We start from the raw sequence: 273,935 nt of genomic DNA on the forward strand, positions 1-273,935 counted from the left end.
ATTTTATGTCTTAGTGAAACCAGGGAGAGCTCTAACACAATCGGTGAACAGATTTAGCAAAGCTCTACATATACTCTGTACATTCAAGGGGAAATGAATGTAACTAGGAATCAACGGAGGAGGAGGACCCGGGGAGGGGCGGGCACAGCTCAGCCAGTCCCACCATGCCGGGCTTCGGAGATACCTGAGGTGCTCAAATCGGGCTCTTAGCCAGGGAGCTCCAAGAAAGGGGCTTTTGGTGGATCTGCCTGAAAGGGCGGGGAGCACTGGCTCCACCAGCCTGCATCTCTCCCTTCCTGAAGGACAGTAGGGGGCGCTGGAGTGCTGGGTGTGGGTGGGGCTGTGCTTTGACAGGCAGGCTGGAGGAGGGGGCAATTCAGCGGCCCCACCCACTGGCCCTTCCCAGGTGGCGCTAGTGGTAAAGAGCCCATCTGCCAAGGCAGGAAATATGAGGGGGAGGGTTCCATCCCTGGGTAGGGAAGATTCCCTGGAGGAGTGCATGGCAATCCACTCCAGTATTCTCGCCTGGAGAATCCCACGGACAGAGGAGCCTGGTGGGCTACAGTCCATGGGGTCGCACAGAGTCGGACACCACTGAAGCGACCTAGCACAGCACAAGTCACTGATTGCTTCACAATTTTAATCCATAAATAGGCCTCATGCTTTTTTTTTTTCGGTCAGTGGGGGTAGGCTGTGCTGCATGACCTGTGGGATCTGTTCCCAGACCAGGGATTGAACCCGCACCCCCTGCATTGAAAGCGTGGTGTCTTAGCCATTGGACCACCAGGGAAGTCCTGGGTCTCATGAGTGTTTGCAGAGGCTTTCCCTGGCTGTATTTTTCCTGAGTCCTCTCACTTCATTTGGAAAGCTCATCAACCACACTTACAGCAGCCTTACGCGGGCTTCTCTCGTTACTCAGGTGGTAAAGAATCTGCCTACAAAGCAGGAGACCCAGGTTCAATCCCTGGGTTGGGAAGATCCCCTGGAGAAGGAAATGGCAACCCACTCCCGTATTCTTACCTGGAGAATCCCATGGACAGAGGAGCCTGGTGGGCTACAGTCCAAGGAGTGGCAAAGAATTGGACACGACTGAGTGACTTTCTTTTTTTTTTCACTATGTGAAAGATAAAACAAAAAGGACCGCTCAGCCAGCCCTGGTGAACACCGACACAGGGCTGCTGGGGTGCACATGGTCACAGGGCACAGCTCGACGACGATAACATGACCACAGGAAGGTTTCCACAGAGATTTATTTTAAACCGTGGCGGTAGCTTGCACTGGGTCTTGACACAGGTCGTGGCTACACATACATTTTGGTTAGAGGGAAGCACAGAGGGAAAGTGAGCAGAGTTCAGGAACATTCACAACATTCAGCAGACATTTAACATTGTGGGAAATCCTGGCTCATTCCCACCTAGTCACATTCAGGAAGTCAGTGTCAAGACTGCTTGGTCTGACCGGTGGAATCTGGTGGTAGAGGGCGTGGTGATGCCAGTGGGGTTCAGCTAGAACCACGTTTGAGAAACCTCTTCCAGCTTTGGGCTTATGACATTCTCAGCCTGACCCCTTGGACGATCTCATTTCATAAAGAAAGGAAAAAAAGACATTTTGTAAAGCAACGTGCCGCGGCAGCCAGGTTCTGACTGGGCTGCAGGCTGATGGGCATGCAGGATGGAAGCGTCCTTGTCCCTGGTTACGGAGTCAGTGGGAGGCAGGCACGAATGTGGGGCTAGCACCTTCCCGGCTGTCCAGTTAGTAACAGTTTTTGTACTTTTCATGTATTTTCTTCTGCAAAATGACAGTACATTGAACAAAAAAAAGGCAGATGGCGTAAAACACAAATATGTAAGTATACATCGGTTACCAGCGACACAAGTATTTTGGTCCATACTTCATATGCTACTAACATAAGGCGGCCATCCATTCAAATGAAGGGAAGATTGTTTTTAAGAGAAATACTTCTTTCAAACCGTTTCCCATTTTTGTATTACAGTTTACTCTCTCATGCTTCCCAGAGAACCAGGACGGGGAGTGGGGGGGTGGGGGGAGGAGGAGAAAGGATCCTAAATATCAAGGTGGCATTCCAAATCTAACCTTTAAGCCAACCTGCAATTATTCCCTTTCTCTCCCAAGAAAGTCAGATACACTTGGATCCACAGAGGTGAACATTCTGAGGTATCTGTTTTTAATGAGATGGTACCATGATTGACCTCTGCCTTCTCCAGCCTTTTTCAAACCTCCTGGGCTCTAGATGGGAAAATACAGGCAGCGGTTTACTTGATGTGACACCAGACAAAGGCAGTGGGGGACACTCCCGTTTACCTGAGTTAAGTCAGCCACGAGCAGGCAGGTCACTGGTAATGGCCAGGTTAGTCCAATGAGTAACAACAGTCATAGAATCGTAGCATCACAGATTGGAAGGGATCTTAAGCATGATCATCGAATTCAACTTTTATTCAAGGCTTTTAATCTCCTTTCCACAGCTTCTCCACTAGACAAGGGGCTATGGACTTGCTGTTCAAAAATTCCCTGGCATAAGAAATAGAATGGAGGAATCCCCTTCCAGTGCTGGACAGATCTAATTTTACACCCTGCTTTCTTGTGTTAGGCCCAGACAGGCTTCCCAGTGGAAGGGATAAATTTGAAAGGCAAAATGACAAACTAAAAACCTAAGGGTTTGTATCTAGTTCTTGATGGTCAAGTTGAGTTCAAGTTTAAAAACGAACATGTATGTTCCTGAATTAAGTTACAGACATGCGATACTCGGGCACTGGAGGAAAAAGGCCAGTGGGTGCAGTACAAGTAACAGGAAGGACCGAAGCGCACCATGGGATGAGGGGGCCCCGGGCTCCGCACAGCTGGGTCTACGGAGCCCTTTTACAGTCACTAAATTGAGAAAAATGTTCCCTTCCCTTGGCGAGTGCCCCTGCCTGAGCATTTAGCACAGTTACCACACTGTACTGAGATGACCCACGGCTGCAGGAGGGATGTGAGGCCAGAGGCAGATGAGGATAGCAGCGGCCTGCTTGCTCACGGAGATCACACGCGTGCAGGGCCTCTGCTGTCCAGAATGGGCTCCTCCACAGGTCAAGGGCTGTCCTTTTCAAAGGAGAGCAGCCAGGGAATAATGGGATTAGTATGTTGTAAGCTCATCAAGGGGCTTCCCAGGTGGCACAGTGATAAAGAATCTGCCGGACAACGGAGGAGATGTAAGAGACTCGGGGTCAATCCCTGGTGGGGAAGGAGCCCTGTAGAAGGCAGTAGCAACCCACTCTGGTATTCTTGCCTGGAGAATCTCATGCACAGAGGAGGCTGGCGGGCTACAGTCCATGGGGTCGCAAAGAGTGGGACACGACCAAAACCAATCAAGCAGTGGTCTCCAGCCCCACCTCATAGCCTCCAGTGAGTGGCTGTGCCCCCCAACAAAGTTCAAAAATTAGTTAACCAGGGGTCCTTTTAAAGATAATTCCAGGTGTTTCCAAAGAAAAAGAAACTTTGATACTGGCCTCAGCTGCGGGAAGACTGGACTTGTCTGGCAAGCCTCTGGGTAAAGGTGCTTGGCGAACTGTGGGCTGCCTCCCTCCCCCTGCGGCCATGAGCATCCTGTCTGACAGTGATGAGAGGACAGCAGGCTCCAGGACTGCAGCTGCACACGCGCTACTCTGGAGCTCCAAACCCCAGGTGGGACCCCGGTGCCAGGCTGGTGCAGGTCTTGGCCTTTGCTGGCATTGCTTCCACAGCCTGGAAACTCAGGTCCTTCCTCAGCTCACTCCAACTCTTCATTTAACTCTCAGCTCTGGAGTCCTTTCCTCTGGGTTCTCCTCTCCCCTGTGGCTGCAAGAGCACCTGTGTATCCTGGGACGGGACCCCACGCCGTCTGTCACCAGAGTCACCACGTGGCACAGAAATGAGCCACAGCAAAGACATGAAACCAGTCAATCCTAAGGGAAATCAGTCCTGAACATTCATCAGAAGGACTGATGCTAAAGCTGAAGCTCCAATACTTTGGCCACCTGATGCAAAGAGCTGACTCATTGGAAAAGACCCTGATGCTGGGAAAGATTGAGGCAGGAGGAGAAGGGGACGGCAGAGGATGAGACGGTTGGATGGCATCACTGACTCCATGGATATAAGTTTGAGCAAGCTCCAGGAGTTCGTGATGAACAGGGAAGCCTGGCATGCTGCAGTCCACGAGGTTGCAAAGAGTCGGACACAACTGAGCAACTGAACAACTCATCTGTGTGGCCTCTGCCCAAGCCACAGAATGGACCTCTTGACCCCAGGCCTGGTTCAAAGACTGGTGTGTGGTGGACACTCAGCAAAGGGCTGGACTATGAGAGTTAAGAGACTCAAGGGTGATACAGATCCCTCGGTGCTCAGGATGGACTTAATCTCTGTTTCCCCGTCACGTTGATAGGCAGCCACCCTCACATCCAGAAAAATGCAACTTAACTTTGTTCTAGAGGAGAGAGAAAATGCCAAAAAGCATTGGCAAAATGTTTTCTTTCATTTTAAAACAGAAATCTTAGTGGACAAGTTCACTTAGAATTAAACTACTGTGAAAAGGCAAAACCAAAGGGATCTCATTTAATGGATATGTCTGGTAACTTTGATACATAGTTCAGACTGAGTCCCTTGCTTAAAAGGTAAAATTCAGGCTTTAAAATTTGATTGATGTCAAGCAAAAATACATTAGGCTTTTGAAAAACTGAGTATCAAAAATAGGGAAAGGTGGTATTTCATGAGAAGGGCAACAAGACTCGCCGGGGCACCCCTGCAGGCCGAGGGCAAGGTGCAGTTTCAGTCCCCTTGACTTCCACTTAAACTGCGCAGCTGGCGAGGTCAGTGGGGCGAGCATAGGAAGCTGGTTGAGCTGATGGAGGCCTGCAGTGACTACCTCGCTGCATGAGCCCACCCATTCGGAGCCACAGGAGGTATCAGATTTGCCTGCGACGAGAGGACCAGACCCCATTCTGAGTACTCCCTGCCTTGAGCCTCGAAGCCATTCCTCCCACTCACATTCAAAAAGCAACTGTTGTTCCAAAATTCTTATAGATTCCCTTTGCTGATACCTCAGTTATATCTAACTGCTTGGTGTGACTGTGCTTGGAACATTCTAGAGGTCTGAAGAGTCCCTTCCAGGTCTGTGATTTTAGGATTCTTTGCATAACATTCAAACAATCCAGTGAGAAACACACCACGGTTGACTGACCTCACTAAAAAAAAAAAAAAGACACATGACTCCAAGTACTTCATCTAAAACCACTTGCGCTGCTGTGCAGACAACCCAGGCAGCTAAAGGGTCCAGGAAGGTCATTTCTCTGGAGAGACGGAGCATGGGATTGGCTCTGTCCTACCAAATAAAAGGCACAAGCATGGTACGTGTGGGGGTGCCACTTCCCAGCATTGATCGTGCTAGGCTTGACTTGCCAGCGCTTCTGTGTGTTGAAGCAATAGAGCAGAAAGAAAAATTATATATATATAAAGTGCAATTCCAGTGGGGTAAAACAAGAACGATGAGAGTTAACCCAGACAGGAGACAAGCCAAGTGCTGGCGCCAGCTTTTGCTCCTAATGAATGAAGCCTCTGTTCCATAAAATGCTTGGAAGGCACCCCAACACCAACACATATCGATGAGTTACACAAATGGTGGTGGGAATGTAATACTCAAGGATTCACAGTATTATAAACACACACAGTTGGCATGCTAAGGGCTTCTCACCAAACTAAAGCACCTACAGAGATGAGGAGAAACAAAAGAGCAGAGCAGTGGGCACCTTGACACGTCTGTGGTGGCTGGCCGCGACTCTCACCACCAGGACGTGTGTCTGCCGGTCTCTGCCTCTGAGCGGCTCGTGGGCTGGGGGCACAGCCGTGCTGGGAGGGAGGCGGGTGGACTGAAGGGCGGGCTCACAGACCAGAGCGATCACAGGCTCACAGGCGACCCAACGGGGACAATCAGCTTCCCCGGCGTGATCCGAGCTCATCTCGACCCAACCCAGAACCATGTCAGGTCTGCTGGGCACCTGACCCACCGCCTCCCTGACACTGTGTGCCTCTCTGTATTCAGGCCACGCTCCAAAGGAAGGGAGAAGACAGCTATTCATTTTACTACTCACGTCTACCACATTGTTCTTTATCACGTACAACTCTGTAAGTGGCTCCAGGTTCTAGCAGTAAACTACAAAACAGATATTTGAATATTTTAAACTGAATTCCCTTTTTTAAAGCTCTCTCACAACCGTGCAGAAGAGACTCAGGTTAGTTATAATGGCTTTCACTGACGGCCAGCAAGGGCAGGGTGGAGGGGGCAGCTGAGTGGCAAGTGGTAACCGCTGCTGCATGGTGCAGTGTCTGTGTCCACAGCCTCAGAGTATGGTCACGTGGGCTGATCTGCCCTGATTTCCCAGGTCATGGCTGTCCTGCACCATGGCTGCACGGGGCACACCCACTGTCCTGTGCCCCAAAGCTGCAGCAGCAGAACCATCTCGAGGAGGCCTGTCACCAGGAAGCACAGCTGGTCAGTGTTGGGGTGGCGGTGGGGGGAGCGGTTATCCCAGTCTGGTTGGGAGTCCTTCTCCCAGTTAGAAAAGTAATGAATGATCGCGAGGGGAGAAACTATGACCACCCTCAATTGTCAAGTCAGCAGAGGACAAGACCCTGCGGAGGTAGGGCTCACAAAGGGAAGGGCAAGTCATTGGCCTGTGGATCTGCAAGGCTTTGTGTAACCGTGTGAACCCCAAGGACTCAGGGGTCCCCTGATGCTCCTGACGGGTGAGGGATGAATGAGGTGGTCCCGGTAAAGTGCTGAGAAGGAGGTGGGCACAAAGGACATGCCTGCTGCTCGTTTAAATTCTACTTTTACAGGTTGAAAATAAGTGTCCCAAATGGGGTCTCTACACACAAGAATATCTCAGTTTATCAAGTTGATTGGATTCCCTTAAAATCAAGGTTCTTCAGGTTCATTTCCTAAAGCCTCCCCTCCCCCTCTTTTCTGTACATTCCCAACTGGAACACACAGCATGAGCTGTAGGCCTGAGTACCTTTTATGTCTCAGATCACGCAGTTGCAGTATTAAAGCCTGCAAAGTGTTCTGATGAAATACACGAAGATAAAAATCTTTAAATATCTGGTTTTGAAAGGGGAAGCAAATACAGACAGTGAGGAATAAAGCAGCATGCAACCTCACAGCAACGAACATGTTCAAGTTCAGAGGTGATGCCACACAGAACCACAGATCTCAAAGACACTCTTCTTGAAGGACACAGGGTTTTGTTGTTCCGTTTTGCTTGTTTTTAATATCAAGAGCGAAGGAGAGCAGTGTCAATAAAACTAAAACCCAAAAGGCTCAGAAAGCTCCCACTGAGTTAGGAAGGATCCAGGCACTGAGAGTTGAAGATCTGAGTTTGATAATCTACTTCCGTGGCTGAGAGTGGCTTTCTCACAGCAATTTTTTTTTCTCTTTTTTTAATGTGGGAAAGAGAAAAACTGAGGCAGAAACATAAGGTCATTTCCACTCTCTTAAGATCTAGACATTACAAATGGATCACCCTTCGGGCAATTTAAGAAATCAGCTGGGAAAACCACAAGGATGGTTATCTAGATCTCTCAACGGAAAGGGATTCCTACGAAAGCAAACACTGCAAATAAATTGTGAATATACTCACTCTGGGGGACAGTGGAGGAAGCTGAGCGGGGGGAAGATGCAGACCATAGGATATGTGCCCAAGGGAGAGAAACACGGAAACTACTTCACAACGACCCCAAATACCCTGAATAGTTATACACTTCTCGTTTCTCCGACACAAAGAAACAGCTAAAACCAAGTGTTGACCAATATAAAACTGAAAACACCCCACACTGAGTTTTCGGTATACTCAAACCAAGGGAGCAGAGCCAGACTGTATAAACCATTTGTTAAAAAAATATCCTCTTTTTATATTGTATGAACAAGTTGAAAGAGTTCCCTCACAAGAGCTCACTGACCGCTCACCGCCACATGTGCAGGCGACGCGCAAGCTCAGCTCTCAGCTCAGCTTTGCGGCTTCTCTCCCGCCACTCACACATCTGCTTTACTGCTCCAGTCGAGACTGGGGTTAGAACAACCGTTTCTTGAGTAAATTCTGTCTTTCTGGCGCCTGGAAGGGGCATCAAGACACGACTGGGGTCATATCCCACAACTGTAAGAAGAAAAAGATCTCTGATCAACACCTGGAGAAGGAAACGGCAACCCACTTCCGTATTCTTGCCTGGAAAATCCCCGGCATGGGGGAGCCTGGTGGGCTACAGTCCACGGGGAAGTTGCAAAGAGTGGGACACGACTGAGTGACTGTGCACTGATGAACTGCCATTCAGCTGGGTTGAGGAGCCATATAAAGTGTATAAGGAGTCCTTGTAACTGAATTCAAGTGCAGTTTTTAACTTAACAAGGAACTGAGTACTATATGAGCGTCATGGATAAATCTATACGGTAGTACTTCCATCAAAAAGTTCAACATAACCCTCAAAAACAGGACAAAGGCAGCTGGAAGTTTTAATCCAGCTGATGGAGAATAAAGGCAGATGAGATTTATTCAAGGAAGAAGGGAAGTAACACTATAAGGCAACAAACGGGTAGCCAGATGTGTCCTTTCCGTATCTCATCTCATCTTCCAAACAGTTCTACGAGATGTCTCGATTTCAAAAATAAAGGAACCGAGGTGCCCAGAATTTACTTTAAAAAGTCACATAAGACTGGTGGCTTCCAAAGAGGGTTATTCAAACCACCTTATCCTGCGGTTGCCTCCACAAAGGAACCAGAAGAGGCCCAGGAAGTTGGGCTCAGTGAACCAGGCGAGCCTCTGCCACTGGGAGCCTCAGAGAATGAATGATGTGGGCATGGCCTCTTTGGTCCGGGCTTTGGCCCGGGCAGGGAATCCACGTGGCCTAGCACAGATCTTGGAGAGGGCCTGGAGGACTGCTCCTGGATTAACTGGTCTCACTGGGAAAAGATCTTGTTTATTACTTGTTGGCTTATCCAATGCTTGGCTCAAAATCTACTGTCCTCACGAAGCCAAGGCCAGTAGCACCATCTTCCTCCCCTGAACTCTCCCAGTAACTTGTCTGTTTCACTCTTTGGCTGCTGAACATGTTAATAATTGTTAATAATAATTAACATGTTAATAACATGTTAATAATAATTAACTGTCTTCTTAAGAGTATGTCCCCAGCAGACTAGCAGTTCCTTTGAGGGGAGGGCCAGGTCTCATTTTGGCAAGTATAGCCAGTGACTATACGTGGTGTGTAGTGGGTTCTCATTGCTCAGGGGAAGCTTTAAGAGAAAGTTTCTGAGCTCACCTCACATCGTCTTGATGCTTCTGTACATTTACTTAGGGCCAAAGATGGAAGTGGACCAACTCGATGGTCATGAGTCTGAGCAAGCCCTGGGAGATGGTGAAGGACAGGGAAGCCTGGTGGGCGGCAGTCCACTGGGTCCCAAAGAGTTGGACACGACTGAGTGACTGAACCACAGCAAAGACAGAAAGCTCCGGAAATACGATGGCGTCCTACCTTAATAACCTTGTCAGTTCCCGAAGTCAGTAACCATCCTCTGGTCGCGTCGAAGTGCACGTGCACGATGTTATGTTTACTGTCGTGGAAGGTCGCGGTGGGCGCGCGTCTGGAGGGAGCAGAGGAAGTTTCCAGAAGTGAAAGGCAGAGTATATAAATGAAGAAGATCTAGAGTGACAGTAAGCTCTAATTTTTAGCCAAATGGCTCAAACGACCTCACGGTTAGAGATGCTCCTCAGAGCTACTTTTATTCCCTGGGGATGAAAAGAGTGAAAGGATTCTTAGATGGTCCAAAATGGTCAAGAGATGATGAAATTTCTTTAGAAACCTTTTGGAGAAATTTGTTGCTCTGATTGAGTCTGAGATTCTCCACCCGTGCTATTAACAAATCTTTAAAATAACCCACTGTGCTTTTGCTAAGTTTGATCTCAGAAGGACTTGCTGATAAAAGTCTACTTTGGTCTATTTCATTTTAAAAAAGGCACACTCGTTAAAATGCCTAAGATACTATCGCTTTCATCTAAGGGCTATTATTTTTTCTCTTCTTTACCCTGGTATAAGTGCAGACTCAGGTTTTTCTTTGGCATTCTAATGCTTTAACAAGTAAAACAATATATAAACAAACACTGTTACTTGCTTTTTATTTTTTTAAGACTTGCATTCTTTTAGTAAGAAAGCTGGTAACTGCCTAGATGCTCTAGAGGCAATGCAAAATGCACCCACAGGGAAGAGGCAGAAGAACCAGTGATGTGGGACAGCAACATAGGGGATTAGGCTGCAGTTTTCTAATCATGTTTCAAGTTCCCACTCCTCAGCAGTGGGCTCTCTGAAGACAGCTGTTAATTGCTCAATCTGGAGAACAGATCTTCAGTATCCTAAAAATGATGACTGCTTTAAAATATTTAGAATTAAGGAATTAGGTTTAATCTGTAGTCACTTAGACCCTCTGGATCTGTGTCTTTAATGAAGAATTCAACGGGAATATCCCTAAAGTCTCTTGCAGCTCCTTAATTTAATGAGAAGCACTCTTTTATTAATTCCATCACATACGATGAGCAGAAAATAATCAGTGAACATAAATGCTTACTTATGCAAGGGCATCTTAATTTATATTTGCTGTGACTAAATATGAATAAAAAACATATACATCAACAGGAGGGTTATCTGCAAAAGAATGTTTTGTTTTATTAACTTGCCAAGAATTTCCTCTAAATGCTGACCTCCTTGAGTGCATCTGAAATATGTTTCTATTTATATGCAGCTTTTAGGACATCCATCTAGTACTTTAAATGATTTTACTACATTATATGAGGGGTGGTGGTGAGAATTGGGCAGACAAGTCCCCTATGAGATTCTAATTCACTAAAAGGGACATTTGGTGAAGAACACTCTGTTTACATGGAGGGCAGTTTGCAACAGCTAACATTAAAAAGATAACATGGGGTCTTTCCTGGCAGTCCAGTGGTTAAAAATCTGAGCATCCAATGGGAGAGGTGAGGGTTCCATACTTGGCTGGGAAACTAATAACCCACATGCTGTGCAGCATGGCCAAGAAAACTTTTTAAAATTTTAAATTTTAAAGAAAGAAAAGAAAAAGGCAACATGGATCTGCATCCCCCACCCCCCCACCCCCACCCCCCACCCCCCACCAAAAAAACAGCACTGTAATCTCAGGTTCTGGGTTATTGGGCAAGGCCAACCAGCAAGATTCTGCAGCTGGACAACTGGTGGTACAAGACTCTTAGGAGAAGAGACTTGGCTCTTTCTGGAAAATAAAACCTCTGGAGCCCGTGGGCTTATTCACTAATGCAAAGATACCAACTGGGTCTAACAGTGAAGCTCAGGCTCCTGTATTCCCGGGCAATTCTCCAGTAAATTAGCAGGCAGAGAATTTGCTCCAAGAATATCTATTTTCAATGCACACACCCCTGGGATTGACACCAGCGCAGAGATGATTTCTCAGCGCTGCACTCTCTCCTGCCTCACAAGGGGACACCACCTCCTGGTGGAAAGGAGGGCTTTGCCCACCTGCCACGGTCCGTATTGGAAGCCACCAGGAGCCAGGGTGCCATTATCCATGGCCGCGGGGCTCGGTGCAGCGCTCGGACCGCACTCGCCCCTTGACCTCGACATTTCCGCAGGCTGCTGTGACTTACTCCTCGTCTGTGATGGCCTCGTGGCAGCTGTCACACACCCTCACTTCAAACTCGAAGCCCATCAGCGGGATCGGGGAGCGCTTGGAGCTGCACTTGCCGCAGACCGCCTTCCCGCACTTGCGGCAGTGGTGCTGGAGGGAGAGAAGACGTGCTCACTGCGCCTGCGCGTCTCCGCGGGCCAGGAACGCCCAGGCGTGACCCACAGCCCCAGGTGCGAATGCTCAGCGGGAGGCCCCCAGCGCACTGGAAGCGCGAGCCAGAGGCTCTTCTGTTTGGATTCTGTTTACTCAGAATGAGGACTGTTTAGGAAGTAAATCTGATTGTGCCACGGCCCCAAGCGCCCCTTTCCCCAGTCTTGGTCCTTTCCAGTTATCATCAATGTGAACCTCCAGCAGTCGGGTTATCTTAAGGGTGTTGGGTGTGCACAGGGTTTACGGAGGAAGTGCCACCTCCAGAGATCACACTGTTCCGTGAAGAACTGGGATGAAACCAGGCTCAATTCACTGTCTACATGTTGGCCGTGCTCAAGCTGGGGGACTGGCATTTGATTTCCCCGGGGGGCAGACCAAACCCAACCATAGAATCAGGCTGAAAATGCTCTTATAAGTAGATCTAAATAACTAAAACCAAGATGGAAGGAACGAAAATGAAATTAAAGAGAAATAAGTATCACTTACATAATTTCATGGTTTGGTACCATTTGAGCTAAGCTCGGCCTCTCTAATTTTAAGGTATATTTCACTAGATGCCACTAGAATTCTAAAATCATATCTCTTAACTACTGGGAACAAGTCACTACAGAAGCTAAATCCAGTAGGAATGAGCTTCAGTAGAGAAAGGGAATAAATTCGGCATAAGCGACTCCAAGAGAATAACTTAGCCCCATCACAGCTCCCACCCAAGGGTGTTATTTCTTCACAAGGTCACAAGGTAAAGTTATTTCTAGGTGATAACGTTTTGATGAAGCAAGCATATCACCCACCTGTCTCAGGCCAATTTTCTTACTGTCCCACATTTGCTTGAAGTTCCAGAAAAAAGGCTGGTCGCACTTCTGGCAGGAATCACTGTCCAACCACTCAGGGGTCTTGCCAAACAAAACACACAACAGGTGACAGTGAGAAGTGAGGATCGTGGAAGCATCGACACTGCTGACACTTACGCAGTCAGGGTGTGTCCCTGAGAAACACGTGATTTCTCAATCATTTAGAAAATATTTACTGAATGCCTCGTGACGTGTCAGGTCCTGGGGATGTAGTGGGGAAGAAAAAGAATTTAACATCATGGAGCTTATAATTTAACAGGGAAGATGAAACATGATAATCATATTAATAGTAGTTAACTTCCTTGGTGGAATGCGGGAGACCCGGGTTCAATCCCTGGGTCGGGACGATCTCCTGGAGAAGGAAATGGCACCCCACTCCAGTACTCTTGCCTGGAAAATCCCATGGACGGAGAAGCCTGGTAGGCTACAGTCCATGGGGTTGCAAAGAGTCTGACTCGACTGAGCGACTTCACTTTCATTTTCATTATTTGAAACAGAAGGATCAAAGGTCAGAGAAAGAAGCGCAGAGAGCTCTGAGAACAGGATGATCTAGGCTGGGGTTCAGGACTTATCTCTGACAAATGATAACAAGCTGAGATCTGGGGATGGAGACCAAGGCACATGGGGCTGAGAGAGGGGCAGGATGGCTGGAGCACAGTGTAGGGGTGGGGAGAGAAGGGCTGGGGGTGGGAGAGGGTGTAAAGGGCTGAGGCTGGAGGGGTTGGATGTAGGGGCCACACCACAGACAGCTATGTTGGTTTAGGACTTTATCTCATAGTCTCTGATCATATGCAATTATCTCGTACTCTGATCATATGCAACTATATTCTCTCTGACTGTGTACAATTATATGCATCTGCTTATTACACTGGCATGCAGCTACATGTGCTGGGGGGACAGGACCCGACCACAGTGGGTGCTCAGAGAAGCACTAGTCTGCTGTCATGTCAGAGTCAGCAGGGTTAGTCCATTTCCCTGCCTTTATTTTTTATTTTAAAAAGAATCCTTATATTCTTTTGTAAAAATTTACTTTGTTTTTGGGTGCACTGGGTCTTCATTGCTTTGCGCAGGCTTCCTCTAGTTGCAGCAAGCAGGGGCCGCTCTCTTGTTGCTGACCATGGACTCTAGGGCTTCAGTAGTTGTAACTCACCAGCCCTGCTGCTGCTAAGTCGCTTCAGTCGTGTCCGACTCTGTGTGACCCGAGAGATGGCAGCCCACCAGGCTCCCCCGTCCCTGGGATTCTCCAGGCAAGAACACTGGAGTGGGTTGCCATTTCCTTCTCCAATGCATGAAAGTGAAAAGTGAAAGTGAAGTCGCTCAGTCGAGTCTGATTCTTAGCGACCCCATGGACTGCAGCCTTCCAGGCTCCTCCGTCCATGGGGTTTTCCAGGCAAGAGTACTGGAGTGGGGTGCCACTCTCTTCTCTGCACCAGCCCTAGAGCGCAGACTCAATAGTTGTGGCACATGGGCTTGTGGCACAAGATTCCATGGCATGTGGAATCTTCCAGGACCAGGCATTGAACCTGGGGAAGTTCTCCCCTAGCTTTAAGCAGACACAAACCTAAAGCTATATATTTTCTCAGGAGAAAAAAAAAAGAAAGTAAAAAGGTGACATTTTAAGAAAGTTTATTTATTAAAACTGAAGAAAAGGGACTTCCCTGGTGGTCCACTAGTTAAGACTCTAAGCTTCCAATGCAGGGGGCCTGAGTCATATCCCTGATAGGGAAGTAAAATCCCACAAGCTGTACGGCATGACCGAAAAAATTAAAAATGCAGAGTGCAGTGACAAGGGTACAGAAAGAATGATAACACATTAAAAAAAAAACAAAACACCTCAGGGAAAGAAGTAAGTTTCAACTTGCCTGGTAATTTTCATGCCCTAATTCATGTAAAGACAGATCAATAAAATAATACATAGTTTCTTAGCTGAAGACAACAGTTTAACCCTAAAAGACTTATCTATGTTGTGATTTTTCTGAACAGTTATGATGTGGGAAAATAAGGAAGATTTACAAAACACACACACACACCCATGTTTTACAAGGAAGCATGCAGGTTTAGAATGTGTATAAAATACGTTAGTGGGTGTCCAAGAGGAGGGAGCTGAGAGTAGGGCTCTGAAAAGGCGGGGGGGGGGTGGGAAATCAGCATGTGTAGTATGATTCTCTTTTTTGTCAAAAAAAGAAAAATCTAACGTGTATCTGCAGAAAAAAATGTAAGAAGGGATGTTTGCCAGTATGTGAAGAGTGAAATTTCTGGGTGGTAACATCATGGATGGGCTTCCCCGGTGGCCAAGCTGTAAAGAATTCACTAGATTCTTCAGTCTCTGGGTGGGGAAGATTCCCTGGAGAAGGAAATGGCAACCCACTGCAGTATTCTTGCCTGGGAAATCCCATGGACAGAGGAGCCTGGGCAGGTTACAGTCCATGGGGTTGCAATAGCATGGGATATGACTTAGCGACTCAGCAACAACCCTGAGTAACTGACATTTTCTTTGTTAAGGAGCACTGTAATTTTTCTACAAAGAACATGCATTAGGTATACTTAAAAAAATAGTAAAATTGTGAAAAATCAGATTTCGTTAAATGTATAAACACACGTTTAACCTACATCAAGATGTCAAACAGATCTGTGTTCAGCCACTCAAGGCCTTCTCCCGCCTGCCCACCCTCTGGGCTGCCACCCCATCCGCTCTGCATCCATTGCTCTGCACGCGACCACTCCTGTGTTTCGTCTTGGTCAGGGTGCACTCACTCTCTCCTGCCACAAACCCTTCGCTGGAATGTGAGCTGATGGTGACAAGCCCCAGCTCTGATGCTCTAACCCCTATCAACTGTGGTTGATTTATTTATACCATCGAATCGTTTTCTGAAGCTTTCCCCTCCACGTCTTTTCTTCCAGAAAGGCTACCAGCCCTTCAGGGCAGGGACAGTTTCATTCCGTCTCAGGCTTCCCAAGCTGAGCGCCGCATGGCACCTGCCACAGCTGGAAAGCAGCCCCACGGATCCACCTGGGAGGCTGCACGTTTATCATATATGACACTTGCGAAAGATGGATGCAACCCTCGCCACCGCCCAGTTAGAGCTTTAAATCACTCGCGAAGATTTACAAGTACCAAGTGCCCGTATATCTGCATATCAAAAGGCATCACTGTCAAAAGCCGGCATGTCTAGCCAGCTCCAAGAACTGCCCACTGACCAACCGCCTGGTTTCCTTCTCTGGAGAGTGCACTGGTATCCTCCTTGGACTTCTGTCTATCGAGGGTGGAGGCTGTGTGCGCAGCGGGGTCTGGTCAGTCAGGCCTGGGAAGAAGCCTGGACACACCGGTGTGACTGTCCCTCACAGTCACAGTGTGTGCCTGGCTGGCACACGCTGTCTTTATGCCAATAGGGCCAAATCGTATTTTCAAAAGTAATATCCCACAATTCCCCACTTCCTGACTGAAAGGATCATTTTAATTAGTTACTAATAGAACTCCTGTGGATTTACTGTTTGAGCAAATCAGCTTTAATCTTCTTAAGCATTTAATTACTGGCATTTGAAAGGCACGGCATTGTGGGTAACGGCAACGACTCTCTTGAAATGAGACTGGGATGAAGCTGTGGAAAGAAGCTGGGAAATGGCCTTTGTCTAATTTTTAAAGTGTTGCTCTTCTAATTCTTGTATCCTGCGAGGACACAGATTAGAACACACATGGTCAAAGGGAAAATTTGCCCAGCATTATTCTAGGGAAATGAGAAAATGGTTAACTTCAAAGTACTTGTCAAAGGGGACGTTCAGTAAACAAACCAGCTGTTATGATGCTGAATGATGAAAAAGCAAGTTCACTGAAAAAAGAATGTTATGGTTAAATTGGCAAAATTTATGTTCTGTAAGTGTGTAGATAGTAAATGAAAAAAAAAGAAAAAAGAATGTTATGACAAAACTTAAATGCTTAAAAATGACAATGTGTGTATTTACATCTGGATAACTGTTTAGAATATGACTCATAAGCACAAAAAATTATTTCTAATATTTCTATTAATACCAAACTAGGATTCTTCATCAAATACCACTTCTCACACACCAGCCACCATTTCCCCCAATAACATAAAGTGCCAAGCTGTCTGCTTTCATAGTGCACTTTAAACCAAAGGGCTGTATTACCTGAAAATAGATGTTTCTTGTCCTCTGAACTTGTAAATCGTGCAACTGAAGTCTGAACAGCTTAGTCTCAGTCTTCTTATGAATCTCCACTGTGTGAGTATTATGTGTTGCTTTGTGAGGGGCTTATAAAAGGAAGCTCCTTTCATACTAGAATTGTATTTTATTTTACTATTATTGTTTTTCTGATTTTCTGAAATAACATGTCTTATTTTCATGGTTTTCTCAAAGAAAAAAGTGGGCTTCCCTGGTGGTTCAGTGGTAAAGAATCTGCCTGCCCATGCCGGAGACAGGGGTTCGATCCCCAGTCTGGGAACCTCCCGCATGCGGCGCAGCAACTCAGCCCCTGTGTGCACCACAACCACGGGCCTGTGCTCTGGAGCTCCGGTGCCGCAGCTACTGAAGCCTGAGTGCCCGAAAGCCCGCGCTCCGCAAGAGAAGCCCGCACGCAAGCAGAGAGCAGCCCCAGCTAGACGCAACTAGGGAAAAGCACAACCAAAAAAAGAAAGGTGAGCAGGAGGGGAGGCTGAGGCGTTCCTCAGCAGTCGGAGGTGCAGAGCCCAGCCTGGTGGCCATGGAAGGGTGGCTCGAGCCTTCTGTGAACCTACCTCCTGCCTCTCCACGTCCATGTTCCAGACCACGATGCCACCGTCACCGCCACAGGAGATGAGCTGCCGCGTGTGCTGGGCATAGGACAGGGCCTGGACTTTGTCACTGCCGAAGAAGCAAGAGTCAGTGACAGTTCCCGAGGGCAGGGAGAGCCCCCAGGGCAGGAAGCCTGGCGGTGAGTCTCGGGCAGGCCCACCCCTGAGTGCCGCCCAAGAGCAGACCTTGGAGGCTGGAATGGAATGGTCCGCATGCTAACGTCGGGAGAGCACTTGAGATCTGCAACATTTAGAATGAGTCAAAACGCTCGTCCAATAATTAGCGATGCTCAACATCTTCTCATGTGCCTGTTGGCCATCTGTAGGTCTTCTCTGGAGAAATGCTTACTTAGGTCTCCTGCCATTTTTTTGGATTGGGTTGTTTGTTTTCTGATGTTGCATTGTCTGAGGTGTTTGTATATTTGGGAAATGAAGCCTCTGTTGAGTGCATCTTTTGCAAATTTCTCCCGTTCCATAGGTTGTGCTTCCATTTTGTCGATGGTTTCCTTTACTGTGCAAAAGCTTGTAAATTTGAGTAGGTCCATTTGCTTATTTTGCTTTCATTTCTTTGGCCTTGGGACACTGACTAAGAAAATATTGCTTATATTGATTATGGGATTAGCAGATACACACCACTACATATAAAATAAACAGCAAAGATTTACTGTATAGCACATGGAATATATATATATATGTGTGTGCTTCCCTAGTGATTCAGTCAAAGAAGGCAGTGGCACCCCACTCCAGTGTTCTTGCCTGGAGAGTCCCGTGGGCGGAGGAGCCTGGTAGGCTGCAGTCCTTGGGGTCACTAAGAGTCAGACACGACTGAGCAACTTCACTTTCACTTTTCACTTCCATGTACTGGAGAAGGAAATGGGAACCCACTCCAGTGTTCTTGCCTGGAGAATCCCAGGGACGGGGGAGCCTGGTGGGCTGCCATCTATGGGGTCGCACAGAGTTGGACATGACTGAAGCGACTTAGCAGCAGCAGCAGCAGCAGTGGTTCAGTGGTAAAGAACCTGCTGGCCAACACAGGAGATGCTGCTTTGATCCCTGGGTTGGGAAGATCCTCTGGAGAAGGAAAAGGCAACCCACTCCAGTATTCTTGCCAGGGAAATCTTGCGGGCAGAGGAGCCTGGTGGGCTACAGTCCACGGGGTTGCAAAAGAGTGGAACACAACTTATCGACTAAACAACAACAAATATACGTATGTATAACTGGATCACTTTGCTGTATATCTAAAACTAACACAACATGGTAAATCAACCATAGTTCAAATTTTAAAAATGCTCATGTGAGATGCTAAGGCCCCAAGAAGAGGCGGTCTCTGTCAATTACCAACACTTAAGGAAAAAAGCTGTTGAACTGCTTATAATCTTACTGGTTCCTTAATTGATCAATTAATTAACATCTGTGCCATCTGTTCATGTTACATTTGTAAGGTCATCGGGCACCTGATGGAGCCAGGTAACCTGTGCTTCCTGGGATGCGAGGTGCCAGCACGGCTCCAGGGTGAATCCACAGCAGCAACAGACTTGAGTTCACTGAGTGTCTCTCTCTAGTTCTCACGCCCTCTTTCTTCAGGTTGTGTCTTATTTTTCTTTCTGGTTGGTACATGGCTGACAAGTTATACCCTCTTGGTGGGGAATCCAGTTTAAGGGTTTGACAATTTAGTGACCACCACCAAAAGATGACAGAGATCTACTCCATCTTGGGAGAGAAAGAATGGGGAGTCTGGTTTCTTGGCTGTTTTTGTTTGAATGTTCTTCTGTTTTGAGCTCTAATTAATTGAGAATTCTGTGCTCACTGGGAAGGAGAATAACTCTGTGAAATCTGGATTGGTGATTGTGTGTGTGTGTGTGTTTGTGTTTAGTTTTGACTTGTGCCTCCAGTTGTAGGACTGAAGCTGTTGAGCTCTGTGTGTCTGTGTCTGAAATTCAGGGGGTGTTTACCTCTTGTGTATGGAATGCTTTCCTATTTCTGAAGGTGTCAATAAATTAGATTATGGTATCTGTTAATTATAAGCACTTGCTTATAAAGATAAGCAAATGTTTATATAAATTGAATATTCCTGAACTTCACAGAAAATAAGGAAATTAAACCTCTAAAGCTTTAAATTTACTAGGCTTAAAAATAAAAATTATTTTATAGAAGATACTAACTCAGTGATATTTTAAGACTCCCAAGTTCACAAAACTAACGTTAAATCTTTGGCAAATGACTAGAGTGATGAGTTTCAAAACACAGCCAGGTCTTTTTCTGGCTTTATTAATGTTAAATATAATGCAAATGTACATTTTGCTTTACTTGGGTTGATTTCTTCTAAATTTATATAGGATAAATGGTCAAATAAGCTAACATTATGCCTATATAATATTTAAGATTATGAAAAACAAGCGTGTTCAATTAAATAATTTTTCTCATAAACTTTACATAACAGTTATGTTTTGTAGCATACCAACTTAAAGATAATTCCCCAAGATCTTTGGGTAATTTACAATGGAATCATAGTAAGTTGAGCTAATTGATGTCACTAGATACCTACAGTGGATAATTTCTTTCTTTTTTTAAAAAATTAATCTATTTATTTTTGGCTGCATCGGGCCTTAGGGTATTCAGAATCTTTCCTTGCAGCATTCAGACTTCTCTCCAGTTGTGGCTTGAGGGCTCAGTAGACCCTTGGCATGTGGGATCTTAGTTCCCTGACCAGGGCTTGAACTCGTGTCCACTGCTTTAGAAGGTGGATTCTTAACCACTGAACCACCAGGGAAGTCTTGATCATTTCTAAATAAGTTACTGAAATTTCGACTGTACAGCATAATATTTAAGATTATACATGTTTGCTTATTTTTATGTGCTATAGAGAGACTGTAACTTAGGCACGTGTCTGCTCAGTCATGTCCAACTCTTTTTGACCCCATGGACTGTTGCCCTGCCAGGCTTCTCTGTCCATGGAATTTTCCAGGCAAGAATACTGGAGCAGGTTGCCATTACCTATTTCCCAACCCTGGGATCGAACCCCTATCTCCTGCATATTTTGCACTGGCAGGGGGATTCTTTACCACTGCGCCAGCTGGGAAGCCCAACATAACTTAGATGAGTCCTGTCAAATGAACATGTTCCTCTCTTTTACCACTTTAGAGGGATGTAAAAGTGACGTACGTTGCAGTAGAAGCTGACGTCACGTTTCGTGGGCTGTGCTAAGATGCTCCCTATGATGGAAAGTTCTCAATTATCCATATCCTCTGTCCTCCCAGTCTTCTCTACAAAATAAGTTAGCTGCTTTGGTTAACTATTAGAATTAAAATGAGTGACTGAGATGGTGCCAGGTGCAATAATGAGAAGGAAATACAACCGTGTCTGTGTTTTTGTTTTGGGGAGGGAAAAAAAACGAAAGAGTAGTTTTAAAGCAGTGGTTCTCAAACTTTTTAGTCTCAGGACCCCTTTACATTCTCAAGTCTTATTTGAGGACACCAAAGAGCTTTAGTTTAAGTGAGTGGTAACTATCAATAAAAGTGGCCTGATGGTAACTACCAATATAACTGGCCACCTGATATGAAGAGCCAGCTCATTAGAAAAGACCCTGATGCTGGGAAAGACTGAAGGCAGAAGGAGAAGAGGGCGACAGAGGGTGAGTTGGGTGGATGGCATCACTGATTCAGTGGACATCAGCTTGGGCAAACTCTGGGAGACGGTGAGGGACAGGGAAGCCTGGCATGCTGCAGTCTGTGGAGTCTCAAAGAGTTGGACACGACTTGGCAACCGAACAACAACTATCAATATACTTGAAATCAATCTGAGAAATTTTTAAACTATTGATCCATCTGAAAACAGCAATGATGAATTCATTCCCTTTTAACCAAATAACATATGTTTTGGGAAAAATGTATTTTCCAAAACAAAATATTTTGAAGGCAAAATGGCACTGTTTAATATCTATGCAAGTCTTTCTAATGTCTGGCTTAGTAGGAGAGAGCCAGACACTCATCTCTTTCTGTGGGCATTATGTTACTCATGTAGCCTCTGGAAAACTCCATTTTATACTTTTGAGAGAGCTTGAATGAAAAAGGCAATTTTAAAGTAAAATATAAATTTGTTCCAGAATATCAAAGAGAAAAATAAAGGACAAAACATGGAAAGTGAATTTTGCTTGCTTTGGTTTATAATACTTGGGAGTCTTAAAAAAAAAAAAAAAGCTGCAAAATACATTAAAATCTTGGTATAGTTCCCTTGGTTTTGATGGCTTGCTTCCTTAGTTTGCTGATTAATGCCTTGCATACAATGCAAAAGGATATTCCTTACCTTCTATGGAATCTGCCTAGCTAGCAGAGATTTTGTCTCACCAAAATCCTTTTCAGAGCTTTATGCTGATTTGAAAAGTTCTTGATTATTTAAGGAATGAAAAGAAGAACAAGGGCCCTCATTTGTAAAAAGAGCTACATTCTTTAAGACTGTATTGCTTTCTGTATTTATTTCCCAAGTCTTCCTGTTACTCTGATTATATAGATAGCCAAGTATTGTTTTTTAGGCACCTGTGCTATCCTAAGTATCTAAAGATAAGTACTCTCTGACAATAATTTTGATTTTGCCTTCCCAGGTTGAGCCCTATATTTTGGGGGAAAAAATAGTTTAGGATATTTTTTTACACCTAAAACTATCTTTGAGATTTCCTAGAGGGGTTCTGGAAAATTACGGATCTGTTTCCTCTGCCTCATAAAAATAGAGATGGTATTAAAAAAAAAAAATCACATTTGTTTACTGTGTTACTATTTAAAGAGTTGCATAGGAAGAGTTGTCAGATCAGAGAAGATGCTTAGTCTTCCCTAGGTTAAGTCAGTATGGCTAAAAGATTATTAATATATTTCTGAGATTGTATATTACATGCCAAGACCCTAGAGCTTTATACAATGCTTCCACTGTCCATAAGATGCTTTTACCTTCAGGGAAAACACTGATCAATTGCTCAGGAAATAGTTATGTAGGGAATATCAATAGAGAATTTCACTCTTCTCAATTCTGATATCATTTATCTCAGTAAAAAATTATCCATTAAGTTTCTATAATCTACAGGTAAATTTGTATTATTCTGATGCTTGCCTGAAGGCTTTGTCACAAGCTACAGGCCACAAGGGACAATCTCAGAGTTTCGTGGAAAACGATTCTATGCCCCAGGTACTTTTAAATACTAGCATTTTAAAGATTCTTAGGCAAAGAATACTAGACTGATGTAACTTAGATAGTCTGTAAACTGGGATAGTGGACTGAGTCAGGATTTCCTTGGATTTCAGGACTTTTTTTAGTCTGGAAGTAGATGGCTTTACAGATGCACTGGGATAGTGGGTTGAAGTCAGGATTTCCTTGGATTTCAGGACTCTTTTTAGTCTGGATGTAGATGGATTTACAAATGCAGACTGCTAAACCAACACCCAGCAGAACAAGAATTAACATCACAGGACCAAATGAACTGAAGAGGGAAATTTTACTGGCGTTAACTTGTCTAGAAAACTGTTGCTGTTGTTTTAACATTCTACTTTTTTGATCTATGAGGATGCCTTTTCTCTTACTTTTTAGGCTGTCTCAAACCTACAATTTAGTAAAGTCTGCTTTGGTAAGCTAAATCTAAAAATTTAAGAATAATATCCAATTCTCAGAAACCCCCCAGAATTCAGAAACCGTTACTGAATCACCTTGATTTCATGGCAATATAGTTATTTCACAGTTTAATTAGAATCTATCCACAGGATATCATTGGGCAACCAAGCCCTTACCTACAGTGTCGTATGAGAGAATGGTGTGCACTGAATCAGTTATGAGTAGCCTCTTTAGCAACTAAGGGAGCCAGTGCCTTGGGAAGTGGTCCTGCTTCCTGAAAGGAAAACTGGACCTGTACCTGGTTTGCAGGGTCCTGGTATTACAGGTGTTAAGAAAGCTACCAGGCCAGGAAACTAGCAAATGTTGAAAATCTCAAAGAATTCAACCAAAGTTATAAGTATTATAGATGAAAACTGGTGATTTTCTTGGGCTTGTTTTCCTGTTGCTAAGTCACTTCAGTCGTGTCCGAGTCTGTGAGACCCCATAGACGGCAGCCCACCTAGCCGTGGAATAGCAGATAACAGAGGCTCTGAAAAGCCCAATCCAAGATTCCTTATAAAAACTTTTGTAAATTTCATGGGCTTAATAGTTGCTTAATACCATACAGCTCCATATTTGCAAAGCCAACTAAGATGGCCTACAGGTTAATTAATACTGCACCAATGTAAATGGTGAGGTCAAACTTTGAGGCCAGCTGTTTTTCTGTGACCAGGAATAATCTTATGATTGTAGGTGAGAAGAGGGGAGGATCTCTCAGATCAAAAACTTGGAAATGAGTAAAAAGAGATTATTGGGTATCTTTTTCAATGGAATATCAGGTGTAATGTGATACATCCTTCTGTGTTTTCTGCCTCTGTGGGAGTCAGAGTCATTATCTTTAACTGTGCTATTTTATAACTCTGTAAACTGTAGGAAATTGACAGTATTGCAAATGAATCTTATCCAGTGAAGATGCAATGAATCCCCATGCCCGGCTCTTGCCATGGAAGAAGTCAGCTGTGAAAATACAAATGCATTTCAGCACTCTCCATTGCCTCTTCATGTTTCTACTCTTTGAATTTCCCTTTGAACTGGCTGTAACATCTTACTAGTTCCTTTACTAATTAATAACTAATATAAAGTCTTTCACTAAAAAACAAAGTCAATTTTCTATCTCTCCTGGTTGTGATTAATGCTTCATACATTTCAGGGTATGGACTGATGCCATTGTGACATTCAGGGGCAAGAAGGAAAATCCATCTAGTTGAACAGACTCATAACCACCCAGTGATCTGAACTACAATTCATTTGTTAAGGCGCCTTGATACATATCAATGATCTTGCAAAACCAAATAAGCTACAGAAGGAACTGCTTTGCCACTCATAGCTGGCAGCAACATTCAGCAAGAGATACATAATTTATGGGACTCCAGTCCTGTTAATATTCCAACACAGAAGAACACAATGATGAATGCTGGATCCCAAGCCTTGTAATAAAGCTGCTCCAGGGCTTCTTGATTTAAGGATTCAAAATACAACCACCTTGCAGTTAAAAACAAGATGAGGAAACATTCCCAGGTTTACAGATCCAGGGTGATAAAACAGTGAAAGATACCTTCCTCTTGCACTTATGTTTCATCTGGCATCATGGTAGCATTTATACTAGAAAGCATCTTAAAACTGGTTATTATTTAATCAATGAGCATTCCGTGGACTGCACTGCAAATGCTCTTATGAGCGTATAAAGACCCCACTTTGTTAAAGAAAAAAAAAAAGAATTACAAGATAATGACAGCAGAGCATTAAACCAAGGGTGGGGCCGCTTTAATCATGAGGCCTTGTGCGCCTGCATAGGTCACATGCCCATGAAGCTGGTCCTGTGTCCAGTGCTTCTTAAGAGAAAAGGGTAGCAAAGCCTTCCTATTCTCTACAGGAGCAGATTTTCAGACACAGGCTAACATCTACCTAAATGTCAGCTTAGGTCCTCTTCCATCCCGGAAGAGTAGGGGATGGTGCTTAACTGAATAACAAACAAATGAAACTGTCCAAAGAATGGAAAGTCTCAGCCCACTTGGTGAAATCTAATCAGCTCTGCACCTACTTCCAGAAATCTCAGGCTCTTAGGTTGGAAATTCCCACCTTCATGAGTTTCCCACACCTCCAAGGACCAGAGGGGTGGCTTCCCTGGTGACTCAGTCAGTAAAGAACCTGCTCGCCAAGGCAAGACTCTCGGGTTCGGGATCCCGGGGTTGCGAAGATCCCATGGAGAAGGGAATGGCTACCCGCTCCAGTATTCTTGCCTGGAGAATTCCATGCACAGATGAGCCTGGAGGGCTACATGCAGTCCATGGGGTCGCAAAGAGTCGGACACAACTGAGCGACTAAACCACCTAAAGCGCAATTGCCACCAAGGAGCAGGGGAGGTCGGGGAGCAAGTCACACCTGAGAGGCCTCCAGGATACCTGAAAACACTGTCCTGAGTTCCTGCAGTTCTGTCTGGGTAACACCTCCTGATCCTAAGAACTCTGAGAATCTATTCATCTCCTGAGATTCAGATCAAGAGGCTACCTACTTTCCAGTGCAACGGCAAACTGTCCACCTTTCCCTTGTTTTCATATATCCAGCACAGCTCAAGAGGAGCAGGGGATGTTTTTCTTAGTCACCTTTGGGTCCTAAGAGCCCAATTCAAAGTCTGGTCTGTAGACAGAGCTAAGTGAACATCGGCTGACCGTATCAGGCAAAGAGGGAGCAGGCGCACGTGGCAGTATTTCTATTGGAAATGCAACAATTGGGGGGCTTCCTTCATAGCTCAGTTGGTACAGAATCTGCCTGCAATGCAGGAGACCCGGGTTTGATTCCTGGGTCGGAAAGATCCCCTGGAGAAGGAAATGGCAATCTACTCCAGCATTCTTGCCTGGAGAATCCCATGGACAGAGGAGCCTGGCTGGCTACAGTCCATGGGGTCGCAAGAGTTGGACAAGACTTAGCAACTAAACCACCACTACCACAATCAGAGAGAAACAGTCATCTTATCTGGAAGCTTGATTTATGGATTATTATCATTTTTCTTAACGAGAATGCTGTTAACAAGTCACTAATATCCCCTTAATCTTGTGCTGATTATTTTACATGCATTATCTTATTTATGGTTTTTGACAACCTTTGAGGGCTTTTTGTTCATATTACACTTATGTTAGAGATGAGGAAACTGAGGGTCAGAGAGATGAGGTGCCTTGTCCAAGCCTACAGAGCCTGCAGCTGAAGAGCTGTCTCATACCCAGCCTGGCCTGCTCTGAGGTCGTTCTCAGTCACCACTCTATACAGAGGAGAGAACTCTACCCTCTGTGAGAACGTTTTTTTTTCCCTATGAGAACACTAGTTGTTAATACTTTGATCTATTATGTGTTTAGCTAAATAGTTAAAAATAGAAAAGACATCTCTTTCCATTGCCCCTAATAACTCTCCACGGTTGACAGTGAGAAGCACTTCTAAATCTCAAATGGGCATGGAGAGAAAGCTTTCATACGTATTCATCCTTGATCTCCTCCCCCAAACCCAGAAGAAGCTGAAGGCGAGAATGTTACTTCCTAACATGACTTCAATACAAGAGAAAAGCACAAATCCTCCCAGTGCACATTTATTGATGAATTGCCTATTGCTTTACCAAAAGAATTTGAGAAGGCTGATAACAAAAGTCTTCCTCGTGATAAGAGTAGGAAAAGAGAAACCCTGAGCTGGGATTGTGGAAAGAGGACGTAAAGACACAGGCCGTGTGTGCCACGGGTCGTGGCTATGACAGAGCCTCAGGCAGCCTGTGTATCCCAGTCTTGGTGGGGAAATCCACCACAAGGGACCACGCAGACCTTTGCCTCTGCTTCGTTTTAATTTTATTAACCCTGGTGACTCAGCTGGCAAAAGGACCTGCCTGCCAACACAGGAGACATAAGAGACGCAGGTTCGATCTGTGGGTTGGGACGATCCCCTGGAGAAGGAAATGGCAACCCACTCCAGTATTCTTGCCTGGAGAATCCCAAGGACAGAGGAGCCTGGTGGGCTACAGTCCATGGGGTCGCAAAGAGTTGGACATGACGGAGCATACATACACATTTTTTAAAAGCTGCTTAACACACGGTCTAGCCTCCAGTGTTGGCTCACTGTTATGAAGGAACTTTATTAAATTTATTTCTTGGCCTCATAGCATGTGGGATCTTAGTTCCCTGACCACAGACTGAACCCAGGCCCCTTGCATTGGAAGCATGGAGTCTTAATTACTGAACCGCCAGGCAAGTTCCTTACATGTGCTTCAAATCAAGTTACCACTCAATTAAATTGCTAGCAAGTCTCAGAGACCTAGGAAAACACTATTAGAATGAAAAAATGTGACCATAAAGCTGGTCATGAAATGATAGCTACTATGGAAGAATATAAAAAGTCCAAGTCTCCTGATCAGATTTGATAAAGTGGGCCTGGGACAATACATGTCCAGGTTTATGCTCTGATCACATCCATCTAACTGGTAACTGATTCTCAAAAAATTGTAACTGGTCCCTGAAAGTGGAAAACCTTGTCTCTGCCTCCTTTCCACAGAGCTTGCACATAATTCATGTTTCACTTGCTCCAGGAAGTACAAGTACCAAAATGCTTCAAATGCAGATAATACTGTGCTAGAGAAGTATACTTTCTTAGCTTTTTTCCCTTGGACTTGGAGACATTTTCACTGTCATCAATCACTTACTTGTGCCTAAGCTCTCTCTGCTTTGATGGGATTTTTACACATCAAATCAAACTGGCTACATAAATGTCACGTTTCCCCACGGAAGGATGGTGTGAAAGCTCAGAACTCGGGACGGAAGCCACAGGGAGCTGCCCCTCCACACCACGGCTGGACATTTCTGGAAGAGGGGAAGGGAGTCTCCCCACCACAAGGGGCGGGGGGCCTCAGGTTCCGTCTGCTCTCCCCAGTGCCCGAACGCAAGGATTTGGTCCATGAACGGGAACTCAGGCAGCCAACGGTCACCCTGAGGGAAGGTAGGGAAATGAGGAATTGTAGGAGAGCAAGGGGCAGCCTCAGACCTAAACAGAAAGTCTTTGCCTTCTGAAGTAGAAGGGTGACAGAGAACACCGTGGGGCAAGATGGGGACCGTATGTTATTCAATGTTCACTCCCCCGCCCCCCAGGGCCTAGCACAGACTACAAAGAAGGTTCCAGAAGCCTTCTCCACTGGACTGATCTGGGAGTCCTAAGCTACCAGCTTTGGGGTCTTTGAGGATGGAAGTTCTATTCGTGCATGTGTGGTAAGCCACCTCAGTCGTGTCCGACTCTTTGTGACCCTATGGACTGTAGCCCGCCAGGCTCCTCTGTCCATGGGATTCTCCAGGCAAGAAAACTGGAGTGGGTTGCCATGCCCTCCTCCAGGGGATCTTCCCGACCCAGGGATCAAATCTGTCTCATGTCTCCTGCATTGGCAGATGGGCTATTTGCCATTAGCACCACCTGGGAAGCCCACAAGCTCAATATTCTCATTTTAAAAAAAAAGGTATCCGACCTCCCTCTTTCACAGGGTTATTATAAGATTAAACTGAGGTGTCTGTGTGTTTTGAAAACTCCTTGACAAAATATTGGGTGCTACTCGAACACAAGAACCACTGAACATGAATCCAGTGGTCAATTTTCAGGGCAAAGGAATGGATGCTGTGAACGTGGGCCTTATCCTTCCTGCCGCACGTCCTGGCCCCTTCTCTGTGAACCCCATCCCCCTCCTGCCAGTGGTTCCAGCGCTCCCCTCCCCCCGGCTCAGGTGTCAGACCCGCTCTCACAGAGTGAAGTCAGTGACACTGACGAAGCTCAGCTCGCCTGCTTCGGTGACAACAGGGTAACCCCTCTGAGGCGACCGGTGACAAGGAGCCCCTCACACACTTCACCTTATTACTAAATTTAAATTAAGTAAACACCCAAGGCCTTCCCTTTCCTGTTCAAGGCACTTCTGCCTGGCAGCTCTGGATCTCACCAGCCTGCCCGCTGCACCAAGGTGTGATATCCTATCAGGGTGGACTCCAGGATGGACGTCAGGGAGGACTCCAAGGATAGTCGGCTTCATTTTCTCAAAGTCCAAGCCACCATGTCTTAGAAACTGGAAGACCTATTCGTTTAGGTTTCATTCTTCCAGGACTGAGAGACTCTATCTCCACCTGATAGCCTTTTCCTTTCTTACCCAACTGTAAGGTTCCCCAGCACGTGCTGCCTGAGGACATGCCACACCCAGAAATGCTGGCGGTGAGAACTGACCCTCACCCTGCCAGCAGTCTTTATGAACCACTGCGTAAAAATAAAGCTAGTTATGAGCTAATCTGAATGAGTCCAACAAGCATTACTGACCTTCATTCTAAGCCTGTATTTCATTTCTCTGAAGGAGCCCAAGTTGCAGGAATTTCTTGGCAGATTAAATAATAACCGTGTGTTGTGAGACAAGGCTTCCCAGGTGGCACAGAGGTAAAGGACCTGCCTGACAATGCAGGAGACACAGGAGACTCGGGGTCAGTCCCTGAGTGGGGAAGATGCCCTCGAGAAGGGAATGGCAACCCACTCCAGTATTCTTCCGTGGGCGTCTCAAAGAGTCCACCGCGACTAAACCCACTGTGAGGCAGGGCTGTATTTGGCTCTTCTTTTTCTTCGCTTACATGGATGACGTCAATTCCTTCTATGTGACCTCTATATGTGTCCCTTTGTCATGGAGAGAAACAGAAGGGAACAGTTCCTTTAACGACCTGATACTGAGGTCCCAGTGGCTCAACAAGCCAGGTGTAGCCCCAGACAACTGATCTGTTCTCTCATGTGGGAGAGGAGGGCTTAATAGCTACGTCTCTAAAACTGAACTCTAACACAAAAAGATAATGGTCTGTGCATAGGCCCTCTAAAATTGAATTGTGTCTGTGTGTGCTCATTCGTGTCTGACTTTGCGATCCCGTGGACTGTCGCCTGCCAGGCTCCTCGGTCCCTGGGATTCTCCAGGCAGGAATACTGAAGTGGGTTGCCATTTCCTACCCCAGGGGATCTTCCAGGCTTAGGGATCAAACCTGCAGCTCCTGGCATTGGTAGGTGGATTCTTTACCACTGGACAACATGGGAAGCCCCAAATCGAATTAGCTCATATTTAATAACTCCAAACCATAAATTTAACTACTTAGGAGAAGTTTGTTTGCTTTTAAGAGTTGTTTTTTTTTTTTTTTGATGGGGAGCATTTTTAAAGTCCTTACTGAATATGTTACAATACTGCTTCTGTTTTAATGCTTTGGCTTCTTGGCCATGAGGCATGCGGTATCTCATCCCCTTAACCAGGGATAGAACCTGCAGCCCTGGCGTTGGAAGGTGAAGTCTTAACCACTGGACTGCCACAGGAGAAGTTTTTTAAGCTAGTGTTTCCAGACAGATCTGTAAGCAGAGCTAATGCTGCTTAAAACCAGCCAGCTCAGGGAAGTTGATATTAGAGTCATCTTTAATATGTCTGGAAACTTTAAAAGTTAAAAACAATTCGGATTAGCTTTAGAGTTCTAAAGCAGATAGAAGATTCTTTCCAGCCACAGGATCAGGCTTGGCCTCCAGGCACTGTGGGCGGCACAAGCAGGATGAATCAGTGAGGTCCAAGGGTCCCCAAGAGAGCTGCGCAGGAAGCTTGTGATGACACGACGCCCTTAGCTCCAGACCAGTGAGGATCTCAGAGGACGGGGCCGAGGCTTCTACTTCGCAGTGTCCTCAGTGATTCCCTGTGCAGGCGAAGTGTGAGACCTGCTCCCAGGAACAGCACTAAGCTTTTCTCTGCTGTTCCCCTCGGCCTCCTGAAATCCACCCCTTAAGGAAGAACAGTCTGATATGAATTAAGGCGAGTTCTCAGTAACTGTCTGGGGAAGGACAGAATGTACTAGGTGAGGATATTATCGCTCCCTTTCTCCTTCAGTTGCCAGTAATCTTGCAGCCACATTTGAACTCAATTACAGAAATTCTGTAGGACTTCGTGGCTTGCGTTTTGACGCTCTTTTTTTGCCCTTCCTCTCAAACATTTACTCTTATGGTCGTCTCTCTGGTTCTCCTTTTTACCTTTTACTTCTTTGCTGGCATTATTTTTTTTTTATGGCTTTTTGGTAAGCACTCTCAAATCCTCTGTGAACTAAAATAGGGTATAAATAAATAAACATATTTCCGTACAGATATAAATCAAAGTGGCCATTTGCGTCCCTGCCATGTTACTCCCACGCTCAGCTCTGGGCACGGAGACTGGCTTGCATGCCTCTGTTCTAGCTTTCAGCCCAGAGTCTTCCCAAAGTTCTTTGTAAAAACATGCAGCAGGAATCCCCTGGCGGTGGTTCAGTGGTTGGGACTACGAGCTTTCACTGCTGAGGGTGCACGTTCCATCCCTGGTTGGGGAACTCAGATCCTGTGAGCCGAGAAGCACAGCCAGAAATAAAAGCATAAAATAAGATTAAAAAGCACCAGCAGCCTTACTTGTGTCCTTGGAGCTCAATGGCTGTTCCTTTTCTCCCACCGATGTCCCACATGATGACGGAGTGATCGGAGCTCCCCGAGAACAACACCCGCTGGACAGGGTCCCAGCAGAGAGCAGTCACCCCACCTGAGAGGACAGAGAGCTGGCCATTAGTCACAAAGTGACAACGCTATTCACAGATGAGTCGTGAGAGTGAGGGAGTTCAGATCTAGGGCAGTTCCTGGCACGTAAAACACTTTTGTTGAAAAGAACAAGTCCCCAATGAGAGAGGAAAAAAAAAAATTGGTCCCAAGAATAAAAGTCCCATGCTTTGTGCATTTTTCCCCCCAAACTTAATGTTCCATAAAATCAAACACTGTAAAGACTAAAGGGAAATGAAAAAGGCAATTAATTGACTTTAAAAAAAAAAGACATGGTTCTAAGCATGGAAAATATTGCACTGTCCGGAAATATTAACCAAATTTTTTCAAGCTGCTGTGTCTACCCCTGACCCCGCCAACAGGAGATGAGAAGTAAATGGGGTTTTAAAAAATTCAATTAGATTTTTCATTCTTTAATTTAAAAATGCAATGATTTTTTTCTTTTCCTTTTTAAATTAATTTTTATTGGAGTATGGTTTATTACCATGATATTTTTGTTTTAAAATTCTTGAATATATATGTTGCTAGACAGAATTTAAAATGTATTTTCTCTCCTGGGGAATTTAAAATTATAGGTTCTGGGAAGATTACTTACATCTTCAAGTGACAGTTTCCTCCTCTGTAAACTGGGGACGATGGTAATATAATGACCACCACTAATATTGATGCTAATATCCGGTTAACCACTACCTGCTGCACACGGGTGCAGAGAGGGTGACTGGGCCAGTCACACAGGGCTGCTCTGCACACTGTAGCACAGATGGCTATCTATTAGCATCGCTCCAGGGGTGTGGCTATAAAATATTACAACAGATCTTTTTCCCCGGCAGTTCCCATCATAAATCAAACTCCTTGCGTACTAAGAACAATAGCAACTTCTTCTGGATAAGATGAGCACAAAGCTTATGCATACTTCAGAAATATGAGACTCATTTTTTTAACTCATTTTTATTGAAAAACATTATATTCTCAAAAGAACATACAATTGCTTCTTATTTATTGGAATCTGACATTTTCTTCTTTAGATCATCAATCTGTTCTAATGAAGTACTGCACTCTAAAAGCTTTTAGGAAAGTTTCTCTCATGTAATGTCTCAGGAGATATTTTTCCAAGATCGAAAGGAAAAAAAAAGAAAAAAACAAAGAAAAAAACCCACTATCTAGATTACGCTTAATAGCTTCTTCCGGTACCTGCACAACAAGCCGCTTGTATGTATTCTTGTCCCTGTAAGAACACACACCACGCCCAGCAGCACACCTGTGCTGACCACCCTCTGTATCTCCCATCACCTCTCCCCGCCCACCCCCCCCCACCCCCCCGCCTCCAGAATAAGCACAGAGCCAGCAGCAGGCAGGCTCTGGTGGTATCTGTTGAAAGGACGAAGGAGCAGATGAACGAAGACACAAACATCTTTTTTCGGGACTTCCCTGGTGTCCAGTGGTTAAGACTGAGCTTCCCTCATGGGTTGATCCCTGCTTGAGGGAACTAAGATCCTACATGCCGCACAGCGTGGGTGAAAAATGAAAAAGAAATCTTTTTTTTTTGTATCCACAAATCTTGTTATTTGGAACTCCTCAGCTGTGCTTACTTAAGTCTTTGAAAGCTGAATATTCTCTCCTGTATAACTCGCCTTCTCTCCCTGTTATCGAATGCCATATACCCCTCCTTTTTAATCTTCCTTCAGTATCTGAGAATGTAATACTTCAGGATATGGATTCCATGGTGCAAAATGTTTATTCCCACACAACTGTACTCAAGTGACTCACTTTGTCATGATATCCACGGCAGAGTCAGCCAACAGTCTACTGAAATCCACGTCCCCCCTTCTGAACATACAGCTTTCCCTGGAAATCTGTGGTCCTGCAGGGACCCAGGTACCAGCCCCTCTTGCATCTAGGGGACCAGTGACCAGTTCTCAGCAAGGGAACCCAGAGAGTATGTGGAAGTCATACGCATCCATTCCGGGCCTGGGCGGTTTAGATGGCCCTTTTCCTCGTCTCTTTAAACTTGTCCCGGAGCACTCCAAGACCCCAGGGCACACAGAAATTCTGGAAGGAGCCTGGGACCCTGAATCACCACACAGAAAAGAACAGGAACGCTTGCACAGGACTGTCACATGAGTGGGAAATCTACCTGGCTTACTTAACATTAATTAAAGGCATCACTGGCCGGGCTGTGTGTGTTCTGTCCAAATAAACGTGGAAATACTTAAATAGGGCTTTCTATGTGCCAAGTGATAGACAGCATTAGCTCCCCCTAACCAGTACACCCCAACACCGCCCAGCACCACGCTATGAGAAGCAGGCCCTCGGGCCTTCTCTGCTGGTGACTGTGGGACAAGGATGGTTGATGGTGAAGACACTGAAGTTTGTTTCCAGTATCAGAAGTGCCAAGGCTCTGGAATCAGATTCTAGATTCAAATAACAGCACCTCGGGGATGTTGTTTTAATACTCTGAGCCTCAGAAGCTTCATCCATAAAAGAGGGATGGTAATACTTTTGTTAAGATTCAGTGAGTTATTGGTTCAAGATGGCGGAGCAGAAGCACATGTGCTCATCTGCTCCTTCGAGAGCCGAGTGAGCATACAGAAGCACCTAGCATGAACAGCAGCCAGGACACGGGAGACGCTCAGTCAGCACGTGCTGTGGCGGCAGTGCAGGAGGCCTCATCTGGGCCATCTCTGTGACGGCGTCCTTGGTTGAGTCAGCCCGAAGCGGGGATCACCACGTCCCCATGCTATCTCAGCAGCCATCATGAGATCAACTACATTTCAGAAATAAGATCAGTCTCCGGTTTTCCCACATTACTTCAGGCTGTACGGAGTGAGAGCGGGGGAGGGGAGTTCTTGATAATGGAGGCAGGAAGAGAGAGAACCAGGTTAAAGCAAGTTACACCATGTTCATCAGACCCTCCCAGGGCTCAGAGTGTTATACCATAGGCTTTAACATGAGTGGGAAAGAAGGAAGGAAAAGCTGCAAGACAGGAAACAGGATGCAACTGGGGAGATAAAATTAAAAAATCACTTTGTGCTCTATCCCATCTCTATGTAAACAGCCTTATAACAGGATCTCTTTAGGAGGCTGGCTTATCAGTTGTATCAAAAAATCACAGCATTCACTTCAAATCAGTTCAACAGGCATGTGCTGAGCATCTTCTATAAGGCAGGCACTGTGCTAAGCTCTATGGATATAATCAAATCAAATCAGAGACTCTGCTGTGCTGAGTCACCCAGTCGTATCTGACTCTGCAGCTCCTTGGACTGTGGCCCTCCAGGCTCCTCTGCCCATGGGATTCTCCAGGCAAGGATACTGGAGTGGCTTGCCATGCCCTCCTCCTGGGGATCTTCCCAACCCAGGGATCCAACCCAGGTTTCCTGCATTGCAGGCGGATTCTTTACCATCTGAGCCACCAGGGAAGCCCAAGACACTCTACGCCAACATAAATGTACACTGTTAGTTCTGAGGATAAAACATGCACACACAGGGTGTTTGGCGGAACCATTCTCTCACAAGACATGGTTACCCCCTCTGCCTGGAGTGCAGAGGTCCCACCTTTTACCACCCTCTGCAAGGAGCAGCTCAGACGCCCTCTCCTGCAGGAAGCTTTCCCCCAACGCTCCTATCTAGGTGAGACACATCGCATGCTCTGTTGCTGTCATCACCCACTGGATCAAACTGCTGGATTACAAATCTTTCCCCACTGCAGACTTCGTTCCTATATCTTTGTCTTTGAGCACAGCACGTGGCTCAATGGGTAAAGAATCCACCTGCAACTCAGGAGACATAGGAGACCTGGGTTCGATCCCAGGGTTGGGAAGATCCCCTGGAGGAGGAAATAGCAACCAGCTCCAGTATTCTTGCCTGAGAAATCCCATGGACAGAGGAGCCTGGCAGGCTGCAGACCAAAGGGTCACAAAGAGTCAGGCAAGTGTAGCGCACAGGGTCAGTGAATGTTTACTCACTTGGCCCATTAACTGAATGGCAGACGAGCCTGGGAGGACGGTGCATCAGAGCAATGAACCCTCGGGACAGAAGCTTCAGGAGAGCCTTGGGATGGGAGCTTCCTTCTGAGGAGACCGCTGCCTCTATCGGCAGACAGACCTCCGGATGAGCAGCAGTGCTTTCCGCCTGACACCTCTGGCAGCAGGGAGAGTGACTCACCCTCAGCGAGTCCACCTTCCCGAGCAGTGCAGACACACACCCCTCCCACTCTGTCCACACCCAGACCTTTCTCCTCGTCCTTCGTGATCCATAACTAAGATGGAGAATGAGAACCGAAACTGCAGTGGTTGTGGGTTTCCGGAGTTTCTGATATTTTAACTGAAAAAAATCATTTATACCATGTGATTGTACTTCACTCCAGATTTCTGTTTTATTATATAAATAAAACACCAGTGTTTTATTATATGCTTCTCCCTGCCTTGGCTCTCCACAACGTGACTGATGTGAATGACTGAACATACATGAATTCACTCTCAAAAGTCAAGGTTTTGTCTACACTAGTATATACTCTCATAAATGGATTTTTTTTTTTTTAATGGTGAGACAAGTGTCTTTTTACTTATTTGGCTGTGCTGGGTCTTAGTTGTGGCATGTGGGATCTAGATCCCTGACCAGGGATCGAACCTGGTCCCCTGCATCAGGAGCTCGGAGTCCTAGCCCCTGGACTACCTGGGCATCCCATAAGTCTGCATAATATTCCAGCATGTGGATGCACCTTATTTCAATCACTGTTAAGATTTTTCAACTTTTCACTATTATAAATTTTGCTAAGATGAACACTTTTATACATAAAACTTTATTCACCGTTCTGATTTAGTGAGAAGAGATTCCCAACCGTGGAACCAGATTGGAGTATAAACGCTTAGAAATTAAATACATGGTACCAAATGCTTAGGGAACTATTTTTTGGAGGCTGACAATGTATCTTTCAAAAGCTACAGACGAGGTGGAGGGTCACAAGTCAGGGCCCGGGAGTGCCGGGTGTGTGTCTACCAGTGTGACCAGGTACCCCTCCACGAGGGTCCCAATCGCACCTGCTCAGTGAGGCTGCGTGGGTGAAGCACGGCTGCAGGAGAGCCATCCAAGGGAGTCCTTGAATAAAGTACGGAGCCTGCGGTTACTGCTCTTCCCTCTGGGTTGAAGTGGTGGGCGCTTCTGGAAAGGGGGATGTGCTCTGTCTCTAGGCTGCACCCCGTCCTGAGATCCACAAGGGGACCTCCAGCTGACCCCTTGCCACCTCCTCAGCGTGCCACTCTGTCACGTTCGGGTTAGAGCACCATGATATTCCCTCCTGAACCTGCTGTCACCGCCAACGTTCCCGTTTTCCAGAAATGGCACCACCGGCCACCCGAATGTTTCAGACAGAAACAGGGAAGCCACACCTCCCTCAATCAGTCATCATGCGCTGCTGACCCCTCTCTCCTAAACAGACCTGAACGCCTGCTCTTCACTCCACGCCCAACGCTGTCCTTCCGGTCCAGACAGGGGTCTCCCTATCCATGCACTCCAGCAGTAGCCTTCCTTCTAAACACTCTCCTCTCATCCATTCTTGGCCCCACTCAGTCCCCCACCCGCTGCTACCACAGGATCTGTTACCATGGAAACCACATCACCACCCTTCCTCAGCTCCACCGCTGTTTTTCCACTGCCTGAGAAAGATGTCACATTTCCTGGAAGATTGCCCTGTATCCCTCATGCCCGGCTATCCACAGGGCCCAATGGGCTCCATTCACACTTACTCACTGTGGGCTTCAAACTGGCTTCATACATCTGGGGTCTGGAATGTTCCCGCCACCCCGTCTCCTTAGTGAAGTGAAAGTCGTTCAATTGTGTCTGACTCTTTGCGACCCCATGGACTATACAGTCCATGGAATTCTCCAGGCCAAAATACTAGAGTGGGTAGCCGCTCCCTTCTTCAGGGGATCTTTCCAACCCAGGGATCGAACCCAGGTCTCCTGCATTGCAGGTGGATTCTTTACCAGCTGAACCACAAGGGAAGCTCAAGAATACTGGAGTGGGTAGCCTATCCCTTCTCCAGCGGATCTTCCTGACCCAGGAATCGAACCAGGATCTCCTGCATTTCAGGCAGATTCTTTACCAACTGAGCTATCAGTCTCCTTACAGTCTTGTTTAAACACCACTTTTCTCAGAAACCTTCCTTTAACCCTCTGGATGAGAAGAAACTTTCTTCTTATCTGCTCCCAAAGCAGCCGATATGCAGCACTGGGGCTTCAGAACATTTGCTACAAACATTGTGTTTCCAGTTACTGGTTGAATGTTCACACTGCATGAGCGGGAGTTGAACAGAGCAAGCACTAGGCTGAGTTTATTCACCAATGTGTGGCAGCACTTGTCACGTGGAGATCCCAGGACTTGACTGACTCTCGATGAAAATCCATGTCTGTGGGTGTGAAAGCCTCCATTGCAAATGAAAATTAAACTTTCAAATTAATGATATGAACATGCACATGTGCACTGAACTTTGCCTGCTCTTGTCTTAGTTATTTTTGTTTAGCTAAACTATTACTTTCAAGACTTCTCCTAATAGTCAGTGAACAAGTCTGTATTTCATTTTCCATTAAGTAGTATACTTTGGCAGGTTCACATCCAAGCCCTCCTGTTTCCAATGTGTTCGTACTAACCAAAAAATTTCTTAGAAGAAAAAAAGATTTTATGGATATTATTAATTTTCAACGGTCAAAATCTGATTTTTTTCCCCCTTTGTTCAAATCAGTATATGACTTCCTGGTAGAAATATATTCTAATTTCTGAAGAAATATCAAAGAACTATGATAGCTGGCATTTAGTTCCAGAAATAAAACCAGCAGAGGGAGCATAAGAACATAAAATCAGTTTGCTAAATCCCCATGGGTTAGTAAATGCCATGTTCTGGCCTTTGGGTATGGCTATTAGGCAGATTCCATCACTAACTCACATTTTTTATATGACTTTCTGCACTGTGACGGAGAGTGATGGATGAATGGCTATGACTCTGTATACATACTGAAGAACTTCGCTGCTTCTGAGTTTGAATCTGTACTGATTAGATCCCCAAGATCAGTCTTTAATGAATCTGGGCTCATCTTAAAGTCTTTGTTTGGGGGGTAAAGGATGAGGTGATTAAGCTAATTCTCCATTCATAGACCCTTTGTCCACAATTGTGTCTGATTGAGTCTGGGACCTCCTAAGGCCCAGATGGACTTATTACATAGGAAGAGCTTCACAATGCTCGAATCATCGTGGAATCTCTTAGACACCCTTGTACTACCTATAAATGAATCAGCAGTGCTGTAGCCAGACAGGAGATAGAGACTGGGTAGGTACTACTGTCTAGGAATAATGATAGTTAGATATGTGATCTGGGTTTCCCTGGTGGCTCAGCGGTAAAGAACCTGACTGCCAAGACAGCAGACATGGGTTTGATCCCTGGGTTGGGAAGACCCCCTGGAGAAGGAAATGGCAATGCACTCCAGTATTCTTGCCTGGGAAATCCTATGGGCAGAGAAGCCTGGCAGGAAACAGTCCAGTGGGTTGAAAAGAGTCGGACATGACTTAGTGAGTAAACAACAACAAGAAACGTGACCTGCTAACTTTATCTGCCTTTGGGTTAGAGAACGACCTTTCTGGGCCATGTCCTCTCTTCCTCTAAGATACTTCATGGTGAAATCACGTGAAAATATTTTGCCCTCTTTCAGAAAGATAAGATACAATATCAAAGTTCTCAGCTGTGTCTGACTCTTTCCGAATCCATGGACTATAGTCCGCCAGGCTCCTGTGCCCATGAGATTCTTCAGGCAAGAATACTGGAGCGCGTTGTCATTTCCTATTTCAGGGGATCTTCCTGACCCAAGGATCCAACCCACGTTTTTTACATCTCTTGCATTGGCAGGCAGGTTCTTAATCACTAGTGCTACCCGGAAAGCCCATGGAACTAACTTAGAAGCAAGAAAAGAAAAGTGAAAGTGAAGTTGCTCAGTTGTGTCTGACTCTTTGCGACTCCATGGACTGCAGCCTACCAGGCTCCTCCATCCATGGGATTTTCCAGGCAAGAGTACTGGAGTGGGTTGCCATTTCCTTCTCCAGGGAATCTTCCCGACCCAGGGATGAAACCCGGGTCTCCGCATTGTAAGCAGACGCTTTTACCGTCTGAGCCACCAGGGAGGTCAACTTGGAAGACATGAAACAAACCCTCGGGCCACCCCCCCCCCCCCCCGCCCCGCCGCTCATCTCACAGAGAGAAGCAGCTGCTTGCCTCTTTTCTGACCTGGAGGCAGCAACTCTGAAGTCGGAGCCCTCATATCAGTGCTCTGGGCAACATCTAACTACTAAAGGGTCAGCAGTTTGGGCTGAAAGCCACCTTTGCCGAAACCAAGTCTGGGAACTCTCCAGTCCATCACCATGCCTGCTGAGCTAACTACCTAAAACTGTGCCTTGGGTCCACTGACTCCCTGCTCTCCCATCATTGCGGACACACTGTGAAGGAAAGTTTCCTACCAGTTTTTCCATCATATCACTCTCTCCAGCGAGCAATCTTTTAACATACAATCAGGTTATATGAAAATTCCAGAGTAGGCAAAAAACAAAGGAACGGTTTTCTTTGCATGGGGAGTGGGGAGAGGGAAAATGAAGCTACTGTTTTGAGGTGAAGCTTCTGGGCTTATCAGAATGCTTTCAGGGTTTACCCATATTATTGCACATATCAACAATTTCTTCGTATTGTTGAGTAATAGTCCCTTGTATGGATATATTATGTTCTGTTCCTCCGTTTATCAGTCGATGAACACATGAGTTGTTTCACTTTATGGACACTATGAATAGTGTTATTTAAATTAGTACACAAAAAAAGCATCTGACCAGGTTAACTTCTTCACTTAAAACCATTTCTCCCTGACATCAGGATAATCCTCTCAGTGATCTGAACTGACTCTCATTTCCTTTCTGGCTTCCTTCTCCCACCTCCCTCCCCCCACCATCCATACTCTGTGTTCCAGCCAAAAGAGTTAGTAGGAGTTCCCAAGAGAACCAGGCTTTTGCAGATCCCCAGGCCTTGGGCTCTGCTGGTTTGCTCTGCCTGCACTGTTCTCCTTCCTTCTCTTTCATGAACTCAACACTCACTCCTCCCCTAGGTTCTTAGGTCCAAGCCACATCTCCCCTGGGGAGGCCTTCCCTGACCAACACCCCCTCCCGTGCCAGCGAGGTGCCCGCTCCATATTCACGGACATGCGTGGTGTGGCTCCCCCAACTCTGCCACCAGGCACTATAATCACTGTTTAGCTTCAGTCTCACTCACTGGGTGGAGAGGAGTTTGAGGACGATGACTATGCCTTTTTGTTCTGTGACTGGGAGTAGTGGCCAAGGTCAACCAGGGAGAGCCTAGGAGGTCCCGGCAGAATCCCCCAGTACAACCCCAAAGGAGAGGAGAGAGTGCAGTCAGAGGCTTCAAACCGAGAGGGAATGTGTTTCAGAAGCCAAACTGGGGCAGTCACAGCAGGAAGCAATGGCCACAATGTCAAACGCTACCGAGAGGTTAAGCAGGACAGAGTTTAAAGCGTGTCCACTGGGTTCAGCAACCAGCAGGCCACTGTCCCACTCGGGGACAGCAGTGTGACCGGAGTGACAGTGACGAGCCAAACTGCAGGTGGCAGGAAAGCCAATGGGAGGGAAGAATGTGAAGCAGCTGGGAAAACGATAGTCTTTTAAGAATCCATGACAACATGAAGGTATTATGCTAAGTGAAACAGACCGGTCACAAAACAACCAATACCATAGGCTTCCCCTCATGTGCGGTGCCCGGAGTCACTAAATGCAGAGAGACAGACGGCAGGATGGCGGTTTCCAGGGCCTGGGGGTAGGGGCTGGGGCAGGGAGTGGGTTGGTGCCTCATGGGCACAGTCTCTGTTTTACGAGATAAAGAATGTTCGGGGGGGTGGTGGTTGCACAACAGTGTGAAGGTACTTACTGTCACTGAACGGCACACTTAAAAATGGGCAAAGTGGGGACTTCCCAGTGATTCCCCCGGTCGGGGAACTGCATGCTGCATGGCCCAACCCCTCCTCACCCCCCAAAAGAGGTAAAAAAAAATGTTAATGGTCAAAATGGTCCATTTTAGGTTGGGCACATTTCACTGCAACTTAAAAAAATAAGAAAGCAGCACTGCTGTTAAGATGAGATCAGAGGGGTTTTGTTGTTGTTTTTTTTCTTCCCCAGAAGCAAAAAAAGTTTCCGTGTTAGTAACTTGGAAAGAGTGAGTTGGTCAAAAGGAAGACTGAAGGATTAACCTGCAGTGTGGAGACCCTGAGAAAGAAGAGCCTGGGGCCAAGGACAGCACGAGGCAGGAGGGCAGGAGATGAGGAGGCAGAGGAGGGGAAGTTGGCTTACTGTGGAGGGAAGAGGGGATGGTCAAGAACCAAACATTTTAAGAAAGCTTCTGATAACCTTTGGTTTTCTTTGAGCAAGGTCTGGGGAGAGTGGGGAAGGTCTGAAAAAGCTGCCGAGGGGATGAGAGGAGGGGTGTCCCGCGTATGGAGCCGGGTTCTGTGAGGCGGCTCCTGGGTCTGGGCTGGAGGGACGGCTCTGGTGACGGTGGGCAGAGGCTCGGGCCGTGACCCCCGGCAGACCCCGCAGCTGAGCGCACGAGGAGACAGGCGCAGTCTGAATCCCAGGTGACATTTACCAAGGACGGGGGACAAGGAGCCCCAAACTGAGAATGCTGGGGAAGGCACAGCTGAAGCGAGGGGGACAGAAGCAAAGATGGGCCCAAGGACGCTGGGGAATGAGGGGTCGAAAGCGAGACTCCTCAATCAGGACAAGAGCAAGCGCAGGTGGAGAAAGGGCTTAGGGAAGCCACAGATTTGGAGACCGAGGTCAGCGGGGAAACAGTCCCAGCATGGGGCAGTTTCAGGTCCCTGTCAGGTCAGAGTGAAGGTGGCTAAAAAGAGAAATCCAATCAGAAGAGACCTGGGTTCTACCCACAGGGGAGGTTTCTGTGTGTTCTTCCTCCCTAAGGCACAGATAATTAAGATGATCTTTGATGAATCTTTCCCCTAGATTCAATCTTCTCTTTTACAGCATTCCTCTTTTTCCCTTCAGGAAATCCCTTATGATCTGGGTACTATCCCATTTTACATCCTCATTCACCTACTTTTGTTCTTATAAGACATCCAGACTCATATTAACTCTGTTCTATACTGAATAGTGGGCTGGTAAACTGCAGAAGACACAAAAGCTTGCTAAGAACTACGGACAGGCAATGATTCATTTTCCAGGGTCAACATCGCATGTTAAAAACACGAGTAAAAAATTAATCGTCATTGTTTACCCAAGTCTTTCAAAGGCTAAGTGCGGATATAGTTTATCACCCTGCTTAAATGACCTTGAGCAGGCCAGTAACATAAAGGGGGTCTTGAAAAGAGCTCCAGAGTAAGGAAAATTGAACAGGAACTTGTTCCTTTTTTGTGTAGGCTAGCTACCAGTGAGAAATCTATTTTTCATTTCACTTGTCTTAAAGTAGAAGTCTGTCCCCCACACCATCTTCTTGCTCCAACGAGGGCAAGGACAGACCGAGGCAGCTGTCCTTCCAGGGTCCCTGCAGTTGCCAGACAGCCTCAAACAACGTCTCATTTAATGTCTGCCCACCACGGCTTTCTCCAGCATAACATGACAAAGAACCAGATCACCAGCACTTCTGCAACCGACTGTTTGCCCTTTTGTTTAAACTGACGGAGAACATTTCTGACCTTCCATCTTTCCGAATCATGCTGCAATCAGCTACATCTATCACGTGTTACCATCACACAGGCCCAGGGTGTGCCTCGTCACTTTCACAGCACATCATGTGAACATCAGAACACGTGGCAGGGGACAGGTCGGTGTGAGAGGAGCACTTGGAGGGTCCGCTTTCAATCCCACCTGTGTGTCCTCTGAATGTTGTGACCAGGGTGCAGTTTTCTTGCTCCAGTTTGAGGATGGTTACTTGGCCTGACTGGTCACCAATGAACACGTGCCGGGTTTCAACATCAAATCTATCATGTAAGCATTAAGGATTGTTTCTCAAAAGTGAGTGGATGGGTTGACCGCCCCCCACCTTCCCACCAAAAAAAGCATAAATGTAAAAGAAAGGTGCAAATCTCACATGAGGAGAACCTGGATATAATGCTGAAAGACACAAAAAGTGGAAGTAACTAAGCGGAAGACATGCTGTATTACTGAATAGTGGGACTCAACATGATAAAGATGAGAATTCTGACAACATGAATTTATAAATGTAATATAATCCCTGCAAAAATTAATTTTTCCCCTTAGAATTGGATATATTTATTCTAAAGTCACATAGAAAAATAAGCAAGCAAGAAGAGCCAAGAATACTCTGAAAATAAGAGTAATGTGGTATTGTGACTGGGGGAGGTTAGCCCTACTAGATGTTAAAACATGTTGTCAAGTCTCTTTAACTGAGTGTGCTACTATTAAGTAGCACACTCAGACCACGGGAACAGAATAGAAAGTCTAGAAATAAGCCCCAAAGCATGTATAAATTTAGTACATATCTGATAAAAAGCTGGCTTTTCAAATGAACAAGGAAAAGATGAGTGAAAAATAAAGTTGGCACACACTGAGCAGTCATTTGGAAAAATAGAACAGGATCTGTATTTCTTTATATGCTAGGATGAACTTCAAACGAATGAGGGATCTAAATGGAAAAAAATGAAGAATATAAGTTCTAGATGGGAGAGTCTCCTTCTAACCTTGGAGTGGGGAAAGCTACGAACAACAAGCAAATACCATAATCAAGGCACAAGACAAAGTGGAAAAAATATCTGCGACTGATGTCACAGAAGGCCCAAATTTCTAATATGAAAAGAGCAATTAGGAAGGAGACTACAAACCTAGTTTAAAAAAAATAGGCAAGATACATGAATGGATGGATAGCTGAAGAAATGAAAATGGTACTTTGCAGGGAAAAAAAAAAACAAACCTAGCAGGCCTGACTGGTACCCTTTGAAAGGCTGCTATTTCAAGATTGGCATGGCTTCTGGGAACTTGGATTTTTGGGAGCGTTCCCACCACTTTAACAGACAATAGTGGCTGACTGTGCCTTAACTGTGTAAACAATACAATTTGTGCCAAACACCTGCTTTCCTTCTGGGAGTCTGGAATGCTGATCCATGTAGGAAGAGGCTGCCTATGTGACTGGTCTCCAGTAACAAACCAAAGCCATCCCTGGTTGGGAATGCCCAGCAATGCTATTTGAACAGATCTGCCCCAGAGATGCAATGGCCAAAATAAAGAATGATATCCCATAACGCAGCATGACCTAAAGTTTGGAAACGATCCAAAAGTCCATCAAAAGAGGACTTAGTAAATATGATGCATGCCTGGTCACTTCCAGTCATGTCCCACTCTGCGACCCCATGGACTACAAGAGCCTTCCAGGCTCCTCTGTCCATGGGATTCTCTAGGCAAGAGTACTGGACAGGGTTGCCATGCCCTCCTCCAGGGGATCCTCCTGAGCCAGGGATCGAACCTGAGTCTCTTATGTCTCTGGCCCTGGCAAGCAGGTTCTTCACCACTTGTGGCCACCTGGGAAACCCATTAACTATGATACATCCGGCCAAAAGAACCCTACACAGCTAGGAAACTTGGCATGGAATAATTTCCAGGATATTTTATTAAGTGGGGAAATAAAGCCGAGGTATGTGAGAGTTTACATGCTACCCTACCTTTATGTAAGAACAAGAGGGAAATAGAGTGTGTGTGTGTGTGTGTGTGTGTGCGCGTGCTTATATTTACAAAAGGAAACACTGGAAAGATAAATTAAGATTGATCAAAAATGGCTGTCGGGATGTTCCTGGTGGTTCAGTGGTTAAGACTCTGGGCTCCTAAAGCAGGCCCAGGTCTGATCCGTGGTCCGGGAACTAGGTCCTGCATGCCACAACTAATGATTCAGAGCGCCACAACTAAGACCTGGCACACCCAAACTAAATAAAAAAAAATTTTTTTTTAATTAAAAAATTAACTAAAAACATTTTTTTAAGTGTAAAAATAAAAAAAAATTTTTAATGGCTGCCTACAGAGAGGAGAGAAAAAAGCTGAGCAGATGAGGGTGGTAGTAAGAACTTTCTCTCATCAGATCATTTCCATGATGGAATCTTGTATTATTTTACATATGAAAAATATTCATAATTTTTTAAAAAATCCCCCAAATTGACAACAACAAAAAAATGAATACAGCTACTATCAACTTCCTGATATAACCACAGAGCTAACATAATTATTTCAAGTCACTTTAAAACACAGCATTTTAACTGTATGTTCTTGGTAGAATATATCCTCAGGACAAAGAAAACAACAAAAAAAACCTAACATCTCATTCAGTGGTCCTGTTATTACAATACTGTATCATTATTTTGAAACAAATACACCCTGCTAGTGCCTAGTCACTAAATCATGTCCAACTTTTTCAGCCCCATGACAGTAGCCCTCCAGGCTCCTCTGTCCATGGGATTCTCCAGGCAAGAATACTGGAGTGGGCTACCATTTCCTTCTCCAGGGGTCTTCCCAACCCAGGGATCAAACTCAAGTCTCCTGCTGGCAGGTGGGTTCTTTGCCACCAGGGAAGCTCTACATACACCATGGGATAGAGCCAAATAAGGAGTTATGCTGGTGCTTAGGAGCTAAGGTTTTCAGCCCAAGACAAAAGAATCAAGTACAAAAATGAAACAAAAACTCTATAAGGTGAAATCTGAGTTAGAAGTATTATATGAACTGATGATTTATTTTCTTTTTTTAAAAATACACATACACGTATTTCCTAGCTATCTCTGAGTACTGTTCTTCATTAACAGAAACGGCTGATTCCAGGACTGGAACAGGAAAATACCAGACGAGCTTAAAACATGTTGCGTCAAGAAACAAAAATGCTGGAGTAGGAAATGGCAACCCACTCCGGTATTGTTGCCTGGAAAAGTCTATGGAGAGAGGAGCCTGGCAGGCTACAGCTCATGGGGTCACAAAGAGTCAACACCGCTGAGCAGCTGAGCCCAAACAAGGGCCCACCTTAATCCAGATTTATCTCATCTCAAAATCCACAACCACATGCACAAAGATTGTTTTCCCAAATCAGGTCCTCTTTGTAGGTTCTGGGTCTTTGGAGTCGCTATTAAACCTGCTGCAGTCTGGTCAGGAAAAAAAACAAAACAAAAATGCTACCAAAGGCGAGTGGGGTTCTATCAAAAAGACACAGGAGCCAATATGATGTGGCTCTCACTGGCCAAAGATGGGACAACATGAGCATCAGGAAAAAGAAAGGGGGGAGCAAATTCCCTGGCGATCCAGTGGTTAGGACTCCACACTTTCACTGCCAAGGACCCAGGTTTGATCCCTAGTCAGGGAAGTAGGATCTCACAAGTCGGTTGGCACAACCAAGAAAAGAAAATAAATTTTTAAAAAATTTTAAAAAGAAAGAAAGTGGGAGACAGGGAGGAGTTTACTGAAATATACTGAATATATTATTAAAAACCAAACTAAGAGTTTATAATAATGCTCCAAAAACAAATCTCTACTGAAGGTAACTAGGGCATTAAATGTCTGCTTTAAAAATGAGCAATTAAAGAGAAATAATTAAGAACTGATGTTGCTTTTCCTGTACTAACTGTATTTCAGGATAACCAAACAGCTGTAGTCAATGAGGGAAAATTCTACTTTATAGAAGAAATCCAACTAATAAATGTAGGAAAAAAATGAAAGGATTACAAAATCACCCTTTTGCAATCCTAACGAAAGGACCGGATTTGGGAAAAGAAAAGCAGTGGATGAACCCGCTAAAGGACAGGCTGATGGGGAAGACTGCCCTGCAGGGACCCCGCTGCCACCACCAGAACCACCGATCCATCTTGCTGTCACTGGAAGGGTGATGACCCAACATGCCGTGTCTCCTGATGAGAAGCAGAATGAACTACACAGCGCAAATACCAAGTGTTCTGCCCAAAAGCTGAATCTGAACTGAATCAAGATATGAGAGGCCACTTTCAGCTTACAGGAAAAGTAGGGGAAAAAGTGGGAAGAAGAGCAAGTTATATGACATTACGAGGTAGCAGAGGCCACTTCAGAACATGAGACTCTAAAGGAGAACTGACTCAGTCCCCTCAACAAGGTACAGTGGCATAAAAAAAAATCTGAAAGGAAGACCGGGAAGTTTAGGAGATGCAACCACCACATCCAACGTGTGGACCTTGATTTCAAACAGATCCACTGCAAAGAGCCACTTCTGAAACAATGAATTAAATTTGAAATGTATCAATTATTCAGTATTATCAAGGAGTGATTATAAACTTTAGGAGTAATGACAGCGCTGTGGTTATTGGGCAAAGATTCATATTTTTGAGAGGTGCATAATGAAGTGTGTAAGGATAAGAAGACATAAGGTCTAGAATTTGCTTTAAACTACTCCAGTGAAAAGACAGACAGAAAGGGACAGTAAGTACATGAGTGTCCACTACACTATCTTCTTCAATTTGATACGAGTTTTAAAATTTTCATATTAATGCATTTTTTTAAAGCAAAGGACAACAAGGTATAGCAAATTCTTCTGGTCTCAAGAATAGGGAGAAAAGTTATCAGATATACATAAAACAATATTAAGATTTACAAAGAATAAGATCGCCTTAAATTTTAATTATCTTGATTAATTACAAGAAAAAACAGATGCAAGTCTTCGCAATTTCGGGGAAATAATACACACACACACACACACACACACACACACACACACATACATGGATGCAACACAAGCTATTTGGAAGAGGGCTAAAATAAAATTATAGGAAAACCTCAAAGCCAGAGTGACTGGAATTTAGTATGACACGAGGAAATATGAAAATCAAGATAATCTTAATAGCTTTTCAGTACTCTTTCCCCAAACAGGAATAAACAGAAGAGGGTGGTACCTTGGAAATATCTCCAACATGGAGAAATTCTTAAGATGCAGAGTACCTAAATTATTTTTGTAGAAGCATGACCAGATCTGACCAAAATGTGGTCCAATGACCGAACGAAGGATGAGGCTAGATAAATGTAAAGACCAGCAACAGAAGCAGGGGAGGAAAACAGCTCTATTTCCTACGTCAACCTGCCATGGGACCCTGGGGAACCAGCTCCGTTCTGCTGTATCTAGTTGTGCACAAAGATTTAAAATCCCAAATTCTAATCCTGGTTCTGCCAGGTAACAGTCACGTGACCTCAAGAAAGCCTCTTAACCTGTTGAGCCTCTCTGATGCATTCTACTCTGAAAATTGAGAATGAGGTCTTTATGTTTTGCTAGGGAACAAAGTAACGTTATGTAGAAGCACTAGGGAAACACTCAGGGGCTGCAAATATAAGATATTTTCTTCTTTTTCCTCTCCTTCGCTTCTTTATTATTATTATCGTTGTTGTTGTTGGTAATATGATAATCTGGCTTCCCGGGCAGTGCTAGTGGTAAAGAATCCACCTGCCAATGCAGGAGACCCCGGAGATTCGATCCCTGGGTCAGGAAGATCCCCTGGAGGGGGCAATGGCAACCCAGCCCAGTATTCTTGCTTGGAAAATCCACGGACAGAGAAGCCTGGTGGGCTCTTGTCCACGGGGCTGCAAAGGGCCAGATAGGGCTGGACACACACACACAGTATGGTAGTTCACTTAATATCCGTCAGGTATTCAGCCAAAGCAACGAAGATTTTGAGGTGATTTCAAACCTGATAATTCAATTTGTGAACTGGTCAGTCGTTTTGTCATCCTTTGTTTCTCTACTTGAATTTTGGTTACTTCCATTGCGTATTTACTTCGCAAAGAGGCCTGAAAGAAGAGGAGAAAGGCTATATTCCCTCTGACTTATTCTCACTTGTTGGCTTGTTTGAATGACTGTTTGAGATGCAGATGGGAAAGAATGAATTTATATGTAGAAAATTTTTATCTACACCACCAGCGTCCACTATGAAGAGAAATGGGGATTATAATATTATTCTGAACATTTTATTTCAACAGATCTTCTTTTCATTATCACTAACCACCCCCTCCCCCACAAAAAAAAAAAAAAAAACCCTGTTAAGTATAGAAGACGGCAGAAAGAAGTGGGGGCGAGGTGGTGGAGGAGGGGGGTCCCATGAAACAAATGGGTTTAAAAACTGGATTTTAGGTGAACCCCAATCTGTATGGGTTGTTTATTGGCAATTACACACCAGGCGGCTCCCAGGAAAAGCCCTGCAGCCTGGGAAGGTCACATGGTTCCTGGCTGAGACTCTGGCAAATTCAGCGTTGTTATGCATCAGGTCACTGCACTGGGAAAACACCAGGCAGTTTTAGGCTCCCAGGAGCCAGGGCTGGCACTGGGACTCCAGAACTGGAGCTGGGGAGGCGGAGGGAGTTTTCTGGAAGGGCATCTCTGCAGTATTGCTGCTCCCTTCCAAGGTTGGACTGGATGGTCATTTGCACGGGGGAATGAAGCCTGAGGTTTTCACTACACATCAAAGCTTCTGCTAGCCAATCCCATGATTTTTTTCTGCCTGGTAAAGCACATGGTGTGGCCAAAGGAAACAGCTGAAAAATGAAGATGACCTTTGGAGATGCCTGAACAGACGAGGCAAAGACCATAATAAGAGTCAGGACAAGTTTAATTCTGTGTATTTATGGGGTTCCCCCCAACCATTTTCAGATAGTTTAAAAAATAAACTTCTTAAGGGCAAGATCTGTCTTTCTTTCTGTGCTCCCCGGCTTGGTTAGGTGATACAGAAGATACATCACTAGGCTTGGCTAGTGATAGAAAAGCCAGAATGTTAAGGACAAATTATATTGATGCCATTGGTTCTTTCCTCAAAGGGGTAATGCAGTTTAACTGCTGGGAAAACCCAGCAGTCTATGGCAGAAAACCTGGGTTGTGGTGGTGATTTTCCTTCATACCAGCTGGGGGGCTGCAGAGAGAGGCATGGGACCCACTCTGGGCTGTAGCTGCTCATCTGTAAATGAGAAATTGGACGGATGATCTCTCAGGGAGATCTAATCTAAGCACTGCAAGAAATCATTAATCTACTGGCAGGAGAGATCATGTACTTCAATTCAAGCATTATGCTTGTCTGAACCGGCTTTTTAGGAAGTAAAGCATGGAGTTTCTTTTATCAACCACCCTCTCAAAGATAAAGTTGATCTCGATTTCCATTCCTCCTCACCCTTGCTTCTGGTCTTCTTGGTAACCTGCCACTTTCAAAACTTCCCATATGGCCACTCTCAGTTTCTTCCTCTTGCCCTTCCAGTAGGAAAATAGGAGCGGCATTAACCTAAACACACACACACACAAATACAACAACTGCCACATGTCTGCACGGAAACAGCAAGGTACTCTGCCAGATGGCTGCAAATTACTGAACAGGCATTTTATAAATATGAGATGAAAATCTGAAAGCAAGTCTTATTCTTCCATCCTGTTTCGGCAGACAAGTAATCTGTTTCTAACTATTTCCTCGTTTGTCAGAAGGTGGAGAGATTCTATGCTTTTGAAAGAAGAAACTCAGAGCCCCTTCCTTCTTACAATGGTAGCATCACCCATCCAGGTCTCACACTTGTCAGGCCCAAGTGCCCAGAGCGCTGGATGTGAGGATCACCCATCACTGGCAGGTATGCACAGTGAGCACACGGACCCTGGAAGCTTGGGAGATAAGAGTTAGTGTCATTCTACACATTCTGGAAAAATCTGGTACCTGGAACAAAGACTTATTCATAGCATTACCGTGTTCAGTCAGCCTACGCTGGTCCCAGCATGGTAGCTTCTCAATAAATATTTTTAAAATGAATAGGGATCCTGTGGTTCTTCTGCCAGGCACCAAAATGTGAATGTTCTCAACTTTAATACCTATGTGTAAATTATTTCTGTACAAAAATAAAAGACTGTAATTCAGTGACAGCATTATCTCCGTGTTCCATAACCTTTCTGACGGCTGAGGCTCACAAATCTGGGCTGTGTGCTGTGTAGATGTCAGACTCTGCTCACAGCAGACCCACAACCTGCTCGGCAGGGACTGTTATTTCAGGAGAAATTGATTTACCCCGCCTACATGAGGACCTCTGACAATTTACGTGTTAGGATGGTTTATAAGCATCTTAATCAGCAGGGCAACTCAGCAAATAAAACACAAAACCTTCAAAGTGCACATACCCAGAATGCTCATGAAAGAAAGAAGTCAACAGCTAAGTTCCCACCAAGGGATTCTGTCCAGCAAAGGATACTGCAGGCCTGAGGCCACAGCACTGGTGCGATAACCTCCCAGACGCTGCCCACTCTCGGAGCAGTGCCAGGCAAACTGCTTGTCCTGTCCCGTGCTCAGCACCCACTCCAGCTCCAGGACAAACTGGATCATCGTCACTCGGCTCTGATGCGCTGAAAACCAAGAGACAAGAAAACAACCCATCAAGCATCCTAAACAAGGCGTGGTCCACAGAGGTGCAAGGTTGTCTCCTCCCCCGCCCCAGCCTAAGCTAAACAGTAGATCATCATGGCAAACGCAAGCTGGAACAGTGGTTCTCATCAGGGGTACAGCCATGCCCCCGGAGAAGACCACATCTGAGTCCCTATAAGAAAATGTTACCAATAACCCAAGGGCCAGGGGCCACCTCTTTTAGACTTGTTAGAACTGCTGGTCTAGAGAAAGCCAGATCACTGTGACTGCAAAACACGTTAGGAACGATGCTCTCCTAGTAAGTTACTGGGTCAGTTTATTTAAGCTTAAGAAAAAAAAGCAAAGAGCATTACTGTCCTCCTTTTGATGAAGGCTGGCTTTGAAACCCACAACAAAGTTCTAGATGAATTTTCCATGACAAATCAAATGCTTGGAGCTTGGAAAGGACAGCAGAATTATTCTCAAGGGCCACATAAAAAAAAAAAAGAATGAAATATCCCCTACATCAAAGTATACATAATGAGATAATGGGAGCAAATTTCCCAGGGTCGCTCAGGAATAAGGGCACCACCATCACAGAAGTATTGCATCACACAGTTTCAGAGTTAGAAGACACTATTCAGGTCCTCGACCCCCCTCTCCTTGCTTTGCATGTGGGCAAACTGAGGCAGGATCAAGTCGAGGAGTTTGGCCAAGGTCTCATGGCTTCTCAAGTACCAAGTAAAATCAGTAAAGTATTTGCTTTCTTCTTCTTATACAATTCCAGGGGGAGAGGTATGGGGGTGTCCATGGCCACTGAACAGAGCTGACTGGAGTAAACAAAGACTGAAGTCTCGGAACTTGGACCTCACCAGGCTACCTGTGCCCAGGAGGTGGCAGCCTGGTGGGTGAGAAGAGACATCCTGAGTGTGACGGGGTGACAGAAAAGACATCAGCTTCCCATTTTCATCATGAAAATAGGACGAGACATGGATGGATCAATGCAGCTCTATCAGCAGTAACAATATCACTGCCAATTTCTGAACGTCTAACAAGTGCCAAGGACTCAAACATATTCCCTCACTTAGTCACTGCAATGACTCTGCAAAGCTGGGGGCCCTCTTTCTTTTACACACACAACCTGGTCTTGGCAAGATGGCCCTTCTAGACTGGTGACCAAACAGTACGGCCAGAACCACAGTGAATCCCTCTGGGACAGACATTTCACCAAATGCCTGATGTTTAAAAATCTGACATCTGAAGCTGGAGTGTCTAAAGGGATTTAGAAGGGGCATAGAAGCAATAATACTGTAACTTCTCTGCACAGTACCTGCCTTTCAGAGAATCGGCCACCATCAAGATCAAAACGCTGTCTTAAACCCAAAGATGGGACTTCCTGGAGAAACTCCTGTCGTGTCTGTGTCATCAAATGGCCAATTTAAGCTCCACCAATGGTGGAATAAAAGCAGACTCTCAAACGGTTCACTTTCAAGCCTGCTTCAGGCAGAACGTGGCCCCCAGCGCCTTGCTCCCTGTTTTCAAGAAGGCGACGTTAACCCTCTTCCTGTTACTTTCTAAGCCCAAGGGGATGATAGTAGGAAGATAAGGGGGTTTACAGCGCTCCAAGCTACCATCCTGCATCCGAGGAGGAGACAGAGACTCAAAACTCTTATGTGACTTGCTCAAAGCTGCACAATCACTGAGTGACAAGGACGGAATTAAAACCCTAGTCTCTCTGCCAAAGTCGGTTCTCTTTCTCTGTCAGGCTGCCTATGACTACTGAAAATACAAACAGAAAACCAACAAAAAACAAACCCTAAAACTCAAAGCGCATACTCTTTCTACGATGACAGAATTCTCTTACTCAAAAAGAAACCATTTGAAGATACATACGTGGCGCTAAGCTTCAGGAACCTAGGCTTGAAGCCTGGCTGTACTTGTTAAACAGGGGCCACGATCCATCTTAGGGAGGAAACATCTAGTTTCTCACAATTCAGTCCACGTGACCCCTGAACAAGGCATGTTTGAACTGCATGGGTCCACTTATACGCAGGTATGTTTCAACAGTAAATACCTCAGCACTTCCCCATCTGCAGTTGGACAAGAGTCAACAGCATGATGTTAGCTGTAGTTTGTTTGTTTAATAGCTGTTTCTCTTCAAGCTGGGGAAGTTCCTGTCTATTTGCAGTTTGCTGAGAGTTTAGATCATGAGTGAGAATCAGGTGTTATTGAATGCTTTTTCTGTGTCAATTAATATGATCCTATGATTTTTCTTCTTTAGGCTTTTGACGTGACGGATTACACTGATTTTCACTGAACCAGCTGTGCCTATCTGGAATAAACCCCACTTGGTCATCGTGTATAATTCTTTTTACATGTTGCTGGATTTGCTAGTATTTCTTTTAGGACTTTAACGTCTAAGTTTATGAGAGAATTGGGGCTGTAGTTCTCCTTTCTTGTAATGTCTTTGTTTTTGGAATCACTTGGTTTAAAAGTGATTGTTTTTAAAAAATGGTAATTGAGATAAAAAATCCACATAATATAAAATTCCCCATTTAAACCATTTTTCAGGGTATAATTCAGTGAGTTTTCGTATATTCACAGTGTCGTGCAATCATTATGGGGAATGTTCTAAACATTCCTCTCACCTCCAAAATAAACCCATACCTCCAATCCCCTTAGCCCCATCCCTGAGGAACCCCTAATGGACTTTCTGTGGCTATGAATTCTCCTACTCTTAACATTTCACATAAATGTGATCATATGATGTATGGGCTTTTCTTTCACTCAGCATGTTTTCAAGGTTCATCCACATGGTAACGGGTATCAGCACTTCAGTCTCCTTTTGTGGCCAAATAAGAATCCACTGTATTGATAAACCATATTTTGTTTACCCATTCATCCATCTGTGAATATTTAGGCTGCTTCCATTTCTTGGCTATTGTGAATAAGGCTGCTATGATATGGACAAACACCTGTCCCTGCTTTTATTTCTTTTTGGGAATAAACCTCACTTGGTTGTGATGTACTTCCCTTTTTATATATTGCTGAATTTGATCTGCTTTCATTCTGTTTAGATTTACTTGATTCTATTTTCATGGGGGATGCATGGATACTATGCATGCCTTGTTCACTATTATAATTTTCAGTTATTGGAACACAGTAGGTACTCAATAAATGATCAGTGATACATAAAAAAACACTAAAGAATAAACCCATAGGGATGGTGATGTACACACTGCTATATTTAAAATAGATAACCAAAAAGGACCTACTGCATAGCACATAGAACTCTGCTCGATGTTATGTGGCAGCCTGGATGGGAGGGGAGGAATACACGTATGTGTATGGCTGAGTCCCTTTGCTGTTCATCTGAAGGTATCTCAACATTGTTAGTGGGCTATGCCCCAGTGCAAAATAAAAGGCTCAAAAGAAAAAAATAAAAACTAGTTATTAAAGGAGAAAAAAAAAGAATAAACCCATAGGGAAATGAATTTTTGCTTAACATCTAGAAACGAAGAACTTAATGCTGAGAATTTTCTAAAATCAGGAGGGGTTGCTATGTCTAAGGATACCTCAAGAGGAGAGGCCGGATGATCATGAATGAGGTCACAAGATGTGGATGAAACGACCTCTAAGTGTTCCAAGGTCTACTTTTCTAATATTCTGGCCCCTGCCCCTGTTGACCTGGAGGAAACACTCCTTAGTGAAAATTTGCTCCTGATCTGTATTATGTAAATGGTCTATGGAACAATGCCAATAAAACCCGAACGCCTTCCCTGAGACAATATGAACCTTTCAGAACCGTTACCCAGAGCTGGAATGAGCTCCGTGGAAAGCAGCTCACTCCCAAGCCCGGCCCCGCTCTCCAAGTCTGCTGCAGGGTCTCCAGGCAGCAGGGTGGAGCAGGGAGACCAAGGACAAAGGCCGTGGGTGCTGGAGTCACATGGGAACTGGACGGGCTCTGCAAGCTACCGGCTACGGGACTGTGTGCCAGTCAGCCGATCTCCTCAGGCCTCTGCTTCTTGATTCAAAAGCCGGGATAATATTCACCACAAAGCACTGCAGAGCTTTGTTCCCAGTGACTGTTGTAAAGTTAAATCCCGTCTTGTGGCCATCAAGGAACATTTCAAAGTCGAAGGCAATGGAAACACTACTCTCATTCCTACCTTGATAGTTTTTCACAGGAGTCATCTTGTTATAATCTTCTGATAAAATAAACTCCTACAAAAGAGAAGGAAAATATTAAGCAAAAAGAAATTCTTTAAGTGAATAAACATGTTTGGTAAAAAATTGGATTGTATAAAGCAAACATCATCACTGAATTACATCTAACATTAGTATTTTGCCAATCAACTCAGCATTTTCTGTACCCCTCTAAAAGTAAAAATCATAATTATGATCCAATGCAATTATCATGATTTTTAACCTTACAACTCTGAAATTGATTTTTTTTTTTTTTTGAGTATACATGAGAAGAAAACTGGATCAAGTTCAGAGTTTTGATCCAGGTCAATTTTGAAGGTAAATCCGATTCAAATTACTTTTTTTCTCGGTGGTACCACAGCTGAAATTTTGCAAGTCTCTGGCCAAGGATCAAACAGGATGGTAATGCTCTACTAGGAAAATAAGTTAGCTATTTTAAAGATTCTGTTTCCAATAGCAGTCTTGTTTCCCAGTACAACAAGCTTCTCAAGGCTGCATCTTACTCATCCCTGTGCCCCACAGCACCTGACAGTGCTTTGGCACAGTAGAGAGTCAAGAAATAGTGAAAAATGGGTATGTAAAAGATAGTCAATAAATAGTGAAAAAAAAAATATGTAAAAGGTGTCTCCCAATCTGATGAGGTTAGTTTCAGTGTCAAATTTACTCAAAATGATCAGTTTCTATATAACACATTGTACATACTCTTTCTGAAGACACAGAAGAGGTGATTTTGTGTTTATGTTAGCCTACTTCATCTAAGCACAAAGACCCATATGTAGAAGCCACTCAAAGGTATATAAGTTCCAGCCAAGTTTTGAGTCCTTTAACTTCTTTCAAAAGCAAAATCTGAAAGCAGCATTTCAAATTTTGAAATGTCCATATATTCTTTTTTTTTAAATATACATTTATTTATTTTAATTGGAGGCTAATTACTTTACAATATTGTATTGGTTTTGCCATACATCAGCATGAATCCGCCACGGGTGTACACGTGTTCCCCATCCTGAACCCCCCTCCCTCCTCCCTCCCTGTACCATCCCTCTGGGTCATCCCAGTGCATTCTTAAACAGTATATTTCCATATATTCTTAAACAATAGGCTGTCAAATATAAGGAAAACTGCCAAGAGTACTAAATTGAAGTCTTTATGGGAACTGAAAAACAGAGCAATGAATCTTTTCAAAACATTTGGAGGCTTTCAGAATTGCTCCTTGATGACTTCAAGAAAGGCGGTAGGAGGACAGATGTACAGACGCGTGACTTGCAATCTGGGTATTTACTGAATTCATATAGTTTCTGTGGTTTTTCAGAGGTACATAATTACACTGCTTTTGCAATAGGTGCCACAAAGTTAAAGTATAAGGTGATGTGAGAGGATAAACACCTTAACAAAGTCCCTCTGGGTGTTGACTCTTCCACCCCAGCCCTCCTTAAGGAGCTTATCTGCAAATGGGTTTTCTTCACCATGTTTTTCTCAGTAATAACATTATGCAACTTGTCATTTTTTAAATTCGTTTCATTATTCCTTCAAGGAGTGGCATAATATTCATTTCTGGTTTCTGAAGTGCTAGGCTCACAATTGAAGAGAGCAGACTAATTTTTAGAGAAGTCAAGTAGTTTTCCCATAAGGAGATTGTAAGTGTGGGTAAAAAGGCACGTACATATCTGAGCAATGGTTCACGACCACCCTTAATCCCCGGCAAGAATAGCTCAGCTCTGGGCCCCATTCTTTATTTATATTTATTACTGGAGGATAATTGCTTTACAATGTTGTGTTAGTTTCTGCTGTACAACAAAGTGAATCAGCTGTCAGTTCAGTTCAGTTCAGTCGCTCAGCCGTGTCCGACTCTTGCGACCCCATGAATCGCAACACACCAGGCCTCCCTGTCCATCACCAACTCCCGGAGCTCACCCAAACTCATGTGCATCGAGTCGGTGATGCCATCCAGCCATCTCATCCTCTGTCGTCCCCTTCTCCTCCTGCCCCCAATCCCTCCCAGCATCAGGGTCTTTTCCAATGAGTCAACTCTTCGCATGAGGTGGCCAAAGTATTGGAGTTTCATCTTCAGCATCAGTCCTTCCAATGAACACCCCAGATTGATCTCTTTTAGGATAGACTGGTTGGATCTCCTTGCAGTCCAAGGGACTCTCAAGAGTCTTCTCCAACACCACAGTTCAAAAGCATCCCCATACTTTAGAGCATCCTAAATTTCCTATCATACACACAAAATGTATTTCTTAAAGACAATTGCTATTTGGGCAAGTGTTCACTGAGTTCTTACCGTTCATATGTTATTTTGAATACATTGAAAGGGTTCTTTAGCTTGGGCAAAAGGTACATTAATTCCTATCAGAAACAGGCAGGATATGAAATTAAACAACTTGATGCAGATTTGTGTTTAGGGTTAAGATATACATATATAATAAAATTTTCAGTTCACTGCATAGGTGAATTTAATTTCTGTTCATTTGTTTTTCCTATGAAAATAGATACATAATCATGGAGAAAATTTCAGAAACTGTCAGCATTTTTTTTCATTATTACTTTCTTGATCAAACAGACAATTTGCTATTCTAGGAAACATAAGGCTGATAAATATTTAAAAGCTCCTTATGATACTATTTCTCAGAGATAATTATTATGAAAAGTATTACTGGAATATGTAATAAAACACAATATTAATATCATTTAACAATACTATTTTCTGGTAACAAATCATGCGCATCGTTCCATACGAGTACATACTTATCGACTTCAGTCTTTTTAACGACTGCATAGGATGTGCTGGAATGTTCTTCTGTTGACAAATGTCTATATTATTTTCAGTTTTCCTTATTGAAACAACAGAGACCTCCGTGGTGGTCTAATGGCTAAGACTCCGTGCTCACAATGCAGGGGGCCCGGGTACAACCTCTGATCAGGGAACTGGATCCCACCTGCTACCCACCAGAGTTTGCAATCCGCACCTAAAGATCCTGCATGCTGCAACGAAGGTCAAAGGTTCTGCGTGCCACAACGAAGACCCAGTGAAGACAAATTTAAAACAACAGAGGACTTCCTTGGTGGCTCAGTGGAGAGGAATCTGCCTGTGGATAACACCTAAGCCTGTGGACCATGTCCACTGAACCCGCGAGCGGCAACTACTGAGCCGGTAATCAACCACAGCCACTGAGCCCGGGTGCTGCAAATACTGAAGCCCATGTGCTCTAGGGCCTGTGCTCTGCAACCAGAAGCCACTGCAACGGGAGGCCTGTGCACTGCAACGAAGACCCAGCACAATCCAAACTAAGTAAATTCATTTTAATAAAAGACATGCACATTTAAGATTATTTTATCCATCTTTCTATCCTCCCTCATTTATTTTTATTTTTAAGAACATTTTTAGATTCCCAGCAAGATTGCGAGGAAAGTACAGATTTTCTCATAAAGCCCTTGTCCCCACACATGCACAGCCTCCCTCTTTACCAACATCCCACCAGAGTGGTACATTTGTTAGATTGATGACTTATATCGCACATCATTATCACCCCAAGTCCACAGCTTGCTCTAGGCTTTACTCTTGGTGTTCTAAATTCTGTAGATTTTGACAAATGTAAAATGACATTATGTCTGGCATTGGAGTATCAGAGTATTTTCACTGCCCTAAAAGTCCTCTGTGTTTTGCCTATTCATCTTTCTCTCCTGCTTAATCCCTGGCACCACAGAGCTATTCACTATCTCCAAAATTTTGCCTTATCCAGGTGGCCATACAGTTGGAATCATGTTAAGCAGCCTTTTCAGGCTGACTTCTTTTACTCATTAATACCCATTTAAGTTTCCTCCATGTCTTTGCTTGGCTTGATTGCTCGTTTCTTTTAGCTCTGAATAATATTCCATTGACAAGATGTACCACAGTTTACTTATCCATTCATCTACTAAAGGATATCTTGGTTGCTTCCAGGTTTTGGCAATTACAAATACAGCTGCGGCTTCTCTCCTAGCTCAGCCAGAAAAGAACCTGCCTGCCAATGCAAGAGACACAAGAGATGTGGGTCAGGAAGAGCCTCTGGAGAAGGAAGTGGTAACCCACTTCAGTCTTCTTGCCTGGAAAATCTCATGGACAGAGGAGCCTAATGGGCTACAATCCCTGGGGCTACAAAGAGTCAGACCCGACTGGAACTAAACCACCACCAAACGACTGCAGGCAGGTTTTTGTGTGGGCGTACTTTTTCAACTCCTTTGGGTAAATTCCAAGGATTGGTGGGTGGTTGGTGGAACTGCACTGAATCCATAGATCAAATAGGGAAGAACTGAGATCTTGACAATACTGAGTTTTCCTATGAATGTGGAACACCTCTTTATTTATTTAGTTCTTTAATTTACCAGAGGTTTGTGTTTTTTTTCATATAGATCTACATATTTTGTTAGATTTGCACTCAAGTGTTTCATCTTTCTGGATGCTAGTGATATATATATTTTTTAATTTCAATATCTACTTGTTCACTGCTGGTATACAGGGAATGACTGACTTGTATATTAACCTTGAATCCTGAAATCTTAATGTTGTTGTTCAGTTACTAAGTCATGTCCAACTCTTTGCAACCCCATGGACTGTAGCCTGCCAGGCTTCCTTCCTTCACTATTTCCCCGAGTTTGCTCAAACCATGTCCACTGAGCCAGTGATGCCATCCAACCATCTCATCCTCTGTTGCCCCTGGTCTCCTCCTGTCCTCAGTCTTTCCCAGCATCAGGGTCTTTTCCAGTGAGAAACCTCAATAAGACTGCTTATTAGTTCCAGGAGGTTTGGGGTTTTTTTGTTTTTTCTTTTTTTTACAATTCTTTGAGATTTTCTACATAAATCATCATGTTATCTGCAACAATGATAGTCTTAATTCTTCCTTCCCAGTCAATATACATTTTATTTCCTTTTTTTTTTTTAAATCTTATTCCATTAGCTACAGAACTCTTAGAACAATGTTGAAAAGAAATCATAAGAAGGAATCAAGGTTGAAAAGAATTATTGCCCTTGCCTGAAATTTGATTTTAGGGAAAGCTGCTGGGTTCTCATCACATCTCTCTTAATGTTCACTGTAATAGCTGAGCATACAAATCACACAGTATATATAAGGAAGAGGTTAGTAATTATCTCCACTCTCTATCTCAGTCCTTTGAGACAGTGCTAACAGTCTATTGTATCATTCCACATGTTTTTTTCACCCTGAAGAAAACCCTTATGTAAATATATAGGTTTTTTTTTCTGGTTTGTTGTGTAGTATAAAATATAAAAACAGGATCATATTATATACATTATTCTACAATTTGTTCTTTTCATTTGTAATATATCAGGACTATCTTTCCAGGGCAAAACACACTCCAAAATATGGATATTCCATATTTTGTTCAAATATCTTTCATTAAATGGACATTCTGCTTGTCTCCTATTTTCTACTATTACCACAATACGGCAAGAAATGTCTTCAAATGTATAAACATATGAACTAACGCATATGTTCCAAAGATGCTGGATGAAAGATTGTGTACACTTAATATTTGAATACGCTCTGCCAGATCACTTTGTAGAAGTACGCAGAATTTCATTTCCCCACCATCTGGCCTTCATACGAAAGCCTACTTCCCCATATCTCATCAGCATTAGGTATTACTCATCTTTTCAATTTTTTTGCCAAATTAACATACAATTATCTATTTTATAAATATAAATATATATAAATATATATTTATATAAATATAAAAGAAATATTTTATAAAATATTTATAAAATAGATAAAATTGTCTATTTTATCACTATGGTTTAATATGCATTATCTTAATGGCTTATGAGTCCGAGCACTTTTTCTATGTTTATTTGCCATATACACTTCTGGTTTCAGGAATTTCGTCTTCAGATTCTGCTGCAGCCTGGTTTCCTAAAAAGTTGAGTTTGAGGTGAAACTTCAGTGCTGTTTCTTGGTCTGCAGATGTGGTATCCGTGGTCTGAGTGAGGGAGAAGCAAGGCGAAGCAGAAAGAGATGAATGGTGTGTCACTAACTCGGGCTGTGCTCGTGAAGAAGCTCAGCTGGTTCTCCAGAGCACAGCAGGCCTCCGGACAGACAGAACAAACACCAGACTTTGGAAGAATCCACTGGAGCGCGGGGTAAAGAGGGAATTTATCTACCAACTCTCTGCTTCCTTGCTTTAAAATTTGGTTATCACTCCACCAAACTCACCTTCCCCCTCCTTCTAGAAGGCTGGGTTGCCTATTCCTTGTTAGCAGTCACTTGGGGGAAGCCAGATTTTAGGCCTTTCAAGGGGTGTACTGCATTCAACTCAGAAAGTCACTGCGGAACCAGAGAGCTAATTAGCTTCCGTCAGTTTTCGTTTAAAGCTAGCAAAGAACAGGGTAGGTAAGAGTTCAGACCTCGGGCACTGGAACCAAACTGTCTGGTTAAAATCCCAGCTAAAACATATACTAGTTACATGATCTTGGGGAAGTAACTCAAGATTTCTGTGCTTCAGTTTTCTTCTCTGTAACAGCCTCATAAGACTGCAGTGAGGATTAATTAATATTTATGAAATATTTAAAGCAGTATCTGGCACACGTTACCTTCAGAAAATGAATCAAGCATCTTACCTTTTAAAAAGGCTGCTTTTCGGCCTTTTGGCTAAGATCAACTGTGGTATGGGGGCTTCTCAGGTGGTACAGTGGTAAAGAATTTGCCTGGCAGTGCAGGAGGGGAAAGAGATGCAGGCTCAATCCTTGGGTCAGGAAGACCCCCGGGAGCAGGAAATGGCAACCCGCTCCAGTATTCTTGCCTGAAAAATTCCATGGACAAAGAGGAGGCTGGTGGGGTACAGTCCATGGGGTTGCAAAGAGTTGGACACGATTGAGCAACTGAGCACACACAGCTCTTAAAAAAAATCTTCTGGAATTATAATAAACAACTCTGATTGAAGGATTAGAATTCAACTATAAAATCAGGAACTCCCAGTCCTTTAAAAAATAGCAGCTTTTTGACAGATGTTCCAATTTCTTTATTTAAAATTAATTTTAATTGGAGTACCTGGTGGCTCAGACGGTAAAGCATCTGCCTGCAATGCAGGAGACCCAGGTTTGATCCCTGGGTTGGGAAGATCCCCTGGAGAGGGAAATGGCAGCCCACTCCAGTATTCTTGCTTGGAAAATCCCATGGACAGCCTGGTAGGCTACTGTCCATGGGGTCGCAAAGAGTCGGACACGACTGAGCGACTTCACTTCTTCACTTCTACAGCTGATTTACAATGTTGTGTACAGCAAAGTGAACCAGTTACACATATACATATATATACACACTCTTTTTAGATCCTTCTCCCATATAGGCCGCTACAGAGTATTGAGTCGAGTTCCCTGTGCTATACAGTAGGTCTTTATTACCTATCTATTTTATATATAGTGGTGTATATATGTCAATCTCAATCTCCCAGTTTATCCCTCCTCGTCTCCTTTCTCCCTTGGTAACCGTAAGTTTGTCTTCTACACCTGTGTTTCTATTTCTGTTTTGTAAGTTCATTTGTGATATCATATGGTATTTGTCTTTCTCAGTTTGACTTACTTCAGTTCAATCGCTCAGCCATGTCCAACTCCTTGCAACCCCATGGACTGCAGCACGCCAGGCTTCATTGTCCATCACCAACTCCGAGAGCTTACTCAGACTCATGTCCATCAAGCCAATGATGCCATTCCAACCATCTCATCCTCTGTCGACCCCTTCTCCCACTTTCAATGTTTCCCAGCATAAGGGTCTTTTCCAATGAGCCAGTTCTTCACATCAGGTGGTTAAAGTATTTGGAGTTCCAGCTTCAGCATCAATCCTTCTAATGAATATTCAGGACTGATTTCCTTTAGGATGGACTGGTTGGATCTCCTTGCAGTCCAAGGGACTCTCAAAAGTCCTCTCCAACACCACAGTTCAAAAGCATGAATTCTTTGGCGCTCAGCTTTCTTCACAGTCCAGCTCTCACATCCATACATGACCACTGGAAAAACCATAGCTTTGACTAGACGGACTTTAGTTGGCAAAGTAATGTCTTTGCTTTTTAATATGCCATCTAGGTTGGTCATACCTTTTCTTCCAAGGAGCAAGTGTCTTTTAATTTCATGGCTGGAGTCACCATCTGCAGTGATTTTGGAGCCCCCCAAAATAAAATCTCTATTTCCATTGTTTCTCCATCTACTTGCCATGAAGTGATGGGACCAGATGCCATGATCTTAGTTTTCTGAATGTTGAGTTTTAAAACAACTTTTTCACTATCTTCTTTCACTTTTATCAAGAGACTCTTTAGTTCTTCTTCTCTTTCTGTCATAAGGGTGGTGTCATCTGCATATCTGAGACTATCGATATTTCTCCCAGCAATCTTGATTCCAGCCTGTGCTTCATCCAGCCCAGCATTTCGCATGATGCACTCTGCATATAAGTTAAATAAGCAGTGCGAAAATACACATCCTTGACATACTCCTTTCCTGATTTGGAATCAGTCCATTGTTCCATGTTCAATTCTAACTGTTGCTTCTTGACCTACATACAAATTTCTCAGGAGGCAGGTCAGGTGGTATTCCCATCTTTTTAAGAATTTTCCACAGTTTGTTGTGATCCACACAGTTAAAGGTTTTGCAGTAGTCAATAAAACAGAATTAGATGTTTCTGTTGGAGAAGGAAATGGCAACCCACTCCAGTATTCTTGCCTGGAGAATCCCAGGGACGGGGGAGCCTGGTGGGCTGCCATCTATGGGATCGCACAGAGTTGGACACAACTGAAGGGACTTAGCAGCAGCAGCAGCAGCAGCAGCAGATGTTTCTGTGGCACTCTCTTCCTTTTTCTATGATCCAATGGATATTGGCAATTTGATCTCTGGTTCCTTTGTCTTTTCTAGATCCAGCTTGAACATATGGAAGTTCACAGTTCATGTACTGTTGAAGCCTGGCTTAGAGAATTTTGAGCCTTACTTTGCTAGCATGTGAGATGAGTACAATTGTGTGGTAGTTTGAACATTCTTTGGCATTGCGTTTCTTTGGAACTGGAATGAAAACTGACCTTTTCCAGTCCTGTGGCCACTGCTGAGTTTTTCAAATTTGCTGGCATATTGAGTGCAGCACTTTCACAGCATCATCTTTCAGGATTTGAAATAGCTCAACTGGAATTCTGTCGCCACCACTAGCTTTGTTTGTATGATGCTTCCCAAGGCCCATTTGACTTCACATTCCAGGATATCTAGCTCTAGGTTGAGTGATCACACCATCGTGGTTATCTGGGTCATGAAAATCTTTTTTGTATAATTCTTCTGTGTATTCTTGCCACCTCTTCTTAATGTCTTCTGCTTCTGTTAGGTCCATACCATTTCTGTCCTTTATTGGGCCCATCTTTGCAAGAAATGTTCCCTTGTTATCTCTCATTTTCTTCAAGAGACTTCTAGCCTTTCCCATTCTATTGTTTTCCTCTATTTTTTTGCACTGATCACTGAGGAAGGCTTTCTTATCTCTCTGTGTTATTCTTTGGAACTCTGCATTCAAACGGGTATATCTTTCCTTGTCTCCTTTGCCTTTAGCTTCTCTTCTTTTCTCAGCTATTTGTCAGGCCTTCTCAGACAACCGTTTTGCTTTTTTGCAATTCTTTTTCTTGGGGATGGTCTTGATCACTGCCTCCTGTACAATATCATGAACCTCTGTCCATAGTTCTTCAGGCATTCTGCCTATCAGATCTAATCCCTTAAATCTGTTCGTCACTGCCACTGTATAATCATAAGGGATCTGATTTAGGTCATACCTGAATGGTCTAGTGGTTTTCCCTACTTTCTTCAATTTCAGTCTGAGTTTTGCAATAAGAAGCTGACTTCATCCAGTATGAAAATCTTTAGGGCCATCCATGCTGCTGCAGATGACATTCTTTCTTTCTGTTTTTTCTTACATTAAAATTTTTCTTTCTTTCTTTCTTTCTTTTTGGCTGTGCTGGGTCTTCATTGCTTTGCACGGGTCCTCTTTAGTTGTGGTAAGTGGGAGCTACTCCTCATTGGAGGACGCAGGCGTCTCATTTTGTGCTTAGGAGATGTAGCACGTGGACTCAGTAGTCGTGGCTCATGGGCTGAGCTTCTCTGTGGCAAGTGGAATCTTCCTGGACCAGAAATCGAACCTGTGTCCCCGGCATTGGTAGGCAGATTTCTATTCACTAGGCCACCAGGGAAATCCTATATCATTGTTTTTAATGGTTGAGTGATATTCCATTGTCCTATAACACTCTTTTTATTGCTGAGGAATATTCCAGTGTGTGTGTGTGTGTGTGTATCACATCTTCTTTATCCATTATTCTAAATGTTCATTGTAGATTGCCTTATGTCCTGGTTATTGTAAATAGTGCTGCACTGGGGTGCCTGTATCTTTATGAATTATGGTTTTATCTGGATACATGCCCCAGGAGTGGGATTACTGGATCATATGGAAGCTCTATTTTTATTTTTTTAGAAAACCTCCACATTGTTCTCCATAGTGGCTGTACCAATTTATATTCCACACCCCCTCCAGCATTTACTGCTGTAGATTTTCTGATGATGGCCATTCTGATCAGTGTGAGGTGATACCTGATTATGGCTTTGATCTGCATGTCAACAACTGGCAATGTTGAGCATCTTTTCATGTGCTTTTTGGCCATCTGTATCAGCCCTGGGATTTCTTTGGAAGGAATGATGCTAAAGCTGAAACTCCAGTATTTTGCCCACCTCATGCGAAGAGTTGACTCATTGGACAAGACTCTGATGCTGGGAGGGATTGGGGGCAGGAAGAGAAGGGGACGACAGAGGATGAGATGGCTGGATGGCATCACTGACTCGATGGACGCGAGTCTGAGTGAACTCCGGGAGATGGTGATGGACAGGGAGGCCTGGCGTGCTGCTATTCATGGGGTCACAAAGAGTCGGACACGACTGAGCGACTGAACTGAACTGAACTGATGTTTCCTTCACAGAAATGTCTATGTAAAATTTTCTAATTTTCAATTACAGCTATTGATCTATGTAAGCATTCTACTTCTCCTTGAGTAAAATTTATTAATTTATATTTTGTTAAAAATCATTCATTTTCAAATTTTCAAATATATTACTACAGAACTAATATAATATTGTCTTCTGATTCTTTCATTCTCTTACACAGGCAGTTCTGCTATACCACTTATGCTAAAAACATGAATTAGTTTCAACAGGATTGGTATATTAGGGAATGATCTGAGCATACCTCTGATTTCACAGATGCTTATGCATGATTCTGTCCTCCAGAAATACTAGGTGAACACAGAAAACTGAACCCAGCTGAACTGAGCTGCACAGGAATACACAGTACACACACACACACACACACACACACACACACACACCTTAAACATCTACCATCTACCTCAGGGTATCACCGCTTAAGAACCACACCTATCTTCATTTGGTGTTAAAACTTGGCCTTCTGATTTCAGTTAACCTCCTCCATTAATTCAAAATAACTCACAAACTGTGACCTTTCTGAGATCCACTTCCACATGCAAGCTTCATGCCTTTTCCAGGTAAAATTATGCATATATTGTAATGTTTATGGATTTCTCAACCATGTAATACATGCATAAAAACTATGCTAGCATTTTAACCAGTGTCCTATCTTCATTTTTCACACATCACCAACAAAGTTGTTTGTTTTCTGGAAAAATTTTTTGAGTAAAGTGCCCCGATTTTTCACATACACGATTTTTCCCATATGTCCTATGGTTTTTATCGTGTGATCATGCATCATCCAATAAAACACGTATGTTCCATTACAGCAAAATTCAGTTCAGTTCAGTTCAGTTCATTTCAGTCGCTCAGCCATGTCTGACTCTTTGGGACCCCATGAATCGCAGCACACCAGGCCTCCCTGTGCATCACCAACTCAGACTCACGTCCATCGAGTCTGTGATGCCATCCAGCCATCTCATCCTCTGTCGTCCCCTTCTCCTCCTGCCCCCAGTCCCTCCCAGCATCAGAGTCTTTTCCAATGAGTCAACTCTTTGCATGAGGTGGCCAAAGTACTGGAGTTTCAGCTTCAGCATCATTCCTTCCAAAGAAATCCCAGGGCTGATCTCCTTCAGAATGGACTGGTTGGATCTCCTTGCAGTTCAAGGGACTCTCAAGAGTCTTCTCCAACACCATAGTTCAAAAGCATCAATTCTTCGGCACTCAGCCTTCTTCACAGTCCAACTCTCACATCCATACATGACCACAGGAAAAACCACAGCCTTGACTAGACGGACCTTAGTCAGCAAAGTAATGTCTCTGCTTTTGAATATGCCATCTAGGTTGGTCATAACTTTTCTTCCAAGGAGTAAGCATCTTTTAATTTCAGGGCTGCAGTCACCATCTACTAAGGTGGTTATAAATATAATATCCTTGTATCTGTTTTCTTACACTTAATATCATATGCTTTTTATTTTTATAGTTTTCCTTAATGACATGTGCCAGGAATTTGTTGTCTATTTTATCAGTACTTCCTAAAACTCAGCTTTTGGTTTTATGTACTGTCCTTTTGTTTTCTCTATCTCTAATTTCAAGATTTACTTTTATAATTTTCTCTTCCAACCTTCTTTTGGCTTACTTTACCATTTTTTCATAAATGAAGCTGAATGCTTGGTTCACATGTATACATCTTTATGCTAAAGTAAAAATATTTTATGGCAAAATTCTCAAGGTATAGATTTGATTGTATTCCATAGGTTTTGATACAAAGCAGTTGCTTTTAAAACAATTTCAGTGTTATTTTATGAATTAATAAATATATCATTTATATGTTGATTTCCTCTTTAAATGAGGAGTAATTTAGAAAAAAAATTCTTAATTTATGAGCAGTTACATTTATGGCTATTTTTTGTTGTTAATTTCTAGTTTTATTAGCTTATATTCAGAAAGCATGTAACATTTTTACATTTTAGAATTTAGTTAAGATTTTCTTCATGGTGAAGATAGTAATGATTTTGTAAGTGTTTTGTAGAGGAGAAAAAAAATGTATTTTATCCAAAGTTCTAGATTTATTTGTATATCCTTCCAATGAAACTTGATGAAAAATTTCAAATAGTCTATATTTTTACTTATTTTTTATCTAGTTGAATTTCAAATTCAGAAATAAGCAGAATAAAGAACTATGCTTTATTTTTACTATTTATTTTTCTTATTATAGAAGTAAAAATGAAAACTGTGGAAGAGTATCAAGAAGGAAATTTAAATTGTCTATAATTCTATCAGTGATAAATACTGTTAATATTTTAATTATTTTTTTCAACCTTTTCCCTGGTATACGTAAGAACACATTAAATTGGAATAGTAGTAGTACTACTGAAGCAGTTCTCAGGTTACTAGATATTCTTTGAAAACATAAGTTTAATGGCTACATAATATTCCATTGGAAGACTATATTGAGATTTCAACTAATTAGTCTCTGACCATTAAATTTCTGAAACACCAGTTTTTATTTTAAAATATATTTTTATTATTTTATTAAAATATTTTATCATTAAAAAAACAAAATTATCTTTATAAATGATCTTTGTCTGTTTTTATGATGATTTTCTTTGAATGGTTTTCCAGAAATGAAATTATTGATATAATGGTACAAATACTTCTAAAGCTCTCACTGCATATTACCAGTACTTTTTCTAAACAATTTATGTTAATATGTCCTCTCTATCAGTGTCTAAAGAGAATCTATTTTATTCAATTCTAGCCAATATGAATTTTAAATAATATTCTAAAATTGCTATTACTTTAGATAAAAATATAATTAAAACATTTTAACACTCTAAAATACTTACTAGACTTTAGTTATTTCCTCTTCTTTGACTTTTCTGCTATCTATAGCATTTTAGTGTTTTTGTTATTTATTTCTATATGCTTATCACAGTTTGAAGACAATATCCATCTTCTTGGAGAAGGCAATGGCACCCCACTCCAGTACTCTTGCCTGGAAAATCCCATGGACAGAGGAGCCTGGTAGGCTGCAGTCCATGGGGTTGCCAAGAGTCGGACACAACTGAGCGACTTCACTTTCACTTTTCACTTTCATACATTGGAGAAGGAAATGGCAGCCCACTCCAGTGTTCTTGCCTGGAGAATCCCAGGGACGGTGGAGTCTTGTGGGCTGCCATCTATGGGGTCGCACAGAGTCGGACACGACTGAAGTGACTTAGCAGTTAGCATCCATCCTCTATCATATTTTAAATAATTATTTGTTGTTTTCATAAAATTGTATTTAAGCAGGTTTTTCAGATTGAGAAATTTTGAAATGTTATGTAATTAAATATGATATTTTCTTTTGTGATTTCCACTCTTTTAAGCTTACATGTTCTTCCTCTTAGAAACTGTATACTGCCCACTCTGTTTACTTCTAGTTTTTTATTTTTCTTTTCTAAAGCTTCATTTTGTATGTTTAAAGCTGCTTAAGGCTCTTGAAATTTATTTTGGTGTAGGACATGAAGTGAAGATTAAAATCGATCTTTTTCTTAACAGCAAACCAACTGCTTTAGCAGTATTTATTTAAAAACTTTTCCCATCCACAACTGACTTATAATGTCTTCTTTAGCCTGTTTTATGTTTTTACACATAATTGGGTCTGTTTGGGAGCTGTCTAACTTTGTTCTATTGATCTGCTCTTCTATTCTTGTGTCAAAATGAAAATGACTTAATTACTGCAGATATAAAATATGTCTTAACACAGAAGCTATGTGTCTCCTAGTTTCTCTTCTTAAAAAATGTAGCTGGATGATCATTATAATAACCTTTTTTGTGACAAAAATGAAATATCATATTAAAAATTTTGATTGGAATTTTACTAAATCTCTAACTTCAGGAAGAAGTGACATTTAAATGTCTTCTTTTATGTATACTCACAAAATTGGATAATTTTCTTCAACAAAGTTTCACATGCTGCTTTTTGAGATCATTTAGATTTTCATTACTTTCTGTGATTGTTTTTTTAGTCCTTGGTAAAGCCAAGTTTTAAAAAAAAGATAGATTTATGGTTGCTGCTTTTGGACTAAAACTGAAAAACAGTGATATCACAGTCCCAGGGTCCATCACATTATGGACCCAGTAAAAATCCTGATTTGTGGCAGCTACAGCAAGACGATCAATACAGGAGAGGGCATGAGGTTACATGGGACGTTTAACACAGTCGTAACTGCCAAGGCGGACTGAAGCACCATTCCACTGGTAAGATTTAGCAGGAAAGGAAGAAGGCATGTTTCAGATCAAATGAAGGAAAGAGGAAAAAAACCCGGCAAGAGTGGTTACGTTCCAACGTTAAGGGCCGTTATTGACAGACAGTCAGCGCTTTGGGCTGGGCATGCAGCAAAAACATAAAAATGGAGCAATTCTAATCAGCTTCTCTGTACATTTGTCAATTTCCTCCCCCCCCCCACCCCCCTACTCCTCTCTGTCTCTTTAAATTCCTATGAAAACCAGGTCCTGCAGAATGAGTCAGTCAGATGGTAACATTTCTTTCTTTGGGCCACATCATACTGAAAGGAAAAGTTGCTGACATACCGTCATTAAAGCATGTCAATGAGGCCTGCGCTGGCCTACATGCACACCGCTCTTAGTCCTCTGGAGGCACATTTCACAAGAACGACGACTGTTTCCTGTGGGTTTATAAAAATTTGTCCACGGATGCCAGGGCTCTTGTGCGGTTACAGACGTCACTTCACCTAAGTCAAGTTGTTCCTCAGCTTTTCGTGAGTCTAAGGAAGAGGTCCACAGGCAGCACTTTCTGTCTTCACTCAAATGAAAGGCATGTTTGGTTTTCTTCTTTTAGTCTTTCTTAGACTCCTACACAACACACGGTCCAGGGACGTCCTGGAATCTTCTGGGAAATGCAGGAAATGATGGGACAGTGCCACGCTACAGCTTCTGACTCCATGCATAGGCAGGCCCAGGAGCTAGAAGAAATGAGCGTCTGCACCCCTGCAAAAACACCCACACTTTGTACGGAGGTCAGGGCAGCAGCTGCCAACTCTGTGCCAAGTACTGGGTTGGGCAGACTCATCGGAAAAGACCTGATGTTCGGAAAGATTGGGGGCAGGAGGAGAAGGGGGCGACAGAGGATGAGATGGTTGGATGGCATTACCAACTCAACGGACATGAGTTTGAGCAAACTCTAGGAGGTAGTGAAGGACAGGGAAGCCTGGCGTGCTGAAGACCATGGAGTTGCAAAGAGTTGGACACAACCGAGCAACTGAACAACAAAAAGTTTCTTCACGGTTTTCCAAACCATCTTAGAGCAAACCACAAAGGAATGTTTTAGCCAACCCAATACATTGCTTGCTTTCCCTCTTTTTTCTCTTCCTCCTCCCCCCACCCCACATTTTTCAAAGTGATGCTAAACCACTGCAAAATAGAAGACCTTTTGAACAATCAATAACAATTAAATCAGAAAGCCATGAGCCTGGCTCTTTTACTGTTCCCGTGGTCATCCTGATATTCCTCTCTGAGTTATACAGTGAGTGAATGTTACACTCTTCTAAGCACAGTCCACTCGCTCACTTACTAAGGTTCAATGAAAAAGATTCTGAAGAATTCTAATAATAGAACCGTGGTATCTTCCACATAAAACACACACACACACCCCCATACATATAAATATAAATTATGAAGTTTCTTGCTTTAGTTGAAAGTTTGCCAATGATCTCTTATTTCTTAAAATATAGCACGACTCGAGGGGATAGAAATGTCTAAAATTAGATAACCCGCTACTCTGTCTTTGTTGTGTTTGTTGCATACCAGAACTTATAAACTGATTTAATACTTGATAAATCTAATTTTTACAAAGAAAACTGAATCAAAGACTCTGTACAGGTTTTCCACGCCCTCAGAAAAAGAAAAAAAAAAAAAAGTCCAACTATCCAGTAAGATCATTCAAAAAATAAATAGGAACTCTTGGGACCTCCATGGCAGTCCAGTGATTAAGACCCCAAGCTTCCAATGCAGGGTGCATGGGTTCGATCCCTGGTCGAGGAACTAGGATCCCACATGCCATGCAGTGTGGTCAAGAAAATAAAAAGAAAGAAAGAAAGAAACAGGATCTCAGCTCAGCCAACACGATGGAGAATGAAGGGAGGAATATCATGAGCTTAAGTACCCCAGCAAGTGTTATAGAGCGCACAGCTCTGAGATGCCCTTATATGTGAGCCTGTGCAAGCCACTACTGAGGAGAGGGAACACATGACATGCATGACATTTCCTGAACACAGAGGTGCTACAGTTCTGGTTGGGAACACAAACGTCTTCTTCTTGCATCTGCCTCCATAACAGAAACTGATCCAAAGCCAAAATCTTGCTGGGAAGTTCAATGCTGGTACACTTCTCATTTTGCATATTGTCAAATATATAACTTACTGCTTCAATCATTCATTCACATGCGGGTGACTGACTTTTTTTCTTCTGGTAAAAATACACGATATTGAATTAACCATCTTAACAATTTTTTAAAGTTTTTTTAAATTTTATTTTTAAATTGAAGGATAATTGCTTTACAGAATTTTGCGGTGTTCTGTCAAGCCTCAACATGAATCAACCATAGGTATACATACACCCCCTCCCTCCTGAACCTCCCTCCCATCTCCCTCCCCACCCCACCCCTCTAGGTTGATACAGAGCCCCTGTTTGAGTTTCCTGAGCCACACAAGCAAATTCCTGTTGGCTATCTATTGTACATACGGCAATATGTTTCCAGGTTACTCTTTCCATACATCTCACCCTCTCCTCCCCTCTCCCCATGTCTGTGAGTCTATTCTCTATGTCTGTTCTCCACTGTTGCCCTGTAAATAAACTCTTCAGTACCATTTTTCTAGATTCCGTATCTATGTGTTAGAATACGATATTTATCTTTCTCTTTCTGACTTACTTCACTCTGTGTCATAGGTTCTAGGTTCATCCACCTAATTAGAACTGACTCAGTTGTGTTCCTTTTATGGTTGAGTAATATTCCATTGCGTATATGTACCACTACTTCTTTATCCAGTCTCTGTGGATGGACATCAAGGTTGCTTCTACGTTCTAGCTGCTGTAGATAGTGCTGCAGGGAACAATGAGATACATGTGCTCTTTTCAGATTTGGTTTCCTCAGGGTGTATGCCAGGAGTGGGATTGCTGAGTCATATGGCGGTTTTATTCCTACTTTTTTATAGGAATCTCCATACCTACCGTCTTCCTTAGTGGCTGTGACAATTTACATTCCCACCAACAGTGCAAGAGCGTCCCCTTTTCTCCACACCCTCTCCAGCATTTATTGTTTGAAGACTTTGTTGATGGCCATTCTGACTAGTGTGAAGTGATATCTCATTGTGGTTTTGATTTGTATTTCTCTAATAATTAGCGATGTCGAGCATCTTTTCATGCGTTTGTTAGCCATCTATATGTCTCCTTTGGAGAACTATCTGTTTAGGTCTTTTCCCCACTTTTTGATTGGGTTGGTTGTTTTTCTGGCATTGAGTTGTATGAGCTGCTTGTATATTTTGGGAAATTAATCCTTTGCCAGTTGTTCTATTTGCTATTATTTTCTCCCATTCTGAGGGTTGTCTTTTCACCTTGCTTATAGTTTCCTTTGCTGCACAAAAGCTTTTAAGTTTAATCAGGTCCCACTTGTTTACTTTCCTTTTCATTTCCGTTACTCTAGGAGGTGGGTCACAGAGGATTTTGTTTTGATTTATGTCATCGAGCGTTCTGCCTAAGGTTTCCTCTAAGAGTTTTATAGTTTCTGGTCTTACATTTAGGTCTTTAATCCATTCTGAGTTTATCTTTGTGTATGGTGTTAGGAGGTGTTCTAACTTCATTCTTTTCCCTGTAGCTGTCCAGTTTTCCCAGCACCATTTATTGAAGAGGCTGTCTTTGCCCCATCGTGTATTCTTGCCTCCTTCGTCAAATATAAGGTCCCCACAGGTGCATGGGTTTATTTCTGGGCTTTCTATCTTGTTCCATTGGTCTATATTTCTGTTTTCATGCCAGTTCCATACTGTCCTGATGACCGTAGCTTTGTAGTATAATCTGAAGTCAGGAAGGTTGTTTCCTCCAGCTCCATTCTTCTTTCTCAAGACTACTTTGGCTATTCGGGGTCTTATGTGTTTCCATATGAATTGTGAACTTTTTTGTTCTAGTTCTGTGAAAAAGGTCACTGGTAAATTGATGGGGATTGCGTGTGTAGTTCAGTGGTGTAAAGTATATTCACACTGTTGCACAATGGAGCTCTAGAAATTTTTTCATCTTACAAAACAAACTCTATACCCATTAAACACTAATTTCCAGCTTCCCCCCAGTCCGTGGTAAGCATCTTTCTAGGTCTTGTTTTTATGAGTTTGACTACTTTAGATGCTTCACATGAGGAGAAGCACACAGTACGTGTCCCTTGGTGACTAGTTTATTTCACAAAGCAGAATGTCCTTGAGGTTCATCAATGTTGTAGCATCAGAATTCCCTTTTTTAAGAAGCCTGAATAATATTCTATTATATGTATATGTTCTGTGTGTGCTAAGTTGCTTCACTAGTGTCCAACTCTTTGTGACCCCATGGACCACAGACCACCAGGTACCTCTGTCCATGGGATTCTCCAGGCAAGAATACTGTGTGGGTTGCCATGCCCTCCTGCAGGAGATCTTCACAACCCAGGGATGGAACCCAGGTTTCCTACACTGCAGGCAGATTCTTTACCATCTGAGCCACCAGGGAAGTCCCATTATATGTACATACCAATTTCTAAAATTTTAATCTGTCAAGAGACATCTGGGTTGCTTTCACCTCTTGGCTATTGTGAATATTGCTGCCATGAACACGGGGGTGTGAATTTCTCTTCCAGATCCTGCTTTGAATTGTTTTAGGTATACATACTCATAAGTGGGACTTCTGGATCCCAGAAGTGGGACTATGATAATTCTATTTTTAATCTTTTAAGGAACCTCCATACATAAGAAGGTGATTGATTATAAATTCAGTGTTAGAAAACTCTTCAAGACCCTTATAGCTGCCTTTTTCTTTATTATCTGGTTTCATGATTAACAGTGTCTCCTTGTTCCCTTGGCTACTAGGTGGTTCAGAATTAAATTCATGTCTTAATCATATAAACTGTGCTAGTTCTTGTAATCTGTACACTTGTATGTCTCTACTTTTCACTCGGGCTCTTTTGGTTTGCCAGTAAAGAAGAGGATTTACTGCAAGGAGACAAAGGCTGTAATGGGGAAACACTGCCCAGTGAAGCCACACTTGCCTCCTGTCTCTCTCTTGCAGGCTCCAAGCCTCTCTATTATCTGTTTTTTCCCTCTGAGTGCAATCTACTCTCCTTTCTCAACCAATCAGTCCCATCCAACAACTCAGCTTCTGTTTCTTCATGATTAGAGATTGCATGTGGCCATCACAGCCCCTCTGGCCCCCTCTACTATGCGACCTTTCAGCTTCAACTTCACCCACTGACCTTCAGTTTCAAAGTCAAGGCAGGAAGCTGACCAGTCTAACTATTTTTCTCTCTAGGACCCTGCTGCTGCTGCTAAGTCACTTCAGTCGTGTCCGACTCTATGTGACCCCATAGACGGCAGCCCACCAGGCTCCCCCATCCCTGGGATTCTCCAGGCCAGAACACTGGAGTGGGTTGCCATTTAGCCAGCCCATATAAGGGCCCTATCCAGCCTTTGGGCCAAGTATCCACTCTAGGAGGTCACTAGTCCATGGGAAGAGGAGTGAAGGAGTCTGTTTCTCACCCATGGGGTTCTCATTCAGCCTCTCTCTACCAATACACCTTGCTCTCTCTTTGGATTTGCTTTCAATAAGTGCTTTATTTTTCCGTTCTGTACAAGAACCCCAAAATTCAAAGATTCCCAGGTTCTCACTTACGGCTATCTCCACACTTTAGCCATCACTGGCCTGGAATTCGTACCTTAATTGTGGTTTTTGTTTAATTAGCATTTCTCCAACTTTCGGGTCTCTAGTTTCCTTTACTCTTACAAATTATTGAGGACCCCATGGGTTGAATCTATTGATAGTATCATAATTTTTAAAGATTCTTTTTTTGATGTGGAATGTTTTTAAAGGCTTTACTGAAATTGTTACAATACTGCTTCTGTTATTCATGTTTTGGTTTCTTTGGCCCTGAGGCATGTGGGATCTTAGCTCCTCAACCAAGGATCGAACCTGCACCCCCTGCACTGGAAGTGAAATCTTAACCACTGGACCGCCAGGGAGGTCCCCCATAATAGAAATAAAGTGGAGAAAACTGTAAACTATTAACTCATTAAAACAACAACATTAAATCTGTTACCCTGCAATATAAGTAATATTCTTTACAAAAATATCTATATTGTGCAAAACAAAAAATTTAAGTGGAAAGCATGGCGTTGTTTTCCATTGTTGCAAATCTCATTAACAGAAGACAGCTGGCTGTTGGTCTCTGCTTTGGCATTCAATCTGCACGCATGTTAGAAAATGAAAATAAAAACGCGAACAGATCATCTCAGTATTATTATGAAAATACTGAATAGCTTTGACCTCACAGACCACAGTGAGGACAATGGGTTCAGTGACTGACCTGACTTTTGGTTTTGATTAACCTTCACTTTAGATTCTGTCAATCTGCCTGGAGAGTTGAGTTATTCCTTTTTGTTTTTAAATTATGAAAAGAGGCTTCGCTGGCTACCAAATGTTGGAACGTTCCCTCCACCTAGGAACTGGGAGGGCAAGAGCCTTTTTTCCCTTCCATGAAATGCCTAATGGCCCTAATCTTTTTTCATCATATGTATTTTGAGAAGTAGGGAGAAGGAATCCTTTAGCTGCAAACCCCCAGCTCTCAACTGTAAGAAACCCTTAGTCATATTTCTAAGAAGACTAACATGTCACATTACTAGGAAGCATTTGAAGCAAGAGAAAAGATAATTGGGGTTTGTATGGCAACAGCAGCTGTTAGTCTCTCTAGATTCAAAATATCACCCACAAAGAAACACAATTGCATTTACAAATTCTTTCGATAAATTCTCCTTCCAATACAGGCTTAGACACAAAACAGAATTTCAAGGTCTGCGTGCACATAAACGCTACTCTCTCTCTAGGTTTGCCTGGATGCTTGTTTACCTGTTATCACCTTTCTTTACTTCAATAATAAAATGTTTTTGTGCTTTCCCACCTATAGTCCCCAAACACAGAGTGCAGGTAACCAGATCCAGTTGGTTTTTCAATAGTATCTCTCCCAAGAGGACGGAAGGGAGGGAGCAAGTAAAAGAAAAAAGATACACAAGTTTGAATGTAACCACTTCCAAGGCTGCCTCTGGCAAATTTCAGAATCTTAAAGACAAATGCCCCTGGAAGTTATTCAATGAACGGGGGAACATCCTGCTCAAGGCCAAAATCTGAAGCCAGAACATTGATGTATCACCCAAAGAAAGTCGTTGAAGTATTCAGGGCCCCAATTATTGTTCACAGTGCAAAGAACTGAACACCGTAGACAACATCCACACCCCATAACATCCTGCTGTAATATTAACAGCAAATTACATGAGACCAGTTTACATAAAGTCTAGTTGTTAATGCCTTTTTTTTTTTTTTTTTTTTTAATGAAAAAAGAAAAGCTCGAAAATTTTGACCAAGTTGTTCTGGACAAAGAAGTTGCTGCTGAAATTGAAAAACTGCTTATGGCTGATGTCATGAAGTTTAGCCTGATAGCCAAGGCTGCCAACTATGGTTCCTATTTATGAAAGCAGCTGGTGAAAGAGGTTTGGATCTTCGGTTGGTAAGTTTTGGATTTCTTGAAATTTTAGAATTTGTAAGGGTCCTAGAACAATGACTTATTCTTTAGGTAGAGAAACAGAAGTCCAGAGGTACTAAGGGACTTATCCAAGGTCACAGGCGTAATTGATTGCACAACCCAGGCCTGACACTTGGGTCTTTGCTAAATGTTAAATACTAAAAAGCTTAAGTAGTTTTTTCAGGATTGAAATTCACAAATGTTTAGTCCTGAACATTATTCAAACCAGTAAATATGCAGATAGCAAGCAATGAGCAAAAGTAGAAAGCAAACATCAGTTGCTGTTAACAATGCTATATGATACATAGGAGAGTTGAGAGTTAACGCTGAGTCACATTACGGGAGAAAACAATCTTTTTCTCCTTTCCTTTCTTTTTGTTGTGTCTATAATATGAGAAGACGGAGGTCTGCTGAACCTATTGTGATCACTGTTCCACAGTATATGTAAATCACACCATCATGCTCTACACCTTAAACTTATGGAGTGACATATGTCAATTTCTCAGTAAAACTGGAAAAAAAGATTATTGGGTTGGCCAAAAAGTTCATTCAGATTTTTCCATTACATCTTACGGGCAAACCTGAACGACTTTTTGGCCAACCCAATCCACATAACATCAGTTTTACTAAGCAAAAATGGTGCTCACAAGAAACAAACTGGTGTAAAAAGTCTAAGTTTTTAAATATTATCTTTGCAAACAACTGCATGAAAACTAATACTCTTTAATTTCAGATAAAAATTATCAAAATGTAAACTCAAGTTCATCTTTTCTTGAAATGAACAGAATTTCTGCTGTAAAAATAACAAGGACCAGCTTTTGAGGCCTTTATATAAATTACCTCATATAATCCTCACAACCCCATTCAGTTCAGTTCAGTCGCTCAGTCGTGTCCAACTCTTTGCGATTCCGTGAATCACAGCACGCCAGGCCTCCCTGTCCATCACCAACTCCCGGAGTTCACCCAAACTCATGTCCATCGAGTTGGTGATGCCATCCAGCCATCTCATCCTCTGTTGTCCCCTTCTCCTCCTGCCCCCAATCCCTCCCAGCATCAGAGTCTTTTCCAATGAGTCAACTCTTCACATGAGGTGGCCACAACCCCATAGGGATGCATTATTCTTCCTAGTCCACAGTGAGTAAATTGAGGCTTATGTGAAGGGAACCAACTCATCCACCATTATTCAGCTAAAAGATGACAGGGCTGGAAGTCAGATGTGGTTCTCTCTGGGACCCAAGCTCATACCTCAGTCACCAGGAGGTCTGGCCCTGGCTATATGAAGGCAGTGAATTAACAATGATTTTCCCCACAAATCCAGAGTGAGCTCCACCTGAAGAAGGCAGGGAAGAGAATAAAACGCCAGCTTCCTCCATATCAGAGAGCTGGTGGGAAACGAGGGCTTCTGTGAGGATCACTAGATTATAAGAACGAAAATGAAAGGAGCAAGGCCATCTGGGTGAAAACACGGAGGAAACCAACCAGTCTGGTTTTGATTCATGTGAAAACTACTGCTGATGTTCCAGTTCCTTCCAGCTCTGGACTGGGTCCTGGAAACGGCCACGGACAGAACACGGCTCCTGCCCGCACGTGGCTGGGCTAAGGGAGGTCAAGAAAGCAAGGGAATCAGCACTTACTAAATATGTCCTACATACCAGGCAGGCACTTTTAGGAGCCATATAGGTGTTGTCTCATTTAATACATAATCATATAGCTGAAGCCTGCATGTGAACTAATTATCACATACATGCTGAAGTGGAAATTTGAACTAAATGCTAGGAAACTCTTAAGAAGAGCCTTTGGGGACTTCCCTGGTGGGCCAGCAGTGAGGACTCTGAGCTTCCACTGCAGGGTCCGTGGGTTCAATCCCTGGTCAGAGTGCTGAGATCCAGCATGCTGTGGTATGGCCAAAAACCAAACAAACATCAACAACAACGAAACCCAACAAACTGAGGATGTGTGGCAGGGGGCTTCCCTTGTGGCTGGGAGACCTGGGTTTGATCCCTGGGTTGGGAAGATCCCCTGGAGAAGGGAAAGGCTACCCACTCCAGTATTCTGGCCTGGAGAATTCCATGGACTGTATAGCCCACGGGGTCACAAAGAGTCGGACATGACTGAGTGACTTTCACTTTCACAAGTGATACAAGGTTTTTTTGTAGTTGTTAAAAACAGCCTTTTAACCTACCCTGGAGGTCATGCAACCTGCTCAGAAGAATATGTCTGGGGCTTTAGGCTAACTCTTAAAGATGAGAGAGGAGTTTCTCAGGGCAGGAGGTCAGCAAAGTGACTCCATGTACACGGGCAAGCGATAAGGCTGAAACCTGGGTAGGAGAGTTGTGATACATGGGGCTGGCGAAGTGGGCAGGAATCAAGGAATTTGGATTTTATTCTTCTGGAAGTTATGGAGAGATTAAACCCAGAGGAGTGGCCTAATTACACTAGAACTTTGGATATCTGATGACAGAGTAGCCAGAGGTTGCAACAAGAGACGGGAGGACCGGTCTGGAGTTTACTTCAAAAGTGTGGGGAAATGCTGCGGGAGACAGAGACCTGCGAAATCCTCCCCGGAAGAGACAAAGGGGGAGCATGGAGGCAGCGCTGAGGTAGTCAGGCCAGGGAACTGGCTGCCCTCAGGCTTGAAAGGAAATGCAAATACATTACAAGGCTCCCTAGGTGGCGCTAGTGGTAAAGAACCTGTCTGCCAATGCAGGAGACGTAAGAGACAGGTACGATTCCTGGGTCGGGAAGATCCTCTGCAGGTGGGCATGGCAACCCACTCCAGTATTCTTGCCTGGAGAATCCCATGGACAGAGGAACCTGGCAGGACCATAAACTGTAGGACCCCTACAGTTTGGAGGGGTGGTAACTCTGCTTGCTCCCAATTACCAGTGAAGGTTACATGTTTATAAATACTCATTTGGTGTAGGAAGAAAATGATCGGTATTAGACCACCAGCTCATTGAAGCAGCAGACACAGTTGCAGAAAGACTGCTCCCCATATTCGCTTTATGGGGTCTCAAAGAGTCGGCCACAACTGAAGTGACTCAGCACACGCACACGGATAGACGTATTATAACTCATTTTTGGTTGCAGCTACTTGGGTGCATTTGTTAGTCACTCAGTTGTGCCCGACTCTTTGTGATCCTGTAGACAAATGGCTACTGGATGATGCCATTTACTGAAGGGATGGGAAAAAGAGTATATATTGGAAAAAAGAAAGTATTTCTATTTAGAATATGCTAAATCAGAGGTGGCCTGGAGACCCCTAGGTAGGAATGCCAAATTGGCCCCTGGAGTCTGAGCTCAACTTCAGGAGGACAGAATGGGCTGCAGCCCTGAAAGCTGCAGGTGTGCGATAATTAAGCCATCAAGAAAGAGTAGGCAGCATACGGCAGAACCCTGGGGAGCATCCGTATCTAAGTCTCTGCTAGAGAACGAAGAGCCGGCAAGGAAATCTGGAGAGAACTCAGGGTTTACTAAATCTTAAACAGCCCCGCCACCAAACTGCAAGAACCCTTCTGGCTCCTTTCTCTCCCATCCATGACAGACAAGCTCGGGCAGGAAGAACCTGCCGTATGGTTTTCTCCACTCCCTAGGCCAGGACAGAGGATGAGATGGCTGGATAGCATCACCGACTCGATGGACACGAGTTTCAGCAAACTCCAGGAGGTGGTAAAGGACAGGGAAACCTGGTGTGCTGCAGTCCATGGGGTTCGCAGAGTCAGACACAACTTAAGAGACTGAACAACACCCAGTCCTGGAAACTAGCTGGACCTGAGTGACTGCAACCGCTGGAGAAGCTGTGCGAATATGGGGAGCAGTCTTTCTGCAACTGTGTCTGCTGCTTCAATGAGCTGATGGTCTAATACCAATCATTTTCTTCCTACACCAAATGAGTATAAACATGTAACCTTCACTAGTAATTGGGAGCAAGCAGAGTTACCACTCCTCCACCTGAAGGAGGTGAAGATGGAGATGAGTGGATTGTGGTGCCTACGTTCAAGGTGCGGTACTGAAGGAGCTAAATAAACAGGGAGGGCCTCTACTCTGGAAACAAAAACCCCTCTGAGTTACCACCACCCTAGGCCAGTAGCATTCAGTCACAGTGGAACAAAGAAACACAAGCCCAGCAGTGAACACCAGCGCCACATCCCAGGGGCCGGGAAAGACCTAATGCTACTTCCCTCTCTGCTAACATAAGCTTCCAGCTGGTGGGGGGCAGCCTGCTTCCGATCAAACAGTAGGTGTTATAGCACCAGGTGACAGCAGCCAGCCACCGAGGGACTGGAAAAGAACAACGGCTTCCTTCGCACACACTGGCTCTAGCGAGTTCTCAAGCTTTATAGCGAAGGAATAAATGTCATTTGGTGCTTAAAGGGCTATTTTTCACAACTCTGGTGCTGTCAAGGTGCCTGGGAGGAAAGCCAAAGGTGATGGACACGGAAATGCCACCTCGGCCCCTCTGGGCTTTGAACTTGGACAACTCAGTGACAGTGATATGAGAACTGTGGTTGGGATCTATAGTCTGTGTAAGAGAGAACTCAAAATAAAAAGCAGCAAAATACTGGGCTACCCCGGTGATCCAGGGATTAAGAATCTGCCTGCCAACTAGGGACGCGGGTTTGATCCCTGGTCTGAGGAGATCCCACGTGCGTGCTGCAGCTACTGATCCTGCATTTCAGAGCCTGCGCTCTGCAACAAGAGCAGCCACCCCAGTGAGAAGCCCGCACACTGGAACTACAGAGAAGCCCGCACGCAGCAATGAAGACCCAGCGCGGCCAAAACTAAACAAACGGCAAAACGTGCGCACGCAGAGAAGACGGTTCTCCTACTCTAGACGGACGTGGTTAAAAGATCTGTGATATGAGACTGATTCCCAGCGTTGAAATGAACCACGCAGGGCCACAGATAACTCTCTGAAAATCTTGGCCTATAAAATCCAGATTCCCAAATGAACAGAAAGTGGCAGGATGGCTGGCCACCTCCCCGCCCCCGTTCGCTCCATCCGCTGGAGGATGACTCTTGGGGCGAGAGAGTTGCTACAACCTCTCCAATCTTCAGTCACCTCTCAGAGCTCCACCTTCTCCTGAGGGTGACAAACGGTAGTAACCTGGATAATAAACTTTTTTTTTTTTTGCAGGAAAAAAACCCAGTATTTGACAACCTGTGTTTTAGAAATCACTGGTGAATTACTGTCATGATGCAGCTAAGATGGAAGATGGGACCAGGAAGGAGTGGAAGCATCCTAAGGAGCATGCTGCCATCAGACCCTTCCTCCCCTGGGAACTGGCCTGCTAAATCCACAGGACAGAGATTCTAACCAAAGCTTACTGGTTCCCATCAACTGAAGATGTTGCTGCGAGTGACAATGATGCCAATAAGGAGCATTTGAGTATTGACGGGGACTTGATGCACACCGGCGCTGTCCCAAGAGCTTTATGTGTTTTGTCAGACAGTCCTCATCAGAACCCTGAAAAATGGATACAATGACTATCCCTACTTCACAGATAAGGAAACTGAGGCACACAGAATAAAGCAACTTGCCTATGTTGACCCAACTTATGGGTGCAGAGCTGAGACCTGACTCCGGCAGTCTGATTGCAGAGCCTGTGCTCTTAGCCTCTGTACTGTCGACCTGATGGACTATGCTAATTCATTCACTCACTCATTAATTCAGTCTATAAATATATGCAGGCACTGCCCTTGTGGTCCAGTGGTTACGAATCCATCTTGCAACACAGGGGACACGGGTTTGACCCCTGGTCGGGGAACTAATGTCCCACATGAGCAACTAAGCCTGTGTGCTACAACTACAGAGACTGCACGGCAATGAAAGATCCGGGCGCTGCAACTAAGACCCAACACAGCCAAATAAATTAAATAAATATTTTTAAAACATTTTTAAAAATTACATGCAAAGCACTTACAATTCCCAGGCACTGTACTGAGTGTCAGAAATGTAAGAGAGTCAAGCGGACACAGCCGCTGCCTCACAGAGCTGATGCTGGACACAGGCAATAATCAGATAATCACACGAATGAACATAAAACAGAAACTCTGACAATGGCTACAAAGGAGGGGTGCTCAGTGCTACGAACACATACAATCTGGGGACATGGACTGCTGGAAGATCGGGGATGACCCCCCCCAAGGAAAGGAAAAGTAAACTGAAATCTGGAGGATGAGAAGGTAAAGGGAGGAAGCAAGCACACCCCAGGCAGAGGCTCTGGGAAAGGAGGGAACAGGGTGGACACAAGTACCCGAGAGTGGCGGAAACTCGGGGGAAAGGGCACTGCGGAAAGCGTGGCTACGGACGGCCGGGCCAGAGCCAGCAGACGGGTCATGGGAAGAATTCTGGCCGGGGTGCTAACAGCAAGGGGAAGCCCGAGAGAGGTTGGACAGAGGGTATGTGGAGATAAAATGTGCATTCTGGAAAGATCCTCTTGGCTCCCATACGGGAAACAGGCTGGAGGAGGCAGAGTACATCTGGGACAACCAATGTGGGGCTCCAAGGAGATGGCGGGGTGGTGATGATGGCGGTGACAGCGGGGAGCTGAGAGGTATTCAGGAGGCAAAAACTCATGAACAATGGGCTGGACAGAGTCAGAGAAGGGGAGAAAAAGAACTCCAAAGAGCCCTGGCTCATGCACAGAATTTACAGTCGCCTGGGGCTTCCCTGGTGGCTCAGATGGTAAAGCATCTGCCTGCAGTGCGGGAGACCTGGGTTCGGTCCCTGGGTTGGGAAGATCCCCTGGAGAAGGAAAAGGCTCCCTGCTCTAGGATTTTTAACTGGAGAATTCCACGGACAGAGAAGCCTCACAGGCTTCATGGGGTCCATGGGGTCGCAAAGAGTTGGACACGACTGAGCAACACACACATAGTCACTTAAGTAGGGGACACTGGAAACACCAGGTGTGTGTGGAATAAAAGGAGTCCGATTTTGGTGTTGTTTTTTTTAAATAAATCTACTGAAATACTTTAATTTTTAAAGAAAATAATTTGGGGGGGGGGCCATGCCACACAGTCTGTGGGATCTTAGTTCTCCAGCCAGGGAGGGAACCCACGGCCCTGGAGCGGAAGGACAGCATCTTAACGCTGGACTGCCAGGGAAGTCCCAGGAGTCTGATTTTAGACCTGGTGAGTCTGAGGCTCCTCTGAGATATTCGACAGAAAATACTACGAAGGAAGTTGGAATTTCAGAAAAGAATGTCTGCATAGAGGTTAAAAGTTGGACTTTATGATCACATGGGCAGCAAGTGAGGCCCTGGCATGGGCAAGGCTGCCCAGAGAAGCAGGGGTCTGAGAGGGCAAACGCCGAGAAACCCCAGCACTGAACCAAAGCGGTCCTGAGCTCAGGAGCAGAGGAGAAAACAGCGAACAGGGGGAGAATCCGCAGGGATCTGTATTGTGGATAGACACAAAGAGTATTTCAGGAAGAAACAGGAGAGCAAAATGCTGCTGGGAGGTCAAACACAATGAGGACGCAAACTCGTCCGTCAGGCAGACGCACATGGAGACCTTTTGTAGCCATAGCCAGAGCTGTTTGGATTGACTGATGAGACCGGAGGCCAGACTGCCGTGCTTTCAGGCAAGAGGGGTAGGGAGGAAATGCAGGAGACTACAGACCAGTCTGTGGAGATGTTTGATAATAAGGAGAGACGAGAGGGAGAAAGAGAGGGAGAGAGAGGGGGAGAGAGAGAGAGAGAGAGAGAGAGAGAGGGGAAGAGAGAGAGAGAGAGGGAGAGAGACCATTTGTGAACAGGGAAGTGAGTTGTTCTTAAGAAACAAACTTTGTTTTTAATAACAAGAAAGTTGAGTTTAAAAGCTAATGGGTAGGGTGGGAGGTGGGGTTCGTCCCTGGTGACTCAGTGGTAAAGAATCCTCCTGCCAATGCAGAAGACGTCAGTTTGATCCCTGGTCCAGGAAGATCCCACATCCCTGGGGACAGTGAATCCCAGGCACCACAGCCACTAAAGCCGAGTGCCAAGAGTCGTGCTCCACAACAAGAGAAGCCACTGCTGTGAAAAGCCCGAGCACAGCAATTAGACAGAAGCCCCCGCTCGCTGCAACCAGAGGAAGGCCAAGTGCAGCAACAGGGACCCAGCATAGCCATAAATAAATGAAAATAAAATTTTTAAAAAGCTAGCGGGAAGGAGCCAGGTGTAGGGAGAGATTATTATGGAATAAGACAAAGGGAAAGTAACTGGAACATAATGTACTCATCAGTTCCTAGCTAGTTCCTTTCTGAACCACAGATACACTGTTTGATGTGGCCAAGATAAGATGATCACCTTCTAAAATAGGAATTCCCGGGTGGTCCAGAGGCTAAGACTGCATGCTTCCAATGCAGGAGGCCCAGGCTGGATCCCCGGTCAGGGAATTAGACCCCACATGTCACAACTAAGAGTCCACAAGGCACAACTAAGACCCGGCGCAGCCAAATAAATATTTATTTTTTTTAAGTCATAATTTTTAAGTCATTTCTAAAAAGCATAAAATAGTAATATGGATATGGAGAGTTCCCTGGTGGTCCAGTGGTGCTGTGGCCCAGGTTCAGTCAGAGAAGATCCTACAAGCTGAGCTGCACAGCTAAAAAAAGCTTCTAAAAGAAATAAAAGAGTGATACAATAACCCTAATAAGGCCAGCTTCTGCGGCAGATGCCTCCTGTAGGGAGCATATAAATGATTTCAACCTGCTACACACTCTACTGGGCCTTCTCAGCACTTGATTTAAAATGCAGGGCAATCTGGGTGCTCCTACGGGTATTCATGCTACAGAATTGGCGTAAAAGTGGGATCGAGGGGACCTTCAAAAATTCATAATTGTAATGGAGGTGCCATGAAAAAATCTGGGGCCAAAGAGTGCTCTTGGAATCTGCATTCAGTACAACTTGACCAAGCTTTTAAGAAAACATTCATATACTGAACAAAAGAGAACTGAACTACCTATACAACGACATAATAGGAAGAGACAGGCTTGTTTTTAAGAGATTCCAAGGTTTGTGACCCAAACAAACACTCCTATCGTCAGAGTTTTCTTTGACAAAACCACCTTCAGTGAATTATACTGTATGAATAAATAGCAAGCAACTAACATGTCAGAACTCAAGGACTCTTGTTCTGCTAAGTAGGAAGAAAGAGTTAGATATACACACATATGTATGTGTATTTAATGATGATATTTAAATATTTATACATATCTAAGTTTATAATAACTTACTAGCACAAATTCAGAAGAGAATGGCTACCTGGTTGTTTAGGGGCTAAGTCTTGCGACTCCTTTGTGAACCCATGGACTGTAGCCCACCAGGCTCCTCTGTCCATGGGATTTCCCAGGCAAGAATATTGCAGTGGGTTGCCACTGCCTTCTCCAGGGGATCTTCCAGACCCAGGAACTGAACCCAAGTCTCCTGAATTAGTAGGCGGATTCTTTACCAGTGAGCCACTAGGGAAGCCCGAATGGCCACTTAACAGTCTATAAAAGGAACTCCTCACACCAGAAAGTCCAAGGTCATAGAATGACGAAAAAACTCAGAAAAGATGGTCTTTTGTGGTAGAAACCATGGGAGAAGGAGGGAATCATAGGCTAAGCTAGTGTAATCGTAAGCTATGTGAGAGTTTCAAAGGAAGCCCAGGAGATTACAGATCTCCATGTCTCTGAACACAGGACCTCTTGAAACTTTCTTCAAACCTAGCCTCCACTGAGCTCATGAGCAGGATATTACTCACGCGTGGTGTGCACGGTGTCACACCAGCAATCCTGTGCATGCGTGTTAAGTCATGTCTGATTCGTTGTGACCATATGGCCTACAGTCTGCCAGGCTCCTCTGTCCATGGGATTCTCCAGCCAAGAATACTGGAGTGGGTTGCCATGCCCTCCTCCAGGGCATCTTCACAACCCAGGGATCGAACCCAGGTCTCCTATGTCTCCTGCATTGGCAGATGGGTTCGTTACCACTAGCACCACCTGGGAAGTTCTTAGAAGGCAGCGAAATTCCAGAAGTGACATCAATTCTTCTGTAAGTACAAACCCTGAAATGCGCCATGATGGTTGATAGGCTGGAGCCAGCTGGCTGTAGCACTGTGGTGTCTGAGCTGATCAAGGTGAAGGTTTTCTGATGACTTTCCCACCAGAAGGAGTGGCCTGACTGTACACTAAGTTTGGGTACAGCTGAAGGGCTTTATACATGGGTTACTTGTCATCACCGCAGAACGTGACCTCACCTTTTGGGTTCAGCCCCTGCAGGCTTATTATAACCTGTAGTGATAAACAACTCATCCACGACACCTTGTTACATTAAACACTCAAATTATTTAAAAAGAATTATTTTAGCAATGACTAAATTCATGGAAAAACACAAGCTTCCAATTCATTGGTGATCATCCTGGGGCAATTCGCTGCAATCATGCTGTCCTAGTTGTGTGAAGAAATTGGTTTGGTACAGTTAGAAGAAAATTTGTCTGGGGGTTGAGAAGGTCCTAGCTGGGTCACCACCACCTTGACATGTGACCAATATATATCACTTAATCTAGGGGAAGAGCTTCCCTGGTGGCTCAGTGGTGAAGAATCTGCCTGCCAACGTAGAAGACTAAGAGACCCGGGTTTGATCCCTGTGTCGGGAAGATCCCCTGCAGCAGGAAATGGCAACCTGCTCCAGTATTCTTGCCTGGAAAATCCCATAGACAGAGGAGCCTGGTGAGGCTACAGTTCATGGGGTCACAAAGAGTCAGACAGAACTTAGCAACTAAACAACTACAATAATCTAGGGGAAGGTGGCATTAGATAGAAGTATTAAGGTCCCTTTCAACGTAATCTTTTCTGTCCCCCACAGGGATTCTGAACTGTCCTCTTTTAATATCTTTCAGTTCAGTCACTCAGTCACGTCCGACTCTTTGTGACTCCAAGGAATGCAGCACGCCAGGCCTCCCTGTCCATCACCAACTCCCAGAGTTTACTCAAACTCATGTCCATTGCGTCAGTGATGCCATCCAGCCATCTCATCCTCTGTCGTCCCCTTCTCCTCCCGCCTTCAATCTTTCCCAGCATCACGGTTTTTTCCAATGAGTCAGTTCTTCACATCAGGTGGCCAAAGTATTGGAGCTTCAGCATCAGTCCTTCCAATGAATATTCAGGACTGACTTCCTTTAGGATTGACTGGTTTGATCTTCTTGCAGTCCAAGGGAGTCTCAAGAGTCTTCTCCAACACCACAGTTCAAAGCATCAATTCTTCAGTGCTCAGCTTTCTTTAGACTCTAACTTTCACATCCATACATGACTACTGGAAAAACCATAGCCTTGACTAGACAGACCTTTGTTGGCAAAGTAATGTCTCTGCTTTTTAATATGCTGTCTAGGTTGGTCATAGCTTTTCTTCCAAGGAGGAAATGTATTTTAATTTCATGGCTGCATTCATCATCGGCAGTGATTTTGGAGCCCCCCAAAATAAAGTCAGCCACTGTTTCCACTGTTTCCCCATCTATTTGCCATGAAGTGATGGGACTGGATGCCATGATCTTAGTTTTCTGAATGTTGAGTTTTAAGCCAACTTTTTCACTCTCCTCTTTCACTTTCATCAAGAGGCTCTTTAGTTCTTTTTCACTTTCTGCCATAAGGGTGGTATCCTCTGCATGTATGCAATTATTGATATTTTTCCTGGCAATCTTGATTCCAGCTTGTGCTTCATCCAGGCTGGCATTTCTCATGATGTACTCTGCATATAAGTTCAATAAGCCTTGATGTACTCCTTTCCCAATTTGGAATCAGTCCATTGTTCCATGTTCGGTTCTATCTATTGCTTCTTGACCTGCATACAGATTTCTCAGGAGGCAGGTAAAGTGGTCTGGTATTCCCATCTCTTTAAGAATTTTCCTTGGTTTGTTGTGATCCACACAGTCAAAGCCTTTGCTGTAGTCAATAAAGCAGAAGTAGATGTTTTTCTGGAACTCTCTTGCTTTTTGATGATCCAACGAATGTTGGCAATTTGATCTCTGGTTCCTCTGCCTTTTCTAAATCCAGATTGAACATTAGTATCTTTAGATACCTCCAAAGGCATCATTTTTCACATTCACAAAATTGCTTCCTAAGCAACTATCAGGACACAGTAAATAACATTAGGACATCACAGTGTTAGGACACTGTAAATAACATTATCACTAGGTATACTGAGTTGAATACTATCCTCTCAAAATCCATATCCACCTGGAACCTCAGAATATGACATTATTTGGAACGAAGGTCTCTGCAGATATAATTAGTTAAAAGATAATACTGGATGAGGGTGAGCCCTCCATCCAGTGACTTATAAGAAGGTCATGTGAAGACACAGAGAGTAAGGCGATGTGCAGATGTGGGCAGGGCGACTTCCCTGGAGGTCCAGTGGTTAAGACTCTGAGCTCCCAATGCAGGGGGCAAGGGGCTGACCCCTGGTAAAGGAACTAAGATCCCACATCCTGCACTGTATGACCAAAACATAAAAAAAAATAATAATTTTTAAAAATAACTCTTAATTAAAAAAATAAAAAAGATGTGGGCAGGGACTGGAGTGACCCATCTACCAGGCAAGGAACTCCAAGGATTCCAGCAGTCCCACCAACTTTCAGGAACACATAATATTTCTATTTAGGTTTTTTAGTTGTTTGCTTCATGTATCTATCTTACTAATTTCAGGAAGCAGAGTATGGACATCATATTCTTCTATACGCTTAAGCCTGTCATTTAAACATAAGGTGCACTCATTGCGTCAACTGTTGAGAGTAATTTTATCCTTCTTGTTAAGTGCCCAACTTTGGCTGTAGCATCCTGAGTGGCAGGAACTGCAATGCCTTCCCTCTTTCCTTCAACAGACCTTTCACAAAGTTTCCATGCCCAGGAAACAACACGGAAACACGTGGCCTCTGCCTTCAGGCAGAAGTCAGGTGAAGGAAACAGACCCGTAACCAAATGAGGCAACAGGCAGGATGGAAAGCCTTGAACAGAGGCAGGAAGGGCTCCTGACCAGCAGTGTGGGGTGGGGACAAAGCCCAGGCTCCAAGGCTCAGAGTTCCTAGCTCCACTAGGAGGTATTTCCTGGCTATGTGAGCCGGGGAAGCATGTGAACTCTCTAGGCCTTAGTCTCATCCGAAAAATGTGAGTAACATCACCTACATCATAGAATTACTTTGAAGCTGTAATGAGGGAATATATGTAAAGCAGAGTGCCTGATGGGGCTTCTCCAGCGGCTCAGCAGGTAAACAGTCTGCCTGCTATGCAGGCAGTGAGGTTCGATTCCCGGGTTGGAAAGATCCCCTGAAGGAGGAAATGGTAATCCACTCCAGAATTTTAGCCTGGAAAATCCCACAGACAGAGGAGGCTGGCGGGTTACAGTCCAAAGGGTCTCAAAGAGTCAGACACGACTGAACACGTGCATGCAGAGCGCCTGGTACACAGTAATGCTCAATAAAGGTTCATTCTCTTTCCTTTTTCATTCCCTTGGATAAATGATATGAACTCGAAGACTATAATAAGCACCAGAACTACCAAAACGGTAGCATCAAATCCATACATGGTCAATATCATTTATTTTTATACAATAACCCTTATTCTGAATGCTCACCACTATACAGAGCAATCCTTTCCTCTGATCACAATCAAACTTCCTGTAACACATACATGAAATTCATCTTCAAAGAACAGAGATTTTATAAACTTGGGGCCTTGTTCAAAAACTTTCCAGTGACTATCTATTTATCTTGGTAAGATTTTAATAAAACTTTTGGCTCCCTATCAGTTTTTGTTTTTTTTTTAAGTTTTTTCTGTTGTTGGTTTATTTATTTATTTGGCTGCACTGGGTCTTCCTTGCTGGGCATAGCCTTTCTCTAACTGCAGTACTCCGTCTTCTCATTGTGGTGGCCTCTCTTGGTTTAGAGCACAGACTCAAGGGTGCACAGGCTCAGTTGCCCTGAGGCATGTGGCATCTTCCCAGATCAGGGATCGAACCCATTTCCCCGGCATTGGCAGGCAGATTCCTAACCACTGGACGACCACGGAACTCCCTCCCTAACAGTTTGGATGAAGAAGGAAAAATATAAAGATGACGTGAGTTTCACCGACCCACCCCACCCCACCCCATGCCATTCATTGTGCCTAAAACCCTTTTTCCTTCCTATCTCTATCAGTCTCCATGGCGCTGCCCCAGACCGCTCTCCACTACTTTCTTCTGACCTCACCGGCTGCCACCGTCACATTTACCAGTGTAGTGCTACTCCTGCTGTAGTTTTTTTTACTTTGTGTTATTAATATTTATTTCATAACTTCACTTTTCATTCTGCCCCAAGCCAAACAAGCTCTTTGACATCAGGAGCCACATGTTAGAGCTGAGCAGAATGGTTTGCACACAGCTGATATTTACATATTTGTTGGCTGACTAGAATACACAAGGCATTATGACAGAAAAAAATTTTAAGTCCTACTTCATCAGGAATAGCAGTTAGCACAATCTGACTGACTTCTTTCAACATTAAAACAAGAGGCGTTTCTGAAAACTCAGATGCAGGATGAATTAAATTACTGGCAGAACTTCTTCCCCTGTAGAAGTTAGTTCCATTGTGAAAATCATTTTGAATAGCAAGAGAACTGTACAAATAAACTATCTCAGAATTTAAGCAGGTACTTATTACAACCAACTATATTAATATATACTATATATACTTAGTCAACAACTTACTTAACAAATTATTCACTGAGTCCCTAATTTGTACTACAAAGAACCATACGAGCTAAGATCCAATGGGAGAGGAGATGGATTAAAGACTGGCCAGTTCCTTAGTGAACACTTTAATGGAAAAGACAGACTTGAAAACTTTTCACAAAACAGGTTAAATAAGCAGTATGATATAACTAACCTACCGAGTATTGTGTGTGATAAATTTTAATTGGGAGGCCTCAGGAACCACTAGTCCAAGAAAAAAGGAAAAAAAGAAAGAGAGAAAAGATGACGTTTGAACAAGACCTTGAGAGAGAGAGAACTGGGACTGTAGACCCAGACGGCGGAAGGAGGCTCTGGGCTACACCGCCAGAAAGAACAAAAGCTATGGACGTGAAAATAAACCCACCTTCAGTTTTGCTTCTCTCAGTAGGTGACCTAACTTGCTACTTCACGAGAAAAATAAAAGGTCATTCCTCTCTTATATCTCAAAACAGCCTCTGTCTTTCCCTAGCTTAAAAATTAAAAGTCTCCCCACTCTTTCCCAAACCTGAATTCTCCGAGTTGTTCTGGGCTCCCTAGGTGCTCGTCTGCTACACATCTTGCTCTGGCACTCACCTTCTCTCTTACCCTCTCCTTCTGTGGCCAAACTTTTGAAAGAATGGTCTCTCTTCTTGTTACCTCTATTTCATTTTTTAAAAAAATTTTATTTATTTATTTGGCTGCTCTGGGTCTTAGCTGTAGCATGTGGGATCTAGCTCCCCGACCAGGGATCGAACCTGGGCCCCCTGCACTGGGAGAGAGTCTTAGCCACTGGACCACCAGAGAAGTCCCTATTTCATTTTCTTACAGATTGTGTTTAGTTCTGGCTGTGCTCCGTCGGTGCTGTTGCTCAGGCTTTTCTCTGGCTGCGGCGAGTGGGAGCTACTCTCCAGACGCGCAGTGCAGGCTTCTCATCGCGGTGGCTTCTCTTGCTGCGGAGCGCAGGCGAGTGGGAGCTACTCTTAGGCGTGCCGTGCAGGCTCCTCACCGCGGCGGCCTCTCTTGCTGCGGAGCGCAGGCTTCAGCAGCTATGGCCCCCTGGCTCTAGAGCACGGGCTCAATAGTTGCGGCTCGGAGGCTTAGCTGCCCCGCGGCATGTGGGATTTTCCCAGATCAGGGATCAAACCTGTGTCTCCTCCTATATTAGCAGGCAGATCCTTTACCACTGAGCCACCAGGGAAGCCCTCTACTTCATTTTTAATACACTGCTCAGTTGCACAAGGTTAACTGCCTCCTCAATCTCTTATATGCAGCAAAATAAAGTAAAATAACGATTTACTTTCTGTGTTTTAAAGTTAAGTGAACCACTAGTATTTCTTCTAAAATATATTTGGTATATTTAGGATACAGAGAATTTATGGTCTCTGAAAAGAATTTCTCATGTCCAGCAAGTAAACTATTCAATAGGTGAGATTCTGTAAGCATTTTTAGTAAAGAACCTTGTATTGTAGTGATCAATGAGAATTCTGAACGTTAGACACCCTGTTCTCTCGCTATATTGTTCCCTAATACAGAACTCTTTACAATTCTTCACATGAAAACAGGCAGGGTATACAGTTCATCTTCTTCAGCAATTTACAAGAGAGAATTTTAAGGAAATTATTTCATTCAAGCCGGAGTCTTAATCTTTTTTAGAAGACTGAGTAAGATGAGATTTGGTATCTTGACACCAGGCTGACACACCTAGAGAACCATTTTAGTGCAGTTCCTCACTATGATCCAGTTTTCTGGCAATTTCATTTATAAAGGAATAATGATACAATAAATAGCCAGAACTCTCCAGAACTTACTTTGCTCACCTGTCTTGCCTTCAAAGCCAAATGTATCAGCACCCACCAATCCCCAAGACTGATTTCCCAAAATGCAGAGAATCTCTTCTACGCTATACACACAGAGAAGGCTTTTCACAGAGAGTGAGTGTCACACAGACTATTGCATGAATTGCTGGCGATACATGGATCTCAGCTCATCTTTTCAGATTTTCTCTTGTGATGAAACCTCAGCTCGCTGAACAATCCAATTATCTCTCCTTGCCTTTTAAAAGTAAATTTATACTGCACACACCACACTTGTTAAAAATGGCTCTCCTTAAAAAAGACAACAGTCTGTATCATGACCTTCAATTCCGACCTAAGGAACAGGGTTTACAGACCTCCCAGATGCATTAGATGTTATAGGACTTCTGTAAATATTTGGCACAGGACTGATTGTTATATGTAACAATATCATTAAAATATTGTTGAAATTTCCATAACTACCACCCAACAAATGTTTTCACTAAAGATCAAATAGCAAACGTCAGGCTCGCCTCTTCAGACCCCGAAGCGGGGCTGGGTCAAGACCAGAAAGGAAGACCCACGCTCCATGTATCTAAATTTGTTAAAATTTTAAGTCAAGTTAAACTATTAGATATGGCCTCTTCCTCCAATCTAGACAAACATACCTTCAGCCACTTGGAGGCACAGGTATAAAGTCAGAATTTTTAGGCCCTCTGAAGTTCCCTGTCACAGTGTGGCGACAGGAAAGGGCCAACCCACGCCCTTTTCCACTCCCAGTTCCGACACCTTGAGGGGCCCTGCCCACCCATGTGGGCATCCTACCCACCTCAAACCACTGCCCCTGAACCACCCTTCAGGCTAAAGGCACACAGTTTTATCCTCCTCAGGACAGATCCAGGGAAAAGGCCCATGGAGGCCCTAGAAGCAGGCCCTAAGCTCTTTGGGGGCAGGAAGTTTCCAGAGTTAAGTACCCAGAGCATGGGTGTGAGTGGAGTGAGGGCTGAGGCTGCACACAACCTCTGGCCCCTCAGATCCTTCATCCTGTGCGGAGGCGTGCCAGAGAGGGGTCCTCTAATTCCCAGGTCCCAGAGCAGGGCCTCTCTTGCCCACGAGTAAAGACAATACTGGAGAATTTACCAGATCGGCCATCTTACTAGTTAATATACTAGTTGAAAATAAATATGTAAAACGATGATTAAGTCGTAAAACCTGAAATCACTTCAGTTCCCTCAAGATCTCTAACCAATGGGTCTAATGTTTATCTGGATCTACTCAACAGACTAAATCTAGGTCCTGTGCTTTCTTAACAAATTTGTACAAATGGATAGAATTCTATTCACATGTTCGCGGGCAGTAAAGAAGACCCCAAGGAGCAGGAGGAAGAAGGAGGTCAACATTAAGCATCAAAGTTGAGATCAGACACCCAGGTCTAGGAGAGCATCATGCTTAACCATCTCATCAAAGCCGCCAGTATCCCAGCTTGCTCTTGCCAACCCCCAGAACCAGGTAGTTCATCCCATGGCCTTGTAACGCCCCCTACTCTAACCACCATGAAGGTGGACATGTATATCAAGCCGAATCTCACTGGCATTTGACACTGATGACACCTCTCCCTGAGCCTTACCAGTATTTGCTGCAGTGCAATTTCCACTCAACTTGGCAAGAAAATTAATTTGCTAATTTGAAAAAAAAAACACACTAATAAATAATTTTCATCACAATAAACATATACATACTCCACAGGAGGGGGAAGTATTTCAACTGGAAATCTTATTTATGGGTACTTACTGAGATTGTACCATTGTCTAGACCTATGGACAGTCTTCTTGTTTCCGGGTTAAAAGACATGCATGAACATGGAGCTGAAAGAAATGAACATGTTGATGAAATTAACAAAACGATGATGCTCGTGGATTCAGGAGTGACTGACTAGCTCAAAGTGTGCGGCTACTTTTCTACCCCCACTATTTCCTGACAAACAGTTCATGGAACTCCCGCTCACAGAAAATAAAACCAGTAATTTGACAACCAACCCCGAGTTTTTCAGTTATCCTTTTAATGACTGTAACAAGTAAGACAGAAACTGGACAGGTTCCAGGGGGCGTGGTCTTGCCTGTTCTGTCAATACCAGTCTAAATTTGCTCGAGTAGATTAACAACATTGTGCTGGGTAAGCCTTCTGTCACCAGTCTCTCTCTTCCATGAAAACCCCATCTTTAATGGAAATAATCCATTTTTGCTAAACTAAGGACACAAAAGAAAGACCTTATTTCCGGCCCCCTCCTTGCCCTGCACACAAAAGAACAGAAATCTATTTTTTTTAATTCAGAACTGATTGGCGGCATGTGGACTAACAGAAGTCTTACTGCCAGCACTCAAAGCAGATGCAGGAGGCTGCCGATTCAGAAAAGGCTCGAAGGCTTTGTCTCAAGCCTCCAAGCAGCTCAACACAGGGCCAGGCTCCAGAGAAAAGAAGTCAGATGAGTCAGTTCACCCAGACCTGGACAGGGCCTCCCTGCCGGGCGGGACTGACACCCTCGCTACCACCACGCTTGAGTGAAGGGAGCAGGCTTAGAAACCCCAAATTGCCAGGTCAGTTTCCAGTTCCCAGCCTCTTTCTCTATGCTTACTGGTAAGAATGGGGGCCTTTTGACAACTTTATTTCATATCGAAATGGTGTTCTACAAAGCTCAACGTAACTTATACTCATTTTTCTTTTCTTTTCTTTATTTATTTTGGCTATACCACATGGCATATGGGATCTTAGTCCTCGAATCAGGGACCAAACCCGCTTCCCCTCCACTGGAAGCTAAGAGTCTTAACCACTGGGCTGCCACAGAAGTCCTCAACATAATTTTTCGCAGTAACCCATCATCAAAATCATAATCAACATCAAATATTTTTACTCATATTTTTAAGTTATGATTAGATGTCTTAACCAAGGTCACACAGGGTAAAAAAAAAGCTGAAGGAGGTTCAAAAGCAGATTTCAAACACACAGTCCTATTTTCAAATACCTTTAAACTATTAAAAAAAACAAAAACACTTCAAGTTCTACTAACAGAACCACTTCATAAACACTTGGTAACATCTTTTTGATTCTCTATACAAGGGCCATGACCAACAACAACAAAATGCTCTAAACTGCAAAAACTACTTACTTTTTTCTAATTTTGAGACATGATATATTTAATAAATAGAAATATATACCCCCCCACCAAACTTTCACCAATATAGCAGAATATCTTCTTTTAGTTTAGCCACACATTTAAACCAGATTCCCAAAAGAACACTGCTGGGAAAAAAGCAATCAAACAATATTTAACGTACTGCCCTAAGAAAGCCAGTCTTAATCATCTTTGGCCCATAAACTCTGTTACCGAAATCTCTACACACATGCTAAGATGCCAGGTCTCATAATCCCATAACATGTGTGCAGGATTAAAATTTAATGATTCCATGGAAAACTATCATGTTAGCTGAAAAAAGCAAAAGAAAAAACTATACTGATTATAGTACTACATATAGGACACATACATAAAAATACACATGGAAAAACTCAACACAGTTCTTATGTTTGAGTGACATAAGTATTTCTATAACATGGTCTTTGCTTATTATTTTGCTATTCTTGTTAAAGTTTTTACATATCTAACAATTTATTATGATATAAGTATGCATATATGAAGCAAAATTGGACTGCAGTCCAAGTGGCTGCACATAATAAAGAAAAATCTCATTACTCAGCTGCCTCCCTGACCATATAAAAGTATTTCCTATGTGATTTACTCAAAACTTCCTATCTGGTTATGTAATAATTAGAAAACCCACTGATCTCCGAATGTGATTTAAAAGACTTTTTTCTTCTCAATACTGCACAAGCTACCCTTAAATCAACACCATTTCGGTATTCCTTATTTTACCCCCATTTACTAAATTTTTTGTCATACTCCAACAAAAATTTAGAATGCTTACTATGTTCAAGACATTTGATGCAATGATATATAAGATATTATAGCTGTCATCAAGGAATTGATGGATTACGACACCAACTATATATAGGAGCCACAATATAAAACTTGTCCCCAACGTCACCTCCTTGGTTCACATCACTTTATACGGATAGTAAGAAATGCCTTCAGAATGCAAAAGGAAAAAACCTTTCCTAAATAAGTAAAAGAAGCTTTAACAGAGGTTCTGTTGTTGCAGAACCCATATGATAGAACTCATGTGGCCTTCGACAGGGGATTGACAGAGACTGGGATATTACCTCCCAGGTGCCCCCCAAAGTGTAAACATTCTTTCAAAGAGGCATTATGGCAAAACACCAAAAAAAAAAAAAAAAAAAAAAACCCTACAAAAAATCTTGTGTGTGTGTGTGTGTGTGTGTGAAGACTTTCAGTAGGTAAGTCTTATGATGCTTTTCAAACCACTTCGTCACTATAACATTCCCATAGGAAGAGGCCCTGGGTTGGTTACCCATAGGCGATGCAGGGCCAAGGAGGAAAGAAGTGGATTGAAAGAAATATTGGGACTTTCCTGGTGGTCCAGTGATTCAGAATCTGACTTCCAATGTAGGGTCCATTCTTGATTGAAAAACTAGGATCCTACACGCCAAAGGGCAACTAAGCCCATTCCCCACAACAAGAGAAGCCCAGAAGAGGCAACAAAGACCCAGAGCAACCAAAATTTTAAAAAAACAATAAAAACCACCTTACTTAAAAAGAAATATCGATGCCCACATTTGATGTTATAGTGTCTTTCCATTTCGGGGTTGAAGGAGTAGATAAATTGACTCAGAGATCCTTCTAACTTCAACTCACCAGAAATTAATTGAAAAGGCAACCTCTGAAAGACTAGTGCTATGGTCCATATGCAGTAAGCCCCTATTCATCCATGCAAAAAAATGTCAAAGGGCAAAACTGTCCGAGGAAGCATACTAAGACACAGTAAAGTCATAATTATGACCACATGGTCGAGGGAATCCTGCAGAAGGAAGCATAAGGGAAGAAACAAACAAAATATGATTTAGACCCAATGTTTGTAGCCAGGTTGCAAAAACACAATATTTCACAAAGAAGAATTCAGCTGTAACAACTAATAATTCACCAGTCAATGAAGAAATAATTGGGTCTTTCTGACGGCTGAAAGTTCAGGTCAGAGATGAACTTGGTTGAGAGACTGTTCTATTCGCCCACCTTAAACATGCATTCTCCAATAGTCAAGCAAAGCGGCTGGCTGAAATACATTTTATCTAGAAATAAGGGAAGGAGCTTCCACCACCAGTGGTAAAGAATCCACCTGCTAGCGCAAGAGACGCAGGTTCGATCCCTGATCCAGGAGGGTCCCACATGCCAGTGTCAACTAAGCCCGTGTGCCACAGCTATGGTGCCTGTGCCCCAGAGCCCAGGAGCTGCAACTAGTGAGCCTGCACGCCACGACTACTGAAGCTGGAGCGACCCAGAGCCTGTGTCCTACAACGAGAGGACCCCACTGCAACGAGGGGTCCAAGTACCACAGCTGGAGAGCAGCCCCCACTCCCCAAAACCGGAGAAAAGCCGGAGCAGCAGCGGAGACCCAGCACAGCCAAAAACAAATAAGTAAATACAATTACTTTTTTTTTTTTTAATGAAGAAACAAGAGAAGTCTCATTTTCCAAGTTGTCTGATCAATACTGGCCGTCTCCCTGCTTAGTCTCAGACTGACGACACTCAAAAGAAGGATATTTGGCAAAATTTTAGGAAGCAAGACCATGAAAAGTACAAATATGATAAGGAAAGAAATTTGTAGAGGTCTGTGGGTAATGGGAAATAATACTCTCTCATATTAGTGTCAGGACTTGGTGGACTGTCAAAATCTTATCTTTAAACACTTTTGCAATACTGAATGTTTTTTAAAAATGAAATCTGGTAGTTTAAGGCAGGGGTTCAGCTTAAAGTTTAGGGAGAATGAAAAGAGAACCCCTAGTCTGGGTGATTATATTAATGCCCATATAATTTGAAGGGGGAAAAGCTCAGGATACGAGCCGGTATGGTGCTAGTGGTAAAGAATCCGCCTCCCAATGTGGGACATGCAAAAGATGCGGGTTTGATCCCTGGGTCGGAAGATCCCCTGGAGAAGGAAACGGCAATCCACTCCAGCATTCTTCCCTGGAAAATCCCATGAACAGAGATTTTCCATAGGTAAAATACTGACTGATAGCCTGGTGGGCTACAGTCCCATGGACGTCACAGAGAGTTGGACATGACTGAACAGCTGACCACACTTCAGCCCTAAGCAAAGGGAACACAAGAAACCAACATCAACTTCAAGGGACCAATAGTTAAATGGATTAGAGAGAAACTGGCTAACTGAATTTCTAACTTATCCCATGGATGATCTAAGAAGAAATATTGCTCTTGCTTTCTAAAAAAATATAAGTTGAGAGGAGGCATTCTCAAAATACTTCTATTTGGGGGAAAGTTTACCCATTTCTAGTATTTAAACCTATAATTCTTTCATTTTATGACTAATTTATTTCCTGTCCTTTGCTGATCATTTGAACTTTACTCAAATAAACACAAGTTCCAATGAAGGTTGAACTGTGGATTTCAATCACTCTGACAGCTTTACTATGCTAAAGGCATTATTTGGCAGGAGACACTAATCTTCATGGGATGTGCTGAATGGATGTGGGAACTTTAAATAAGCAACAGTACTCTGTGAATAAACCTTCAGGTATTTAAAGGCATCCTGGTGAAGTTAAATGTCAGGATCCTTTGGCAGAAACCAAAACAATACTGTAAAGCAATTATTCTTCAATTAAAAATAAAGTAAAAAACAAACAAACAAAATGTCAGGATTCTATAATAAGAGGGCCTTGACTAGAGAGGCATACAAAGAGAAACTCACCACCATAAAGCAAAGATTTAATTAATTCCCGGACACTACTCCATTCAGCTGTGTGTCACAAAATAATATTTATAGTATATAAATATATACTTTTTTATAGTATTTGGCCCATGTTTTACCTTACTAAGAACACTTATATTTAGGACCTCAATTGCCTAGCATGAAAAAGAATTTTTCTTTTAAACCAAATATTTTATGAACTCAATTAAAATTAATCCTTGGTTTTGTTTTAATTTAGTCTAAGGAACATCACTAAAATGACGGTGAATGGGCAGTGGTCCCTTTTTCTCCCAGACACATTTTAAGTGACAGTAAAGTGATCTGACTATAGGAAGCTTTAAATTACTCTGTCAGATGAAAATCAGAGTATGCTAAATAAATGTTATAATCGTTCAGATTAATTAATATCTGTTATCTTTAGCTTGGATCATTTGTTCTCCTTCAATTCTGTAAAATATCAAACTTCCTTGGGTACTTTTTCTTCTGAGTAAACAGAAGATCAAAAGATCAGATTACAGTGTTATTCTGGAAAATGTCAATAATAAAAACAAGTCATTTTCTACACATGGTTCTATAATACAACCTATACCAAAAAGAAACCAACAAAGGAGCAGTATATGTCACAATGAGGAACCAAGAAGTTATGGGAAGTAAGATATGAACTAAACAATAGGATGAGCATTTCTGAATTATATACACATCCCCCACAGCCAACAAACTTCCTCAACTGAATTAAACATACTGTTTAAAACTCACCCAAGAAAGCACTACCTTATAAAAACAGAAATACCAAATTCATTATTTTAAATAACTTTCCGTCATTCATCTTCCCACGTGAATTTCCCCCAAAACTCCAATAAACCCAGCAGAAAGGGCGGGACAGCGCACAAACCCCCTCCACTGTCTCAAGCCTTGGACCTCACCAATGGGAACATCGCAGACTAACTCATTTCCATCCCAAATATATCAATACGAGCACATTAATCATTTCAATTTTCTAAATCCTCAATTTCAAGCTGCTCTAAGACTACAATTCCAACAGATGGGACACCAATCCAGCAACAACCTCACAAATCGGCCAATCTTTCCTAAATTCCTCTGGGTTAAGATGAGCAAAGAGAGTGTATGTTGCTAAACACCAACAACTTGAAAATAATTTACAAATATTTACTTGACATATAACCAAAATATTTATGCAAATCTGAGAAACAGAAAACGGACAGCTTATCTGTTAGGTTCAGAGCAGAGAAAAGGACAGGACTTGCCCCAAGTCAGTCAGCAAATTGGCAGCAAACATGAAAATCAAAGTCTAGTTTCCCACCCAGGCACAAGTGCTATCTATCCTATGAGCAATGATGAACACTCCAATATTAAACAATGCGTCTTTATCAGAATTTAATGCAAACAGTATGTTCAAACTGCATCTCTCATTTGTCTTAACTAAGATAACTTACTCCATGCATTCCCTGCCTCATTTCACAAAGAATTGAAAATGGCTTTCAAAGCAGATACAAAAAAAAAATAACAACAACAAAGGCTAGAAGTAAGCAAAACGTCTTGACTGAGGAAAATATATCAAATCTGAGAAAGAAAATCAAACGAAAGATCTGTGGGGAATATAACAGAGCCCATGTTTCACCTTACCTATAAGGACTAGGTACCAGGTCCATAGAGTTGCTCCTCCTAACCTTTTTCACCTCACAAATCACACAGAAACTTAGATGTGAGCAAAACAGCCTGGAGGAAATGGAACAGACTGCTGGGGCCCCGATGACTGGATTGCTCCTGCCCAACTAAACAGATCAGTTTGTGGGGCCCGGAATCCATTTGGATCATCCCAGGACACTGTAACACAGGATGAGAAGTTCTGCCTTAGAGAAAGCCAAGGGTTTCTGGCTCTCCTACCTGAGAAGTCATTTTCGTTAGTGTTTCTTCAAAGGGGCGCTGAGCATGATGGCAGATGAATGCTCATGGCGGCAAGACTTATAATAGCCAGGACACGGACGCAACCTAAGTGTCCGTCAACCAAGCAGTGGATAAAGAAGGTGCGGTGCATATATACAGCGGAGTACTACTCAGCCATAAAAGAGAAATAATGCCATTTGCAGCGACTTGGATGGACCTAGAGACTGTCACACTGAGTAAAGTAACAGAAAGACAAGCATCCTATGATATCACTTCTATGTAAAACAGAAAGGGGTACAAGCGAACTCATCTACAAAACAGAATAGAAACACAGATGTAGAAAACACACTTACGGTTACCGGGGGGTGGGGGGAGTAGTGGGGAGGGATAAATTGGGAGACTGGGATTGACATACACACCCCACTATATGTAAAACAGATGGCTAATAAGGACCTACCGCATAGCACAGGGTACTCTACTCTGTACTCTGTAATGGCCCACATGGGAAAGGAATCTAAAACAGACTGGATATATGCATTTGTGTAACAGAGTCACTTGAGTGCATACTTGAAACTGACACAAAAGAATCAACTAGACTCCAATAAAATTTTGTTCAAAGAGGCAGATAAAACATTTCATGTATACACACAGCAGTATGAGCTGAGAGCCCAATGAATGCAGGCATTTCTGCAGAAGGATAACACGAAGCAGAAATTCTCAGAATATGGGTGCATAGTCGACTGCATATATATCCTTTATACTACACATCACAAATAACAAAGAGCCTTTCGCTCAACCAGGCTGATGAAAAAATAAATAAAACTGGAAAAGCAGGCAGTTCGAAATGAAGGTTTCTAGTGAGGACTAGAGTTCCTGCACTTTATCGTTTAACTATTATTTGATTGTTGACTTAAATTTTAAAGTTTTAAAAATCTTAGATTTATTTTTATTGAGCTAACATTGGTTTATAACATTACATACATTTCATAACATTACATAGTGTGGTGTAAGATGTTATGGAAAAACCTAAACAAACTTTCTGGCCACCCCAACGTTTCTACACTTGCTACAGCGTGTTCACCACCAAAAATCTAGTTTCCACCTGTCACCACGCATCTGATCCCCTTTATGCGTTTTGCCTCACCTCTGGTAACCACTAATCTGTTCTCACTATATCTATGTATTTATTTTGATTCGGTTTGTTCATTTATTTTATTTGTTGGTGCTTTTCATATTGCACAAGAGGGAAGTCACATGGTCTTTATCTTTCTCTGTCTGACTTACTTCACTGAGTAGAGTTCTTATACTTCAAAAAGTTAGCTGAGCAAATGGTCAAGTGGCCACACTGGTAGGAAAACTGAAGGGGCCCAACCACAGCCTCAGCCTGGGCAAATGCCATCCCACCAGATGGGATTTTCAAGGCAGAGAGCTGAAGATCCTACAAAATGGTCATTTAATTTATTGGGTGTGCCTTTTATTTGTAGTCACTGTTGAAGAGCCATCTTCTGCTCTGCTTCGGGGACAAATGCATAAACACTCAGGAGCCAAAGTAAGTTCCACCTGTCTGTCCCGGCAGTGACAGAATCCACAGAGGTTTTCCAACTGCCCAATCCTCAACTCAGGCCTGAGACTCTGGCCTTCTTAAACTCCTATTCACTGTACCTTTGGCAGCCAAGTGGCTTTACCTCTTCTCCATGGGGGAAGTGTCGGCAAGAAAGGTCCAGACATGATACCCAACTCTGCAGAGTAAGAAAAATCTCAAACACCTGCCACCCCGGCTCCTGCCCGCACTCTCCTCTACTCTTTTAGTCTGACCCCATGAATAGCAAAGCTAGTTGGTAAAGTAAATGTGTAATAACTCAACCATGAAAATAGGAATGCCTGTGCTCTTCATGCTTGCTTGTTTGTTTTTTTCCCCTCTGTTCAGTTCAGTCACTCAGTCGTGTCCAACTCTTTGCGACCCCATCAATCGCAGCACGCCAGGCCTCCTTGTTCATCACCAACTCCGGGAGTTTACCCAAACTCATGTCCTTTGAGTCAGTGATGCCATCCAACCATCTCATCCTCTGTTGTTCCCTTCTCCTCCTGCCCCCAATCCCTCCCAACATCAGGGTCTTTTCCAATGAGTCAACTCTTCGCATGAGGTGGCCAAAGTATTGGAGTTTCAGCTTTAGCATCAGTCCTTCCAAAGAACACCCAGGACTGATCTCCTTCAGAATGGACTGGTTGGATCTCCTTGCAGTCCAAGGGACTCTCAAAAGTCTTCTCCAACACCACAGTTCAAAAGCATCAATTCTTCAACACTCAGCTTTCTTCACAGTCCAACTCTCACATCCATACGTGACCACTGGAAAAACCATAACCTTGACTAGACAGACCTTTCTTGGCAAAGTAATGTCTCTGCTTTTTAATATGCTGTTTAGGTTGGTCATAACTTTTCTTTCAAGGAGCAAGCGTCTTTTTATTTCATGGCTGCAGTCACCATCTGCAGTGATTTTGAAGCCCCCAAAAATAAAGTCTGACATTGTTTCCACTATTTCCCCATCTATTTGCCATGAAGTGATGGGGCCAGATGCCATGATCTTAGTTTTCTGAATGTTGAGCTTTAAGCTAACTTTTCACTCTCCTCTTTCACTTTCATCAAGAGGCTTTTTAGTTCTTCTTCATTTTCTGCCGTAAGGGTGGTGTCATCTGCATTTCTGAGGTTATTGATATTTCTCCTGGCAATATTGATTCCAGCTTGTGCTTCTTCCAGCCCAGCGTTTCTCATGATGTACTCTGCATAGAAGTTAAATAAGCAGAGTGACAATATATAGCCTTGACGTACTCCTTTTCCTATTTGGAACCAGTCTGTTGTTCCATGTCCAGTTCTAACTGTTGCTTCCTGACCTGCATATGGGTTTCTCAAGAGGCAGGCCAGGTGGTCTGGTATTCCCATCTGTTGAAGAATTTTCCACAGTTTATTGTGATCCACACAGTCAAAGGCTTTGGCATAGTCAATAAAGCAGAAATAGATGTTTTTCTGGAACTCTCTTGCTTTTTCGATGATCCAGCAGATATTGGCAATTTGATCTCTGGTTCCTCTGCCTTTTCCCCTCTGTAGTAAGATGCAAATATAGTGGTTGAAATGGTATCTACTAGAAGCCTGGAACAAATAATCACATTTACAGCTATAACTAAAACCTTAACTCTGTACCCTCAGGAAGGTTCCTCCCTGGTATTCAAGGTCAGGCAGGTCCCAGCTGGGAAGGCTATAGCTTGATCTTGTCATAGTAGGCTACTTTCCAGCTACCATGTGAGATAATGTCAGGAAGATACAATTTTTGAAAGGATATTTGATAAGGACATACTCTTATTTCTCACTCATCCATAAACATCAGCTTAGAGGAAACTAAAAAACAAGTCATCAGTCACCCCAAATTCCCTATAGATACCAGGGTTTAAAATAGACCTTCCAGACTTCCCTGATGGTCCAGAGGTTAAGAATCTGCCCGCCAATGCAGGGGACACAGGACTCAATTCCTGGTCCGGGAAGATCCCACATGCCATGGAGCAACTAAGCCCATGCACTGCAAGTACTGAGCCCACCGTCAAGAGCCCGAGAACTGCAGCTACTGAGCCCTCACCCCACAAGTACTGAAGTCCACGCACCTAGAGCCTGGACTCCGTAACAAGAGAAGCCATCGCGATGAGAAGCCTGTGCGCTGCAACTGGAAAATAGACCCCACTCACTGCAACTAAGAAAGCCCGTGAGCCTCAACGAAGAGCCTGTGCATTGCAACAAAGACCCAACATAGCCACAGATAAAAATAAATAAATTCTGCAAATATAAAATGGAACTTTCTAAGGGACCTCTTGTGACCATGTGCCCATTACACCTACTTCTGTTAAAACTCACCAGGCACTGTGGTACTCATTTTACGTCTGGTTCCCCCAACCGACTGTACCATACCATGAAGACAGGAATCATCTGCCATATTAAACACTCTATCCTGGGGCTTCCCTGGTGGTCCAGTGGTTAAGACTCCATGCTCTCAATGTAGGAGACACGGGTTCAAACCCTGGTCGGGGAACTAAGATCCCACATGCCACAGAGCATGGCCAAAACAAAATAAAAATAAATACACAACTTATTCTTAGCACACTGCACAGTGTTTGGTATGGAAGAAACATTTAAAAATTGTTGAACGCACTGTCCAAAGAAATTAAACAAGATAATTTTTTCTGTTTTTCATCTTTACCTGCCCTCACTTTTCCCATACTGTTTTCAGCTCAATACCTCAGAGGCACCAATAGGGACCTACTGGACTGCACGGCTCAGTCTTTCCTCTTTAAAGATCACAGAGATACAGGAGAAAGTGAAAAGACAGGAACTGGGAGGTGTACACTTAGGGCGAGGCGGAGTCAGATACTTGCAGCGGCAAGCGGCAGGAACCCACTGCACGGACTTCAGTGCAAAGAGGCATATGGCAGTAAGAGAGAGGGTACCTTTTGAACTCAAGGGCAGAATCAGAGTCAAGCTTGGGAGTTCAGAGCATGAAGAAAACCTCAAGGCATCACTTGCTCAGGCTTCTCTCCCTCTGGAGCCAAGTGATTCACATTTTCTTCATGCACACAAATGCCACAAAGCTGTTGGATTTCTGTGTTCCCAGCTCAAGGGACCAGCCTAGGTGGAGACTAGCATTTCCTACTCCAAACTCTAAATTCCTAGGAAAACTGGACTGGCTCAGGGGCAAACAGCCTTAACCAGGCAAATCTAGTTTCTCCTAGATCCCTCCTGGAGAGGAAGCAAGTCATGATCTTTGCGACCCTATTGACTGTAGCCTACCAGGCTCCTCTGTCCATGGGATTGTCCAGGCAAGAAAACTAGAGTGAGTTGTCATTCCCTTCTCCGGGGGATCTTCCCGAACCAGGGATTGAACCTGAGTCTCCTGCACTGACAGGTGGACACTTTACCACTGAGCCTCCAAAGAAGCCCAGGGAAGCAGGAGCGCCTCAGAAAAGACAGGGTATGAGGATGCCTCCAAAGCAGGGGTTGGCTTTTTGATTGCGATGCGTCTGCTCCTCATCTTTCTCTCACCTGCCACTCTCTGAAGTTCATGCCGTCGTATCACACTCTGCCTTTCAGGCTCACTCCGTGCCCTCAAGCTTGGCCCTCAGTGTTCACTCTTGCTCATCTAATGTCTTCTGCTCCCTTCCCTGCAATCAACTCCAAATGCTTCTCAATGCTATAAAACGTTACTAGCCTACTCAGAATGTGACAAACACCACATTAAAAGGGCTTTTGTTTTCTTTTCAGTGTTTGATATTTCAGGTTCTGTGACTTTATTTTTTCCCAACTTTATTAAGGTATAATTTTCAAATAAAATTATAAGGTATTTGAAGCTTACAAAGTGATGAGTTGATATATGTTGTGAAAGGATTCCTGTCATCAAATTAACACATTTTTAATTCACCTCACATATTTCTTTTTTTTTTGGTAAGGACATTTAAGTTGTACTCTCTCAGCAAATTTTAATCGTACAATAAATGTTATTAACTGTAGGTCACCATATTATACACTAGATCCCCAGACTCCACACATCCTATAACTGAGCTTACGTTTGCCACCTCTTTGCCCCTAGCAACCACTTTTCTACTCTCTGTTTCTATGAGTTCAACTTTTTTAAAAGGTATTTTAATGGACAAAGTAAGCAAACAAATTATATACTGCACATACAAGATATAAATTATCTCTGTTATCTCCTGGATTTGGAATACTACTTTTTTTGTATGACTATAAACACACCATATGGTCATATCTGCCTTGTGGTGTCCATACGATAGCCTCTAGTAAACTATAGTTTTCCACTTAGTGAGTGAAGTAAAGTCGCTCAGTCGTGTCTGACTCTTTGCGACCCCATGGACTATAGCCTACCAGGCTCCTCCGTCCATGGGATTTTCCAGGCAAGAGTACAGGAACGGGTTGCCATTTCCTTCTCTAGGGGATCTTCCCAACTCAGGGATCAAACCCAGGTGTCCCGCATTGCAGACAGACGCTTTACCATCTGAGCCACCAGGGAAGCCCCTTTGTAACTAATACCACATACCCCTTATTTAAGGACAATATTGAGTAACCTCTTAACAAAACACCTTCCAACAGAAAGGACTGCAAAACAAAAAAAGTGGAAATTCAATAACTGAATACATTCTAAATGACATGAAAATGTAACCTATTTCCTTATGCAATAAGATTCTGCCTCTCTTAAGGTAAACAAAAGATCCTGCTCAGAGACCAGTTCCTATGTTACCTGAATGCATATAATCCCTAATATAAAAGCCAGTTTCCAATCAACTGTGAAGAACACAGCCTTCTGTCCTTTTCACCCTCCATGATAGATGGAACCGTCCAACAATGAAAGAGTATGGAAATTATCCTGACCATTCACCCGCTGTTCACCTGCACCTTCTGGCATCCAGCTTGATGGCCTGTATACAGTCAGTGCACAGAAAATATGTGATCAACTAGAATGTGTATTTGTATCTATGTATTTACAAATCAACACTGTACAGGCATGAGCCTTCACACGTGTTCATATAAACATATGTAAGCAGATTAGCATGTTGGTTGTTCAGTCACTAAGTTGTGTCCAACTCTTTGTGACCTCATGGACTGCAACACGCCAGGCTCTCCTGTCCTTCACTATCTCCTGGAGGTTGTTCAAACTCAGTCAGTGACCACTGAGTCAGTGATGCTATTTAACCATCTCATCCACTGTCACCCCCTTCTTCTCCTGCCCTCAATCTTTCCCAGCATCAGGGTCTTTTCCAGTGAGTTGGCTCTTCGCATCAGATGGCCCAAGTATTCTTCAGCTTCAGCATCAGTCCTTCCAGTGAATATTCAGTGTTGATTTCCTTTAGGATGGATTGGTTTGATCTCCTTGCTGTCCAAGGGACTCTCAAGAGTCTTCTCCAGCACCACAATTAGAAAGCATCAGTTCTTTGGCGCTCAGACTTCTTTATGGTCCAACTCTCTCACCTGCACATGACTGCTGGAAAAACCATTTCCCGCATGTTGGAGAAAATGCCAAAAGGCAACCTCAAAATATAAAAGGCATTCAAATCACCTCGGGATCTTTTAAAATGCAGATTCTCATTCAGTAGGTCTCAGGTGGAGCCCAGTATTTGTATTTCTACTAAGTTCTCAGGTGACCTTGATGCTGCCGGTCCACAGACCACACGTTGATAGCAAAGTAATCCCTTCTTTACTCACTTTCGTAGACGGTCACAGGCAAAATAATTAGAGGGTCATTCTTCTCAAAGATCACGTTTGGTCACTTAGGAAAATGTATGATAATACTCTCAGGGAAATCATCTTTGTTAACAGATTCAAGTCTTCAGTAAATACTTGTTTACTGAGAGCCTATGCCGGGTGCAAGAGTTACAGCAGCTTTCTTTAGTCACTCATCAGATACAGCTTACTAAAGCACAAACATGCAACTCGCGGCTTCTCTGTATCCTCCGTGATATTTGAATAAAGAGAACATTAGAGAGTGACATCAGATGTGTATGGATGTGTGTACTGGGGAGTGGGGGTGGTTGTTAAGCAACTGTTTAGGATCCCACGTCTTCATGAGGTTCCTATCAACACCCATCTCAACAAGATTCCTTAAGCACCATCCCCAAGCCCTCGTTACTCTGCCCACATTGGCCTCTCCTGTCTTCAGAGTCACATGGAAATTACAGGACTCTGGGGTCAACTTCAGCTTGCTGGACTACAGAATTTCCCCAGCTCGTCCTGCTGGATATTATGTCAAGTGTGATGAAAAAGGCCGTAGGTGACTGGTTATACCACTTAAAAATAAGGGGAAAAAAAAATCAATCATAGGATTCCTTTCCTTTTCCATTTACCTAAGGCCTCATCACTGCCAAGACTTAAGAAGAAAGCTCATCTTGGGTCTTGGCTGTGCAGTGGCGTCTGCTGGAGGCGCAACCAGTAAGGTGAGAATCTAAGCGCAGTAAGTTCCCTACATACGAAACCTTCAAGTTGAGAGTTTTCAAAAATGCGAACATGCCCCCTTATGCCAGCTGCTGTACTGTACTGTAAGATTAAATGTTTATTTTTTGTGTTTGCTTTTCATGTGTTATTTGTATGAAAAGTATTATAAAGCTATTATTACAGTACAGTACTAGGTAGCCGATTGAGTTCATTGGGTACCTAGGCTAACTTTGCTGGACTTAGGAGAACGGGCTCTCAGGATGGAACTCATTTGCATATAGGGGACTTACTATACTGAATTATAAGTTTCTTTTTTGATAACGTAGAGTGGGATACTTGGTTCAACTACATAGTTATCATCTATTCACTACAATTCTAAAGAAATGCAAACCTCAAAGATAGATCTGAAATCACAGAAATCCATTACATCCTTAATAACGTATTTGTTCATAAACACGCAAAACTGTTGCTTATCACAGTCTTCTTTTGCCAGAGGCGTAAGCTTTAGCATATCTATAGTGCAGCATGAATTTTTCTGGGTTGTATGCTGTGGCATATACTACTCAAACAGGGATGCTGGTATCAAGGGAAGAGGCGCACATTGCAGGAAGCCAGAGGGTACAGAGACCCAGACGACAAGCCCAGGGCATTTTTCTAGTGTGCTGATTTCAATTAAGGTTTGCAGGAAGGGGAATAAGAGAAACGTTTAACAATATGACTGACAATGAATTCAAATAATTACACTAAAATAAATATGGAATAAGATACCCAAACTTCATTAAGTTTGATAAAACCATAGACTATAAGGAAAGAAATTGCCTATCTGGGGAGGGGGTTGTGGGGCGCGGGCAACAGCTCTCTCCCTGCAGGGGAACTTCTGCCAGTTCAAGAATCTAAGAATTAGTCATCTTTTTTTAAAAGTATATTTGAAAGATTCACTATTTATCAGTGCAAGGACATATTTCTCATAGGAGCTTTTGGGGAAATGAGACAGACTTCTAATTAGAACATTTGAATCCACAGCAAATCCTTTTGAGAGCTGAATGTTCAATGCTGAATGTCCTGAATTTGAGCAAATAATAGAACAATAATGTAAGAACAAATTTACTTCACAAATGCAATCACTGGACAAAATTTTGAATTGTCTAAGGAACTACTTTACAAAAAAGTTAAACAAAAAGTTGGAAATGAGAGGGAGACCACTGTACGCAGGGAGCCTAGGTACTGAAGTCCTTCCATTAATCTTACTCAGAAACTGTGTATTTACAGTCAGTTTCAAAACAATTTTCCCATTTTACACAGAGAGCTAAAATGATATAATGAGATCATCATAAATATAAAATGATATAATCCTTTCCATTATAATGACAATCCCAACCCTCATGCATCTCTGCTCAAGAGAACACAGCGCAGGCAATCTGAGAAGGAAGGGGAGTTGGGGTCCATGTCTGATTCTTAAAGACAGAGATCCAGATACTTACAAGGCATCACATGGTATATGCTTGGCCAGTACTGTCCACTGTCTCTCTTTAACCACACACGAACAGTCCTGCAACCAAAGAAATGGGTGTTTAAATCACACTATTTTTGGTCATGGGAAAGTTGATAGGAGGTCTTAAATATATATACAGTGGACCCTCAACAACACAGGTTTGAAGTGTACAGGCCTAGTTATAAGTGGATTGTTTTTCATCATATATGCACTACAGTACTACACAAGCCACGAATGGTTGACTCTGCAGATGTGGAACCACAGGTACAGAAAGCCAACTATACAGTCATGTGCAGATTTCATTTTTTAACATAATTTTATCTATTTATTGATTGATGGCTGTGCTGGGTCTTCACTGCTGGGCGGGCTTTCCTCCAGCTGCAGCGAGTGGGGGCTCCTCCTCATTGCAGTGTGCAGGCTTCTCAGTGTGGTGTCTTCTCTTGCTGCAGAACATGGGCTCTGGGCACGCTGGCTTCAGAAGTTGCGGTTCCCGGGCTCTAGGGCACATGCTCATAGCTGCTCCAAGGCATGTGGGATCGTCCCAAATCAGGATCGCACCTGTGTCTCCTGCAGTGGCAGGTGGATTCTTCACCGAGACACCACGGAAGCCCTATGTGCGGATTCTAAACCGCACGGAGAATCACTGCCTCTAATTGTTCAAGGCTCAACTCTGTGTGTGTACATGACATAGTCATAGTGCTATAATTAAATAATATATATTACATATAAATATGTATCACGTTTGTTTATAACATATGTCTATACAACACATCAATATAGATCCTAACTATATATATATATATCACACACTATATATATGTGCACATACACACCACTTACGCTTTTCTAAAGATACTATATTCCTTAAATTTAAGGCTGCATATATTTAGAATTATATGACTGTTTTATAATTAAATATTTAAGGATAATTAAATTTTATCCTCATATGTATTTATATACCCACATGTGACAGTGTTCAAAAATTATCCTTGTAGCTGTTTTGCTCTTGGAGTATACGGCCTTTGCCCTAGTCTGCTGGAAGCATTCATCTCCCTGGGCAGTAATTGGGATTTACTAGGGAAGAACACAGGAAGAGATAATGAAGCAATACGCAACATCTGACACACAAAGAAGGCTTACCAGTAAATTCAGTCTTACAAGCTAGGCCATTGTCTCAAAAGAGGGTTTTTCCAAACACGGTCAGACAAGGATAAAACTCTTGAGACTCAGATTACTGAGCTAGAGGACTGATTGTGGAACCCACCAGGGAACCAGGTAATCCTGCAACAAGGTGGGGGATGAGGGTCCACGCCAGATGAACACGTGGTAGACGCCCAGGACAGAGGATGAGATGGTTGGATGGCATCATCAACTCAATGGACATGAGTTTGAGCAAACTCCAAGAGATTGTCAAGGACCGGGAAGCCTGGCATGCTGCAATCTATGGGCTCACAAAGAGTAGGACACGACTGAGTGACTGAACAAGAAGACATCCAGGAGAGCTTGGAGAGGAGGAGTCAAAGAGAAAATGATGCTGTCAGGGGATACTGCCAGGTTCTTATCAACCAGAAAGGCCCTACCACAGGTTACACCAGCACCCACCCACAAGGCCAACACAACTAGGAGGTAAAGGGACACTGCCCCAGAGACCAGAGGAAGTAGCCAACATCAAACCAAGGGAAATGAACAGTGCCCGTGGCTGCCAGGAGAGCATATACACCACAACTCTCACCCCATACCCTTGCACCATCCCAGGGTAAAAGGCGGACACTGAGCATTTTCATCTCAGAGAGAACCGGACAATATCTAAATAGACTATTTAAGTCATTACCTTAGACTAAGCTTTAAACTGTATTGGATTTCTTCACCAGTTAATCAGTGGGTCACCCAACAGGAGGAAAAGACTTAACTACAGACACAACAAGGACGTGCCATTTTCTCTGTGTAGCCACAAGAGTCGATGTAGCGATATACCAGGACATGACTAGCTATACTTGTAGAATTCCATCTTTTCGGTCAACCAGCCAATCTGTGAGATGGACAGGTGTAATGGAAAATAATTCCTAATAAATAATTCAATACATACATTATTTATACACTTAATCAGCCTTCACTTAAATTCTTTTCATAATTACACCAATACATTTTAATATGGAGACTATTATCTCAACAAGAATAAATAAAACAGTGCCATCATGGAAAACAGTAGAACAGGAAGTTCCAAGAATCAGTCCCTGTACCAAATCAGTTATGGAGCTGGGAAGAACTGTCAGAATCACTGTTTCAGAATTATGAAGTCTAGTTAGACACTTGCAGCATCCATGGGAATGCCTGATGAAGAAGCAGGCTTGTTGCAGTAAATGCCACATCTTACTTGCAGCTGCCATCATGCATGCCCCATTCATATAGCAGGTAGCTGTGGGGACTGCGGCTCGTGTTCACAGAGTGGCTTGCAGGTACCAGGGTGTTGGAACCCAGTCCTTCAAATCTGGGGGATGTGTGTTTTAATTTTCCAAGTGGTTCACTGAGGGAGTAGAGAAGAAACTGGCCTTTCTCTCAGATCTCTAGGTCTGAAGGGCTTTCCAGGGCAGTGTTTGCCAAAAGAATTTAAAGGGAAGGAAGACCTTTTTCTCCTTCATGAAATCACTGGTTGACCTCAGAGATAGAAGAACAGAAATTTCAATGATCACATGCAACAAGAAATACAGTCTTTGCAGAAAGAGCTTGGAAAAGTCACTGAACAGATAACTGCACCATTCAACAAGTAACAACAGCAATCTCTAGAAAGGAGGGGGATTGTGACTTTCCGTTACCACATTATAATTATTTAAAGCATTCCGTTTCTAGACCTGTGTTTGCCAAGGCGGAGGGGAAGTGAGGGAGGGGCAGACTGGGAGTTTGGGGTTAGCAGATGCAAACCATTATGCATAGAACGCAGTTACGCGGGTTATGAGCCCATGGCCATCGAGCAGGTAACATCTTCCATTTGGTGGGAGTTTTCACATCTATTAAAAAAAACTCACGATGTATGTACCAGATATTATCATCGAAGTATTTCAGAGAGGAACAGGGCAGGGTTCTGTCCTGGGAAGGCCCCATAGAGTCCTGCTCAATCACAATTGACTTCCTCATTAGAAAATAAGCATGAGGGAGTTCCCTGGCTGTCCAGTGGTTATGTTGCAGAGAAGAACCAACTGGAAGACCAACTGGAACCAAAGAACCAATTGGAGCTATTTCTTTCACTTGCTTTTCATTGCTGTTGTTATTATAGGCAAGAGCCTGCCTCAGACGACCCTGCCCCTCTGCCTAAGTGTTTAACTAAAGTGCCTTTGATCAGCTCACAGGGAGATAATCTGACCCTGTCCACCTATGAAAAGAGGAGATTAACACACCTCTTACAAACGCTGGCCATTCTGAGATGATTTGAAAAACCAATGGCCCTTTTTACTTTACTTCCTTACTGACTCTCCCTCTCTATTCCACCTCTTGACGTTGGTTCCTCACCACTTCTCTCTCGGTTCTGTAAAAGAATCTGGCATCCAGATTCCCAACAAGCTAGTTATCCTGAGACATTTCTTGGTTGTTCAGTCACTCAGTCGTGGCTGACTCTGCGATCCCATGGACTGCAGCACACCAGGCTTCCCCGTCCTTCACTATCTCCCAGAGTTTACTCAAACTCATGTCCATTGAGTCGGTGACGCCATCCAACCATCTCGTCCTCTGTCGTCCCCTTCTCCTGCTCTCAACCTATCCCAGCATCAGGGTCTTTTCCAATGAGTCAGCTCTTTGCATCAGGTGGCCAAAGGATTGGAGCTTCAGCTTCAGCATCAGTCCTTTCAGGGAATCAGTTTAGTTCAGTCGCTCAGTCATGCAAGTCGAGACTCTTTGCGACCTCTAGCTTTGACCTTTGACCTCTGTTGGCAAAGTATGTCTCTGCTTTTTAATATGCTGTCTAGGTTGGTCATAGCTTTTCTTCCAAGGAGTAAGCGTCTTTTAATTTCATGGCTGCAGTCACCATCTGCAGATTTTGGAGCCCCCCAAAATAAAGTCTCTCACTGTTTCCCTATCTATTTGCCATGAAGTGATGGGACCAGATGGTATGATCTTAGTTTTCTGAATGTTGAGTTTTAAGTCAACTTTTTCACTCTCCTCTTTCACTTTCATCAAGAGGCTCTTTAGTTGCTCTTCTAGTTAATTTTCAGAGCTAATTTCCTTTAGGATTGACTGGTTAGATCTTGTTGCCCAAGGGAATCTCAAGAGGTGGGTATGATTATTAATGAAACAGGAGGGAAGGGGGTAGGTCATAACCTTTAACAGAATGACATACCCTGAGGACATGACAGAAACTGATTAGATTTGGGGAAGAGGTGACTTCCACTAGACCTAGGTCCTCAGTATAGCATGCTTGTTGTAACACATCAGCCCGCTGAATGACACGCCCATAAGCATCATGACAGTTTCGAGGCCAATCATCAAAACCCAAAAAGTAAGCAGTGGCCCAATTCCTGGAAATCTTCACCCCTTCCCCAAAATAGTTGGAATAACCCTCCCATTCATTAGTTGATGAAATCACTCAGACCATAAAAGCTAACCACACCACATTTCGAGGCCACTCTTGCCTTCTGAGGTGGCCCAACTCTGTCCATAGAGTGTGTTTCTCTCTACATTAAATCTACTTCTTACCTATCGCTTCGTCTCCCACTGAATTCTTTCTGCAATGAGACATCAAGGACCTGAGCTTCATTATCTCCTTAAACCAGGTAAGCGATCTCAGTTGGAAGACTGTGGGTTTTGGCCAGGTTCAAGTCTCAATCTGAGATAAACGCTTTCACAAATGTCATGGGCTGCACAGAGCCCGAGGGTGAACCAGGCATCCACCTTCAGACACCACTACGCTGTGCAGAGCTGCTCCCTAACAAACGGCGGGCGGCAGGGGAGAGGACGGCAGGAAAACAAGGCAAGTTTCACTTCAATATACTGAGTTTAAAGTTACTACAGATCATCTGAGTTTCGATTACACATGGAGCAGCTTCTTACATGTGGGTTACAGATAAAGGCACTGAGAAATGGGAATGGTGGTGGTGCTAGGTGCTAAGTCGCTTCAGTTGCATCTGACTCTTTGCGATCCTATGAACTGTAGTCCTCCAGGTTCCTCTGCCCGTGGGATTCTCCAACCAAGAATACTGGAGTGGGTTGCCATTTCCTCCTCCAGGGGATCTTCCCAACTCAGGGATCAACCCCATGTCTCTTACGCCTCCTGCATTGGCAGGCAGGTTCTTTACCGACAGTGCCACCTGGGAAGCCTGAGAAATGGAATCAGTTCAGTTCAGTTGCTCAGTCATGTCATGGAACTCTTTGCGACCCCATGGATTGCAGGACTCCAGGCCTCCCTGTCCATCACCAACTCCCAAAGTTTACTCAAACTTATGTCCATTGAGTCGGTGATGCCATCCAACCATCTCATCCTCTGTCATCCCCTTCTTTTCTTACCATCAATCTTTCCCAACATCAGGGCCTTTTCAAATGAGTCAGTTCTTCACATCAGGTGGCCAAAGTATTGGAGCTTCAGCTTCAGCACCAGTCCTTCCAATGAATATTCAGGACTGATTTCCTTTAGGATGGACTGATTGGACTGATTTCCTTTAGGATGGACTGATTGGAGCTCCTCGCAGTCCAGGGGACTTTCAAGTGTCTTCTCCAACACCACAGTTCAAAAGCATCAATTCTTCGGCACTCAGCTTTCTTTATAGTCCAACTCTCACATCCATACATGACTACTGGAAAAACCATAGCTTTGATTAGTCGGACCTTTGTTGGCAAAGTAATGTCTCTGCTTTTTAATATGCTATCTAGGTTGGTCATAACTTTTCTTTCAAGGAGCAAGCGTCTTTTTATTTCATGGCTGCAATCGCCAACTGCAGTGATTTTGGAGCCCAGAAAAATAAAGTCTGACACTGTTTCCACTGTTGCCACATCTATTTGCCATGAAGTGATGAGACCGGATGCCATGATCTTAGTTTTCTGAATGTTGAGATTTAAGCCAACTTTTTCACTCTCCTCTTTCACTTTCATCAAGAGGCTCTTTAGTTCCTCTTCATTTTCTGCCATAAGGGTGGTATCATCTGCATACTGAGGTTATTGATATTTCTCCCGGCAATCTTGATTCCAGCTTGTGCTTCATCCAGGCCGGCATTTCGCATGATGTACTCTGCATAGAAGTTAAACTGGCAAGGTGACAATATACAGCCTTGACGTACTCCTTTCCCTATTTGGAACCAGTCTGTTGTTCCATGTCCAGTTCTAACTGTTGCTGTCTGACCTGCATACAGATTTCTCAAGAGGCAGGTCAGGTGGTCTGGTATTCCCATCTCTTTCAGAATTTTCCACAGTTTGTTGTGATCCACACAGTCAAAGGCTTTGGCATAGTCAATAACTTCCTGCTAAATCAGTAAACAAGGATGCCACAGCCATTAGCAATTGCTGCCACCACTGACGGTGAGCTGGTTGAGCCCTGAGGGAACTCAGGAAGGAAAAAATACCTGCCATCTATCAGACATCAGACTGTAGCCATTCCCCACGGTGAGCCCTGAGGAAGCTCAGGATGTGAAGACACAGGATACTGACTCCCGATAGCCAAGATGCCTATCAAAGGAATGATTTCAGTGAGCCCCGACTCTGCATGTTCCCATATGTAGAAAAGTGCTAAATTTGTTAACCTGGGATATATGGTTTTCTTTCATTAACAATCATCATCTGATGTTCAGACTATCTGCCTTATTGTAAAATTTCTATGTAAGCTGGTTGCTCCCCTGCCTCCTTGGAGTTGTTCGCTCAGGGTTACTTAAAATGCTGTCTCCTGAGCTTGAAGTCCTAAACATGCCCACCAAATAAAACATAACTCTCAACTTTTAGGTTATGAATATTTAAGTCCACAGCAGCATCTACACTATGTGCACAAAGGTTGTTACACTAGTCTAATGTTAGCTGAACCAGTGGTCTTTCAGAAGCATAAATTATTTTTAAAATATATAAACACACACACATTTTTGTTTTTAAAGTAACAGTGTTCCTAAAAATCTTGGTTAAAAAAAGGTACACATCGAATCAACACAATTAGCACAGACTTGGTTAAAGATTTTTTAAAATAGCTGTACAAGTCAAAAAGGTGGCAGGATAATATTAGCTTTAATTTGAATAACAGTAACAAACATTTCTACAGAAATAACAGCCCCTCAAACACTTTGCATATACATTTAATCATTGCAAAGCCCTATGAAACAGAAACCATCCTTTAGAGACAAAAGTATAAGCCCAACACAGCTTAAGTGATTTACCCATAACTAGTGAGCGGATGCAGTTATTCTAAACTCTGTGTTGTCTTCACTAAATATAACATGTTAGCTTCCTTACCTGAACATGTATCTGATAACTGACAAATTTTACAATCTAAAAATAAAATGCGATAAAAACACCTGTTCTCTTATATTCAGAGTTGTAACAGCAGTTTAAAAAAGGAAAAAAGATACTGCATCCCAGAGGTCAAAAGCACAATTTGGAAGGCTCAGAATTTCTTAGATAAATGTAAATTCCACTATACAAAGCCTGTAAGTCAAGTGCTCATTTTTTCACAAATTATATTTTAAAAGCAACACAAAAAGCTTTTTTCTTTGAAAAAAAAATTTAAGAAATAACAGCTGTTGATTAAGAGTCAGAGTTAAACCAGTAGAGGTCAGTGTCCTGGAGAAGAAAAACGCATGACCTGCTGAAATGCAGAGAAACTGCGTTTGTCGCCCACTCAAAGTCTTGGGGTGAAGAAGAAAACCAACACGGCACGGCCCAGGCCACTTTGCCACGTCCTGTTTTCTTCTCCCCTAGCCTCTTCTCCCCCAAGTTCTCAGCAGTAGGCAGAAACACACTGGGGACAAGCAGTGCTCATCTCAAAACTAGCAAGATAAGGCCCCCCCAGTGGGGCTCAGTCAGTTGAACAGCTGGGCTATTTTGAAAATACCCTGGACACAGCTGACCACATTTCAACAAGTAAAAATTACTTTAAAATATGGTCCTGAAATATTATTCCTTAGACCTAAAAAAAATTTTTTTGAAGGTTAAAATAGATGTTAGATAAATGTGCATTTATCAAAAACTCCCCTATCATCAGAGCTGGTTGGCTCCATGACTGAGCTCTAAATACAGTCAGAAGAAACTACATTTTATCTTACTTAGCATCTGCCCCAGGGCCAAGCAAGCCCCATGTGAGGTTCCCAACTGGTGCTCATCATTTGACATACAAGAAAGACTGGTCAAAAATTCCTCCCTCTGGTCACCTGTCCTAGTCAGGAAGTCTCTATTTATACCTGCACAGATTCATGCAGAAGGGCAGCAACTGAGTTAGGCTGACACTGGAAAATCTGTACACTGCTGAGATGATGGGAAGGGACTAGAAATCCTTTCCTTCTCAGCACCAGCATCCACTGATACTCCAAAGAAATAAGAAAGGGAATGGTATTCCCAGGCTGCCTCCCATCCCCGCCCCCAACAAGTTATTCCAAAGAACTGAATCCAGCGCCTGTCTGAGCTACAACCTCAGCCAGGACAGGTGTGTGCTCCTCACAGCCAGCCCCAGCTCAGCAGCCATTATGATCACACAGAGGGGTACAATAGGGTGTGTGTGTGTTGGGGGGGGGGTGCTTCCTTTATGAGATTTTTGCAGGTTTCTGTTTGACTTTCTTGTTTTGACCAGTGCTAATACTCAGATGCTGCCAGTGGAGTTGAGTTGGACACGGTTGCTGAATTGTGTATCTGCCCACGTGTCTGTGTGTGTGCACGTTTATACAGAGATATACAGCCAGGCACCACACCAGGTCCACCCTTCCACATCCTATCCAGGAATATACCCTCTGTTCTACATTCTAGCCATCTTTAAGTCCACTTATCCTGGCGGGGACAATGAACTACCGGGTTGGGAACAACTTGCGTTTTCTAAAACTATTAAAATCTTCGAAGTTAGGAATTCTGCCCCACTGCCCCACAAGCGCACTTACACATTCAATCAACGACCTCTTCTTTTTTTTTTTTTTTTAGTTTTGGTGCTGCTGAGTCTTCATTGTCGTGGGTGGGCTTTCTCTAATTGTGGCAATCGGGGGCTTCGCTTGTTGCAAACAACAGGCTCTAGGAGCGTGGGCTTAGTTGCTTCGCAGCATGTGGGATCTTCCTAGACCAGAGATGGAACCCGAGTCCCCTGCATTGGCAGGAGGAATTTTAACCACTGGACCACCAGGGAAGTCCAATCACTGACTTTTTGATCATTAATTCATTCAACAATCATTTTATTAAAAACCTGTACGGATGTGAGAGTTAGTCCAAAAACAAGGCTAAGTGCTAAAGAATTGATACTTTCAAACTATGGTGCTGGAGAGAAGACTCTTGAGAGGCCCTTGGACAGCAAGGAGATCAAACTAGTCAATCCTAAAGGAAATAAACCCTGAATAATTCACTGGAAGGACTGTTGCTAAAGCTGGTGTTTCAGTGCTTTAGCCACCTGATACGAAGGGCCGCCTCATTGGAAAAGACCCTGATGCTGGGAAAGACTGAAGGCAAAAGGAGAAGGCAGTGGCAGAGGGTGAGACGGACCTGAATTTGAGCAAACTCCAGGGGATAGTCGGGGACAGAGGAATGTGGCGTGCTATATAGTCCATGCGGTCGCAAAGAGTCAGACACGACTTAGCTACTGAACAACAACAACAAAAGGGACTAGCACATGAAATGCACAAAAGCAAATGCCAGCTGTGCACTAAGATTCACGGGAGGGAGAAGCCCGTGCACTGTTCCAGGAGCATCGCGAGCATCTTACTCTGACGACAGAGCTGGGTCAGGGGACGGTGGGTAAAGCTTCCGAGGGCTCTGCCACCCTGAAGAGTCTGGATTCTTACTTTGAGGATGCTGGGAAGCTGATGGAGGGTGAGCAGCCGGCCACCAACTCCGAATATTTTTGTTTGTTCAGGAGAAGACTGGAGAAGCCTGGTTACCCTAAAGTAACCACACTGGAGGATGTGGTCAGAACAACAAGCAAAAAAGGAGGAGGCCTTGGACGAGAGAGGAGGTCAGAAACACTGGGTGGGGAAGATCCCCTGGAGAAGGGCATGGCAACTCACGCCAGTGTTCTTGCCTGGGAAATGCCATGGACAGAGGAGCCTGGCGGGCTCTAGTTCATGGGGTTGCACAGACACACACTGAGCGCACCCACCACGCCAGGAAACGCTGTACAAGCACCTGGCCCCGGGGGCTGTCCTTCGGGGCTGGCCCCGGAGGTGGGGTGCTGTGGGAATGGTGGTGCCATTCTTCAGTAAGTGATTCCTGTGGGGGGCAATGCTGACTTCATCTTGAACTTGCTGAACCTGCAGACTGAATTAGTGAACGACCTACTACTGCCTGCCTGCAGTCCAGTGTGAGACCTGAGCTGAAAAATTAAGATCTGGGAGTCACTACACACAAGCAGTAGGTAAGTCATCAGTGAAGAAAAAGGAGAGGGCTAAAGACAAAGCCATGAGTAACACCAAAAGGTAAGCGATGCAGAACCAAAAAAGATCCCTGAAGACCTCAATGAGGGCTGCCAGGGAGGTAGGAGGAAAGCCCTTTACTTCTCAGAACCCGCACGTGTCCTAATTTTTTGGTCCAGAAAATAAGGTCACTATAAACATACCTAAGACTGAACCAAATTCACAGTGCCCACAATAAAAAGCCATCTATATAGGTCACTTTTTTGAAGGAAGAGGGAAGATTGGAGGTGGTGACAACCAGGAGACCACAGGTTGCTAAGCTACTGGGTAAAATAAGACGGGGCGTCTACCCATGTCGAAATCCAGGCTTTTAAGAATGTGCCCTAGAATGATGCAACCTTCATTAGTTACCATAGCGATGAGCTTCATTTCCCTGGGGGACAATTGTTATTTTTGCCACCACTCGGGGTGGAGGTGCAGGGAGTGAATCCTACTGTGTTTTGAAGACCCTGAATTTTCAGGGATTACTTTTCTACTAGATCACATATTACAACCTCCTTACTAACAAAGGCAATCCCTATCAATCTGCAAACTAAGAGAACTTTGAGCAGTGGGATGTGAGTCAATGTCTTTTTGTAGTTTTCACAGTGACTTGCTTCAAGGGGAAAAAAAAAGCGCCTCTAATGCAGAGAGAATGTCGTGGAGATTCTTGGAAAACAGAGCCGAAAGATTTTTTTTTTCCTATGATTATTCGTAGTAAGAACTGACTATGACATTCTCGTTATATGCATTCAGATCACACGGAGTAAAGAAACTAAATCAAATCTTCTACAAAACACTGTGTATTTCTGTATGGAGGGTTTTTCCCAGGATAGACAGAGGCTGCTGTGTGGACTGAATGAAGGCGGCTGGGGGATTTCAGAGTCAGGGGCTCAAGCTGGGAGCTCTCCAGATTCTAGACCACAGTGCCAGGCAGCTCAGTTCCAAGTATTAACCAGCTCACTACATCAGACCTAAACAACTCTGCTGAACCACGGACACTTGGACTTCTTTTCCCACGGCGGTAGGAGCCTAGCAATCAGCAGCTGGTGAAGAGATGTGGCTGTTTTATAGTTCAACACCTTGAGCTTTGAAAGGCACTCCTGCTTTAAAAACAAAAACAGTCATTCCAATCATTTACAGCCTCGTGTTTCATCAAGGGGTGCTAACCGCAGCCATTCCCCCCAGGGCATTTTAACCAGCTGGATAATTTCTCTTCAACCAAAGGTCACCAAAGCCTTTACATTTAGAGTTTTAAGAGTCACGACCAAATGGCAGTATCTTCATTAGTTTTTGTGTGAGTGTGTGTGACTCTTTGCCACCCCTTGAACTGTAGCCCACCAGGCTCCTCTGTCCATGGGGTTTTTCAGGCAAGAATACTGGAGAGGGTTGCCATTTCCTTCTCCAGGGGATCTTTCCCACCCAGGGATCAAACCCATATCTCCTAGATCTCCTGTCATTGTTTTTTAAAAATCTATAAAATGAAATCTCCAAATGAGATTAAACAAACCCAGATGTCAGAGGAGAGATTACAAACACACATGAAACTCAGGTAATTGTTATCTTTATCAATCAGTAGTAAGAGTCTTGAGAGAAACAAGCCCCTAATTCTGAGTCCTTTCATTACTGATAAACCCTATTCTGTGCCTGCAAATAGTTTACTTGCAGTGGAGACTTGTTTTGCATATTTTGTTTTCTTGGTAATTTAACTCAGTGGCTAATGTTTAAGCACAGACTTCCTGCCCTGGCACAGTTGTGGGTTTTACCATTCTCAAAACTCCTTCCCCATAACAACTGTTACCTGGCTATCTGCTCTCCCATGTGAGCGTAACTCCCCTACAAGCCTCTGGGACTCCTGGGCAAAATTAAGCTTCAGGATCACACCGTATCTTGCCAATGTAAGGACAGTTACATTAGCCATCAATGCCAGTGAGCAATGCTGGTCCTTTGCCCCACTGGACAAGTAATTTCTTAAAGACTTCAAAATGTTTATCTTTAATTCAATATTTTTATCTTTGATTTTCTTAATACCTACAGTACTTTAATTTTGAATACATACAGTACTTAGCATAAGAGAGATGCTTGGAAAAGGTCATAAAGATACATTAAAGAAAAAAAGAAAAGAGAAAAAAATGAACACATTCCCAGTGCGATGGTGAAGAACAGCCCTCAGGGAAGCACCAGGAATGCCCCAGAGCTCAGAGGCTGGACAGCTTCTGGATGTTAGTTAGCATCAGAGACCCCATCCGCTCCTAAGTCACAGCCCCTCACAGGACAGAGAGTCATGAGGACAAGCCTTGAGCAGCTGGTTTGAGCAAGTCAACAGTACAACAGTGTTCGTCAATATCACTCATCAGGAGGCATGTGATGGAATCACTAGAGGAACAACATGGAATTAGATACAGTTCTTGACTGTGCACGCAGTGGGAAGGCGTGGTCTTGGTCATCCCACTCACCACTCTCTTCCTGCAGCCAACACGTGACAATCGCTCAAGAGGGACTTGGTGACTGAAAGAGCAGTGACTCACACAGGATGCCCCTGGCTGCCGCCCTTCTCAATCTGTACAAAGATGAACTGCTCCCTTTCAAGGCAGTGAAATGGCCAAGAATTTTACACCTGAAAGTCACCGCAGAGGGACTTCCCTGGTGGTCCAGAGGCTAAGAGTCCCAGTGCAGGGGGCCTGGGTTCGATCCCACATGCTGCAACTGAAGACCCTGCGTGCCACAGTGAAGATAGAGACTCCCCGTGCAGCCCAATAAATAAGAATAATTTTAAATTTTCACAAACAAACAAAACACATCAGAGCTGGGGGAGGGGAGGGTGGGGAGTTACTGCTCAACAGGTATGGAATTTCCATTTGGAAAAGGGATAGTAATGATGGCCGCACAACATGTGAACACACCCAATGCCCCTGAATTGTATACTTGTGTGCTAAATAGACAAATGGTTGTCTATTAATATTTTCCACAATTAACAAAGAAAACAATTTTTTTAAGCTTTAAAAAGAGAAACACAGCAGAAAGACTCTCTCTCAGAAACTGTAGTCTTCATAGAGTGGCCGGCGTCACAGCAATTAGATCATCTGCGGACAGACTGGCTTTACTTAGAACAGGTCTGCAGAGGGCGTCTGGGCCAAGAGTGTGTAAAAGGGATATACACTTGCTCACTCCAGCAGGGTAGGGCAGAAGGGTGCCCTTCCAGGATTCAACTGAAACTCAGGGTTTGGAAGAATTAGTCTTGATAGCCTATGAAAAAAGTAACCAAGCAGAGTTTCTGAACCAAGAGTAACCAGGAGAAGTTACCTAGTTATCTAAAGTTATCTAAAGGTAGATAATGACAGGGGGTGTTTTTCAAAAGACTGCTTTGGCAGTGAGCAGCCTGGGTTAGACAGGAGAAAAATTAAAGGCTGGAAGACCAGTGACAGCCTGCTACGGGGATCTACATGTGAAAATACAGTGGTGTCAGGGGAATAAGGGCAATAAAGAGGAAGAATCAAATCCTAGATACGTGACTAAGGAGGAATCAACAAGGGAAGGACAAAGAGTCAAAGGTGACGCCAACATTTCCAGCCCAGAGAGGCATGCTGATGATGAAGGCAGATGGCGGGAGATGCCACTAGCCAGTATTTTTTCTTTCGTTTTTGGCTGTACCACAGTGGCTTGTGCAATCTTAGTTCTCCGTCCAGGAACCCAGGCCCCAAAACTCTAATAGGGGAGTTTTAAAGTTTTTAACCTTAAAAGTTCCTTTTGAATCCTGGAGATCTTAAGTTATTTCCTTTCCTAGCTGAACTGATCAGATCATGATGGTGACTGTAACTCAGCTATTCTCCTACTATTTTCCTGATACCCTAGAACTTTAGACCAAAAAGAAAAAAAAAAAAACTAAAATTCCATACTGTTTTACAGAAAAACCAGAATGAGCTTTCTGACCATCCCTATACATTTTTCAATACAATTTCTTATAATTCAGCGGTGACTGGAAATTATCCTTGAATAAGACGGACACAAGTTGAGCAGAACTTGGCTTTGGGAAGTAATTTCCACTAATGAATTAAATAGAGTACGGCAGAAAACATGAAGTCCATCCGTTTTGTCTGCCTTTCTCTAGTTCTCTTTATCCTTTACAAAACACCCTAAGATGAATGAAGCAAAAACACAATCATTCCCAGTGACTGTGTGAAGGTGCTAGGAATCTACAGGAATTAAAGAATTGATGAAAGTTACAGAGGAAGATGGTGGGAAAAAATTACATCAAAACTCTGTTGTCCTGGGGCTCCCCTGGCCATCTTGTGCTTCCAACACAGGGGAAATGGGCTTGATCCCTAGTCGGGGAACTAAGATCCCACATGGAGCGTGCTGTGATCAAATATATATATATTACATTTTAAAAATACTTAAACTTAGTGTGTGAGCCTTGTTTGGATACTGCTTTGAATAAATCAACCATAAAAATATATATATATGTATTCAATTAGGGAAATTTGAACATATTAAATGAACATGTTAAATAATATTTCTGCTGCTGCTGCTAAGTCGCTTCAGTCATGTCCGACTCTGTGCGACCCCATGGACTGCATACCAGGCTCCTCCATCCATGGGATTTGAAGAAATTATTAAACTCTGTATGATAATCGTGTTGTGGAATGTAAAACGACTTATCGTTTATGGCATTAACAGGTGAAGCAAGACATTAATCCAGAATTCGTTTAAAGTGAATTCCAGCATCCCTACCCAACAAAGGACGGAAGGTGGAGATACACAACACAAGCCTGGCAAAAGACTGATCATTTTCAACTAGACTCCAATAACACTTTTAAGAATAAATAAAATACGTGAGTTACCAAAAAAAAAAAAAAAAAGACTGAATATTGCAGCTGGGTGATGGGTACACTGTCATTTTCATGCGTTGTATATGTTTGAAACTGTCCACAATAAATTATTAACAATCTTGAGGCCTTGACTCATAACAACAACTGTATATAACTGTATGTAACAGAAAGGCATGACCTCCTCTGGGAATACAGAGAGATTATGACTAGAGAAACAGTAGTGCATATTAATTCAAGCAGTACTGAACACTTTCGTCATGCACTTGGCAATCCGTGTTGGTTTGATATCACTTGTAGTTATCAATAAATCACGTGCAAATGAAACACTTTTTATTTCTAGAGAATAGATAACAATTTGTGGATCTCTAAAATTAATGAACAGCTTTGAAAAGTTATGCCTGAATAGGTATATACGGTTGGGGCAAATTATTTAAACGTATATGCCCAGAAGACATTGGTACAATATCTCAGAATAATCCTTCTAGAAAAATTTTTCAGAATTCTTACGTTAAATATTCTCAATATATAAATCACAGTAGCATATGTCAGTGATAAAGGAGACAGTAATAGCATATGGACTGCTTTGAAGTTAGTAGAGTGGGTAAAATGTCTATTTTCTGCAGTGCTTAAGTATATTTCATTAAGTGATTAAATTCTCCTCACTACTGGAAAACACTAAATGGCACAAACGAATTCAGATTCCACATTAAATAATCTACATTATTTCAAACATCCATCTGCTATCCATTATGACAAAGAAACAAGTAGTCAGTTTCTGGATGGAATCATAAAAGCTCTTACAATCCAGGCTATTTTATAAAGTAACTAAGGCTACTCATACTTCTCACAAATTTTAAATGCATCTGACATGCTTTGTAGCAGTACAAAGGAGGGATAAAACAGGAAAATCAAAAAGACAATGATACTACATCTTTACTCTGTCAGGTCAAATAAACATACAACAGTAGCTACTGCCCTCTACAATTCTGCTTGATGTAAAGTGATGATTTAGCATGGATGGTTAAAAATTCTCATGCTCTCTTGAAAAACCAAAGTATACAGCTATCCTCTCTTCCTATAATCAACCTTTCTTCCTGTGGGCTTTTGAGATACATAATGTATACTCATGAATGTTAATAAATCCCATAAATCAAAATCACATTAACTTTCCTTTCATATTATAAACCTTTCCCATAAGCTTCTGCAGAATTTCCTTGATGTATCAAAGTATATGGTGTAAAAAGGTGTAGATGAACCTAAAACAGGAAAATTTCCTTATATGTTGGTTGAAGAAACATCTATTACCGGAAGTAATTCACTATTGCTTGGCTGCCCTTGGAAAACATGCTGGATTTAAGCCATGTCAATAGAAAAGCTTACATGGAAACTAATGAAATAAAGAGAGCAAGCCATAAAACCAGAACCTTCTATTTACCAGTCAACCCTCAGTTTTGCTTTTGTGGGAGAGAAGTCAGGCAAAATAACAGCTGAAATGAAATTCTTTTCTAAAATTTTTTTAAGAATTCATTAATTTGCAAAAAGATACTGAAATTCATAAGAATCTTGAACTAAGGCTAACATAACATACAGACCTTCCACCAAAAGCCATTATGTAAAGCAAGCATGCTATGTAAAATTAATCCCTGCAAAAATAAAAGTCTGAAAAGGTTAGCAGAACCCAGTATTTTTACTAGCCAGCATTCTCCCAAGGACTTATATCTGTAATAAAATGAATGAAATCAGCATTTTCTGACTCACACAGCTTTTCATGAATGAGTACTTAAGTGTGAAGATGGATTAACTCTCTGATCTCATTTTAATGAGTTTCTCTTTGTCTTTGAGGGACTACACTGCACAGATGCTCAATCACTCTACACTAGAGTCATTTAAATCAATCCATATAAGAGTTTGGAGAACTGAGCTGACTTGCACTTACTTAGTTATACTAAACTGGCCAAAATTTAAAGTCAGGGAATAATTTAAATTATGCAAAGTTACCTCTTCCATCCAGTCAGCTGCTAATTCCTGCCAATTTTCCTTAGTGGAACTAAAGTCTTTGAACTCTGCTGTCTACACTGCTCTTAAATCCAATACACTGCTAAACCCTGTCAATCCTACCTCCCTTAATGTAAGTAACACCCGTTGTCTCTATACTATCTATAATATCGGCTTGGTCGCACTTGCACTGATACCCTCGAGAAACTCCTCCCTGGTCTCCTCCTGTTTCCCCTTTCTCTAATCCCTTCAACTGGGCATGGAAGCCAACTTTCTAAAATGCAAACCCAATTATGTCACAACCTTCAAAGATGTGGGGATCAAGTCCGGTTCTGTGGTCTAACAGGTCTTCTAGGATCTGACCCCCATCTGTTTCACTGGCCCATCTGTCCAATACCTTACCAAACTGTTCTTAGTCCTCTAACTCACTAACCTGAAAGGGTGGTGAATTAAATACAGGCTTACCAGGTTTCTATTTTGCCAAGAAAAAAACATTTCAAACAAAAGCAAAATCTACATTTTGCGAGTGCTTTCATTTTACAAAAAGAGCATGATCTTAGAATTCTAAAATCTGAGTAAATTTAATTTTAGACACAAAAAGCACATTATATAGTCCTTAAAAAAAAAAACTTTCACTGCACTCTGGTGCAATGAAACTGACCTCATTCATCAGATCTTCATGCCCCTGAGGGTGCTGACCCTCTGCTGAAGCACGTCTTTCTCCCCCAACCCCCTCCACCTGTACATAGTACTCATCTTTATATTGCACTTTATAAGGCAATCCTTTTCAAATTTTAATGTGCATAAAAATAACCTGGCAGTTTTGTAAAATGCAGATTCTGGTCACAAAGATTTTGTGCTAGAAGAGTTACAGCTTTAAGTTTTACATTGAAGTATATAATCCACTTTGTGTTCATTTTTGTATGTGTATGAGGCATGGAAAGTTTCTCTTTTTAGTATGCGGGTATCAACTGTTCCAGCACCTTTTCCTGAAAAAAGAATCCTTCCTCCACCAAACTGCCTTTGCTCCTTTGTTAAAAATCAATTAGCTCAATTAGCCATGTATGTGTGTGGGTCTCTTTCTGGACTCTATCCTGTTTGTTCCATTGATCTATTTGTCTAGACCAAGTTACCTCACGTGATCTTAAAGGCTCATGATCCAAAAACAAAAGTATTCCGCGCAAAGAAAGGTCCTGGAATGTTCCAAACCTCCCTGATGTTTACCTGTGTTTTCTTTCTCCTCCTGCTCTATCCATCAAAGCCTTAAGTAAGTATACTTAGTGAGTCCTTTCAATTAACTGACCCTGCAATGATATTTCTGTCTGTAATTAAGAAGACAGAACACAAAGCCGAAGAACTGGCTGTATTCCATCCTGCCTAAATGGGTCAAGGTCAGTTAGCTCTTCGCCCCTCTCTTCTGGGAATGTCACTTCCCAAGTTTTACTGCTTATGCCCTACAGGTCTGTTTTGATAATAACCAGTTGATGATGGCCAGATGTTATCTCAGATAACAAAGGATAATCATAAAAGAAGGAATTTTTCGGTCTAAAGCATGCTTATAGTCAGAGTATGTGAGTGTAAATGTGCATGCATGAAGGTGAACGTGAAGACAGCTGAAGCTAACCGACTCATGGACCTGAACATGAGCAAAACCCAGCAAAAGCCAAACTCTTTCAAGAAATATCAACAGCTACCCAACAGACAATTGTCAGGCTCCTTGATAGAAACAAAGGTGGGCATCCAGCACTTTGCAGAAAAGAAGGAGAAACTTCTGGTGAGAATCCTTTCCATTAAGCATTAAAGCCAGATTAAAATGTATAGGGGAACTTTCAGAGTCTGAGAAGAGAGTTCCACTCTGGCACTGCCCAGATATGGGGACGCTAGCAGAGAAATGGAGAGCAGTGGTATGGTTACGGTAAAGCTTCTGTCTCTCTCTCCAGAAGTTTAAAGTATGAAAGTCAAAGTGAAAAAAAAAAAAAAAGTAAGTCAAAGTGAGTGTTAGTCGCTCAGTCATGTCCAACTCTTTCCCACCCCACGGAGTGCAGACCACCAGACTCCTCTGTTCATGGGATTCTCCAGGCAAGAACATTGGAGTGGGTTGCCATGCCTTCCTCCAGGGCATCTTTCCAAACCAGGAATCAAACCAGGGTCTCCTGCCCTGCAGGCAGATTCTTCACCATCTGAGACAGTTAGCTAAAAGTAGTAGAAGGGATAATAATAAAGATTCAGAATTAAATGCATGTGTGTGCTCAGTCATGTCCAACTCTGCGACCCCATGGACTGCAGCCCAACAGGTTCCTCCGAGTAAGTGGATGCCCTCCAAATTCATACGCTGAAATCCTCATCTTCACTGTGATGGAGTTAGGAGGTGGGAGGTAATTAGGTCATGCAGGTGGTGCACTCATGAATGGGGTTAGTACTCTTTTAAGAAACACCAGGGACACCATCTTTCTCTCTCCTGAACTAAGACACCAACACCCTGAGCATCTGTTATGGAAGACACATTGTGACTTGCACCCTTCACTTCTTTTTTTTTTTTTTTTTTTTTTTTTTCAAAAAGAGGCAGGTATTACTCGAGACTTATCTTTTTATCACTCTGTGTTTTTTATTTTTGTTTTGGACACACCTCACGGCATGCAGGATCCTGGTTTCCTGACCAGGGATCAAATCTGAGCCCTTCGCAGTGCAAGCTCAGGGTCTTAACCATTGGACCACCAGGGAAGTCCCCCTTCACTTCTCAATCCTCACAAACATTCAGAGGGGGTCCTATTTTTGTTTCCACGTCAGATATGAGGAACTGTGTTTCTCTTTGGAGGGAACAAGCCAAGAGTTACCCCCAGGCAGTCTCACTCCAAGGTATTTTTGCCTGGAGAATTCCAGGGACAGAGGAGCCTGGCGGGCTATAGTCCATGGCGGTCCCAACGGACACGACTGAGCGATTAACACTTTTCACTTACCCACCACACTATTCCTGAAGTCGTCTGATCACTCAGAAAGAGAAATAAAACAGACTATGAGGCAGCAGGAGAAATGAACCTGGTGACCTTTTCAAGATTTAGACAACAATGGAAGACAGGAACCCAAGAAAACGGCGGACAGGCATTCAGAGCACCTTGCACAGGGCATTACTCAGGTCTGGATCTGATACATCTAACACGCTGAGAGGTACAGCAGACAAAAAAACATGCTGCTCTGTGAAATTCCCTGTTACACAAAGCTGCCGTTCTTACAGGCTGGCATGGAAAATGATGATCACTTCATAATTTATCTCTCAACTCTTCTGATGCCATTCAAAAGGATTAGGGCTTCCTGCCGGGGCAACTATGTGTATTTCCCTACCGTCTCCTCCAACTCTGCTTTTTTAGTGTGCATGAAACCCACTTAATCCAAACATAACACATTTGACTGTGTTGATCAGTACACAAACATTTTAGGGAAAAAAAGTCCTCCTTGCTCTAAAGCTATTTTTCCGGTACTGAACACGTGAGAAACATCAGCCTTTTCCTCTCTGATGATGCTAAAAGGTATTGTAAATTTACAAAAGTTTAATTGACCCTTACCTGGATCCATGATATTTTAAATATCTTTGTTCATTATAAGGCCAAAGTATTACATTTCCTTCATTTTGAAAAGCACGTAGAGTGCTTATCACAGAACAAGATCAGTACTAGAAACACAAAGAGGGGTCCAGCCCACAGAGAGGGTTTTCATTCTTTTCTTTTTTTAATGTGGATCCAAAAAAAAAAAAAAACACACTTTTTATTTTGTACTGGGTACATGGGTTCAATCCCCGGGTGGGGAAGGTCCCCTAGAGAAGGAAATGGCAACCCACTCCGGTATTCAAGCCTGGGAAACCCATAGACAGAGGAGCCTGGCATGCTGCAGTCCATGGGGTTGCAAAGAACTGGACACTGACTTAGCAACTGAACAACAACAAAGCAGCCAAGCCAGAGACTGGAATACAATGGCTGTAAAACTCAGGCTTAAACTCTTAATCACTCCATGCACACACAGAGGGGCCAAGTCCACCAGCTCCCCTCTTACAGCCGGTGGACAGCTCCTGGAGTAGAGGTGGGCAAGACCAGCGCTGGCCACCCTGGAGCTTCTGCCTGGGCGCCAGACCAGGCAGCTACTCGGGGGAAGAGAAACTACCCCAGTAGGCTCAGAGCTGCCAAAGCAACACAAAAGGAAGACTGTTTCGCAACAAAGTAGGGCTCTGCCCTGCAGCTGCGTCCCTCTGCCCACAGCTCCAGCCTTACCCCACACAGGCTATCAGGACTCTGAGCTGCTGCTGAGAAGTTACAAGCATCTAACTTTTCCCCCTATTTTTTGCTGGTAATGAAAAGAACTGAACAATGACCCACAGAGTCTCTGACAAAGCAGATTTCAGTTACCAACACAGAACAAACTAGACCTCACTTGGCAGATGAGCAGAGAAGCTAAGAGAGGTGGGGACATTCTGAACAGTTAGTGTAAAGGCAAGAAACAAGACAACTTTACAAATTTTGAAATTTACGTTCTCAGGGAGATTCAAAACACTGAATCTCTAAGACAATGAAAGGCAAATGAAAAAAGAATTAGAAACTAGTATTTGAAGGTAAAAGTGAAACTGGTAGCCGGAAGAACAGAGGCACCAAAATGCAGCCTGGCTACCGCAGAAAACCACGCTGGAGCCTGTGAAGACCTGCTCGGTGAAAGCTCCCAGAACTCACAGGGAAAGTGGCCAGGCGGAAACTCTCACTGAAGAGACAGCACCTCCACAATGGACCCAACACGTGTATTACAGGCATTTCAGAAAGGGAAAATAAAACAGAGGGGGAAAATCACAAGTAAAGGAGAAGCAGTAACTAAATAAATTATGCGAGGAAGAGACAACTTACAAATGAGTTTTTCAGACTAAAATCATCTACTCAGAACTTGACAGGATTAATCATAAAAGATCCACACATTCCCCAAATTTCTGAATGTCAGGAGGAGAAAAACTCAATAAAATCTGAACCTCCACCAAGATTTTAAAAAAATAAAAAAGAGGGGGAAATTAATTAAAAAAAAAAAAAACCAAGATAAAAATACAAAAGGGGGACTTCCCTGGCAGATGAGTGGTTAGGACTCTCTGCTTTCACTGCCATGGGTGGGCATGTGTTTGATCTCTGGTTGGGAAACTAAGATTCCTGCATGCTGCAAAGTGCAGCCCAAAACAAACAAACCAACCACTAAACACCAAATAAAATAAAAACTAAAAAAGGAATATGAATGAGATGGACATCGGACTTCTCAGCTGCCATACTGGCTGTGAAAGACAAAGGAGTAAGATTTCCAGAACTTAGAAGGAAAAAGACTGTGGTCTAAGAATTTGAAATTTTTAATTTTTATGAAAATAATTATTTTATTTTATTATTAAATTATAATATTATACCTATCATTAATTATAAAGCAGAAGAAAGCTATTAATAGACATAAAAGGACTCAAAAATATACTTTCCACCTATCTTTTCAGGGAAAAAAAAAATCTTAAGGGAGTATAGAAATCTTCAGTGCAGGCATACAGAAGCATGAAAGAAGTAGCAGTGAGCAGTAAAACTAGTGAAACTAGCCTGGTCTAAATTGTGTATGCTAATTGTTGACATCATGAGAGAAATAATCAACAAGGATGCTGAAAGATCAAATTATTAAGCAAAAAAGGTATGGACAAACATTTCTAATTATTTCAACAAAAGTCATGGGTGAGAGGAAGGAAGGGAGGAAAGAATGTGCTGAAGCATTTGGTGTAAGGGAATCCAGATACTGTCCCAAAGATACCTACAAATTTTAAAAGTACCCACAGTTAGAACAAAAACTGGACATAACACTCCCAAGTTACAAGGAGAATTGTTTTTCTTTTTTTTTTTAATTGAAATATGTTGATTGGTGGCTCAGATGGTAAAGAATCTGCTTGCAGTGCAGGAGAACAGGGTTCAATCCCTGGGTCAGGAAGATTCCCTAGAGAAGGGAATGGCAACCCACTCCCGTATTCTTGCCTGGAGAATCCTATGGACAGAGGAGCCTGGCAGGCTACAGTCCATGAGGTCCCAAAGAGTCAGACACAACTGATCGATTAACACACACACTTTCCAATAGTTGATTTACAATGTTTCAGGTGTATAGCAAAGTGATTCTGTTATACACATATATATTTTTTCCAAATTCATTTCCATTATAGGTTATTATAAGATATTGAATATCACTCAGAAATTCCATTTGTAGACATTTATTCTCCATTCACATTTATAAAAGAAATTATACATAGAAAGAATGAATTAATTCAAGACAGTTCCCTCAGTTTAGGATGACGTGAGCTGCAAATTTTCCAGTAGTTATGTATGGATGTGAGAGTTGGACCATAAAGAAAGCTGAGCACCAAAGAATTGATGCTTTTGAACTGTGGTGTTGAAGAAGACTCTTGAGAGTCCCAGATCAAACCAGTCAATCCTAAAGGAAATCAGTCCTGAATATTCATTGGAAGGATTGGTGCTGAAGCTGAAGCGCCAATACTTTGGCCACCTGATGCGAAGGTGAAGGTGATTCATTTGAAAAGACTCTGATGCTGGGAAAGACTGAAGACAGGAGGAAAAGGGGACAACAGAGGATGAGATGGCTGGATGGCATCACCGACTCAATGGAGTTTGAGCAAGCTCCAGGAGTTGGTGATGGACAGGGAAGCCTGGCATGCTGCAGTTCATGGGGTTTCAAAGAGTCGGACACGACTGTGCGCCTGAACTGAACCTGAACTAAGCTGCAAATAACAGAATACCCAAAGTGATTTAAACAAAAAGACTAGAAGGCAGGCAGCTCCAGGTGGATTCAATAGCTCAAATAAATCCTTAGTGGCCAAGGCTTCATATTTCCATCCTATCACCTTCATTGTGCTGGTGAAATCATGACAGGTGAATACAAGGCTGCTAAGACCATGTATATCAAAAGATCTTAACTCTACTAAAATCAGAAGAAAAGAAGAGTTAAGAAAAATCTCTTAATACTGGTTGTTCCAAGATGGCGGGATCCTGCTTTACAGACTTTTGTACTTTCTATATATTTTAAAGAATGTAATGTGTGCATAAACTGAATATATATATATAGATGAAGAAAAAGAGAACTACTGAAGAAAAGGGCTCAATACTCCTTGGCCATAATGACATAAGTATTTCCTCCTTGCTTCCTAAATAGAACTCTTTTAAAGTGATGTGTTGCGTGTAAGAGTTTTCTAATTCTCCACTACGCACACAATAGTTTCATATAAAAAGCTTGTTATGTCGTTAATGATTATCCTCTATGTAGTGTGTAACATCTGTACAGAATGTAACAGTTCCCTTTCACATGCTTTTATTTCATGACACTGACTACAAACTTTACAGATAAACACAGAATAGTAAGAATAGCTAAAGAGAGCCTTGGGCATGAGGAATCCCATCATTCAAGAGCCTTTCCGAAAATCATGTTAAATTGGGAAATTTAAATACAATTTACCCCAAATTCATCTCACATTTCATAAAGACAACATTAAAACAAATTCATGGTTAGACTGCATCAGTTTTCATGGGACTCCAATTCTTTTAGGTATTGAATTAATAATACCAGTAACCATCTGTGCTCCTAAAGCTACTGCAGAGAAAATAAGCATCTAGACCAAAGCAGGCTAAGAGAAGCTTACAAAATCTATTTGGTGTCTGTCAGTTACTTCCCAGCCTACAGTATCACTTAATCAGCTAACTTCATAGGCATTTTCCAAGACTGCCTCTCCATAGTTTAAAACTACAAATTTGAATTTCAGAATTTCAACTTCAAAACTGAAAAATACATGAGAAATACTCTAGCAAAAGTCCTAATCTGATACAAAAGGAAACTGTCAAGGCATGGTTTTTTTTTTTTTCAAGGCATGGTTTAAAACCATCAAAATGGATCACAGCAGGGACCTTCATCAGTCTAGTGGTTAAGACTCGCCTTCCAACACAGGGGGTGCAGGTTCTATCCCTGGCAGAGGAACTAAGATCACAGTCAAAATGTTTAAAAAAGAAAATCACAGTTATAAACAGAGAAGTTCCACTGGGCACACAAAGATCTCTTTTGAAGAGGGCCTAACCCTGCAAAGAATTTATCCTGCTGCTCAATCTCTAGTGATGAGCCTATTTTTAAAATGCTGCTCAGTTTCTTAGGTCCTTTTTAGACATTAGAAAGCCTCAAGGAAGAAAATTCCATTCAGTTAAATCATGACAGAGTAAAGCAGCCACGTGCCCTTCATCTGGCCCCTCAAGTAAGGTCATCCTGTCTCCTCCATCCACAAGGAACGGAATTTAATCTTTGCCTTTTTGGTTATTGTTGTCTTCAGGAACGTGACACGAAGCATGGAAGAGAGGAATGTGGAAACACCAAACTGTGGACCAAAAGTTCACTGAAATAAAAATTGTTGTTAGGCCGGTTTCATTTTGTTTTAGGTCCTGCCGCATTTTGCACATAAATTATGAAATGCAGTATACTTCATATACAAAATTAAACAATCTATCAACATCTACAATTTAAAACAACAACAACGATTTCACTGTCCATCAGTATTAACGATTGGAGTCACTGGAGAGGCACCTTTGGATCGGAGAAAGAGGAAGGAACAATTTAATGAGCCTTGCCTGTAAGGAGACGCTTTGTGTAGCTTCCACAGAGCAAGGCTGTCACAAGTGCTTGTCAAGAAGAAGAGAAGATCTGGGTTGTACTGTGGAAGAATTTTATGTTCTAAAGACAAACTCAGGCCTCATTCCATCACTTACTTAGGAGTTGGAGATTTTCAAGTGAAATTCTAGAATATTCAGAATCCCTTCGCATCTGTCTCCCTGCAGACTCTCCTCAGGGGGCTGCTGCTGGGAGCAGGTCTGGCCTAGTGGCCAGGGGACTCTGGGCGACCCAGCTAGGCCCGAAGAATTCACTAATTCTTAGCAAGGTATGACAGTGCTAATCCAAGGGAAGGAACTCGCTGGAGGGCTAAGCGTTAAATGCTGCATCAGGTGAAAATTCCCTCCGTTGATACCAGTTTCCTTTCCGAAGTTCTGGCTGCACCTCACCCCTGCGCTGTCAGCATTCCGCCCTCAGCCAGGGCTGGCCATACCCTGAGTTGCCTCATCCTGGCTGAATTCCACAGGGTTTTAGTTGGCCTCAGTAATATTTGTGCTTAGCTCTCAAGTCCAGAGATACTTATCCTATAAAGTGACTGCCATTTTTGTACTGAAATTCTGAAATCCTCCAAATTGAGGAATATTTTAATTGAATCTTACTGAAGAATAGGTACCAAAGATGAGTGGCGGCTGCCATGGGTGGGGTAAAACAATTTTGCTTTGTGCATCATAAATATCTTTGCCTTCTTTTTTTTAAGGACAAATGACTACTTTTAAGATAAACATACATTTTTTTCATTACATAAGTGAAAGTCACTCAGCTGTGTCCGACTCTTTGTGGCCCCGTGGACTGTGGCCCGACAGTTTCCTCTGTCCATGGGATTCTGCAGGCAAGAGTACTGGAGTGGGTTGCCATGCCCTCCTCTAGGGGACCTTCCCGACTCAGGGATCGAATCCAGGTCACCTCTCACTACCTCCGCCATCATCACCCAGGTCAGTCATCATCGCCTCTCCTACTGCGATCTGGCCCCCAGCTTCCGTCCTCACTTACCCCCACCCAGAACCTAGTCATCACTTACACAACAGTCGCTGACACTGGTAAAGCAAGTCCAGTCTCTCCCTCCTCTGCTCAAAGCTCTGCAAAGGCTCCCATTTTACCGCAAGTAAGAGCCAACATCTTCTCAATGGTCCACAATGCAATCTTTCACCCTTTGACAGTCCCCAGCCACGCCTCTTAGCACTCTCTTCCCTACCACACTGAAATTGAAAAGTGAAAGTTGTTAGTCGCCCAGTTCTGTCTGACTCTTTGCAACTGACTCACAGCCTGCCAGGCTCCTCTGTCCATGGGATTCTCCAGGCAAGAATACTGGAGTAGGTAGCTATTCCCTTCTCTAGCGGGTCTTCCCCATCCAGGGGTCAAACCTGGGTCTCCTGCATTGCAGGCAGATTCTTTACCATTTTTTACTGTCTGAGCCACCAGGAAAACCCACACGGACCTCTGCCCCAGGGCCTTTGCACCAACTGTTCCGTCTAACCTCCTCATCTTTCCAGTCTTGATTCAAATACTGCCTTCTCGGTGAGGACCATCCTCACCATTCATTTATAAAAAATTGGAAACATCAACTCCCTCCCTGCCCCCACATCTGCGTTCCCAATCCTTTTATTCTGCTCTGTTTTTTTTTTCCCCACAGTGCTTATCACTTTGCAACACACCATTTACTTACCTATTACGATCACTGTTTATTTCTCCCCAAAAGTAGTATCCCCTCCCTAGAATAGTGCCAATACAATCAAAAACTCAAATAATATTTGTTGAACACCGGTAGAATTAAAACAAACAGAAGGAAGGTGGCAGTTGTTCAAGATGCCAGCACATAAGATTCCTGCCACTCCCAGCAATGAATGAAACAGGACAAGCAAATCAAGAGTCTCAAAAGTGGAAGAGTGATGGCTCGGACCACAGTTCTTGGGAACAGAGAATAACAATCAGGCAAGGCCTGAAATACAGGGTTAGAGTATCTGGGATGAAATCTGAACTCTCTCTCGCTTTTAGCAAATTCATCCTATCAGAATCCAGCAGTAATCCGTCCACAACCACCCCAAGAAAGGCAGGTGCCTGGAGTAGTCTCTGATTAAATGAATCAATTTCACTTCTATTGGTGTCTCCCAACCTGATCCTTGCTCTAATCCTTCGTCCCTTATTACGCTATCTCAAAATGGGGTTCAGCCACTTCAAAGACTGCTCTTGAAAGGAATATGAGGTGACAGTGAGAGCATAGTCTTTTAATTATTTCTGTTTACTCTGCCCCTTTATTTTAAAAGCATGGGGTGAGAGGTGAAGAAATTACTTCTATACATTTAAAAAAGGGTCCATTCCTTTACAAAGAGTTGCCTATAAAACTGCGTGTTGTGGAAAGACAGAAATGACAACAAGATTGGGAGGACAGAAACCAGAGAATATCCTGAATCTCTAGAGGGGATGAGAAATAAGGTAGCTTCCAAATGTCCGCAGTATGTGCATTCTGACCTGTGGCATGCTGGAGAAAGGAGCGGCTTCACTGATGAGACTAGATGAGTTCTAAAGATTAAACCAGAGGGACTTCCCTGGCAGTGCAGTGGTTACGACTATACTGCTAATGCAGGGGGCACAGGTTTGATCCCTGGTCGGGGAACTGAGATCCCACGTGCCATGCAGCACAGTCAAAAGACAAAACATAAAGTAAAATAACTTTTTAAAGAAAAGATTAAACCACGAACAGCCATTGAGAGGCTACTGTGTAAAAAAAAAAAAAAAAAAAAAAATCTACAACCAAGGAAAGTAACAGGTGGTTACTGAAAAATGGGTGGAAAGATTTTTTAAAATATGCTGAACTCTTAGGCAGAATTCTAGGAGCTTGAATTAACTCACTGAATCCTCATAAAAACCCCTATGGATTAGGTGCTATAACCATACCCATTTTACAGATAAGGAAAGTAAGGCATTCTCCCTGCTTCCCCCCAACCCCATCCTCCCCCTGATCCTTCCATCCTTCTAGCATAGCTCTTAAGCTATCCATTCACCTGGCTTGCCCAGGACTCTCCTGGTGTATGCCTGTGGTCCTGGTCTAAAAAAAACTACTAACCCTTTTCTTTTTTTCAATTGTAAGGAAAACATACAACATGTGGTGGGATGGGAGAGGGGAGGGAGGCTCAAGACAGAGGGGATCTATATACACAATTATTACGGATTCCAGTTGCTGCATACTGCAGAAACCAACACACTGTAAAGCAATTATCTTCCAATTAAAAAAATTTTCTTCTTAATTTACCATCTTAACTATTTTTAAGTGTACCCTTACTTTTAAAAGTGCTGCAGTTTAGAAACTTCCCTGGCAGTTCAGTGGCCAGGATTTTGAGCTTTCATGAGGGCGCAGGTTTAATCCCTGGTTGGGGAACTAAGATCCCACAAGTGGGCTGTTGGCCAGAAGTGTTGCAATTTGGATCACTTTTCTCTACTTGAACTTCTCTACTGTAACTGGTTACCTCGCTGCCTCTGTGAGCTTTGGAAGAATTGTATGTCCTGTGTTTTTATGCTCACAGCCCAGCACAGTACTAAGCATATTGTTCACAATGTTCAGTAAATGAACAAATGAAAGAATGTTACCCTAAAATTCCTACTGGTTAATTTTCATGTTACTGACTTCCCCCAGGTTTAGAATTTAAAACTTGGAAGCTTTCCAGGTGGCACTAGTGGTAAAGAACCCACCTGCCAGGAGACATAAGAACTGTGGGTTCACTCCCCTGGGTTGGGAAGATCCCCTGGAGGAGGGAGAGGGGCATGGCAACCCACTCCAGTATTCTTGCCTGGAGAATCCCATGGACAGAGGAGCCTGAAGGGCTACAGTCGGATACGACTGAAGTGACTTAGCATATACATACCGTAGGGCAGCTTAGCTGTTGCACAGCTGTCTCTGAAACCAACCAGTGGTCTATAGCTTTGGTTCCCAACCATTTTGGCACTAGGGACTGGTTTCAGTTCAGTTTAGGGACTGGTTTAGTGGAAGACAATTTTCCCACAGACAGCAGGGTGGTGTGGTAGTTTCAGGATGAAACCAGCGTGTTACATTGTTTGTGCACTTTATTTCTATTCTTATTACATCAACTCCACCTCAGGTCATCAGGCATTAGATCCTGGAGGCCAGGAACCTCTGAGCTCCAGGAGACTGTAAATGTGTGCTTGTTGGCCAGGAAAGAACAGTCATTTACCTACCAGAGGGCTATCACGGGAGCAGTGGCTGTAAGACAGTGGGTGTTGGCTTATACAGATTTGGACAGATTCACAAGACTGAAATAAGGAGAAATAATTAAAATGCCAGGCTGGATGAAGCACAAGCTGGAATCAAGACTGCCGGGAGAAATATCAATAACCTCAGATGACACCACCCTTATAGAAGAAAATGAAGAGGAACTAGAGCCTCTTGATGAAAGTGAAAGAGGAGAGTGAAAAAGCTGGCTTAAAGTTCAACATTCAGAAAACTAAGATCATGGCATCTGGTCCCATCACTTCATGGCAAATAGATGGGGAAACAGTGGAAACAGTGTCAGACTTTATTTTTGGGGCCTCCAAAATCACTGCAGATGGTGACTGCAGCCATGAAATTAAAAGATGCCTGCTCCTTGGAGGAAAAGCTATGACCTACCTTGACAGCATATTAACAAGCAGAGACATTCCTTTGCTGACTGTCAACTAGAAACTGGCACTTACCAAGAGCACTGCCAACGACTGAACCACAAAGGCCTTTGCCATCTGCCTCTACGGAGACTGCATCCCATGCTTTTAAAGCTATTGACCTTCAACAACAACCCCTGAGGGAGTTCAGGGTGGAGTGAGGCACTCTGTGCTACCGGGAATCTGGTGGGACAGGTCTTTAGATAGTTGGATGCTTTTATGAGCAGATTTTGTGACCTCAATCCTTGCATTTCCCCATATCTCAGTTCAGTTCAGTAACTCAGTTGTGTCTGACACTTTGCGACCCCATGGACTGCAGCACATCAGGCCTCCCTGTCCATTACCAACTCCTGGAGTTTACTCAAAATCATGTCCATTGAGTCGGTGATGCCATACAATCATCTCGTCCTCTGTCGTCCCCTTCTCCCCCCACCCCCGCCTTCAATCTTTCCCAGCATCAGGGTCTTTCTTTTCAAATGAGTCAGATCTTCGCATCAGGCAGCCAAAGTATTGGAGTTTCAGCTCCAGCCTCATTCCTTCCAATGAACACCCAGGACTGATCTCCTTTAGGATGGACTGGTTGGCTCTCCTTGCAGTCCAAGGGACTCTCAAGAGTCTTCTCCAACACCACAGTTCAAAAGCATCAATTCTTCAGCGCTTACCTTTCTTTATAGTCCAACTCCATACATGACTACTGGAAAAACCATAGCCTTGACTAGATGGATCTCTGTTGGCAAAGTAATGTCTCTGTTTTTTAATATGCTGCCTAGGCTGGATAACTTTCCTGCCAAGGAGTAAGTGTCTTTTAATTTCATGGCTCATATCTAGAGAAGCGCTAAATCCCTTCATGGTGACATCAGATCCTCATGACTAACAAAAAACTTTTCGTAAAATGAACGCTTCATGGTATTAAACTCCCCCTTCACCAAAACCTTAATTATTGATTTTCTCCCGCTGCTGCTTTGGAGCAGTCTCTCAGAGCTATCTGAGATGCTGCCTCACGGGCTGCAGTCCTCATTTTGCCCCCAATAAAACTTAACTCGCAACTCTCAAGTTGTACATCTTTTTAGTAGACACAACAAAGCTATGGTTTTTCCAGTAGTCATGTATGGATGTAGGTGTTGGACCATAAAGAAACATGATGCTTTTGAACTGTGGTGTGGGAGAAGACTCTTGAGAGTCCTTGGACTGCAAGGAGATCAAACCAGTCAATCCTAAAGGAAATCAGTCCTGAATATGCATTGGAAGGACTGCTGCTGAAGCTGAAGCGCCAATACTTCGGTCACGTGATGTGAAGAACTGACTCATTGGAAAAGACGGTGATGCTGGGAAAGACTGAAGGCAGGAGGAGAAGGGGATGACAGAGGATGAGATGGTTGGATGGCATCAATGACTCAACGGACATGAGTTTGAGCAAGCTCTGGGAGTGGGTGATGGACAGGGAAGGCTGGCAGTCCATGGGGTTGCAAAGAGTCAGACACGACTGAGCAACTGAACTGAATTAAAACAAAGAAACTGCCTAAAGAAGAAGGGACTGGGAACTCAGAGAGGAATGTTAAGTGCTCCACTTAAACATCCTTTTACAATTCAAATACCATCTTCAAGGAGGCAAATACACTACAAAAGCCCCACACAGCCAGCATGTGGCCTCCTGGAGTGGGGAGAAAGCACAGCATAAATGAGTTTGGGGTTAATCCTACGGATTGTGAAACAGAAAATAATGACGTACAATTTCAGTGCAATTTTATAAACCTAAAATGCACTGTTTTATATGAAGCTAAATAACCCATCATTCTCATTCTCTCTTGCCACCCCACCCCCGCCATGCTCTTAGCTTTCCACATCTAATTAAGCTGAGCAAAAAGATAAAATAAAATTAAGAAACAGGGATCAAGGGAAGTCTGGGTTTTTTGTTGTTGATTTAAAAACAGAAAATTCTGTATTACTAACTGGGGCAGTTTCATCATCATCATCATCATATTAATGCCAAAGCTCTTTTTTTTTTTTCTTTTAACCCCTCCACCCAAGATTTTGAGTCACTAGTACCACATGGTCACTCCAGAACTGATCTAATCTCTGTATTTTTTTTCTGATAGCAATTGCCCTATGTGCCTGACGGAACACAAAAGGACGGGCCTGGCCACCATCACATCAAGTACTTTAAAACTTTCACGCAGAGAGTTGAGGCAGCACCCACTTTAATATTTGCAACACTGTTGAAGATATAAAGTCCACAGAACCTTCGATTCAAAGTAGTCTGAAATAAAACTGAGTGGCTCAATCGTATCCGACTCCGTGCGGATGACTATGGACTGTAGCCCGCCAAGGATCTTCTGTCCATGGGATTTCCCAGGCAAGAATATTGGAGTGGGTTGCCATTTCCTTCTCAGGAGAATCTCCTCGACCCAGGGATCGAACCCGGGCCTCCTGCTTTGTAGGCATATTCCTAACCATCTGAGCCATCAGGGAAGTCTCAATAATAATAAGATCCCTTTAATTCTTCTACACTTAATGAAGAGAGTATTTTCATGCTATTAATTACTTGTACTGAACATGACCACCTCACCCCACCTCCCCACCAACCTATCAAAGGCAACTGTCTGGCTCAGTGCGGCTTCTGTTAGGGCAGAATTTGAGTGGGCGGGGAGGGGGGCAAGGTAAGGGGCATAGGATTTCACAGTAGGAATTCCAGGCTTTATTCGGAGAAAAGGTCCTTTTGCAAATCCCTTTAACTTCAGTAAACATATTGAAGCCAAGGAGACTTGCTCATCGAGTTTTACATGGAAAGCAAGTTCTGGGCGAATTCCCTGGAGGTGCAGTAACTCAGCTGGTAAAGAATCCGCCTCCAATGCAGGAGACCTGGGTTTGCTCCCTGGGTTGGGAAGATCCCCTGGAGAAGGGAAAAGCTACCCACTCCAGTATTCTGACCTGGAGAATTCCATGGACTCTCCCGTGGGATTGCAAAGAGTCAGACAAAGCTGCTCACTTTCACTGCCCAGGTTCGATTCCTGGTCGGGTAACTAGGCTCCCACAAGCCACATGACACAGTCAAGGGGTGGGGTGGGGAAAGGAAGTTAGGATCTGACAGGATGAGGATAGGAGGGGAGGCCTGGTACAGAGGGAAGTGGGAAAGAGGGGGAGCGGGAATCACGGCAGGAGGTGGGTAAGCATGTCCCAACCTCCCCGGCTTGGCATGTGTGAGGGCGGGGGCTTCTCTCTGCCTCCCGTTTAGGATTCTGGGGAAAGACTGCCTCGCAGCCCACCCCACCAAACCAGGGTCAGTCAGCAAAGTCAACTTTGCTAGAGCAAGGGCAAACAGAACAACGGCCAGCATTTAACTTTCACCTGACTTTTGTTTCCAGAAGACCCAGAAAATCCTGCCTGGGCGGATGTGGGATGGAAGTGAGATGCCGGTGAGGGTGGGCAGAAGGCCGCGGGAGCGCCTGGGAAGGTGGTGTCACTACAGAGACGGCAGGGGACCAGCCTGCTAGGCTGAGAGCTGGACGAAGGACATGGCAGAGACCCAGCGGGGAGACATGCCTGCAAGGGCCAAAGTGCAGCGGAGCCCGCCAAGAGCCCCACCAGGCGTGACGGAGCATGACAAGCAGAACAGGAGCTCCACCAGCGAGAGTTTTCAGCGGCCGGCTCCAGGGAGGGACGCCACCCTCGGCCACCTCCAGCCCAGGCGACGGGCCAGGGCAGCTGCTCCAGGGCGCAGCCAGACAGGGTCCAGAGGTCACCAGGTGGGTCTATACATCCCCTCCACGCCCACCTCCAGCTCACCAGATGCCATCTTAGAGAGAAATGCAGAGGGAGGGGAAATACAAGAATCAGAACACTTCACGTCTCAAAGTGAGCCTGTACCTAAACGCTACTAGAATTATTACATCATACCAACTGTAGTGGGTTGAACCATGGTTAAGCTCCTCCCCCATTTCCGGACCGGGAGGGGGCTTGTAAGGGCGATTATTACGGACTATTAGAAACGAGGAACCCTTCTCTCTGCCTGTGTGTACGGAAGGTCACCACTGTTTTTTCTCATCCTTATTCTGATTACCCACAATAGGGTGGTGGTGGTGGTGTTCAGTCGCTCAGTCCTGTCCGACTCTGCGACCCCATGGACTGCAGCACGCCAGCCTTCTCTGTCCTTTGCTATCTCCTGGAGCGTGTTCACACTCATGTCCATTGAGTAGGTGATGCCATCCAACCATCTCATCCTCTCCCGTCCCCTTCTCCGGACTGCCTTCGATCTTTCCCAGCATCAGGGTCTTTTCTAATGAGTCAGGTCTTTATATCAGGTGACCAAAGTATTGGAGCTTCAGCTTTAGCAGCAGTCCTTTCAATGAACACTCAGGACTGATTTCCTTTACAATTGACTGGTTGGATCTCCTTGCAGTCCAAGGGACTCTCAGGAGTCTTCAACATCACAGTTCAAAAGCATCAGCTTTCTTTATGGTCCAACTCTCACATTCTATGGAAAAACCATAGAATAATGAAAACAGTCCCCAATCCTATTTGAGGGAACTGAGCTCCTTATTTAATTTTGGAAGGGCCAGAAGGAGAATCGCTACTAAACCAAACTCTCTGCTGGAGTTCTTTCGTTGCCTGCTTTTGGAAGAAGTGGGTCTTATGAGGAAGGAAGGAACTGACAGGGCTGAGAGAGAGAATGAATGTCAGCAGACAAAGCGCGGTACCATTTGCTTTTGCGTGCTTGGAGCTCTTCTGCTCACCATCCCGGGTCATGTTTTGAGAGGCCAAAGGCATCACTTATTTTGTTTGCTTCTCTAGTCTGACGGAAGGTGCAGACGTTCCAGCAGTCTAGATGACAGGAATGGGGCTCCTTCCTTTCCACCACGCCCTCTTCTAGGATCACAGTGGCCACAGGCTGGGAGGAGCCTTCATTGTTTTGCGCTGGCAACCCTCCCACCTTCTAGAAACTGGGATGTTCTGTGTTCAGGGAAATTCCAGCAACGTTCTGTGAGAATATGGGTTAATTAGTCACAGGCTGATGCAACATACTTACAGTGTGGGTTGGGCGTATGTCATGAATGACGGGGACAGACAGGCAGGTTCCTTTCATACAAGGCAGTCAGGCAGCATTATGCTCCACTGTAGGAAACCATTTCCACATCCATTGACTATGTCAAGATCCATTAATTATTTGTAAACCATGAAGCTCTTCAAATTAGGGGCCAGGTGATTCCACTGACTATGTCCACTGGTTCCTTCATTCACCCATCCACTTACACAGGCACTGAAGTAACCTTTTTTTTTTTTTTTAAGTAATATTTATTTGGCTGCGTTGGGTCTGAGAGGTGGCACATGGGATCTAGTTCCCTGACCAGGGATTGAACCCAGGGCCCCCTGTATTGGGAACGTTAAGTCCTAGCCACTGAACCATCAGGGAAACCCCTCGTTGAACTAACTTGACTGACACACACTGTGGGACTACGGGGTGATGCGCAGTAGAACAAGACACAGGCCTTGCCCTCAGGAAGCTCGGAGGCCAGCAGCAGAGCGCCACGCTGTTGAGCCTTAGTTTATTATCAGTACCACTGGTACTAACAAGTCTTAGAAACAGGCCATCTGTTGGCCTAGAGCAAACTGCTAATGAGGTCAGCGTAATAAGACACTCCTGGCACATAGTCCACGTGCTCAAAAAGAATGTTAATTATCTTTCATATCCTCTCTTTACTGATACTCTCAAGGAACCGCTGCCAAAATGTAGCACTAAGCCCAAGTGGCCTGAGGACAAGACAAAATTCTGTTGAGTCCATGCAGGGCTTGTCACTTGAATTTAAGAGGCACCCCAAACTCTTACATCAGCTGAGGTATGACTGCTCTCTTCACAGGCACTGGAGTTCTACAGTCAGTGCAAAGACTGCTGAATAATGGCAGGAGACGTTATCATTAAATAGAAACACATGGGCAGCTTCAGCCTTTATCATCGAATTTCCTTATCACAAAGAACAAAGCACATTTTCTATTTAACAACTAGAGAATTGAGAAGAATAAATCCAAGCAATCAAGCAAGTTAGCATGGAAAAATGGAAGACCTAGAAAGCTGGCCTACATCTCAAACATATCGGGCCCTGGACACATTTCTTGAGATTTTTTTGAGATTCAATCCACCATTCGATGAAAACAGCAGGAGGGATTTTCTGCCTCCTCTCAGATTCTAGGAGAAACATTTGTCTTATCTTGTTCCATCCTGAGGAAATTAAGGACCTGAAAAGTCTGCTTACTTATGAGAAAACAGGATGGACTATGGGGAAAGGAAGGAAGAGTAGAAAGAAGAGGAACTCCATCAAGCCCGGAAGCTTCCTGGCTAAATGATGGACATCACAATAGTAAAGAACTCTAAGGGGGACTTCCCTGGTCGTTGAGTGGTTAAGACTACAGGCTTCCGCTGCAGGGGGCACGGGTTCAATCCCTGGTTGCAGAACTAAGATCCTGCATGCCGTGGGACACGGGCAAAAAACAAAAATTGATGCCAAAAAAAAAATCCATGGTAAACAAAAAATTTTAAAAAATGAAAACATAAAAAGAACTCTGCTCTTGGACTTCAAGAGTGTAGGGGGTTGTGGAAAAAGATGTTCTTTCTGTTAATGAAATGTACCTTCCCACTCAGCCAATAGCATAGCTAAAGAGTTCCTGTTATAAAATGCATCCCTGATACTATAAATAAGAATTTATTGTTATATAAATTAAAACCTCACTAAGTTAGAGTTTTGTAAAAATACACCAAAAGCCTCACAGAAATTTCCTTTATAACAAACACTTTCTTCATAGAGTTAGAATGAGCAAAAGGAGGAGGATTTTCAAAATATTTATGAAAAGTCATCACAAAATCTTCCTTTAAAGGTGCCTATCCACACATTGTTGGTGGGAATATAAACTGGTACACCACCATGTAAAACAGTACGGAGGTTCCTCAAAAAACTAGAAATAACTGCCATATAATCCAGCAATCCCACTCCTGGGTGTACACCTGAATAAAATGGAAACCATTAATTAAAAAAGATGCATGTATCCTCAATGTTCATAGCAGTATTATTTACAATTACCAACATATGGAAGCAACCTAAGTGTCTATCATGAATGGATAATGATGGCACACATACGCAATGGAACACTACTCAGTCCTTAAAAAGAATGAACTTTGCCATTTGCAGCAACAAGGGTACACCTGGAGGTGAATGCTTAGTGAATTAAGTAGACAGAGAAAGACAAATACTGTATGTTATTACTCATATGTGAAATGTGAAAAAAAAATTAAAAAACAGAAACAGACTCACAGAGAACAAACTAGTGGTTATGGGGAGGCGCCTAGGGGCGCCCTCTCACATATTGTACAGCAGAGTGAATATTGTCAATATTTTATAACATTAAATGGTATATAATTGATAAGAATTTTGAATCATTTTGTTGTACACCTGATTTATATAATATTGAATAATATATTATTCAATACAATACTGAAAATCAACTACATACAATATATACAAAATTAACTAAAAAGATATTGAAAATCAACTATATCTCAATTTTTTTTTAAAAGTACCTATTCCCAAACAAATCTTTTTATCTTTCGCAAATTTAGTAGAATGTGAAGTCAACAAATGCCTGTAGATTCAATATATATGCAAGTCAATTCTTACACATTTCTTAAGATATCCATCTAGATTAGCATAAATTACTTTATCCACTAAAACAAAAACATAAGTACGTGCCAGACACTGTTATAGAAGCTCATCTCATAGTTCCCCTATGAAGCGCTACAGGAGTCATCCGGGTGTTCCCAAAGCCTCCGATGCGCCTCCTCCCAAGCACGTGGTAGGATGCTCTTCCCAGCCTCTTTAAATTTAGGCATGACCATGAGACTTGCTTTGACTGATGAGATGTTAAGTGGAAGTGAGGTGGCTCACTTCTGGGAAGAGGTTTATAAAAGCCAGCGCAGGATCTGCCAAGTCCCCACCCCGACACGGTGAGTGGCACTGCCCAAGTTAGTGGATGGAGGCTTTGTTGGCCGACCCAACTCTGTTTGCAGAGCCCACAGTGAAGCGTGAAAGTGAAAGTCGCTGAGTCATGTCCGATTCTTTGAGACCCTGTGGACTATATACAGTCTGTGGGATTCTCCAGGCCAGAATGCTGGAGTGGGGAGCCTTCCCCTTCTCCAGGGATCTTCCCAACCCAGGGATCAACAACTCTCAATAGTCATGAACCATGAGTGAGAAATAAATTTTTGTGGCATAAGCCTCTGACATTTGGAGGTTGTTTGTCACTGCAATATAATCTAGCCTATTCTGTCCTATACAAGGTAACTGAAAGATACATACTATTTCTTCTCCGATATTGTATCATTCAGGTTGTTCACTAATCCAGGCCGTTTTCTCCCTACCACAACGTTTGCCCCCTTCTGCTCCCCCATAACTCCCAGAAGACAAGCCATAAAAATCACTATTAGCATTTTAGCATTTTTATAGAATTTAAAATGCTTACATCCCTTTTTAAAATTCTGCTTTAAAAAGTCACTACTGGTTTTCAAAAAACGTAATTCATCCTTGCAAAATATGTAAATACACACAAAAGTAATTCACTTTGTAAAAATATTCAAATAATATCTACACATAGAAAGTCTACATATAAAAAGTGAAAAATTGTCAGACCTCTTACTCCAATTCTTTTGTATACATATATAGATTTATTTTTATACTATCACAGAAATAGTATACATGTTAAATACGTTATTACTTATATAGTAACAGTAATTACTATTACTACTTAATAGTCCACAGACAACTTTTCAGTTAAATAATTGCATTGTATGGCCATCACATAATTTACTTAACCATGTGCCTATTGATGAACATTTTGGCTTGTTCCACATTTATATTTAATTGCAATGCCACAATTAACATCTTTGTAAAATCATGCCATTATCTCAAGAAGGGGTCCTGCTAAGTCAGCGGGTACGTACATTTCACATTTTGACAGATAACACCAAACTGCTCTCCGAAACAATGGTATCAATCTAACAGTACTGCCAACAGTACATAAAAGTGCTTTTTCTCCCTAGAATCTGGGTGAAACTGGTTATTATCAGTTTTTTAAATATTTGCCAAGCTGGGGATCAAATACATAGTGATTCAGTATTTCTTTTCATTTGCATTGTTTTTTTCCCCAACTTTTTCAGACTATTTGCTTCAGAGAAACAGCTGCTTTTCCATATTTTTTCATTTTTCTAATAAGGTGAATTTTTATTATTTACTTGTAGAATTTATCTGTTATGAATACTAAGACTGTTTCATCTATACTGCAAATATTTTCTCTAAGCCTCCATTTATGGATGCTTCAACATATTAAGTTAATATAATTAAACTTGTAAAAATTCCCCATTATAGTATCTGGGTTTCAAGATACAGTCCTTTACATTAATTCCAAGCTTAATAGGTTAAACACAAGGACATTGCCACAAAGAATAAATTAATAAATGAATCCTCTATAAAACCACCCTGAACTTACTTTTTTATCCTTTTAAATAAATGTGCATATGACCTTTCTGAGTGCTGATGCTTAAATAACATAAACCCACCCAGAAGCAACTAGCACAGCGTCTAGTATGCAGTAGGCTTTCCATTAATGTTCATTTATTTTATTTTTCTTGAGTCTCATTAGTTTAGGGGCAACATAATCCTCTCAAAATAATCTGAATTATTTTGAGAGGATTCCAATTGTGTTCAGAATTCCAGTTGCGTTCAGCATGTCAACCTGCCCCACCAAAACACAACTGCATTTCCCAGCCTCGTGTACAGCTGGGGGCGGCAGTATGACACAGTTCTGGTTAATGAGATGCAAGCAGGAGTCACTGAACTGAGTTTCCAGGAAGCTCTTTGAAAGAGAACAGGCACAGCTGGTACATGCCTTTTTGCCATCTGCCCTCCTCCTCTTTCTTGCCTGGAAGGCAGACGCAATGCTGGCTGGAGAGCAGCCATCTTGAGACTTCGAAGTGACAAGATGACTAAAGACGGCCACATGGAAAGGCAGAGGTCTGGGTCTTTGACGGCTTTGACCAATCCTGAAACGCCCACTTCTGGACTTCTCACAGTAATAACAAGAGGAAAATAACCCCTTAATTTGTTGGCGACTATGAATGAGTCAGGTTTTCTGTTATTTGCAGCAGGTTTTCTGTTAATACCCAAACTACATGTCATGGTGAAGCCGAATACCTTCATACAGATCTTAAAATACTCCCCATTTTCATGGCTCCAGATGGTCTCCTGAAGAGCAGCTATGCTGGTTTGAAGGGAAAGTTCTCCACTCACAGGTTTATTTAATTTTAAAAGGAGAAATCAAATCATTAAGCACTTCAAACAGAAGCCCAAGAGGACCCTTAAGGAGAAGCTGATAATCACAACATATGGTGTCACCTGTGCTAATCCTGGTGTTCAGTTACCCTTATCAGGACATCACACAGCTCATTTCAGTTGTGAAATAAAGTTTTAAGGACAAAAAGCTTTCCAATGCGGAGGTGGGGGGGAATATACATTGAAGATACTCTTAATAATTATACAAAGCTGAATTTTAATTTTTGTCATTAGTAATTCTCAAGAATTTGGGTTCACTTGTAGTTTTAAGTGAAATCAAGAATTAAGAAAATATTCTGGAAGGTGCCCAGTGAAAATCCCACCACTCTCCAAGATCAGATTCTTCAATGTACTGTATTTTACTAGATTAGGAAGGCAAAGGACAAGCTGAGGGAACTCAGCCACTTTGCTGAGGAACTGGTCCTATTTTTAGTCCGCTCACTTCAGCTGGCCAGCCCCCCAGCCCCAAGGAAGGAGCCAAAGGGCCAAGAGAGGAGCAGGTTCTGCCCCACCCAGAGGTCCTCAACAACACGGCCGTCGCTTCCGCCTGAGAAGGAAGGGGAGGAGGGAGACACACACCGCAGTCTCCAGGAGGCAGGGGACTCAGTCACTGCTTCCACCAGGAAAACTTTTCTTTCCTTTTTGTAAGATAATTTTATTTTTCCCTGTCTTTTTTCAAATAATTTTTTTTACAGTATCTCCTTATCAGTTATCTGTTTAAAATACAGCAGTGTGTACATGTCCATCCCAAACTCCCAGTCTATCCTTCCCTCAACTCTTCACCACTAATAACCATAAGTTCATTCAAGAATCATTTTCTGTTCAAAAATACCCAGTCTTCCCCCATCTAAGTGTCTTTCACATGACATTAAATATGCTTTAACTGAATTCTTCAACTGTGAATAAGCTCCTTTCCTCAGATCAGACACTGTCCAGTTTGGCTCTGCAATAAGAAGGACTATACCTCAGGCCACTGATCACTCTCTCTACCCTCTCTACCCCTAAGGGGAAGGGAAGATGAGGGAAGAGCAGGATTGGACGCAGAAAAGAAAGTCCAAGGACAATCTGTAAATGGTAGTGCAAAGAACATCATGAATACGGTCAGCCATACCTTTCCATGTTAACAAATGCCAATACTGCTTCCAAAGCCAGCCAGCCAGCCCCTACTCCCATTCAGTCCAATAGGCTGGTCAATGATTATTTTAATTCCTTTACAGATGAACCATATCACTTCTCAGAATTTAACACAGTTTTTAAAATACCTATCTACAAACTCAGGCAGAGTATTAAAAAAACATTTTGAAATGTATATATGCAAATAGTAAAAAAAAAAAATTTACTTGTAAAAGTTGTTAATTTATAAAGTTTCAATTTATGTCAGCCAAGGTAAGAAGGCAGATTACAATATCCATGAGAATTTCAAAGCAGTATTTGCAACAAGTAATCAACCACAAAATAACTAGGAACTATCTAAAATGGATTTCAAACAAAAACACCTAAATTTGGTAATCCAGTTCCCTCCCAACCTGGAGGCAGGGCTGTTGACAGAGAAGCTGCGCATGGAACAGGAAGAGCCCTGGGTGAGGAACCAGAGCACGCGTTTCAATTCTCCCCACTTCAACAGAGGAGTCAGCCGTCTAACGACGATCATCCTATTTAAAGGTCTGTGAGTCTCAGTTTCCTTGCCTGTAAAAGGGCAATAAGGATACCAATATCAGGATGTTCTCAAAAAGGGAAATTTATTCTCAGGTAATAAGGCAAGCAGCAGGGCTGCTCCAGGGTTGGTTCATTTGGTAGCTGGTTCTCTCCATCTTTCTCTTCCATCATATTCAGCATACAGCTTGTTTTCAGGCTATCTCTGCTTGTAGTCTCGAAACTGCTAGAGCAGCTCCAAGTGGTCACATCCAGTCCACACAAGTAGCAGAAAAACAGAGCTCATTTCTTCCGTGTGTGTGTGTGTGTGTGTGTGTGTGTGTGGCAGGGGGTGGGTGGGTTGGGGTGAGGATTGTGGGGCTAAGGGGGAGGGAGGGGGGGAGGGAGGAGAAGGGAGGGGCCTTCTGCCAGCAGACCTTCCCTCTCACATCACTGGCCAGAAATGGGTCACGTGCCTCTTTCTAAACCAATCCCTGGCAAAGGCAAGGAACTTATCATAATAGGCTCAAACTGATCAAAATTTAGTTCGAAGTCACAGTGGGGTACGGGTGAGCAGCTGCACAAAATTGGGGTTCCATCAGCAAGAAAAAATGAAGTAGATAACTAGGCAGATAATCAAAAGTCAGGAATCCCGTAGTTCACAAGTGCTGTAGTAAGGATCAAGTGATAAAGCATGAAAACCTGTAAAGTATAACGTGCTTTTTAAAGAATTATTCATTCAAGGAGAATGTTGTGTATCGAGGAAGCAGAGTTCCCCAAAATCTCAGATGAAATATACTCACTCAAAATAAAGGGTATTCTTTTTTAAAAAGTCACTACCCAGCAAACAGTAATGACCACAGGGCTTCCCAGGTGGCTCGGTAGTAAAGAATCCGCCTGCAAATGCAGGAAACAAGGGTTCCATCCCTGGGTCAGTAAAATCCCCTGGAGAAGGAAATGGCAACCCCCGTTAGTATTCTTGCCTGGGAAATGCCAGGGACAGAGGAGCCTGGAGGGCTACAGTTTACAGAGGGGCAAAAGAGTCCAACGCAACTTAGCAGCTAAACAACAAATAATGACCCCCGTTCAAATAATAAAATGTCTTGAACTACTATGAACATACATACACATTCCAAATACCTGCACGCTGTCAATATGAAGCAGCAGCAGTAGGTTTTGCAGCCTATATATATATATATACTTCTATTGTTAATATTTTCTGAGCTTCTGCTGTGTACCAGGTACTACTCTAAGCACTAGGGATAACACAGCAAACAAAGCAAAATTCCTACCTTGTCCATACTTAACTACATAACTATTTCTTAACACAAGCATTCTTCATCATGAACATATGAAATTATCACAACATGAGTGATTATAAATCAATTATAATGGCTTTAGCTTTTGTTGACTTCTCTTACTTTCCATACCACCCAAAACTAAAATCATGAATGTAGGGGGGAAAAAATTGACAGGCTCTCAGCCTTAAACCAGATTCCTCCTTGCTGCTCTTCTCCGCTCATGAATTCTGGATGAAGGCCAAAAAGCAGAACCACATTTCAGCCATCATTTCTAAAAATGATACTTGCAAAGGGTAGAGCTAAAATGGCATTGATATATGTAGAAAAAAAACAATCAAATACACACAAAACACAGACAACTGAAGAATCCCAGGAACAAACCTACAAAAGGTATTTTCCATGATTGTTGTCCATTGAAAGCAGATTTGACACTACATATTTTTCCGGGAATCTTATAAGGATAGTTGGCCTTCCAAACACAGGTGCATGTGTGTGGGCTACATGAAATTTCTATGCCATTTTAAAATATATATATTTATTTGGCTGTGCCAGGTCTTAGATGCAATATGTGGGGTCTTTAGTTGCAGCTTGTCGGATGTAGTTATCTGACCAGGGATCAAACCCGAGCCCCGTGCACTGGAAGCATGCAGTCTTAGCCACTGGGCAGTCCCTCTGCGGCATTTATACAAGGGATTGAGCATCCGCAGATTTTTGCATCCTCAAGGGTCCTAGAATCAATCCTTCTCGAATGCTGAGGGATAACTGTTAAGTTGTACATTTACACCAATCCTTGCTGCTAGTGCTGCTGCGCTAGGTCGCTTCAGTCGTGTCCGACTCTTTACAACCCTGTGGACTGTAGCCCACCAGACTCCTCTGATCATGGGATTCTCCAGGCAAGAATACAGGAGTGGGTTGCCATGCCCTCCTCCAGGGGATCTTCCTGACCCAGGGATCGAACCCAGGTCTCTTCCATCTCCTGTGGGTTCTTTATCACTAGCACCACCTGGGAAGCCCCACCAACCCTTACCAATCCTAATGTTCTTTTTTGGCACCCCACTCTGGTACTCTTGCCTGGAAAATCTCATGGACAGAGGAGCCTGGTAGGCTGCAGTCCATGGGGTCTCGAAGAGTCGAACACGACTGAGTGACTTCACTTTCACTTTTCACTTTCATGCACTGGAGAAGGAAATGGCAACCCACTCCAGTGTTCTTGCCTGGAGAATCCCAGGGACGGGGGAGCCTGGTGGGCTGCCGTCTGTGGGGTCGCAGACACGACTGAAGCGACTTAACAGCAACAAGCAGCATAGTTAATTTACAATGTTGTGTTAGTTTCAAGTATAGAGCAAAGTGACTCAGTTACACATATATGTATATATTCTTTTCTAGATCACAATCCTAATTTTCTGAGAGCCAGATGGCCAAATTTGTTAGAGTTCTACTTAAGGTAAATGGCAGTAATAAAAGTCAGAATACTGTTTCCCTCTGGGGGCTGTAAATCAGGAAAGGGCATACAAGGTCCTTCTAGAGGCCAGGAATGTTCAATTTCTTTTTCTATAGTTTTTTTTTTTTAATTGAAGGATAATTGCTTTACAGAATTTTGTTGTTTTCCGTCAAACCTCAACATGAATCAGCCATAGGTATATATATACATATATCCCCTCCCTTTTGAACCTCCCTCCCATCTCCCGTCCCACCCCACCATTCCAGGTTGACACAGAGCCCCTGTTTGAGCTTCCTGAGCCATACAGCAAATTCCTGTTGGTTACCTGCTTTACATATGGTAATATAAGTTTCCATGTTACTCTTTCCATACATCTCACCCTCCCCTCCCCTCTCCCCATGTCCATAAGTCTATTCTCTATGTCTGTTTCTCCATCGCTGCCCTGTAAGTAAATTCTTCAGTACCATTTTTCTAGATTCTGTATATATGTGTTGAAGTGAAAAGTGAAGTTGCTCAGTCGTGTCCGACTCTTTGCAATCCCAGAGACTGTAGTCTACCAGGCTTCTCTGTCCATGGGATTTTACAGGCAAGAGCACTGGAGTGGGTTGCCATTTTCTTCTCCAGGGGATCTTCCTGACCCAGGGATCAAACCCAGGTCTTCTGCATTGCAGGCAGACTCTTTACCCTCTGAGCCACCAGCGAAGCCCCATATATACGTTAGGATACGATATTTATCCTTCTCTTTCTGACTCACTTCACTCTTTATAATAGGTTCTAGGTTCATCCACCTCATCAGAACTGACTCAAATGCATTCCTTTTCATGGTTGAATAATATTCCACTGGGTATCTGTACCACAACTTCTTTATCCGTTCATCTGTCAGTGGACATCTAGGTTGCTTCCATGTTCTAGCTATTGTAAATAGTGCTGCAAGGAACAATGGGACACGTCTTTTTCAATTTTGGTCAGAAATGTTCAATTTCTTGACAAGGGTGTTTCCTTTCCAATAGTGCATTTTAACTATACCTTTATGTATTAGATGCTTTTCACAACTTAAAAAAAAAAGTTAAAATAACACATATGCAAAAAGTTAAACAGGAAGATAAACATTTCCCCTAGAGAAGGACATGGCCACCCACTCCAGTATTCCTGCTTGGGAAATCCCACGGACCAAAGAGCCTGGTGGGTTACAGTCCATGGGGTTTCAAGAGTCAGAAATGACTTAGTCTAAACCATCACCACCATCACACATTTCCCCACCCTTATTCCAGCACACACTTGCATAAACACACACACAAAGTGACATTCATCCAGGTCGTAATTTAATTGCCTGCAATTATATTTTTAGATAACAGCCAATGAGATTTACTAAAGATCCTTCATTGCAGCATTGTTTGTAACAAAAGAAAGAAAAACATAAGTCTTCTGTAATAGGGGACTGATAAACTATGGTACTGAATAAGGCAGATCACCTCATTCTGATACAAAAATATGTCCGACTATAATTAGATAAGCAAGCTGCAGTGTAAGAAATAAGCATGTCTGATATGATCTTATTTGTATCAAAAGGAAAGAATGAATATGGCTACTCCTGAAGTCTTGTAAATGCGTAAGAAACTATTAACAGTAGGAATAGCTGATGAAGAAAAATAGGGGATTTTACTTTCTACCCTTTCATTTTATTTGAATTTCTAGGCAATAACCAAGTATTTCTTTAAAAGTAAAAAATTAAATAGACATGCGCATTTGCTGCTGTAACAAATCACTACAACAAACTTAGTGGTTTAAATCAATTCAAATGGGAACTTCCCTGGTGGTCCAGCAACTAAGACTCTGAACTCCCAGTGTGGTGAGCCTGGGTTCAATCCCTGGTCAGGGAATTAGACCCTGCATGCCCCAGCTAAAAACTCCCACATGCCACAACAAAGATCAGAGATCCTGAGTGCTGGCAACTAAGACCTGGCACAGCCAAACAAATAATTTAAAATAAGTATTTCTAAATAAAATAAAAAATACATCTTTTGGGGGGGGGGGCTGTTCAGCCCAGCACAGCAAATATACACCAAACTGTCCTCGGAGGATGCCTTTAGGATTTGAGATGTGGGGAAAAGGGAACGAGGAAGCACTTTAACTCTTACGTGTGTGCTCAGCCGCCCAGTCGTGTCCAACCGTTTGCGACCCCATATACTGTCGTCCACCAGACTCCTCTGTCCATGGCATTTCCCAGGCAAGAATACTGGAGCTGGGTGACATTTCCTACTCCAGGGGACCTCCAGACTCAGGGACTGAACCCACGTCTCTTGCGTCTCTTGCACTGGCAGGTGGATTCTTTATCATTAGCACTACCTGGAAAGCCCCTTTAATTAATGAATTAATTTTATTTTTGGCTGCGTTGGGTTTTAGTTACAACTTGCAGGATCTTTCACTGTGGTGCACAGACTCTTCACAGCAGCAAACACACTTCCCTTTAGTTGAGGTATTGCAGGCATGTGGCACTCAGGCTTAGTTGCTCTGCAGCATGTGGAATCTTAGTTCCCCAACCAGGGATCGAACCCATGTCCCCTGCCTTGGAAGGCAGATTCCTTCCCTGGACCACCAGGGAAGTCCCTCTATATTATTTTAAATTCTGACATTCAGTATGAATTGTTTCTATCAAAAACTGAATATATATACCCTATTTAATCAACTCTATCATCAATCATAGATACATTATTTATGACTGAGAAAGATAAAACACTAACTATGATTTCACTGCAATATGATGGTAGACAGCTGGCAAAAATACACTCAGAAACCCCTCCTATCTCAGTGTCTGTGGCCACAGTCTGTGGTGTGGCTGCCCTTTTCATCAACAGGCAGTCTAGCACCCCACTCCCTGACCCTGGGCCTGACTGTGTAACTTGCTTTGGCCAGTGAGACATTAGCAAACGTGGCTCAAACAGAAGCTGAAAAAGTACTTGCAGGTTGGAGCTCCCCTTCTCTCTAGCTGCTGCCTTTCTGTCATGTAAACAAGTCCAGGCAGGTCTACCAACCACCCCAGCCAACTCACTGAACCTTATGCAAACAATAATTGTTATTTGTAACCACTAATCCTGACGTTTGAAGAAAAAAAAAATGTGGATCTTCAAGTCAATGAAATACGGTATTTCAGTAAATATTAACACATTTCAGTATATCAGTGTATTAGTAGGTGTCTAAAGGGTATGTCTAGGAAGAAAATTTACACATTTTAGGGAGCAGGGTTCCTGTATCACATTTTGACTGCTACAGGTCACTTTTACTTATTTTCTAGGTTTTAGTTACATTTCGCATAGTTGAAGTCACTGAATTACATGAACACTGGCACTGCGGGGCTTCTGCTTTCTGCCACAGACTATTAGAGCAAGATAAATTATCTTGTCCATTCAGTGGGAAAGAAACTAACAACCACTAGCATTAAATGGTGAAAAATTACTACTTTATATGCAGGTAGGTACGCTGAATTATAAATTAAGAGTGACAATGTTGGCAAACAGCTCAATTTTGTTAGCTGAAGTATGTAATAATTTTATCCAAAAATTGAAAATACAGTGGCATACTGTGAGTTATATTTATTTGCATTTTTTTTTAACCAAAATGATTCCAAATACAAAAGGGGCTCCATGTCCTCTTAACTACAAAACCACATCTACAGGCCTGTTGTGACCATCTTGCTCATACTCTGCTGACATAAACAAGATATATTTTGTTAACAGAAGGTCAAATGACAGTTTGCTAGTGACAGGTGCATATCCTGCTCTGCTGCTTTAGAATCCAGTTTCTGGGTCGTGATAATAACTACCATTTACAGAGTGCTTGTTTCCCAAACAATCCGTTATAATAATACCTGACCGACTGTATAACTGAAGATAAATAAGCAACAGAAGTAACAACTTTACCCCTAGGGAATTTCTTCTCCACTTTGACAAAGAGTTACATAAATTCTTGGGTTATTAATTTGATGCAGAGTTAGTTATTGAGTGCTTGTAATGTGCAGGACACTATGCTTCAGACTATGCCACACACCAAATCTCCTAAATTTTTGAACTGGAGACATCAATTGAATTAACGCATTTTCTTTTCCCAATATCTATTTTTGCTTATTTATTTTGGCGGTGCTGGGTCTTCACTGCAGCGCTCAGGATCTTTGATCGTCGTCATGGCATGCAAACTCTTAGCTGCAGCATGCAGGATCTTGGTCCCCTGACCAGGGATCAAACCCATGCCCCTGCACTGAGAGTGCAGAGTCGAAGCCCTTGTTGGTGCTTAATCGCTAAGTCATGTCTGACTCTGCGACCCCGTGGACTATAGCCCACCAGGCTCCTCTGTCCATGGGATTTCCCAGGCAAGAAAACTGGAACGGATTGACATTTCCTTCTCCAGGGGATCTGTCCAACCCAGGGATTCAATCTGTCTCTCCTGCATCACAGGCAAATTTTTTACCCCTGAACCACCAGGGAAACCCCTGAGTTAATGCATTTTCTAACATCTAAAAATCCTATCATGCACCAGAACCTTTACATACAACTCTTTCTGCACTTTAATAATTACGAGCGCCCTACCACATTTCTTATTTGCTCATTAATATCTCTGGCTGTGCTGGGTGTTCGTTGCTGCCACCAGGCTTTCTCCAGTTATGGCAAGCAGGGGCTACTTTTCAGTTGCGCTGCGCAGGCTTCTCATTGAGGTTTTTCTTGTTCCGGAGCAAGGGCTCCAGGGCGCACTGGCTTCAGCAGTTGTGGCTCCTGGGCTCTGGAGCACAGGCTCAATAGTTGTGGCACACGGGCTTGGTTGCTCCATGGCACGTGGAATATTCTAGGATCAGGGATGGAACCTGCATCTCCTGCACTGGCAGGTGGATTCCTCACCACTGAGCCACCAGGGAAGCCCCACACCAACACATTTTAAAAATGATTTTAACCTCGACGAGATGAGTCACACAGCTAGTAAGCGGAGGAGCTGGGATTCAACTCAGGCCGATCTATCTGGCTTTCTTTACCATCCAACACTGCCTTTTCTTGTCTCTGCCTTGTGCTTTTGATTTATAGTGAGAAGAGAATTGCCTCAGTTTATGCTATAATCAAAGACAAGAACAAACTCATAGAGTACCAAGAGGGGGAAAAAAAGTCATCTTGGAAGCTGGAGGAAGGAGAGGAGGAATAAATTAGGGGGCTGGAACTAACAAACACACAGCACTATATATAAAATAAATAATCAACAAATATAGCACAGAGAACTCTACTCAATACTCTGCAATAACCTATATGGGAAAAGAATCTGAAAAAGAACAGATGCATGTATAAGCATAACAAGTCATTCTGCTATATACTCGAAACTAACACAAGATTGGAAATCTACTATATCCCAATAGAAAATAAACTTTAAAAAACAGATTAGTAGAAAACACACTGCAACTGTTCAGGAGAGAGAGCATCCACTGGTTGGACAATTACAAATTCTTCCAGCAGTTCAATATCTGATTCTAAATGAGAAGAGCAAATGAATGAGTTCAGTTGGTTCTAAAAGGCCTACAAGAATTGGGGAAGCTTCCTGACGGTCTTCCTGTTTGCCAGAATAACTGATGAATATGAGGGTGGTCCATGACCAATTAAATACCTTTAACTTCTATGCAGAGTACATCATGAGAAACGCTGGGCTGGAAGAAGCACAAGCTGGATTCAAGATTGCCAGGAGAAATATCAATAACCTCAGATATGCAGATGACACCACCCGTATGGCAGAAAGTGAAGAGGAACTAAAAAGCCTCTTGATGAAAGTAAAAGAGAGCGAAAAAGTTGGCTTAAAGCTCAACATTCAGAAAACGAAGATCATGGTCCCATCACTTCATGAGAAATAGATGGGAAAACAGTGGAAACAGTGTCAGACTTTACTTTTGGGGGCTCCAAAATCACTGCAGATGGTGACTCCAGCCATGAAATTAAAAGACGCTTACTCCTTGGAAGGAAAGTTATGACCAACCTAGATAGCATATTCAAAAGCAGAGACATTACTTTGCCAACAAAGGTCCGTCTAGTCAAGGCTATGGTTTTTCCAGTGGTCATGTATGGATGTGAGAGTTGGACTATGAAGAAAGCTGAGTGTCAAAGAATTGATGCTTTTGAACTGTGGTGTTGGAGAAGACTCTTGAGAGTCCCTTGGACTGCAAGGAGATCCAACCAGTCCATTCTGAAGGAGATCAGCCCTGGGATTTCTTTGGAAGGAATGATGCTGAAGCTGAAACTCCAGGACTTTGGCCACCTCATGGGAAGAGTTGACTCATTGGAAAAGACTGATGCTGGGAGGGATTGGGGGCAGGAGGAGAAGGGGACGACAGAGGATGAGATGGCTGGATGGCATCACCGACTTGATGGACGTGAGTTTGACTGAACTCCGGGAGTTGGTGATGGACAGGGAGGCCTGGTGTGCTGCGATTCATGGGGTCGCAAAGAGTCGGACACGACTGAATGACTGTACTAAACTGAGCAACTAAACAACAACAATAAAGCATAAAAGTCCCTGGCCTATACCCATGACTTTAAGAAACCACAGATTTCTAATCCTGATACTAGGATTTAGATTCCCGCATTTGGCCAATCTGGGAAGCCGTTCCAAGCAGCAAAGGCAGTCCTGCAGTGCTTTAAGCAGAAGGGGCAGAGCTGGAGGAGGAGGAGGAGGAGGAGTTGTCATCAGTTGAACAGGCTACAAAATTCAAATGGAGCCCACATGGGGTCAAGGCTATTCCCAAGCTTAAAGTCAACACTGGTTCAAAGAGTACAGCGTGGTTTGCCTAGACAACGGTCTCATTTGAGATCACAGTAGTTATTTGTCTTCCCACTATCCAAATTTGTCGAAGTGTTGGTACTTCCCTGGTGGTCCAGTGGTTAACTCTGCACTTCCAACGCAAAGGGTGCAGGTTCAATTCCTGGTCAGGAAGCTAAAATTCTGCATGCCATGTGGCATGACCAAAAAGAAAAAAGAAAAAGTGTTAAAAATCAATCAATGAATAAACAAATGCACCATCCTCCCCTGCAGCTAGGTGGCCTTGTGATCGATTTATGACCACATGTGACACTGAAAGCCAGAGAACCGTCTTCAATCACGGGGCAACTGTAGGGATGAAAGCCACAGGCTGAGATGGCAGGACGAAGAGAGACAAGGACCACCGATCTCCAGAGGTCTGGTTATGTGAGACGGATCAGCCTACAAACACACCCACGGAGCCCAAAAGGCCCTCATCATTCACAGACCCTGCTGTCCACCAGGAAATGCATAGCTCTTCCTGATATCATTCCCAGTTATATCGACAGTTCTGTAATACCCATACTTAGAGCAGATGAAGAAGGCATCGCACAGATGGAAAAAGGACGTCTGCCCTCTTTTCACTTAATTTGCATTGTCACTTGTTGACTGATCTGCTAGCTTTTCCTCTGAAAAACCAAGTTCAGCCTGCTGTGATGTCCGTGGAGGCTCCTCGCTGGCCCCTCTACAGCTCTGAGGGCTCGTGTAGCGCAGGGAAGATGCATGACAGGGCTGTGAGGTCCAAGGAACTACGGGCATGCACATCCCCATTCTGCTTCTTCTCGGCTGCATCTGATCCCTGTCTTTCAACTAAGAGTGAAATACTAGCTTCCTAAAATCATTTGGAGGGTTAGATAAGAAAAGGCTGTGAGAGGGCTGAACACAGGGCCCGGCACATGGCAGGTACTCAGTAAATGTAAACTATTATTCCTTACCATTAATATCCTGGAGTTTTTTCAGCCTCCTCCCTGAAATAGGATAAAGACAGTGTCCTTATGTGCTCAGCAGTCTAGTTTCAAGCCATTCTTTGAATTTCAGTTCACTAAATGTATAACAAAATACACTGTTTATCTATCTACATATATATATATATATTCACTCATCTATCAATACATATTCATCGATCCATCCATATACATTCATCCATCTATCTATACTCATCCATCAGGAAAAAAATCTTTTACATTGCCATGTGTTTTGGAGTTTAGAAATCTGGTCACCACATGGGGTCCACTCACCAGTGCTGAAATTTCTCAAATAACAATAGCTTTGTGCTCAGCACTAGTTGTGAAATGTCTACCCAGCCCTCACTTTATATTCACTAGAGGGAAGCAGCAGTCAACATGTCAAATCAGCCAATGAAGCAGTGAGGAGAAATGTCTACCTGAAAGTGTCAAGGGCTGTATACATGAGCAGACCTCAAGGGAAAGAGGGCAGTGAAAATCATGAGAAAAGCAAGAGTCTGAGTTCATCATTCTACGGCTACCAGGACAACAACCCCACCCACCCTGCTCCACCCAAGCGGTGGGCACATGCTGGGTTGCTGACCTTACATCTCTAGCTGAGCGTGCATGTGCAAGCTTAATCTTGTCCGATTCTTTGCGACCCTATGGACTAGAGCCCACCAGACTTCCTCTGGAATTTTCCAAGCATGAATACTGGAGTGGGTGGCCATTTCCTACTCTTCAGGACTCAGGGATCAAACCCGCAGCTAGGGCATTGGCAGGCGGTTTCTTTACCACTGAGCCACCTGGGAAGCCCCTCTTTGCTGAGACCTGCCCTCTACTCCCCATCCCCAGGCTGCAGCGGTGACTACTACATTCCTGCAGCAGGGCTCTGCTTCTGGGCACAATCCTAGAATGGACAGATGACCTGGCTGGGGACCAGTAAGTCCCTTCCCCAGGAATTCTGGAACTGGGACTGGGAGCCTGACATCATCTCTCTCTGCTCATCTAGGCTATAACATGTAAAACTCGGGAGCAGCTGACAGCCATGTGGACTAAATAAGAAACACAGGAAGCCAGCGTGAGCAAGAGAAAAGAATGAAGCAGACACAAACCAACCCATGAGCAGGAGCGAGACTCCAGTCCTTAGTTCCCTTCCTAAGGCCCGAATCCATCCCCGACCTTGGATTCTGCAAGATACCTGAGCCTCCTGCCAGGTTGATTTCTGTTCACAGTACCAAAAAAACGTAAAACACTCCACCATTTGCGTGCGTGTGTCCTAAGTCACTTCGGTCACGTCCGACTGTGTGCGACCCTATGGACAGACTGTAACCCACCAGACTCCTCAGTCCATGGGATTCTCCAGGCAAGAATACTGGAGTGGGCTGCCATTTCTTCCTCCAGGGGATCTTCCCAACCCAGGGATTGAACCCAAATCTCTTACTTCTCCTGCATTGGCAGGCGGGTTCTTTACCACTAGTGCTACCTGACAGCTAGTTTCAGAGTGAACCCTATAAACCAGGGATTTCCCTGATGACTCAGCGGGTGAAGAATCTGCCTGCAATGCAGAAGATACAGGAAACACAGGTTCAATCCCTGGGTCAGGAAGATCCTCTGGAGAAGCAAATGGCAAACCATTCCAGTATTCTTGCCTGGGAAATCCCATGGACAGAGGAGCCTGGTGGGCTTCAGTCCATGGGGTCGCAAGAGTCCGACATGACTTAGTGAGCAAACCACCACCTATAAACTGGGGGAGGCCTCACTGTAAAATAACATACAACACAAGCCTCTACGGCCCCAGTTTTGCCTACCACATTCTAAGTCCTGAGCTGGAGGCCTTGAGAAACACAGTGATGAGCATCCCAGAATGTAAGGTAATCAGAAAAATGTCAATGCCTGTGAGTATGTTTACATTTAGAGTGAGCTGAGGGAACGCAGCTGTCAGGAGAGAAGGAGGGGGCCCCAGGGAGCATCGCTAATTCCTAGAGCAGTTCTACAAGAGAAAAATTTTCAGTCGCTAAAGCAGAAATGCCCACTGGAGAAGGAAATGGCAACCCACTCCAGTGTTCTTGCTTGGAGAATCTCAGGGACAGGGGAGCCTGGTGGGGGACGCCTGAAGCGACTTAGCAGCAGCAGCAGAAATGCCCACAGCCATGGGCTTCAGGAGCAGCAGCTCCTGGGCTCTAGAGCACAGGTTCAACAGCTGTGGCTGACGCGCTTAGCTGCTTCCCGGCATGTGAGACGTTCCTGGAACAGGGATCGAACTTGTGTCTCCTGCGTTGGCACGTGGATTCTCTACCACTGAGCCAGCAGGGAAGCCCCAAAATAAAGTTTAATTAAGCTTACTGAGTCAAACCCAGGCTTCTGGGACCTGGGTCCCTGGCCCCAAACACTGTTACAAGGCGTCCAGAAAGGGTAGGTTGCCACACCTTATTTCCCAATACTTGTCTTTATTTACACATTTATTTACTGTGTGCAACATCAGGTTCTCTTATAAAGGCGTCTTAATTACCTCCCTCTACCCCCACCTAATTTTTTAGAAATATAGGCATTTTGGTTATCTTTCAATTTCTCCTACTTCTTCTAAATACCGGAAAAACAAAAACAAAAACAAAAACCCTCTAACCACTGACTCCATAAAAGGGGAAGTGTACCTTTCAGACTCAGAGGAAGCCAAAAAAGCTGCTTACCATGCGCTGTCTTCCTGCCAGCAGGCAGCAGGGGCAGCGTGGGCATGGCCTCTCAGGGCCAAGTGGGCAGAGCAGGGATTTACAGGAGGGGGACTTCCGGCTACATCTTCTCATTTGTCAAGAGAAGCCAACAAGCTGGACTTGTATGTGAAATCCAGATTTTTCAAACTTGGCTACCAATTCAAACTTCTAAAAACGTAGCATATACAGACAAAATCTGTTTGAGGGTGGACCTCAGCCCACTAGTTGCCAAATTATAATGTCCAGTCTTCCGGTGGAGGACAGCTAAACTGGGGGTAGTTAAAATTTTATCCCTACTGCAATATATTGGGCTTCCTGGGTGGCTCAGTTGGTAAAGTTTCCACCTGCCAATGCAGGAGATGCAGGTATGATCCCTGGGTTGGGGAAATCCCCTGGAGGAGGACATGGCAACCAGTATTTTCCAGTATTCTTGCCTTGAAAATCCCATGGATAGAGGAAACCTAGCCAGCCACACTCAGTCTATGGGGTTGCAAAACAGTTGGACACGATGGAGAGACTAAACCACCACCTCAATATATTGGGTTGGCCAAAAAGTTCATTTGGGTTTTTCTGTACGATCTACGGAGAAGCCCAAACAAAGTTTTTGGCCAGCCCAATACTCCCCATGGAAGACCCAGGATACACTGCCCTTGCCCCCAGGAGGCCAATGGAGGCACTGAACACACCATTTCAGGACAAGATGGCAAATGGAGAGAGAGAAAAGTTTGCAAAAGAGAACGCAGGACCGCCCCCCACCAGCCACACACCTCCCCTGACCCCTGACTTTCAGGGAGAACAAGTTTGGGAAGTGGCAGTAAAAAGATGACAAGAGTAACCCCACCTTGATTCATCTAGAGAAAAGATAAAGGGACTCAACCATAAGAAAGCAAACCAACAAGAATTCCACAGCCCCACTTTCATGTATCCAAGGCGATTCTTAAAACAGTCAAGCCTTAATGAAACCATGACAACAGGCATGATGGTACCATAAGTAAAAAATAAAACTAACTTGTACTGAGTACCATCTATGCTCCAAGTACAATGCCAGGTGCTACAGGAATATCATCTCGTGTAAACCTCCCAACAATCCTGAGAGGAATCATTACTCTCAGATGCAGAAAGAGACTCTGAAATCGTGAAGTTTGGAAAAGAGCCAAATGATGCTTTTCCCATTAACTCGCAGACCAAGCCAAAGAGAGTCCAGCTATTATTATACACATTTTTAATGGCAGAGTCAAGAATAATTCATTAGCTACAATAATTAAAAGTGTAAGGGAGTGGGGAGGGTGGAATTAGGTGAAGGAGATTAAGAGATACAAATCTCTAGTGGTAAAATAAATAAGCCATGCGGATGAAACATACAAAAGAAGAAACATCAAAAAGTTATACTGCCACCAAATTATGACTAGGATGAAAGACGAATATTTAATGAATCTCTGGGTAAAGAATTAGGAATGATGGAAGAAATTTCAATTTAAGAAAAGGATAGATGGTTAAACTAAAGAGTGAACATTTTCTATATTAAAAAATTAAAAGGCTAACAGTACAGTATAAGACATATCTGGATATATAACAGAGATACGGTTAGTATTCTTACTATATTTATAAAATATATCTATATATATAAAAAACAAAAAATTTTCAGGAGAACCAGGAGAAACAGAGGTCAGGAACAGACAATTCACAAAAGGAAAAATTAACAAGTAAAAAGCGAACAGAAAAATATTCACAAATCAGTCCAAATATGCAAATTAAACATCAAAGAAGTGCCATAATTTATTAAGTAAATTGTGAAGAAATTGTTTATTTTTAAAATTTTTATTGGAGTACAGTTGATTTACAATGTTGTGTTAGTTTCAGGCGTACAGCAAGGTGAGTCAGTTACACATACACATATATTCACTCTTTTAGATTCTTTTCCCATATAAGTCATTACTGAGTATTGAATAGAATTCCCTGGGTTGTACAGTAGGTTCTTATTAGTTACCTATACTATATATAGCAGTGTGCATATGTCTATCCCAATCTCCCAATTAAACCTCCTCCCCCCAAAAATTTTAAATAATAATACCAATGGCTGGTCAGGTTTGGAAAACTAATACTTCCTATGTCACTGTAATTATAAACTGGCACAAGCCTTTCAGAAAGCAGTATGGCAATCTTCTTACAATTAGTCCTAAAGAAATCATCTAAAACCTGGAAGGAAAAACAGCTACACGCACAACAATGTTCATCATAACATTTAAAAAGCTGAAAATAAACAGCCAACAGTAGGTGATGGAATCATCAGTGCTGTCCCCACTAGTAATCAGTACCTTGAAAGTAGGATGTCTTGTTCATGATGAGTTCCAGGAGCAAATTCATATAGTACAAGCATTCAATAAATATGGGTGAATACTGAAGGAAAGATATACAGCCACTTAAAATGATTAAAGACTAGGGACCTGGTGGCACAATTTTAAGCAGGGGACAAGAACAGAAAAGTGTACGATTACAGTCCTATTTTTGAAAGTTACATTAGGAAAACTGCTAGAGGGAAATACATACAACACAGTCTGGGCTGAGAGATATATGAGCGATTATTCTTTATTATAGTTATATTATCTTTACTTAAAATATAAACACCCTTCAGAGGGATTATTATTATAATTACTTAAAATATAAGTTAATCCTTAGAAACTGAGGAAAAGATTAAAAATTTAATAACTAGTAGAAAACACATAAGATCCCCCAATAGCTCCATATTACAGGGATATCCACCCAGCTAAAAAGAAAAGTACAATCAGTCATATAAAGAGGCTACTAACTGACTTTCAAAACTTGGATGAGATGTATCATTTCTGAGTCCTAACTCAGTAATAAATGAACACATCACAGGAAGCCAAAACACAGCTACTTCAATAGCTGTTCAATCTGCTGCACTCCTGGTTTCTTCTGAACTCTCTTTGGCGCTCAGCTGAAAGGGCTTAGTTAGTTATCTCTTGACCCGGAGGCTTCCAATGAGACAAGGTCAATTCTCTAATCTATGGAAATTCAGAAAAGCTAGACAGGTCAGAGGTGAGGTAGGCTGGTGGGTAAATGTCCCTGAGTTGAACTGTAATGTATTTCCATCTCCTAGAAAACCAAAACTACACACAGACAAAGAGGGTACAAAACTTCCAACAGTTTCTCAATTTTATGTGGCTGCCCGGATGGGATAGGAGCCTGGGGAAGAATGGATACATGTATATATCTATAGCTGAATCCCTTCACTGTTCACCTGAAACTATCACAAATCGGCTATACCCCAATACAAAATAAAAAGTTTAAAGAAAAAAAAACTGTTGTTTTCAATCCATTCTGAGTCATGAAATCATTTGCATGAGTCACAACTAGGATTTTATGACGGCTACGACAAAACAAAATATCAGTGTGCGTGTCACAATGAAAGGACACCATTTAACCAAACTTTTGTCCCGGTTATACATGTGTGTTATATGTCCCTGTATGTGAATCTCCAGTAGCAAATGCCAAATGTACTTCTTGCTATGATTTATGGTCCAGAAAGTTTCAAAAGCATTACTCTAGGCAATTCAGGACCTGACTTAGAGCCCAGAAAATCACTCAGAGCTAAACTGTTTAGTACTGATATTTCATACTGAAGGATTAAACTGTTTACTACTGATATTTCAAACTGCAGGATTCATCTGGAAATAAGAATGTAGAGAATCCAGTTAAACTAGGTATTAGGCATCGATACAAAACAGACGCCTCTTTAATATTTCATCCAGGAATAAAGGACGGCTGCTAGCCAAAGACTCCGGAAAGCATCATTTTACACCACCTCCCAAAGCCCGTGGCAAGTCTGCCCCCTCTGAACACTTTCTCCGGCTCCAGGTTTTAGGACCATAGAGGTGTGGAGACTTTACATTTGTCTCACCCGGATGTGGGGTCATCACAGTGCCATAATCACAGCCAGGCTGCATTCTCCTTTGCTAGAAGGGAACTAATGTTTACAGTGTTGAAATGCCAGGTACCCAAGGTCAATGCAGGGTTCAGCAGGGATCAGACTCCCAGTCTCAGTTCTTTTCCAAGATTCCTTAAATTAAAGACACATGAGAGCACAAAGAGCACTCCCTGTCAAGAGACAAGTAGAGGACTTTGTTCTCCTTTTTGGTCTTATTTGTTGCTTACACCTCTGAAACAGTTTTTCAGTTCAGTTCAGTCCCTCAGTCATGTCCGACTCTTTGCGACCCCATGGACTGCAGCACGCCAGGCTTCCCTGTCCATTACCAACTCCCAGAGCTTACTCAAACTCATGTCCACCGAGACGGTGATGCCATCCAAGCATCTTATCCTCTGTCGACTCCTTCTCCTCCTGCCTTCAATCTTTCCCAGCATCAGGGTCTTTTCCAAGGAGTCAGTTCTTTGCATCAGGTGGCCTAAGGATTGGAGTTTCAGCTTCAGCATCAGTCCTTCCAATGAATATTCAGGACTGATTTCCTTTAGGGTGGACTGGTTTGATCTCCTTGCCATCCAAGAGGCTCTCAAGAGTCTTCCCCACACCACAGTTCAAAAGCATCAATTTTTTGGTGCTTGGCTTTCTTTGTAGTCCAATTCTCACATCCATACATGACTACCAGAAAAACCAAAGCTTTGACTAGATGGACCTTTGTCAGCAAAGTAATGTCTCTGCTCCTTAATATGCTGCCTAGGTTGGTCATAGCTTTTCTTCCAAGGAGCAAGCATCTTTTAATTTCATGACTGCAGTCACCATCTGCAGTGATTTTGGAGCCCAAGAAAATTAAGCCTGTCACTGTTTCCATTGTTTTCCCATCTATTTGCCATGAAGTGATGGGACCGGATGCCATGACCTTCGTTTTTTGAATGTTGAGGTTTAAGCCAGCTTTTTCACTCTCCTCTTTCACTTTCATCAAGAGGGTCTTCAGTTCCTCTTCACTTTCTGCCATAAGGGTGGTGTCATCTGCATATCTGACGTTATTGATATTTCTCCTGGCAATCTTGATTCTAATGCTTCACCCAGCCTGGCATTTCACATGATGCACTCTGCATATAAGTTAAATAAGCAGGGTGACAATATACAGCCTTGACGTATTCCTTTCCCTATCTGGAACCAGTCTATTGTTCCATGTCCAGTTCTAACTGTTGCTTCTTGACCTGCATACAGATTTCTCAGGAGGCAGGTACGGTGGTCTGATATTCCCGTCTCTTTTTAAGAATTTTCCATAGTTTATTGTGACCCACACAGTCAAAGGCTTTAGTAGATGTATTTCTGGAATTCTCTTGCTTTTTCTATGATCCAGTGGATGGTGGCAATTTGATCTCTGGTCAAAGTAATACTCAAAATGCTACAAGCTAGACTTCAACAGTATGTGAACCAGGAACTTCCAGATATTCAAACTGGATTTAGAAAAGGCAGAGGAACCAGAGATCAATTCCGATACTGTAGTTGAGGAAAAAAAAAGTTTGGCTTGATGGACATTTTCTTTTAAGGTAAGTAATTCTGCATATAACTCACTTTAGAGTGGTGGCTCCAATGTAAAGAATCCGCCTGGAATGCAAGAGACCTGGTTTGGATCCCTGGATTGGGAAGATCCCCTGGAGAAGGGAATGGCTACTCACTCCAGTATTCTTGTCTGGAGAATTACATGGACAGAAGAATCTGGCTGGCTGGAGGGTCCATGGGGTCACAAAGAGTTGGACAAGACTGAGCAACTAACACTTTCACTTTTCAGTTTAGGGTTCCAGGTGTCAATAGATCAATATTTAAAATAATCTTAAATCACAATTTACTTACTGACTTCTAAATGGTACTGTTTTAATTTCTCCAAAGCTGTTACTTTTTAATGACACCAAAATGGCTTTCAACAACAAACAGAAAATCTCTCCCTCTCAAAGCCAAATTCACAGTGAAAACTAAGCCAGGGGAAGACGCTGTGCAAGGAAAAACCAGTTTTTCCATTTTTAAAGTTTTGATTTCGTTTGCTTGGAAAAAGGTCAGCTCTCCAAAGTCTCATCTGACTGCTACTGCCCTATGATTTTTTAAAGCCTGTTTTTCTTTTTTCAAAGTAAGTTTAGTAACACTTGAAATACAAGATAGCTGGCTGGGATCTCACAATCCTAGATGCTTCATTTTAGGAGCATCAGAACTGTCTCTCAAAACATCTCCCCTTATCTTGTGATATCCAGATGAATGTACCCTGATTAAGATCTTTAGGCCCTGGATAGAATCTGCATTAATCATGTAAATTAAGTAGGAAATTCAGAACCGTCAAGGAGTTCAAGGATCACTGGAAGCTGAGCCTCCTTAGTGAACCTCCTTGAGCAGCTTTCCCATAGTGATCTTTTCTTTAAAAGTCAAATCTATGGGAGTTGAGAGGGAGGCTCAAAAGGGAAGGGAAATACATGAACTTAAGGGTGATATCTGTTGTTCTATGGCAGAAACCAACAACACTGTGAAGTAATTATCCTCCAATTAAAATTTTTAAAATATTTTAAAAAGTCAATCTGTATTTTGACCTTTAGAGACCCAGAGGCAGCCTGTTTTCAGACAGATCTGCTGGCATGAAGACTGCCACATGCTCTGAATTCAGGGTAAAGGTCTCATTTTCAAAATCATATGGGGCAGATTCCCATTTGGGGACCTTGAAACCAGCAATTACTAGCAGCAAGTGATGAGTCTCTGGTGCATAGCTGAAAGTTTACTAATTTTCTGGCATTAAACAGAGGCCCGACATACTCAAAAAGAAGTTTCTGTTTAGTCACTCAGTCGTGTCCAACTCTTTGTGACCCCATGGACTGCAGCACACCAGGCCACCCTGTCCATCACCAACTCCGGGAGCTTGCTCAAACTCATGTCCATTGAGTCGGTGATGCCATCAAACCATCTCATCCTCTGTCGTCCCCTTCTCCTTCCGCCCTCAATCTTTCCCAGCATCAGGGTCTTTTCAAATGAGTCAGTTCTTTGCATCAGGTGGCCAAACTATTGGAGTTTCAGCTTCAACATCAATCCTTCCAATGAATATTCAGGACTGATTTCCTTTAGGATGGACTGGTTGGATCTCCTTGCAGTCCAAGGGACTCTCAAGAATCTTCTCCAACACCACAGTTCAAAAGCATCAATTCTTTGGCACTCAGCTTTCTTTATAGCCCAACTCTCACATCCACACATGACCACTGGAAAAACCACAGCTTTGATGAGACAGACCTTTTTAGTCAAACTAAAAAACAGTTCAGATGGCTTCCAATCTTGTCAACTTTAGAGACCTCACACCATCATTCGAGAAAGTCCTCAACTTTCAGAACTATGTTTGCACATTGGGAAAAATGTTGATTTGCATTCGAAAAATTTTAATTCAAGTGTTATAAAATGCATGGTACATAAAATACCATGAGCTCAACTGAGCCAATGTATTAAATGAAACTAATGGTTTCAACTAGAGGACCAAGACAGTACAATTTCACATTGAAAAGAATCAATGTATGAGCCAATAGTGTGAGGATTTACAAATGATATTTTAACATTATCTTTTCAAGAAACAGTCACAAATGAACCCACTTAAAATCAGAAACGGAATCACAGATGCAGACAACAATCTTATCTACTAAGGCGGGGAGGGGAGGAGGGATAAATTGGGAGGCTGGGACTGATACATACATGTTACTATATATAAAACATATAACTAATAAGAACCTACTGCTACTGGCAGGAGGAGAAGGGGACGGCAGAGGATGAGATGGTTGGATGGCATCACCAACTCAATGGACATGAGTTTAAGCAAGCTCCAGGAGTTGGTGATGGACAGGGAAGCCTGGCGTACTGCAGTCCATGGGGTCACAAAGAGTCGCACATGACTGAGCCTCTGAACTGAACTGAAACTTTTTTTTTATTTTTGAGTGTGTCAAACCTCTGTTTAATGGCACAAGGAACTCTACTCAATAATGACCCATTAGGAAGAGAATCTAAAAAGGAGAGGATATATGTATATGTATACGAATCACTTTGCTGTACAGCAGAAACTAACACAACATTGTACATCAACTATACTCCAATATAAAGGACAAATAGTTAAGTACTCATGGCCTCTTAGAGTAGTTCAGAGTTGGGGAAAAAAAGGCCTTAAAGACTTTTTCAAATCCTAAAGCTCTCTCATCCCACCACTTTCCCACTCCTATTCCTTGTTGTAACATTAGTCCGTCCCAAAGTAAGCTGCTAACCTTCTCTCTGGCGGCTTAGGTGGTAAAGAAGCTGCCTGCAATGCAGGAGACCTGGGTCCAGTCCCTGGGACGAGAAGGTCCCCTAGAAAAGGGAACGGCTACCCACTCCTGGATTCTTACCCAGAGAATTCCGTGGATAGAGGAGCCTGGTGAGATACAGTCCACGGGTTCGCAGAGTTGGACATGACTGAGTGACTAACAATTTCACTTTCTTTCCAGCTCCTCTCAGGTTCAACTTACATATCTTTACTTCAGGAAACACACCACTTCCTCAGGCCCATTCCATTCCAAACAACTGATAGATCAGCCATTGCATCAGTTCATTCAATGAACATATACAAACTGGCCATCTCCTCTGGGACAGTGAAGGACACAAGCCTGGCGCGCTGCAGTCCATGGGGTCGCAGAGAGTCAGATACAACTGAGCGACTGAACGACACGATGGCGCTGGAGGACAGGTCCACTGAGATAAAATACGACTCCCTGTTACCCACCATATGGTCCTAACCCCTTAGGGCTGACAGAGAACACAGATAATGTTCCTAAACTGGTCCTTAATCAAGCGGCATACAAGGTGGCAGTTCTCCACTGTCCCTCCCAGTTACCCTCATCCCCCGCAGGCCTGTCCCCACAGCCTTCTCCATCACACCCTACCACCACACCCTCAGGCCTTTTATCCAGAGAAGAGTTTCAAATTCTGTCACTCAGAGGTTTTAGGAATGTTTGTGGTTGTTGTTCAGTCTCTAAGCCTTGTCTGGCTCTCTGCAACCCCATGGACCGCAGCACGCCAGGCTTCCCTGTCCTTCACCATCTCCCAGAGTTTGTTTCAAACTCATGCCCATCGAGTTGGTGATGCCATCCAACCATCTCATACTCTGCTGTCCCCTTCTCCTCCGGCCTTCAATCTTTCACAGCATCACGGTCTTTTCCAAGGAGTCAGTTCTTCCCATCAGGTGTCCAAAGTATTGGAGCTTCAGCTTCAGCAGCAGTCCTTCCAATGAATATTCAGGACTGATTTCCTTTAGGATTGTCTGGTTTGATCTCCATGCTGTCCAAGGGGACTCTCAAGAGTCTCTTCCAGCACCACAGTTTCAAACCATCAATTCTTTGGCGCTCAGCCTTCTCTATGGTCCAACTCTCACATTCAAACTTGAAAAACCACAGCTTTAACTAGACAGACCTTTGCTGGCAAAGTGCTCTCTCTGCTTTTTAACATGCTGTCTAGGTTTGTCACAGCTTTCCTTCCAAGGTCTGGATGCCATCATATTAGTTTTTTGAATGCCGAGTTTTAAACAAGCATTTTCATTCTCCTCTTTCACCTTCGTCAAGAAGCTCTTTAGTTGCTCTTTACCTTCTGCCATTAGAGTGGTGTCATCTGCATATCTGAGGTTGTTGGCGTTTCTCCCGGCAATCTTGATTCCAGATTCTGATTCATTCAGCCCAGCATTTTGCATGTTGTGCTCCCCATGTAAGTTAAACAAGCAGGGTGTCAATATATACAGCCTGGATGAACTCCTTTCCCAATTTTGAACCAGTCCATTGCTTCATGTCTGGTTCTGTTGCTTCTTGATCTGCATACAGGCTTCTCAGGAAACAGGTAAGGTGGTCTGGTATTCCCATCTCTTTAAGAATTTCCCACAGTTTGTTGTGATCCACACAAAGGCTTTAGCATAGTCAATGAAACACAAGTAGATGTTTTTCTGGAATTCCCTTGCCGCCTTCTCTATGATCCAGTGGATAGATCATAGCAATTTGGTTTCTAAGCCATTAGCAATTTGGTTTCTGGTTCCTCTGCCTTTTCTAAATCCAGCTTAGACATCAGAAGTTCTCGGTTCACATACTGTACTGCTGAAGCCTAGCTTAAAGGATTTTGAGCACTACCTTGATAGCCTGTGAAATGAGCACAATTGTGCGGCAGTTGGAACACTGTTTGACATTGCCCTTCTTTGGGATTTGAATGAAAAATTACCTTTTCCAGTCCTGTGGCCACTGCTGAGAGTTCCAAGTTTGCTGACATATTGAGTGCAGTACTTTCACAACACCATCTTTTAGGATTTGAAATAGCTCAGCTGGAATTCCATCACCTCCAAAGGCCCATTTGACTTCACACTCCAAGATGTCTGGCTCTAGGTGAGTGACCACACTATTGTAGTTATCCAGGTCATTAAGACCTTTTTCAATAGTTCTTCTGTGTATTCTTGCCACCGCTTCTTAATATCTTCTGCTTTTGTTAGGTCCTTATTGTTTCTGTCCTTTATTGTGCCCATCCTTGCATGAAATGTTCCCTTGATATATCCAATTTTCTCGAAGACATCTCTAGTCTTCCCCCTTCTATTGTTATCCTCTATTTCTTTGCACTGTACACTAAAGAAGATTTTCTAAGCTCTTCTTGCTCTTCTCTGGAACTCTGCATTCAGTTGGGTATATCTTTCCCTTTTCTCCCTTGCCTTTTGCTTCTCTTCTTTTCTCATTTCTAGAATGTTTGCTATCATAATTATTCCTCTGGAGACACTAATTTTCCAGATTCCTCAAAGTGTGACACTCAGAGCTGAGTTCTGAATTCAAGCTGCCTGATGGAGCCTGGCAGGTTCAAGTCTATCAGGTCACAAAGAGTCAGACACAACCAAGCAACTGAGTCCTGACTACATTCTTAACCAGTCCATTCTAGTGCTTCTCAATGCATAGGGAGATTTTTCTTCCCCCTTGAGCTAGAATGCCCCTTACAACACCCTTGCTTTCTCACATGAACTCCTATTCATGCTGCAAAACCCATCTGGAGGAGAGTTCCTTGGTCTCTTTTCTAACCATTACAAGCAGAAGAAATTCTTCAACAACCCCACTGGGTGGTATCCCCTCTTCAACACATCTCCTTATATAAGATAAAAATCTGACCCACTTTTACCCGCTGCATGGGTATACACTCCTAGTGAAGGAACCATTCCCTATAACTGTTTAATAGTAACTACCTAGAGTTACTGCTCAGTGTGAATGCTAAGATTGTTGACTTGTGTGAAGATATGCATATAAAGAACTTACAAAGATAAAGGTCTGGACTGGGCTGGGTACCACCTGGAGCAGTCTCTTCTAGCTTTTAATACCTGAAGAGGCGCCACTGGACACACCCTGGTAAGCTGCAAGCTAGAGAGTGGTCTTGACCAAAATACAGCCAAACTGTCTGGGAGGAAACTCCTAAGCAAAGCATGTTAAAATGACATTCACTCAGAAAAGACAGTCCAGACAGAAGCTGGGAAATGAGGAGCCCAATGGACCCAAGTTGGGCATATCCTTTGGAGATGGAATCTAGCAACAACCAAAGCAAAGACAGGCTCAGATAAGGCCAGTGAGTTCTGAGAACAAACTCTATTTTATGAGAGCAGAAATCTATACTTGTAAGTCAGATTGCTTTTATCTCTTCTTCCTTTTTTTTTTTTTGGCTGCAGCTTGTGAGAGTTCCCTAACAGGGACTGATCACAGGCCACGGCAGTGAAAGTGCCGGGTCTCAACCACCAGACCACCAGGGAAATCCCATTTTTATATTTCTTCAGTTCCCTTGTGTTTTCTCCTTTGGTATGAAGTAAAGTTGCAAGCTGTTTTAACTGTGCTCAGATGAACTGAGAATAAGGGTTTTCAGCCACTCTTGGTCCTGAAGATTAGAATATTATGAACCCATGATGGACAGCAGACTTAGGGTGAAAATGGTATTACAGCCCAAACAAAAGAATCCTCCAAAGGAAGTAAAATTTAAGGAACAAGAAGGGCTGTAGAACCCAGCTATTCTTCCTCAGGTAAAAATTCTCTTTTCAGAACTAAATCTTGGAGTTTGTGGTTTTATTTTCTTCTAAAATTCCACACACACACCCACGCCCCACTAAATTATGAGCACCTTGAAAGGACCTTGTCGTTTTCACCAGTGAAATGTACACATGTGCATGGAACAGAGTAAAGGCATTTAAATGTTTGTTGACGCAATGAATGAACAATGCATGGTCTTTCAAAATTTTAAGGCACCTTTTCTTCATGTTTTTAAAAACTCTGGGCTGGTCTGTGTGGCATGTGGGATCTTCCCCAGTCAGAGATTAAACCTGTACCCTCTACAGTGGAAGCTCGGAGTCGTATCCACTGGATCACCAGGGAAGTGCCTTAAGGCATCTTTCAAGGCCATCCAGTCCAATCCTTTTCCGAACATTTGTCCCCACAGAACTTCTATTGGTTTCAAACAAATATCGATGAAATGTCTCAATTAAGATGTGCTTTCAGGAACAACAAAAAGATCAGGTATCGATATATGTTCATTGAGGGCCTACTATGTGCCAGCCACCATACTAGACCTTAAGATATTACAATGAGTAAGACACATGGCACTTTAGGGAATTCACGGAGAAGATAAATGGACAAGAAGCACCAATAACATTGTTTAAAAAGATAGAAAATGTTGCTTTCGAAGATATCATAAAGGCTATTAGGAATCAGAGGTCAAAAAGGAAAACTAAGGTTTCAAAAGGACTTATGAGACAGTGTCATTCAGAACTAGGACATTATTTTGTGGTTTAACCTTACAGTTTAGGAATGAAAACTACCAGAGTCTAGCTGAAGTGGTAAATGGAAATGGCTTGGTAGGTTTTGATGAAAATCCAATATTCTATCTTCATATCTTTACTATTACGTCAAATGACAGTGACACCAGCTTTTGAAAAGAAAGAATACAGATCAGTTCTCTTTTAATGGAAGCCATAATTGAAACTGAGCTCTAACAAAGTTCTTGTCACATGTGACTATATGACCTACAGAAACACGGACTTGTTGACCTGAGTAAAAAGAAAATACATCAAGAAAAATCCTAGACTTACTTATTTTAACACTAACTACATTATAAAATATTTTCTATTACTTACATTGTAAACTGAGAAAGTAAAAATTAATATATAGCTAAACACTATAGCCATTTTGTCCCATAATCAAATGAAACGTATCTTCACTTTCTTTCATATATGCTACTTCAGAGTCTCCAAATACTCCAAAACGTACCCCAACTAAAGTCGTTTCCTTTAGTATAAACAGTGACATGGAAATCAGAAACTAGGAGCCAAGCTTGATTTCACCACCAGGTACATGAATTTGGGCAGGTAGATTCTCTGGCTTAAATTTTCTCAACCTTAAAATGAAGGTGTTATAGCAAATAATCTCTAAGATCCCTTTGAACACTTAAAAAAAAGAAAACTAACTTCTACTTCCAAAGTAGAAAGTTCCAAAACTAATACTAAAGCCACTTAGGTTTTAATTACCTTTCTCCCTCTCCTACTTGATTCAACAAACTTACTTATGAATTTCCTACAGCAGTCAGAACGAGCAGTTTCATCTCTAGTAGTTAAAGACAGGGAAAGTGACGTCTATCAATATATTCTCTTTTAAAAAAGCACAATTCTGTGACAAAGAATTTCTAGGTCCAGAAGCATCCTCTTCAGTAGAATTTTGCCTCTGTGGAAAAATTAAACACTCATAAGCTTTCTCTGTGAATTTCAAGTGGTTTCTACATCCATATATTCCATTACAGCCCATGAATTTCTGTTCTTAGCAGACTGCTTGCCATTGGTGTATGTTTACAGTATTTCCCCTTGGATCTGTATAGGAGGTGAATCAGGAATCATTTGGCCATCTTATGGTGTACGATGTAGACAAAAATATGACATTAATATGTAATCATCCTAATTATACTGAAGAATCTATGATATGAATAGATCTGTCAGGCACATCTTCTGAGACCACTCTGCATGCAAAGCACTGAAATGACTATAAAGACGGTATGAACACACTGTTGCTTCACTTTTCTTTGCCTGAAATTTTACAAGTCACCAAGAAAAAATATGTTTTACGTCAGTACAATGTTAACTTACATTAAGAAAACCTATCTACCATTTAAAGGCTAAAGCTCCCTGTCGTATACCTCTACAATATGACATTTTGTAGAATACCAGTTGATACTATAAAAGCAACAATTCCAGATCAAAACTGTTACTACTATATTCAAGCTTCATTCCTCTGGAAATGAGCTTCATCTGCATAATCTTTGCATATTAAAGGACATTAAGTTCAAACAAACAAAAAAACAGCACTGTCTAAAAAACATGGGAGAATACTACAGGCAGAACAACTGGCTCTACTTCTGCAAATTAAGCAAAATTAGGCAAAAAAAAAGTAAGGAAGCCAGCAAAGGGAAGGAACTCCAGAGCTATTTGCAGCAGTGGTCCCTCCAAAAGTTCTAGGAGCTTCCCCTTGAGCTTAAAGAGGGCAAAGGAGAGAAGTCAGCTATCCTTCTGGGCAGAAGCCCAGATACTCTTCACAACTTGCAATATTTATTGAATTCAGTGGAAGATGTCTGGGAGATCTGGATTCGGTGAGAATGTCTGGGCGAAGGGAGTGGCATTTGCTTTCCTCAGCCTGGAGCCTTCAGAACTGTACCGGAGTTCTCAAAACCCCTTAGCTATCTTACAGAAGAGCTCTGAGCATCCTCCCCACGCACACACCTGCAGGGCCGGGCAGCGCCTCCCTCTCCCTCCACTGTCCTCAGGGCTGGACCAAGGTCCAGTGGCCGGCGCACCGCTAGTCCAAGAGCACCCTGACCCCGGCGGACGCCACCCGGGCAAGCCCTAACAGAATGCTGCCGTCCCGGCTCCGCGTTCCGGAGCCACGCAGCGGCGGTGACTGCGCGGCTGGACACCCGCACCAGCAGGATGCGCATCAGAATAAAAACTTGGACGAGCTCTCTCGCCCTCGCGCCGACGTGGAGGCACGGCCCCAGAAGCGGGCTTCGGGGACCGCCGGCCTGTCCCGCCCCTGCTCGCGGCCGAGGGGGCAGCGGTTCTCACCTGTCCTCCGAGACACTGATGACACCCTCCTCCTTGGGCACGATCACGGCCATGTTCACCACGTCCTGAGAGCCCTCGACCCGCTGCAGCAGGATCGGCTTGCGGGTCAGCGGCTTGGGCTGGATCTCTGCCGCCATCGGAGGAGGGGGCGCGCCGGGGGCGCCTCCGCCAACTGCGCCGAGGGATTGGGCTGAGACGACCGCTCGAGCGCGGGCACCAGCTGAGACAGAGACTCTGTTTGGCCGGAGCGGGCCGCCGGGGACCCGCGATCATAGCCTGGCCGCCTCCCCCGGGGACGACTCCGCGCTCCCGGCTTCGGGCAACGAAACCGCCACGACCGGCGCTGCAACCCGGCGCCACCACCGGAGGGAGGGGGCGGAGAGTCGGGGGGGCGGGGCCGACGGGGCGGGGCCTGCCGCAGGCGGTGGCCGCTGGTGGGCGCGAGGGCGGCTGCACTTCCGGGAGGGTGGTGGAGGAGGAGGAGGAGGAGGAGGGGAAACTGACAAAGGGGGCGGGGCGCTGGCGGCCCAATGCGCGTGCGCCGCCCGTCCACTAGGGCCGTTTCCGCCCCACTCCTCCGCCATTCCCGTAGCCTCGCCGCACCGCCTCTAGAGCGCATGCTCCTTCCGTCACCCGCGGTCCCCTGGTCACCTTCCACACCCAGTGTTTAGTGCCCTCCCTTTTTCATCTCTCGTGAACGCGCGCGTACACACTCCTGGGAACGCGCTTGGGGTGTCCCGCCCACCGCAAAAATCCCTGAAAAGGGGGCGTTGGTGGGGCGGGGAAAAGCTAGCCTGGGCGAGGCCGGAAAGAAAAGAATCCCGCAGGAAGGAAAGAAGCTGAACGCGTTGGCGCGAGATTGGGCATGCGCACGAGTAATCTGTCCCTCACGGGGCGGGGGCCTGACCACGGAGCATGCTTAGCTGCTCCCAACACGCATCTGCCCCGGGCTGCTGAGTGGTACCCCGTGGTCTCCTGGGAGTAGTAGTTCTTCAGAGCTGCCTTTCCCTCGTCCTGAGATGACCTATCGCCTACTTATCGTTCCTGTCCTGGGGAGCTTGGTGGCCTCGGAATCACTGCCTGCAACGTCCTCTAAAACAGAACCAAAGGGCAGCCCTCGGTGGAGCGGACTGTAGCCGTACTCCTGCCACTGTCCGTAATAGTGGAACGCCAGAAGTCGGGGAGAAAAGGTCTCATGCAAGCATCTTCGAAGGAGCTTTGAGATGACCTGTGTTGTCAACCTCCTCTTTCTCTTAGATGGCCGCGTTACTAGCCCTTAGTTAAACTGTAGCTTCAAGTTAGGGCTGTGGCACCCCCCAGACTTGAACTCAGGCACCCATGCTCCTTGGTCCTTCTTCCCATTCCCCAGTGGTCCTTCCTTTCTAGCTTGCACTGGAAACAATAGAGAGAGTTATTGTAATGACTGAATGAATGTCAGTTGCTTGGCACAGGGCCTGGCTTGTGGGGTCGTTGGTTATGTAATAACCCCATTAGCCCTCCCACAGTTATCTTGGTCTATGTGGTGTGACTGGGCTGGCAAGGGCTCTAGGGGGGAGAAAAATAATATGCCAGAGCTGGACAAAGAACGGGATGGGCCTTGTAGAAATGCCTGTCTTATAGGGCAAGTTTTGGCACAGCTTTGGTGATAGGTCTCTTGTTTCTTTACCACCTCCCATCTTCATAGAAATTCTGTAAGGCACTTGAAAGGGAGGTTGAGATATTTTCCAGCTTTGTAACCTAGAACAAGGCATTCCACTTCTCTGAGCCTCTAGTTGACCATCTATTAAATGTAGGATAATAAAACCTACCTTGGGTGGTTGTTTTTAGACTTAGAAATGACAGATTATTTTAATAATTATTTTTATTTATTTGGCTGCCCAGGGTTTCAGTTGTGGCACGAGGTACGTTTTTAGTTGCGACATGTGGGATCTAGTTCCCTGAACAGTGATCAGACCCGGACCCCCTGCACTGGAGCGCAGAGTCTTCCTCACTGGACTACCAGAGAAGTTCCACAAATGACAGATTCTTAAGTGCATTCATACACGATAGGTTCTTTAAGTTTCCAGGAATTAGGACATGGACATATTTAAGGGACATTATTCAGCCTGCCGCAATGGTTTTAAATACCATCCATATGCTCTTGGTTCCAGTAATAATCTCTACCCTGACCACATTTCTGAACTCGCATGTCTAATGCTACTCTGCATTGTCACTTAACTATTTAATAGGTGTTCCAAACGTTCCCAACAGTAGCTTTAAATCTGCTACATCTTTCACGCAGTTGTTCGAAACTGAGATCCTAGGAGTCATCCTTAATCCTTTTCTTTTTGTCGCAGTTCTATCCAGACCATTTACAAGCACTATCAGCTCTACCTCCAAAATGTATCTTGAATTTTCCCATTTATATCATCTCCACCCTAGGTCACCATAATCTCTGGCCTCTACTGCCACATGAAGTCTAACTGCTTTCTCTGTTTCTCCTTTTGAACCCATACAATCCATTTTGATCTCAGTGGCCAGAAGGATTTTGTTTTAAAATATAAACCAGATCAGTTCCTCCTCTTCTTCAAACACATCAACGCCTTACCATTGCGCTTAGGATGAAATGACTCTCCAAGCTCACCTCTTCTGCTCAGTAGTTTGCAAGCCCTGGTTTGGAAATTCCCAGAAACACCAACCTCCTTCCTCCTGGTGGCCTTTGCACCAACGGGGTTCACCTTTCAGCTACTTTCTTCTCACCACTGAGGCTTGAGTTCCAGTGTTGGCTCCTTAAACAGTCTTACACTCCCAAATGAACCTTACCTCTTCATAGCACTTCCGAGCATATTACCTGGGTTTATTTTCTTCCCAGTGCTTACTTCTGCCCCAAATAATCATGTGTTTCTGACTGGTTTTTCAGTCTTCCTCTTCTAGGAGAGAAACACTGGGAAAGGAGATAACTGTCTGCTTGCTCATCATTGTATTCCTTTTAGACTAGTACCTGGCACATCAGGAGGCATGTTGTTAAGTAGTCATTAAATATTGTAAGATTCTATTTATATGAAATGCTCACAATAGGCAAATCTGCAGATCCAGAAAGCTGATTAGTAATTGCTAGTAGCGTGGGGGGATTTAGGGGGAAAGAAGGAAGGGGGCCCAATTTTGAGGGCTAAGGAATGTTCAAGATTTCTTTTTCAGATAATAAAAATGTTTTAAAATTATTTATCATAGTGATTGCACAAATTTGTGGATATTCTAAAAGTCACTGAATTGTACACTTTAAAATGGTAAATTTTATGCTATATGATTATAGTTGTCTATTATCCAATATTACTTTTGATAAATTACTGACAGATTCTATGATGCTTTCATGGGTTTTATTGAAAGCAAAATATTGGAAACCACCTGACGTGTGAAAAGAATTTTTGCACATTTATTAAAATATACCAAAAATATTATATAACTGCTATTTTTATCTGTCATTTTGTCACTTAAAGGCATTTTGTTTAACCATATATACTAAAAAAGAATTGGGAACTTTTTAATGTTTTAAATTGAGTGTATATTTACTAATACAATTTTTTTATAAAGTGCTTTTATCTCACCCCATGCTTACATATAGTTTTCTCCAACTCTTGAGAACAGCAGATTTTTATAGAAGAAGATCACCCTGTAGCCTAGTTATCTAAATCCTATTGTCAGATGAATCAGGGAAATTTCTGTCATAAAAAATTTTTACTTCATTTTTCCATTCAAATAAATAATGATCAATAAGCATTTTGAGGAAAATTATAAAAATAAAATGGAATATATCTTGTAAGACATTATTAGCTGTAGTTGAGTTCAATATCATATGAGATATCACTTCACACCTGTCAGAATGGTTATTATCAAAAATACAACAGATAACAAGTGTTGGCAAGGATGCATAATCCTTGTGCACTTATGGTGGAAATGTAAATTGGTGCAGCCACTGTGAAAAACAGTATGAAGATTCTTCAAAAACAAAAATAAAACTACTGCTGCTGCTGCTAAATCGCTTCAGTCGTGTCCAACTCTGTGCGACCTCAGAGACGGCAGCCCACCAGGCTCCCCCGTCCCTGGGATTCTCCAGGCAAGAACACTGGAGTGGGTTGCCATTTCCTTCTCCAAAACTACTGCATGATCCAGCAATTTCACCTCGGTGTTTTTCTGAAGAAAATGAGAACATTAATTCAAAAAGACATATGCATTGTGTGGTCTACTTTATAGAATCCAAAACACCTTAAGATAAGTCAAAATATCCTTGTTTCTTCTCTCTTATCAGGAATACTTACAAGGAAGACCAGAGAGATCTGTGGGTTAAGTTGCCTTATTGACCATTAAAGTATCCTCCAGGAAATCAGAGGGTGGATGAAATGGGTGAAGGGAGTAAAAAATGTAGAAACTTTCAGTTATAAAATAAACAAGTCCTAGTGTACATGTAGTGTACAGCATGCTAGCTATAGTTAATAATACTGAATTCCATATTTGAAAGTTGCCCAAAGAGTCAATCTTAAAAGTTCTCATCCAGGGGGAAAAATTGAGTTGTAACTATGTGTGGTGGTGGATGATAACTAGACTTGGCGCGATCAGGTCACAATATATTCAAGTATTGAATCATGATATTGTAGACCTGAAAATAATGTGTCAATTATATCTCAGTACAAAAGTGTTTACCCAACTCAGTATTTTGTAGTCTCTCTCTCTTGCCATTTTCAACTCCATCCAAAGCAAGTAGCTCAGTGTTAAAGAAGCCACCTACCAATGTAGGAGACGCAGGCTCAATCCCTGTGTCAGGAAGATCCCATGGAGAAGGAAATCGCCATCCACTCCACTATTCTTGCCTGGGAAATCCCAAGGACAGAGAAGCCGGGTGGGCTATAGTCCATGGGCTCACAAAAGAGTTGGACATGACTTAGTGATTAAACGACAGCAACAACAAAGTTTATGAAATGGGAGAACATCTAATATAAATGCAGACACATCCTTAGGAAAATCGGTTTTAGACAAAACACAAAAATTTTGAAGATGTCCGTGTACCTCTTGACAAGTTTTCAGGGTTCCGCAGGCGGCAGTTTGGATGTCACCGATCTGGGAAACAGAAAGGGGACTGCCGCCCCAGCAGGGCACGGAGCTCTTCAGTTCAGTCCAGTCGCTCAGTCCTGTCCGACTCTGCCACCCCATGGACCGCACCACACCAGGCCTCCCTGTCCTTCACCAGCTCCTGGAGCTTGCTCAAACTCATGTCCATTGAGTCAGTGATGCCATCCACCCATCTCATCCTCTGTCGTCCCCTTCTCCTCCTGTCTTCAGTCTTTCCCAGCATCAGGGTCTTTTTCAATGAGTCAGTTCTTTGCATGAGATGGCCAAAGTATTGGAATTTCAGCTTCAACGTCAGTCCTTCCAATGAATACTCAGGACTGATCTCCTTTAGGACTGGTTGGATCTCCTTGCTGTCCAAGGGACTCGCAAGAATTTTCTCTTACACCACAGTTCAAAAGCATCAGTGCTTTGGCGCTCAGCTTTGTTTATAGCCCAACTCTCACATCCATACGTGACTACTGGAAAAGCCATAGCTTTGACTAGATGGACCTTTATCAGCAGAGTAATGTCTCTGCTTTTTAATATGCTGTCTAAGTTGGTCATAGCTTTTCTTTCAAGGAGCAAGCATCTTTTAATTTCATGGCTGCAATCACCATCTGCAGTGATTTGAGAGCACAAGAAAATAAAGTCTATCACTGTTTCCATTGTTTCCCTGTCTATTTGCCATGAACTGATGGAACCAGATGCCATGATCTTCGTTTTTTGAATATTGAGTTCTAAGCTCACTTTTTCACTCTCCTCTTTAACTTTCATCAAGAGACTCTTTAGTTTCTCTTCACTTTCTACCATAAGGGTGGTGTCATCTGTATATCTGAGGTTATTGATATTTCTCCTGGCAATCTTGATTCCAGCTTGAGCTTCATCCAGCCCAGCATTTCTCATGATGTACTCTGCATGTAAGTTCAATAAGCAGGATGACAATATACAGCCTTGACGTACTCCTTTCCTGATTTGGAAGCAGTCTGTTGATCTATGTCTGGTTCTAACTGTTGCTTCCTGACCTGCATACAGATTTCTCAGGAGGCAGGTAACGTGGTCAGGTATTCCCATCTCTTTTTAAGAATTTTCCACAGTTTATTGTGATCCACACAGTCAAAGGCTTTGGCATAGTCAATAAAGCAGAAGTAGACGTTTTTCTGGAACTCTCTTGCTTTTTCCATGATCCAGCGCATGTTGGCAATCTGATCTCTGGTTCCTCTGCCTTTTCTAAAACCAGCCTGAACATCTGGAAGTTCACGGTTCACGTATTGCTAAAGCCTGGCTTGGAGAATTTTGAGCATTACTTTACTAGCATGTGAGATGAGTGCAATTGTGCAGTAGTTTGAGCATTCTTTGGCATTGCCTTTCTTTGGGACTGGAATGAAAACTGACCTTATCCAGTCCTGTGGCCACTGCTAAGTTTTCCAATTTTCCTGACATATTGAGTGCAGCACTTTCACAGCATCATCTTTCAGGATTTGAAATAGCTGAACTGGAATTCCATCACCTCCACTAGCTTTGTTCTTAGTGAAGCTTTCTAAGGCCCACTTGACTTCACATTCCAGGATGTCTGGCTCTAGGTTGAGTGATCACACCATCGTGATTATCTTGGTCTTGAAGATCTTTTTTGTACAGTTCTTCTGTGTATTCTTGCCACCTCTTAATATCTTCTGCTTCTGTTAGGTCCATACCATTTCTGTCCTTTATCGAGCCCATCTTTGCCTGAAATGTTCCCTTGGTATCTCTAATTTTCTTGAAGAGATCTCTAGTCTTTCCCATTCTGTTGTTTGCCTCTATTTCTTTGCATTGATCGCCGAGGAAGGCTTTCTTATCTCTTCTTGGCTATTCTTTGGAACTCTGCATTCAGATGCTTATATCTTTCCTTTTCTCCTTTGCTTTTTGCTTATCTTCTTTTCACAGCTATTTGTAAGGCCTCCTTAGACAGCCATTTTGCTTTTTTGCATTTCTTTTCCATGAGGATGGTCTTGATCCCTGTCTCCTGTACAATGTCACGAACCTCTGTCCATAGTTCATCAGGCACTCTATCTATCAGATCTAGTCCCTTAAATCTATTTCTCACTTCCACTGCATAATCATAAGGGATTTGATTTAGGTCATACCTGAATGGTCTAGTGGTTTTCCCTACTTTCTTCAGTTTAAGTCTGAATTTGGCAATAAGGAGTTCATGATCTGAGCCACAGTCAGCTCCTGGTCTTGTTTTTGCTGACTGTATAGAGCTTCTCCATCTTTGGCTGCAAAGAATATAATCAACCTGATTTTGGGATTGACCATCTGGTGAACTTTTAGGAGAGGATTAAAAGAAAGGAATTAGGCTTAATAATTGGACCAAGGCAACTTGTTTTGGATTGACTCGTCACTCTTGGATGGCCAATTCTAGGGAACAAGGTCATCCAGGGAAAAGGCTCAGAGAGGTGTCAAAATTTTCCTATTAGTATACAGCATGGGTTTTTCTGTTTCATCCTCAGCAACATAGTCTTGGGACAGAAAGCTGGGCAGGTGTAAATAATAAGAAATATATATATTGGTCTCTGCCCTGGTTTCTGACACAGAATTCTGAAGAGCCTTATAATTTCCGAAGTGATAAGCACTAGGAGCATTTCTTGTTCTAATGAGTGTGGTCACCAGAAAAAGCAAGCTATGTTTAGAAACTTGCAGACACATCCCCTTCCTCACCCCATAACCACCCGCATCCATGAGAGGAGAAGGGCTGGAAGTGAAGTTAATAATTGTTCATGCCTATGTGAGGAAAAGACAGTGATGCTGGGGAAGATTGAAGGCAAAAGGAGAAGACACAGAGGATAAGAAAGACAGCATCACCAACTCAAAGGAAATGAATTTGAGCAAACTCTGGGAGATAGTGATAGGGAATCCTGGCGTGCTGCAGTCCATGGGGTCTCAAAGAGGTGGACACGACTGAGTGCCTGAACAACAGCACGTGAGAAAGCCTGCATAAACTCTCGAGAGTAGAGGGGTTCAGTGAGCTTTGAGGCTGGTGAACACAGTCACACCAGGAGGGTGATGGGTCTCCATCACCACAGGGACCGAAGCTCCTGCACTTGGCACCTTCCCGGACCTCAGCCTATGCATCTTTTCATCTGGCTGCTCACCTGTATCCTTTATCAGACCCTTTAGTAAAACAGTAAATGTGTTTCCCTGAGTTATGTGAGCCCCTCTAGCAAACCACTTGAATTAGAGGAGGGCTGGTAGGAAGCTCTGGTTTACAGCCAAAGTGGACAGAAGTTGGGGGTGGGGGGCTAGGGACTTACTATTTGCAGTGGGCATCTGAAGCAGTCTCATGGGACTGAGCCCTTAACCTGTGGGAACTGGTGCTATAGATACTATCAGAATGGAGTTAAAATACAGGATACCCAGCGGGGGTCAGAGAATTGCTTGATGGGAGCCTAACCCCAGGTAGCTAGTGTCAGAAGTATGCACGTGGAAGTCGTGTGAGATTACAGAAGAAACACAAGAAAAGAGTTGGGCTTTCACTAACGCAGCAGCGATCTGGGCGTCCAGCCTCATCCGAGGAAAGACACACAGAGGTCTGGGATACTGCTCTGAGAGGCAGGCAGTAAGTAGCTGGGACACCCTCCTCCAGGCTTGGGTTCAAGAGCAGGGCATTCAAATCTACAGCGACAACTTAGAAAAGCAACGCAGGGTCTGGATCTGAAGGGCTGGTGTTCTGAGCAGGAGGCCTAGACGGAGTCCTAGGTGTCAGAACTAGGGGGCCAGGTAGGAGGAGAGCCACTTACTTACCAGTGTGGCGTTCAGCAAGTCACTGAATCTGCTGGATCCCCCTTTCTTCCTCTGTAACATGTGAATAATTACATGCGTAATTATTCAACCTCACAGCGTTGTTGTGAAACATGAATAAGATCATTCATTTCAGGGAACAGGCCAGGGTCTAGCACGGGGCTGCTCTCAAGGAAGTGGGGGAAGCTGAGAAGGACTCGTAAGGGAACCACAGAGAGAACACAGGGATAGCAGGAAAGGGGCGGTGATGACTTACTCTTAAAACAAAGGAGAAAGCTAATTCACAGAAGTGGATCATGAGGACTTCCCTGTTGGCCCAGTGGCTAAGGCTCTACTCACAATGCAGGGGGCCCAGGTTCGATCCCTGATCGGGGAATTAGATCCCACATGGTGCAACTAAGACCTGGTGCAGCTAAATAAATAAAATTGTTTTAATATTGATTTTTCAAATAAATCAGTTTTTAAAAGAAAAAAGAACTAGGTCGCAAGTCAGGGCCACATCATCTTTCAACAGAAGTTCCAACTTTTCAAAAGGTAAAAATCTGAGAATAGAGATTCCACCTTTATCAGAAGGTCGTTGTCTAGCAGTTATTATTTCGAACTCTGAACTTTCTTGCTGACTCAGTTATGCATTGGTGGGTTTTCGGCAGGCTCACAAAATCCCTACAGTGCAAAGCTCACAGTCCCCTGGCATAGTGCTTCCATACAAATGATGCTTCTCCAAACGTGTATCTTTTAAATGACATCCAGAACATCAGATAAACATCCCTCCTCCCCTGTTTTCTTCGTCCCCTCCCCATTCCCTTCCCAGCAGCAGGCACTAGGACCCCCGCGGCAAGGATCTTTTTTATTTTTGCTCCTAAAACCCGGTTGCACTGGAGTGCCTTGGGCACTTTTTGAAAGTTCCTGAAATATCCCTGAATGGCTGCATTTGGTTTCCTGGGAGCTTGATCTGAGAATCTGAATTTTTATAAAGCATTTCGGGTGATTCTAATGCAGATGGCCCTCAACGACTAGAGTAATCTGGAAAACACAGACCTGGGAATCCAATGGAAGGCCACAGGAAAAGTGATCCAAGATACAGAGCGCTGGGATCGCCCATGGCCTTACATTTCTCATAGTGAGACACTAGCCAGCCTGCTAACTCTTCAGCTGGTAGCATCCAGCATTTCTGATCAGTCCAATGTCTGTGTGTGTGTGTGTGTGTGTGTGTGTGTGTGTGTGTGTGCGCGCGCGCGCGCGCGCACAGCCCATTGAGTAACAGAACACAGGCTGTGACTTTTTCCCTACTCACCTGTGCTGGAAGCTAGAAAGGCTTCTGCAAGGCTTCTTCCTCACTCTTCCTCTTCAACACTCCCTGCTCCTCTCTAACCCAGGCAAGCTTGGGCTAACAACAGTTTTTCATGTACCCAAAGGGCTGAAGTAAAGGCTCATTTTATCTAATTTATATCTTATTAAATTTTATCTAATTTTATCTAATTTTATCTATTTATATCTAATCTATTAATATATACCTGTATCATCTAACTGCTCTTCCCTAGTGGCTCAGATGGTAAGGAATCTGCCTGCAATGCAGGAGACCTGGGTTTGATCTCTGGGTCTGGAAGATCCCCTGGAGAAGGGCATGGCAACCCACTCCAATATTCTCGTCTGGAGAGTTCCATGGACAGAGGACCCTGGCGGGCTACAGGACATGAGGTCACAAAGAGTCGGACACGACTGAGCGACTAACACTCACTACTTACTGTTGTCATCTAACTATATGTTTTTAATAGACTTTAGTTTTTAGAGCAATTTTAAGTTCACAGCAAAATTGAGCAAGAAGTATAGAGATTTTCCTTAGGTCCTCCATCCCCATGTGTGTACAGCCTATCTTCACTACTAACATCCCCCACCCCAGCGGCACTTTTGTTAGAACTGATGAACGGACACAGACACCTCATTATCACTCAGAGCCCATTATTTAACTTAGAGTTCCCTCTTAGTGTGGTACATTCTATGTGTTTGGGCAAATGTATAATGACATGTACCCATCACTGTAGTATCATACAGAATAGTTTCACTGTCCTAAACATTACCTGTGCTCTGCCTATTCGCTCTCCCCACACCCCTAACTTCTGGCAACCACTAAACTTTTTATTGCCTCCATAGTTTTGCTTTTTCCAGAATGCCTTAGAGTTGAAATCATACAGTATACACGCTTTTCAGATTGGCTTCTTTCACTTAGCAATATGCTTTTCTTAAGTTCCTGCATGTCTTTTCATGTCATGATGGCTCATTTCTTTTGAGCACTCAATAATATTCCATTGTCTGAATGTACCATTCACCTACTGAATCTTGGTTTGGCACCTACTGATCGTTGCTTGGTAACGATCAATAAAGCTGCTGTAAACATCCATGTTCAGGTTTTTGGGTGGACATAAGTTTTCAACTTCTTTGGCTAAGTGCTAAGAAGCCAGGTTGCTCGATTGTATGGTAAAAACATATTATTGTCGTAAAAAACTGCCCAACTCTCTTCCAAAGTGGCTATACCATTTTGATTTCCTGCCAGCAAGAAACAAAAATTCAGTTCAGTTCAGTTCAGTCGCTCAGTCGTGTCCGACTGTTTGCGACCCCATGAATCACAGCACGCCAGGCCTCCCTGTCCATCACCAACTCCCAGAGTTCATTCAGACTCACGTCCATAGAGTCAGTGATGACATCCAGCCATCTCATCCTCTGTCGTCCCCTTGTCCTCCTGCCCCAATCCCTGCCAGCATCAGAGTCTTTTCCAATGAGTCAACTCTTCCCATGAGGTGGCCAAAGTACTGGAGTTTCAGCTTTAGCATCATTCCTTCCAAAGAAATCCCAGGGCTGATCTCCTTCAGAATGGACTGGTTGGATCTTCTTGCAGTCCAAGGAACTCTCAAGAGTCTTCTCCAATACCACAGTTCAAAAGCATCAATTCTTCGGTGCTCAGCCTTCTTCACATTCCAACTCTCACATCCATACAGGACCACAGGAAAAACCATAGCCTTGACTAGACGGACCTTTGTCAGCAAAGTAGTGTCTCTGCTTTTGAATATGCTATCTAAGTTGGTCATAACTTTTCTTCCAAGGAGTAAGCGTCTTTTAATTTCATGGCTGCAGTCACCATCTGCAGTGATTTTGGAGCCCAAAAAATTAAAGTCTGACACTGTTTCCACTGTTTCCCCATCTATTTTCCATGAAGTGATGGGACCGGATGCGATGATCTTTGTTTTCTGAATGTTGAGCTTTAAGACAACTTTTTCACTCTCCACTTTCACTTTCATCAAGAGGCTTTTTAGTTCCTCTTCACTTTCTGCCATACGGGTGGTGTCATCTGCATATCTGAGGTTATTGATATTTCTCCCAGCAGTCTTGATTCCAGCTTGTATTTCTTCCAGTCCAGCGTTTCTCATGATGTACTCTGCATAGAAGTTAAATAAGCAGGGTGACAATATACAGCCTTGACATACTCCTTTCCTGATTTGGAACCAGTCTGTTGTTCCATGTCCAGTTCTAACTGTTGCTTCCTGACCTACATACAGATTTCTCAAGAGGCAAGTCAGGTGGTCTGGTATTCCCATCTCTTTCAGAATTTCCCAGTTTATTGTGATCCACACGAATTAGGTTCATCTATCTCAGAGGAAAACCAACTCTTCTGGAGTTTTCTGCAGAGGAACTAAGAGGACAGAATAGAAAGAGGGGGAAGTGGGAAACAACCAATGGGAAATGGTGGCGATTAGGGTGAAATAGTGAGAGAAAAGAGAAGGAGGAAGAGAGTGGATGTTTCTGCACCCCCTTGGCTTTCTCTTTACTAGTAATCTTGATGCCACCACAGACCACCCTTACACCAGCCCTGACCTGGGCAGAGACTGACCAGTGAACTTGCTCCTTAAGAGACCAAGAACAGAGGAGCTCCCAAGTGCATTTGGTCAAGAAGAAGTGAGGCTACTATTCCTAGAACAGGGTGGGTCTCAACAAATTAGCGACTGAAAGCAGAAACAAGTCCGTAGCATCCTCAGCCTGTCATTCGAGGGTCTTAAGTCTATCAGAGTCCTCCGATCAGCTCAGGAAAAACTCAAGCTCACAAGTCCTTAGACATTATCGTCCTTTATTTTTTTCTCCCAGCAAATATTTGTTCATTGCCTTCTCTAAGCCAGGTTCTGGGTATGATTAACTCCCTTGTGAAGTCAAGGGCAGAACTCGATTTGGTTCATATCTTGCTTTTGTCATTAGAGGGCTGCTGGTTCTAGAGTCCAGTGAGCAAGCAGAGAAGAGGAGTTGATGTGTTAAGATTTTGGCTTAAAAATAAAGATCAGGACTATGCTCAGGTTCTGGGGGACAGGTAGGCCGTCAGTTTTGCTATAAATCTCCTACATCAAATAATGTTTACAAGAATGTTTGCAGGAATCAAATGGGATCTTTGGAGAATAAACATTGCTCATAGGAAATAGTGAAAAGGGGAGGGGGTGAAATTTATTGCCATTTGGACAAAATGGTTTATTCATCTAGAAGGAATCGTCTCTAACTCTCACACATAACTACAGTTTATGCAATGGCCATTGTATATGTTATGCAACTTTGATGGGGGATTACAGTTTTCTATAAATGCCTGAGTTTGGTTCCATTTTCCATCTAAAATTATACACAAGGGAAAGATAAATGATTCTGTTAACATAGAATGAGAGCATCGGGGGCTTTTCTGGTGGTCCAGTGGTTAAGAATCTGCACTTCCACTGTAGGGGCATGGGTTCAATCCCTAGTCAGGGAATCAAGATCCCATATGCCACGCTCTGCAGCCAAAGAAATAAAATGAATTAGATCAATTTTGTCCTCAAAGACCTTGACAGAAGATCCGTGGTCAATGACCAAAAATTGTAGAATCTGGGCAGAATGGCATCTGAAAGTCTTTGTATATATCTGGTCACTCCTTTTAAAACACATAAACCTGAGTAGCAACACAGCACAGCTGTCTTAGATGTGGACAACTTTTATTGCTTAGGCTTCAGTGACTTGGTTTTAGGAAAAGCACTTATTCTCAGAATTTATTATACTACACGCCACCCCATTCCCCCCTCCCCTCTCCCCCCGGCACCCTCCCCCCTCCAGTTTTTATTATCTTCTTGGCATGTGGGATTTTAGTTCTCTGACCAGGGATCAAACCAGTGCCCTTTGAATTGGAAGCACAGAGTCTTAACTACTAGACCACCAGGGAAGTCCCTACTACAAGTCCTTTTTAAGCAGAGACTCACTTTTCCTCTCATATTGTACTGTCCCTCGTACCAAGCACAGTGCTGGGCATGAAGAAGGAGCTCAATAATGACAAGCAAGCAGAAAGATTAAATCTTAATGTCTTTTCAGAACAGTTAAAAGTGAAATGGAGCAGAATCACAGACCTGTGTGTCCCCTTCTCAACAGAATTTGCTTGGCAGTTACTACTAGAGGCCAAAATGATTGGGACAAATATTTGTTTCCAAAGATCCCTCCTCTTGAGTAAAACTGGTTACGATCAGTTTAATTTCCCTCAAGAGAGGAGATACCATGGGAAAAGGGCTTTTGTGCCAATTGACTCCACATTTTTCTTTCTTCAACCGCCATTCTGTCTCTAGGGAGAAAAAAAAGCAGAAACAAAAAACTCAAGCAACGAGAACATTAACAAATAAATAAGAAGAGTTCAGAGGGAATGTGGAATGAACCAGAAGTTCTATCGAGAAACAGAAGGAGGCCAACACGTTACTGATGGACGAAATAGTACAATCCAAACTTTGATCTCCTTCATTCAGTCCCTGGAGAATTTTATGGGTATCTAAAATGCGCATCCTTATTTCCAGGAAATGAAATCCTGAAAATTTTATATATTATCGTATGTTCACAGATTAAGTATTTTTTAATCTGTTCACAGATTAAGTATTTTTTTAATCTGATTCTCTTTTGCGATTCGTGCAGAAAGGAGCTATAACCTGTACCCTTGAATGGATTGATGAAGGAAGTGGTGGTGTGTCATGGTTTCCTGTTCTCAAGGCCCCAGTCTTGCTCCCTCCAAGCCACCCTTCTCATCACTGCTGGAGCAATCTTTCAAAAACCCACATCAGATCCTGGTGCTCCCTAACACGGCCTGAAACCTTTGAGAGCTTTCCATGTCTCTCAGATTGAAACAACAGTCATCATCTGGCCTATTCCTTCCTCTCCAGCCCATTCATCCCCCACCTTCTACCCACTCAAACCTCAAATGCAGTGACCTTGCAGCTGCTCCCTGCTCAAAAGGCAATAAAGAGGCCAATTTGTTGGGAAGGAAAGTTTCCTTTATTTTGGATGTCAGCATTGTCCAGAGGCTGACTCTCCCTGCCTACAGTCAGGAGGCAAGAGCTTGTATAGACAGAGGGAGGCAGCTACACGCAAAAACAGCACAGTCAGCTTCGACAGTCATCTTGAAATTGGTCATTGGTGGTCTGACCAGCATCACAGTGACTATTTTAAGTACAGTTAGTCTTCAGTTCCAGCATCGGTTTGTTTCCAGTTTTTTGAGGTCAGTTCTCAGAACTGTGGCAGCTTATCTCATAGCTACATAAGTCTGGTCATCATGGAGTTAACTTCCTCCACCTGTTGGGTTTTTCAGTATCTATGAGACAGCTCACAGGATATGGCTCACAGTATTATCTATAGCCCTGGAAAAGGAACTAAAGGTCCTTGTTTATGCTTAACAGCTAAACTATTATCACTTGGTCTCCTTGATTGTTTTCCTTTGTTTTTGCATTTTCTCATTTCCTTGATTAAACTTATTCTTTGGCCAAAGTTTTTCCACACACAAAAGTTAGGCAGAGGGCATGGGAGGAAAGGACCATAAGGTCTTGCTCCGTTTCAGTATGAAAGCTATTCAGGAACCAGGCAAGAGGTTTTCCTATACTAACTTCAGACTGGTCACCAGGCCAACCAGGTTCCCTAACTGCATGTGGTGCTCCATGTTTATATGACCTTTATTATTCCGAATTGGAATGGAGGGACATGCTCTAAATATCCGTACTATTTCCTCTCCCCTCCCAGATCCCAGAAAAAAAAATGCCACCTTGTACCTTTCCTCAATTTAACAGTATCTGAAGGTGGAGTACAGGACGTTTCCAAAAGCTGAAATAAAATTGTTAGCATTATTAGCCATTTTGTAGCATACTTTCTCAAGGTTGGGCACAGTATACATAACTGAGAAACATAAGACAATGGGGAAATGTCAGGGAGGCTAATAATGAGTTAGCCAACGAGAAGTGCTCTGCAAATGATAATACTGATGATAGTAACGCAACTCTCCTGGAGAGCCCCAGGATTAAATAAAAGGACAGTCCCAGTGTTTGATGCTAGTATCTGTCATTAGAGTCACAAAAGCAGCGGAAGACAGGCTCTCTGACCTTAGCAGAGTCACAAATCAATGGAGTAGCTAGAGACTATTAATAAGGATAGGCTAGTGCAGGATAAATTATACTTCTGTGCTGGCACTATAGCGACATTATTTGACTGATTACCCAGTGATCAGTGTGGAATGATATTAATCAGGAAAGGCTCTCGAAGGGGTGAGTCACAGATTTTTAAACAAGTGGTTGACGTGATGTGGATGGTACTCAAAAAATATTATCTTAGCAACTGCGTGGAGAATGAACCGAGACAAGGGAGCACAAAGCAAGGAGATCAGGCAGGAGGCGGTAATGCAAACGAGGTGATGGGAGCGTGGACCGCTGTGTGGGCTGTGAAACTGAGCTGGGATGCTTTCGAAAAGGCAGTGCAGGGGACTGCACACACTCTGGCTTTGCAAACAAGCTGACTCGGGCTCTAAGCCTGGCTCCCCCACTGACTAGCTGAGTTACTTGGCTAACCTACCTGCTCTAAGTCTATTCCCTCATCCACAAATTGCACTTAAGAGTGTATATCATTTTTGCTGTGTTTGCTGTTGTTATTTAGTTGCTAAGTCATGTCCGACTCTTTGTAACCCCATGAACTATAACCTGCCAGGCTCCTCTGTCCATGGGATTCTCCAGGCAAGAATAGTCAAGTAGGTTGCCATTTCCTTCCCCAAGGGATCTTCCTGATCCAGTGATTGAACTCTCGTCTCCTGCATTGTCAAGCATGTTCTTTACCACTGAGCCACCAGGGAAGTTCACATTATCTAAACATCCTTCCTAATTTGAATGAATCCTAATGGGAGTGGGAAGCCCAAAAGGGAAGCTGTTCCTCAGACTCTGAGCCGAGACAGTAGATGCTCTTCCTCCTCTCTGTGGTTGGTGGGGGAATGTGTAGTGATGCAAAGGCACTGTGGTCAGTTTGAGAATCTTTGAGCCCTCTGTGATGAGCTTAGCATCCAGAGGCATGGCGGGGCTTGTGCTGGGAATTGTTGCTGACGTTGGATCCCAGCTTTGTGCTGTGCTTCTTCGCTTGGCTCATTCCTGAACCTAGTCCTCCTCCTTCTCATAAATTCTGTGAGTTGCCTGATAACTTTCCAGTAAATTCCTTTTTCTGCTTAAGACAACTGTTGCCTGCTACCAAGAACACTAAAATATGACATTACAGGGCTATTTTAAGGTTGAATAAGAGGGTTTATACAAAGCCTTTATCGTTTATCCTTTATCCTTACCTCTCCCAGGTAAATGCATACTAAATGGTTGATCCAAGGAAAAAACAAAGAATGCATTTGTGACAGAATGGTTATAGACTTCGATGACTAATTAGATGTGTCAGAAGAGTGAAAAGGAAGAATGGGGAAGGTAACACCAGGTTTATAAATCCTTCCACATCCCCATTCTGCCTCTAATAAGACTATAGAAGCCAAGAGAAGACAACCTGCCTCAAACGGATTAGACAGTAAAGGCAAAGTACTGAACTAGTCTGTCGGCTGAGAACAGGCTGTTTTACTGACACCACAAAGTATAGACTTGTTCGCCCAGCACACCAGACACTGTAACCCTGTCTGGACCTGCCTTTCCAGACCTGATGCTTGCCACTCCCAGAAAAGCACCTGCCACGGAGTCAGGACAAGTGGGTTGGTGTCCATGAGTGCACCACGTTATTCTGAGCTGCACTGCCTTTGCCCACTGGGTTTGTGCTGCCTGGAACGTCTTTCCCAACCTCCCTCAACTTCAATGCCTCATTTAAGACTTGGGTTACAGATTTCCTCCTCCGCGAAGCCCTTCCTAACTCTTTCCAAGCAGAATTACTTGCTCTGGGCTCTGGGCTCCCACAGAATTCCATTCCTGCCTCCCTGATAGCATGGACCACACTTTACAGTGATGTTCTCTTTAAGTCTCTCCCTGTCATTGCCCTGTGTGGTCCCAGACATGGGGACGGTTTTTTGATCATCACTGCATCCCCCCTGGCTGGTGCCATGTGTCAGTAGACAGTACCTGAAGTATATAAAGAACTTGGTTAGCAATAAAAGGGGTTGCTTGTGAGAGAATGAACCTGATTTGATAACTCCCGTGCAAAAATGTTAGGCTTGTTTGTTGTTTGTTCATGTATCGTGTAATAATCATTGCCCTTTAACTTCCCAGCTCCTGAAGAGCAGAGCTCTCTTTTAATTCACTTTGTACCAACAGGTGCAGTCCAGGAATTGGCAGCCCTTTTGGAGGGCTGCTTGGGTGCAACCAGAGTGATGTTGTAGCTGAGCTGAATAAGCCATGGGTGGAGACCTTGGGCTGCAAAAGGGCCAAGTAGGAAGACTTGGTTAGGCTTTTCCATAGACTCTCTCCAGCTCTGATCTCCAGGATTCAAAAAAATCACCTTTCCCAAATAGGCTCTCCTGGTAAAAATAAAGATTTCCCTTTGTGTTTCCCTAAGTTAGTCATTAAGCATTGGGTTGCAGAGGAACATAGCCATGACGCCAAAATTTAGTTTTATCTTCCGTTGCCCTCAGAAAGTATTCTTTTTCATTTTACTAAAAGCATTTTAGAGATTTCATTTTTATATTATCTTTGAATAGATAACACATTGCTGTGGTCCAAAATTCAAGACTCTGCAGTGTAAAGGGTCCCCTCCCAACCATGTACCCCAGTCATCCACCTTCTCCTCCCATTATTAACCAAAGCTGTCTCTTTCTCAGGCATTCTTCTAGATATATTTATGTAGGTAAGAAAATATTTTTAATTTCCCACTGCCTTTTATGTAAAAGTTAAAGTAATACACACAGTTCTGCATCTTGCTTTTTTTTTTTTTACTAAATAAGATATTTTATAGCTCTTCTCATGTCAGCGGCTATCATTTTTCCTGTCTGTATAGTATTCCACCACTTGAGTGACCTATACTCTATTAAGCCAGTCTGCCATTAATGGACGTTCAGGTTTTTTCCTAATCCTTTCTATCTTAAAAGCAATTCAGCAACTCTATTAAGCCTCTCTTCAAACTTCCTACCAGCCTTCCTTAGTCTCCAAAAAAAAAAAAAAAAAGAGCTATTTCTCTTAACTCACAGAGAAAACAGAGGCCATTACATAGAGATTTTGTCAATTTCCTGCCTCCCCATTTCTATAATGTTTACTTTTGAGGTTTTTTTTTTTTTAAATCAGGTAGATGTGAAATAAAACATTTTAAACCTGAGAAAAAAATTTCCTGCTTCTCATTCATCTCATGCTTCAAACTCCATCAATATCAAACAGCAAATAGTTCTGAGAATCTGCACGTTCTGTCTTGCCTCTGTACCTTTGTAGAGGCCATTCCTACTCCCATACTTGGTTGGCTTGGGAATCCTCTATTAACCTTTCCAATCCAAGTTTGGATGTCATACAAGAGGGAGTTAATCAGTTGCTGCCGCATGATATGTCTGTACCTTGCTCCTCTCCCTCCATCCTACTTATTATGCTGGTTTGAACTTTGTTTACAAGTCTGTGTTCCCATAGGTCTCTGAGCACCTGGGGAGCTAATTCATATCAGGGTGTCCAGCACTTAGCACAGAGAGTCTGGTAATAGAAGCTACTCAATAAATTTTTGTAGAATAAATGAATAAATAATGTGAAGAAGACATAGACATACTCTATAATTACAAGTATTTGCAAAAGAGCAGAATGAGTCTTCCATCTGTATAATGTAACAGAAATAGCACTGAACTAGAAATCAGGAGAAATCTGGTTCAGGGACTTTCTGGATGGTCTGGTGGCTAAGGCTCCATGCTCCCGATGCAGGGGGCCTGGGTTCAATTCCTGGTCAGGGAACAGGAGTCCCCCTGCTGCAGCTAAAGATCCCACATGCCCCAGCTGTCTGGTGAGACCAAATTAATTAATTAATTATTTTTTAAAAAGAAATCTGGTCTACAGAAGCAGGAAACTCTTCACACACATTCATTGCTGTGTCCTCGATGCCTAGAAGAATGGCTGCCTCTCAATTGGTGCTGAGAAATAATGAGGCTTTGTGTCATGTTTGTCTTTGAATCTGCCAATGACACCCTTTATTTCAAATTGTTTGCAGGGAGAAAGCTAGAATCAGAGTGCCTGTAGCTTTTGAACTGAAAACAGAACCTACCTAATACTCCGTCATAGGCGAGCTATCATAAAGCCAGTGAATTTATTACCAGCTTAAGTTGAACAAATTCAATCAATTGACTTTTTCAAATTTATCTTATAGTTTAACACATTTCATATAGCCATGGGTTTTTCCAGGCTTTGCGAGAAGAACATGCTTAATCTGGGAAATAAAATAAAAACTTTATGGATCATCTTGGGGACGGGGTGGGCTCTTGGCTCCTCTTCTGTGGGCTCTAAAAAGAGCAATAGTGTGACAGTCAGAGCCGGAGACCCTGAGGATTGAAACCGAAACAAGACTCCACCTGGCCTGTCTTCTAACAGAGCTCTTTGTTCCTTGCTCTCCTGCGGTCACCAGAATGCAAATATTCTCCCGTCCTCTCTTCCTTGTCTTACTGAACAGTACTAAGACACACATCAATGTCAATTCTCCACCACTTTATGAAAATGAGAGTCTTTCATTCAAACGTTTCTGATCAAACATTTATCGTAACCCACAGACTGTTTTCAGACCAAGACTGAATCAAAGTTTCATATTTATAATTTTTCTTCCCACAGTGTTCAAGAAGTATGTGTTGATTGACTGAATGAATATTTGACCACTAATTAGCTCTGTAACCTTGGGTAAATTTCATTTAACTTTTCTGTCCCTCATTATCCTCATGTATACAATTGAGTTTGATTGACATATTTTTCAAATGAGTTTCAATAGTGTAGAGAGTCCCCTGGTAATCCAGGGGCTAAGACGTCACACTTCCAATGTAGGGGACTTGGGTTTGATCCCTGGCCAGGAAACTAAGGTCCCGCAGGCTACGTGGTACGGCCAAAAACAAAGAAACAAAAATTACCCCCATGTGAAAAAAAATATTTTGAATAATTTGAACCCTTTCTAAGCAGAACACAATATATAGGACAGAAAAAAAGTGGAGGTACTCTGGATAAAATAGATTTGGGGACCCTAAGACTCCTGGCTTTGCCTTGTCCTTCCCCGTCTGCTCTGAGTCCAGGGGTTCCATGAGGCACATCTAAAAAATCCTCTGGACTAGAAGAGTATATATACAACACTGGCTCCCAGACTGGCAAGGAAACTTACTGTCGGGCAGGTCCATAGTTTCCCAGTCTTAGGAATTAAACAAGATAGAACAACTCAGACAAATGAAAATGTGAAGTGTTTTGCTTTGGGTGGTAATATATCTACTCAGCCAATGTTAACTGATTATTTAATGCTGAGCAGAATTGGAAATTATATGCATTATTGATAAATTCACAATGAACATGCTAACAGTGAACAATGAAAATTGTAACATAAATTACAACAAAGAACTTTCAGCAGATAAAATTCCTCAACATATTATAAAAATGAGTGGGGGTAATAAAAGGAATCCCTGGAGAGTGAAAAGGTTGAGACTCGTGATGAATTCCATTTTCTTCCTTTTCATACATATAAAATGAGGCAGAGAAAGATGAAACGGCCTGTCTAAGCCCCCACAGCTTACTTAGTGGCAGAACACAGCACTTGCCGTTTCCAGCCCACTGTTCTTGCCTGACTGTGTTGCATTTGTCTGTAAGGTTAGACTTCCACCTTCATGTGTCTAGAATGTGTGGTCACACAGCTACGAAATGATAGAAAATCCTCATTATTTCAGCATTCATTATCTGAATCCCTGAAGTCTGAAGCTATGAAGGAAAATCAAAATCATAACTTAGACATGTTTGCTTATTAAGTGACTACTTAGAAATACCCACCTGGGGACTTCCCTGGTGGTACAGTGGGTGAGAATATGCCTGCTAACGCAGGGGACATGGGTTCAGTCCCTGGTCCATGAAGATTCCACATGCTGTGGAGCAATGAACCCCCTGCACCGCAACCACAGAGCCCGAGCTCTAGAGCCAGCGAGCCATGGCTATCAAGCCCAAGGGCCATTGCTACTGAAGACTGTGCACTTAGAGCCCTCCTGCGCTCCACGGCAAGAGAAGCCACCACAATAAAAGGCCTGAGCACAAATTAAAAAAATAAATAAATAAAAGGCCTGAGCACGTAGCCCCCGTTCACCTCAGCTAGGGTAAGGCCACACGCGGCGAGGAAGGCCCAGCACAGCCGAAAACAGGTCCACATTAATGCATATGTATGTATATATATAATACTCATCCCCATTAAACATTAGCATCCATTTTCCCCTTCTGGGACAATTTCTTTGTCAAGTCTCAAGCCGATGACTGGATATGACCCTCCGATCCAAACACAGTGGAAATCAACTGCAAAGTGAAATTGCACATCTCATGAAAGATAATTTTATGAGATTGATAAAAGAAGGCGTAGTCCACAGTGAAAGAGGGGAAAAGACACTGACTTTTGTTTTTAATAATTATTTGTATTTGATTGCGCTGGGTCTTAGCTGCAGTATGTGGGATCTAGTTCCCTGGTCAGGGATCGAACCTGGGCCCCCTGCATTGGGAGCACAGAGACAGCCACGAGACCACCAGAGAAGTCCCAAGACACTGATATTGAGGACGTAGGCAAAGATCAGATCAAGGAGGGCCTTGTGGGTCTCAGCGGGGGGGGAGGGGGGGTTGTCTTTATTCTGATTGGGATGGAGAATTAGGGGAAGCCTTTAAGCAGGGGAAGTGACAGATTTATCTGTAAAATTTTCATTCTGAAACTGGCAAATACACTAACATACGTGATTTTGCAATTGTATTTCTGTGATTTTACCCCAGAGACACAGCTCTGCATGTATGAAATGACACTTGTACAAGACTTTTCATTGTTACATTATTTGGTCAGCAAAAGGTGCCTGGTTCAATAAACAGTCGTGTCATAAGCGTCAGGAAAAACAAATACGGAAGATCTCTATGTATTTAATATGAAAAGAGTACTAGGATGTATTATTAATAAGCGGAAAAAAGCAAGCAAGACTTAGAACAGCGTAGAACAGTCTACGTGATAGGCTACCTTTTATTCCGTAATAAGGTGAGAGATACATTTGTACAAATGCTTGCATTTGCCTTCAAAATCCTAGAAGGATGAAACGAAAAGATGTGAGAGTTCTCTGGGCTTATCTTTTTACAGTGTCTTAAGCTTTGAGCCATGTAAAAGTTTGTGCCTAATAAAATTAAATGCATTTAAAAATCATTCTGGCCGCTCTGTGGCAAGTAGTTGTAGGGAGAAAAGAAGAGAAGCTGGCAGACCATTAGGAAGGTGGTGAAGTGGCTCAGGCAGAGGCAGACGGTTCTGGAATGGAGCAGTGGAGGTGGTGAGGAGTCAGGGTGGGGGTGCAGAAACAGTTGGACGTGTTGATGAACTCAACATCACCTGTGAGAGAAGGAAAAAGAAATCAAGGATAATTCCTCCTATTTGTCTCAGGCAGCTGGAGAAGAGAAGATGGGATAGAGGTGGGGAAGGGACAGGGGAAACTGAGAACTAAGGGTCTGTCTTGGACTCTTGAAGATGGATATGTCTCTTGGATGTTCAAGTGAAAACATCCACAACTAGAGAGAAACATCCGGAAGAATGAGGACAGCAGAGATGTTTCTAAAGATGAGTCCAACTCCCCACGAGTTTTAATTGAAGGACTGAGAGACTCTGGTAGGATCAGTAAAACCCTCAAGCATTTGATTAAATGTTCACCTTCATTTACATGCTGCATAAATAAAGGGGAAAATGTCACTTGTCCTATAAGATTTGGTTGGAAAAAATTATGTCCAAAAATTCCAGTCAATCATTTGACTTATTCTTTGTTCTAAGAGTGAGCCTGTAGTGATCATTATAGCCTCAGTTCAGTTCAGTTCAGTCGCTCTGTCATGTCCGACTCTTTGCGACCCCATAGACTGCAGCACGCCAGGCTTCCTTGTCCATCACCAACTCCTGGAGCCTACTCAAACTCATGTCTATCGAGTTGGTGATGCCATCCAACCATCTCACCCTCTGTCGTCCCCTTCTCCTCCTGCCCTCAATCTTTCCCAGCGTCAGGGTCTTTTCAAATGAGTCAGCTCTTCGTATCAGGTGGCCAAAGTATTGGAGTTTCAGTTTCATCATCAGTCCTTCCAATGACTATTAAGGACTGATTTCCTTTAGGATGGACTGGTTTGATCTTGCAGTCCAAGGGACTCTCAAGGATCTTCTCCAACACCACAGTTTAAAAGCATCAATTCTTTAGCGCTCAGCTTTCTTTATAGTCCAACTCTCACATCCATACGTGACTACTGGAAAAACCATAGCTTTGACTAGACAGACCTTTATGGCCTATATTTTGGTCAATAAAAATAAATATAGTTTCACAATTTTTATTGTACTCTTCAAGATAAAACTCAAATCAAAGCATTTGCAGTGTTGGGAATTCCCTGGTGGTCCAGTGGTTAGGACTGGGGGCTTTCACTGCTGGGTCCTGGATTCAGATTCAATCCCTAGTGAGGGAACTAAGCTCTCGCAAGTTACATGGCACAGCCAAAATTAAAAAGAAAAAAATTAAAAATAGAAAACCTTTTACACTATTTACTATGAAATGTAAGCAACCTACTCTAAGTGGTCTTCACCCCTACTTCGGATTTTTAAGTCTGTTGAATTTGCTACAATATTCCTTCTGTTTTAAGCTTTGGATTTTTGGCTGCCAGGCATGCGGGATCTAGTTCCCTGACCAGGGATTGAACCTGCACCTGCTGCATTGAAAGGTGAAGTCTCAACCACTGGGCCACCAGGGAAGTCCCTAAGTATGCTTTTTAGTCTCCAAAATAAGATGGGAAAGGACAGAACTGTGCAGTAACAGAAACACAGGGAAACAAACATCATTCAAACTTTCTTCTCTAGGATGCTAAGTTCCCTTCTTTATTAACAGAGTAACTTACTACATAACCTAGATTGATAACAGGGTAAGAGGTAGAGAGTAATGATTATTCCTACTTCACCACTCCCGAAGTCAAATAAATACTTTTTGGTTAAAATGCAGAGCTACTTTCTTAAGAATTCTACCTTCAACTATTAATTTTCTTCTCATACATTTACCTGAGTAGGACAACTTGGGAAATGTTGCAATGTTCATATAAGTTGGGGTGTTACTAATAATAGTGTTTGGTGCAATGCAATAGTGTCTTAAAAAGTCCAGACTGCCCAAACAAATAACCACTATGGCTTAAACAAGAGGCATTTATCTCTCAGGGTTCTGGAGGCTGAAGTTTGAGATCAAGTTGCCACATTCTGGTGAGAGCTGTCTTCAGGGTTACACTGTCTCATGGCTTTCCTTGGTTCATCCACACAGAGAGCGATCCCTGTGTCTCTCCCTCTTCTTATGGAAGGCCACTAATCCCATGATGGGGGCACCACCCTCATGGCCTAATCTAACCCTAACCACCTCCCACATGTCCCACCTTGGGATTAGAGTTTTGACATATTACTTGGGGGGAGGAGGGACACAAACATTCAGTCCGTACCACGCAGTGCAGATCCCCCTTCAGTTTGGAGACCTTCAGACCCCCAGCTGCTGGAAGTGTGGGCTGCTCTTAGCTTACAACTAAGTCTTCCCAAGGACTTGCCTGAAGGAAGCAGCTTTCCTCAAGATTAAGACACTTTTGGGCTTCCCTGTTGCCTCAGTGGTAAAGAATTGGCCTGCAATGCAGAAGATTAGAATGTTTTCCAAGGCAGTAAGTGATGGGTACGAAGGAAGGAGACTACAAAGATCCAGTCCTTTTGCTCATCAAGTTATCCACAAGACAACTTGGATGAGCTGCTCACCTCCCCAGCTCCCCAGGAGGCCAATTGAGCCCAGACTTCTGCCCCTATTCTGCTTCCCTGGCTCCCTTACGGGTATTGTTCTCAATGGACTTTCCGCCCATAAATCTCTGTCTCAGAGTCTGTCTCCTAGTTCCCAATTTAAGACAACAGGAGACTTCATTAATAGCATATTCAAATAAAAAAAATAACCTAATTGTGCAGATTTTTCTCCATTTTGTGTAGATTAAGACACAGCATAAAAAGTAAATATAGTGGAAAATGCCCAAAATAGCGAATTGCTTTATGCACTTTGCACGTGTCGTACACACATTTGTGGGAGGAAAAAACTCTGCCTTGTATCTGTTTGGCCCCACAGCTTTTTGTCTATCACAGAGAGTAGTCTCTTTGCTCATTATAACTGATCTCTGAACATGTTAAAATAAGCGAGAACAAAGTTTTGATCCTATTTTGCTAGAATTTATTTTTATTTCTTAAAGACATATAACAACAGGCAGTCCTATTTCAGTCCAAATATTCTTGGAAGAAATAACCAGTAAATCATGAAATGAAATAGCCGGTTGGGCAGCTCTTCTTAAGAATTCCCCGGCAGGGGTTATGCGGCTACATCTAAAAAAAAAAATACACCAAAAAAAACCACCAGGCCTTTGATACTGAGTTGATTTATCAAACACACAACAAGTCTCAGCTCATAGATTCTTTCTGCTAATTCATTTCCATTATCATAATTTATTTAGCCTTTACCCTTCAAGATCCTTTATGACCATTAGTATGATTTTTAAAATAGCATCATGCAGGCAGAAGGCAATGGCACCCCACTCCAGTACTCTTGCCTGGAAAATCCCATGGACAGAGGAGCCTGGTAGGCTGCAGTCTATGGGGTTGCCAAGAGTCGGACACGACTGAGAGACTTCACTTTCACTTTTCACTTTCATGCATTGGAGAAGGAAATGGCAACCCACTCCAGTGTTCTTGCCTGGAGAATCCCAGGGACGGCGGAGCCTGGTGGGCTGCCGTCTATGGGGTCGCACAGAGTCGGACACGACTGAATTTACTTAGCAGCAGCAGCAGCAGGACAAATTCTCATAAGTGGGATATCTGCATCAAAGAGTAGTTACATATTTAAGACTTTTAAAAACACATCGCTAAATTTTTTCAATTTATAATCCCACCAATAGTGGTTGAGAATCTTCTTTACAATACTCTTGTCACTCTGAGTATATAACTCTTTTTCATCTTTGCCAATCTAATAGATGAAAAGTAGGATTTTGTTTTTAGTTGCATTTCTTTGAATTCTAGTGAGTCTGAATTTTTAAAAAATGTTTATTGATCATGTACATTGTTTCCTCTGTGAAATATCTGCTTATGGCCTCTGCACATAAAATATTGACTTCAAATATTTATTTTATTGAGTTTTAAGAGCCCTGTCTTTATTTATCATACATCTCTCTGTATTCTGCATATAGAACTACATATAGTCTAACCAGTTTTTCCTCTGATTTCTCTAACTTTAAATTTAATTTTGGGGGGCATAAAGATTTTTTAAAGTAGTTAAATGTGTCAATTTTTTTTCTTTATAATTTTGCCTATATTGCAATGCTGAAAAGAAAGACATTCTGTATCCAAGATTATATAAATAATTTAAGAGAAGTTCTATTTTCTGCTAGCAATTAATGAATTCATTGAAAACGTCTATTACATTTAAATCTTTAACCCACTACACTTTGATTGTATCTGTGAGGTAGGAGTCTAACTTTATTTTTTTCCTATTGTTTCAGCAAGTATCCCAAACTTATAAAATAATCCATCCTTTTTCTTTCCAGCTGAAATACTGTCATTAATGTATGCTAAATTTGTAAATAACTTTATTTTATTTACTTATTTTTAATTATTATTACTTTTTAAAAATATACTTGGCTGTGCTTGGTCTTAGTTGTGAGACTATCAAGGGATCTTTGTTTAAACTTGTGGGATCTTTCAGTTGTGGCTTGTGGGATCTAGTTCGCTGATCAGGGCTGAAACAAGGGCCCCCTGCATTGGGAGCACAGAGTCTCCCCACCAGGGAAGTCCCTGCTTCCAGACTTTTTATTCTGATTGTTTGATCTGTCTGTGAGTCCATACTATCCATTTAATCAGTATTTCTTTATAATGAGTTTTTATATCTGATATGATCCTTATCTCTTTTGTATGTTTTTAAAGACTGTATTATCTTTAATATCGCCTCTTTTTCAAAATGTCCCTTATTCTCACGTATGTATTCTTCCATATATTCAGATCTTCCTCAACTCAACAATGGGGTTACATCACTGTAAACCCATTATAAGTTGAAAATACTGCCAAGTCCAAAGTACATTACATGCATCTACCCACTGAACATCATGGCTTAGCCCAACCTAACTTATCCATACTCAGAAAACTTACATTAGCCTACAGTGGGGCGAAATCATCTAATATAAAGCTGATTTAATAATAAAACATAGAATATAGCATATAATTTATTGAATATTGTCCTGAAAGTAAAAAACAGAATGGGTGCGGAAGGGAGAAAAAAAGAAAACCTGAATGGGTGTCTGGGTAGAACTGTTGTGTGTGTATTGGCTATTTACCCTTGTCATCCCAAGGCAGTGTCACAGGAGAGGGTCACACACCTGGGAAAAGAGGAAAGTTCAGAATTCCAGGTATGGTTTCTACTGAATACGTATTGCTTTCAAACTTTTGTAAAGTCGAAAAATCGTTAAGTCAGATCATCCTATTTAGGAAAAATCTATACTTTTAGAGCGGTTTTAGGTTCACAGCAAAATTAAAAGGAAGGTATAAAAAGATCAGGGATTCCCGAGTGGAGCTAGTGGTAAAGAAGCCGCCTGCCAATTCAGGAGATGTAAGAGACTGGTTCGATCCCTGGGTCGGGAAGATACTGTAGAGAAGAGCATGGCAACCCACTCCAGTATCCTCATCTGGAGAATCCTCATGGACAGAAGAGCCTGCTGGGCTACAGTCCATGGGGTCACAAATAGTCGGACGCAACTGAAGCGACTTAGCACAGCACAGCACACAAGGGATTAATAACAATTACTAATAGCAAAATGGAATGATTATAACAATATACTGTAATGAAAGTGTCATGAATATGACCTTTCTCTCACATTTAATGCCTTTTCTGTGTTAAAGTGAAAGTGAAGCTCGCTCAGTCGTGTCCGACTCTTTGTGACCCCACAGACTATACGGTCCAAGGAATTCTCCAGGCCAGAATCCTGGAGTAGGTAGCCTTGCCCTTCTCCAAGGGAATCTTCCCAACCCAGGGATCCAACTCAGGTCTCCCGCATTGCAGGCAGATGCTTTACCAGCTGAGCCACAAGGGAAGCCCAAGAATCCTGGAGCGGGTAGTCTATCCCTTCTCCAGTGGATCTTCCCAACTCAAGAATCCAACCAGAGTCTCCTGCATTGCAGGTGGATTCTTTACCAACAAAGCTATGGGGGAAGCCCCCCTGAGCTCTTATCACACACTGTGACTTTAACTTTTGCAATCTGAGGTGGAACAACAAAACTGGCACAAATTTCTTTTTCCTTCTTCACAATTTCATGGATAGAAGATTTGTGTTTACCCTAGATCTTAGCAACCTCAGCATACAAATATTTTTTCTTTCCTTATTAATTCAAGAACTTTCATCTTTTTACTTAAAGGAGGCACTTTACAGCTCCTCTTTGGCATTTCTTAATTGCCAGCATCACTATTCTTGCACTTTGGGGCCATTATTAAGTATTGATAAAATAAGAGTCACTTGAACACAAGCACTTTGATAAACTACAGTCAGTCTGATAGCAGAGAGGGCTACTAAGTCTAAGTGACTAATGGGCAGGATATATTGGACATAGGGATGATCCCAGATGGGGTGGAGCAGGACAGAAGGAGATTTCATCATGTTACTCAGAAGGAGATGCAAGTCAAAACTTACGAATTGTTTATTACTGAAATTTTCCATTTAATATTTTTGGACCATGGTTGACTGCAACTGTGGAAAGTAAAATCACAAGCAAAGGGGGACTACTATATCTTTTTTTAGAGAAAGTCTAAGTCCTTTGCCCATTTTTAATGGGATTATTTATCATTTTATTGTTGAGTTGCCAGAGTTTTTAAAAATATATTCTGAATATCACATAAATCAGTTGCAAATATTTTGCAAATATTTTCTTCCATTCTGTGGGGTTTTCTTTTCACTTTCTTGATGGCGTCTTTCTTTTTTTTTTTTGCAAGGGAGTTGGGCCTTTTTAAAAATTTATTTTTAATTGAAGTATAACAATATTGTGTTAGTTTCCCCTGTACAATGTGAATCAACCAAAACTATACACGGATCTGGCCTTCTTGAGCCTCCGTCCCAGGTGATTTTTGAAGTTTTAATTTTGATGAATTCTCATGTATCTATTTTTTATTTTGCCATTTGGGCTTTTGTATCATTCCTAAGAAGCCATTGCTAAACTTGAAGTCATAAAAATTCAGTTCTACATTTTCTTCTAAGGGTTTTATATTGTAGTTTAACTCTTGATTGTTGGAGCTACGATCCATTTTCAGTTAACCTTTGTGTGTGGTGTGAGGTAACTGTCCAGTTTCATTGTTTTCATGTGGATACCTAGTTGTCCCAGGTCCTAGTCTATTGACTAATTTTAAAGCCTTATATCAACCTAATATAGTTTCTAATATATTTGATGGATTTCTCTCTTTTTTTCAAGTAGATAATACAATGTTCAAATGATAACTTTGCTTTCTCCTTGAAAATATTTGTATTTATTATTTTGTCTTCTCAGTTTTTTTTAAATGTGGTGATCACATCGTCTTCATATTTTCCTCATTTTAAATGGACGGTTTCTAGAGTCTTGCCACCGCTAAGTACGACACTGTCACTATTCCGCTTTTCAGTATCTGCTACTGTGTCTGTATTTTGCTGCTAGTGATACAAGGTGAGGAAACATGATTTTGCTTCAAAATCTCTTTAAATTTTGTTTTAAGAATATATTGTTATAACTTTTACTGAATTAAAATTTCTATATTTCTATTGGAAAAACCCTGATGCTGGGAAAGATTGAAGGCAGGAGGAGAAGGGGATGACAGAGGATGAGATGGTCAGATGGCACCATCGACCAGATTGATGTGAGTTTGAGCAAGCTCCGGGAGATGGTGATGGACGGGGAAGCCTGGCATGCTGCAGTCCATAGGGTCACAAAGAGCTGGACATGACTAAGTGACTGAACTGAACTGATTGAGTACAGCTTAATACTTATTAGAGGGAGGCTCCATAATCTTTTTTATGAAAGCTTTGGTTAAAACAATTTTGTATGTTTTTTTTTTTTTCTGTTTTGAAGGTAATAACATTTATTAAGGCATCTTAACCATGTAGCAGGTTTACCTATCAGAGAAGCTTGTGGGATCCAGTTCCCTGACCAGGGATCAAACCCAGGCCCCCTGCATTAGGAGCACAATCTTAGCTGCTGGACCATCAGGGAAATCCTCAACTCCCGCCTTTGGCAATGACCAGTCTGTCTTCTGTATGATTGTTTTTTTTTTTTAGATTCCACATAAAAATGAGATCATACAGTATTTATCTGATAGTTATTTGAAGTGAATACTTTCTTAAAACACTGTTTATCAAGTAATTTATTATTCCAATTTAAAAAATAAATTCATCATAAAGAATATGTTTTTGACACTACATAAGGAAAGAATTAATTTCTTTTAATCTTGAATCGTTTAATTTTAAAAGTAAATCAATTAGTGAACTAGAAGAGATAATTCACAAATATCATATAGATTTCAAAAGGTAAAAAATAATATATACAGTGGAATAAAATTTCCTTTTCAGCCCTGCTTCATAGCCACCAGATTCTTCTCCCTGCAAGCAACTACTGTATTCTATAAAAGAACAGGATTTTTTTTAACAATAAAAGAAACACATACTTACCCAATGTGTACATATATGCATACCCATATATAAAATATATGCGATATGTGCAAAATACATCAAATGTTTACATGAGAACAACAATGTGCTGAGCAGTCCTAAGGAATCAGATGGAATGCAAAGACTTGATAAAAAATCTTTTCACAAAAAAGAAAGAGAAGCAGCTGAGAAAACTCTTTGGTATTTTTCTAATATTATCCATTACCAGTTTATTTAAACTCCAAATCCGTTTTCTCATCAAGTTATAGCAAGAGATAAATGTGGAATCTATGCCACATTAACTGCACTAAATATAAATGTCCACCACCTCAGCTTTCCCTGCCTCAGATGGCAAATAAGATAGGAAGTGCGCATTCCTGAAAGGCAACAAACAACCGGAGTGCAAAACGACAAATCAAATTCCCAAAGTGTACTAAATCTTTGTATAGATGGAAGAAACCTAAATAAATCAAAATCATGGCGTAAAAATACCTTAGCCTTTCCCTGAATGATTTTGTGTGCTTAGTTGCTCAGTCATGTCTGACTCTTTGCCACCCCATGGACTATAGCTCGCCCAGGCTGTTCTGTCCACCGGATTTCCCAGGCAAGAAGACTGGAGCGAGTTGCCATGTCCCTTGCATTAAGCTGTAAGCAACTCTGAACAGTCCCTTGGAACTATGGTGTGTAATGAGGGAGAGCTGGCCGTTGGGTGCAGGTGGCGCCTTTAGTGGAGTTGGTGCAGTCCAGCCCCGGGACTGATAAAGCTCCAGGCAGTGGAGGGGGTTGGGGAAGGCGGTAGTGGTAGTGGGGAGTTGGGAAGGGAAGCTGGGAGGCAGAAGGGGAGGAGGGTGCTGATTCAAGTAGATTGAACTCACAGAAGACTGACTTATAAACGGAAATGCCACTTGTTCATTAACCATACTTTGTTGTCATTCAGTTGCTAAGTTGTGTCTGACTCTTTCTGCGGCCCCATGGACTGCAGCCCACCAGGTTCCTCATCCCTGGGATTTCCCAGGCAAGATTACTAGAGTGAGTTGCCATTCCCTGCTCCAGGGGACTTCCAGACACAGGGGTTGAACCCACCACTCCTGCCTTGGCAGGTGGATTCTTAACCCTGAGCCGCCAGAGAAGTCCTCGTTAACCGTACAGACCACGAAAAGACCGAGTGAACAGTTGTTACTTTACAGCGTCACTCTCCAAAGTTTCCGGAGATCCTCCCTGTCTCTCCATCTCTCAGCGTGGACACTTCTGCGGACAGCTAGGGGTAATAGTACTGTACTGTGGTGGTCACAGATTCTGAGTCCCACGGCCTTAGTTCCAATCCAGGCCTGGCCATTTGCCAGCTATGTAACTTCAAGTGGTTATTTAACTTCTCTCTTCCTGTGAAAATGGGAGTGATAACAGTACCTACTTCAGCATGTCATTGTCAAGATTAAATGATAGCAGAGGGAACTCAGCTTAGTATTCTGTGATGGGGGGTGGTAGAAGGGAGGCTCAAGGTGGGGGGGGGATATATTTATACTTATACCTGATTCACCTTGTTGCACAGCAGAAACTAACACAACACTGTAAAGCAATTATACGCCAATTAAAAAATAAATTTAAAAAAAGATTAAATGAACTAACTCATGTTGAACATTTAGCACTGTGCCTAGTACAAGTCAAACACTTAATACAGCCATTGGTACTAAAGGTTACTCTTGTCTGCTTCTGTTGATTTGTAGTTGTTTCTGCTCTCAGAGAATGTGATATTTTTCATTCTCTGCCCAAATTAAGAAAAGGGAAAGAGGAAGTTAAATGAGAGACCAGCTGGACTCGATGGTGAAAAGTCTGAAATGTATTCAACGTTTCAAAGAAATGCAATTGTACTGCTTTCAAGTTTGAATTGCAATCCCAAATAAAGTGGAAAACAAAGAAATGAAGCAATTTTTTCTGTGTTTTTTTCCTTTCATTTATTCATTTATTTTAATTGAAGTGTAGTTGATTTACAACAGTGTGTTAGTTTCAAAGTTAGTATAGCAAAGTGATTGAGTTATCCATGTGTGCGTGCCTGCTGAGTCCACACATATGTATATATTTTTTCAGATTATTTTTCCTTTTAGGTTATTGAAGCAAATTTTTAAAAGTTGAAATAAGTAAAAAGAAAAAAAGAGGGAACTTAATGTAAAAATTCAGTGTGTAGTAGACAAGTATTACTATTTCCAGAGTGTCCAGTATATACCCAGCTAATCTTCCTCTTTCTATCCTTCTCTTTTTAAAATCCATTTGCAACACACCAGCCAAAATAATCTTTTAAGGATTTAAATCTGGTCACATCACTTCTGGGCGTCCCAGGTGGTGCTAGTGTGAAGACACAGGTTCCAGCCCTGGGTCAGGAAGATCCCCTAGAGGAGAACATGGCAACCCATTCCAGTATTCTTGCCTGGAAAAGCCCATGGATAGTGGAGCCTGGTGGACTACAGTCCATGTGGTCACAAAGAATTGGACACGACTGAAGTGACTTAGCACACATGCTGCTTCTGCGTTCAAAATCTTCCAGTGGCTCCCCACGTCATTCAAAGCAAAAGCCAACATCTTCACAATGCCCCATAAGGCCTTATATAATCTGCTCAACCCAACCCTACTTCTATGACTTAATCCTTTCAGATCCTCCGGCCTGCTTCCTCTGCACAGGCCACATGGGACACTTTGCTGTCCCTCACTGTGTCAGGTACTCTTGCCTCAGGGCCTTTGTACTGGTAGTTCCATCTGCCTGGAGTCCTTTTCTTGAAATCACATTTCTTTATGACCTTCCTTGACCCTCCTATTTAAAACCATAATTTTTTCCCATTGGCACCCCTCTCTAATCTCCTTTCCCACTCTGTTTTTTCTACAGTGTTTCTCTATACATTTATTGACCTATTATGTTAACAATCTATCTTGCCTAGCCCTCCTTTCAATATGAAATTCCACAAGACAGGGGTTTTTGTTTGTTTATTGCTGCATCACTAATCCTCAGGTTAGTGTTAACACCCTTAGTTGAATGGATAAATGGTCACCTCGTGTGTTGTTTCATTTCTATCTTTTGGTGAAGGTCTGATTTTCATAATAACATGTCACTAAAAGGTAATTATTTTTATAATTAGGTATTTTTGTATTCAACAGTTGCTGCCTCCTGAAATGAAAAATAGACTGAAAGCATTTTTAAGTTCTTGAAGCTGGAATTGAAAAACTGCTGTTTATTTTAAAGTGTGGCTATCCTTTAAAAAACATCTTACATAAGATTGAAAGTCAGAGGAAGAAGTTGTTTTTAACCTCTTACTCGGTATAAATGATATGTATCACCTCTGAATTACAAGAAATTATGAATTTTCATATAAATTTAAGTTGACCTTTTCTAATTCCAGCATGAATTCTCCAGCTCTTAGATATGATTTTTAGATTTGTCCAAATGGTATATGACAGCAGAAGTGTGGGCCTAGATGTCCCTCCTTCTGCTTTGCTAGAGATAAGGCCTGCCTACTGAATTTCTGGTTTCCATTACAGCTGATGACATGAAAGAAATGCTTGTAAGAACAAATGTTTGGTTCCAGGCTGTAGCCTAATTTAATAGTGTACTTGAAAAAGAAAAGTTGATGATTCATTCCAAAACCCCTGGGGAGGGAGCAGTGATTGTAAACAAATTGGAAAGGGGCAAGAAGGACTAATATGAAACCATTGCCACAATCTTCAACAACAACCAAAAGAGTCTTTCCTAAACTTGATCAAATGCTGGTTTCTTTCCAGAATGATTTTAACTGAGCGAAGATTGTTCAATTCAAAACCCCTTTCCCTCTGCTCGGCTTTGGGAATGGGGAGATGGTAACTGTATTAATTTTGGATAATTTCAGATAATATGAAGTATTTGGTTGAGAGATTACCCTGAGGTTTTCATAACTGTGGTTTTGCTCAAATCATTGCATGTGATTGCAATGTTTTTATGGGCCAGAACCCTAGGCAAATTTTTATGGAAGAGGAAAGAGGCACTTCTTTAAAAATAGAAACTGAGAATGAAGACACATCAGCCATCGAAGTCCGTGGAAGAGACAGCTGCCACGGGCGAGACCCCAAAACCACTCCCATTCCTGGCTTGTTGGTGCCTGAAACTTTGAACACCGGGAATTCGTTTTCTTGGTTTTAGACTTCATCTATTAAAATACTAACAGCCCAACTCAGGATCACATGTTAAATTCTCTGGGCCATTTTTACTTCGATGGTGATTTCCTCACTGACTCCAGAACGAACAGGCTTTTCCAGCTGGGTGGGGAGAAGGCAAAGGGATCCTGGCTCTTTGGAAATGAGGCTGAACGTGTGAGGGGGGAGGTGCCTCCCTTGGAGGAAAACAGGGAAGATCACCAGTAAGTGAGGAATCCCAGGAAACAAATTTGGAGACTTTTTCCTCAGAAGGTAGCCTTTTTAGCCATCTTTCCTTCTCTGAATACTGGAAGAACAGAAGGTTGATATGGAGACATGGTGCTAAGAAATCAGGCACACTTGAGCCTCTGGTAAACCTCACCACTGAAGAGATTAACGCAGCAGTTCATCCTCCAATGAGTCCAGATGACTTGCTTACTTTAATTCGTTTCTATTGTTTCACCATAGCAACCAGGGACATTTTAGCACCTTTATCGTTTTATTTTTAAATTTTATTTATTTTTGTTTTTTTTTGGCCATTCCACGCAGCAAATGGGACCTTAGTTTCCTGACCAGGGGTCAAACCGGCGCACCGTGCTTTGGAAATGCAGAGTCTTAACCACTGGACCACCACGGAACTCCCACCTTTATCATTTTAAAAGATATTGTATAAAACACTTCTGACATGGGAAAATTCCTCTCTCTCCCCTATAGTTTTATAAAGGAGTAACATGGATGCTGGTATATATAAATGTACCCAAGCTTTTAGTCACCTGTCAGGCTTTCCAAACAGTTGTGCTACTGGCTACCTGGTTATCACAGAAATAACAGTGACTTTTTATTTTCATTTTTCACCACTTAACTTAGTTATTTCCTATTACGTAACTTTCAGTAACTTTCAGAACAACTTAGTACCTAGGCCAAAAGGAGATTTTACAAAGTTTGGCTTATTATGTCATTTTTATTTTTATTAACTTTTTAACTGAAGTATAGTTGATCTACAATGTTATATTAGTTTCAGGTGTATGGCAGAATGAGTCCATTATTTTTATAACTGCAGATTATACTCCATTATAAGTTATTATTCTGGAGAAGGAAATGGCAACCCACTCCAGTACTCTTGCCTGGAGAATCCCATGGAGGGAGGACCCTGGTAGGCTACAGTCCATGGGGTTGCAAAGAGAATGAGTCCATTATTTTTATAATTGCAGATTATACTCCATTATAAGTTATTATAAGATAATGGCCACAGTTTCCTACGCTACACAATATATCTTTGTTACTTATCTATTTTATGCATAGCAATTTACATCTGTTAATCCCATACCCCAAATTTGTCCTTCACCATCCTTTGGCAACCACAAGTTTGCTTTCCATATCTGTGAGTCTGTGTCTATTTTGTTATTATACAACATTTTGTAAGTCATGATTTGCAGTGCAGCACATATCTTTGCTGCTTCTTCTTTTTTAAACATTTATTTATTTGACTGGCTGGGTCTCAGTGGCTGCATGTAGGATCTTGAGTTGTGGCATGCAAAGCCCTAGTTGTGGCATGTGGGATCTAGTTCCCTGACCAAGAATTAAACCTGGACATTGGGAGCGGGAAGTCTTAGTCACTGGACTCCAGGGAAGTCCCATCTTTGCTTCTTAAGGCTACAGCGTGTGTGCATGCTCAGTTGCTCAGCTGTGTTCGACTTTTTACAGACACCATGGGCTGTAGCCCACCAGGCTCTTCTATCCATGAGATTTTCCAGGAGGAAATACTGGATTGGGTTGCTGTTTTCTCCTCCAGGGAATCTTCCTGACCCAGGGATTGAACCATTGGCAGGCAGATTCTTTATCACTAAGCCACCTGGAAAACCAAAGGCTATGGCACGACTGTTCAAAAAGAGTCCCCTCGTCTTGGAAAGATTGCCAGGTTTCTTCGTCATCATTAGTATCTTTACCACATTTCACGTATATAACATAGCAGAGTCTGGGCTGGGCGCTGAGGCCACAGAGCTGAGATCCACCTTCTTGACCTCTGGTTACTAACTAGTCAGTGGGAAACACACAAATCACCATCTGCTAAGAACAGGACAGATGTTGGCACAGGGGATGTGGAAGTGTCCTTGCTCATCCTGGGATGTCAGGAAAGCTTTTCTGTGGGGATATAGTGTCTGAGCTAAAAGTTTTAAGAATTTGATGAATGGTAGGAACTAAGCGGAGAAGGCAATGGCACCCCACTCCAGTACTCTTGCCTGGAAAATCCCATGGATGGAGGAGCCTGGTAGACTGCAGTCCACGGGGTCACTAAGAGTCGGACACGACTGAGCAACTTCACTTTCAATTTTCACTTTCATGCTTTGGAGAAGGAAATGGCAACCCACTCCAGTGTTCTTGCCTGGAGAATCCCAGGGACGGGGGAGCCTCATGGGCTGCTGTCTATGGGGTCGCACAGAGTCGGACACGACTGAAGCGACTTAGCAGCAGCAGCAGTAGCAGCAGGAATTAAGCAGGTGAAGAAGTGGCAGGGAACATTACAGGGAACAGCACTTGCAAAGAAAGAGGGGAGAGAGAACTCTGCCTTCCTTTCTAAGCTTGATTCTTACTCATCACTGCATCTCTGGGGTCTGTCTGGCATGTCAGAAGTACACATACATATTTGTTGAACTTAACTGAATTGCAAATATTTATTGCTGCCAATAGGATTGTGGCCAAAACAGAAGTTCTTGTTTTTGTGGTGTGTATGTTCTAAGCAGGCATTAAGAAGAGTTAACATTTACCAAGCACTTTCTGAGCTTCCCTGGTGGTCCAGTAGTCAAGAATTTGCCTTCCAATGCAGGGGATGCAGGTTTGATACCTGGTCAGGGGACGAAGATCCCACATGTGGCACAGGGCTGCCAAAAAAAGTTTTTAAAAAAGGGAAAGAAAAGAAAAACTTTTACTAAGCACTTACTACCTGCCAGGCCAAGAGCTTTATATATTTACTCATTCATTCTTCACAACAAGGCTTTAAGTAGGCATAATCAGATTACCCCAACATTACCGCTGAGGGCACAGAGGGGTTAAGAAACTTGTCTAAGCTTACCCAGCTTATGGGAGGTGGAACTGGAATTCAAAGCTGGGAGATCTTGGCTTTTGGAGTGAGTTTTAACCTCTACAGTTAGCATTTCAAGACTTTTAAAATGGCTTTTCAGTCTTCTTTTTTGGCAAACAAAATAAAAAAAATTCTGAATGTCCATTCTCCCTCCACCTCTTTTCTCTTTATTGACCTAAGAATTATTTGACATAAACATATAAGTCTAACGGACATTTTGAAAAGCAAGAGGAGGGTTGAAATTAAAGGTAATGTGGTCTTTTATTTTATTTTAATATGGTCTTTTAAAAAAAGGCACAGGAACTTCCCTGATGGTCCAGTGGCTAAGACTCTGGCCTCCCAATGCAAGGGGCTTGTGTTCAATCCCTGGTCTGGGAACTAGATCCCACATGCTGCAACTAAAGATCCTGCATGTTGCAACTAAGACCCACATAAATATTAAAAAAAAAAAGTAAAGAGGGGATAATGGTCATATTAGAAACCAAAACACATTTAAAATTATACTGATTAAGGGGCTTCCCTGGTGGCTCACTGGTAACGAATCCATTTGCTGGTGCAGGAGACACAGGGTTCAATCTCTGGTCTGGGAAGATCCCACATGCTGAGGGGCAACTGAGACCATGCGCCACAGCTACTGAGCCTGTGCTCTGGAGCCCAGAAGCCTCAACTACTGAACCCCTGCACCCTAGAGTCAGTTCTCCGCAACAAGACAAGCCACCACGGGAAGCCTGCGCATCACAGCAAAGAGGAGCACCCACTCTCTGCAACTAGAGAAAAGCCTGAGCAGCAACAAAGACCCAGTACAGTTAAAAATAAACGAAAAAAATAATAAATTGAAAAATAAAGTTATACTGATCAAAATATAGACATGGTGACCATAGCTGATAATACTCTATTATATACCCAGAAGTCAGTAAGTGAGTAGATCTTAAAAGTTCCCATCATAAGAAAAAGAATTGGTTACTATGTGTGATGATGGGTAGCTAAACTTATTGTGGTGGTCATTTTACAATACATAAAGATATTGAATCAGTATATTCTATACCTGAAAGGAAGATAATGTTGTATGTCAATTATATCTCAATTTAGAAAAAAAAAAGAAAGAAAGAAAACTATATATTTAGTGTGAGCACAGATTTGAGTCTTTCCGCTACTATCTACTTCCTTCTCCTCCAGACCCAAGGATCGGTAGGGAAAATGAGAAAGATTTCTCATTTAGATATAAAGAATCATAAGCAAATAATACAAACTCTGCTGCTGTCCCCATTCACTTGGTATTTCCCTGGTATCTCAATTACTAAACCAGGTGCCTTTCACATCAGATACCAGAGAGGTGAGAAGAGTTGGATCCTATCTTCCCACTAGGGAAGGCTCAGTGGTAAAGAATCCACCTGCCAATGCAGGAGACGAGGGTTCAATCCCTGGTCTGGGGAGATCCCACATGCTGGGGGATGACTAAGCCTGTGCTCTAGAGCCCGGGAACCACAGCTACTGACTGGGCCCATGTGGTACAACTACCGAAACCCAAACACTCTAGAGCCTGCGCTCTGAAACAAGAGAAGCTGCCTGTGCACTACAACTGGAGAAAGCCCTGGCAGCAACGAAGACCCAGCACAGCCAAATGAACAAATAAAACTATTTTTAAAAAGTACTGACAAACTTTTTTTTAAACAGAACTTTAAACTTTAAACTTTTTGTATAACTGAAATAAATATATTTTAAATTATTTAATTTAAGCATTACATTTTATGGATATATCTTGTGTATTTCATCAAACTGGCAACAGAGAACTATTAAGTACAAAATTCTTGACTGCCATAGTGACTGGCCTGATTCTGAGAAAGAGATTCTAGACTGGAAGTTCCATAGTTCTCTATCAAACTTGTCCTGATATTTTACAATTGTAAATTTAATATAAAATATATAGCTTACAAATAGATTAAGTAAAATAAATTTAGGTAAGTACTACCCAAAGGACACACTCCTGCCACTTGAAGAACTCTAAGCTGAGGATTGATACTCTGCTGAGAAAACTACCTTAACAAGCAAAGACAGCTGCCAGCAGTCTTATGGACAGACTAGAAAGAGACAAAGCTGTAGACAGAGAGACCAGCCCAGTTTGGAAATGATGGAACGGTAGTTGAGGAACTAGAGAGAAAGAGACAAATTCAGGAGATTCAAAAAACTTAGTTGCTCAGTCACGTCCACTGCTTTGGGACCCCATGGACTGTAGTATATGGTCAGGCCCCCCTGTCCATGGAATTCTCCAGGCAAGAATACTGGACCCATTCCCTTCTCCAGGGGATCTTCCTGACCCGGAGATCAAACCCAGGTCTCCTGCATTTCAGGGAGATTCTTTACCATCTGAGCCACCAGGGAAGCCCCTTACTAATTGAGAACAGAAGACAAAAGGAGAGGATTTGAACAAGAGCTGAGTATCAGACTCAGATCGCCAGCTTGCATGCTTGTATGGATCTTGATGGGGCTCCCCTTGGTGGCTCAGTGGTAAAGAGATGCTGGGTTCGATCCCTGGGTCAGGAAAATCCCCTGGAGGAGAAAATGGCAACCCATTCCAGTCCTCTTGCCAGGGAAATCCCATGGACAGAGGAGACTGGTGGGCTATAGTCCATGAGTCACAGAGGGTTGGACAAGACTGAGTGACTAAGCACACACACACAAGCGGGAAATTAGGAGAAAGTGATGTCACAGGTGCCAAAGAAGAAGAGGGGACTTTAGAAAGAAATGTGGTCAATGCTCAGTGACACAGAGAAAGTGTGTATATCAAAGTGTTAGAAAGTTATATTGGATCAAGCAATAGGGATGTCACCTCTGCCATCTGTGAGGATAGGTTCACAATTCAGATGGGGCTGGAAGCCAGATCGAAGTGGATAAAGTAGAGAATGGGAAGTTTGTAAAGAGGCAGTGATGATTTCATAGACTGATCTTTGCAGAAGGTTGTCTGTGAATGGAAAGAGAGTTTGTGTAGAAGATAGAAGCCCTTTTTTTCTCTTTAAAGATAAAAAGCATGAGCTTATTCATAGGCTCTGGGCTTCCCTGGTGGCTCAGATGGTAAAGAATTCGCCTGCAATGCAGGAGACCTGGGTTTGATCCCTGGATTGGGAAGATCCCTTGGAGGTGCGCATGGCAACCCACTCCAGTAGTCTTGCCTGGAGAATCCCCATGGACAGAGGAGCCTGGCAGGCTACAGCCCATGGGGTCACAAAGAGTCTGACACGACTGAGTGAATAAGCACATTCATAGGCTTAGGGAAGAAAGCAGTAGGGAGGGAGAGAGACAGGGGATACAGTGAAGAATGGATACATGAGAAGACTAAAACATCAGAGGCAAGAAGAAAGGTTGGTATCCAGAGTAGTTATGCATAAGTGGTGGAACACTCTCTCGATGAGTTGGAAGGAGGGCTGGATAGGTATAAATGAAGATATGTTTGGAGTTGGATAAAAGGGCAAGCGCTGGAGGGAGTTCCCATCTGCTGATGATTTCTGCGGAAGGGTCATAAGGAGAGTGGTAAAGATTTAGAATCACCATCTAGAAATTTAGGTTGAAGGTGGCTGTTTAAAGACACATAGGATGACTGCACAGCACTGCAGAGGATTTGTCTGTGGTTGGAGGTCATAAACTTACAGTTGTGATGACTTGCAATGGATATGCTAATTGCATGGTTACAGAGGCACAGAAGATAAGACTGGAATTATGACTGGAATTACAACCAGATTGATCCGGGTAGTGGAATTATAGGCTTTAAAGGTTATAGGCAAGGCAGACTATTGTCTAAGGTCATACAGCCAATAGAAGTGGAGCTAGATTTGAGTAACTTGATAATCTTGGAGGCTAGGGTGCTGAGTAGGTCAACTATATCACAGGAAAATCGCCTAGGTCAATGGCACACCTTGGAATGAAGGCAGAGCCTAAGATCCAGATGCCAAAGTTCTTGGTGAATGAGGCCTGGTTGCACATTTAATGAATATCTACTGTACCACTGTTGAGTTAGGCTTTCAACAAACAAACAGCACCTTTAATTCAATCATGATAAAGGTTCTTTTAAAATATTATTGTTTTACAAAACATATCTAGAGAGAAACTAGAAGGAGCCATAATTTTAAAATTAAAAATAACTTTAAAATTAAATATGAATTGAAAGAATGGGATACCACTATGGAAGTAGTGACAGATTTTATTTTCTTGGGCTCCAAAATCACTGCAGATGGTGACTGCAGCCATGAAATTAAAAGATGCTTGCTCTTTGGAAGGAATGCTATGACAAATTTAGACAGTGTATTAAAAATCAGAGACATTACTTTGCCAACAAAGGTCCGTAGAATCAAAGCTATGGTTTATACAATAGTCATGTACAGATGTTAAGAGGGCTGAGGGCCAAAAAACTGATGCTTTTGAATCGTGGTGCTGGAGAAGACTCTTGAGAGTCCCTTGGACAGCAAGGAGATCCAACCAGTCCATCCTAAAGGAAATCAACCCTGATTATTCAATGGAAGGACTGATGCTGAAGCTGAAGATCCAATACTTTGGCCACCTGATGTAAAGAGCTGACTCATTGGAAAAGATCCTGATTCTGGGGAAGATTGAAAGCCAAAGGAGAAGGGGGCAGCAGAGGATGAGATGCTTAGACTGCATCACTGACTCAATTGACATGAATTTGAGCAAACTTTGGGAAATAGTGGAGGACAGAGGAGTCTTACATACTAAAGTGCATGGGGTCACAAACAGTCAGACATGACTTAGTGACTGAACAATAGCAACACACACCTCCACCAGAGTGGCATGTTTTTTACAACTGATGAACTCACACTGACACTAGAATTATGGATACATGTCATTCAACATTTGTCCAAATGCATAGAATGTACACCACCAAGAGTGAGCCCTAATGTAAAGCATTCCCTATGGGAGGGAGACAAATTACATGCACAGAGAATGGGTTTGTTTCCCAGGGTCAAGCGGGAACCAGACAGGATTGCCAGAAAGCTAGGCCTTTTTGGCCAAAGATAGGTTTTCCAGAGCAGGTTATAGTTTCTCCCACTGTGCATGGAATCAGTTTAGAAAAAAATAGAACCACAATCCAATACTCTGGCCACCTGATGTAAAGAGCTGATTCATTGGAAAAGATCCTGATGCTGGGAAAGATTGAAAGTCAAAGGAGAAGGGGGCAGCAGAGGATGAGATGCTTAGACTGCATCGCTGACTCACCACCTTCCCACAGCTTACCATACCCTCCCAAACTTTTCCATCTCTCCCCACACATTACCACACCTGACCACACCTGACCACACCTCCCCACACCTCCTGACAGCTCACCACACCTTCCCACACCTCACCATACCTGACCAAATCTCCCCACACCTTCCCAAACCTTGCCACCTCTCCCCACACCTTACCACACCTGACCAAACCTCACCACACCTCACCACACCTTCCCAAACCTCAACATACCTTGCCAACCCTCCCCACACCTTATCATATCTAACCAAACCTCCCTATGCTTCCCCACACCTCTCTACACCTCCTCACATCTGATCACACCTCCCCACACCTCATCTCATTATAGCTCACTATCCCCAGCCTTCCCCCCGCCACCAGGAGATGGTAGCCTCATGCTGAGATGGGCACTTGGAAGTGAGTTCAGCACCACATAGACAAGCTATAGACAGGCAGGACAAGAGCAGAAATACTCCCAGTAACAGTGGTCGAATGTGGTACATGAAGCACGCCCTTATAGGAAAAGATGCAGAATAAGAGGTATAGCAGGAAAGAAAGAAAGTGGAGTCGCCCAGTCGTGTCTGATCCTTTGCGACCCCGTGGACTGTAGCACACCAGGGTCCTCTGTCCACGGGATTTTCTGTGCAAGAATGCTGGAGTGGGTGGCCATTTCCTTCTCCAGGGGATCTTCCCGACCGAGGGATCGAAACTGGGTCTCCTGCATTGTAGACAGACGCTTTACCGTCTGAGCCACCAGGGAAGTATAGCAGAGGGAGGGACCAAAAAGCAGGATGGATAAAACAGGAAAGGAAGGGGAGGGAGGAGAAAATAAAGAAACAAAGTGAATTTGTAAAAGACTTTATCCTCAGGTCAAGAACACCTTGGTGCTAGTGGCAGGAACTGACCACGCTGCCTCTCTCAGTGGGAGTTTACGTTCTGTTAAGACACCTACCAAGGAGGATAGAGTTAACGCAGGTACTGCAATGGCTTTAACAATACATACATCGAGGAAGTAATCTAAGAGGATAAAGTGAAAAACCAAGGACTTAGGACTTTTAAGCAGTGGAGTCACATATTGTGACTGTGTGTGTGTGTTAGTCCCTCAGTAGTGTCTGACTCTTGCAACCGCAGGGACTGTAGCCCGCCAGGCTCCTCTATCCGTGGAATCCTCCAGGCAAGAATACTGGAGTGGGTAGCCATTTCCTTCTCCAGGGGATCTTTCCAACCCAAGGATTGAACCTGGGTCTCCTGTATTGCAGGCAGATTCTTTACTGTCTGAGCCACCAGGGAAGCCCCATATTGTGACTAGTTGGATATATTTCACTTAATAAATTGGTTATGATTCTTTCCCTTATTATATTTATTGAATTGTTTTTAAGGAGTCCCTTTAAAATTTCTCCACTTGAGAATACTAACATAATGTTCTGATTCTGCAATACCTGACTCTGGATGGTTTCTGCAAACCCTCTTTGCAATCAGTGATCTGGTTCCAGATAGAGAAGAGATGACTGATTTACCTGGGCTTCTGGAAACCTGGGCAGGGAGAAGAAGGGAATGAAAGCTGCTGACTTAAACTCAGACTGGAGATGATTTACAAGAGTATTTTCTGTCATCAAGGAGATAACTTGGGGAAAACTCTATTTTGTATTGCCAAACAAATTAGTAATTGAAATTGATTTCTGGTCATTGATTTTTGATTCCACATTCTTTTCAGTTGACATTAGTTATAATTTTGAGAAGAACAGTCAATATTGCGTGCTTACTGTGACCATTATCTCAGACCTTTAGAGAGATGTCTCTTTGGAGATCTAGTCTAGCTCTTCTTTTTAAAGGAGGCGGAGAGAGGTTATTCCCCACAGTGGCAGGCGCAAGACCAGAACCCGGGCATCCTAATTTCATCATATCAGCATTTGATGCTGCTGTGCCTGGGTTCCCCCCGAAGCAGGTTCTGAGACAAATTTGCATGCAAGGAATTTACTGGGGGAACTTTCCTGGGGGCTCAGTGGTTAAGAATCTGCCTGCTACTGCAGGGGACATGGGTTCGATTCCTGGTCCGGAAAGATCACACATGCCTAAGAGCAGCTAAGCACGTGCATCACAATCACTGAGCCTGTGCTCTAGAGCCCGCAAGCCCAAACTGCTCGAAGCCTGAGTGCCCACAGCCCATGCTCTGCAACCAGAGAAGCCATGGCAGTGAGAAGCCTGTGGACCTTAATGAACAGTAGCCCCTGCTCACTGCAACTAGAGAAAAGCCCGCTTGCAGCAACAAAGATCCTGTGCCGCTAAAAGGAAATAAGTAAGTAAGAAAATTTTTTGAACAAAAGAAATATATTTGGAATATACAGGGAAGTGCCCTGGGGAGTAGAACAGAGTGGGGCAGATGGAGGAGGGACTTAACTTCCAGGCTGTCTGGAACTGGGATGGTCCTTCCGAGTTATCCTGACTCGAGGCCATGGCTACTCTCTAATCTACCAGTCATTGGATGAATTCTGCTTTCAGGGACAGAGCATGATCTTGGGCTGAGGGCAATCCTGGGAGAAGGACTTCACTGAAGGCTGTGGGTCACCATCACTCCCAGCATCTGGGGAATAGCACCCTCCTTTCTTCAGCCTCTGAGGTAGAGCACACCCCCTCCCCCACCACAAAACCTAACACTATCTTGGTAATGATGCTTTCACACACATCCACTGGTCAACAAGACCCTTGTTGATAGATCCCTGATTTATATCAGGCCCAAAAGAAGCATGGAGGGGCTTCCCTAGTGGTCCAGTGACTAGGACTCCATGCTCCCAACGCTGGGAGGTCAGGGAACTAGATCCCACATGACCCAACTAAGAGTTCCCAAGCAGCAACTGAAGATCATGCCTGCAACAACTAAAACCGCATAGCCTAATTAAAAAAAAAAAAAAAAAAAAGGAGCATGGACTTCCCAGGTAGTGCAGAGGTAAAGAATTAGCCTGCTGATGCAGGAGACTGAAGGGACTTGGATTTGATCCCTGGGTGAGAAAGATCCTCTAGAGTAGGAAGTGGCAACCCACTCCAGTATTCGTGCCTAGAAAATTCCATGGACAGAGGATCCCGGCAGGCTATAGTCCAAGGGGTCACAAAGAGTCAGACATGACTGAGCAACTGAGCATAGCAGTGCATCATACTCCTATGACCCCATTAGGAACTCAATAAAATGTATTGATAATGAACAATCAAAGAAAGTATCATATTAACTGCAGTTTGAAGAGGGCAACTTACATGATGACATTTTTTTTCTGCATAAAAGCAGTATTTTGAAATTAGGAAAGTAGTTTATCATGTTAAATACTTCATAATCTTAATATTAGAAAATGTCTTTGCTTTTTGATTGGCTGTTAACCTACATACGTGGAGGAGGAGCAAGAAAAAGAAAAGAAATTAGAAACCAACATGTTATGTTCAGATAAAAGAACATGAGGGTGAGCCTGAAGATATAGCTTTCATGAAAGGCTTCCCTGTTGTTCTAATTAATTGCTCAGAAGCCTGAGAGGGTAAAACCCTGTGAATTTCCAAGTTAGCTTGATATCCTTTTTCATTTATGTCACCAAGGGGTATAAAGTGAATGAATCAATATCCCCAAAGCATACCTGAAAAATGCTAAACTTTTTATCTCCCTAATAGTTTCTTTTTTCATTAAGAAATAAGACTAAAGAAAATCTGCACATTTAAAGTAGGATGAAGACTTGAAATTAGAAGGATATAAACTTGAAAATATAAGACATGCTATGTCACTTACTAAAAATGTGGGTTTGTATTGAATAGCTCAGGTGTTTTCCTCCCACTTGGGAGATTATCTGTGCCAAAGCTCTGTTTAGTGTACTTATATACCACTCTCTGTGGGCACAATACTACTTTGATCTAGGGAAAAGAGAGCCCCAGGTTTTAATTAGTGCTCCAAACCAGAAGCAATCTTCAAGAATAACAGTAACCACGGAAGAATGTGAACATCACAAATAGCATTGAGAACTGGAATGAAAGGCTTTTTGTGTCACTGAAGAATCCCCTTGGTAGGCCCAGCTGCAGCTGTTAACATTTGGGGAACATTCTGAACAAGCAGATGTGCCAAAATGTGGTGGTGTCCCTTTTCCAGAGGGGAGGCCGTCTTGTCTCCATTACAGGCTCAGGGTGAGTGGGCTGAAGCAAGGGACTGTCTCTTCCGTTTGAATCATGACTTCTCAACCTGCCAAAAGATCAACTAGCTGAAGCTTTGACTGAGTTTTCATTTTTAAGGATGTTCTATTCGGAAAAAAAAAAATGTGGAAACATTAAATCAGAGCTCAAGATAAGATAATTTCCATAGAATTTTATTATTATTATTTTTTGTTTGGCTTTTAAGAATAGTTTGCTAAACAATTTATGATGCAAAGAAAAGGCAGTGCCTTCCCAAATTCCCATCAGCAAGAACACAATGACCTGGAGGGACCTTTGCTGGAATTCCAGAACCAGTGGAATTTCAGAAGTGGAATACCACTGTTAGTGTGTGCTCTAGCAATGCTGAGATAAAGCAAATAAATACTCTATGTCCCCAGACAGCCAACTTTATACCTTCATCATGAAGTCGCATTCAGAATTTTCCTGATTCCCTTTTCTTGAATAAGACATTAATGTAACCATTGAGTTGCTGTCATGCTAGTCCTCGATGTCTTTCCTTTATCAAGAGCACGTCCACATAAAAACAGAACTGTTCATGGTTTGTTATTTCACAGTTGAAGGAACCACGTGATTATCTTGTCTGCGAGTTTTTATGGCATCATAGAGATGGATGGCACAGGCTCACATTCCCTCCCCTGTCCCCCCCACCAAAAAAAAAAAACTTTAAAAATAAATTTAAAATATTTTTTTGAAGAATTCTGCAAGGAGATTGTCTACTTGGCTCTGCTGTTTTGGAAACCTAGACCTTGATTCAAATTTATTGCCTGTCTTGGCCCGATGTGTGTGTAGTGTGTGTGAAAATGAAAGTGTGAGTCACTCAGTCATGTCCAACTCTTTGCAGCCTCATGGTCTGTCCATAGCATTCTCCAGGCGAGGATACTGGAGTGGGTTGCCATTCCCTTCTCCAGAGAATCTTCCCCACCCAGGGATCAAACCTGGCTCTCCTGCATTGAAGGTAGATTCTTTACTGTCTGAGCTATCAGGAAGGCTGGAGTTTATATTTTTGGAACTTTATAAAGACCACAAGATTTGTTGACATTGAAGTTATTTCTCTGGAATTAGGACAATTTTGTATAGAAATAGATCACTTGCTTTGTACTTTTTTCCCCCTGAAACAAATTAAAAGGTTTCTGATACTCTCCAGATCTTTTTAGTGAGATGATAGCTTAGGATAACTTTTTTGTTTTTTTTTTTAAGTTTGCTTTCCAAGCCTCAAATCTTCAACAGCAGCATCTTCGGTAGCACCCAAGTTGTGCTCGAACTTGACCAAAGTAGTCTCTAGCAATCTTCCTCTGCTGCCTTGCGCAGTCAGGGGACTTATTGGTCTCCACTTGCATTGTAATCTGGGTCTTGCTCTCTGTCCACCCTTTTGAATCTCATACCTCAGACTGTCCCTTTCTCTCTAAGTTCATTATTGTCTGAGTCAGAGATTTTATTTCCCTTTTTCAGTCCCCCACTCCTAAGGCTCCTGCTCCCACACCCAGCTCTTTATCTCTGTACTCTAATCAAAGTCCTACTGGATTCTTCACTTGCAAGAAAGGTATTCTCTTAGGTTATGGGTCAATGACCAGTGTATCACATGCCTTTTGATAGTGGGAAGCTATGATTCGCATATCTTGGGGTGTTCTGGTCTGGGTGAGTCTCAACTACTGTTTATATCATTAAATCCTGGCCAATACTGAGAAAAGGTTTTCAAGAACCCTGTAAAGGAGGATATGTACCACATCCTGTCAGCCAAAGGACCTCTGTGTAGCAAGGGCAATGTGACATAAATTTAGGGGTAGAAGAGGCTGTCTCTCTTTTAAGTAAATAAAAGATTTTCCAGTGTGTTCCAAGAGGCAGTATTTCTTACTCTTTTTGCTCTTATGGTCAAAGTAGACATCTGTGTGGAGTTAGCAGGTTTATCCACAAAGATCTCTCTGTAAGTATATCAGACAGGATGGTAATTTATCCTGACCAAGCCCATCTTATGGAGAAAGAAATGGCAACCCACTCCGTTATTCTTGCCTGAAGAATTCCATGGATAGAGGAGCCTGGTGGGATACAGTCCATGGGGGTCACAAAGAGTTGGACATGACTCTGTACCTATCACTTTCACTTTTTTTCCCAGCCCATCTTAACAATCCTGATATCTACTCTTTTACTTCATTTGTTTCTCTATTGGTTTAGGAGATGCTGTTTAAATTCAGCCAAGACCACATTGAAGAATATATATATATGGCTGCACTGGCTCTTAGTTCCCTGACCAGGGATTGAACCTGGGCCCCCTGCATTGAGAGCATGGAGCGTTAGCCACTGGACCACAAGAGAAGTCCCCCCAAGTTCACATTTACCCATATACTATCCCTTATCGACAGAATATTGAACAGAGTATTTGAAGAGCATTCCTTTCCTTCTACCTAGTACATCTACTGCCCTACCACAATTTTCACATACAGTTTCACCTGCCACCTCTTTCCATCAAAGCTGTGACTTTAATACCTGCCACCTTTCTACATCCTTAGTTCTGAGCTCCTGCACATAAACCAGGACAAGAAATTTGCTCCATTATTTTGCACCCTGTTGCTCACACTATCTAGTCTCTCCTCTGTTGAAGACCCTTAATATTGCATTCAGTTCTTACTTCCCATCGACCTTTTTGACTTGACCATCAAACTGTTTCTTGCTTCCCACTTCTAACCTCACCCAGGACTTCCTTCACCTTGGTTCTGCCCCAGGGCTCTAGGGGGAAACCTATTTTGATACTTTTAATGCTCTGGTTAGACTGAACTACTCACTCCCTCTGCAATGCTATCTCCTCTAAAGAGTACTTGCTGTGCTGTCGTGCCTGCCAGGCTCCTCCGTCCATGGGAATTTTCTTGGGAAGAATACTGGAGTGGGTTGCCATTTCCTTCTCCAGGGGATCTTCCCAACTCAGGGATCGAACCCAAGTCTCTTGTGTATCCTGCGCTGCAGACAGATTCTTCACTGCTGAGCCACTTGGGAAGCTATTTCCTCTACCTAGAACATTCTCCTGGTCATTGCTTTCCTGGAGAATATGAGCACACGCAGTTTCTCTAATAATTTCCTCCTTCCCCAATTGTATTCACTACTGCTCATCTTGAGCTATCTCTATACCTTGAAATTACTTTCAGTGATTATCATATACACAGAAATCATCTGCTCATATATCTTCTTCTTCACTGTACTTGTATTTCTTGATCAAGATCTTTGTCATTTTTGATACTCAAATTTCTTGTATAGTGCTTAGAAAATGATAGGCCCTCATTCATTTACTACTTCTTTAGGCAAATATTAACTGCGTTGAGGATCTATGGTGTTCTTCCTCTCAAAGAGCATTGAGGAAAGTACAGGCAGCAAGAGTTGTTTGTTTGATAAATCAAATTGCCTTACACCTCGACTTGTTCACCTTCCTTTCCATTTTGTGATCACTGCTCTTCAAAACAGTCTTGATGGGAGTTTAAACTTGATTTCTGTGAGTTTTGATTTCTTTGTTTGACTTTTTCCTTTCTTTAAAAAAAATTCCAAACAGTCAGTGACAGGTGTTTTCCTGTATACCTGAGGATAGTGATTCAGTCGTTTTATCGCAACTTTTGTTTTCTACCTATGAAAAACCTATTTGGTTGCAATCATCAAGGATTTTTTTTTAATTACTTTTTAAAAAATTAAAGAAAATGGAAGATTCGGGCATGTAGCCATTTTCCCTGTGACTTTGGTTTTCAAGTTTTTTTTTTTTAATTAAAATTTTTTTGACTGCACTGGGCCTTCGTTGCTGTGCGTGGGCTTTCTCTAGCTTCGGTAAGTAGGGGCTACTCTCTAGTTCAGTGCACAGGTTTTTCATTGCAGTGACTTCTCTTGTTGCAGAGCATAGACTCTAGGTGCTCGGGCTCAGTAGTTGTGGTACACGGGGCTTAGTTATGGCAGATGGAATCTTCCCAGACCAGGGATCAAACCCATGTCCCCTGCATTGGCAGGTGGATTCTTAACCACTGGACCACCCGGGATGTTCAGTTTTCAGAACTTTTTTAAAAGGCTCTTCTTGGCAAAGCTGGTTTAGGGGGCAGCCCCTATGGTATGGTTTGGGGACAAAAGAGCCTGTGGATTCAAGCACAATTTAATATGCTCCCGTGGCCTACTCTCTCCTCTCCCATCCTGCAGTTTTACCATAACATCTACCTTGGGCTTAGGTACCATTCTCAAATATTTTTATATGCTTGAAATCTTTATAGTGAAAGTCTGAAATGTATGATTTTCAACAGTGTGATTTATATTTAAAAAAAAAACAAACACAACAGAGAGAACACTGTTTCAATACCTGGAACTGTTCACGTCCTGTATTCCGGCCAGAGGAAAAGGGTCTCCCTCACCTCAGGAGTTTAAAAGGTGGACTTAGTTGTAGCATATGGCATAGTCCACTGTGAAATGCCTAGTTCCTCTGATGGAAGGGAAACTGGCCAAGTCTGTTCAGACTCTGATGACAATACTAAGAATTATTTTTATCACAGTTGCTAATCAGGACGCAAAGGAGGTTGTCTGGGCCTGAGGGAGGTGAGAGTGGAGAGGGGTAATTGTAAATGGGCCTGAGGGATCTTATTGAAGTGATGGAAAAAACTGAAAACTGCCTTATGGTTATGGCTGCACAAGTTGGTAATTTGCAAAAGAAAATTGAGTTTTACATTTGAAATGGGTGAATTATATGATATGTAAAATATGCATCAATTGTTTAGTTGCTAAGTTGTGTCTGACTCTTTTTGACCCTATGGACCATACGTAGCCCACCAGGCTCCTCTGTCCATGGAATTTCCCAGGCAAGAATACTGGAGCGGTTGCCATATCCTTCTTCAATGTATCCATAAAGATATATTAAAAAGCAAGGCATACAGCAATGTATTTAATATGCTACCATGCTGGGAGGGATTGGGGGCAGGAGGAGAATGGGACGACAGAGGATGAGATGGCTGGATGGCATCACTGACTTGATGGATGAGAGTCTGAGTAAACTCCGGAGCTGGTGATGGACAGGCAGGCCTGGCGTGCTGCGATTCATGGGGTCACAAGTAGTCGGACACAACTGAGCGACTGAACTGAACTGAACTGAAAGGAAAAAGCATGAAACCAAAGGGAGGACAAAAGAGACTGAATCTTTTTTTCTATTTTAGATTTTTATTGATTATTTGTGTGAACAACTTAATGTATTGAAATAGTGTTCTCTCAATAGTGTTTGGTTTTTTTCTAAATCACACTATTGAAAGTTGTACATTTCAAATGTTGACTATGAAAATTTTAAACATGCGAAAATATTTGAGAATAGTACCTATTTCTCAGCTTTAGCAATATCAGTACTGTCAATCTTGTTTTAATCTATTCCCCTACTACCAACATTTTTCCTGGAATGGTTTACAGCAAACCCCACATAACATCTTTTTTCTAATATTTATTTTTATTTATAAATTTATTTGTCTGCACCAGGTCTTAGTTCTGGCATGTGGGATCTAATTTCCCAATCAGGGACCAAACTAGTGTCTCCTGCATTGGAAGGCAAATTCTTCATCACTGGACCACCAGGGAAGTCCCTACCCAATATCTTTGATTTAGCAAGTTTAAATATTCTAAAACAAATTCCAAACATCATTACATGGCTAAATGCTTCAACATGGTATCTGAAAATTCGAAGTATTTTTCCTTCTTAGACCCTTCCCCCGTTACCTAACAAAACTAATACTGATTCCCCAAGAAAATCTAATTTTCAGTTTGTTAACATATGATGCTTCTCAAAATGTCTTTTGCAGTTGACTAGTGCCTGGACACGACTGAAGCGACTTAGCAGCAGCAGCAGCAGTGCCTCGAGAATCCCAGGGACGGGGGAGCCTGGTGAGCTGCCGTCTATCAGGTCGCACAGAGTTGGACACGACTGAAGCGACTTAGCAGCAGCATCAGCAGTGCCAACACACATGGTATTTCACGAATGAATCGTCCCAAGGCTTTTTGATTCAGCACAGTTCTGACCTAACCATTTAATAAATTTCTTCTTGAGACGGACTCATTTTAAATTAAGGCAGTTTCTCTGTGACTTCATCCTAAATTCTAAGTGTACTCCAAATAACTGGCCCCTAGTCTGAGGCATACGAAAGAAAAACATACTCAGACTTCCCTGCTTCAAGGTTCTAGCTCTCCAGAGGCCTCTAGAACCACTTCCGCTTCTGTGGCTAATCCGTCTGAAGCGCACACCTCGTGACATGTTCGCACATGCGCTTCTTCTACCTGGGGGGCCTATGCCTAGAAAGGGAGTTCCCAGCAGACCGTTCCTGCGCTGCGGGAGCTCAGCCGGATTTTAAAGTCCGTGGTGCGAGAGACCATTTTCCTTTGGCCAAAATGTAGGAAGTTCTTGCCTCTGTCCTCGTGGCCCCTCTCGACCCCCGTTTCTCAGTCAGCTGAGCTCTGGGCACATCATCTTCCTTGATCCTCCTGTCCATCTTGTGGCCAGGACAGGCCCCTCTCAGGCTTGTGCAGAGGGTCTTTCTCCCCGCGCCTCTCGTGTTTTTCTTCAGTTCCTCAGATCTGCGTTTTGCAGGCCAAGCTTCTCCCCAGGGGGGAGCACTCAGGACAACGTGAAAATGGCTGTGAGACCCAGGAGAATTAGCAAAGGTGGGAATTAACTGATGTTTCGTCAAAAGAGGCTGAATCTTAATGAAAAGGTATGCCGAAAAAAATTTTTTCTCTTCAGTGAAAGTGGTTACCTCTCTGATGTTTGGGCTTTCACACTTCTGTACCTCCGTCTAGCCTTGATATTGAAATAGCAAAAGTATGGGCTCTGGGGGCAGTGGGTTGTCTGTGGAGAGAAGCAGCAGAGGTCTGTCTTCATAGGTGGGGGCTTTGGCAGATGCCTCTCCCCAAAACAGGCTTAGAATTGTGTGTGGAGCCCATGTTGGAGGCAGTTTGATTTGAGGTGTGGTCCAGCTACAGCTCTATGTGCCACACAGGACGGGAAGGGGCGGGATTGTATCCGGTAGACCGCATTCCACCTGCGTGGAAAGGCCGCTGGTGCAGGTGCTCAGGCAGGTTAGGTACCGAGGATGGGTGGGGGGCTGTTACCGAATGCTTATGTGTGGGCAGAGGGTATGGAAAAAAGGAAAAGCTAGACCAGAAGCTTTGGGGGTGGCGTGTAGAAGAGGCAATGCATTAAAGACTGTGTGAAGTGTGTGTGTGTGTGTGTAAAAGACTGAAATACACAAAAGATAGAGAGAATTCCTGTGATCACCAGACATCACTAGCTCGTGGCTTCGAAGCAGCTTCCTGTGCTGAATAGCTGCTCCAGAAACATTCCATGACTTTATTCTGAGGTGGACTCAGCCGTGTGAAAATGTGCTGAGACCAGGCCATCTGAGAAGCCCAGCTGGCTACAGGAAACCGGGCCGATAAAGGAGGCAAAACACCATGCTGCCCTTTGCTCCCGGGATTTTTTCTTGAACCTCAGTGAACTGGATTCCCAAGGCCTTGTGGAGCACGGTGGCAAATGGATGCGCCTGGGGAAGAGATGTGGTACTTAAGAATTTGATTATTTTTATTTACAGAGGTTGAATTTTTCCCACATTTTTGTTTCCTGGGACACAAACATGTCCCTTTTTAAAAAGTCACTAGGAGGGACTTTGCTGATGATGCAGTGGCTAAGATTCCATGTTCCCAACTCAGGGCACCTGGGTTTGATCCCTAGTCAGGGCACTAGATTCCACATGCCAAAACTAAGAGTTGGCACAGTGTAAATAAGACCAGGTGCAGCCAAATCAATAAATAAGTAAATAAAAACTTAAAAATTATTTTTAAAAGTCACCAGGAAAGGATTGGCAGCCCCTACCCTACCTTTGGGCTTCCTAGTGGCTCAGTCAATAAAGAATCTGCCAGCAATTCAGGAGCCTCGGGTTCATTCCCTGGGTCAGGAAGATCCCCTGGAGAAGGGAATGCCACCCACTCCAGTACGCTTGCCTGGAGAATCCCATGGACAGAGGAGCCTGGCAGGCTATGTGTGGTCCACGGGGTCACAAATAGTCGGACACAACTTAGTAACTAAACAACAACAACAGCAACAGTCAAGGTCATTCACTCCCAGAGCCAGGGCTAAAAATGTGATTAATGAAAGTAATTTTGTGGAAAGCCTTTTTTGGTTTTCTTTTCATATGTGCATGTTCATATAAGTTTACTATTACTTAGAAAAAAAAAGAAAACCAACAGATTAGTTCTTCAGACCTGGACTTTGTTTGGCATTTTTATTTATAATTTGTTTTCAGCCAGAAGGATCTACCAGTATTTCACGTGATGTTTTCCTTCCTATAAACAGTAGGATCTAAATTTAGCATTGAACTTTTTTTAAAGGCTGGTTTTTCTCAGATTATAAGCCTAAATGAAGTATTTAATGTCAGGTATGTGTAGTGAGTCATATAATATCTTCTCCAGTTCATGTCCATATAGGAGCTGTCAATGTGACCTCATTTGGAAACAAGGTCTTTGCAGATTGAATTAGTTAAGATGAGGTCATACTGGATTAGGCTGGGCCCTACATCCGATGGCTAGAGTATTTATAAAAGAAAGGAGAGGGAGATTTGGATTCAGACACTGAAACGCACATGGGGGAAAAGGTCGTACGAAGACGCAGGCAGAGATTGGGGTGATGTGGCTACAAGCCAAGGAACGCCACGGGTTGCCGCCACCACCAGAAGCTAGGAGAGAATCTAGCATGGGCCAGATTCTCCATCAGAGGTTCCAGAAGAAACCAGTGGTGCTGACACCTTGGTTTCAGGTCTCTAGCTTCCAGAAATGTGAGAAAATACATTCCTTCTGTTTTAAGCCACCAATGTGTGGTAACTGGTTACAGCAGCCCTAGAAGGCCAACAGAGCATATGTTCCAAGCTTTTGCTCCACAGCAGCTTTGCCAGCCCAGCAGCCTGAGCGATTCTGGTAGACTATAAAGCACGTAGTACTGCTGCTCTGCTCAGAGTAGACGGCGAAGTTAATGGACGGGTTGACAAGCTCTGCGTGATCTGTACACCGTCTCTGTCACCCCAGTTCATCTCTCTGCCACACCGCCCATCTTGGTGTTTGCCAACGTGCCTCAGTCCTTTCTACCATTCTAGAATATTCTTTTGCTGACATATGCTTGACTTGCTCCTTTACCTCTTTCAGATCTTTACTCCTCTGGCACCTTCTTAGTGAGACGATGACCCCTGACATCTCTACTGAAAATCACCGTGAATTCCTTAACCTCCTTGCTGCTTAATTTTCTTATCATCTAGCACATCATATATTAATATTTTACTTATTTCACGTATCATCTATCTTCTCCCAAGAGAGGATCAGCTGTCTGAGAACAGGAAATTTCGTCTGTTCTGTTTACCACCATAACCCTCATGCCTGTGTGCCCAGCACATAGCTGGTATTCAGTGACTATTTGTGGAACGAGTGATTGCATTCACTGGTGTGTAGTTGTGTTTTCTTGTTTATATATGAAAGCACCTAGTTCCATAATACCCTGCTTGTGAACAGCTGGCAAAGGTGGCAGAACTTGCATTACTGTTACTGATTCTGGACGAAGCTGGACATTTGGTGGTCTGGGCAGGGAGCACCCGGTGTCCTGGGCCCATGCTGGGGAGTCTGGAACACCGATCCCAGAGTCTATGTGGTGTTTGGAGATCCCTGTCGCAGTCTGCTCCGGCTGCCATAACAAAATATCGTAGGCTGCGTAGCTTATACAACACACTTTTATTTTCCAGAGTCCTGGAGGCTGCAAGTCCAGGCAGAGTGAGGTTCTGGTGAGAACACCTTCCTGGCTTGCAGATGGCTGCCTACTTGCTGTGTTCTCACGTGGCAGAGAGAGAGAGAGAGCTCTGGTGTCTCTTGTGAAAGTCACTCAGTCGTGTCCAATGCTTTGCAACCCCGTGGACTGTAGCCCACCAGGCTCCTCTATCCGTGGGATTTCCCAGGCAAGAATCCTGGAGTGGGTGTGGGATCAGAGATGGTGACCTCGTTTAACCTTAACCATCTCCTCAGAGGCCTATCTCTAACACAGTCACATGGCCTCAGCATGTGAATTTAGGGAGGACACAGTGCCGCAACCAGCAATATGGCGCTAAGTCAGCTGCTGTGCAGAGACATTCTATAATCTTTTCTCTAACAAAAGTGGATACAGAATTCCAAGTACTACATCCTTCCAGGTAATATAGACTATATCTCAGTCATGTTTTGGCAGCTGCCTGAATATAGAAATTTTGAAAAAGCCTTGTATCCTATTATTTAACTCACACTCAGTATTTTATGGTGAGTGGTTGACATGCAATCTAAGGTACATGAAAGTGAAGTGAAAGTGTTAGTCGCTCAGTCGTGTCCAACTCTTTGTGACCCCATGGACTGTAGCCTACCAGGCTCCTCTGTCCAAGAAATTCTCCAGGCAAGAATACTGGAGTGGGTGGGTTGTCATTTCCTTTTCCAGAGAATTGCCCCGACCCAGAAATTGAACCGGGGTCTCCCACATTGCAGGCAGACTCTTTACTGAGTCACCAGGGAAGGTATGTACATAGGCTTACAAACAATTCTTTCTCTCCTTTTCTACTCAAACACCACCTCCTCTTAGGAGTTGTGTTAACAGGGCCAGTGTCAGAGGTTCTGTCTCTCTTAGCTTCCCTCCCAGGATAACCCATCTGAGCAATTTCAATATATCACAGCAGATGTCTCAGATACGTGTTACCTGTCACAGGGTGGCTGGGCAAGAGAGTGTGGATGAATCACTGCCACCTGTCCCCACTATTAGAACAACTTCAGGCACATGCCCTGCAGCCTGTGGGTTGGTCGTAGAAGTTTCCTGATGAGAATAGGAAGAGTGTACTTTAAGACAGGGAAGCAGCTTTGCCTCATCAAAGTTATATGATCTTGGGAAAATCATTATCTTCTTTGGGCCTTGGTTTTCTCAACTTGAATTGGGGCAAGTTCCTCCCAACTCTAATATTCTGAGATAATGGCCCATTCATAGAACCTATAAATCAAAGAGGAAAGGAAAGAACCACTAGCCAACAGGAGAATGTATTGTAAGGTGCTCACTTTGGAAGAAGTAGATGGAGAGGCCTCATCATTAGGGCAGAGCTGAGAGGACTGTTTGTGGTGGGCTCTGTTCCTCCTGTGCCTCCAGAAAGCGCTGCCTTCTGTGCTGACACTGCCGTGGGGATGCTGATGGCAACAGACCTCATGCGCCTGCAGGGAGCAGCCAGTATCTGAAAATTGCTAGAAATCAAAATAAAAACTAGGGAACTCGTAGAGTGTTTTGAGCACCATATAAATTTAATGAAGAAAGAAATATTTGCCTTCTGGGAAATTCCCAAGAGCCTCTTGCTGCCATGTTACAAGGTCACCTTGGCCACAGGAGTCCTGCCTTGAGGGTCGGGTCTGGGATGGCTCCAGGATCCTCCTTCTTTGGTTTGGTGTGCTCTGAGGACCTCAGGAAAGCATGCCTTGGGTTGTAGCTGTGTGAACACATTTGCTACATTTTCCTACATCCCAGGGAATGAAAATTGAAAATGTCACCTGAACATTGACTATAATTTTTGTTTTTTCTTTAAAATGTAGTTTTTAAAGTTTTTTTTTTTTAATTTCACAAAAGGCTGGCTTTCAGGTCACTGGTTTTCTTACATAGTGATATCAGTGGTTCTGACCCTAGCTGCATCTCAGAATTGCCTGGAGGTAGATTCAAAATACTCTAAAGAACAAAGCAAGCCAACAAGCAAAGCAAAATGAAAACAGACTCACAGATGCAAAGGACAAATGGGTAGTTTCCAGAGGGGAGAGGGCTGGGGAGATGGGCGAAATAGGTGAAGGGGATTAAGAGGTGCAACCTCCAGTTATAAAGAAGCCAAGGGCATGTGATATTCAACATAAGGAATATGGTCAATAATATTGTAATGACTTATATGAGGACACATGGTTCCTAAACTGACCATGGTGCTCATTTCATAATGTATGCAAATATCAAACCCCTATGTAGTACATTTGAAACTAACATAGTACTGCATGGCAACTATATTTCAGTTTTTAAAACTAATCAATAAAATGCTTATGCCCAGACCTCACTTCCAGAGTTTCAAACTTGGTAGGTTTGAGATGAGGCCCAACATGTGTCTATTGGAAACAGCTTTGCAAGGTTGAAAACAGTGGTAAAAATGATAATACTACAGAGACAGTTAAAGTAAGGAGCTCATGGAAAATACAAACGGGTCAATTCTGTAAAAATTCAGCTTTTATGTGTGATTTATTTGGACATATCCACCTGGTGTGACTTGATTCTGCCTGGCATAATCTTTAGTTGAAAAGCTGATGCAAAACGAAACTTGAAAACATTTTTATAAGTAAAACAAACTCGTTATTCCTCCATCCCAACACAGTTGTTTTCATTTTTCCACTTTATCATCTAATCTTTCACACACTCATCTGGTTTTATACCTTTATAGTCACAGTACTATGTGAAAAATTACTGCCTTTTGATTTCAGGTTTATCAAAAATATTTTTGAAGTTTCTGCAGTTTTCGTGGTTGTGGCTTTCAGTGATTACATAATAGGATGTGTTGTTGATGTATTATACTTCTCTAAATCATTTTCTGGTTACAGAAATTTAGGTTGCTTCTGGATTTTGGCTGTTATAGGTAGCCTTGTAATAAAAGATTTTGTGCATCTAGATTTTTGCTTCTGTGGAATTAGTTCTTTTTGGATAAGTTCCCAGGAGTAGAGTTACTAGGTCAAAGTGACAGAACATCTATTGGCTCTTGCTACATATTATAAGAAATGCAATTAAAAAATACTATGGACGTATATGTTAATGCATAGAAAATTGGTCTTATTACAGTGGTTCAGGCTCCCAAAGGCTAGATGGAGGCTGAGTTCACTACAGTATAAGGAAGCTAAGTGACATCTCTGTTGGAAGGCAAATATAGGCAGATACAGCTTTCAAAAAAGTTTTAGTTAGTTGTGCATACAAGTCAATGGGAGTGGTCTGATTTCCATAGGGCTTTTGGTGGATTCTCACAACTGTTTTGTCTTAAACCAAACAAGACTGTAAATTTGCAGATTCATTTGAATGGTTGTTCTCTCCACTATAGATCAGTGTATTCCTCATGGTTATTTTATGAAAAGAGAAATAGCTACTTGCTTTTGTGTCTCGTGTTTGGAATCTAAAACCAAATTGTATTCTTTGCTCATAGCAGGCTGTCAGATATTTGTTGAATATACGTATAATTGTGCTGCCATTGCATATTTTTAATATTTAATACTTAATTCTAATGAAGTTTGAAAGGTACAGGATCTTCAGTTTACATACCAAGGAGAACCGAAGTAGAAGAAATACCACTTTTAAGAATAAAACATGATATTATAGTCCATGATCAGTTTACTGCATACAGTTTCCTATTCTTTATTCCTAATTAAACAATTCAGATACATAATAGTCAATATAATATCAGTGTTGATTTAACAGTTGCCAGTTACCAAAAAGTTGGAGGATATTTTTCAGTCCCCCCAAACCTTAACATCTGTTTCCACAGCCCTCTGTGTTATATTACAAGTACTTTTTTCCTATAGAGTTTTATTTCTAAGACACCAACTGTCATTTCTTTGGAAGTTTTGATTATTTCAGTATTTTGCATATAAGTAATAAAAAATCTGTGATCTATTTCAAAACATGAGCCCTTTCAGCTTTTTGCTTTTTTAAGATGTACGTATTTTTTGATAATCACCTACCATAAATCTCACAGTCCTGGATCACGAATGCATATTTATTTATAAAGGAAAATGTGGGTGGTAAAGGTATCAGCCTACAATATCTAAAAGAAAAATAACTTTTAGACTGAAAAGTGAAACTGTATAAAGCAGTGAATAAGAAAGAGAGTTGGGAGACCAGGGTTTAATCTGCCTCCATTTTTCATGATTGATTTTGACTAGCCCTCCAGGCCTCCTCTCTGGACCCACCAATTCACTTTCCCTGCTCCAAACTTCCCTGGTGTATGGAGAAAATACCTAGCTCTCTGGCCTTTTGTGACCATGCCATAAATTTGCAAAATGTTCTGCTCTTGCACATGCTGTTCCTTCTACTTGGAATACTCTTCACCATCTTCTTGGTCTGGAAAATTCCTGATCGTCTTTCATAACTAAGTTCAACTACAACTTCTGCAGTTAACTCTTGCTTAATAGCCAGCAGCCTTTTCCTCCATCTTAGCTACAGTCTCCCCCCACCCCCCCACCTCCCCCAAAACCCAGACAGAAAAATCTGGCCTAGTTGAAGAAGGAAACATACTCATTTCCTTTTCTAAGGCATGTTTATTCAGTTTTTCAAATATTTTATAGAATTCCTATTGTTCTAGACGCTTGGAACAGCCTTCCTTCATAGAGCTTTTAGCCTAATAGAGATAGACTATGAATCAAATAAGTGCATTTTTCATAGTATATTGAAACTGATAAGTGCCTATGGAGAAAATAGAGTGGGAAGAGCAATAGAAAGTCTCTGCACAAGGGTATTAGTTTTAGGTTGGGGGTTACAAATAGATTACAAATTGAAATTGAGTAATCAGGAAGACTTCAGTGAGGAGAGGACATGTGAGCCAAGATTTGAAGGAGCGAGAAATGGGGATATCTAATAGAGCTCAGGTGGAGGGAACAGCCAGTGCAAAGGCCCGGAGGTTGGAGCTTGCCAGTACTATCTGAGGAACAACAAGGAAGCCCATGTGCTTGGAACAAAGTGAGCAGAAAGAACAGTAGCAGAGACTATATCAGAAAGATATAATAGAGTGGAGATGGGGGCCAAGACTTCATGGGGTCCTGGAGGCCATTGTGATCGGGCTTTTATTAGGAATGTGATAGGAAGTCCTTGGAGGATTTGATATGAAAACTGACTTATCCGAGTTGCGATCTTAAAGGTTCTTCTGATTTATGGAATATGGGCTGTTGGAGGACAAGGCGGTAATCTGGACAAGAGAGGATTGTGGCTTGGACCAAGATTGTGACGGGAAGATTGTAAGAAGTGGTTGGATTCTGGATATATGCTGAAGGAAGAGCTAGTAGGATTTCTTGATGGAGTAAATGAGAGAAAGAAATAAGTCAAAGATAAGGCCAAGGTATTTGATAAAAAAAATCTGCCTGCAACACAGGAGACCCCAGTTCGATTCCTGGGTCGAGAAGATCCACTGGAGAAGGGATAGGCTACCCATTCCAGTATTCTTGGGCTTCCCTTGTGGCTCAGCTGACAAAGAATCCGCCTGCAATGCGGGAGACCTGGGTATGATCCCTGGGTTGGAAGATCTCCTGGAGAAGGGAAAGGCTACCCTATCCAGTATTCTAGCCTGGAGAATTCCATGGACTGTATAAGTCCATGGGGTTGCAAAGAGTCGGACACTACTGACCAACTTTCTCTCATTCACTTCACTCCGCTGGAAAGATGAAGCTATTAATGAATTGCAATGATGAAGATTGTGGACGGAGCAGATATGGAAGTGAAGTTTAGAAATTTGTTTTCGGACATGTTGAGTTTTAGATGATAATTCTCCAAGTCAGGCTTCAACAGTGTGTGAACCATGAACTTCCACATGTTCAAGCTGGATTTAGAAAAGGCAGAGAAACCAGAGATCAAATTGCCAACATCCGTTGGATCATCGAAAAAGCAAGGGAGTTCCAGAAAAACATCTACTTCTGCTTTATTGACTATGCCAAAGCCTTTGACTGTGTGGATCACAACAAACTATAGAAAATTCTTAAAGAAATAGGAATACCAGACCACCTGACCTGCCTCCTGAGAAATCTGTATGCAGGTCAAGAAACAACAGTTAGAACTGGACATGGGAACAACAGACTCTTTCCAAATCGGGAAAGAAGTACGTCAAGGCTATATATTGTCACCCTGCTTATTTAACTTATATGCAGAGTACATCATGAGAAATGCTGGACCGGATGAAGCACAAGCTGGAATCAAGATTGCCAGGAGAAATAACAATAACCTCAGATATGCAGATGACACCACCCTTATGGCAGAAAGCAAAGTAGGGTCGTAAAGAGTCGGACACGACCAAGTGACTGAACTGAACTGAACTGAGCCTTTAAATGGGGCTTCCTAGGTGGTGCTAGCAGTAAAGAGCTTGCCTGCCATCCAGTGCAAGAGACATGAGAGATGCGGGTTTGATCCCTGGGTTCGGAAAATCCCCTTTAAAAGGGTATGGCAACCCACTCCAGTATTCTTGCTTGGAAAATCCCATGGACAGAAGAGCCTGACAGGCTACAGTCTGTAGCATTGCAGAGTCAGACATGACTGACATGACTTTGCACAGATACACAGCCTTTAAAAGGAGAGATGTTAGGTTGTCAACTGGATTAGTGAGTTTGGAGTTTGGGAGAGACATCTGCTGGAGATAAAAATTTTGGAGTCATCAACATACAGTTGATATTTAAAGCCATGACAGTGAATGAGATCATGAAGGGAGTGGTTGTAGAAAGAAAATACAGGAGGTACAAGCCTGAGCCCCAGGGTACTCCAGTGTTACGTGATTAAGCATACGGGTCTGTTACAGCATGTTCACATTTTCTTGTAATTGTTTATGCCTGTCGTATATTGTGAACTCCTTGATGGACTGAATTTTACTCTTCAGAGTCCGTTGGACTGCAAGGAGATCTAACCAGTCCATCCTAAAGGAGATCAGTCCTGGTGTTCATTGGAAGTACTGATGTTGAAGCTGAAACTCCAATACTTTGGCCACCTGATGCGAAGAGTTGACTCATTTGAAAAGACCCTGATGCTGGGAAAGATTGAGGGCAGGAGGAGAAGAGGATGACAGAGGATGAGATGGTTGGATGGCATCACGGACCCAATGGACATGGGTTTGGGTGGACTCTGGGAGTTGGTGATGGACAGGGAGGCCTGGTGTGCTGCAGTTCATGCGATCACAAAGAATCGGACATGATTGAGAGGCTGAACTGAACTGAGCTGAAAAACAGTTTCTGGGACTTCCCTGGTGGTCCAGTGGTTAAGGCCCTGTGCTCCTAATGAGGGGTCTGGGTTTGATCCCTGATCAGAGAACTAGATCTCACATGCTGTGGGGCAAGTGGACACCTAAGAAGTCTACATGCCACAACTAAGACCCAAGGCAGCCTGAATAAATAAATAAATATATATATATTTAAACCCAACAGTTTCATATGAGGTATAATTTACCTACCATAGCACTCACCTATTTTAAGTATACAATTCAATGACTTTTAGTGTTTACTCACTTTTATAGCTGCAGTGACAAAGAAGCAGTTAATAAATGTTTTTAGAATGAATGTGAAATTTTAAGTAAACTACTAAATAAATGGATGTATGTGATCTTAGTTGTCTGGATTTCTCTTCTTTGTGTACAAAATGAGGGTGTGGCTAGAGGATTTTTAAATTCTCTTTCAACTTTGAAATTTAAATGTTCCATATGTTTGTTTCAGAGTCAAGGGATAAATCTCAGTGAGCTGCTCAGGTTTTCCCATTACTAGCTTTTCTAATGGCATAAAGACACAAACTTTTTTAGAAAATTTCTTAATCCAGTGAGAAATTGGTTTTGACTTTCTTGGGTTAGATGATAACTATTAAGGTATGGTTTAAAATTGAATATCTCACCATGAATCAGGAATGGTAGAGCACAAACTTGGGGTCTAGTATTCTTCAGTTTATAATACATATAGATTATAATACATATAGATTTATAATACATATAGATACATAAAAATATTCACAACTTAAAAGTTGAGAATTATGTTTTATTTGGTGGGAATTTTTAGGACTTCAAGCCCAGGAGACAACATCTCAAGTGACCCTGAAAGAATTGCTCTGAGGAGGTGAGAGTAGGAACCGGGTTATATATAAGTTTTGCAACAAAAGGCAGGTAATCTGAACATCAAAAGATTATTGTTAGTTAAAGAAAACCAGATATCCCAAGTGAAAGTCGCTCAGTTGTGTCTGACTCTTTGCAACTATATAGTCCGTGGAATTCTCCAGACCAGAATACTGGAGTGTGTAGGCTTTTCCTTCTCCAGGGGATCTTCCCAAACCGGGGATCCAACGCAGGTCTCAGCTGGATTCTTTACCAGCTGAGCCACAAGAGAAGCTCTTGTTAAAGGAAGTTAAAGAAAACCAGATATCCCAAGTTAAGGAATTTAGCACTTTTCTATGCATGGGAAGATTCAAGAGTCTGGGCTCATTCCTTTCATATGCATCTTAGCTATCTGGGGCCAGTATCCTGTGTTTTTCACATCCTGAGCTCCCTTGGGGTTCACATAAGGATTGACTGCAGTCCTGCTGGCTGTAGAATCGCAGATATTCTTCCTGAAAGCCTTAGGGCTCAGAAGCTCACATTGGAGGACTAGGATCACTGATGACTGTGACATCCTTATTTTCTGATAGGGCAGGAAATACTCCATTTCTCAATATTTATACACAGGTATGTTTCAACATTAGAGTTAAATTAACATTTACTCTAAGTAGATTGGGAGAAATTAAAGATTGTAATCCCTGGCTCAATCACTAAAGAAAGAATACCAAGAGATATAGCTTAAAAGTCAATACAAGAATTAAAATGAAATGCTACAAATAGTTGTTTAACATAAAAGAAGGTAGGAAAGAAATAATAAAGATAAGACAAACACCAAAATGGTAAACCAAAATACAATCAGATTAACAATTACATTAAATTGGCCAAGCACTCTGATCAAAAAGAAGAGATTGTTAGACTGTAAGACTGAATTTAAAAAGCAACACCCAATTACTTGCTGTATGTGAGAGATACACTTTAAAAACAGAAACATAAGTAGAGTAAAATCATCTAAAAATATAAACATAAGAAAGACTGGCTACATTAATAAAAGAATAGACTTCAAGAAAAGTTTTATAAGAGGCAGAGAGACATTTTATAATGATATTATACATTGCTATGATACATAATTACATATATAGAACTTCAAAATACATGAAGCAAAAACTGATAGAACTAAAAGGAGAAATAGACAAATACATAAACATAGTCAGAAAATTTTAAATACTTCTATATTAATGGATAGAAAAAAACAACCAGAAAAATCAGTAAGGCTGTAGAAGATCTGAAAAATATTATCAACACTATAACCTAACTGACATTTATAGAATAATGCACTCATCAGCTTCAAACTACACATTCTTTTCAAGTATGCAAGGAATGTTCACCAAGACAGATCATATCCTGGGCCATAAAATAAATCTCAATACATACCAAAAGACTGAAATCTTACAGAATGTGTTCTCTAACCATAATAGAATTAAATGCGCAATAATAGCAAAATAAAGAGAAAAGCACCAAATATTTTGAAAGTAAAGAGCATATGTCTGAATAACCCCTGAATCAAAGAGAAATCACAAGGTAAATAAGAAAATAGCCTGAATTATTTGATAATTTAAGCTCAACATATCAAAATTTATCTGCTAAGCTGTATTCAGAGTGAAATTTATTGCTTTAAATGTTTGTTAGAAAAAAGATCTAAAATCAGTGATCTAAGTTTTAACCTTAAGAAAATTTTAAAATAGTGTGCACCTTAAATTTACACAATATGTCAAGTATCTTAGTAAGGATGGGGGAAAAAGAAATTAGAAAAAATGCGAGTAAATTAAGGGGGCTTCCAGGTAGTGTCAGTGGTAAAGAACCCACCGTCCAGTTCAGGAGACCTAAGAGATGCGGGTTTGATCCCTGGATTGGGAAGATCCCTTGGAGAAGGGCCACCCACTCTAGTATTCTTGCCTGGAGAATCCCATGGACAGAGGAGGCTGGCAGGCTACCGTCCATGGGGTCGAAAAGAGTTGGACACAACTGAAGCGACTTGGCACAAACTCAGAGTAAGAAGGAAGAAGTAAGAAAGAGCAGAATCAATGAAACAGAAACTAGACAAAAACAGAGAATGTTAATGAAACCAAAAGTTGGTTCTTTGAAAAGATCAATGGGGGAAAAAAAAAGAAGGTACAGGAAACCCTAGCACTCCAGTGGTTAAGACTTGGATCTTCCACAGCACAGGGTCTGTCCCTGGCTGGGGAAGAGCCTGCATGCTGGGCAGCATGGCCAAAAAAAGAGAGAGAAGATACAAGTCAGCAACATCAGGAATAAAAGAGGGGGCTCAACTACAGAGTCTACAGACCTTGATAAAAGGAGATACTATAAGCAGCTTGTGTCTGTAAATTGTCCAATTCAGATGAAGTAGCTTTCTTGAAAGACACTATTCATCAAACTGATATAACAAGAAGTAGAAAACCCAAATAATCTTACACCTACTAAAGAAATTGAATTAGTGGCTTAAAATCTTGCCACAAAGGACTCCAGGCTCAGATGGCTTCACTGATGAATTTTATCAGGCATTTAAGGAAGACATAATACAAATTTTCAAAAATTATTTCAGAAAAAGAAGAAAGGAATACTTTTGTACTCGTTTCATGAGGCCAATACTTAACTTGCCACCAAAACTAAGCATAGATGTTACAGAAAGGAAAACTGTTACAGACAATATTCCTCATGAGCATAGATGCAAAAATCCTTAGCAAAATTTTGGCAAATCAAATTTAATAAGAAAAAAGCGATAATACATCATGAACAAGTGGTTGGGATAGGGTGGTTTCCAGGAATGTAAGGTTGGTTAACATTTGGACATCGATCCGCATAACTCAGCATATCAAGAGTATCCTTCAAACTGGGCATCAGCAGTAAGTGAACCGAGAACTTCCAGATGTACAAGCTGGATTTAGAAAAGGCAGAGGAACCAGAGATCAAATTGCCAACATTCGTTGGATCATAGAGAAAACAAGGGAATTTCAGGAAAACATCTGTTTCATTGACTACGCTAAAGCCTTTGACTGTGGATCACAACAAACTGTGGAAAGTTAAAGAGATGGGAATACCAGACCACCTTACCTTTCTCCTGAGAAACCTATATGCGGGTCAAGAAGCAACAGTTAGAACCAGACATGGAACAACGGATTGGTTCAGTATTGGGAAAAGAGTACAAATAACCTGTATATTGTCACCCTGCTGACAATTTCAAAGTGAAAGGTGTGTAATTCTTTTTTTCACTTGAACACATAGAGGCCATTGTAGGGTTATTAACTGGCCTAATTACAGTAATGTTGTGTCTCAAAGAATAAGGGAGGCCCGAGAAAAGGGATGGGGGACTAATCCATCAATGGAGCAACCAGAATATACACATTTATCAATTGTTTGCCATCTTACGTGGGCACAGTTCATGGTGCCCCAAAACAATTACAATAGTAACATCAAAGGTCATTGATCACAGATCACCACACAAATATAATGAAAGTTTGAAATATTATGAAAATTACCAACGGTGACACAGAAACATGAAGTGAGCAAATGCCTTTTGAAAAATGGTGCCAGTAGACTTGCTCAATGCAGGGTAGCCACAAACTTTCAATTTGTAAAAAGCAAAAAATCTGAGAAGTGCAATAAAACGAGATTTGCCTCTAGATAATTAAATAAGCCCAGATCATATGTACCAGCTGAACTTCAAGGTCCCTGCCAGCACTACATTCTTGATCCCATGGAAGAGTAAAGGAGATGAGTTTGTTAATACTGTTTTCATGACTTCCTAAAATTAGCACAATTGTCATGAAGTGTTTTTGTCAGAGAGGAAGGGAATAATTATCTAGTATAATTTTTTCTTTTTTTTTGGCCAGAGAAAAATTATTTATTAATAATAACTCTTTGCAACCCCATGGACTGTAGTCTACTAGGCTCCTCCGTCCATGGGATTTTCCAGGCAAGAGTACTGGAGTGGGCTGCCATTTCCTTCTCCAAGGCCAGAAAACTGAAGAAACCATTTTTACTGCAGTGGCAGAAGGCCTGTGCTTTTGGTAGGAAACACTGAGTAAAGGGTGTGGTAAGTAGCAGAAGGAAGTGAAAGTAAAGAAAGAAAAAGAAACACAACTTCCAGCAAAATGAAGGCTCTTACTACCATCCAAGTTACTTTTCTGATACAAATTAGGTAACTATACAAGTTGATGCATTTATTTTCCTACCAAGGCATTGTTCATAAGCTGCTGTATTATGAATTATAACAAGTCAATAGATTCCCAAAATGCATTGAATCAGGCCATTTCATTAGGCAATTTTCTGGTGGAACACATTGCCTGTTTCACAACTCCACAAGATGAGTACCTTAGTTCTTACCCTTTCCACTTTACAGATAGGGAAACTGAGACTCAGTCCACTCTGTTGTCTTTCTAAAAAAGCAAGATATCCTAAATTTGGAAGCACGCCTCATGACTTTGGGTAAGGGATTGTGGTCATGTAATACCCAACTTACTCAGTTGTGGTGAGGATTCCTGTGATCATGTATGTAAATTTCCCCATAGCACATTTAGTTCTTGGTAATGAGTATTTACTACTTGAAAAGAACGATTGATTTTAACTGTTAAAATTAGTAAAGTGGTTTAGAAGATGTAAGATTAAGAAGATCCTGGGTGGCAAGACTATTGAAGACAATGGAAGCAACTTTAACTGAATTAACTGTGTGACAATGGAGGTTGTATTTTGGGAATGTGAAATAGAGGGTGGCATTAGGTTTGGAGTTTGCAGAGATGAGGCTAGAAAGTTTGGCGGGGGCTGAAAACTGTGAACAGCTTTGACTGCTTACACGCAGTAAGAAGGAGACTAAAAGCTCTGATGTTATGTGGGGAGGGTGCTGGACTTTGATGAAATCTTATCAGTGTTTTAGGAAAAGAACTCTAATGACAGTGCAGAGCATGGGCTGAGGTGGTGGCAGGAGAGGGCAGAGATAGAGGGACTAGCCAGGACATTCTTGTAAGGTTCCAGTTGAGATTTAATGAAAGTCAGACATGGGGCTGCAGAGAAAAAAGAACATTAGAAACACAAGGTATTCTCTACTAGGATATTGGATGGGAGAGAGTGAATGGGAGATGCTGGAGCTAGGACATTTCTGGTATTTCAAGCTGAAGTCACATCTAGCTCAGTTATAACTTGTGATCAGGTACCTCAGTAAAAAGAAGGATTAGGTTTGTATGGAAAGATGAGTTTGATTCAGGAAGTGTTGAGTCTGAGATGTTTACAGAACTTCCCATTGGAAATACGGGCCCGGGGCTTGGAAGATGAATCAGCCGAAGGCAGATGGCAAGTCACCCTCTTAAAGATCACAGCTGAAACTGCCCAAGTGGATGAGATCACTGAGGAATGGTGTGCAGCACGAAACGAATACCATCAATATTAGTAACCATTTCAAGGATCTTCCTGTGCACTTAGATTTTGGCTGACAGGGGAAAGAGCAGCAAACAGAATTAAAACATGTGGGTGTAAGTCTGGTCTCTTACATGTATGCTTTCATTACTTCTCTCAAGAACACTGTGAGGCAGAAAAAAAAGAGGGAGAAGGGAAATCCTTGCTAAGGTCCTCACTTTCAGGGTGAAGGCAGAAGAGGAACTAGAAAACGGAAGAAAGACCAAAGTTTTAAAAAGTTACTTTAAACCTCCGCAGCCAACTTATTATCATCCTAAGACAGAGATCCTGCCTGCAACATTCTTGGACTTGATGAGGATCAGGATGCACACATCAGAAGATGTGAAACCACCTGTGGGGACATTGAGGAAGTGCCTAGTGCATGGAACAAGAAGTGCTATTTAATTGTGAATTGGGCTGGATTGAGCTGGTCCAGGAAGCTCTGAGAGAAGACATGTGTGCAGGGTCTTACAGGACAGCAGGGATTAGATGAGTGGATAAGAGAGCAGAGCAGTGCATTGCAGGTCAGGGGACCCATGGTCTTAAACATCAAGCGTTTTCTCTTAGCTCATAGTTACAACTGAGGTATTCCAGAAAGCATCCCACAAACTCCGAGTACTTACAGCCTATTTTGTTGTAACTCTAGATTTTCCACTTCCTCCGAATGCAACTGGAACACACTTATCTTTTCATCAGGTTTGATATTTGGCATCTGACCTTCCTTTTAAAACATCAGCACATTTCAGCTCTTCCTTCAGTATGCTATTTATTTTAGTTTCCACGTTTATTTACATACCTGTGATTTTCCAAGATTAATTCTCTTAATGTCAAATTGTGTGACATTTCTGAACTATTGACATTATGCCTAGAGATTTTTAAAGAACAGTTATTTCCTCGTTACTTTCAGAATTAATGATCTGAAAGTGGTTCCTTTCCCTCCCTGCCAAATGAGGAGGGACCCTGGAGCAAAGTCATGTCCCAGGCTGCAGTGGACATTTGCTGCTCCTTGGCTTCCCAGCATCCATTCGCCCTCCTGTTCTTAATTATGAATCCCTTTTTGGGGATTCCTGTCTCCTTATTGTTGAGTCCCAGTGAGCCTGTTAAGGAACCCTTGGTTTCTCCTTGCCAAGAGTAGTTAGTGACTGAAGCTGGCCAATCAAATGTCACTCTAGGACAGTGCATCTTTTTTTTAAAGATATATTTATTTTAGTTTTCGGCTGTGGTGGGTCTTCATTGTTGCACGAGGGCTTTCTCTGGTTGCAGGTGTGGGCTCCTCATTGCATTGGCTTCTCTTGTGGTGGAGCATAGGCTCTAGGCATGTGGGCTTCAGTAGTTACAATGCGTGGGTTCAGTAGTTGCGGCTCCCAGGCTCTCGAGCGCAGGCTCAGTAGTTGTGGTGCAGGGCTTAGTCGCTCTGTAGCATGTGGGATTGTCCCAGACCAGGGATGGAACTGGTGTCCCTTGCATCGCAAGGCAGATTCTTAACCACTGGCCTACCAGGGAAGCCCTCCAACAGTGCATCTTGAACAGAATAACTCAAGGATTGTTATGAAAGAAAAAAAATAATTGGTGAAGGATTTTCTTCATCAGAGGTGCTCTGAGATCATTGATTACTTCCTACCACTTGGGTGATTCAGAGTTGCCCTGTTTCTGCCTTCATGAGCCTCGTTCTTCAAGTCCTTTTTCAGTTCTCTGAGCTCTCTCACACCTTTCTAATAAATTCTCTCAATTAGAGTCATTTTCTATTATTTAAAAAAGTTAAACAAAAAAATGAACTCATTCTCTGACTCTACCAGAAAATCCGGTTTTCAGCTGTTTGCCAAAGTTACCCCCCCCCCATGTGGGGAAGCAGGAGGGATATGGATGGGTACAAATTTATAATTAAAAGAGATTGTGACAACTGATGCTTTGTCTTTTTCAGTGCCCAGTGAATTGAATCGCCGTCTACATGGTTGTTCACGGAAGGAGCTGGAGAGTTATACTTGATGCGCAGCCTTGTGTGCTGGATACACGCTCCACCCTCCTTTACTTGCTCTCTCCCCCAGGGGATGGTTCGAGTAGACAAAGTCAAGAGCGATTAATTGAGTCAAGAGGCCCCAGTGTTCTCTGGCTTCCTGGTTGAGTTTGGTCCTCCTAACTTGAGAGTGAGTGTGAGTTTTCTTAGTTCCCACATTGAGAGGTTGCCTCAGGCTGGCTGTGTCCAGCAGTGTGCTTGTAAATGTTTAACAACTGGGTCTCTGAAAGAAAAAAAAAAAGTTCTGGTTCTTTATTCACTAGTATCTCTGCTATACTGCCAACCAAAACCTATGTGGCTACCCATGTGATGTCACTGAACGTATAGCTAGAGAAAGGTGGTAGCAGTCAGCTCCTCGCGTGTCCAGGCCCATGGCTGGCCGTGTCGCCTGACAGAATAACTCAGCTTCTCTCAAGGTGGGCCTGCTGTCCATGATTCTCTCACCTTCGCAGTTCCAGCAACCTCTCCCTCCTCTTGGCCCTTGGGTGTAGGGGGTGATAGCAGCTTCTGCTGCTTCCAGTGTGGTCTTTATTCCTTTGTGGGCTTTCTTTTCCTTGCGCACATCTTTGTAAATTGTCCCTGTGTAAGAAGACAAAACAACTATTCATACACAGACACAACTTCTCAAACTACCCTCATTAGAAAGTGCCGTCTTTTTCACAACGAGCACAGTGGCAATCAGCCTCCAAGGTGGCCCCTAGCAGGCTGTGTCTCCTGTGTAGTCCCCTCATGTCCTTGTGTGGCCCCCTCCCACATTGTGTCAGACTTGGTCTGTGTTAACCGTAGAAGGTGGCAGAAGTGATGGCGTGTCTCTTCTGAGACTGGTCGTGAGCAACGCCGCAGCTTTATTCTTGGTCACTTTGCACACACTCTCTTTTTCTGACCATTCACTTTGGGGTGAACCAGTCTTCACATCAAGCATTCCCCATGTCATAAGGAACTCAGGCCTGCAGTCAATCATGTGAATGAGATTGAAAGCAGATCCTCTAGCCCCAGTGAAAACTTAAGAATGTTGCGGCGCATGCCAACAGCTTCGCATCAGCCTCGTGAAGGACTGAGCCGGAGCCACCCAGGTAAGCTGCTCCCAGGTCTTTGGCCTTTCAAGACAACTAAATACTTACTGTTTGAGGTAATTTGTCTTGCAGCAATAGATAACTAATTCAGGCACCCTGATGGACACAATTCCCCACTCTTAGCCTTCATTTCTAGGGATTTGCCTCCTAAGTATCTACTCACTTCTCCCCTTCTCTGCTGCCATCATCCTAGTCCAAGTCTGGACCATGGTGACAGATTTCTAACTGACCTTCCCACTGATTGCACTCCAGCAAGAATGATCAGTGGAAACCTATGGGTGATATTCTTCTTATTAAAATCCTTCCCTGGAAACCTGTTGCTCTCAGCATCAAGATTAAAATCTGTTTAAAAAAATTATTTATGTTTGGGGGCACTGGCTCTTCATTGCTTTGCTCAGACTTTCTCTTGTGGTGAGCAGGGTCTGTTCTTCATTGTGGTGCACAGGTTTCCCACTGCAGTGGCGTCTCTTGTTGTGGAGCACAGGCTCTAGGCATGTGGGCTTCAGTAGTTGGAGCACTAGAGCCCAGAGGTTGTGGTGCATGGGCTAAGCCCATGCTCCGAGGCATGTGGCATCTTCCTGAACCAGAGATTGAACCCATCCCCTGCACTGGTAGGCAGATTCTTATGTAGTGTGCCACCAGGAAGTCCAAATCTTTATATGGCTCACATGACCCTGGATAGCTTACCCTTCTTACCTTTATAGTTTATCTTTGGCTACCCTCACTTGAACCTTGGGCTATAAAGTTGGAGTTGGACTGTAGAGCTGGACTATAAAGAAAGCTGAGCGCTGAAGAATTGATGTTTTTGAACTGTGGTGTTGGAGAAGACTCTTGAGAGTCCCTTGAACTGCAAGGAGATACAACCAGTCCATCCTAAAGGAAATTAGTCCTGAATATTAATTGAAAGGACTGATGCTGAAGCTGAAACTCCAATACTTTGGCCACCTGATGCGAAGAACTGACTCATTGGAAAAGACCCTGATGCTAGGAAAGACTGAAGGCAGGAGGAGAAGGGGACGACAGAGGATGAAATGGTTGGATGGCATCACTGACTCAATGGACATGAGTTTGAGCAAGCTCCAGAAGTTGGTGATGGACAGGGAAGCCTGGTGTGCTGCAGTCCATGGGGTTGCAAAGAGTCGGACAGGACTGAGTGACTGAACTGAACTGACCCTCACTTACACTCACCCACCCTCCATGCTTCAACTTTGGACTACTTTGTATCTCTTCTAACTGCTAAGGTTCTTCCCGGAATTGTGTACTTTAGGTGGACAGCTTAAATCACTCCTTTCTGGCAAGCTTCTTCCAACTTCCAGTCAGCCCAAATCATCCTTAATGTCTCAAGGGTCAAGACCTTAGAAAAACCTTCCTGGTCCTCTACTAAGACTAGGGTTAGTCCGCCATTCAAGCAGTATTTCCTGGGAATCTGACACAGGCGTTATCTTGGGATTTACAATATATAAGAGAATATCTTCTCCTATTTGTTTGTGGTGTGTATGACAGTTCTAACCCAAATATGTGATTAATGTTCATCACCACTACTAGATTATAAACGTCCTGCAGACAGATACCACTGTCTGCCCATTACCAATGCCTGACTTAGAGTGGGTGCCCAGTTTATGTTTGTTGGAGAAATGTTGGAGTCAGACAGACCCAAATTTGAATACTTAATCTGCTGTTTGCAACTGTGTGGCTGGGCCACAGTTTCACCACCTAGCAAATGTAAATACCCACAGTACCCACACTTCAGAGTGTTGACGTGAGGACGATATCAGATAGTCCATGGACAGGTGCTCAGACCACTGTCTCCGACCTAACAACACAGTGCAGATGAGACATTTTATTATTAAAAACGAATTTAGGGCTTCCCTGGTGGTCCGGTGGTTAAGAATCAACCTGCCAATGCAGGGAGCACCAGTTCGATCCCTCGTCTGGGAAGATCCCACATGCCATGGGTCACCTAAGCCTGTGCGCCACAACTACTGAGCTCACGCTCGGAGACAAGAGAAGCCACGCAATGAGAATCCCTCACAGCACAATGAAGAGTAGCTCCCACTCATCGCAACTAGAGAAAGCCTGCGTGCAGCGATGAAGACCCAAGGCAGTCAAAGATAAATAAAATAAACGATAAAATGAATTCGACTCTGCATTCATGTCACAGAGCTGTCATTTTGAGACTGTCCAATTATTGCCATCAACATTTTTCTAGTCACGCTTTCCCTCCTTCTTCCCATTAGCCTCGCGTTGTTGTTGCGCAGCTTAGCTAAATGTACTTGCTTCAGTCCCTTCAGGATTTCTCTGAAAACTTGAACTGAGGCAGCAATTTTTTGTTTGCTATAAATTTCCCCACTTACGGGAAAGATTTTTAACATGCATGTATGTTTGGGAGAAAAGGGAAATGATACATATCCTTCAGGGGGATTCTGTGTCAAGGAATTAGCAGTAATAAATAGGAGTCTCTCTTATCTCAAAGAACACAGCAGATATAAATCAAAGTGAAAGAAAACTAGGAAGTCACGTGGCCACAACTTTTGATTATCCTCATCAGCATTATTTATAGCAAATCTTGATGTGCATTTCTGTTGAAAATACTAAATGCATAGAAGGCATGACTTAAAACATACCCATCATAGGATAGTGTGTTCATTCCTAAAGCTACATGGTGAGACCAGGATTAACAATAGTTTTGTGATCCATGAGCTTGGGGATAGTAAAAGTAACCTTAGTGACTTGTTTCATGGGTTAGAATCCCTTCCTGGTAGTTTCCTCTTTAAGGGGAGAGAAGTCACCTTTGAAGTCACTCTCCAACACTCAGCCTTGGCTCTAACCCAGAGTATGTCCCTTCTTCAGCTGCAGTATGCTAGAAGCACCGCCTTGAATGGAATGTGCTTGCTTTTTTAGCAGCATCTGCCAGCCGTATGACTTTTGATGCAGAGCCCTGAAAGCAGGACCATCTCTCATCAGAAATCTGCCACCCCTGGTCCTGCCATGCTGAAAGGCTTGGAAGCTTCTCGGAACAGCTCATTCTCAAGGTGTTTCTCAAAATCAGAGAAGCGCTCCTGCGGGTCTGACCAGTGACCAGAGAAATACTCAGAGACCCCAGAAGCCTGCCTCACTATGCAAAGGAGAGAAGAAAACAAAAAGGGAGAGAAGGAACAGCCTCATATTTGCCAAACCCAGCTGCTCTTAAAAACCTCAATGCCTGTGCTTATTCACCACTTAGACATGTTTCCTAACTCAAAGCCTCCTTCCTTCTCTCTTGAAATCTAAAACTTATCCCTGCCAAGGCCACGAAACCCCATTCTCAGATGTTTTTTTATACTGCAAGGACAGATGAAGTTTCAGAAATGAAACCAGGCTCCCTGTACCCCAGAATTACTGAAATTTCCCTCTATAGTTTTTCTTTAAAAAAAAAATTATTTGGTTGTGCCAGGTGTTAGTTGCAACATATGGGATCTTTGATCTTTGTTGTGGTTTAGTTTCCTGACCAGGGATCAAACCTGGACCCCTGCATTGGGAACATGGAGTCTTAGCTGCTGGACCACAAGGGAAGTCCCCCTTCTATAATTCTCAGAACTGAAATATTTCCAATATTTAGTGGCTTAAAAAGACCACTAAATCCTGAATTCATCTGTTTCCATGGGCCCCTAGGGTTGATTCAGGTAGATATCTGGAATCGGATATTCCTGTCCTCAAAGTCTTCTTTAAGCGGGAGAAATCAGTGTAAGATACAGCTCTGAAAGTGGAGAAGCTTGTGAGAAGCTCAGCTGTCAACAGTGGCTGGCCATTGACCTCCTGGCGAGACTGTTTCAGACAGCCAAAGAGCAGGGATTCTTTTTCACTCCTAGAGCGTTTGACTGATAGTTGCGCCCATCTTGAGAGTATCAAGAATCAAGGATGCTTCCCTCTTATCTATGTGTTTACTTTCTTCATGCATCAGTCAGCATCTTTATCAAAAATGTGCTAATGGTTTTAGGCCTAGGTGTGGCTCGGCCGTAAAGCTGCCAGTGCAGAAGATGCAGGGACTCAGGTTCGATGCCTGGGTCGGGAAGATCCCCTGGAGAAGGAAATGGCAACCCTCTTCAATATTCTTGCCTGGGAAATCCCATGGACAGAGGGGCCAGGCGAGCTCCAGTCCATGGGGTCACAAAAAGTCAGACATGACTTAGTGACTAAAGACAATGAACAACAGCTTAGTTTGATTAGCAAAGGTCCCCTTTATTCAGTTGCATGTCAATTTCTGAGTAGGAGCTGAAGAACTAGGTAGAATTGTGACTGAAGTTAAATTTTGCTGTTGATTTCTATAAAGAAAAGGAGCCATTGATAGGGGTTAGGACAATGTCAGTGTTCCCAGTCATACCCCTAGTTAACACTTACTGTTAATATTAGGGTATAGGAAGTATATCATTTGGGGTCCCAGCAGGAAACAAGTAGAACACTCAAATTAGCATGACGTATTAAGTGTTATACATGTTATGAAAAGCTAAGTACAAAACTGAAGGCAGAGTTAAGGGAGTCATAAGGTATGGGATGAATTCAGAAATGGCAGCAGCCGAATAGTTATCACTCCTGGACCCCAAGGGACAAGGTGAGGGAAAGTTACAGAGCCTGGAAGGAGAATCATGCATAGCAGGTGCTAACACTTTGAGAGGCGCAGTGAGTAGATCACGGCCAGTCCAAGGCAACCTCTCCCTCCCCTCCCTCCTCTGTGTCTCCTGCTAGACTCCCCTTTGACTCCACACATCTTTAAGCCCAAGACACAGAGCCACATGGGGCACACTTGGGCCCGAGAGCAGAATGTTGGAAGCAGGAGAGGGAATCTGGAGGAACTAGGATAAGTTATCTGACACCCCTGGATTCCCAAAGCATGACCGACCTCCTTCCTACCCCTGTGTGACTTCTTACCTCTCCATGACTCTTTTTCCCCAGGTTTAAGAATAAACGTGGCCACCTCTCAAGGCTCCATCCTCACAGGGCCTCCTGCAGACCTCTTGCTCCATAGGTTAAATAATGCTCACCACTTTGCACAATCTCTAGGAATGTAGCCTGACCTCCGCCTAATCCAGCTGTCTGCTGGACAACCTGACCCAGATGGCCACTGGTACTCTGAAATCCACAGATTCCCAAATCCAGCATAATCTTCCACAACCTCAGCCCCAAACCGGCTCCTCTTCCTCCCAATTCATACTACGTCACTTGGAAATACCATCCTTGCCCAGTGACTCCGTCTTGCAGGCTCAGTCATGCTTCTCTGTGCCTGGCCTTTCCTCAGCTTTCCCTTTCCCCATCGGTTGGTTGCAAAGTCATCCACCTTCTCCTTCAAGTGTGTTTTTCTTCTGTGTGTCCAGTCTCATGACCAGGTTGTAGTTAGGGGTCTTTAAAAGCATTTTACCTGGACTACTGTAATAAATTCTTAACTGTTACCCTAACTCCGGTCCACTCTGTACCCAATCTAATGTACAGATAGTTGACTTTGTTGCACCAAGTTGCCACACTAATATGGCCATCATCTTTGCCTCTGTTCTCCTTGACATTTGAGAGGAGGGAACAGTCTGTAAGATAAATACTCCTAAAGCAGTGCTTCTAGCAGGGCATGAAGCATACGTGACAACCTGAGGCCCAGAGAACCTGCTTGTCCGCATAACCCACCTGTCACAACCAGGGCTCTAAGAAGCCTTTGATGACTCCCCTTCACTTTCTGTTCAGTGGAACATAACGCTTTGCAGCTTTCCATTCCAGGCTGTTTCTACCATGTGTTCCTAACTCATCTGTTCAGGCTTTTATCCTGAAACTAGCCCATATACAGCCTATTCTCAACAGCTTGTTCTGGGATACAGCTCATAATCCTCCCCATTCGTGTCTTTGCACGTACTTTCTTTTACTTAAATTGGCCTTCCCTCTGTTGATTCCCCAAGATCTGCTTGTTCAACATCTGTGTACCTTTCAGAGAATAGGCCATAGTCCTCTTCCTTTAGACTCTCCTTTACAAAGTCCCTTACAAAGACTTCCTGGATTTCCCTAACCAAATAGGGTCTTTCTCTCCTTTAAGTCTCTTTTAAAAAAAAAAAACTGTCAGTACTTTGATTTTACCCTGGTCTTTCAAGAATTTGTCACTTTGCTCATGGCTGTTTGTCGACTGTCTTCGGCCTTTATTATACTATAAGCTTCTTACATGCATGGCCTATACCTCCTTCAACTGTTTCCTATTCTATCAGTATTAATGTAGTGCATTTCACAGAAATATTCCTCATTATTATTTTTAAATATTGATTTATTTTTAAAAAGTACTTATTTTGCCGCATCGGGTCTTAGTTGTGGCACTCGGGGATCTTCGCTGAGGCACACGGGCTTTCCATGAGCTGAGCTTTGGAGCTCACGGGCTGAGTAGTTGCAGTGGGTGGGCTTTGTTTCTCTGAAGCAGGTGGGATCTTAGTTCCTCAACCAGAGACCAAACTCGCATCTCCTACATTGGAAGGTGAATTCTTAACCACTAGACCACCAGGGAAGTCCCTGAATTTTGACTTACAGTACTTTTCTCCCTCTAGAAAGAATTATCCCGGTACTTTTACATTATAACTATATATCTCTTATGTGTAATTCCCTTGGCAGGAAGGGGTGAAGTTTCATTATTATTGTTGGTTTCTTGTCTGCTAAGATGATGGTATTTATCAGAGCATATTTCATTCCTTTGAGTCCTTACCACTCTCCTTGGTAACTTGGTGGGAGATAAAGACCAACAGGGCTTCCCAGGTGGCTCAGTGATAAAGAATCTGCCTGTTGATGCAGGAGATGTGGGTTCAATCCCTGGGTCAGGAATATCCCTTAGAGACGGAAATGGCAACCCACTCCAGTATTCTTGCCTGGAAAATCCCATGAAAGAGGGGCCTGGTGGGCTACAGTCCGTGGGGTCACAAAACAGTTGAATATGACTTAGAGACTAAACAACAGCAACAACAAAAATCAACTCATCTAGTCTATTTTGTAAATGAATACTGCAGTTAAATTGTATATGCGACATATGTTGAAGAAATGAATGAATGATTGACAGAATGCATGCATAATATGACTGCTACTAGGCATACCTTCTGTCTCACTGGATGTCTCATTCTGTTCAAATTCTGACTCTGCTACTGAGCTAAGAGACCTCAGAAAAGTCACTTAATTTTTCTGAACCTTAGAGAGTATGGACCACATTTTCAAATTTTTCTTTTAAGTTGAGGAACTCTTTTATAAAGTGAAATCTTACTCAGACGTGCACTATGTAAAACTGATGAAATAAGAGAAGTATATTTGGCTGAAAGTGGGGGAAGCAGCTTTGGGGACTAAGATGTAAAACCTGATAGACAAATGTGACCTTGAAAGTCCATACCACAGTGAACTCCCTAATTAACCACTTTGTCAAAGAATACCGTCAGGGTAGAAGATGCAAACCAGTACTGACTGGTAGGGGTTTCTGAAATTCTAATTGAGAACGTTAAACCTCTGAAACTGCATACCCATCAGGATGGCTGTCATACAAACAACAACGGCAACCCAGAAAATTGCAAATGCTGGCATGGGTGTGGAGAGATTGGAGTCTCTGTGCATCGCTGATGGGAATATACAATGGTGCAGCTGCTGTGGAAACTAGTATGGTGGGTCCTCAAAACCCTAAACAGAATTATTTCATAATCCAGCAATTCCACTCCTAAATACATATCCAAAAGAATTGGAAGTAGGGCCTTGAAAAGATGTTGTACGCCCATCTTCATAGCAGCAAAAGGTTCTGTGTAGCCGAAAGATGGAAGCAAGCTGAGTATCCATTGATGGATGAGTGGACTAACAAAGTGTGGTCTATACATGCAGTGGAATGTTAGTTAGCCTTAAAAAGGAATGGAATTCTGACACATGCTACAATATGGATGAACCATGAACTAAGCCAGATGGAAAAGGACAAAAATATTGTATGATTCCATATCCTATATATTTGTTTGAGGTGCCTAAAGTGACCAACCTAGATAGCATTTTGAAAAGCAGAGACATTACTTTGCCAACAGAGGTCCGTCTAGTCAAGGCTATGGTTTTTCCAGTGGTCATGTATGGATGTGAGAGTTGGACTATGAAGAAAGCTGAGTGCTGAAGAATTGATGCTTTTGAACTGTGGTGTTGCAGAAGACTCTTGAGAGTCCCTTGGACTGCAAGGAGATCCAACCAGTCCATTCTGAAGATCAGCCCTGGGATTTCTTTGGAAGGAATGATGCTCAAGCTGAAACTCCAGTACTTTGGCCACCTCGTGCGAAGAGTTGACTCATTGGAAAAGACTCTGATGCTAGGGGGGATTGTGGGCAGGAGGAGAAGGGGATGACAGAGGATGAGATGGCTGGATGGCATCACTGACTCGATGGACGTGAGTCTGAGTGAACTCTGGGAGTTGGTGATGGACAGGGAGGCCTGGTATGCTGCAATTCATGGGGTCGCAAAGAGTCGGACACGACTGAGCGACTGAACCGAACTGAACTGAACTGAAAGTAGTTAAGTTCATAGAGACAGAAAGTAAGTAGTAGTTAGCAAGGACTGGGAAGTGAAAGTGTTAGTACTTATAGTATTTGAGTTTCAGATGATAAAGTTCTGGAGATGGAGAGTGGAGTGGTGATAGTTGCATAGCAGTGAGATTGTACTTAAGTGCCACTAAATTATACACTTAAATCGGTTAAAACAAATTTTATGTATATTTTAGCACAGTAAAAAAAATATCCCCTAAAATGAGAGACAGAAACAGAATATATCAGTTTTGGAATTACGGCAATATAGAGAAAATCTACACATTGCACATGGTACCCAAAATGAATTTCAAAATATCTAATAACAAAGTTGTTCTCCATTTTAGCATATGGAATTTCTTGAATGCTGACCTCAGGCTAAAGTCCATACTTACTGGAGAAAGACTTTTCTTGTTGCTTTTGTTCTGTCCCTAAGTTGTGTCTGACTCTTTGTGACCCCATGGATTACAGCATGCCAGTCTCCTCTGTCCTTCACTATTTCCCAGAATTTGTTCAGATTCATGTCCACTGAGTCAGTGATGTTATTCAACCATCTCATCCTCTTTCGTCCCCTTCTCCTCTTGCCCTCAATCTTTCCTAGCATCAGGATCTTTTCCAACAAGTCAGCTCTTTGCATCAGGTGGTCAAAGTATTGCAGTTTCAGCCTCAGCATCAGTCCTTCTAATGAATATTCACTTTAGGAGTGACTGGTTTGATCTCTTTGCTGTCCAAGGGACTCCCAAAGATCTGTACAGCATTAAATCAGAGGTCATTCCAATGACTTATAGGACAAGATAGGTTGTTCCTTATTCATGACAGTGGTCTCTGAATTCTAAGACTCCAGGTCTTAATTTCTATCAGAAGTCAGGAGAGAACCTCTGCAACAAAGCTAAAGACTGTGACCACATACTACCTCCCAGGCAAGCTTGTTGAGGAAAGATTCTACGAGTCCAGAGTCAGCCCTGATAGCCCTGTGTGTCAAACCTTAGAAGAAAACTCAGTCACAGTAGCTCTGGCTGGGGCAGTGTTCAGCCATTGTTGGCCATCAAGTCCAGGAATAGTGTGAGGTGACTGCTTGGAGCCAGGGCTGGTGCCTCCCAAGGACAGCATAGACTGGGTCCATAGGTTACAACTTGTCCTTTGTACCAAAGTTATTTCTGAAAAAATCTTGCTGCTAGATAATTAACAGGCAATCTTGTCATCTGCTGTATATTAATTTGGCTGTCCTAACACAAAACAATATTATTATATAAATTTAAACAGTTCAAGACCAATATAGCAGCTTTAAAATAGTCAGACACAAGCTTTGGCGATCTTATTTTCTCTACTATCTTAGAGTGTGGTCCTTATCAGGATCCAAGATGGCTAATCATATTTAGCAGCAAAATGAAGAAAAGGGGTTGGGAGACATGCTTTTTTAGTTACAACCCTCAAAATTACATACATTCCTCCTGCTCCCATCCCAAGACCAGGGAACACTCAGAGGCAAGGAAAGCTAGGAGATGGGATCAATTCTGAGTGTCCATGTGTTCAACTAAAATTCCAGGGTTCACTTACTGAAGGGAAGAAGTTGGAACTCCCAGACCTGAGCATTCTCTCTACTTAAAATACTGGTGATCACTCGCATCCCACCATCCAAGTAGATGACCTGGATCTGGAGTATTGGGTCCTATCAGCAGTCTTTGTCCTGGACTAATCTTCTGGTTGTAAGTTTACCTTACACTTAATTCCTCGAGGGCTCCTTCTTAGGAGTCACAGAGTGGTTATGCTCTGAGGTTCTCAGTGACCACCTGACCCTGTAGATCCGTCTTCATTCCTGAGTTTGATAGAACATCCTATGGCTCATTTCATTGCCACCCAGGCTTCCCTAGAGATCAGTAGAATTAAGTACAGTTTTCACACTCTTCTATGTCTGTCACAATGAGGATGTATATTCCCTATACACCAATAAGAAAATCATTGTCCCCATTTTACCAGCAGGTAATAGAGGCTCAGAGATGTTAAGTAGCTTTCCACAGGTAACCCAGTGAACAGAAGTAGGATAGCACACTTTCTTGCAGGGAAATTATGTCACTGGAGGGTTTTGTACAGAGTTGTGTTGGGATGTGACTTCTGTTTTAAAAGCAACACTCACCTCCTATGTCCAGGAGAGTGAAGTGCAGAGAGGGTGGAAGCATGGATGGCGGTGATGAGGCCACCGTGACAACGGAGGAAGAACTTGATGTTGGTGTGGACCTGCGGGAGGCCAAGGGAGAGGGTCAGGGTTTGGATGTAGTTGGAAAATAAACTCGATGTGTTGATCGGTGTGAGATGTAAGGGGGAGATATGTGAATTTTATGGTAGAATTTTTAGAATACTGATTTATTTGGCTGTGCCAGGTCTTCACTGTGGCACATGGGATCTTTTAGAGCATGTTAACTCTTAGTTACGGCATGTGGGATCTAGTTTCCAGAGCAGTGAGTGAACCCAGGCCCCTCTGCATTGGGAGCTCAGAGTCTTCGCCGCTGGACCACCAGGGCAGTCTCTACAGTTGAATTTTTGTGTTTCATTGGCGATATCTCATAGCTTTCAGAAACACTACGACTGGAGTGCAATGAAAGGATGATCAGATGGAGGTTTGAGAAACATTCACAGTAATGTTTCTCAAGTAAGATGACTTTAAGGAGTCTCCAAAAAGTGTGTCTGTTTGTGTGTGTGTGTGATGCAAGTGTGCAGCTAGAGAACATAAAGGAGAACTACTGGACCTTCAGCAGCGTGAAGACTTACGGGGTAGGAAGAGGAACCAAGAAAGATACAGGGAAAAGGGGATAGTTCGTCATCAGTTCCAGATGACTAGATTTCATACTTTGTGACTCAGTCTCTGAAAGAGAATGAATCAACATAGTACTACTCTTGCTATTTTGGGAAGTTTTCTATTAATGGTGCTAATACTCAATTCTCTTTTTGATTAAAGCATTTGATCATTTGAATCATCACTTTAAACGTCTGACAGTTGACAGAACTTCAGTTTAGGAAATTGGAAGGGTGGTTGGTTGACTTTTATCTTTTTGTTTCAGGCTGCTTAATTTGTACTTATGCAAAATGTGTTACATCCACCTGTGATGTGCTATTCTGTTCTTCCCACAGGCACTAACCTCATTCTTGTTTGGATTCAGGTGTTTTTTTTTTTTTTTTTTTTGTATGTATGTGGGTATAAAACACTAAGATTAATACTCACTTTTAGATTTATAAATAATGGAGGTAAAACTGGCTTTCAGTGGCTTTTACTTTACATGCTCAAAAGACTGAATTATAGTGTAAATGAGTATTACACAGGAAAGGCCCTTGCGTGCAGACCACAAATCCAAGATTAACTGCAGAGTGAGAGGTCTCCTCTTTTACAAAAGAATCATTTAACTACTCCGGATGTTCTCAGTCTGCATTGATAGGCTGTAGGCTTGCAGACCCCACGGGAGTGTAGTGTGTTCCATAGACACCCTCCAAGTTGACTGTGATCTGGATTTGATTTTTCCTCCTGGTCCTAGGTCAGTAATAATCTCTTCTTGGTTGCATCTCATCACCTCTGATCACCACTGTGCAAACTCACAGTGAGAATTTGATCAGACCTCCCCTGCAACTCTTCGCCCTGTAAAGTGTCTGCTTACACTGTTTTACAGCCCACACAAATTTTCTTTGACCTGAGAATGCTTTCCACTCCTACTCTCAACCTTCTCCTACTGCTTCGTCTGAACACATTTGGTGATTGAAAGTGTGCTTCCATTATGACTCTTGTCATCAAGAAATACCTTCCACTGCATCATGGGTTCCAGACTGAGAATTTTTAAATTTAGGAGGTGCAGGTTTCCAGAACTGTATTTGTACGTTCTCTTACCAGTTCTGATTAACGTGAAATGAAGAACCTGAGTGAACTTGTAGTAGCTGTAGCCAGCATCGAGAGCTGACCGTATGTCAAGCACTTTATATATTTTGACTTGCGTAATCCTTACAACGGAATTCTGTGAGGCGGGCATTACCACTATGTTCATTTTACAGATGAAGCAGCTGAGTCTGAGACCGCTTAGTTAACATGGTCAAGATCGTACAGGCAGAAACTGGGTTCGAACTCAAGCTGTGTGGCTCCACAGCCTACTCAGAGTACCTACACTCCTGTCTGTGTACTTCTTCACAGTGAACACTCCATTCTTGCAGGATGTCTCACACCCCTAGCTTCTGGCCCCGGACGGCAGTAGCTCACTCTCTGACACATCCTCTGACACCATCACTGAGAAATCAGAAGTACCCTCGTTCAGCTCCAAATGCTTCCCAATTCAACATCTCCAGTTGAGAATGACCAGGGGAAAAACGTTTATGAGAATACATACGTACAGACTCTCTCCATCTATCATCTCTCTATCTCACAGCTTGTCTAAAAGTTTCATACGTTTTTATAAATTTATAACTTTAAAAACACACAGCAGCACAACTGATAGGGAAAGTAAAAGATCAGGTGATGAATATGAGGTAATAGTGTGGGTGTGTTTGTAATGCTCTTCAGTATTTGTGAATAAACAATTTTGAGCCTAAAATATCTTGGATTGTTTGATAGTCATTATTAAGTAAGATAAACTCTGCTGTTTACCCATCTACCAATTTATTTTTTTCTTTTTACAGTGCAAAGGTAAATGACTTGAGCCTGGACCAAATCTCAGAGTCTTGCATCTGAAAGTCACGATTTTTTCCATGTTTATTTTTGGCTGTCAAATTCAGACCATCAGGCTTGTTGCCCTTTTACCAGCACCAAACCCTTCCTCGGGGAAACCATAACAAGTACAAATATTTAGTAGAATAAAAAGAAGCTTGGGGCTTTCGTGTTTGCTATGCTAGGTCCACTTCACTAGACTTTGTTCAATTGGAGCTATCTCCAGGGTCATCACACAATTTGATCACCTTAACAAGGTTGCAATGTGAACTCTGAACTGTAATGGGAAAGCCAGTATAGTATTGTGTAATTGTTATTTATTTATGTATTTTTAAACTTTTTATTTTGTATTGGGGGTATAGCCAATTAACAGCACTGAGATAGTTTCAGGTGGACAGTGAATGGACTCAGCCATACACATACATGTATTCATTCTCCCCCAAACTCCCCTCCTCCTATCCAGGCTGCCACATAACATTGAGCAGAGCTCCTTGTGCTATAAACACAGTAGGTCCTTGTTTGTTATCCATTTTTAAATATAGCAGTGTGTGCATGTCCATCCCTAACTCCCTAACTATCCCTTCCCTCCATCTCCCAGCCCAGCTACCCCCCACCCCCCCAACCATAAGTTCCTTATCTGAAGTCTGTGTGAACTCCATTTTTAAATGACTGCCTTCACAAGAATGTTAGGACGATGCTCTGAGCTACGTAGGAGGAGGGATACATTCACTTAAGGAGGAAAAGGGGTCAACGATGAGATGTATTCTGAAACAGATACATCTGGAATTCCCCACCCCCACCCCAGTTTGGTTCACTTATTAAAATAGCGTACTTGCCT

The 273,935-nt window shown here is 42.9% G+C and overlaps 1 protein-coding gene across 1 annotated transcript; it reads right to left on the reverse strand.

Moving 5' to 3' along the window:
• Positions 7,113-185,252, reverse strand: WDFY2 (WD repeat and FYVE domain containing 2). Its single transcript, XM_018056705.1, has 12 exons — positions 184,884-185,252; positions 113,878-113,945; positions 97,412-97,485; positions 56,311-56,365; positions 51,993-52,143; positions 43,653-43,765; positions 31,602-31,728; positions 17,499-17,604; positions 12,688-12,789; positions 11,706-11,836; positions 9,550-9,658; positions 7,113-8,180 (listed from the first exon to the last, which is right to left on the reverse strand). Exons 1-12 carry the CDS (start codon positions 185,018-185,020, stop codon positions 8,151-8,153), a joined length of 1,203 nt encoding a protein of 400 aa, XP_017912194.1. The 5' UTR covers positions 185,021-185,252; the 3' UTR covers positions 7,113-8,150.

The sequence above is a fragment of the Capra hircus genome, chromosome 12, assembly GCF_001704415.2.
Source record: "Capra hircus breed San Clemente chromosome 12, ASM170441v1, whole genome shotgun sequence".
NCBI lineage: Eukaryota > Metazoa > Chordata > Mammalia > Artiodactyla > Bovidae > Capra > Capra hircus.

Bases quoted from the DNA above. Each gene is read 5' to 3' on its own strand.
- WDFY2 (XM_018056705.1), bottom strand. From the start codon at position 185,020: ATGGCGGCAGAGATCCAGCCCAAGCCGCTGACCCGCAAGCCGATCCTG. The intron at 113,946-184,883 runs GTGAGAACCGCT...CTTTGGTTGCAG, and splicing joins ATCAGTGTCTCGGAGGACAG to GACTGTTCGTGTGTGGTTAA. The intron at 97,486-113,877 runs GTAAGTATCTGG...CATTTCTTTCAG, and splicing joins CATATACCATGTGATGCCTT to CTCCATGTTCATGCATGTCT.